The 275,837-nt window shown below is 39.0% G+C and overlaps 6 protein-coding genes and 1 long non-coding RNA gene across 14 annotated transcripts; 4 read left to right on the forward strand and 3 right to left on the reverse strand.

Annotated features, from left to right (window-relative positions):
• Positions 1-30,616: 30,616 nt before the first annotated feature.
• SOX12 (SRY-box transcription factor 12) lies at positions 30,617-33,906 on the forward strand. The gene has a single exon (XM_031954143.1). It carries the CDS (start codon positions 32,101-32,103, stop codon positions 33,148-33,150), a length of 1,050 nt encoding a protein of 349 aa, XP_031810003.1. The 5' UTR covers positions 30,617-32,100; the 3' UTR covers positions 33,151-33,906.
• An 8,062-nt stretch (positions 33,907-41,968) lies between these two features.
• NRSN2 (neurensin 2) lies at positions 41,969-48,966 on the forward strand. 2 transcript variants are annotated; one of them, XM_023507356.2, is made up of 5 exons: positions 41,969-42,305; positions 45,645-45,844; positions 47,165-47,490; positions 47,885-47,940; positions 48,484-48,966. In XM_023507356.2, exons 2-5 carry the CDS (start codon positions 45,653-45,655, stop codon positions 48,789-48,791), a joined length of 882 nt encoding a protein of 293 aa, XP_023363124.1. In that variant the 5' UTR covers positions 41,969-42,305; positions 45,645-45,652; the 3' UTR covers positions 48,792-48,966. The 2 variants fall into 2 exon arrangements, with proteins under 2 accessions (XP_023363124.1, XP_031810005.1); XM_031954145.1 differs by lacking the exon at positions 41,969-42,305 and adding an exon at positions 44,149-45,005.
• Positions 48,967-55,876: 6,910 nt separating this feature from the next.
• On the reverse strand, positions 55,877-70,546 carry LOC116421721. Its single transcript, XR_004232215.1, has 2 exons — positions 70,347-70,546; positions 55,877-56,381 (listed from the first exon to the last, which is right to left on the reverse strand). It is a non-coding gene; the product is annotated as an uncharacterized LOC116421721 (long non-coding RNA).
• TRIB3 (tribbles pseudokinase 3) lies at positions 66,403-79,131 on the forward strand. 2 transcript variants are annotated; one of them, XM_012553644.3, is made up of 4 exons: positions 66,403-66,516; positions 74,271-74,570; positions 76,570-76,862; positions 77,767-79,131. In XM_012553644.3, exons 2-4 carry the CDS (start codon positions 74,271-74,273, stop codon positions 78,248-78,250), a joined length of 1,077 nt encoding a protein of 358 aa, XP_012409098.1. In that variant the 5' UTR covers positions 66,403-66,516; the 3' UTR covers positions 78,251-79,131. The 2 variants fall into 2 exon arrangements, with proteins under 2 accessions (XP_012409098.1, XP_003757096.1); XM_003757048.3 differs by lacking the exon at positions 66,403-66,516 and adding an exon at positions 70,626-70,842.
• A 5,741-nt stretch (positions 79,132-84,872) lies between these two features.
• Positions 84,873-110,407, forward strand: RBCK1 (RANBP2-type and C3HC4-type zinc finger containing 1). Of its 3 annotated transcripts, none has more exons than XM_031954146.1 (13): positions 84,873-85,021; positions 91,343-91,412; positions 92,352-92,496; positions 94,116-94,209; positions 94,903-95,101; positions 95,450-95,589; positions 100,760-100,933; positions 103,288-103,448; positions 104,922-105,033; positions 106,330-106,509; positions 107,439-107,537; positions 109,598-109,741; positions 110,105-110,407. In XM_031954146.1, the coding sequence occupies exons 2-13, from the start codon at positions 91,391-91,393 to the stop codon at positions 110,183-110,185; spliced, it is 1,551 nt and encodes a 516-aa protein (XP_031810006.1). In that variant the 5' UTR covers positions 84,873-85,021; positions 91,343-91,390; the 3' UTR covers positions 110,186-110,407. The 3 variants fall into 3 exon arrangements, with proteins under 3 accessions (XP_031810006.1, XP_031810007.1, XP_003757097.1); XM_031954147.1 differs by having other exon boundaries at positions 84,873-84,984; positions 91,321-91,412; XM_003757049.4 differs by having other exon boundaries at positions 84,873-84,984.
• Positions 110,408-124,200: 13,793 nt separating this feature from the next.
• On the reverse strand, positions 124,201-172,230 carry TBC1D20 (TBC1 domain family member 20). Its single transcript, XM_003757050.4, has 8 exons — positions 171,996-172,230; positions 160,243-160,428; positions 153,931-154,011; positions 143,412-143,598; positions 143,132-143,233; positions 132,143-132,284; positions 127,009-127,193; positions 124,201-126,802 (listed from the first exon to the last, which is right to left on the reverse strand). Exons 1-8 carry the CDS (start codon positions 172,063-172,065, stop codon positions 126,547-126,549), a joined length of 1,209 nt encoding a protein of 402 aa, XP_003757098.1. The 5' UTR covers positions 172,066-172,230; the 3' UTR covers positions 124,201-126,546.
• A 6,333-nt stretch (positions 172,231-178,563) lies between these two features.
• On the reverse strand, positions 178,564-232,127 carry CSNK2A1 (casein kinase 2 alpha 1). 4 transcript variants are annotated; one of them, XM_031954149.1, is made up of 15 exons: positions 231,410-232,127; positions 215,902-216,045; positions 203,890-204,095; positions 202,157-202,268; positions 199,869-199,970; positions 199,312-199,362; positions 197,893-197,952; positions 194,548-194,631; positions 193,004-193,114; positions 189,640-189,741; positions 188,018-188,118; positions 186,931-187,079; positions 183,883-183,969; positions 183,269-183,311; positions 178,564-182,524 (listed from the first exon to the last, which is right to left on the reverse strand). In XM_031954149.1, the coding sequence occupies exons 3-14, from the start codon at positions 203,988-203,990 to the stop codon at positions 183,301-183,303; spliced, it is 1,071 nt and encodes a 356-aa protein (XP_031810009.1). In that variant the 5' UTR covers positions 203,991-204,095; positions 215,902-216,045; positions 231,410-232,127; the 3' UTR covers positions 178,564-182,524; positions 183,269-183,300. The 4 variants fall into 4 exon arrangements, with proteins under 4 accessions (XP_031810009.1, XP_012409095.1, XP_012409096.1 ...); XM_031954150.1 differs by having other exon boundaries at positions 182,438-182,524; positions 183,275-183,311; XM_012553641.3 differs by lacking the exon at positions 183,269-183,311.
• Positions 232,128-275,837: the final 43,710 nt, after the last annotated feature.

Genomic DNA, 275,837 nt, shown 5'->3' on the forward strand with positions numbered 1-275,837 from the left:
ACATGTATAAAAATAAAGCAGCTTTTTCTTGTGGTGGAAAGGAAAGAGAAATTGGGGAGAGGGAGAATAGCTGGACAAATTATGGTTTATGAATGTAATAGGATACTATTGTGTTGTATGGCATGCTACAGAATGAAGTGAGCATAACCAGAAGAACAATTTATACTCTAACATTAACATGGTAAAAATGAACAGTTTCGAAAGACTTGAGAACTGATCAACACAATCATGAATCATAAAACCAGAGGACCAATGATGAAAAATGCTACCTACTTCCCAAATGAAAGATGATGAACTAAAATGCTGAATGAGTCACACACTTTTGGATATGGATAATGTGGGAATTTCTTTAGTTGGCTATGATTATTTGTTACAAAAGTTTTCTTTTTCTTTTTTCCAGTGGGAAGGAGAAAAATTACTTAATGCTAGAATTTAACTAAAAGAACTCATAAAATATTTTGAAATAAAAAAAAAACAGATTTAATGCCCTCAAAAGATCTCATTTTGTTTTTGATAGAGCTACCAGATGTTGTAGATAAAGAAAATGGTGTAAATTTTAGCACAGTATTTGACAAAGCCTCTTATACTATTCTCATGAACAAGCTAGAGAAACATAGTCTACATGATAGTATAATTGTGTATATTTAAAGTATATTTAAATGGCCAGACCCAAAGAGTAATAATTGGTGTGATGACTACTTAAAAGGGGGTTTTCTATTAGAGCACTCCAGAGATCTATCGTCGGCTCCAAGCTTTCCTATTATGAGTTTTTATCAAATGTGGAGTTAATCCTGTGTTCTTGAAGGCTATGCCAGTGAGTATGCCAGACATTTGCTAGTTGTGTGGGCCTGAGCAAGTCACTTAACCACAATTGCACTTTTTTTAAAGTATGATTTAATGAAAAGCTCTCTGAGATCCTTTCCAATTCTGAAAATCTGAGATTCTATGACTCCAGTTTAAAAAGCTTGGGAACTATTCAGTAACCCTTTGTGACTATGGGGATAACAGTTTTCTAAATCTCAGCTTCTTTCTTTGTAAAAATAGGGGGACTGTACTGTGGTAAATTAGACTAGGTGATCTCAAAGGTCTTCTAAATCTTACCATCTTATGACCTCACAAATCTGAGCTGAAAAAGCAACAAAAATGAAAGGGTCCAGTCCCATCCCTCTGACCCAGGCTGACTTTCATTTCCCAGCTTCCTGCCTCACATGAAAAACAAGGTGGTTTTTTCACATTTATATATAAATATAAATGTGAATTCCAGGCTTTCCTTTTCTCTCCATCAAGTAAACACCTATCTTTTCCTATCTGTGCATTGGGTACATTCAACTTGATTTCCTCCTAGCAATGCCAAGGTAAAAATTAATTAGCACCTGGGCCTCATATTATGATTTCTGCCAGTCGGAGTAGTTTAGTATCTAGATCAAACTCAAAAGTGGAGGGCAGAGTCCGTGAGAGGAGGCTTCTGGAACCAAATCGATGCTTACGCACTCCCCATTGTGCACCTATTCGGGAAAACTCCCTCCCCAGTCGCCTGCAGCGTACTGAGCTCAGAAGAGGGCCATATTCACGCCTCTGGTTAGCAACCAGGCTAATGCCCGGCTCCAGGCCGCTCGTTGTACCCAGCCCTGCCCTGCCCCTTGCCACGCCCACGCCTCCTATTCAGCTCAGCTGTGCAAGAGCCAAAGAGGGATGCCTGCTCCTGCTCCCGTTTCTGAGTGTGTGGGGTTTACGGGGCGATTCCCGGGGAAAATCTTGTGCCTCGGGCAGAAGGAAGGCAAGGATTTCCGGTTCGGAAACGACCCTGCCCGATCCGTGTTGCAAAACTCTTATAGAGAACCGGCCTTGAGAACCTTTCAACAATGGCAAAGAGGGCGCTACGTGGTGGTTACATCACCTCCCAGCATCTCCTGCCGCCAGCCCTTAGAGCTTTGCTCATCTGCTCATTAATTCCGGCCACGGAACTGGGGAGTCACAGGCCTTAGAGCTGCACGCTACCTTCGAGATCTTCCAGCCAAATCCTCTCCTTTTGCATATGATGAATAAGCGGAAGCCCAGACTGAGCGGGGGACTAACTACGGATGGCGTATGATCATAACAATTCTACATTAAAACCAGATACTAGTTCGGATTCTCCTTCAGTTAAATCAAATGGTGCTCGATTTGTTTCTGCTAGTGTAGAGATATATCATATTATAGCTAGAGGTCATGTTGTAATGATAAGTCAGAAGTTTTCTTGGGTGACTGATATTGTTTTTAATGTGAAGGATCCGTTGATTAATATAATAGATAGGAGAATAATAGCCAGGGAGACTTCATACGAGATAGTCTGTGCTACTGCTCGTAATGCTCCAATTAAGGCATATTTTGAGTTGGAAGCTCATCCTGACCATAGGATAGAATAGACTGATAGGCCTGATAGAGAGAGGATAAAAATAAGTCCTAGATTTAGGTCTAGTAGGGTGTTAGGTATGGGTAATGGAGTTCAGATTGTTAAAGCGATGGAGAGGGCTAGGATGGGGGCGATAATAAATATTGAGGTAGATGAGGTTAGTGGGTGGAGTGGTTCTTTAGTAAATAGTTTTACTGCATCTGCGAATGGTTGAAAGAGGCCATAAGGTCCTACGATGTTAGGGCCTTTTCGGAATTGTATATAACCTAGTACTTTTCGTTCAATAAGTGTGAGGAAAGCGACTGCTAGAAGAATTGGGATAATATAAAGTAGAAGGTTGATTGTAAACATCTATTAAGAAGAGGGTTTGAACCTCTGGGAGTAAAGGCTTAAGCTTTATGCAATTACCGGCTCTGCCATCATTCCCTCCGACTCATACAAGTCTATTGAAGAATAAACTGATCCCCAGAAAGAAGAAAGGCTCGTGTATGTGTGACTATAAGCACTTTTCTCACCCTCATTGGAGGGTTCCAATCTCAGATCTCCTTTATTGTCCTCGAGGTGGTTCTTCGTGCCTATCTTCCCAAATATAAAATGAGGACGGGATAGTTTAGCTAATCTTCAAAGCTCCTTTCAATAGCAACATGGAAAGAACTGGACATATGGAATCGGTAGACTATTTTGACTTTGAAAAAAAAAAACACTCACTTTCCCCTTTCTCTAGGACAGGGCCTCAACCCATTTTTGTGTCTCTTTGGCAATCTGATAATACCAATGAATCCTTTCTCACAAAAAGGCAGTTTTAAAATCATAATTGAATAAAATGCTAAATTCCAGTTCGAGGTCCTTAAAAAACAAAGATGTAATTTTTCTCCCTCATTCACAGAACCCCTTATTCACCTCATTCTCCAGGTTAAGAAACCCACTCTTCTAGGGCAGATACAGAGAGATATATATGCCTGTTTTAAAGACAAAGTCAGAACTTTTTTTTTTACTTGTAAAATGAAGGGATTGGAATAAGATCTATATTTAGAATTGGACAGGATCTTGGAGATCATTTAATCTGACAGTTCTTGGTTAGTCAATAAACATTTATTAAGTACCTATTATACACAGACAGTGAGCTAAACTCTGGACCTTCCCACCCCTTCCTTCTTGCCTTTTCAAATATGGGCAACTCCTTTTTAATGTCCATATTTGTACATCTATTATGCTGAGTCATGGTGCAAATTTTGTTGAAGCTAAATGAAAATAAAAATGACAGTGTCTGGTATGTGTTTGGATTGTTAGACTTTTGCAGTAAATGCGTGATCCTCCAAAAGTCTTCTGCTAGGGATTGGGAACCACAGATAAAGTCCAAGGATCTCATTTTACAGGTGAGGAAACTGAGGCCTTGATAGGGACAGACATTTGCCCAAAGTCATATGGTTACTAAGTAGCAGGACCCGATTTGAACCCAGGTCTTCTGCCTCCAAAGTGAGTGCTTTTTCTTTTACTAACAGATTTTGGAAAGAATTTAGCCTATAATTACATAAGGACAGTTTCCAAGGTCTTAAATGCCACTCAGAAGAGGAAAAGGTCATAGTATTTCTAGCTCACTCTAATATTAGTGCTTTATAATATACAATAAAAATAATGTTTGCATTTAATACTGAAATTCTTCATGGAATTATAGGATTTGAGAGTTGGAAGAGACTATCTGGTAAAACCCACATACAAAAGGAATCCCTACCTTAACAAATCCAAGATCTTTTTGCAGTCCTTCAAGGAAAAGGAACCAACCATCTCTTTTTACCCAGTTTTTGTTTTCTTTCTTTGTTTTTAATTCAATTAACATTATATTTTTCCAATTTCACATAAAGATAGCTTTCAACATTCATTTTTGCTTGATTTTGAATCCTAAATTTTCTTTTCTCCCTCCCTAATCTCCCCCTTCGCCAAGACAACAAGCAATCTGATATGTTACATATGTACAATCATTTTAATCAAATTTTCCCATCAGTCATGTTGTCAAAGAAAAATCAGAACAAAAGAAAAAAACACAAGAAAAAAGCAAACAAAGGAGGGGGAAGGTGAAAACAGTATCCTTCCATCTGCACTCAGTCTCTGCCATGCTCTCTTTGGATGAAGATGCTTATCCCAAGTCTATTAGAATTGTTTTGGATCAAGGTATTGCTGAGAAGAGCTAAATCTATCATAGTTGATCATCACGTAATCTGAGTCCACTACTTCTTTTTCCAGGGCATTTTACTTGTAGATTGCTTTAATTGACAGAAAGGCTTTCCTAATCTCAAGACTAAATTTTCCTCTTTTGGACTTCTACCCATCATTCTTGGTTCTACCTGTTGGGCTAAATCAGAACAAATCTAATCCCTGTACCACATGAAAACAGCTATCTTATCTTCCTTCAAGCTAAATGTTTTCCTCTCCTTCAACAGATCCTCATGGACTTAACACCTCCCATTATCCTGATTGTGGTTCCTTGGACACTCACCAATTTCTCAATGTCTTTAAATTGTGGTGTCCTAAACAGAACACAAAACTCCAGATAAAGTATGATGAGGGCAGGATAGGACTATCACCTCCCTACTCCTGAAAACTCTGCTCTTTTTAAACCTAAGTCCAAATTTAATTAATTTTTAATCATATTCCATTACTGATTCATTATATTGAAACAGTGGCCCACTAATACATCCAGACAATTTTTTCAGGACAACTGCAATGTCTTCTATGCTTCCTTCATTTTAAATTTAATTTTTTTTACCCAATTGCAAGACTTTATATTAATTCCTTTTGAATTTCATCTTATTAGATTCAGCCCAATGCTCCATTTGTTAAGATCCTTTTGAATTCCTTCACTGTCTTACCTATGCTTTTCATCTGCAAATGTGGCAACCATACCTCTATGCTTCATCCAAGTTATTGATTAAAATGTTAAACAGCACAGGACCAAGTGCAGATCACTGGAACACTCCACTGGAAACTTTCTGCCATTGAACTATTATCATTCTTCCACTGAATCAGAATCTTTCTTCTCTGAATCTGTATTATCATCCAATCCATATCTCCTCCATGTGAATAATATGAGATACTTTGCCAGAAACTTTCCCTAAATCTAGGTGATCTATACACAGTTTCCCCTTAATCTACTAGTTAAACCTGGCATGACTTTTTTTGGGGAAGCCATTCCTGCTCTTTGGAATCACCATTTCCCTTTGTAGATGTTTGACAATTATCTCTTTAAGGATCTGCTGTAAAATTTTCCCAGATAGCTAAGCCAACTTCACTGGTCTACAATTCAAAGACTGTTTTATTCTCTTTTCTTGAAATTCAGAACATTTACCCTTTTCTAATTTCATGGCAGTTCTCCTATTTTTTATAATCCTTCAGACAGTCTCAGCCATCCGAACTGCCAGTTCTTTCAGGACCTAAGGATCTGAGCCAAGTGATTTGAATTTCCCAATGGCAGATATGTATCCTCATATTATCTCCTACTCTCTGTTAGTCAATGCTGTTTGGTCATATCCAGTATAAAGATTATCCTACCTTCAGAAAAACAGAACCAAAATAAGTACTAAGCATCTCTGCTTTCTCTCAAGTGTCAGTTGTCAATATGCCCTTTACTTCAAACCAAGGTCCTATCCTTTCTTTGATTCTCATTTTTCTGTCAATATAGGTTTAAAAAAAAAAAAAAAAACTTTGTTTTCCTTAGTTTCTCTCAGTAACCTCAATTCATTCAGAGATCCAATGGACATGACACTGTTTTTATAGGATGTATGCCATACTCTAGTGTTCATTTTGTTATCTGACCTTGCTTCTACCTTCTGTACATTTCTTTTGAAAATCAAAATTGGTAGAGAAGTTCCCAGAGTCTCTGAACCCATTATCAATGAACTTGCAGTCTCCTCATTATAAGTACTCCTTCTATAAGTACAGAGCAAAAACCTCTATTCTTTCTTTCCTGATCTATGCAATACTGATCTACCTCCTTCCATAGTTCCTCCAAAGATCCGCTGATCATATGAGATGCCTTCCTCTACAAGCAGCTAGGTGGCATAGTGGCATAGTGGATAGAATGCTGGGCCTGGGGTCAAGAAGACTTGAGTTCAAATGTGACCTCAAACTCTAATGAGCTATGTGATCTTGGACAAGATATTTGAGCTCTGCCTCAGTTTCTTCAATTATAAAATGGGGAAAACAATACCTACCTCACAAGACTTTGGGGAGGATCAAATAAGATAACATTCATAAAAGTTCTTAGCATAGTGCCTGGCACATACATAAATGCTTATTTCCTTCTTCTCTAGGTCTTTTTATGTTTTGAAGATACCAGAAGAGCACTCAACCTTGTTCATCTATTATCTCTCATTTGTGTCTCATCTCATGGAAATAAATGATATCCTGAAGCTTATCTGTGTCTGTTACTTCATCTCTTCATTGCAATTTAAATAATCAGCAGTTTTGATTTCTCCTTTGTTGTGATGTTTCCAAGATTTTTAGCCATAGAAAACTCTCATCACCAGGAGAACATTTGGGCTGAGAAAGATGAGTTTTGCACCAGGGAATATATTGAGATCAATAGATAACATTATACATTTTCCTAGGCATTCACTTCCTCCAATCAATTCTTTGCCAGTTTCATTGTTTATCTTCAGGAAATGTCCAAAATAGTTTTACTAGTTGCTAACTCAATGAATTGATCATCCATTTATGTGTCATAATATGGTAACAGGACTGTTTTATCCATTTAGTTTTTCTTGTATGGATTGTTAGCCTGATGTCTTGTGAATACTCTTTTGAATAATCATCAAGGAGATCCCTGTTACATTATGATGGATGATACAGTCAGCATAATGTCTTCTGAAAACAAGAGTACTTTAAATAAAAACATTTTTTTTACTTTTTTTTTTTTTTTTACAAAATGGCTATTATAACATTATTTAGCATATCTTCACATGTTTTATAAGCATCATGTTGCTTGCCTTCATGAAAGGGGCTTCAAAGAGAGTAAGATTTCAGAATACAATTTATTTTCTGAGGCAGTGGGGGTTAAGTGATTTGCCCAGGGTCACACAGCTAGGAAGTGTTAAGTGTTTGAGGCCAGCTTTAAATTCAGGTCCTCCTGATATGAGAGCTGGTACTCTATCCACTATACCAACTAGCTGCCCAATATGATTTTTTTAAACAGTAAGTCTAAAATCCTGTAAAAACAAAACAAAAACTAGTAAATGTCTGAAGTTAGTTTTGAGTTCAGGAAGGTGAGTCTTTCTGATTCCAAACCTGACACTATCCACTTGTATACCTCATTTCTCTACAAAGGTCAACTCACTCAGAATCCTGTGTTCTTTACATTGCACCATGCCTCTGCTTTTTCACCAACCTTGTAATGTAGATAGAAAAAATATCTTTATCTTCATTTTACTGAGGAAGAAACTGAGCTTCAGAAAGACTGAATATATTTTGTCCATTAATGTCAAATCTAACACTCACACCCAAGACTCAACTTCTCAGAACCATGGACAGAGCCTTGCATTTACTAGATACCAACTGATATTTGTTATATTGAATTGGACAGTTCTGGTGCCTAAATATAGTACTTAAGAATTGTAAGGATCTTAGAAATTTTATGCTTAGAGAAATGAATTGACCTGGTTAAGATTAAACAAGAAATAAGTAGCAAAGCTGGCTTTTGAATCCATTTGCTCCAATTCTAAATCTACTGCTTTTCTCATAAAATTACATGTTGCTCAATCTCTTGATGTTTTCTTTTCCTTCATTTCTCTAAATGTTTTTCTTCTTACTCGTTAACTCTTCATGGGATCCTCAGACAAGTTGGTTTCTTCCGAGACAGACCTACCTTTTCTCTTTTTTTTTTTTTTTTTTTTTTTTGAGCAAGAGCTATCTTCTCCCTGCATATCCCTTATTTTTTTCTGCCTCAATCTGTGTTCCTTACCATTTCTTCTTCATTTTGCCTGAAATCTATCTTCATTTTCATTTCCTCCAGGAGGTTTCTCTTGATGTGTTCTTATTGTTTTGCTGTGAGAATCCTTTCCAGCCACCTGGATCTAACTTAAGGAACTGAGGGTACTTTCTAAAGGAGCAGAACTACCCACTTTCCAGCCAATAGAGTCCCTCAGAGAATGGAAGCTAAATCTTGATCCAGGATCTTTGACATATGGATGCTAAAGGCTATTGTAAATTCAAGGAAGAAAGGGATGAACTTTGTCTCTCCTTCACCATCTAGCTCAGTGCTCTGTATACGATAGGTATTTTTAAGCCAAAATCTTTCAGAGATAATTTATTAATATACTAGCATTTCTTTTTTTCCATTTTAGTTTTTTTTATTATTTTCTTTTTCTGGTTATACATGCACATTATTTTTTGTATTTTTTATTATAGCTTTTTATTTTCAAAACATATGCATGGATAATTTTTCAACACTGACCCTTGCAAAGCCTTGTGTTCCAAATTTCTTCCCCCTTTCTCCTTCCCCTCTCCCCTAGATGGCAAGTAATCCAATATAAGTTAAACATGTTAAATATATATGTTAAGTCCAATATATGTATACATATTTATACAATTTTCTTGCTACACAGGAAATATTAGAAGGAAAAAAATGAGGGGAAAAAACAAAATGCAAGCAAACAACAACAAAAAGAGTGAAAATGCTATGTTGTAATCCACATTTAGTTCCCACAGGCCTCTCTTTGTTTGTAAATAGCTCTATTGCTCACAAGATCATTGGAACTGGACTCAGTTATCTCATTGTTGAAAAGAGCCACATCCATCAGAATTGATCCTTGTATAATCATTTCATTGTACATTAATTTTTTGATATATATTTCTTTATGAGTCATGTTGGGAAAGAAAAATCAGAATAAAAAGGAAAAAGCACAAGAGAAAACAATAGATATTTTTAAAATATTAGCCAAACTAATGAAGAAAGCTTTTCACTAAAGAGACCTACACTAACTCTAATTAATAAGAATAATACACACACACACACACACACACACACACACACATACACATATCTTGATTTAAGGTATGATCTTCTCTAGAACCTTGTGAAATAAGCACTACTATATTAAAGATGAGAAAACAGATTTTAAATGACTTACATAAGGTCAATCAATTGGTGGTTATTAGAAGCAGGGTTTGAACCCCAGATCTTTCTTTCCTGACTCACTCACAGTCTAGCCAAGAATTGTACCCAGAATGGCTTTACTACCCCCTTACATCAAACCTTTGAAATCCTTCCCTTCCATTTAGTTCAGTTTCTTTTTCTTCCATGTAACCTTCCCTGATCCTCCCTGTTCCACCCATCCATGTTAGAAATAAGAAATATGCTTAAATCTCTTAGACTATTAAGCATAATGTGGTTTGTATCACAACTAATTGTATATGACTTATCTATTTATATTATCAGGCTCAGTGAGACAAGAGAAAGTATCTTTCCATTATACCACCATATTGCCTCTCAGAGGATGGTTAGCTATTCTTGAAGGCCTACAGGGTCTCATCCTGGGCCAGTGCCAATTAGCTAACCCATAAATGCCTGAAGATTGATTCTTCAGAAAACAATGGAAATATGTTAAGAATAAGCTGTTTATATATCTCTTTATAAGGTGGCACCTTCTCCCTTCTTTCACTGAGGCTACTGAGGTAATGGAAATGGAACAGATAAGACTTACACAATAAATTGTGATACAAACTACATTATGCTAAATGCAAATAAGGGTTCCTTGTATAGCTCTGTGAAAGATTTGAGGAAGGAGAAAGCATTTCCAACATGGAAGGGTGGGGCAGGGATAGTCAGGAAAGCTTTGAAGGATAAAGAAGGGAAAGTTTTAAAGGTTTTAATGCTTGGGGGTTGGATTTAAGGGGAGGGTAAGACATGTTGGGCACAAGGAAAGGCAGAAAGATAGAAAAGGGCAGGGCAAAGATGAGGGTTGTGGTGAGTGATCCTTTCTTTTTTTAATTGAATATACAATGCATGAGATAAGGCTAGAAAGAGAAACTAGAACAGATGATGAAAGACTTCAAATGCCAGGTTAAGACATTCTCATTTTACTTGCATTTATTAGTAGGATCCCAAAAATCCACAAGGAGGATAAAATAAAGAGAGGGTGTCATAGAGCCTGAGGTGAGTGGATGGTGCAGAAAGACAGGAGACATAAAGGAAAGGAAAAATGAAAAACCAAAGACACTGAAATTCACAGCAATATGGGTGAGGTCCAGATTCTGAAAGTAGCAAGATGTCGTGGGAATAGCAGAAGAGAGATGACATGCTAGAGATGCAGCCCACTGCGGGGGGAGGAGGGGCATATGGGAAGAAGACCTGGAAAAACAGGAGAAAGGAAATGAATGAAAATAAGCCTCCCTTATATTAATCTGAAACTGAAATGTATTTATAAAGGTTTCCTGAATGAGGGTGTATCTGGTAGTAGACTGGAAAGAAATGTCCATTCAGAGCATTCCCAAAATGTTTTTTTTTTTTTTTCTGCTATAAAGCCAGTAATGCTAAAATGAAATCTCTCCTTTCCTCTTGGTAATCAGTAGTGTATGCTGGGAAAGAGGTAACATGGCCACTGCTGATGGGGAGGAGGAGAAGGAGGAGGAGGAGGAGGAGGAGGAGGAGGAGGAGGAGGAAAGGAAGAGGAGGAGGGGGAGCGGGGGACTGCAGCAGTTGCCGCAGCAACCCAGGCAGGCAGCCAAGGAAGTAGGGGAGGCAGAGGAGAAGAGCATGGTGTGAGCTCAAGTCACCCAGAGCTGACAGAGAAGGACTAAGAACCACTGAAAGCCCAACAGGAGAAGGAGCAGACCTGTGGGAGTTCAGAGATGCCCAGCCCAGAACTGTATTCCCCTGGTTTTGGCCAGGGGCATGGTGAGTGTCAGCCGCCCGCTCCAAGCGAGAGTGTGGAAGGAGAGGGCCGGCAGGGAGACGCTGAAGAGTTAGGGAAGGCTGGTGGCAGGGAGGTGAGAAAGAAGAAGAGGGAGGAGGAAGGGGGGAGAAGGAAGAAAGCAGATGCTGCTGGTTTTTCTGTTTTGTCTTCCGTAAGGGCTACAGGAGGAGAGGAGGAGAAAAAGAAGAGAGAAGAAAAGAGGATTGGAGCAGCCTCTGTTCGGGGAAGAGGACAGCTGGAGGATGCCTTCAATGGAAGATTCATTCTGAGGCTCCGATTCCAAGGGGAGGACAACAATTGCCCAACGAGAGACTATGTAGTGGGGACCCTGATCATCAAGTCAATTGGGATGAATCCAAGAGACATATACGCAGTCATTCAAATTCCAGGCAGTAAGGAGTTTGATGTGAGCTTCAGATCAGCAGAGAAATTTGACTTGTTTTTGAGAAAATATCAGGAGAAAAAGGGCCAGGATTGCTGGGAGAACTTTGTGCTGATTCAGCTGACAAAACCAAGGCTAAAAACCCTGTTCATCCTTTTTAGGAATGAAACGGTGGATACAGGAGACATTGTGACTTGGTTAAAGAGACATTGTGATGTGTTAACCACTCCAGTCAAGGTGGCTGATCGGTTTGGGGTCTGGACTGGGGAATATAAGTGTGAAATCGAACTGTGGCAAGGGGAAGAGGGGATTAGCCACCTGCCAGGGGCCTTTTATTTAGGTGCCGAGAAGGGCTATAGCTGGTATAAGGGACAGCCAAAGACGTGCTATAGATGTGGCTCCAAAAATCATATGAGTTTAACGTGTAGCCAGGAAAGGTGTTTCAGGTGTGGAGAGCAAGGACATAGCACCAGCTTCTGCAAAAAGGGAATTGTGTGTAACCTCTGTGGGCAGAAAGGACATATCTATGCAAACTGCCCCAGAGCAGGCCATTCTTCTGGAATCACTGGGGAATGAGGTGGTTTGGATAACTGAATGTTCCAAACTACGGAATCTAATCCCTTCCCCCTTAAGTGCCAGACTTTTGTGTTCATTTTAGTGGAAGTGTTTCTAAAATATGTTACACGTGTGTCTCTGCCTCCTTAAACAGAATATATTGAAGATAATTTAACCTTTTTTTGATGACTGAAGGTCATCGTTGTGACAATTAGTAATTATCCTGTGCTATAATAGAGTAATTTCTTCTGTCTTCTTCACTGTGGTCATGCTGTCAGCTATTACTTCGATTGTGGTGTACCTACCTTTTTACCTTTTCCCTCTTCTAATTTGCTGTTTCTGATCTGTTGTGGTCTGAAAAAATAAATGTAGACAATGTTGTTAGAATTATATGTAAATTAGGAATAAATAAGCTCTGAATGGTGGCCTGAGAGCCCCTCCTACTAAAGAAAGTGCATGGGCTTTGTGACAGCTATTTCAATGGCCCAAGAGAATTTATATATCAATATATAGAACTAGAGATCTTTCCTTACAGAATCGTGAAATATCAGAGCTTAAAAAGATGTCATGGATTATTTAGTCAATATCCCCTCATTTTTTAGATGGATAAATTGAGGCCTAGAAAGAGGAAATGACTAAAGTCACACAATGAATTAGATAAATTAGTAAGAAAGCCTGGAGTAAAACCTAGGTTTCCTGACTCCAGGTCCAAAACTCTTTCTATTAGACATATTTGCCTCATGAGGGGTTTTTTTTGGTTTGTTTTCCTGTTTTAATCTTGGTTTTTTTTAGCTAGTTCTTCATTATACTCTGATGACTGAGGTCACTAAAAGTTGGCTCTCCAGTATCCAGAAAAGTGGGGTGTTATAGAAGGGAGGAAGGGAGACTTAGCCAGACAGTATCAAGGATCCTGAGCAAAAACATCCAGCCAAGCTGGTCTAATAAACATAAGTGGACAATGTTCTAAAAACCCACTTGGGAACTTTAAGATAATTGAAATTGTATAAGCATAAGCTTCAGGAAGTAGAAGAGAAGGGAGGAAAGAAAGGAGAAGATGGATTTCAGGTGAAAGGCAGGGAAGAAAAGCATAAGGAAACCAATGATGTTATGAGGGATAGGTGAACCCTCCTATCACTTTCTGTAAGTTGGAGTATGTGCCAAAGAGATTGGTAGGTTCAGTCTAGACCAAACCTTTACTTGTTTATATCACCATCAATGATGAATTGATGCTGGTCAGCATAGTAGTATAAATAGGAGCTTTAAGTTTAGGGCTTAAGAAACACCCCAAAGGAAGACTAAGGACATTGCTAGCCTTGTGGTTCTCTAACTGATGAGTAGAAAAGCATGGCTAATAATCATAACAATAACCATCCACATATGTATATAGTGCTTTAATGATAGCAAAGTACTTTGAACACATTATTTCATTGAAACCTCACAACAGCTCATGAGATGGGTATGTGAGATTTAGAACTGAAAGGAATTTTTCATCTAATCCTCTCATTTTACAGAGAGAGAAACAGATCTAGAGAAATGAAATGACAGCTTTAGCACTGGAAGTATAAGCAAATTTTGTCTTAAAGAAAAAAGTTTAATTGTGAATAGGCAGAGAGGAAGAGAGAGAGGGAGAGAAAGAAATAGGGAAAAAGAGGAGAGGAAGAGAGAGAGGGGAGAGAGAGAGAGAGAGAGAGAGAGAGAGAGAGAGAGAGAGAGAGAACGAGAAGAGACAGACACAGAAAGAGAGAGAGAGACAAAGAGAATTTCACCTTGTTAGAAAGTTGTCCCAAAAGATGATAAGCTGCTTGTGTATAAGTTTTGTTCGCCTTTGCTTTGTTCTATATTTGACTTTATTTTGTTGTGGCTTCCAAAGTGAACTAATGGCTTGGTTTTGTTATTGTGAATAAATATTTATCTTTTATACAAATGACTTCAGAGCAATATTTTTCTGTCATTTCAAAACACTCTATGCTTCACTCTGTGAAGATTTAGTTAGACACAATCAAGGGGAACACTATTACCCCTATGCTCAGTCACACGCTTTATCTTTACATACACATTTATGTTTATCATAGAATTTACAGAAGGAAGGAGCCCTATCATTCATCTAGTCCATGGCCCTCTGAGACCCATAGAAAGGAAAGTTGTACAGACAGCAATTAGCAAAACTAGGATTCAAACTCACTTCTACTGACTGTATAGCTAGTGTTCGTCCCAATATGCCACAGTTATCACTCTCCAAAACTTAAACACATCAATGATGAGTTCACCAGGGTGGGTGTTTTCCATGACAAGACAGAGGGAAACTATTAGGTGTCTTCTCATCCTGTGTGATGGATATCTTGTCCGTGTCTTTGCCTAAATCTACTCAAAAGATTTGGTCAAAGGTTTGGAGTTTCTTCTAGAATTCTTTCTGGTGGTCTTCTTCCAGTTCTTTAGCTATTTCATAGATACTATTGAGACACTTGTGCTCTTTTTTTGCCACTCACTTTTTTATGACCATCCAGTTTCCCTTCCAATTACATTTATCCTTGCATGCCTTTTATCCCATGTCTGGCATTCAATTTACTACTGGTAATAAACCCACAATCCACTTAGACCTACTATGTGCCTTTCTGCTGCTCATTGGGTAACCAGTTTTTTTCATTAATTGTTCTGAGACTACAATGTATCATGATTTAAACATATTAATACCAGTGAAAAAGATTCTTCCCATATTCTTCAAGGAAATGTCCCTATGAAATATCTCAGTTGTTTGGGGAAAGGTTATATAATTTTAAATTCAGAACTGAAAAAATGCCCCCCCCCCCGATGTCATCTAGTACAACTTCATTTTATTGATGAGGAAATTGGGACTCAGAAAAATTAGATGAGCTGCCCAAAATTACATAAGTTGAAGTTTCAATCCAAATTCTTCCTCCAAATCCAGAACACTTTCCCTGGACCAACTCCCATTACTGTTAGGATTCTTTATCATAAACCCATGTTTAGAGTTGGTTAAGAAAGAAAGCAATGAAATGGTTACTGCTATTACTTGGGTGTGTGTAGGTGGTGCTAAAGAAAGACTACTTTACTGATTGGCTCAGGAATGGTGCTGTTTGTATCTCTGCCAATGAGCTAAACCCAGAGAGTCAGGAGCTGAGGAAAGCACAGGCTTCAGGAGCATCTTGAGAAAGATGGCTGCTGTTCCATCTCTGAAGAAGATTGGCTAGAAGCAGCCGGAAAATTGCAGGCGTAATAACAGCTTACGTCTATAAAATTTTGAAGGCTTCTGAGCCACTTTTCTTGATACAATGCTGTGAGGTAGTAATATTTGAGAAGTCACTAGTCCAAGGTTACAAAATTAAGTGTCCAAATCAGGATTCAAGCCTAAGCCCTCTAGTTTAAAACTCCATATTTTTCTATTATATCACCAAGGAAATTAAAATCAGGTTGGAGTAGATCTGAGAATTGTGAGAGCTGCCCAGCTATACACTGAAGAGACAATTTTAATATTCTGTTTATCTTAGCCTCCCTACATAATTAGTAAAAATTAGTGCTCCTCCACCCCACTTCACAAATCCCCATATACAGTGGTGATGAAATCACAGAATGGTTTGGTTTGGTAAAGGGAAAGGAAGGAAGATCCTTGAAGCTAGATATAGCCATGTAACAGCATCCGATGTTTTTCATTTGTAAAAAGGGGTTAATAATACTCATACTATCCCCTCAGAGCATCACTCCAAAGGAAATAGTTTATAAGAAAGCAGAGATTAGTCCCATTTCAGGAGCCATCTTGCTGAATTAGTACCTAAGCAAGAATCTCTTCTACCAGATTCCCAAGTGATCATCTTTCTTTCACTTGAAGATTACAACATGGGCAACCACTATCTTCCCAGGGAACCTATTTTGCTTTCAGATTGCTCAAATCGTGAGGAAGCTTTTCCTTTCAGTGATCTACAACCTATTGCTCTGAAATTTCCACCCATGGTAAAAGTTCTGCTGTCTGGATCAAGACAATTAAGTTTATTCCTTCTTTCTCACAGTGTTCTTCTAATCCCCTACCTGTGTTCCTTTTAAAAATAGTCCTGCAATGACTGAACTTATGAAAAAAAAAATCAACAGGGGTCACATACAATGAACTGTCACAGAGGATTTGTGATATGAATAGTTGAATTTCATCTTGGTAGCCGGGGTCAGTCATGTCTGATTCTTGGTAACCTGTTTTAGGTTTTTTGGCAAAGATACTTGAGTGATTTGCCATTTTTTTCTCTGGCTCATTTTATACATATGAAAACTGGGTTAAATGCAAACAGGTTTAAATTAATTGCTTAGGATCACACAACAAGTAAGTATCTGAGATTAGATCTGAATTCATGAAGAAGTCTTCCACTGTGCATCTAGCTGCTCATTTCATCAAGAATGAAAATATAGATCCTTCTGATAACTAGGCTCTCATGACTTGAGAGATCTATTTCTTTAAAGGGGTTAATACAAGGTACTAAGGTTTTGAGTTTCTTTTTTTTTTTAAGTGACTTCAGGGCTGGTGTCATTTGCTTTTTTGTCCATCTTTTACCATTTTGACCTAGTCTATTTTTTAAGGTGTTACTTTCTTCAGTATTTTTTTCTTTCTTGCCAAGTGTTAACTTATTTTTCATGATTTTCTTTGTTAAGGTATGGTTCTGCTTTTAAGGTGGAGGATACACTGTCTCAAGCTTCAGGAGTTTTGTGTAGCTGTTTTCAGAGATACTTCAATCACTAATAGAATTTAATAAGAAGCAAGGTAAGATACTAGGCCAGGATCTGATGAAATCTTTTAAATTTTATTAAGTATTTTTTTCTTCAGTTCCATGTGAAAACAATTTTAAACATTCATTTTTAAAACTTTGAGTTCCAAATCTCTTCCTTTCTCCCTCCTGACCCTCTCTCATTGAGAAGGCAAGCAATTAGATATAGGTTATGCACATAGAGCCATGCAAAACATTTCCATAATAGTCTTGTTGTGAAAGAAAACAGACCAAAAAAAGCTCTTCACGAAAAGTCAAAAAAGGTTATGCTCTAATCTATATTCATGCACTCTTCTCTGAGGACGGACAGCATTTTTCTTCACAAGTCCTTCAGAGTTGTCTTGGGTCATTGTATTGCTGAGAATAGCTAAGTAATTCATAGCTAATCATCTTATATTATTGCTACTTCTTTGTATGTAGTACATATCACTTTTCCTCTGCTCATATAAGTCTTTCCAGATTTTTCTGAGAATATCCTGCTCATCATTTCTTACAGCACAATAATAATGTTCCATCATAATCACATATCACAGTTTGTTCAGTCATTCCCTAATTGATGGGCATCTCCTCTGTTTCCAACTCTCTGACCTTAGGAAAAAGCTGTCATCAATATTTTTGTACATATAGGGTATGTACATGCATGTTTTATGTATGCATGGTTTTATAGCCCTTTGGACATAGTTTCAAATTGCTCTACAGAATGGTTGAATCAGTTGACAACTCCACTAATAATGCATTAATGTCTCATTTTTCCCATATCCCCTTCATCATTTGTTATTTTCCTCTTCTGTTCTATTAGCCAATCTAGCAGATGAAGTAGTACCTTAGTATTCTTTAATTTGCTTTTCACCAATAAATAGTGAGTTAGAGCATTTTTTAAATATGACTATAGATAGCTTTGATTACTTCATCTGAAAACTGTTCTTATCTTTTGATCATTTATCAATTGAAGAATGGTTCTTATTTTTATAAATTTGACTCAGTTCTCTATATGCTTGAAAAATGAGACTTTTCTAAGAGAAACTTGCTTCAAAATTTTTTCACAGTTATTGCTAGCTGTGTTTCTTTTCATGTTATTCCCTAGCCTCATTTGTACTATTCTTTCTTTCCTTTCAACCTACCCTTCCTCAAAAATTGTTTCACTTCTGACTACCACTTATCCAATCTGCCCTTCCTTCTATCACCATACTCCCTTCTCTTATCCTCTTCCCCTCCCAATTTCCTGCAAAGTAAGATATATTTCTATATCTAATTGAGTGTGTATGTTATTCCCTCTTTGAGCTAATTTTGATGATAGTAAGGTTCACTCACTTGCCTTTAGCTCTTTCATCTTCCCCTCTTTAAAAAAAAAAAAAAAAGCTTTTTATTCCATTTTACTTCTCTCTTTCCCTTTCTCTCAGTACATTCCTCTGTCATTCCTTAATTTTATGATTTTAGATATCATTACTTTATATTCAACTCATACCTGGGTCCTCTGTCTATATATAATCCTTCTAAATGCCCTAATAATGCGAAAGTTCTGAGTTATAAGTATCATCTTTCCATGTAGAAATGTAAAAAGTTTAACCTGAAGTCCCTTATGAATTCCCTTTTGTATTTACCTTTTCATGCTTCTCTTGAGTCTTGTATCTCAAAATCAAATTTTGTATTCAGATCCAGTCTATTCATCAAGAATTCTTAAACGTCCTCTATTTCAGTGAATGTCCATTTTCCCCCGATGGACTATACTCATTTTTGGCTGGGTGGATTATTCTTTCCTAGCTAGGAAGTTTTAAATGTCTGAGGTCATATTTGAACTCTGGTCCTCTTGACTTCAGGGCTGGTGTCATTTGCTTTTTTGTCCATCTTTTACTATTTTGACTAGTCTGTTTTTTAAGGTGTTACTTTCTTCAGTATTTTTTTCTTTCTTGCCAAGTGTTAACTTATTTTTCATGATTTTCTTTGTTAAGGTATGGTTCTGCTTTGAAGGTGGAGGATGCACTGTCCCAAGCTTCAGGAGTTTTGTGTAGCTGTTTTCAGAGATACTTCAATGGGCCTGCATGTTTTCAGTTCTTTCAAGGTGGGATGATCTAAAGAAAGATATTTACAACTCTTCTAGCCCGTGCTCTGGTCTGTGAATGACCATAAGGATTCTTTTCTGCCCTAGAACTATGAGGAGGGTCTCTGTTCCACTGTGGCCACAAGCTCTGGTGTTCCTTTCAACCTGGGACTGCCACCCAACCATGGTCAAAGCTGCAGAGTCTTGCCTTGGTGCTAGCAAAAAGACCTCTGTAATCTCTTCTGGCCAGTCGTTCAACCCTCTTATCCTCTGTGGACTGAGAACTCTGGAAGCAGCCACAGTGACTCCCAAAGTCTGCTCCTAGTTTGCTGGGGTTGTGCTGGACTGTGCTTCATTCTCACCCAGATGCAACATCCCTTTCCTGCCGACCTTCTAAGTTGTCTTTGGTGTCTCTGGGCTGAGAAGTCTGGAAACCATCAGTGCTGCCACTGATTCAGTCTTCCTAAGGCCTGCTCCAGTTTGCTTGGGCATGATCACCTGTGCTAGACTGGCCTCCATTCTCACCCTGATGCAACAGATCTTTCCTGCCAACTTTCTAAATTGTCTTGAACTGAAAAGTTATTTTATTCCATCCTTTTGTGGATCCTAATGCTCTAGAATTTATAAACAAAAAGAGTCATTATTTAAAGGTGTTTAAAAGAGTTTGAGGGAGAGCTCAAGCAAATCCTTGCCTTTACTTTGCCATTTTAGTTCTGCCTCCCCTATTCCAGTTCTCATGAAATCTTTTTAACTAGTGATGATGAGCCCAGTACATAAAATCAAAAATCGGGATGTCTTAGATCTGAAAAAAACACATCCAAGAACTTTGGCCTTATAATATATGGTACACAGAACCATGCCCAATATAAAGGACTTAAAAACTTCATTGGCCATTACTGCTTCCTCTGTTATATAGAGGCAATTGGAATCCTAGATTTCCAAAATTGATCATACCATTGTCATCATGAGATCTCAAATTACTTCACTACTTTAGAGTCACAGAGTGATTTGCATCATCATATTTTATTCTTAAATTAAGGTAGGTAGGGAGAGGATTATTTTTATCCCTAATTCACTTATATATTAGGAATCCAAGGCTCAGAAACAAGTAATAATGTGTACCAAGGTCACCCAGCAAGCAGGAGGCAGACCTGGGACTCTCCTCCCTGAATTTCTGACTTTAAACCCAGTGAACTTTTCCCTATGCTAGACTACTTGTCAGCACTAAGAATATTTCAGTGTCTCTAGGGGCTCTGTATCCTCTCTGTTTCTGTCTCTCTCTGTCTCTCTGTCCCTCTCTGACTGTCTCTCTCTCTCTCTCTCTGTCTCCCCTTCCTACAACATGGCAATTTAGAATAGTAAATCCCCATTCTACCCTACCCTCCAAACATTGCCCTTCACACTCTTAATGAGCAAGAGCAAGAAAATCCCTTTTCTATTCTAGACTTCTTAAAGAAAAAAGAGCCCTCCCAGCTTCCTAGCAGATGGATCAGAGATTGTCAGAGCTGGAAAGGACCTTAGAATATAGAACCAAAAATGTTAGGACTGGGGAGGACTTTAGAACAAAAGATATCAAAACTAGAAGGGACCCTAGAAAGTTGAACATAAAATGCCAAAACTGGACAAGCTGTTAGAGATTATCTAATACAAACCCTGCAATTTTACAAATGAAGAAATTGAGACCCCAGAGATCAAAAGTGACTGATGCAAGTTCACAATGCAAGTCAATAATAGAGTCAGAACAATCCTAGGTCTCTAGACTCATTAATCAGCATTCCTTCCATTACACAAAATTGTCTTTTTCAAAAAGTCTATCCTGATTAAATATTCTTATCTCCATCCAGTCCTATAAAACATATGCACACTAGACCCTAAGACCTATTTGATAGTGCCTATTTCTTAAATAGTCCTTTCTCACTGCCTCTCTTTCCTGGGCTTCATGTCTCACTGTACCATAGAATGTAAACTCAATCAAGTCAAGGAGTTATTCTGTATTCCATCTTCTTCCCATCCAAGCCCAGTATAAAGAAGTACTTAATATCTAGGGTCTTGAAGCTAAAGCTTCCATTGTTCTAAAATTATGTCTCAATTCCTCAGAAAACTCTCTAAATTCTAATTTGCAGAACTCAATCTGCTTAGGTGGAGGGAGTTTTCCTTCCTCAAGAGCTTTCTTCTACACCCTTGAAATCACCAGTCCTATCCAGGTTATTGGTGCTTTTAATTCTAAGTTTCTATGGTTCTATACATTACCAGTCATAATTACCAGCCATAATAACAGGCTCCTTTAAGAATGTGCCACCATGAGACACTGATTTCTTGGGCCAACCCTGACTTACCCTTTCTCCCCCTTCCCTTGCTCAGCCTCCTCCCCCTTCTTTTATTCTCCAGCTAAAATGTTTTCTTTTCTATGTAATGCTAAAGCCAACTTCAAGGAAAAAGCCTTTATCTAGATCCTATTCCCTCCCCCAGTCCCCATCACTTCTCTTTTCTAGGCAGGACACACAATTAATTTCCAGCCAAGTGGCTCCCTCTTGGAATAAATAAATATTCCCTCCCCCCAGGCCAGCTCCCCAGTGGGATAAAGGGGAAGAAACTGGCAGTGAGCCCAGCTACTGATGTAAACTGCTGCCAAGGCTTCTGGCCAGACTCCTCAGGGATTGAATGACCAGACTCTGGGGTAAGCAACAATCCCCCTTTTCCATTCTTCCCCCAGAAGAATCAACCCAACATGCTCATATCTTAGTCACTTAATGTAGATTTATAGGGATGAGAATAACAAGATTAACAAAGAAAAATAGGTCAAGAAGACTGGAAGTGGGAGAAACGCAGAAAGAGGGAAGGGTGAGGAAATAATAGAGAAGGGCTGGAGAAAGATTTCCATCAACATTTTTTTTAGATAGTATCCCTTTATAGTCAACTCACATCTGTGCTTTCTAGCCATAATAATGAGAAAGTTCTAATAAGTTACAAGTATGAGAAAAATTTTCCATCAAAATCATCCCCATTTTGTCTTCCTGCACTTGCTTTGGGATCTCTAAGGTGGCAAAGTAGAAATTGTCCAGGCTTAGAAGTCAGGATGTCTGGGTTCTGGTGCTGTACCTACTACTGGCTTGCTGTGCAATTCAGAGCAGGTCACTTTCCCTCTTGGACTCAGTTTTTTCTTCTGTAAAATGATGATTAGATTAGACAATTTCTGAAATGTTTTCCAATTGAGACATCTTATGAATCTATGAACTGGGACTTACCCTCTTTCACAAAATAAGTTATTAGTCCAGTCCAGTGATTTTTCACTGCAACATTTTTTGAATACTTCCTCCATGAAACCTAATCCTTTCCCCTATCTTTCCTTGAATTCTCAAAGCACCTATACCAATCTTACTAATTGGACACTGAGAATATATAGCTTACCCATGTCTCCATGCAGAGTCAATCCCCCCATGCCTGGAATTCACTTCTTTTTCATTCCAACCTCTTAAAATCTGTAACTTCCTCCAAAGCTCCATTTCCATGTCACTTCCTCTAGTAAACTTAGTTATGATCTCCCTTATTGTTGGCATTTTCTCTAGCTTAGCTTACCTCTGCTTTCTTATCTCTCAGCAGAAAAATATGACCTCAGTATCAATGAAAGATCCGAAGCTAAATAGAGTTCAGCTGATGGATATTTCAAGATGTTAGTTATTTTCTCATTCATCTTATCTTCTCCATCTGCATGGGAAAACTCCTTGAAGGGAGTGGCTCCCATTTCCATCTTACTATTAGATTTACAGAATACTTCTCTCATGATACCTCATAGGTAACTAGTCTTGATATTCTTATTCCTATTTTAGAGGTGAGAAAATTAAGGTTTAGAGAGGATATTTCTTGGTATTTTCTAGGGGGTCTAGACTATATCCTACACAAGGTGATTATGGAGAAAATAATTGTATAGGAAATATTGTATAGGAAATGGTTAAGTGATTAACCAAGTATCTAAATAAAAAGATCAACTACAAGTATTTATTAAGTGCTTACTATGTGTCAAGCATTGTGCTAAGTGCTAAGAATATAAAGACATATAGTCCCTGCCTTCAGAAGTTTACATTCTGACAAGGAGACAACTTGTACAAACATGAGAATATACAAAATATGTAAAAATTTAATACAAGGTAGCTTTAGGACAGAGTGCAGCAGCAGCTTGGCTGAGTTGGTATTGGCAGTATATCAAGAAAGGATTCATGTGACCAGGAGATCATTATATACTTCAACAACAATACTATATGATGATCAATTCTGATGGAGGTGGCCCTCTTCAACAATGAGATGAACCAAATCAGTTCCAATAGACCAGCAATGAATTGAACCAGCTACACCCAGAGAAAGAACTCTAGGGAGATGACTATGAACCACTACATAGAATTCCCAATCCCTTTAATCTTTGTCCGCCTGCATTTTTTATTTTCTTCACAGATTAATTGTACACTATTTCAAAGTCTGATTCTTTTTGTACAACAAAATAACTGTATGGACATGTATACATATATTGTATTTAATTTAAACTTTAACATATTTAACATGTATTGGCCATCTGGGGGAGGGAGTGGAGGGAAGGAGGGGAAAAGTTGGAACAAAAGGTTTTGCAATTGTCAGTGCTGAAAAATTACCCATGCATATAACTTGTAAATAAAAAACTATAATAAAAAAAAAGAAAGGATTCATGTAAGCAGCTTTATGAGTTAATTTTTGGGAAAAAAATAGAAATTCTGAGATATAGCCCTGGTGGGTACAGAATGTGACTTCTCATCCATCGCCATGCCATTTTTTCTCTTAGAACCCAACCTAATACAACCCTAACAGGGTTATTGTGAGAAACAAATGAAAGATTATTTGTGAAGCACAAGACACTTAGTACAGCACCTGGCACATAGATGTTTAATAAATGTTTATTTCCCTTCTTCCTTCCTGGCCCTGGTTCACATCTTTATAACACCAGCTCTCCTAACAACAAATCTGAGGTACAATTATAATATCCACATATTGCAGAAGAGAAAGCTGAAGCTGAAAAAAAATATGAATTATATATTTCTGGTTCCACGGTCAATCAATGGCAGATTTTGAAATCCAACCTATGACTTCTAGTCCTAAATTTGGACACTTTCCTTTAAGCCATACAAGTCCACAGACCCCTGAATAAGAGGTTAGACAACTGACTAGAAAAAGGATGGTGCCATTGAGAGATCAGAAAATCAAGTGGAATGGGTTTCTAAAAGAAACCAATAATTTCAGGCTTGGAGCAGGAGTTCAGGTTGTAGAGGGACATGCTCTAAGAAATGTAAATGAGAGTCTGAAGCTCAAGAAAGAGATCAGGGTTGAAAATATAGTCATCTGCACAAAGGTTGAATTTAGGGATTGTCAAGGAAGAGAATAATAAGAGCTCACATTTATGTAACTTTAACATTTGCAAAGTATTTACTTTTATATTTAATCAAATCTGATATTTTAAGGTATAATAAATGCTTTCTGGGCCAACTAGGTGGTTCAGTGGATGAAGCACTGGTCCTGAAGTCAAGAGGGCCTAGTTCAAATCTAGTCTCAGACATTTACGAGCTCTGTGACCCTGAGCAAGTCACTTAATCCCTATTGCCTCAAAAAAATTCCTTCTATCAATGCAAATTTGACACCTGCACTGAAATTTATCATCAGAGAGTTTAAGTGACTTAATGAGGACCACACCAGCAATACATATTGGAGGCAGAACTTAAACTCTTGAGGATCCCTATCTCAGAAACTGGTTCTCTATCCACTCACTGTATTAACTCATGTGATCCTCACAACAATACTATGATGTAGATGCTATTATAATCCCCAGTTTACAGATGAGAACTTGCCAGAGATCATACCCCAAGTAAGTAACAGAGATAGCTTGGTGCAGGGGACAGAGTATTGGAGTTAGAGGTCCTTAATTAGAATTCTGGTTCTGACTTAATAGTAGAGAAATGACACCTTCTTGGAGGTTTTCAAGCAAAGATTAAGTACCCAATTGTCCGGAGTGTTATAGGGGATATTCATTTCATGTATGGAAGGGACTAGATAGGTAAGGGATAGGATATGTGGTAAATTGACCAACTCTCAAATTCTGAGATGTTGTCCTTTAACCTCTCTGCTCCTAATATCATCTCTAAAAGAAGGAGATTGCAAAGGACCCTTTGCTGTTTTCTTGCAAAAGACACTGATCCAGCTGTGTCTCTACTGTGACTGTATCCCAAAGAAATCATAACAAAGAGAAAAGAACCCACATGTGCAAAAATGTTTGTAGCAGCCCCTTTTTGTAGTGGAAAGAAACTGGAAACTGCGTAGATGCCCATCAGTTGGAGAATGACTGAATAAACTGTGGTATATGAATGTTATGGAATATTATTTTTCTATAAGAAATGATCAGCAGGATGATTTCAAAAAGGCCTGAAGAGATTTACATGAACTGATGCTAAGTGAAGTGAGGTAGAACTAAGAGAATGTTGTACAATAGCAACAGCAAAATTATACAATTATCAATTCTGAGGGGCATGGCTTTTTTCAACAGCAAGGCAATTCAGGCCATATCCAATGGTCTGGTGATAGAGAGAGCCATCTGCACCCAGAGAAAGGACCGTGAGGATTGAGTGTGGATCACAACACAATATTTTCACCATTTTTGTTGTTTGCTTGGCATTGTTTCCTTTTTTTTTTCCTTTTTGATCTGATTTTTCTTTTGCAGAATGATAATTGTTGAAATATGTATAGAAGAATTACACGTTTAACATACATTGGAGTACTTACTGTTTAGGGAAGGGTATGGGGGAAGGAAGGGAGAAAAAAAACTGCAACACAAGGTTTTGTAAGAGTGAATGTTGAAAACTATCTATGCACATGTTTTGAAAATAAAAATCTTTATGCCAAAAAAATTCAATATGGCCCCTTAACAAATAAAATAAGGGGCTTGGACTAGATGATTTCTGTTGTCCCTTCCAATTCTATATTTATGATCTTATTCTATGTGAATAAAGTAGGATGTAAACCCTAGTCTTCTAAGCTCTAGCCACTATATCCCACTAGCTTTCAAAAGGGAAGAGGAGCAGAAATGGGGAGAGAGAATAGGGAGATGAAGATCAAGGACGGAGGTCCTTGCTTTAAAGGGAGGAGAAGATGTGCCTGCCAACGAGACAAGGAGTGGCTAGAGCCATTGCAAAATTTGAGAGGTGTGATGTCTGGGAAAACAGCAGTGGGGAGAGAGTATCCAGAAGGGACTTCAGGAGAACTGAATGTCAGGGTGGTTCTGACCCTTGTGGATTGAGTGGATGCAAATACCTTTATCTCTTTTCTGGGAAGACCTCACAACTGATGGAGTCTGCCCCAGGGTCTAGGGAAAGGAGGAGGGAGATGTCTATCACCCAGCCTCTGTGGTTTTCCTTTCTAGACACTGTTGCTAAGGAAACTGGCTCCCAGGGCTGAGACTGTCCACTAAGCCAGCTGTCCTCAAAGCAACCAATGGAAAAGGAGAGCCAATGGGAAGCTAGATTCCACCCAGTTTGGGAGGGGGAGGTGTATGGTGAGAGAATGCAGAAAAGGGGGGAAGGGATTCATCCCATCTATGGGGCAGTCTCCCTTTGCCTAGATCTCCACCCTGGACCCGGGGATGAGCCAATGAGCAATGGCCCTGCTTTCTCTCCTGTTTCACTGTTTGCAACACGACTTGGTTAAAAAAAGAATTCTCTAAGTTATTAGTGATGAGCAGTAACACATCTGTCTGTTGCTACCCACATTGTCTGTCTCTCCCCATAATCTCCTGCTGATACCTCACTTAGAGCAAAAGCTAATATGACACTGAAGTCATTTGGTTAAAAATGTATCCATGTTTGTCTCCTCCTTGTTTTATGGGACAATAGTTGATACAGAGAATTCATGCTCTGAGAGAGACTGACGATAATGTATTCTGGAGGCAGATTAAGAGGGCTAACCAGGGAGTCTGTTGTGCCAAGGCAGAGCCAGGTTGCTATGTTGTAATTGAAGAACTGAGCAGGGTGCTCCACCCCAAATGATCCACCTTTCTGCTTGTCATTCCACCACTGTAGGAAGTTGAAAGCGTTTCCATTTTCTAAGCTGTTTCTAATATTGGTATGTATGTTTTTAGGAGAATTATTTTCTCTCTCTGGACCTCAGAATCCTTCCTTTGTAAAATTAAATGCTGGATTAATGGCTCCCTAATGACCCTGGGGCAGTTTCAGTTAAAAAAAAAAACCGGTGGACAAGGAGTCAGAATATTCTTTAGACCTAGTTTTACCACTGATAGATCCCTTCTCCCTGATCCTCAGATTCCATATTAGATATTTTAGATGGATTAAGTTCATTCTTCAAATATTAATTACATATCTAAAACTGGCTGGTGATTTCGAAGGTGTCTTCTGGTTTTAACATGTGGTGATTTTGTAATTCTACAAACTGACATCCTGACAATCTCACATCCTGGGTCTGAAAAAGCAAATACCCCTGGGAGTGAGTCATAGTTTTAGTGGCTATCAGCTTACTCATCAGCAGGGATGCACTGATATCACAGCAGACCAGAAATGGGAATATGCCCTGGAGAATAGAGGATGGGGATGATAGAAGAAAAATGAAGGCTGGGAGAAAGAATAGGCCTCTTAATAGGGGGAGTGGGAACTGACAAATTTTACCTACTTCGTAGTTTTGATCAGGCAGTGCTCAAGATCTGGTGGGTCAAATTTTTATTCTTTGGGGGATATTAAGAAGAAGCGGTCTGAGACACTAGATACTCATTGTCCCATAAATTGGCTCATTTGAAAGTCACCTCATTTTGTGTACCCTCCTCATTTGCCATTTTTAATCCAATTTAGCTTTCTGAGTTCTGAGTCTGGTCTAAAATGTATTTAAGATCTAAGACCTTGAGAAGTCAGAGACCTATTGCTGATGTTTTGTGTGTCACAATCAATAAGAATAATAATGTGAGAATAATAACAAAAACTTACATTTAATTCATGCCTTAAAGTTCGAAAAGCAATTGTCCCACAGCAATCCTGGGATGTATATGTAGTATAAATGGATAAATAGATAGATTTTTAACAGATGAGACTAAGTCACTGGATATGAAGTCCAACACTATTTCCAAAATGCAACACTGCTTCTCAGTCAGTGAGACTACCTTCACCTTACAGAGAAGTGTTTTCTCTTGAACTTAAAGAGATAAAGGAAGCACATCTATTGTATTTGATATACCATTTCCAGAGCTGTTTCTTTTGTCTTGGAGAAGCCTTCTGGTCTTCCCGGGCTTCAGACTAAGACCTTAAGATTCAATTCCATTGAACATAAGCATTCATTGAGTAAATATTCTAGGCACTGGGTTAGGCTTTGGAGATACAAAAAACAGAGACTAAAAGAGACACAAAAGCAGATAGAGAGAGGGAGAGAAAAAGACTAGGAAGAGGGAGAAGGAAAAGAGAAGGAGGAAAGGACATTAAGGGAGAGGAAGAAGAGGAGGGAGAGGAAAAGGAGGGAAAGGAGAAGAGGGAGAGAAAGAATGAGAGAAAAGAGAAAGTGGAGAGAGAGAAAGAGAGACAGAGATAGAGAGAGAAGAGAGACAGACACACATGCACATAAAGACAGAGACAAAGAGACGCAGACAGAGAGACAGTGACAGAGGGAGAGACAGAGACCCAGCCCAGAAAGGCACAAAGTCCCCAAGCTGAAGGAGATTCCATTATACTGGTTAGTTGGGAGGAGAAATACAACATGTTCAGAAATAAATGAGATGGATGAAAAACAAATCTAAAGTATACAATCTGAGTGGGAGTAGTGCCCTAACTACTAGGGCAATTTGGAAAGATCTTTTAAAAATGAGATGAATAAATTTAGCCTTTAAAGGAACCGGGGCTTCAAATGCTAGAAAGCAGCAAGCACTAATGCTTTAGATGAAGTACAATGTATAGATAAGGAACAGTCTAGAGGGTAGTTAAGTTGGATCATACAGTTCATGAAGGGAAATCTTGTGATTAGTCTAGAACGAGCCCTTGCTCTTCCACCAATTTATTATGTGACCCTTCCAAATCTGTAACCCAGCTGGACTTGAAGAGATGTCAAATGGAGCATGTAACTAACATATTAGTAATGGGATGGGGGTAGAGGTGGGAGGCTAGTAGTGAATAGTGTGTGTTTTTAGCTATGGCAAACTTGCTCTCAATGGCATATTTCTAACCTGATTATCCTGCAGTTTAGCAGCAAAAGCACTGTAGTTTCTCTATATTGGAACGACAATCATAGTATCATAGATTTAGGACTAGAAAGTCCCCCAGGAAACATCTAGTCCAATTCCTCTCCAACACCCATTTTAGAGATAAGGAAACAGAAGCCCAAACAGGTGAAGATCCAAGGTTACACAGATAATGAGCAGAATTTAAATCCAGATTTTTTTTTTACTTCAGAACTGCTACTTTCCTAGGCAATGAGGGAAGGGAATTTATAAGTCCATAACTTTTAGAGTTGGAAGGGACCCCAAAGACCATTTAGTTCAACTTCTTCATTTTAAAGAGGAAGAAAACGAATCCCAGCGAAGGAAAGTGATTTATCCAAGTGACTTATCTGGGACTAAATAGAATCCAGCCCAGAAGTCTGTGAGTTCAGGATCAAAATGTAAATTAAAATTTAAACTACAGAATTGGTGCCAGAAGGGTGATCTTTCCCAAAGGAAATAATAGAATCTAATTGGATTTAGAGCTGAAAAGAACCTTAAAGATCTCTCCCGGGCCAGTGAACCTAGCACTTCATCCTTTTTCTTCTTAAAGGATGGTAACCTCCTAAGATACAAATAAAGGAATAATTTTCCTTCCAATGGACCTAGTTCTAATGATGTCTCATTCCCTTTATCTCTAAGAGCCAGTGTCTTCCCCCGTGCCTATACCCCCTTTCTCCTTGTGTTCACTGAAATGGCCCACCAGTCCCAGCCCAGCTCTAAAGCGCGCTAATTAGGATCTCTAGCTGAATCTGAAGCAAAACCCGAGGCTTCTGCTTTTCTCCTCCTCCAAGCCTCCTTTCAGCCCTTCCCCCATCTCACCCTCTCCCCACTCCCCTCCTTAGCATTCGGCTCACATCCCTTTCCTCCCACCCCACCGGGAGGCTGGGCGGCCAGAATTGCACCTCCCCTTGGCCTTTCTTCTTCCACCCAGACACCCCGCAGGTTCAGATCGAGTTCTCCTCAGCCTTGTTCTACTCTTTCCTTCCTTCCCCCACCCCACTGCGCATCTCTTCCTTAGAAGCTGCCCCTCCCGCCCCATGAGGCACGGCCTCTACCACATTCACACACACACACACACACACACACTCATTCGCCCTCCCTCTTCTCCCCCCTCCCCCCTCAGTCTCTCTCTCTCTCTCTCTCTCTCTCTCTCTCTCTCTCTCTCTCTCTCCTTCGCCTACAGCCAATGGAGGGTCTACTGAAGGTGACCCACTCCCTAGGGCCCGCCCCGCAATGTCCTCACTGGATGGCATTAGGGGAGGCGCAGGGCACGTGGGCCAGGACCCCCTTCCAGGCCCCCCAGACAGGCACCACCTACCCGTGCGCCTACCATACCTGATCCCCACTTCTCTTCCAGTCTCCTCTCCCCATACTGCCCCTGGCTCCCCGCTACTGACCCAGAGATGGAGCCAGACATGCCCACTGAAGGGGTCAGGTTCCAGTGACTTGCTCCCAAGTTCGCCAATCACCTGGAGTTGTGAAAGAAGGGGCATTGTGGACTTCTTCGACCCTAAAAAAAAGCTCCAAAACCTTAAGGAGACGAAATGATCGCGGAAGCATTATGGGAGAGGTCCAAAATGGGTGAGAAGTGATCGAGTACCGTGGGGCGGGAACTGACTAACCTAGAGTCTCCGCAACCACTTCCACTAAGAGCATGAAGAGCCTAGTGAGAGGGGCCTCCCTAGAGACCCAGAGACACCATCTCTATCTACTACCAGATACTCAACAATTTCCCTGGGAGTAAGGGGCCTGAAACTAGTTCCCTCCTCACCCTACTTCGTCCCCAGGGCTAGGTTTAGAAATGCATGAAACCTTTGGGGTAATCGTTCGACCTGCCAGCAGGAGAGAGTAGACTACGGGAAAAGCTCCCGAACTGATTTTCGCCAGAGTATCAAAAGAATACCAGTTCATCCCCTCTCTTCACATCTCGCACTTTGAGATCTGGACTGGAGATGGTCAAAAGATCCATCCCCCTTCACTCCACCTAGTCCTAGTACCTCGAGGTGTGGGTTAGGGGAAAAGGAAACTGACTCCGACTCTTGCCACCTTCCACAACAAGAGCCTGGGTAGGGGGACAACCCGGAACCCCGCCCTCCCAACAGAAGCCCTAGCTCCTAGGGCAGCGATTGGGGGATGCAGATATTCCCTCCCCTGCCTGGCAACCTTAGTCTCAGCTATCCCCTGAGGTGGGCGGGGCTAGGCAGCTGACAGAAGCTGCACCTTAGCTGGGGCTGACCCGGGGCGGTCCAGCGTACAGGACTGTGCCCGGGGCTCGGGTGCGCGTGAGAGGAGACCGGGCGCGCGCGAGCGGGGGCGCGCGGGGAGAAAGACACTGGGAGGCGGCGGCCGAGGGGCGGGGAAGTGCCGAACGGCCCCGCGCCTGGCTGGGATGCGTGCAGGCGGCAGCCGCGTCGGCTTAGGAGTCCCGCTGACTGGGGAACCGAACAGCGTGGACTGGGAGAAGACGGCAGACACCAGCAAGAAGCAGCAAATTTTTTCCATTGAAAAACCTCTGTAATGGATTTGAAATAAACTTGAGGAGGGGTTGTGGACGCGCCAAGCCCGTATGGAGCCCCGGAGCTGACCACACGCGCCAGCCCGTCGGGGGCCCACGCGCAGCCCGCCAAAGCCCATCTCCTCTACCAGGTAGCCCAGCTAGCTTTCCTGCCCTAGAGGATCAGACCGAGCCGAACCAGGTGGCTGGCCGCGCATCCCTTCTTCCCTGCCCCGGCCGGGTCTGGAGAATGCCTGGGGCCCCTGCAGCCGTCTAAGTAACCGAGGAGTGAAGGAGGGCAAAGTCCCGAGCGGGATGGTGCAACAGAAGAGAGGTCGCGTTGGCGAAGCCAAGCGGGAAGGCTGCCAGCCGCCGGCTGCGGGCGAGAGGGCGCGGCTCCGCCGGGAGACCCCTGGTGAGCCGGGCTGGTGCAAGACCCCCAGCGGCCACATCAAGCGGCCCATGAACGCTTTCATGGTATGGTCGCAACACGAGAGACGGAAGATCATGGACCAGTGGCCCGATATGCACAACGCCGAGATCTCCAAGAGACTGGGCCGCCGCTGGCAGCTGCTGCAGGACTCCGAGAAGATCCCGTTCGTCCGCGAGGCTGAGCGGCTGCGTCTCAAGCACATGGCTGACTACCCGGACTACAAGTACCGGCCCCGTAAGAAGGGCAAGGGGGCGCCCAGTAAGGCGCGGCCCCGCCTCCCCAGCAAGACTAAGCCGGCGCTGTTGGGCCGCGGGGGTGGGGGGCGCAGGAAGACAGCCGGGGAGTCTGGGGAGCAGCGCGGGGGAGGCCCCACTCTGGGGGAGGAGGTGGAAGCCGAGGACGAAGAGGAGGAGGAGGAGGAGGAACTATTGGAAGTGCGGCTGGTGGAGACTCCTGGGCGCGAGCTGTGGCGGATGGTCCCTGCGGGGCGGGCTGGGGGGAGACCAGGGGAGCGGGCAGGGGGGCCGCGCCCGGAGCCGCAATCGGAAGAAGCTGGGGGTACCCCCGAGACTTCGAGATCCTCGCAGCGCGGAGTGACCGCCACCTCGCCGCTTGGCTCCCCGGCGCCCTCCTCCCTGGTTCCTTCAGACGAAGAGCGCGAGGAAGAAGAAGAGGGGAGAGAGGAGGAAGAGGAGGAGGAGGAAGAGGAGGAAGAGCCGGAGAAGGAACCTCTTGGGTTCCTGCCCCGGCAACTCCCAGGTACCATAGGCCCTGGCCTAGACTGCACCGCCCTCGACAGGGACCCGGACCAGTTCCCTCCTGCAGGGACCTCGCACTTCGAGTTCCCGGACTACTGCACCCCCGAGGTGACCGAGATGATCGCTGGAGACTGGCTCATGTCCAGCATCGCGGACTTGGTCTTCACCTACTGAGCCAGGCACTCACTAGGTGACTCGGACTCCACAAATCAGGTCGCACTCAAAAACCAGCTGTTTACATACAGGAATCAGGTATTTTTGGCCTTCAGCCCCATCAAAGGCAAAGGCTTCCGCTGTCACCCCATCCCCGAATCAAACGCCCTCAGCCATGCCTCCACACTCAGCCTACCCTACAACCCATCCCCTATGGACACACCCCACTTTCCATGACTTGCACCCAGACACGCCCCTCTCTCCATCTTTCTAGACACACCCCTCTCTCCATACTCCTAGACACACCCCTCTCTCCATCCCTTAAACACAGAAACACATGGGTCTTTGCTCCTTCAATCCCCTACATACTGGCATGCTCCTTTCTCCATCCCATATACACACCCCTTTCTTTGTGGTGGAAGCATGGGGTAGTGGAGCTGGAAGAATCCTCTTCGAGTTCCAGCTCTGACCCTAACCAGCTGTGTGACCTTGGGCAGGTGATTTGACTTCTCTCTGCCTAAATTTCCTTATCTGTAAAATGAAGTGGTTGGAATAGATGACCCCTAAGATCCCTTCCAGCTCTAGAAATCTATGAAACTTCCCCTTATATGGACGCAGACACAACCCTCTCTCCATTCCTTATAGAGACACTTTTCTCTCCATCCCTTAGGGAGGCAGCTCATTACTGCCCTGGATTAGGAATCAGAGGATCTGTGTTCAAATTCCAGATTAAAATAACTACCTGTGTGACTTTGGGCAAATCCCTTCACCTTTTGGGGCCTCAGTTTCCTCATCTGTAAAATGAGGGGGTTGGACTACATGGCCTTTTAAGGTCTCTTCCAGCTCTATATCTATGATCTTATGAATCTCTCTCCATCTCTTCCACAAACAAATCTCTCTTTCCACCCCTTATACACATATCCTATTTTCCCCATTCTTTCCCTATATGCCCTACATCCCATTCCTTGGGCAGAACCCCCTTTCTCTATGTCCTACATACGCAGGCACACACATCTCATCTACTCCTCCCTCTTCTCCAAAGGGGAGGTCTCACCAGAGTACACAAGCCCACCTCCCTCAAAATTTCCCTGGCTGGGATGTGTTCCACTCATCACCCCATCCTGGCTCAGGGTTGTGAGAGAGACTGCTCTAATGATTCTCTCTGAAGCCTAGCTCTTCCTTACCCAGATCCATGACCCCTATTCCTGTGTTCGGTTACTCCATAGTTCCCCCCTCCCCTCTTCCCTTTTACTCCCTTCTGCCCTCCCACCTGCAAGTCTCCCTCCAGACCTCCCTCTCTCAGTGAAGAGCTGAAGTTGTGACCTTGCTTCCTCCTTCATGTCCTGGACTACCTTTGAGGAAAACCTGGGGTGCTTGTCCAGTTACCAACCCCACCAGGGCAATCCACTCTGGACAAAGATAGAGGCAGAGGACATTCTATTTTAGCCTGCAACCACCTTATCAACTCTAGGTGACCTCAAAGCTCTGCCTTTTAAGAGAAACATTGATGGAATGGTGAATTCCCTGGTTCTAAAGAGGATTATTTAATTCTTTTGTTGTCTGAGGATACCCTACTAGACACCCCTGAGAAATGATAACCCCTTTCCCTTCCTCCCTTTCATTTGCCCTGTTGACTGCCCTTTTCCAGGTGCACCTGGCCCCAGTTCTCATCTGTAAAATGATAGGGTGGGATTAGGTGACCTTGAAAAGCCCTAGCTCCTCATCTCTTAGCAGGGTAAGTCCTGCCCAGAGCTCCATCTGTGGGCTTCACCTAAAGATGACTTGGTTCATCAAGTTCCCCAAAATAACCCAAGCCAGGCTGAGACCTCTTGACCTCAGCAAATATCCTAACCCCACTTAGAGTGACCAGGTCTTCTTTACTAGTGGGACTGGTAGCACCATCAAAATCTATTCCAAGATACAAGATATAAGCCCCTTGAGGGGAATCATATATAGAGCTGCTGGATGGGGGCAGGGGGACAGAGGACAGCAGACCTTCCCCCCCTTTAAAAGCCTACTCTGAGAGACATCTGAAAGCGAAAAGATCAGAGAGCAGGAGAGGCTGTTTAAAGCACTCAACAATATATATCCTTTCTACACAGCCTGCTGGGGCCCCTGGGAAAGACCCCCAGTAAAGTGAATACTTCCTGAATACTCACATCTCCTCAAGAGGGGAGACAGCAAATGTCCAGATGGGGAACCTCTGAAGAGTAAGCCATGCAGATTCTCCCTGGGCTTGGCCATGGAGTTTGGGGCCCTGCCAGTTTCTCCCTGCTCAGGATTGGATCCCATGGTCAGGCCCTATTACTCTTGACTATCTTTCAACCCTCTTTCAACCTCTCCCCTTTGACCCTCACCCAGTTCTCAGTGCCAAATGCTTTGATCAGTGTTATCATTCATCTGGGGAAAGAAAGGTGGAGAGAGCTGGGAGTCAGTGATCAAGTCAGCAGTCATTCAGCAAGCTCCCTGAGGCATGCTCAGCCTCCCCAGTGGTTCCCAGGACTAAGAGGGGTCATCTGTAGGCCAGTGTTTAAGCTTTCACTTGAAGGGTCCAGAGGGATGTGACAGGAATGGTCAGAGCATTAATTCAGAGTGAGTAACCTAGTACAAGAAGCCCTAGTTTTTGTCTTATACTGACCCTCTGTGCCTCAGTTTGCCCATTTTTGAAATGGGGACAGGTGCCTTTTCCCATGCATTTGGATTATCTGGGTTATGAAATGCAGGGTCTGAGGGCTATTCCTAGCTTATGGCTTCCGTGGGCTAAAAAGAAATGCTGGCCAGGTCCTTCAAGGCCTGGATGACAACCGTGTTTCTTCCTGTCAGAGGGTGTCTGTCCTCTATTGGACAGCCTCCCCCAACCTATGCTGTGCTCCCTTCCTTCCCCTTTCCTCTGGCCTCCTGCTGTTTGCCTCCCTCAGCTACCTGGCATTTCACAGCCTCACCTGTCCCCCTCGACCTCTGCCCTTCCTCATCCCCAACTTGCCCATCTCCCCTCCCTACCCAGATTCTGCTGACATGGTATGCCCCACTCTGTCATAGGTTCAAATACCCACATACACAGATCTCTCAGGAACAAATGGGGACCCCGGTCCCTCCACACCTCCTTCTGTGCCGTTCCCCACACAGGCCAGCATCTCTACAGGGATATCCTATCCCAACCCACCTACCAGCTACCCCTGTATGTGGTGCTCCAATTCCAGGCCTCCTTTCTATCGCTTTCTTTTGCATTTCCTTTCTTTTTTTTCTTTAAAATGTTGTATGAGTGAAGAGGTATCACTGTGTGTTGTCTTGGAGAACTAGTCTCATAGCCGAGAGGAGGAGGGGGACAGCCCCCTCTCTGTGTGGAAGGGGCTGGAAGCCCTGGACTCCAGTATTGCTGCCCAATACCAGGACTGAATAAAGTATATGTGCCCAGAACCTGTCTATCTCTATGTGTCTATTTCTCTTTTTCTCCTTTCTCCTACTTCTTCCATCAAGACTTCATTGAGCTTCAATTCTGTCTAGGATAGGTATGAAAGATTACATATGTCTTCTTATCCTTGAAAATCTAGAGACAGATTGGAGAGACAAAAACAGATCTCAACAGTACACAATTGCCTCTAGTCTCTTGTTCCCCAAATTCCTTCCCATCGTAATATATTAAATTATGAAGAGATAAAACCTTTCATTTCATTAGCTTCTAGATTTGGATGGGACCTCATAGATGATCTGGTCTAATTCCCAACTAAAGCAGGAGCCCTGTCTGCATGAATTTTAACAACCAATTATTCTACCTATTTTAACACAGAACAGCCTTATAAAAAGGCTCACTTTCCACCAAAGTTTACTATTCCATTACAGAAATGCTCTATTCAACTGAAATCTGCTTCCCTTCATTTTTTTAGCCTTTGCCCATTGTTCTGTCCTCTGGGATCAAGTAGTAGGGGATTCATGTTAAAAATTCTACATAATACTTGAAAATGGTTAAGTTGTACCCCAAAAAAAACCTATTTTACATCCCTAGCCCCTTCAGCCAATTAAATAACATAGCTACCAGCTTCTCCCATAACATGCTCACCTCTTCTAGACACATCCCAACACTTCAATGTGTCTCCTAAAGGAGAACTCCCAGACCTGAAAAGGTCTGAAAATGCAGGTTCCCCATTAAATGGGAATGTAGGAATTAAGAAGAGAAGGAGAAAATAAAGTTTAATGGAAAGAGAATTGGATGTGGAGTCAGAAGACCTGGACTTGAATCCCATCTCTGCTGTTTTCTTCTTGTATGACTTAGGACAAATGTCTTTCCCACTTCATATCTCAATATGCCCTGTAAAGGAAAGATGCTGGACTACATTGTCTTCAAGATCCCTTACAACTCTTAAGTTGTTTTAATTCTGTGACTCTGACACAGAACCAGAGGGAGGATGTACCGTTCAGCTCTGACAATCTATGTTCCAAGGCCCATTTAGGCTTAAGTATCCTCAGATTCTCCCTGCATCTGGGATGAGATAAGACTTGAGAAGAGGGGAGGGAGGGAGGGAGAAGGGAAAGATGGGAGGAGAGAGGGGAAGAAACACTGTCTAGGATCATGGTGACACCTGCTGGCTAAATTGTGGTAGTATCCCGACTTTTGTTCAATTCTGGAAGGAGGTGGGTGTGAAAATAGCTATTCTACCTTCAGGAAGAGAACTCCGGTAATCAATGAATAAAACACATAATCATATAACATAGAATGTCATAGCTAGGAGAAACCTCAGAACATAAAATATCAAGGCTAGGACGGGCCTTGGAACAGAGAATGTCATAGCTAGGAGAAACCTTAGAACATAAAATATCAGGTCTGGGAAGGGCCTTGGAACAGAGAATGTCATAACTGAGGGGAAACTTAGAACATAGTCTGTCAAGAGCTGGAAGGGACCTTGGACTATAGAATGTCAAAGCTGGAAAGAACCTTTAAATGTAGGCTATTGAAGGAGCCATAGGATGTCTTCATAGTAAGAAACTTAAGAGATCATTTAGTCCTGCCTTTTGATCTTTTCCAATAAAAGGAATGAATTCCAGATGTATGAACTGTTTTTGAGTTCCTGCTGTGTAACAAGCTCAGTGGATGGAATACAAAGAAATGTAAGACAGGATCAATAAGACAGATTCTTGTCCTTCCAAAGTTCAGGAGTCCATTAGGAAATATGAAGCTCTAGGTCTCTTATAAAAACTAAAGGGAAATAACACCTAGAAAACCCTGCATAATCAAATGCTACCAGATGTCATATAACCACTAAGATATTCATAGTGGGGAATCATTGTGGTCTGGAAGAGTCCAAGAAAGCTTCCTGGAAGAGAAGGGTTTCAAAGTAGGAGGTTTTAAAAGCATAATTTGACGACTTAGGCACAAACAGCTCCAAAAATACAAAAATTGACAGAGGAGAGAAGAACAGTATAGTGGAAAGGGCAAGCACCAAATTTGGGCTCAGAGGCCCTGGGTTTGCTTCCTGGCTCTCTTTGCTAAATAAATTGGGAAAAGTCACTCTGTCTGGATTAGCATCTGTGATTTCTTTTTCCAGATAAGGTTTGGACTAGCTGGCCACTAACCCTGAAATCCTGTGGTCTGTAAAACAGGAGAAATGACAATTCTTTTATGACTTAACAGCCTTATTGTGGAGTAAAGTCCTATTTTTAAAAAGTAGCTTACTTACATAGTTTGTTAAGGCTTCCAAAATACTCTCCCATAGCAACCCCAAGAAGTTCAATCCTGTTCTAGTTTGAATGTCTAGATAACACAAATTTACATGGTATTTTCCTCAACATCATTGTAGGAAGAAAGGCTCTGTGCCCTCCTTTTAGGAAGTTTGTAGTACGGAGCCAAGAGGTTGGTGGACCAAGAACTGTTGTGGGCTGGGAAGATCAGAGTCATAGGATTTTGAGCTGGAGGAAACCAGAGTGATTATCTAGTCTAATCCCCTCATTTTACAGATTAAGAAACTAAATCCTAGAGGGGGGAAGAAGCTTCTTGTCTGAGGTCCCACAAGCAGAAGGTAACAAAGTGGGTACTCAAACCCAGGTCTTCTGACTAAATCGTGAGTACTCTGACACAGATCCAGGCCCTAATGATGGATAGGTACCAGAACCAAACATGTTGTTCCTGAGACCCAAAGACAAATTTTTTTTGGGGGGTAGAAGGGCTGAGGGTCATCATGGGCCTAGAAATACCAAGATTATATGCTCCACACTTTTATAGAGATAATGGAGTGTGCAACAGTCCCTGGTGGGCTTTTCAAAACATCTCTCAAGGTGCAGAGCCTGGAAGCAGCATCACATTCTATTCTTAGGCTATTCGTATAATCATAAACTCCCAGAGCCAGAAAAAAATCAAACCAACCTCGGAAATCATTGGGTACAACTCTTTTTTTTTTTTTTTTTTAATAAAGAATGAAACTGAGGCCCAGAGAAATTGAATGACAAATCAGAAGCCACATAGCTGTCAGAATTGGTATTTAAATTTAGGTCATCTGACTCTGAAATACACACTACACACATACTCCTTAATCACCTGTTTCCTCAACCCAGGTCCCAGGTGCTTCAACCACAAGAAGTCTGCTGAATATTTGAGGTTGGTTGAGGCTGGAAAGAAATTACAGATGGAAATGGAATAATAGAGTGAAGAACGGAGAGGGATCACACACACACACACACACACACACACACACACACACACACACCCCTTCAAGGTGCTTGCCTTGAGTGTACTGGAAAGGATCAGTCCAAATCTTCAGATGTAGTGGATAGAAGGCTGGGGAACATATATAATCTAATTCAAATTGCTTACTATCTTAGGAAGAAGGGAAAGGAGGAAGGAATGAAAGAAGAAAAATTTGGAACCTCAAAGTCTTGTAAAAATAAATACTAAAAATTATCTTTACGTATAACTAGGGGGATAAAATACTATTAAAGAAAGAAGGCTGGGGGACAGGACATTTCTGGGTGGGGTACCCCTTCTCAGAAGAAATCAGTCTCCTTATCTTGATACTTTCTTGGGAAAGAGGTAGAGAAAGGAAGGGAGAAGAGATGGCGGTAGAGATAAAGGAGAAGAAAAGTTTAGAGAAAAGGAAACAGGAAAAGCAAGAGGGAACCAAAGAGGAAGAGGAAATGGAGAGACCAAAAAACCTAGCATATCAAAGCTAAAAGGTCCCTGAGAACAGAGATCTTTAGAGATAGCAAGGAGAGAGCTTTAAAGACTCCTTAGCCCGACTCTCATTCTGGCGATGAGAAAATAGGTTAAAAGAGAGAAGTGACTTGTTTAAGATTACCATCACTGTTAAGGAAAGGGAGAAAGAGAAAAGAAGAGGGAGGGGGGGGAAGAGGACTGAGGGAAGTGGCTACTTCTAAACTGGACATCTGCCTGAATTTCCCCAGTTTCATTGAGCTCCCTAGCAACCAATGGCCACCCCACCCCCATCTCTGGTGTTTCCTAGCAACCAATGCCTCAGCTCAGCTTTTCTTGGGTTTCCTAGCAACAGAAGGTCAGGCCATCTTCCCAACAGGTGGGGGCTGTAAGACCCTCCTTTCAAAGATCAGTTCTTACTCTGGATTAATATTAGGGTGGATCATGTCAGTGGTGAGGACCCTGTACCTGGAGCCAGGACAAATCTTACCTAGGGAGAGGTTCCTTAAAGTCCCTGACACTCTGCTTTTTTCCCCCCTATTATGGTGGCTTCCTAGCCTGTTTGTTGTTGTTGGGTTTTTTGTTTTGTTTTGTTGTTTTTTTGCACCTGGGGGAGGACTGTCTCGGGATGCTGCTAGGAAATGGCCCAGGTGCACCCGCACAGAGCCCTCCTGCTCACATGGGCTGGTAGAGGATTTTTCCTGAAGATTGAAGTCTGTGGAAGCCCTTGCTGGCCCTGCCTGAAAGGAAGATTCCTGGTATTCAGAGGTGTAAGGAAGGTGTGTAACAGCGAAAACTATACAACAAATCTCAGAGGGACCCAAATCAAGGCAGAAAGGGAGTGAGAAGATTGATTGGGATGGAGCCCCAGCAGGCACTACCCAGAGAGGAAAATATCCCTAACTTTCACAGAAAAATCCAGATGTTGATTAGAAGGCCCCAGGGGGTTCAGACTTCCTTGCCCCAGTCTGTCAGGACCCAGGTCCCAAAGGGACTGTGGGGAATATTGCCTGGAGCATGAGAATGAGGCCTGGCTAAAATCTTCACAATCCACTATTGCAGCGCCTCTAGAGAACTGATTGACCATCTGGATTCTCACTGGCCAAAACCCAGGGACTTTATCCTATCTCGGGGCGAACGGAAGGAAAAAAGGGAGAGGCAAACCAAATAACAACAGGAGATTAAGTAAGGGGCCGGTAGAGAGAACAGCTCCCTCAGACCAAACACTTGGGGAAAGCGGCAGCTTTGGGGAAAACGTAGATAGAAAAGAGGCTTAAAATGTGGAGGGGGATTTGTCCAGAGCTCCCCAAAGCTCCATTGGAGTTAGTTATGTTGACCTTAAATGTGTGGATGGAGTCTTATTGACAGAATGGGGTATCTGTGAGAGGGGAGGTGACTCAGTGAAGAGGCTCGATTCTCTTTTAAGGAATGAGGCTCGGTGGGTGAGCTGGGGGGGAGGTTAGTTGATGTGGGTTCATTGAGAAATGAGGACTCAGCGAAGGATGACGCGAGCTTAACGAGGGGATGGGGGAGAACGCATCGTGGAAGACAGGGGCTCGGTATGGAGGGGAGCTTCCCGAATTCATGAAGGGGGTGTTTAGCGGGCGGATGGGGGTTAAATTCCCTAGGAAAACCAAATACCACTCAGCTTTGTGCAGCCCGTGGCAGCCCGAGAGAGTAGCGGGAGATGCCACTTCTAGAAGCTACCTGGGGTTGATGAAGCAGTGCCATGGACTCCAGCACCGTCACCCCCACCCTCCTCCCCACCTCCCACCCTCCCTCCGCAGAGTGGTTCTTGCGCAAGCGCCAGCTCAACCCAGCACAGGGGAGGCTGCGGGCTTCGAGGTGAGCGCAGCCCGCCGCGCTCCGACACCCCCTCAGCCCCAGTCTCAGTCTTCTCTCCCAGGCTAGCCCCAGAGCCAGCTCTTTTGGCTCGGGGGCTGCCTTTCCTCTCCTGTCAGGCCGAGCCAGGCAGTCGGGGGACCCCAGGGAGGCAGACGGTGCTCTGAGGTCGAGTATGGCAGTACCCCTGGCCTAGGTAAGCAGTACGGGGGTCCAGGGCGCCTCATCAAGGCACGGAGGTGCCCAGGTCCTAGCCCTGGGACCAATAAGGGGAGGAGGGGACCGGTCTAACCCGACTGATTCTGCCCTGGGAAAAAACGAGATGCTAGACTGGGATTCCTTATATCCCTGTGGGATGCCTCAGATCCGGGCTATGCACCACTTCTGTGCCTCAGTTTCCCCGTTAGAGGAAAGGGTCGGGTAGTCTGATGGGCAGCTGGAATATGCTATAGAAATATAAATACACTTTCCTCTAAAGGGAGAGGGTGGGAAGCCCGGAAGAGATACTCCTTGGAGCTCTTTGTAGAGGGGTGGGTAGGGGGAGGGGGAGCAGAAACCCCAACCGGGACAGGATCTCTATCTCCAGGAGGACTTCACCTTGGAGAGAGGCCTGAGCAAGAGCTGGAGGGAAGAGTGGAGAACCAAAACATGAAGAGAGACCACATTTCTATTTCTATCCATCCTCTACTCCCTTTACTGCCCCCTCCCCTTGTCCCTTCTCTCCCTCTCCCATTCTAGGAGCTGACTCACAGGTTGTCTGCTGTAGTCAACATCCTTGTGTCTCTCCTCCTCCTAATCCTCCACTCCCCCCCTCCATCAGTAGCTGACTCAACCTGTAGCCATCTTACTAAACCCCCTCTTCCTTTCTCTTATCCCCATCTTAGATTGCTGATTCACCTGTAGCCAACAGCCCTTCCCCCTCAAACATTCCCCCCTTTCTCTTTCTCCCTCCTTACCCCACCCCCATCCCACTGCAGCCAGCTTTCCCTCCCTCCTCCATCTCTGGCCAGTCTTGAGACTGTTTCCATGGCAACTCTCACCCTAAGCTTTCCACTGGCTGGTCCTTCCCCTCCCCCAGTCCAGCAGCAGAGACCCAGAATAGGGGGAGGAGGTGGGGCCACAGAGACTGGAGAGGAGGCTCCAAGGTCACCTTCCTCCTCCTCTTCCTAAGGAGAGTGGCATTTAGAGGGAAAAGGTATAGAGCTAACATGGGAAAGCAGTAAGGCCCAACCATATCTCCATTCCCAGCTTTTAGTTCCCTGTTTCTGCAACAGGCCCCTCATCCCCTTATCCCCCTTCCCCATGTTAATAAATGAAGACTTGGAATAAAGCCCTGTTCCCAAGCTGGGAATCCTGCCGTCCTCCCCAACTCTTAACTTAAAGCCCTCTTCACACCTTACCCGTAGCCCCTTTGTTCCATTCAGAAGGGCACTTTCTCCCCCTTAGATCCCTATCTTCATCCTTCCTAAACCTGCACTGTCACCGAAAGTCTGAAAGTGAGGCCCATCTCTCTACCCATAAAACAACCCCCTAAGTAGCTAGCTCTTCCCTGAAAATTTGAAATTGTATTGAGGAGATTTGGATTCTTATTCTAGTTTAACCATTCCAAGCAGCATGACCTTAGGAAAGGTTTCAAGTAGATAAAGGCTGTCCTAAAGCTGAAAAATCTGGCTTTATTCTTCCTGACCTGGGAAGACAGATCAGGAAAAATGGGGAGAATAAGCTGAAGGCAGATTGCACTTCTCAGAGTAAGAACTTCCTAACCTTCACAACTGTCCAACAACAAAACAATAGCTCATATTGATGTGTATGTATATATATATATATATATATATATATATATATAATGTGTGTATACACACACACATATAATATACATATGTATTATGTATGTAACTTTAGAAATAATGAGGACTTGAGAGATAGTGACTTCCCCATCACTGGAGGTATTCCAGCAAGAGCTGGATGATCCACTTATTAGGAATGTTGTAGAGAGTAATATAGATTTAGAACTAGAAGAGATTTCAGAGGTTCTAGTCTAACCCTTTCTCTTCATTTTAGAAATGAAAAAATTGGCACCCAAAGGAGTTAAATCACTTACCCAAGTTCATATGCATTATGTAGATTTTAACTGAGGCTCTCTGACTCCAAGCCCCAAATCTGGAATGCTGCCTTTTTGAAGAGAAGATTGTTAAGCAATCCTTGATTGAACTAGATGACTTCTGAGAATCTCTCTCCAGTTTGGGGATGCTTTCATTCCAAGTCACCAAATCTCTCTGAGCCTCAGTTTCCTTCTCTTTAAAATGAAGCTATTGAATTAAATAGACAATTTCTAGATGGACAATCAACGGGTTAATTCAAACACTCTCATTCTAAAGTCTTCTCTGAATCTCATCCAGGAATACCTTTGGTTCCAGAAGGCTTTAGTATCCAAATGCAAATAATTATGGGAAAAGGAAGGGTAGAGAGATGGGAGTCTTACCTTAAACTATTCTTAGGCAAAACCTCGAAGGGGGAGAGTATGAAGTTGATTTATCCACTCAATAAATCTAATCCAATAAACATTTGTTAAGCAGCTATTATATTCTGAGACTGGGATAGAGACCAGACCTATGATTTTATTGGTTGAGGGAACTCACTGGGAAGATGTCTCCCTCCACCAAACCAGACCTACACCAAAGTCATTTAAAGTCTTAGTGAGTTGCCTAGAGCATTGAGAGATTAAATGATTTAGCAGTTGTCCCACAATACCAGTTATGTGGGGGAGTCTTCCTGTCTCCAGTGTTGGTTCTGTATGCATTCTGTCTCGAAGCCTCTTCTAGAGATAAAAAAAAAAAATGAAAAACAATATGAACAAGACCCTCAAGAGGCTTACAATCTGCTAGGGGAGATATAAGTAAGTATAACTAAACAGAATATGATGGGGGGAGGAAAGAGACCCAGAGAAAGTGTTATTAGATCTCCTCCTAGCCAGTAGACTACTCAATGGGCCTTTAGGATCTATGGACCCAGATTATTGTGAGGAGAAATTCTAAAGAATCTTGTTTGAACTGTGTGGGAGGAAAAGAGGGGTGAAAGCTAAAATGACTAGAGGCCAGAAAGGGCCCTCTGCGGTAAATAAAAAAGAGAAAAAGTCCTTTCCCTTTTAAGATGTGTTGGCCATCTATTATAAACTGATCTCCTCCAATAAGTGTTGAAATACTGGAGTATCACAGAATTTAAAGCAAGAAAACATTTTTTAAACATAGACTATAGAATGTGAGGGCTGGAAGATTCCTTTCTTATAGATTTCCTGGTTTTACAGAGACCAAACTGAGGTCCACAGATCGTGAAAAGATTTTCCCAAGTTCAAATAGTTTATGAGAAACAGGTGGAATTCATACTCAAGCCTTCCAACAGGCTCTACTACATACACCAGAGCAAAATGTAGACAGAATAGTTAGAAAAAGGCTGTGACATGGCCTAGAGAATTGATTGGGTGCGAAGGGCTGTGAGGAGCTTTGATATTAAACCCTGATGTTCCTCCCACCCTCAGACAGAAACATGATGCCTGCTCGAGAAAGGCCGTGCGCCTGCGGCCATGGTCCCCATGAGGACCAGGGCAAGTGGAATGGGGTCCGTTCCTATCTGCACCTCTTCTATGAGGACTGTGGAGGAGCAGCCCACCCTGAGGAGGTCGAGGACCCCACTCCAAATAACCAGGATACCTGTGATTGGTCGTCCTCCTTCTGGAAGGTAAGCCTTCTCCACCCCACTCTCCAAACTGCTGACCTTTCTGCCTTAGCCCAGAGTTTCAATAGTCCAAATTTTAGGAATTTAAAGAATGGAGAGGTCACTGTGGACTGGGATGATCGAGAAAAAAATTTAAAATAAAGTAATATTCAAAGCAGACCTTGAGAGACAGATGGGACACAAAGTGGGGTTTTCAGGATCAGCCTAGGCTCCTGGATAAGAAAGAATGTTGGGAGGGAGAACTACAGGCTGAAATAGAGCTTAGCTCTGATTCCATATCTCTATATATTATGCCAGGCTGCCTCTCCCTCTGCCACCTCAAACTCACAAAATTGGCAAAATTGATGCAATTAAATGCTATGGGCAAACAGGTATGCTATTACATTGTTGGTGGAGCTGTGAATTAGTGACTCTTTGGAAATCAAACTGGTAACATATTCATAAGAGAAATAAGACCCAATCATACTCTGACTCAGAAGTTCTACTACCCCTATCAATGTGGGAACTCTATCCACTCATGCAGATTGCAGCTTTTATCCTATACAAAACATTCATTCAGTATTTTCAGGTTTTCTATATGTATCCCTCAGTGTTGGTACATGAACTATTCATCTCCTTTTCCAATGATTCATGTCCTTAATGATAACTACTACGTCATCATGCAATGGATTCATAGTTGGTAAAATGCTACAGTCTAATCACACTCGCCATGGACCTTGCCATTGTCTTTGAGTCAGCCCTTTGCAGCTGTGAATTTTCTCAACTTGTGTTCTATAATTCACCTGGCCAAGATATATATAGCACATGATTATTTCTGCAGTCTGCCCATCAAATAGAATATCATAATCTGAGTGATATTCATTTTTCATCCACTTGGTTTTTCCTGTATGACTGCATAATTGATATAGGTACTATTAAAAGACCAATTTATACCAAATTCATGGTATTTGCAATTTTATTTGCAATAGCCCATCTTATACACTCCCAAAGCTGAAACAAAATAGTAAGGTATAAAGGAATTTCATACTATTGGATCTGATTGATTGAAGAGAGAGGAGCTGGGTTCAAATCCCAGTTCAAGTCTACTACTTACATAATTCTGAGAAATCACTTTTCCTCACTGGGGTTCAGTTGTTTTCATCTGCAAAATGGTGGGGAGGTAAGAGCATAGTTGGACTACCTGATGTCTAAAGTTTTTTTTTTTTTTTTCTGAATCTTATAAAAACCTCTTACACAATCAAAACAACCCATTTTGGCTGACTGCCCTACATAGATGTATGTTGGACAGTTGCCCATGCCCACCACTTGTCTTCCTCTTCCTAGGGAGTCGTATCTTTATCCCTCCTCTTGCTGCTTCTGGGAGCTGCTGCCCTGACCACGGGCTATGCTGTACCACCTAAGTTGGAGGGCATTGGAGCAGGAGAGTTTCTGGTTCTGGACCAGCGAGCAGCTCAGTACAACAAGGCTCTAGGCACTTGCCGCCTAGCTGGTAGTGCTCTCTGTGCTGTTGCCGCGATCCTGCTGAGTACTTGCATGCTCTTGGTCTTGTTGACCCGACTCAAGCCAGAACCAAAGGCAGAGCCTGTGGACAGGGAGGATGAAGAAGCACAGCAGCGGGCACCCATCTTATGTCAGAGGCCCCAGAACTGGTGGGGACCTGAGCTTTTCTTCCACTGCTATAAGTATCCCCTAAAGGGGGGGATTCCCTTGTAGGTTCCCATTATCCAGCTCAAGTGAAAATCCTAAATCTAGCTCATGAGGAGCCCAAATGGTGGGAGGGGGCACCGCTGATTCAGAACCTGTGGGTCTTTTTGGCCCATCTTCTTCTCTATATCCCCTTTTCCCTAACTGTTTCTTTTTCCTTCTGGATCTCAGTGAAACATTTGATCCAAGACTACTTACCCAGGACCAGTTCAAAGAAGCTAGACCAATGGGTGGAATATCCAGGGTCAGGGGCCCCTGCTGTTCCTTCCCCCACCTCCATTGTGAAGTGGCCAACGGGACAGAGTTCCCCAAAAGAATAACTTAACTCTCTTTTTCTAGCTTGGAATCTGGATCTCATGAACTCACTCTGCCACTGAAGAACTGTGTGATCTTAGGTAAGTCATCTCTCTCTGGCATTGTTTTCCATTTAAGAAGTTAAACACTTGCTAAGGTTCTTCTAGGTCTGAATGCCTATGTTTTGTATTCTAACATTATATATACCTTTCAGCTCTAAAGTTTGTTGTTTCATATTCTAATATTTTTCTATTTTAAAATTCCTTCTACTCCAGCATTTTATGGTCTTGTTTTAAAGTTCTATATTCTAAGAGTATTTCTAGCTCCAACATTATATGCTCTGAAGTGCCTTCCTACTCTGCCATTTTGTGACTCTGACGCTCAGAATCTTTGTTTCTTCACAGAAAGAAACATCTGGGTGGGCAGAGTGATTTGGGAGGGGATTATATGGGGTCCTTGTGGATGTATCCCTTCCCAAAACTGCTGAACTTCCCTCCTTCCCTTACCCCCCCAAAAGATGCTGCCTGTTTCCCATAATAGGTTATCGTGTAATAAGAATCCCTTATACTTGCATTCTTCTTTAAAGCACTTATATTTATTGTAAGTCCTTGGGCAAAACTAGTATAATCATCTCCATTTTACAGAGGAGGAACCTGAAGATCAGGCTGAGGAAGAGACTTTCCTATCTCAAAGAGAGTCGGTGGCAGAAGTGGAAAACAGACCCAGATCACCCGATTCCCACTCCAGTGCTATTTCCAACGAACTAGCTCCGAGGGGTGGGGAACTGGGCTTTCTGGATGGAGACATGAGTGTATCCCTGGAAGAAATTGATGTCTCCATGCTCTGTCCGCCCAAGCCAACTTCTCACGTATCCCCATCCTGGGTCCAACAGCAAGAGGTATCCTTTCTCCCATCACCACCAGGGGGCAACCTGTGCCCAGGACTGGCATAGGGAGGGAGTTGGAGTTCATCCTGCTTATCTGAAAAGCTACCTGGCAACCAAGGTCTCAGCTCCACTGGTGTATGGGGTCACTAGCCTAACCCTGCTTTTGCCTGACCCCCCCAGCCCTCTCTGTTCCCTTCTTCCCCTGTTTTCTCCCTAAATAAAAAGCCAGGATGGATCTTAAGAACTTCTTCTCTCCTACCCAGATACTAATGGCATGAAGGGCAGGCAGAGGTGGAGATACCATGTAGGGGAGACACCAGAGAGGGTGGTCACCTCAGGCTGGATGATGGGTACCTTGAGGGAACACCTGGATGGAGTGGTCCCTTTCGATGGAGAAAACCTAGGGGTGTAGGTACTTTGAAAAATAGTCCTTTATAGGGAGGATGAAAGGAGAGAGACCTTAAGAAGTGACTCGGGGGGATGGACACTATGGAAAACAGACACCTTAAAGAATGGGCATCATAAAAGTAGATACCTTGGGATGTGTAGTTATCTTAAAATATGGGCATAACTTTGAGATGCTGCCCCAATGAAGATGGGTACTGTGGATGATAGGCACATTGGTGTGCATCTACTATGAAAGGTGGGTATCTTAGGGTATGAAAGGCAAACACTTGGGTATATGGTCCCATAGAGATTATACTTTGGGTATGGTCATAGGGAGGACAAGCATATCCTAGAAGCCCTGGCTGGCAAGTGAGTGGCAGGTGGACCTGGATACGTCAGGGCACCATTGTTGTTAATTAAGGAATCTGGAGAAACTTGTTATTTCTCTCCTCCCTCTCCATCCAAGAAAACTTACTTCCCCATCTCCCCCAGTGAGATCCTAAGGCAGAGAGAGATTACCAGAAAGACAAGAGAGACAATATGGCCTCTGAGTTTTAAAAGTGCCCCAACCTTGTTTTGCATCATAAATTTTGCATTGTAGTCAGTATAATCTACAAGCATTTCTTAGGAACCTACTATGTGAAAAGCACTTCTAAGACCTAGAGCTACAAAAACTAAAAAGAACTTACATACTATGGCTTTGTGTAAAGAGTGACTCTAATTTGGGGTGGCTGGAGGAGTCCTAGTCCTAGGTAACTCACCTGTTCTAAATTCTCTTTGACCAGATCCCCAGGAACAGATCCCCAACAATTCAGATACTGTCAGTTAACTGTGTAGAAGGATAGAGGACAGCTGACTCCACAGGAGAGCCTCCCCCCACCAAGAATGAGTTAGGGGTAGCCTGGCCGGTAAATCCTGAGGAAGGCTGCAGGGATGCCCCAGCCCTCATATTGCTTAGAAATAGTCAAGACTCACCTTTCTCTCAACTGCCAGGCAGGGGTTGTGGTAGGGAAGGACAGGAAGTGAATATAGTTTTCTTAGATCCTTTTTGACCAGTTCAGTCCTTTTTCTTGGTGTAAAGACTCCTCTAGGAGGGTCAAGGCTATCTGCTTTACACCAGGGAATAGCATTTCCTTTTCTTAACCCTACCCACCTCCAACCTGTGTCCTCCCACTTCCTAGCAGTGCCTCTACCCCCAATCTGGAGCCAATCTAATTAGGCCTTCCTCCCCTGATACCCAGGCCACTGTCCCCTCTTTTTCCCCAGTCTCCTAACCCCCACTTCTGTGCAGTGAGTCAAAAGTTCCTCTTCAAAGACCCTGAGACAGACTGTTCTCAAGATTGAGTAGGACAATAGGCACAGATCAAAAACTCACGCATCCCCTCCAGAAGAGGAAAGGATAGCTCCAGGGCCTTGAATGCCATGATCAGCCCTGGCTCAGCATCCCCACTGGGTTGTCATCTAGGCCTAAGCTCCTTATATAATCAAGAGGATCACCCTGAAGGGATACAAAGAGACATGGAGAGGGAGGGACAATAGAGTGACAGATATAAGTGAAATCCAGAGGAAAAAAGAAAAACAAAAAACCTTCATGATAAATCTTGGCTGTTCCTGCAGGTTCAGGAGGAATACCCCTCCTGAACCTCCATCATTTATCCAAATAAGATAGAGATCTTTCCTGGAGTTGAGAGTGGGCAGTGAAGAACAAAAGTGGCCCTACGCTTGCCCTGTCTGTCCTTACTCCAACAAGCTCTGGGAGAGATATCTCCCATATGGTTCTCCTTCGGGCATTGTTTATCTCAAAGAGGCGTATGTTACTATAAAATGACTGTGTCTGGAATTCCAAGATCCAAGATTCCAAGTGTCTCTAACCTGCTTTGCTAAACCCAACTCAAAAGTCAATCTGAGGAAAGTGACTGCAGGTTCCCAGAGAAGCTTTGCATTTCCATACTCTGACCATCTCCTGGGCTAAAGAGGGAATCCATAGATCACCTGGCCCCTTCCCAGCCCAGGCTCTGGGCTACTAATGGAATCAGCACATCTAATCTAATGGCAAGAACTCTGAATATATCAAACTTGGGCTTGAGTCCCTAACACGGTGTGACTTCCTAGATCAGGTCTATCCCTTCCCTTTTTTAAAAGCCTCCCAATTTCCTCATGATTCTGCTAGTTGTCCATCTACCCACAGCACAGAAGTGACCACAAATTCTCAAAGTTCTTAGCAACTTAGGGAGTCTCCAAAGATGGACCTGCTTGGTCCTCTGAGGAAAAGTCCAACTAAGAATAGGAGGGTTCCCCATCCGAGGCCTGTTGCCAGAAAGCAAATTTGCTCATGTCCTTGGGAACTGTCTCCTAAGGAGGAGAGGGGCCACCACTGCAATGATAGTTCCCAGAGCAATGAGTTCACTGATCTTCTGAAGGTGATACAGATCATTCTGGACATTCTGAAACAACAGGCCCTGAGAAGAATGCTCTTCATTATGCCCTCAAAACCCAGGAAAAGCCATCCATCCATGCAAGACTACGGATAGACTGGCACGGCCTTAAAGGGCCAGTCTCAAAGTCAGAAAGATCTGAATTCAAGTTCTTGTTTTGACAACATTCTGTAACAAGTGACTTTGGAGAACTCATTTAACTTCTCATTGTACCAGGAAACTCAGAAAAGTTGCTGTTTTGCATTGGTGGAAGGCATTTCCATATTGGGGATACCATTTGCCAATGAAATCATAGATCTAGACAATGTCTCTTCCCCTCCAAATGAAAAGGCAGTACCAGGTATTTGGGTTACATGTTACATATGGATTACATGTGTCCAGACACAGAGGCAGGCACACTACACAGAGTTTTGTTTCAATTCAACAGACACTTATTAAGCACCTACGAGTTTCAGCTAGAAGGCAGCTAGGTGACTAAATAAAGTTCTAGGCCCTGAGTAAGGAAGATCTGAATTCAAATCTAGCCTTAGACACTTATAGGTTATGTGTCCCTGGACAAGTGATTTAACTTTATTTGCTTCAGTTTTTCATCATAAAATGAGCTGAAGAAGGAAATAACAAACCATTCCAGTATCTCTGCCCCCCCCAAAAAAAAAAACCCACCTTGGGCAAATATTGGCCTGTTATGGTTCATGAGGTCATGAAGAATTAGACTAAACAACAGGTAGTTCGGTGGATAGATTGCTAGATCTAGAATTTGGAAGAACTAAAGTTAAAATCCAGACTCAGACACTAGCTATGTGATTATGGGTAGGTCACTTAACTTCTGCATGCCTACTTTAGTTTCCCCGTCTACAAAATGGGGAATATAATAGCACCTAATTCTCAGATCACATGAAATATATATAAAGGGCTTAGCACAATGCCAAACATATAGTAGGAGCTATGTAAATGATTACACCCTGTGCTGGTAGCTATGGACATGAAGTTTGGAAAACAAGCAAACTGCATTATCCTATCTTTCAAGGAGATTACATTCAACTTAAGGATGGGAACAGGTTTATATACAAACAAACTCAATTTTTCTTCTATAAAATGAGCTGGAGAAGGCTATAGAAAAGAACTTTAGTATCTTAACCAAGAAAACCCCAAGTGGGGTCAAAACTCAGGATGATAAGGGCAAAGGATCAATCTAGACAAAATGCTCTAGGGAAAATTGATAGGGGCAAGACTAGTTTTAGTTGGGTATATCAAAGAAGGCTTCATGGGGAGGCATCAGCAGAATGGAAGAGATGATACTTTAGGACAAAGATCACAGCAAGCAGAAATGAAGAAGTTCTGAATCATAGTTTTCTCTGGCAAAGATGAAGGCCTCTGTGTGCAACAGTAAGCCAGAAATCCTTGGATAGTCACAAGTATGTCACCATCAACTTCACGCCTGCCTTGTAAGCATCATCCAAGAGGGTTTGCCCAGATAATTACCTTCAATTGAATTGTTTAAAAAGGAAAATTAAAGTGATTTTAGCAACCCCCTTCCCTTCTCTATGCCTCAGTTGCCTCCCTTGGAAAATGGTGGTGATATTTCCTGTTCTGTCTAAAGTCTAAGAACTAGACTAAATGATCTGAGGTTCTTTCTAATTTTAGCATCCAGATCTCTGTGAAAATTAATTTGTATTTTGAGAATTTCATGGAGGATCATTGAAACAACTGAGGAAAATCCCAGAAATCAAGGTAGATGGTTGATTGATTGATAGATTAATTGGCAAGGACCTCACTATTTCCAATTTCCAGTAGCAGAGATAAGCTGCCCTGAAACTATGGCAGCTGCCTTCAACTATCCTTACTCTTTCCATTTCTACACTGCTTTCTCTATCTTTGTTTTTGTCTCTATCTCTGTCTCTGTCTTAGTCTCCGTCTCTCTGACTGTTGGAATAAACTGTAGGACACCTCAATAAAAAGAGATGCATAATCTGTAATAATGAGATGGCATTCTTTGAAAGAGGCTGACAAGTCCAGAGATGCTTATTTATACATATACATATATCTATCTATCTATATGATATTTATATAGATACATATACATATGGATACATAGATGGATACATCTATACATATACATATACATATCTATATGGATAGGTACCCATAGACAAAGGTCGATAAGATAAGATACATAAGCATACAGTCAAGCATGAATTCATACAAGTAAACAAACACAAACTGACATATACATGAATATATATTCAGACATAAACATGCTTGTTGATACACATACATAGTAGCAAACAATAGCATCCATACTGTATCAATGTGTGCCCAAGTTTCTCTTTGGAATGTCTATTCTGTGGTCAACAAACTCAGATTTATCCAGTCTCCCATTTGTCACAATTACTTACCTTTCAGTACATAGGAAAAGCTGAGTCTTCCTGGAAAACAGAGAATGCCTGATCAGCCTCTCCAGCTAAGGATGTTCCTTCACTCACATCCCTCAGCACTCCAACTAAGAAGAGAAATTAGCATATTCCTTTCTCCCCACTCCCACTTATACACTCTCCCTCTGTTGTCATCCCTTTTAGCATTAGCATTTGCTAATTTAAGGTTATTCTATCCATCCATGTCACTCTATGCTCACATAGACTTGTGTTGCTTTTCTTAAGCCTCCAGCATGGGAGATTATTACCTAATTATTCAGCAAGCAGTGTAATACTTGTTTTATTCACCAGGTAGTGCTCAACTCAAGCCACCCACCAGCCAAGTTATTTTGTCAGCTCTTCTCTCCTTTACCATCTCCAGCCTCCTAGCAAACCAAGTAACTCAAAAGGCTGAGGAGTTAAAATTTATGTTGACAGGATGCTGATCTTTATATATACTAGGAGATGTTATAATATGATTCAGAATTTTTTTAATATTAGGAAAAAATCTATAACCTACCACACTTATGGAATTTCTCAATAAACCATCCCCACAAAATCTTATATACTTTACTTAATTCCATGGTACATTGTGACATTATGAAAAATCCCTGGTCCCAAATACCACTTTGATGCTACCTGTATAATCTTCTACAAGTCTTTTCACCTCTCTGGACCTCAGTTTCCTTATCTGTAAAATGAAGAGGTTGAACTAGTTATCCTCTAAGTTCTTCCAGTTTTAGATTCTGTGATCTTATAGTCAAGCACCATTGATACAACCACAAGGCTTATTGGACATAACAAAAATTCTCCCCACTATTCCGTGGGTCTGGAACACTAGAAGAACAATTAGAAAACACTTAGCCCTGCTACAATTCACATAAAATTAAAGGAAAGGGATTGCATGAAAACAGAGAAGAGTTGCTGAAACTCTCTCTCTCTCTCTCTCTCTCTCTCTCTCTCTCTCTCTCACACACACACACACACACACACACACACACACACACATTGAAAATGAAGGGAGAGCTAAACAAGGAAGTGACCTCTCTATCCCAGGCTGACTAATAAGCATCTTTCTTCAAAAGTTGATCCTGCAAGTCTGGAATGAAATTCCCCTCTGTTATACAGCAACAACATAGTCCTCAACTGGCCCTGTCCAAATGACTCCCAGGAAATCATCAGCCTCCAGGGAAAAGGGCAAGAGGGCAAAAGGCAGACCTCTGTAATCATGAACAGAATCTCACCAAGTCCTTTTGTCCTATCTTCAGACCTTCTTGTGCTCCAGAGGGAGCAAACACAATCCCTGCCTGACACCCTGGGAGGAGAAAACTGACTTCTTGAGAAACTGGACTGTTAGTAAAAAGAAGGAAAGGCAATTTTAAATAACATAGTAGCACTTTATAAGTATTTCATTTTTGTCCTAATTACAACCGTGAGATATAGGTGCTATTGTTTCCTTCATTTTACAGATGAAGAAACTGAGACAAGTTATATGACTTGCTCAAGATCACCCAACTAGGGACTATCTGAGATTGGTTTTGCACTCAGGTCTTAACTTCCAGCCCAGTGTATCTACCATACCACCTAGCTATACATAAGTAGCTAATAAGTGTTTGTGGAACTGAAACAAAACTGTGTGTGTGTGTGTATGTGTACACACACATGCAAGCCTACCACTATGTCTGGACAAGTCTTCCTGTCTCTACGCTCAGTGCCTCTATTCAGATATCACTTAACTTGCTATCTTCAAGACATTATCATCCTCTTCTTCCTCAAGGTCCATTGTAAATAATAATAATATAGTTATCCCTTCCACATCATGGGGTTTAGGGATGTGGCACTATTTTGATTTGAATTTTTTTGTGTGTGCCCCTTCCTTCCAGAAAAGAAATTTGAATTTTATTTTTCTTTTATGGGATGTTTGCAGTACATTATTGTAAAAATTGGGTTGATCTACCATTTTGCATTTAGAGCTCAAAAACTTTAGAGACCACCAAGTCTTTTATTTATTAAACCCTCTCATTTAACAAATAAGGAAACTGAGGCCCAGAGGGGTTGAGAGAGTTGCCCAGAGTTACACAGTTAGTGAATATCTGAGGGAGAAGTTGAAGTCAGGTCTTTCTGACTCCAAGTCTAGTTCCCCATTGTGCTATGCAACTTATCATTCTTTTCCTCTCAATTTCAATCTTTCCCAATCTAGTGCCTCTTTCCCTGGGCACTAAGGAAAGAGTTTTTTCCCTACAAACATGCTCTGGTCTCTGCCATCTTAAAAAAGAAATCTTGGATCCTCTATTTCTCTTGTCTTTTACGTTTTGTTCTCAGATTCTCTCCTTCTTCTCCAAAAGAGGAGCCAAAGTGTTCTGTTGCTCAGCTGGTCTCATATGGCCCATCCCGGCTCCAGTTTTTTTCTTGCAGATCTTGTTCTGAAATGGAATAATGATTTCATTAGGATGGAGGAAGTCCCAGGTGCAGGAAAACCCCTCTATTGAGGCAGGTAGGTACTTTTTCTGAAATTCATAGTTTAGAAAGTGAGAAGTTGCAACTCGCTTAGAATATTGGGAGGTTAAATGATGTGGTTATGTCACATAGCCAGTTACATTCCAGAGGTAGGATTGAAATTCAGATCTTCCAGGTTCAAGATCAACTTTCTATATACACTTATTCACTGCACCTCAATCATATTTTATCGAATAAGTTAGTGGAACTTTCAGGCTCTCCAATCCCCAATGATTGTCTTCCCCTTCCCTCCTTTTTTAGGCATCTCAGATAAAGCTCTTCAATCCCTCCCCCATTTTAGGCAGTTTCCAGTCCCATAATCCCCGTGACATCTAGGTTTCAAAGGCTGTAGGGGTTCAATTGCTTGTGAGCAAGAAATAGATCTGATAATCTTTTATCTGAATTTCTTCTCTTCCCCTGTCTCACTTGATCTGATGTTATATTTATTTATAAACATGGGAAAGTCTTGTGGCTTCTCCTGAGTCTCAGTTTCTGCATCTAGCAAATAGGGTGATAATATTTATCATGCGTCTCTCATAGGGTAGTTGTGAGAAAAGTGCTTTATAATCCCTACAGAGCTTCATGAGTGGAAATGGGGGAAAAAAAGAGAGGGAGAGAAGAAGAAAACCTCTTGTCATAAACATAAATAATTCAACAAAATAAATCCCCATATCATCTGTGACCTATTATATGTATGTATACAGATTAATATATATTTTGTTATTATATAATGTATTTAATTATATCACAATGATATGTCCATATATCACATATAAATACACACACACGCACATAAATTTTTAAGTTTTTGTCACCTCTTTGGCAGAACATGAATGTTATGTTTTCACTTCAGATATGGACCTAAAATCGGCCCAGTAATTTTCCTAAGGTACTCAATAGACTTTTAAGGTTCAGTTCAGGGGCTACCTTGTCCATAAAACCTCCCTAGATCCAGTGGATCGGATCTTGGTCTTCTCTCCCTCCTCAAGTTATCTTGAATTTATTTCCTTTGAACATTTTATAATCCCTGGTAATGGGAATCTCCTTCAAGGAAGAAACTATATCATTTTGGTCTTGATCTCCAGGGCTTAGCATAGTGCCTGGCCCACATAGTCACACTAACATCCATATACATTTGCCAGCATTCTGCCACTGACATTAAAGGGTATGGGATAAGTCAAGTTTAAGCATTTGAGGGCACATCTGACCTTATGTGAACAGGGATGGATGGATGATAGGCTGCAAGACTCCTGGAGTTTTGTAAGCATCCTAGCCCAGGAATGTCCCTCTGAGCATACGGGTATATAACTGGGACTGAGGCAGGGTCAATTAGCCTAGGAGTGTAATAGAGTCTGATGCCTTAACACAGAGCCTTGAGCATGAAACCAAGGACTAATTGATATATAGGAATGCACACTAGGGCAAGAAAAATTTATGTGGATACAATCAGCTAGTCCAAAACACAAATGTGCAAGTATATAGTACGTGTACACATTGAACCCATGCACACATATAGAATCCATTTCTAAGGAAGGTGGTACAGTGGACTTAAAATCCCAAGTCTTGGGCTCAGGTTCTGCCACTTAATAATCTTGTAAGATCATGTTTTCTGAAACTTCACTTTCTCATCTGTAAAATGGACTGATAATCCTTGCATGCCCTCCCACATGGAGTTGTTTTGGGATAAACCATTTGTTGTTATTCTTGTAACATTATACGAATACCAGAATATCACAGTCAGAAAATCATTATCTCTTCATCTTATAGAGGAGAAAACTGAGGTTCAAAGAAATTAATAGAGGGGCATGTTAAAGCCAATTCTCACTTGGAGAACCGATTACTAAACTTTTAGTGTGACCATTTATATATAGGAAATAAGCAAACATTGAAAGTCGAGGTTTGATTTATGGTTTTTTTGATTGTCTAGACTCAAGGAAAGAATGGAGAAAATGTTAATAAAGCAGATTAAATTTTAAAGTGTATCATATGGTCTTTCATTTATTTATTTATTTTGGAGAGCTGGCTGTTAAACATTTACAAACACAACACTGTCTGTATGATCTAGCAAACCCTACCTGTCTCAGGATAGTCACCTTCAAGTAGAATCTGGCACCTTCATCATTTTGAAGATTTGGACACACAATCATAACAGTGCCCTTGACCTACATGTGAGAGATGATGAAAGGCTGGAGAAACAATAGTGAACTGAGATTCAAGAGTTGGATTTGAGAGCCCTCTGTGACCTTGAAAAATCTGGACCTCACTCTGGACCTCAGTTTCCTCCTCTGTAAATAGGAAGCTTGAAGAAGGCGATCTCTGAACCCTTTCAACTCTTACATTCTGTGCTGTGATCATACTGTGATCTTTCCTGCTGCTTATTTGGAGGAGGGGAATCATGAAGTCTGAGCCTTTCTACTTCCTCCTTTCCCCTGAAGTTTCAGGGCCAAAGAAAGGTTAACAGTCAGAAAAAGGGAAAAGACTTCCGGGGAAGGGGGTGCTATTGAGATGGAGAAGGGAGAGAGTTCTAACAGGGGCAGCCTCCGGCTAATGGGGGCGTGGGAACAACCCCAGGGAGGGGAGGCCAAGGAATTGCATAAGAGCAGCGGATGTTTGAGGAAGCAGAGCCAGAAATGGAAAATTAAACTCCCGTTGCTCCCTCGGGTCTTCTACTTGGTCTCCATCAAGGAAGGGCCAGAAACACTCCTGAGAAAAGAGGATATTCTGTGTCTTTCCCACCTGCACCCCCTCCCATGCCCTCTGTCCACTCACAGCTTCCTGTATGAGGCTGGTCTCCCTAAACCCGCTCAGAACCCCCAGGCTTCCTTTTTAGCTGGGCCTACCCTGGCCTCCCTAAGCACAGGACTGAGCACAGAGGGATGAACCTGGAAAGGAGATGTTGGATGAAGTGAGGAGACCTGAGCTTCCCTTTGAAGGGTGGGAGCATGGAAAGAACCTTAAAGATTATTTCATCAGCCCCTTCTTCCTCCTCATTTTACAGAAGAAGAAACTGAGTCCTGAAGAGCTTAAATGACTTGCTCACAGGTACTAAATAGTATCCCTGGGCTTCAAATCCACTTTTTTAATGCAACATTTATTCTGTTATTCTCCTTTGATGATGACTCACAGGATTTGAGGTCTAAAAGCTAAAGGGACCTAAGTACCTAGAACACATTATGTCATAACTAAAGTGAACCTTATGACATAGAAGGCTTCAGCAAGAATAGCTGACCTTAATTGCTTGCTTTCTCAGTGAGGTAGAGAGAAGAGAGAATTCGGAACTCAAAATTTGGGGAAAATATTATTTTTACATGTAATTAGAGAGAAATATTAATTTTTAAAAATAAAAATGTGGAGAGAAAAAAAACAAAAAAGACTAGCTGACATCTTAAAGGCTTGTAAAGGGCTTTATATATACTTTCTCCTTTAATATTTAGAAATAATTCAGTGTGGTAGATGGTAATGTTATACCCATTTTAAGAGAAGGAAACTTGGGAGGTAGACGATAATATTACACCCATTTTACAGAGAAGGAAAATTGGGTTGGGATAGGGAATGCATAGGGTCATACAGCTACAAATATCAAAAGGCAGAATTCAAATCCAGGACTTTTTGAGACTCCAAATCGAAAGAGCTCTATCTTCCTTTTTTTTTTTAACGGCCTTTAAAATGTAAAATGTTAAGAGCTAGGAAAGTTAGAATACTGAGTTCTAGGGCTGGAAAGAACCTTAGAAATTCATCTAGACCACCAAAAGCCAGGGTAGGCATTTGGTCTGGGGACAAGGAAAGAGACGGGCTCTCCCAGCTTGACCTTGACCTTAGCCACACCTGTTAAAATCTACAGCTGAGAAGACTACAAAGACCCCCTAAGGAGATGGGTGGGGCCGTGCCTCCAGGAACTTCCTCCGATTACCGGAGGTTGCCAAGGCAATGCAGTCCCTGAGGATATGGGGGAAGGGAGGTCCACGTGACGGGAGGTGGGCTGGGTGCTGGAGAGGGGGGCTACCCTTGGGAACAAAAGTCGGGCTGTGAAGCCAAGAGGCTAACTCCTTGCGTAAGCCCTTCTGATGCAACCAGCAGGCAGACAATTCCTTTGGCCGGGCTGGAGCTTTTCTGAGAAAGGAAAACCAGGGAGTGGGATCCACCCCCTTCCCTCCGCCCAACCTTCTGAGTCTTGCCAGGTATTGGGGAGGGGGAAGGGGAGAGGAAGGAAACTGAGAGGAGAGGATCATGGGAAATGGGCTTGAGAGCAGAAGGTATTACCTGCTTTTCCCGGGACTCTCCTCCTAGAGGCAGTAGGAACTTTGCCCTCTGAGTGTCCTCTGAAAAGAATTCCCTTCTTTTTTCTTTTTATCATTCACCTTTTAGTTTTTCAATTAACAAGATATACTCCTATCTTCCATGAATTGAAAAGGAAAAAGAAAATATTTGTAACAAATATGTAGCAATTATAAAAAATAAATTCCCCCGCAAGCTGTATCAAAAAATATGTCTCATGAGACCTCTCTGGTGGATAAGTCTCTTCCTGATTTAGCATGTTGCTGTTGTTTAGTCACATCCAATTCTTAGTGACCCCATTTGAGGTTTTCTTGGCAGGGAATGGTTGGCTATTTTCTTTCTAGTTCATTTTACAGATAAAGAAATTGAGGCAAACATAGTTAAGAGACTTGCCTGGGTTCTAAAGCTAGTAAGTGACTGAAGCCACATTTGAACTCAGGAAGATGTCTTCCTGATTCCAGGCCCGGGGTTCTATACACCTAGCTGCCCCACTCCTGAGGACTGATGCAGAAAACACCTTTGTTCCTCATAGCTCTTTGGATATTTAGAGGGGTTTAGATCAGATCATTTAAATGTCCCTTTTAGCCCTTGGATTTTCAATTCTATAGGACAAGCTCATCTGTCTGGTCTAGATTAAACACAAATTCTTTAAAGAGAAACAAGGATGGGATTAATATTTTCCATTGGTTCAGCAGGTCCTATATTTGCTAAAACTGTAATATAAAATAATATTGTATGAATCCTTTCCAATTTGGGAGATAAATACTAATATCTTTCTCCATTCCCACCTGCTGACATTCTGTGAATCTTTTAAGGTTCATCATAAAGACTGTCTTGTTCATGATACTCTTTTTGGCCAGCTATGAATTTCACATTCATTCATCTCCACCAATCTATTTTTTCTGACTTATCGTGCATTTTTCTCTTTTATGTACTCTAGGGTCCAACCAACTTGGGCTTTTTGCTGTTTTTCATGCATGACAAGGGATCTCCTACCTATCTTCCAAGTTTGGAATGCAATCCCTCTTAATTCACACATTTTAGAATCCTTGGTTTTCTTCAAAACTCAACTCCAGCAACACCTTCTACATTAAGGCTTTCAATGGATCCTAGATGTGGATTTGCATCCTACCTCTATCCTCAAGGAACTTTCAATTTATTGGAGAGAAGAAAAGCAAACAAATATATTCAAAGTGAGCTATATACAGAATAAATAGAAAATAATCAACAGAGGGAACACTCTAGAATTAAAAGGAATTGGGGACACCTTCCAATAGAAAGTTGGATTTTGGTTGAGACTTAAAGGAAGCCGAGAGGCCAGTAGTTGGAGCAAAGGAAGGAGAGTCTTCCAGGCATGAAGAACAGAAAGAATGCTTGGAACTGAGAGAATTCCATGAACAGCCAGACTTCTGTCACTGGGTGGAAGAGTAAAGGTGTGAGAAGATTGGAAAGACAGGAGGTGTGTAGGTTATGAAGGACTTTGAATGCTAAACAGAATATTTTGTATTTGTTCTTGGAGGCAAAGAGGAGCCAGTGGAGTTTATTGAGTATGGAGGTGACATGATAGGATCTGCATTTTAGGAACATCACTTTAATGCTGAATGGAGGATGGTTTGGAAGTAGGAAGAGACTTGAGGCAGAAGGATCCCCTAGCAGGCTATTATAATGATCCAGACATGAGGTGATGAAGTCTGTAGTCTTTCATCTCAACTGTTGGGAGCCTCTAGCCCTCCCCTCTCTCCTCCCTTTCCTTCCCTTTCTTCCTCCCTCTTCCTTCCTTCCTTCTCACCTTCCTTTTTTCCATTCTTCTTTTCATCCTGACTTTCTTCTTTTTTTCCTTCCTTCCTTCCCCCTTCCTCCTTCTCTTCTTTTCTCCCTTCTTCCCTCCTTTCCTTCCTTTCTTCTTTCCTCCTTACTACTTTCCTCCCTCTTTCCCTCTGTTCCTCTCTCTCTGCCTCTCCCTCCCTCTCTCCTTTTCTTCCTTCCTTCCAGTCTTCATTTTTTCTTTCCTTCCTTTTCTTCCTTCTTTTCCCTCTTTCCCTCCCTCCCTCCTTTCCTTCCTTTCTTCCTTCCTTCCTCTCCTCATGGTTCAGACTATGAAGAGGGTAAAGGGCCCCAAGCTCAACTCTGTTCTTCTCTTTGCAGTGACCTCAGTGTTTTCCAGAGTCCTCTCTGATGTAGTTTTTGGAGAGAAGGAGAGATTGGTCAGTGGAAAGAGTGCTGGTTCTGGAATCAGAGGACCGGTGGAATCGGGAGATCTGAGTTTGAATCTTATTTTAGATTCTGTGTGACTTTGGGCTTTGGTTTCTCATTTATAAAATGAATGGGTTGGATTAAATGACCCCTAAGTAAGTCTATGATCTCAGGATATAAAAGTTGCCCATGTGATAATTCTCATTTTTTTCTAGTGATTTAAGATTTACAAAGTGCTTTCCTCATAAAGTAAGGAAAGATAGAGCAGCTAGGTGGTGTGGTGGATATAGCACTGGCCCAGGAGTCAGGAGGAGCTGAGTTCAAATCCAGCTTCAGGACTTAACACTTATTAGCTGTGTGATCCTAGTTGCCACATACATATGTAAAAAAATTTGAAAAATAAAGATGTACAAGATTCCTTACTAGATGTACAAGACAGTAGAGCCATAGGGCACTTAGGTGCTGCTGTGGCTTGTTCTGGGCAACTTCATCTTCCTGAGTTCAGATGCAGCCTCAGACATTAGTACTTGTCTATGTGACCCTGAACAAGTCACTTAACCCTGTTTGCCTCATTTTCCTCATCTGTAAAATGAGTTAGAGAAGCAAACAGCAAACCCCTCTAGTATCTTTCAAGAAAACTCCAAATAGGGTCATGCAGAGTCAGACATGACTGAAAAATGACTGGATGTCATCCTCCTCCTCCCCCTGCAGTGCACCATTCACAACTTGACAGCATAGTTCAGTTAAGAGATAGCCTGCCTATACTGAAAAGCCGTGGTGTTAAATTCTAGCTCAGATAATTTGCTACCTCATGTCCTGCTCCAGATGTCCTGGGTTTCCTCTCTGAAACCTTCCAGAGAAGTCTTCTGAGCCCAATAATCCTATCCCTTACTAAGGGAAGAAGATGTGGGGTCTTGGACAGAGATGAATTTGGAGTAAAAAGAACTGAATCTTGGTTCTGCTACTCCACAGTGTCCCCTTGGTTGAGTCACGTCTCCTAAGTTAGATGGACTGGATGATCAGGTCCTTCTGGCTCTGATGTTCTGTGATTCTGTTGCTCTCACTCATACTGAAGTGGGGACCAGGGTTCTACATCACAGGCTGCCTTTTACTTGCTTCCCCTTTTAGAAAGCTGAAAAATGTGGACAGTTCTAAAATTTGGCATTTGGCTCTTAACTCTAAACAAATTTGTTGAGTTCTCACTTCAAATCTCTGAGTCTCAATTTTCTCATCTATAAAATGATGGGAATATCCTCTGGTCCAATGAGGTCACAGTGGGAGAGAGAGTTCTGTAAAGTGTGCCTCATAACTCCAGTGGGCTCCTGACTACTTCCAGTCATCACTTTCCTTTTCTCCCACACAATTCCTCCAGAAGTCTAGGCATGGAGAATGAGGTCTGCTCTGCAAATATTAATTGAAGTGAATTGAATAATAAATCACAATCCCAGTAGAATGTAAGCTTTTTGAAGGCAGGGCACTGACAGTTTAATTTTGATCTTTGCAGCTCTAGAGCCTGACAGGCCTCTGACCAAAATAGAAACTCCTTAATATGAATTTATTGCAATTAAATTAAAATTCTATGTGAGCCTTAATGATGAAATAAACTGTTCAAGGAGACAGAAGACCTGGGTTCTAGACTGAAACATAGGACTCGATGTGAGAACTTGAGCAAATACCTTCTCTTTTTTAAACCTTAGTTTTTTTCAGAGGGGTTCTCTATTAAAATGAGTGGATTAGTCTTTATGATCTCTAAGGTCCAGATGCATGATTTTATTCCACGTTCATCCTATGACTTGGTGCTAGAAAATAATTATAAGCTGACAGCTGTAAAGTGAAAAAGAGATTGGGCCCCTCTCCTTTGTAGAAATGGGGGGGCTAAGGGTGTGGAATTCTGAATCTAGTATTAGATAGGACCAATGCATTGGTTAGTTATTGAACTCCTTTTCTTTTATTCTTTGTTTCACAGGATGGATTCCAAGGGCAAGGAAGGGAGGAGAGGTACATTTGGAAATAAAGCTGTTGTAAGAAATAAATACACTAATAAATTTTTTTAATGACACTATATTTTGAGAAACTTTTTAGCCCTGCCCCAAGCCTGACCATCATATTAGTAATATTATTACTATGGTTATTATAAATTTATTAATATACAATAATATCTAAATTTATTAATAAAGAAATATGTGTATCTTACATTTAAAAGAAAAAGAAAGAAAAAACGAGGAGGCAAAAGGAGGATTGAGCTCGGAGTCCAGAGGAACATGGCTTGGAAGTTCAACTTTTAACACCAGTTTTGTGATCTGGGATCATCAAACTTGAGGTTACAAACCTCAGGAGGTTGATGAAAAGAAGGAAAGTGTTTTGTAAATATTAAAGCCCTAGAGAAAAGTGAGTTAGAAGGATTAGATTTAGCCTCAGGACATTTTTAGTGGAACCAGTTTCTCTCCTACCTAAACTCAACCTCTTCCAGTCACTCTCAACAACCAGAAGGGCAGACTAGGGCCTTCATCTCACCTCACTGTCTCTTTCAAAGCTGAGCTTGGCACTAGATACCAGGGACAAGCTGGAAAAGTCAAAAGGAATTCTTTAGGGAAAGATTGTATGGCCATGAGATAAATGGGTTCCAGGAGCCTGGAAGTAGCCCAAGCTCCCAGACTAGAATTCAGGCTCTGCTTAGATGATGCTGTATGTATTATCTTGGACAAATCTTGGGTACTAAATTATCACTAAGGTCCTTTCTAGCTCCTGCCCTCTATAAGACACAGCTTTTGGCCTCTAGGATAATAAAAATTAGAACTGACCAAAGAGTTCATCTCAGACCCCCCTAGGAGAAAAGTGGCTTGCTGAAGGTCACACAGCTAAGTGGCAAAGTTGCTTTGTTTCTGTTTTCTCTTCTGAAAAATAGGGGGTGAGGGGCAGCTAGAAGGTACAGTGGGTAGAGAACCAGTCTTGGATCAGGAGGACCTGAGGTCAAATCTGGCCTTAGACACTTAACACTTCTTAGCTGTGTGACTTTGGGCAAGTCACTTAACCCCAGTTGCCTCAGCAAGAAAAAGAAAAATAGGGGCTGAGGGATACATAGGACTGGTCTGAATGACCTCCAAAATTCCTTTTGCTATGATGTCCTCTGAGACTATAATTTTTTCTTAGATAGAGAAGTTATTAGATGAGGTGATCTGCAAGAGAAGGAAACGGCTTAGTGACTGGAAGTGTCCTGGAGGAGCAAAGCAAGCTTGTGGGAATTGGAGGTAACAAGGAGAGAGCAAAGGTCATGAGTTTTCTGACACTTTGCCCCGAGGCCTGGCGTTCTGGGCCCTGGCCCAGCTCTAACCTTGTTTGCTGGGGAAGCACTTTCTCTGGTTACAGGGATGTTGCATCAGGATGGCTACTCACTGCTCTGTCATCTTTGCCTGCCCTGCTTCTGGGTGGGGTCCAGGCTTGGCTTTCCTCCCCTTTAAGCCTCTGAACAGCTCAGCTTGTGGTTGACTCTTGGACTACTCTGCTTGGCTCCAAGCCTGACTGGTCATCTGAGTTTCCTAAACCTTCTCATAGAATCCCCAAAATCCAGAGTGTTAGAACTGGAAGAAAACGTAGGTAAGTACTGCACACACCTTACCCTGATGGAGTTTGAAGTCTAGAAGTTCAGACATATAATTTTAAGAATCAGAAGACTCAGGTTTGTGTCCTCAGCCTGATATTTACTTACCGATCATGTAAATAAATGCTTTCGCTGAAAATTAGATAGTCCAATCTAGGGATATCCCAAATATGAATTCTATCATAACCTTGCCAAATGGTCATGTACTCTCTGTGTGAAGACCTGATGGGGAGTCCACACTCTATTAAAGCACCCCCAACCCACATTTGAATAGCTCTGATTGATCTAAAGTTTTGGTTTTTTTTTTTTGTTTTTTGTTTTTGTTTTTTTTTTAAATAGCCTTTTATTTACAGGATATATACATGGGTAACTTTACAGCATTAACAATTGCCAAACCTCTTGTTCCAATTTTTCACCTCTTACCCCCACCCCTCCCTAGATGGCAGGATGACCAGTAGATGTTAAATATATTAAAATATAAATTAGATACTTTTGTTTTGTTTTTAATGTTAAGCTTAAATCAACCTTTCTGCAGCATCTGCTCTTCTCTTTTAGTTCTTCCTTTTGGGTGTAAGAAGAATAAATATAATACCACTTCTCATAGGATTGTACGATTTAGCTTGGAAGAGATTTTAAAATCATCTAGTTCAACATCTTCATTTTACAGAAGAAGAAACTGAGGTCAGAAAGGCTTGATCACTTACATAAGGTCACACAGGCAGGAAATAGGAGAGTCAGGCTTTTTGAAAAACCAGATCCTATCATTCCTAATCCAGTGTCCCTAATGTTAGGCTAGTTCTTTTGTTTCTGCTCAATTCTTTCTTCCCCATGCTAACCAGACTATCTCCCCAGTTGCTCCTTCAATGGAGCTTCTCATAGCCTGGTTTCCAGTCTTCTCCCCTTTCAGATAGGCATCTTCTGTGTATATTGTGCTCTTCAAATCTTGGCTAATATTTCTTCACCTCTCCTTTCTGCCTTTCCAAACATTTTCCATTCTTTAACATCTCTTTCTAGTTCCAGTTTCATTTTATCAGGAACTCATGTTCCATATCTGGAACAGATATCTGGTCTGTTTCCCTACATGGGTCTTTCCTCAATTTAACAAATATTAAGAGCCTGTTCCATGTTAAACACATAAAAAATATTTTCCCTGCCATCAAGGAGCTAACATTCTGCTTCTCAATTAGATTGTGAAATACTTGGGGGTAGAACTATACAGTATTTTTTTTTCCCTATATCTTCCTGAGCCAGAAGGACAGGGCTAGGCACACAAGTGAGCTCAGAAAACGCAAACTAGTTATCAGAGGACCCAGAGTATAGGAGTCTTGACCAGGTTGAGAGTCACCCCCATTTTTTTTCCTTTCAGAGAGTTTTCCAATCAGGTGAAAAACTTTGAGGTGCTGGGATGCTGTTAATTGAGCAGTACCTTCAAAAACAACAGTATCTATCTAATTAAACATTAGAAGGTTCAGTTAATCCCAAAGACAAGGACTCTTTGCAGAGAATACAACTTACTATAAAAGTGCACTTGTGTCCCCATACATTTCACCCCTCCAGTAGAGTAAGTTCCTGAAATCAGGAGGAACTGGAGCACTTTAACAAATCTCAATGCCATCTGTACACAATAGGCACACGATAAGTGTTTGTTGACTTGTCCGTTAAGCCATTGAAATTGCTTAATCTTAAATACTCTCATTTTTCTAGCTTGGCAAGGTTTATTCATAACAAACCTGGAAAGTAGGTGGTACAAAGATATTTCTTGCTATTTTATGGATGAGGGAATGTGGTTCTATACAGGCAATAAATATCCGAGTCAGGATTTGAGACCACATTTCCTACTGCCAAGCCACATTATTTCTCTATGGGATTCTCACGAACTTCTGCTTTTCCAGGAGGAGGTTCCCTTAGCTAGCTGGGAAGCTGATCTTTGTTTGGATTGAGATGGGGTTAAATGTGAGCAGTATATGAAATCCTAATTTCAATCCCCCCCCCCCCAATCCCTGCTGAACTCAAACTTCTGATGCTTCTCTGCCCCCATCTTCCCATGATCCAGTGCTTCTTCTGGAGCAATGGTTTCAAGGCCTCACCTGGTGAAGGATGTCTGCTAAGCACAGGGGACCAAAGTGACTGACAAGACCTGACTCTCAGGAGACAGAAAACACGGCAAGAATGAGTGGCCTCCAACTGGAATCCTAACATGTCAGAACGTGAAAAAACAAGAAATCATCTAATTCAATCTTTTCCTTTTACAGGAGTCAACTGGGGGGTAAGGGGTAGGGAAGATGGCAAGAAGAGGAAGGGGTCTTTCCCAAGAGTATTTAGTGACAGATAACTGCATTTCAATATAATTCCTTTGTAATCCTATATATTTTATTTTATGCACTTAAAAACATTCCTCCACAGGCTTTAACAGATTGCCAAAGGAATTCCTGACCTTAAAATGGTTAAGAATCTCTGGCAGAACAAAAATCTTGTGATTCTTAGCTCATGTTACTATGGACTGTGAGTGGGGTTGCCACAAGGTTCTTCAAAGCAGCTTGAAACAATGATAAGGACACTAGTAAGGACACTAGTTTTGAATTCAAATTCCACTTCTAACTCGTGAAATGAACCTGGGGAAACTGCTCTTTCTTTCTGAATCACAGTTTCCTCATTTGTAAAATAAGAGAGTTGTACTCCATGATCTCAAAAGTCCTTCATAGCTCTAAAGATCTATGAGCAAAATGGAAAAAAAAAAAAAAAGCCTTTGTCAAAAGGCAAAGGAATGAAGAAGGACATGGCTCCTCTGTGCCTATTATGAAGCAGCTAGATGGCTTAGCATAGAGCCCTGGAACTAGAGTTTAGAAAAATCTGAGTTCATATATGGCTGTAGATGGGCAAGTCGCAACTTCAGTTTGCCTTAATCCACTGGAAAAGAACATGGCAAACCATTTCAATATCATCCTTTCCGATAACCCCTCATTTCCCCAGCCATTATTGACTTGTTATGGTCAGACATGACAGAACAACAGTAACCCACATTGCCATCTGGCTAGGTAGCACCAGGAAGGAGTATTTTGATCTCTTCTGGAGCCACATTTGAGGGAAGACATTCATTAACTGCAGGGCATTCAAGGAAGGACTCTAAGGTGACCTCAAGATATGCTTTTTAGGAGACTGGTTTGAGAGTATTAGAAATGATTGGAGGACGTCAAGTATTTGAAAGGCCATTGCTGTGGAAGAGAGATTCAATTTGTATATTTGACCACCGAGGGTAGAAGAAAGTGAAATTGATGAAAAATTTGGAGACTGTAGGTTTAATTGGGAAAAAAAGCTTCTTAAAAGTTAGATTTATTCAAAAGTAGAATGGATTGTTTATAGAAGCAGTGAGTTCTCTCCTCATTGTAGTCTTCAAGCAGAAGCCACATGACCTCTTATCTTGTTTGATATGGAGGAAATTTTCACCCATGAAGGCTTAGATAGAGTGGATGAGTTTTGAGGTTTTGGATACTGCTGTGACAAAGTTCAAGAGAAAACATTTGAAGAAAGGTTTACTGACGAGATGCTATCCTTTCTTTCCTTGAACGCTGCTCAAAATAGTAGTCCTCCCTACCCCAAATTTCTCTCCTTCCAGTGTTTGATCAGAGTAACTGGCTCTTGTTAATCGGATTCTGAGCTATGGGACTCATGACAAGATAGAACTTAAGAGGGCCTTAGAACGTTGAATGTTTCAGCTGAAGAAAGGGACGTTAGTCAAATCCCTACAAGAAACAAGCAGAAACTGAGGCTCTGAAAAGGGAAGCGATTTTTGCCAAGGTTTTAGAGCAGGGCGGGGATCACCTCCTACCTTATAGTACACCTGCTGCCTCATAACTGTAATCTTAATGGGGGTTTCTCTTTCTGGCCCCAGGTAGGCTCAGGGTTTCGGTAAGGCTGGGCTCTCCAAGACAATAAGTCTTAGGTGCCGACCGGCGCTGCAGTGGTACGTGTGGGTCCGAGGGGTCGGGAGGTTGCCCTCCCCACGGCGGATGTGAGCCCTGGGCCCGGCGGGCGGGGCGAGGGAGATGTTGCAATCGGGAGGCGGAGCGGGACGCGTCCGGCGCCGCAGGGGGCGGGAGGTGGGGAAAGCCGAGGCCCGAGATTAGCTCAGCTTTACATCACCCCAGGCCGGCGGCTTGGTCGGGCATCTGGCGAGGCTGCCGAGACACTTGTAGAGCCAGCAGCGGAGGCTTCGCACTGACGGGAAGCAGCGCAAACATGCCGGGGATTCTCTGAGCCCCTCCCCGGCCCCAGCCCAAGCCAGCCGTGCCCAAGCAAATGAATCCCCTGACTCTGAGAACAAGGTAGACCTTCAGGGTTGGGCACACGGGCGCGGAGACAGAGGGATGCCCGGAGAGTTCCGGCGTCGCTCCTGGGTCCGTCAGGCTGCTGGGAAAGAACGGCTCGGACTGCGTGTTCTCATGGGGCAGGGGCCGAGGAGTTGTGGGTCTTGCTTGTGTGTTGTGTACGTGCTAGGGAAGCGGCCGCAGGAAGGTGTGCAGGGGACAGAGGCCGGGAGTTGTGGTCTGAAACGGGAGCGGCGCGGAGGACCAGCGCCGAAGTTCTTTGTTTACGTTTTGTTGGGGTTGCGAGGATTGGCCAGGTAGCAGCGGAGAGGAGGTTGTGTGTGAGTTTCTTGTGCAGGTTTGTAGGGAGGACAGGCAAGGAAGCGGTGAGGGGTTGTATGGGGACCGGGATGAGAAGGTAACTGAAGAGGAGTGTGTGTGTGTGTGTGAGCGTTTGGATTACTGTATCAGGAGCCGTGTCGAAGTTGTGTCAGTGGGGGATGAAGCCTGGGTGGGCGCCTGCCCCGATGCCCCAAGGCTCAGGCGCCCGAAGTGTGTCATCATCCCTGTGACGTGTGTCAGCAGCAGGGTGGTGAGGCTATATGTTTCCTGTGTAGGCTGAGGATGAGGGCCGATTTGCTTCTTAACAACCAAGCTAATCATAGACTTAGAATTACAAAGGGCCCCAGAGGTCACTTAATCCAATCATCTCGATTTAGAGAGATGAAGTGACATTCATTACAAGTAATGACAGAATGGGTATTTGAACCCAGGTCAGTATCCAGCTTCCATCCCACCAGCCTCTAGTGATCGCTCTGCCCTGTGCCTTAAAAGAGGTACAATAACAGCATACACTTCTGAGTGTTCTTTGGTGTAAAAAGCCTTTTCCTTGATGAAACCCGGACAAGTAGCTAGCTACTGTGAGGATTTTGTCTCCATTATAATACAGATGGGGAAACTGAAGCCCCAACTGGGAAAGTGAGTTATCTAATTTAAATTAGTAAATTAAGAACCCATATCCTTTGAATTCAAATTAGTGTTTGTTTTGTTTTTCCAACACAACAATCTACTCCTCTGCTGAGGGGGGGGCAGGTTTATTATGTCCTACACTAATAGCTTTCCTCAGGGGTATGAGAAACTGAGCACAGCCCCCTAGGGGATGCCAGATCGGGCCTTCTGAAGCAGATCCAACCCAGTGATGCCCACTGCCCTCACAGTTTCCAAGCTATAGGTGGCCCCTCCCACCCTTGGCACATGCCCCAAGGGCACATAGCTTCCGGTCTCACCGGAGTACTGGCTGTTGTCAGGGAAATATCTGCCCCTCCTCCAAACCAAGGGAGGTTTCTGGGTATGTCTACTTGAAGTTTGCATGTCTTGGGAATTGAATTTGTCTGTCCTAGCTTCTTATCTTTGTATTCGGTGTGGTGTGTGTGTGTGTGTGTGTGTGTGTGTGTGTGTGTGTTTTGTCTTTCACATCCATGTATATTAAATCTTGGGGGAGGAGGTATATTCAGGATATCATAATTATCAGGTCTTGAACTACTTGAAGATCATTTAATTCCATCTCCTTATTTTGCAGATGAAGAAACTGAGACCCCCAGAGTTTGTGACTTACCAAAGATCACTTAGGTGTTTTGGGGAGATACATGTATATCTTGAAAGTTTTCCATAAAAGGAATAGGCATAAGCATTTATTAATTGCTCATTATGCGCCAGGCATTGTGTTAAGCACTTTGCAAATAACTATCTCATTTGATCCTCTTAACAACTCTGGGAGGTTGGTGCTGTTCTTATCCCTATTTTACAGTTGAGAAAACTGAGGCAGACAGCAATTAAATAACTTGCACAAGGTCACACAGCTAGGGAGAAAGTGTCTGGAGCTAGATATGAACTCAACTAGATCTACTGCATCGCTGAGAGGAAAGAGCCATTTGGGTGTGTTCTTTTGCCAGGATGAAGAGGGAAGAGGAAGGATGACCTCATGTGATGGATCATGATATATAAGTTTTGTTGTATTTTTGTTGATCCCTGGGGTTCTAAAAATGAGTACCTGACATTGACTTATAGCAGGAAAGGGAAAGGCTGGCTAAGAGAATAGGAGAGGATGTCAGGAAAAATAGGATGGCTTCCTGGTAGCCATCTTGGACCAGAGAAAGAATAGGGCCCTCCCCCAGGGAGTCACCTACCATTGATTTCTGTCCAGACTACGAGCACCACCTCTACCTTGAGCCCCTGGGAAGAACACAAAGGGAAGGGCTCGGGGTTCAGACCCCTGAGTTTCAAGCCAGGCTTTCCCACTGACTTGCTACGTGACCTTTTCTGGGTTTCACTATCTCCATTTGTCAAATGAAGAGTGATTTGTGTCTCATCCACCTCAGAGAGCTGAGGATCCTGTGAGGCTGGGAAGGTCACATTTAGAGAACAAACCTTATCTGTGAAGTGTACCTGCAAAAGATTTGGTGGAAAGGGCATTGGATTTAGAGTCAAGGGGGACCTTTATTTGCATCCCACCTCTGCCACTCACTCTCTATGTAATTTTGAACAAGTGACTTCCATTTCCTGGCCTCAGTGCCCTCTGGAAAATGAGAGGGCTGGGCTCAGTGAAGCCCCCTGGGTCTTTACCCAGAGAGGTTTAAATTCAAGACTCCAGACCATGGACCCTTATTCAACCAGGCCCCTGAAAATGCTGGGTTCTCATGGCTCTGCCTTGGTTTACTTAGTTCCTGATAGAATCACAATATGGATATCACTTTGGCTGAAAAGAGTCCACTAACAAAAGTCAGCAAATCCCCTCTCAGAGAAAATGGCTGGGGCACTTACTTCTCCATGCTCATATAGTCATTATGTATTAGGCCCAGGACATGAAGCTAGCTAGATCTTTCTGACTGCAGGACTAGCCCATTCATTCTAACTTGCGGTTTTTTCAGTACTGTCCTATTCTTCTTGACTCAGTGGACCATAGTACGCCAATACTTACTGTTCCTGGAGTCTCGATTTTGCCAATTTGCTGTGCACTCTTGATATCATCACTTACTGAACCTCAGTTTTCTCCTCTGTAAAATGGTCCTTTCCAGCTTTAGCATCCTGTTTTCAGCTCCATTCTACTTCTGACATTCCATCATCTATGTCCTATGATCTCTTCCAACATTAATAATTTTCTATTCCATTCCAAAACATCACATGATGTTTTTTACCGTTCACTCCTGACCTACACAATAGGTTCTGCTTATGGGTATATTCTAGGATTGAAAACTGGAAGTTACTGTGCAGATGAGATAATTGAGGCTAAGAGTTTTTAACTGATTTACAGAGGTAGTAAGTAGGAAAGCCTATTTAAAACTCTAAATCCAGGGACTTCCTAGGGGATAGCATGAGATGCCCTAAGGTTCCCTAGGAACCTTTATTTCCTGTGCACTTTTTAAACCTTTTCACCTTCTGGCCTCTAGATGAACCTCACTCCGATGACACTCTCTATGGATTCTCTCCGGAGGAAAAAGCAGCTGGAATGTGATGAAGATGATAATGACGACTCAGTTCCAGAGCAGCCCCCCCTGAAGCGAGCCCATCCAGACCCTCAGCTTTGCCTGGCCCCTTGCCAGGAGCCCCTCATCAAGCCCCCAGAGCCCACCTCTAATGCCCCTGCTGCCTTTTCCAGACTGGGGCCCTACCTACTCCTAGAGGCCCAGGAAGGTGGCAAGGCCTACCGGGCAGTGCACTGCCCCACAAACACCGAGTATGTGTGTAAGGTATGAGCCACCTTCCCCAGCCCCTCTACTTGTCTTGTCACTTCTTCCATAACCTCCGAGGATGGGGGCAGAGAATGTCCTGGTGGGAGGGGGTGCAGTGGATGCAGGAGGGGCAAGCTGCACAAAAACAAAGGGTGTGGGGTCAACTTCTAGCCTGTTGCCTGCTGGCTCTTAGGTTGTCCTTAAGTTATGATGTGGAAGCTGGAGGGACCCAGAGGATTTCAGGAACAGCAGGAAGCAGGGTTCATTTCAGATGTTCCCATCTTCAGATGCTAGAATTTGGCTCATCAGAATATAGAACAGGCAATGTTACTGGGCATAGTTTTAGAACATACCCTTAGAGGCATAATGGTTGGCACTGGGCCTAGAGTCAGGGAGTCCTAAATATAGATCTAACCTTAGACTCTTCCTGTCTGACCTTAGGCAGATCATTAAACTGTTGTCTGCCTCAATTGTAAGATGGGGATAATAATAGCATCTACTTCACAGAGTTATTGAGGAAAAAATGAAATTGTTGTAAAAGCAGTCAGGGCCTGGAGTCAAAATGACCTGAGTTCAACCTTTGTTACTTGCCAGCAGTGTGAACCTGGACAAGTTATTTGTCCCCTTTGCCTCAGTTTCCTCATTTGTAAAGTGAACTGCAAAAGGACATAGCAAACTACTCCAGTATTTTTGTCATGAAAATTTCAAATTAGGTCATACCTGAAATGACTGAATAATGATACAGTGCCTGAAAGCTAGTAAGCCCAATATAAATGCTCATTCTCTTCCCTTCTAGTTGGGACACAAAATGTCAGAACTCTAAAGAGCATTACATGAATCATAGATTCTCTGTGTTGAGAAGGAGCTCTGAAATCCTCTAGTCCAACATGTACCTTCCTGGTATTCCTCTCCACAGCATCCTCAATAAGGCATCGTCCAATTTCCACTTTGAACACTTTAGACTGAAGTATATCAGAGCCTCGGTGGTCTTTAGAACAGAGAATATTAAAGTTTCCATATCCAGAGCTGAAGGGCCACTAAAGTTTGGAAAATTAGTGCTAAAAAGTATCTCAAAAATTATCTGGCCCAGGGATTCTTAATTGGGGGTTCACAAACTTTAAAAAAAATTTTTTAAATAATGGTAGTTCAGTATAATTGATATAAATTGTTTCCTTTGTAATCTTAGATGTTTTTCTTTTATGGATTTAAAATATTCTTCTGAGATGGGATTCTTTAGCTTCACCAGACTGTTAAAGGGGTTCATGACACAAAATAGGTTAAGAATTCTCACTCTGGTCCAGTCTGCTCCTTTTACAAAGAAGAAAAGAGGTCCAGGGGTCCTGACTAATATCTGCCCTTAGAGTTGCCAGCTTGTGCCTATTGGGAGGCTCTCCCACTCTAGCTAATGACTTGTCCAGGATCGTACAGCCCAGTCTTTGCTTGGAAGATGGCATTCCATTATGTGTTGTCTTTTTTTAGATCGGGGTTCTTGGCCTACGATCAGATAGATTTTAGGGGGTTCATAAACTTGGATGGGAAAATGCATTATATATGTGTGTGTGTGTGTGTGTGTGTACATAGATGATGTAGATATAAATATATGGATATAGATATGTTATACACTACTCTCTCACGGGAGTTTAGCCTTAGTGATGAAAAAACTCCACCATTATTTTGAGTAAGTGTTCCCCAGACGGCTAAAAGGGTCCATGACACAAAGATACCTGTTTTAAAATATTATCTCCTCTTTAGGTTCATTTTTGCCCCTGCTCATTGACATATTGATGTGGTTCTGCTGCTGATTGCTAGTGTGACCTGGCTCAAGTCAGTTCCTTCTGGATAACAGTCTCCCCAACAGAAAAGGGTGTGGGATAGGTGACTTTCAATTAACAGTCTGGGATTCTTTATTTCCCTAGTTAATGTCGAATGTAGTTAGTACCTGCTGGGTTGTGCTGGTGGGTGCTGTCCCCTGGTGGACATCACTAGAATTGCAGCTCACCTAACCTTCCCTTTTCAGGTGTATCTCGCGGGCTCCTACCCAGAGCTGCTGTCTCCCTATGCGCACCTCCCCCGCCACCCTCACGTCGCTCCCGTGGCCGAGGCGGTCCTGGGCAAGCACCATGTCTATGTGTTCTTCCCGCGGGCCCACGGCGACATGCACAGCTACGTGAGGGAGCGGAGAAGGGTCCCCGAGCGGGAGGCAGCCGCCCTCTTCCTGCAGATGGCCCAGGCCGTGGCCCACTGCCACCAGCACAACCTGGTCCTGCGCGACCTCAAGCTGAGGAAGTTCGTCTTTGTCAACCCGGAGAGGTGAGCCGGGAACGCGGACACCCCCACCTCCCTTCCGTAAGCATCTCATTCCTCCCTGCCCGGCTAACATCTGCCGGTCCCTCAGCGGACAGCTGCTCACAAAAGGCCTGCGATGCGCTAGGCTCCGGGAACACAAGCTCCGCTCCCGAGTTAGAGGGAGAGCCGCGGGAGCTCCCCGCCCTCCTGCCCCTGCAGCTCCCTGCCCCTGCAGCTCCCTGCCCCATGCCCCTGCAGCCAGCAAGTATAGAACACAAGACGTCAGCTCGCAATAAGCGTGTGATAATGATGAGGCACCATAGAACTTGGACTGTCAGGCTGAAGGGAAAGCTCCCACTTTGTGTCAGGGACTGTGCCAAATCCTGGAGGTTTAATAAAAAGCAAAAGCAGGGTTCCTGCCCTCCAGGAGCTTACAGTCTAACGGGGAGGCCACATGAGAATCATTTTGTATATTTAAAATACATATGGAATAGATAATAATTAATGATAATGATTTAAAAAACTAACATTTATTTGGCACTTACCATGGGTTAGGCATTGTGCTAAGTGCTTTACAATTATTATCTCATTTGATCTTCATAACAACACTGGAAGGTATGTTCTACTATTACCCCCATTTTACAGATGAAGAAACTGAGGGAAATAGAGGTTAAATGATGTGGCCAAGGTCACACAGCTAGGGGCTTGTCTGAGTCCAGATTTAAATTCAGGTTTTCCTGACTCCAGGCCTAGTGCTTTATCTGCTGTAAGAAAAGGAAAATGTTCTGTCCCCCCCAAAATATGGAAAAATATGGAAAATGGAAAGAAAGAAGGTAATTTTAGAGGGGAAGCAACCTTCTTGTTAGGATAGGGGAGCGAGACCCGGAAGGAAGAGAATAACTCTTCTTTTCCCTCTCCCCTGACGTAGGACGAAGCTGGCGCTGGAGAATCTAGAGGACTCGTGTCTGCTGACGGGGCCGGATGACTCCCTGTGGGACAAGCATGGCTGTCCAGCTTATGTGGGGCCTGAGATCCTCACTTCCCGGGACTCCTATTCGGGCAAGGCGGCCGATGTGTGGAGCCTAGGTGTGGCCCTGTATACCATGTTGGCCGGCCGCTACCCGTTCCAGGACACAGCCCCTGCCCTGCTCTTTGGCAAGATCCGCAGGGGCGCCTTCGCCCTCCCTGAGGGCCTCTCGGCACAGGCCCGCTGCCTTGTCCGCTGCCTGCTCAGGCGGGAACCCAGTGAGAGGCTCACCGCCCAGGGCATTTTGCTGCATCCCTGGTTACAGGGAGGGGGGAGCCCCTCTGAGGAACCTGGGGCACGGATGGCAGAGCAGGTAGTGCCAGACAGCCAAGACCCCCGGGAGGAGGAGGCCGGGCAGGAGACTGAGGAGGAGCTGTACACTTAGGCCAGGAGGGCACTTCCTGCTCTGTTCTAACCCTGACTGGCCTCACTGGCCAAGGCTCCAGCTTTATAGAAACTCTTTCCTCTATGAATCAAGCCAAACTTCACTCAAGTGCCTTAATAGTAGACAAGAAGGGAGGCGCGTGGGTGCACTGATTATTACCTGCTGTGTACATGTGGTGAACTCAAACTGAACACACCCAGGCCCACGTGCATGGGGTCCCTCAGACATAGGCAGTGGTGTACAAGTGCCTAACATCATGCCATTGCCTCAGTTTCCAGAATTGAGGCCCCAGAAGGCCCTCTCAGGGTCCTTCCTCTGGACACTTAGAGTGCTCAAGAAGGATGCCGCCAGCTAGCCAATGATAAAACAACAGCAGAGGCCTAACTTGGGGTGGGAAGACTGGGAAGAAGGTATTCTCCTGGGCAGACTAGAAGGTCAATGTCATTGGGATAACTGTTTTATTGGGTGTGCTGTTGCCCTCCGGGGTAAGAGGGCAGTCATTTCAAAGCCTGCAGTAGTTGGTTCCAGAGTTCCAGGACATATGAGCAATCACAGGCTCAGGCAGCTAAGGGTAGACTGGGGAAGGGTAGGAGGAAGAACTTCTTCTCAGGCTCCAAGAGAGACCCTGAGCTTACTTACTCTGGGAACTGTGTCTTCCCTTCTCTGTCCCCAAACACCAATTCAACATTCTTTCAGGCTGTACGATTTCAGAGCCAGAGTGTTCAGTCTGAGAACCAGGCCCTCTCCCCAGGGGTCTGCTCCTATGCCTGGACACCTGCTTCCTCAGTTCCCCTGGGAACTCCAATTGACTCTATGGGGCAAGGACATGATATGCAGCATCTATTTTTGTCTTTGAACTAATAAAGGACATTTTTAAAATACTTCCATTTTCCCATGTGGTTTCCTTGGCCCACCTCATCCCATCCCCTTTTTCTCTGACTTGAAACAAGCTCCTTAGAGAAATGCTGGATTTCCTAAATCCTGGGATAGAGGGGAGTGAAGGAGTAAGGGGTAGGGAGAAGGGAAGGGAGATAAGGAGGCTACTGTGCAGTGGAACTGCCTCTAGATGGGGAAGGCCTAGCAGAAGCTTCATGAATAATCATGACAGCTTCTACTGATCTCATCCTTAAATTAGGTTTTAACAATTTCTCCATGAGGTAATAAGCTGTTTACAGATTAGTAGAAGAGCCAAGTACACTTTTTTTTTTTGAAGGAACGTAGGAACTTTCTGAAAGGATATTTTCTCTGCTATTATAGACTAGACCTTCCGTACAGCTTATGGTCTAGGGGAATTTTCTGGGGGCACCGGGAGATGGTAACTTGCTCAGCCATACAGCCAGCCTGGCAGGAGCCTGAGACCCCGTCTTTCATAACTGCATCTTCCTAATTTCTGAATAAATCCCTTCCTGGATTGTCTTAAGGATAATTTTTTTCTTCAGAAACTGAAGGAAGTCACAAAGGGAGAGGACTTGATTCCAATTCTTGATTACCTCATGGAGTGGTTGGTAAACCTAAAGTAGAAATGATGATAACCCTATAGGGAAGTGGCTCCTCTCCATCTCAAAATTCCTAAAGATAAGAGGAAAGCTGGGAACAGACTAACTTGAAGATTCAGTTTTTAATTTTTAATTTTAATTTTCAGTTCCAAATTCCCTTACTCCATCACTTCCCCCACTCATTGAGAAGGCTAGAAATAGAATTACCCATCATACATGATGTCATGCAAAACATTTCCACATTAGGCATAACATGAAGATTTCAAGAGATTCAAAAAGGCTGTGTGATAATCCATAAAATAAAAGCCTTTAGGTGAAGTCAGTGTAGCAGGTATGTCAAAATCTCAGGAATGGAATTCCAAAGACAAAGAGAAGATTTGGATGAGTTTAAAAAATGGGAGTTGTTTAGGGAGATCAATGTCATTTGCAGAGAGAACACTCATGACTGACTTTTTCATCCAATTTCATTTTTTAAATGTTTGATGCAATTTTCTTTTTTAAGTCATTTCCTATTGACTTCCTTAACAGAGCCCTTCCTTATAAACAAATAATAAGTAGCTCTCATTTTTATATGGATTTAAAGTTTATAGAGCACTTTATACAAATTCTTTTGAGCCACACAAGAACATTAAGATAGGAGCCTTTATCTCCATTTTACAGATGAGAAAATGGAGACTCAGAGATTAGAATTGTGCACAGTCATATGTTTAGCAAGTTCCTAAATACAAGTTTCAAGTCTAGATCTTCCTGACTCTAAGTTCAGCTCTCTGTCACTCTAAATTAGTGTATTCAAATAAAACAAAACATTTTGTCCCGTTAATCTGTAACCATTTCTCGTCACTGCTATATATCATCTTTCTAAATTCTTTGAGTGTTGTTTTCCTTTATGCTGTTGTGGCTGTGGAATGTGTTCTGGTTCTGCTTATTTTGTTCTTCCTTTCTTAAGATCAGTCTTCCCAGCTTTCTCTGAATCTTTTGTTTTAATCATTTCTCATGATCCAGTGGCATAGCTTTATGTGCATGTACCACAATTTGTTCAGCCACTCTCCAATTGACAAGCACTCACTGTTCTAGTTCCAGTTTCTAGTTCTTTGCTACTTAAAAAAGGGCATACTATAAGTATTTTTCTATATATATGACCATTTTCTCTGTTTTCCTCCTTGGTATATATGCCTCTAACTTGGAGTTTAAGAAGACAGGTAGAGGAGAAACTGTCTCACCACCTATAAGGGATAGGAGGTGACAAGATAGCATAGTGGAAAGAGCAATGGTCTAGAATCAAGGGACCTGGTACTTCCTACCTATTCAATTTGGGGCAAATCATAATCCCTACAACAGATGCTGTCTGAGATTCCCTTGTAGTAGGAGACCCAGAATATCTTCTATTTGGATACTACATTGCATAGCATTTGTGACTCCCCAAAAATATTTATTCTCTCATTTAATGTCTGAAACTACCACCTGCTCAGTATCAACTGCCTCTGAGGACTTTCTCTCCTTCTGACTGGCGTGGATAAAGGATAAACAAGATTCCTTGAAGGATGTCATAACAGATCTAATTTTATTCAGTCACTGAATCAATAGACCTTTATTAAGCACCCACTATGTTCCAGTTGTTGTCTTTTTGTGTGTGTGTTTGTGTTTGTTTTCTTTTTGCTTGTGTCTCACTCTCTGTGACCCCATTTAGGATTTTCTTGGTAAACATATATGGCCATTTCCTTATGCAGTAATTTTATATACAAGAAATTGAAGTAAAAAGGGTTGAAGGATTTGCCCAGGATCACACTGCTGATATGTGTCTGAGGCTAGATTTGAATTCAAGGAGATGAGTGTATTTGACTCAAGACTTGATACTCTATCCAGTGTATCACCTTGCTACCTCATATCTATGTGCTAGGCACAGTACTTACCTCATATGTATGTGCTAGGCACAATACTTAAGTATCAAATACCCAAAGAAAGGTAAAAAACAGTTACTAGAAAATTCCTACAGGTCCTCTATTTAAGAAGGGATACAGTATAGTTAACTCATCATTTCCCACTTGTCTGTATCCCTCTAACTTCATTAACACTCTAAACTGGATTATTCTCCTCTCCCTTTTCAATTTCTTTTGCTTTTTTTTTCTTTATTTTTGATTATCTAATTTGTTTTGTAATCCCAGATACACATACATACTACCCACCCACACATAACAGGCAGTTCAATTTTATTTAACATAAACTGTCTCTTAAAATGATTTTTCCTTTTTTTCCTTAATTTTTATTTTCAAGTGCAAATAATTTCCTTTTACCCCTTCCCCCACCCTTTGAGAAGGCATGAAATCTGATACCCATTATACATATGAAGTCATGTGGTAGGGAACAGGAAACAAGAAGAATAAAGTTAAAGAAAATATGCTTCAATTTGCATTCAGAGTTCATCAGTTCTCTTTCTCGGGAGATAGACCTTTTCATCATGAGTTTTTTGGAATTGTTTTGGATTATTGTTTTGATTGAGTAGCTAAGTCTTTCACATTGATTACTGTTATAATAGTATTATTACAGTGTTTAATATTTTCCTGCTTCTGTTCACTTCATTCTGTTCACTTCATAAGTCTCTCATTTCAACCTCCCCCAAAACTTACGTAATACAATATTACTAAAGTGAAATTATGATTTCAGATTTCTCTGACTTCACACACAGCATTCCATCCACTGGCTCACTTAACTTCCTATAAAATATGATGAACCTGATAAATAATACAAAGAAATATGGAACGACTAGGGGCAGCCAGGTGACACAATGAATAGCTAGCCTTGGAGATGGGAAGACTCATCTTTCTGAGTTCAAATGTGACTTCATACACTTACTAGCTGTGGGAACCTGGGCAAGGCATTTAAGCCTACTTGACTCAATGGCACATCACTTCAGTATCCTTGCCAAGAAAACCCCACACATGGGGTCATGGAAAAGTAGATACATGACTGAAAAACAACTGAACAGCAAACAAATGGATGATGAAATATGACTGTGCTAAAAGAAATGATGAACTGGGACTTGAACAAAATAATGAAGTGTAAAATGAGTAGAATATTGTGGACAGTAACAGCAATATTGTTTTAAAAACTAAGCCATTCTGCATCCAGAGAGAGGACTATGGAGGATTGAATGTGGAGCACAACATAGTATTTTCACTTTTCTTGTTGTTCTTGTTTGATTGCCTGTTTTTTTTTTCTTTCTCATTTTTCCCCTTTTTGATCTGATTTTTATTGTGCAGCATAACAAACATGGAAATATATTTAGAAGAACTGCACATGTTTAACTTATATTGTATTGCTTGCTCTCTAGGGGAGGGAGTAGGGGGAAAGGAGGGAGAAAAATTTGGAATACAAGGTTTTGCAAGGGTGAATGTTGAAAACTATCTTTGTATGTATTTTGAAAAATAAAAAATATTGTAAAAAAAAAAAAAGTCATTTTGAGTATTACAAATACTCAAATCAGCAACAAATGACCTAAGTTATCCACCTGCAGAAAAAGAATGGATAAATAGATGTCTATATAGTATGGTTTTATAAATAGATGCATATTTGTGTTTAAAGGTGGCCTTCTCAAGGGCAGGGCAGTAAGGGGAGGAGGAAAAAACTAAAAAGTACATAGCAGAGAACAAAAGAAAATTTAGGAGAAAGCACAGAAAAACAGAGTAGCCTTGAAAATTATGTGTAATCTTACTTATTGGAATCTTTATTATTTTAAAAAATACTAAATGGTATGAAATGGAAATTCATGGTTTTATATTTAATCCCCTTTTTATGCCATGCTATGTACATGAAAATGTTCTTTTTTTGGTATCTTTTGTATTTAAATTCAAAATGAATTTTAAAAAATTTCAGTCAACAAATGGAAAGACTGATGAAGAATTAAGCAGAGCAAGGAAAACAATACATCCAACAATTGCAAAAATGTAAATGGGAAAAACAATCACCAGAAAATAACTGAAACTGTATCTCGTAAAAGTATACACAGTATAAAGAATTAGTTTTGTCCCAGAAGAAAGATATGAGAAGACATCTCTTCTTGCTTCTTAGCAAGGGGAAAGGGGAATGCAGCATGTAAAATATTGCATGTGCCGATTTTTTGAAGTTTTGCTGAATTTAAATTTTTTTTCTTAAAGAAAATTCTTTGTAAATAAGGAATGGCTCTCTGAGAGGGAAGGGTTACAAGGGAAAATCTAGGTGACAACATAAAGACAAGATGTCAACACAAATCTATTATGACAAAATAAAAATAAATTTAAAGAGAAGAAAAATATTTAGTTTCTTAATAGTTTAGTGACAAATGCTAAGAAAAGAGACAAGAAAAACGGTCTGTTACATTGGAAAAAGAAAAGGAAGAAAACGTGCCGCCTTGAGTTCTTGGGACAATGACAACAAACAATTTAGAGAAGCAGCTCTTGTGCTGCTGCTGTTTTTCTGCTAAGGAGAATGGTTTTTGGTTTGGAGAAGGTGATACCGAAGTTGTGAATAAAATGTTGATTCTCAAGATCCTAAAAAAGAAAATTCAAAACCTTCTATATTTGTAAGTCGATTATTCTTCCTCAAGGTCATATCACTCTACCAGGCCTAGTTTTCTGCCTACCTACGTGCCCTTGGAGAGGTAATTTTCTCTGTTGGGACCTATTTTCTCATCTGTAAAATTGGACCGGATTAAACGGGCTGTAAGGCTATATATCATGGGTTTCGGCAGCTAAGTAGCCCAGGGCCTGGAATCAGGAAAACCTGCGTTCCAATTTGGCTTCAGATGCTTTTTAGCTGTGTGCCTGGCCAAGTCATTTAACCCTGTTTGCCTCAGTTTCCTCATCTGTAAAATGAGCTGGAAATGGCAAATCACTCCAAGAACCCCCCCCCAAAAAAAATAATAATAATGGGGTAAGAGTCGGACACAACTGAAAAAAGACTGAGCAACAACTAAATGATAATTGTAAAGCATTAGAGCTTTAGCACGATATTATTATTATTATTATTATTATTCTCTACATCCACGGGTCTCCATCCTCCACTATTTTTCCCACGTCAATTCCTCGGATGCTTCTCCCATCCAATAAGGCTTCTCCGATTCGTGGCTCCGCCTCCAAGGCCCCGCCCCCGCCGTGGCCGGGCCCCGCCCCCCGCCTCGGCCGCTTCTCGGGGCGGGAGTTTCTTACTCCTTTTTCCTTCCGCCTCCATCCTCGGGCCGCAGCCCCGCCGAGGCCGGATCGGGCGGTGAGTGGGGCCTGCGAGGGCCGGGGAGGGAGCCCAGGTAACAGCCGCTGCAGGGGGCCGGAAGGAAGCGGCCCCGGAGCCCCGCGATCCTCGCCAGGGACAGCCTCCCGACCGGCCCCCCAGTCCGCGCCTCCCCCGCCCAGCTCTCCTTAGGGGGTGGGAAAACTTTCCCGCGGCGCCCCTCCCCCCGCCGGAAGTTCCCACTTCCTCTTCCTGGCCCTTCTCCCCGTTTCCTGGCCCCGGCCACTCTCGGGTTTCTGTTCTCAGATTCCTGCCCTTACGGAACCTAGCCGGCCGCCCGGTGATAGGCCCCTGCGTCCGTGACATAAAGGCCCTGAGCTCCGGGCTCCCGAGGCTCGTCCTCGCGTTCTTGTCCTGGCTCCCTTCCGGTTCCGAGGGTTCTGAGCTTGCGCTCCAAGGTCTCCTCCAACCCTGGGCTGTGCCACTGCACACACGCCGCCGACATTCTGCCTTCCTTTCAGCTGACAGTCTGCGTTCTGAGGTTCCCTTCCGCCCGGACGCTCTTGCAGGGGCCCTCACACTACGCCCGCGGCCAGTGCGGCAGCTGGGGACGATTACCCCCGCACCCGGGCCTTGAAGTTCCTTTGTTTAAAGGCCCACAAAACAAAGTGTTTGTTTTTACCTTAGTCCGGCCCTCCAACGGTCTGAGGGGCAGTGAACTGGCCCCCTGTTTAAGAAGTTCGAGGACCCCCGGTTCCTCCAGCTCTTATTGTATCTGTTAAGGTTCTTTTAAACTTTGACATTCTGTGTTCCAAGGTCTCTATTAATCCTGACACGTATTTAGTCTAAAGACTCCTTCCAATTCTTAGTGTTCTGTTGTTGTTGTTGTTGTTGTTTTTGGCTTTGACATTTTGTGCTCCAAGATTGCTTCTAGCCCTGACGTGTTTTTTTTTTTTTTTTATGGGATGCAAGCAAGCATTTCTTTCTTTTCTTTTTTTTTTTTTTTTTAATTTAATAGCCTTTTTATTTACAGGATATATACATGGGTAACTTTACAGCATTAACAATTGCCAAACCTCTTGTTCCAATTTTTCACCTCTTACTTCCCCACTCTCCCTAAATGGCAGGATGACCAGTAGATGTTAAGTACATTAAACTATAAATTAGATACACAATAAGTATACATGACCAAAACATTATTTTGCTGTACAGAAAGAATCAGACTCTGAAATATTGTACAATTAGCCTGTGTAGGAAATCCAAAATGCAGGTGTGCATAAATATAGGGATTGGGAGTTCAATGTAATGGTTTTTAGTCATCTCCCAGAGTTCTTTTTCTGGGCATAGCTGGTTCAGTTCATTACTGCTCCATTAGAAATGATTTGGTTGATCTGTGCTATGAGGATGGCCAGGTCCATCAGAACTGGTCATCATCTAGTATTGTTGTTGAAGTATATAATGATCTCCTGGTCCTGCTCATTTCACTCAGCATCAGTTCGTGTAAGTCTCTCCAGGCCTTTCTGAAATCATCCTGTTGGTCATTTCTTACAGAACAGTAATATTCTATAATATTCATATACCACAATTTATTCAGCCATTCTCCAACTGATGGACATCCATTCATTTTCCAGTTTCTAGCCACTACAAAAAGGGCTGCCACAAACATTCGTGCACATACAGGTCCCTTTCCCTTCTTTATGATCTCTTTGGGATATAAGCCCAGTAGAAACACTGCTGGGTCAAAGGGTATGCACAGTTTGATAACTTTTTGAGCATAGATCCAAACTACTCTCCAGAATGGTTGGATTCGTTCACAACTCCACCAACAATGTATTAATCTGACATTGTGTTTTAAGTTTTCTAGTTCTTAATAGTCTATGTTCTAAATTTCCTCACATTTTATAGTCTAAAGTTTTCTCCAGCTCTTAAGATTCTTTTCAGTTCTGACATTCTATGTTCCAAGATCTCTTAACAATTTTAACATTATGTGTTTATTCTAAGTAACTTAATATTGTGGGTTTTTTTTTTTTTTTTTTTTTTTTAGCTTTGACACTCTATGTTCTAAGGTTCCTTTCAGCCCTGACATTGTACATTCTACGTTTTCCTCCAGCTCTTAACATAGAGCTTTTTAGCTCTGACATTCTGTATTCTAAAGGTCCTTCCAGATCTGACATTGTGCGTTCTGCACTCCTTTCTAACCCTAAATCTGACGTTCTGTGATAGGCTTGGGCTCTCTATGTCTCTCTTAGCCAGCCTACCCCCATCCCTTTTCAGATTTGCTGGTGTTATTGTCACCACCAACAATTAATTCTCTTATTCAGGATCTGCTTTGTAACTGCCTGTTGTTAGCTTTCCTCTTTTCACTAGTGGCGTGACGGTAGCATAGAGGAAATAAATTCATTTTAATACCAGCCATAGAACAGGAGAATTAAAAGGATGATTGCAACTAAAAAACCTAAAACCCTCAGAATTCATCATCCAGATGAAAACTGCAGAGTTAAACACTGTTAAAGTGGGGCAGAATTGTTTTGCCAGAGATTTGGGGGACATACTCTTCCAGGGGCATCACATGATAACTCCTAAGCTGAGATAGAAAGGAAAGAATTGACAAATGGTGATTCTTCCAAACAGAGGTGTAAATGTCAACGCTGGGAGTCCAGAGAAGGCTGGATGACCACGGGTTGGGAAGGATACCAGTTTGGAGGAAGATAGTGAGGTAGAGTTTATGAGGGTAATTAGTAGGATTTAAGATTGGATTTTGCACATAATAGGGAACTTAATAACTGATGAACTGAAAAAGTGAGACAAGGTTATAAATGGCCCTGGGTAATTATATCCATATTTGGACCATATTTCATTTTTATACACCACATTTTAGTAGGGATATAGACATAAAGATATAGATACCTAGGATATAGAACTAAGTTTTTCTCAGGTGAGGAAACCATGAAAGCTTTCAGCTGGGAGGGAATGTAGTAGGAGCTGTGTATTAGAAAGGTAATTCTTGGCAGAGTATATTGACTAGAATATCCATTTAGAAATTAAGAAAAAAATGTCCAATGCAGCTTGATAGGACTTGGCTAGAGCTGGTACAGAAGAAAGGGGGAGGATGTCTGAGAAAGACATTGAGGACATAAAATTGAAACTACCTAGCTAGGGTGATTATCAAGACAATCTGGTATTGACTAAGAAATAGAGCGGTGGATCTGTGGAATAGATTAATAAATAATAAATAAACCCAAAGATCCAAGCTTTTGGGACAAGAACTCAATATTTGACAAAAACTGCTGAGAAAACTGGAAAGCAGTTTGGCAGAAAGTAGATATAGACAGACATTCACACCATATATCAAGATAAGGTCAAAATAAGTAAATGATTTAGACATAAAAGGTAATATCTTAAGCAAATTAGGAGAGCATGGAATAGTTTACCTGTCAAATCTGTGAAAAAGGAAAGAATTTATGATCAAACAAGAGATAGCATTATTAGATGTAAAATGAATATTTTTGATTACATTAAATTAAAAATGATTTGCAAAAACAAAACCAATGCTGCAAAGATTAGAAGAAAAGCAAAAAACTGGGGGAAATTTTTTCCCAAGCTTTCTCTGACAAAGTTCTCATTTCTCAAATACATAGAGAACAGAGTCAAATTTATAAGAATACAAATCATTCCATAATTGATAAATGGTGAAAGAATATAGATGAACAGTTTTTAGATGAAGAAATCAAAATTATTTTAGTTATATGAAAAAAAGTTCTAAATTATTATTGATTAAAGAAATGCAAATTAAAACAATCTGAGGTATCTCCTCACACTTATCACATTAACTAATAAAACAAAAGGAAAATGACAAATATAGGAGGGAGCCTGGGAAAAATTAGGACACTAATGCATTGTTGGGAGAGTTGTGAACTGATTCAGCCATTCTGTAGAACAATTTGGAACTATACCCAAAAAGCTATGTAAAACTGCATATTCTGATTTAGCAATGTCACTACTGGGTTTATATCCCAAAGACATTTTTTAAAAAAGGAAAAAGACCTATATATACAAGAACATTTATAGCAGCTCTTTTTGTGGTTAGCAAAGAATTAGAAATTGAGGAGATACCAATCATTTGGGTAATGGCTGAACAAGTTATATATAATTGTGATGGAATACTATTTTATTGTAAGAAATGACCATCAGGATGCTTTCAAAAAAATCTGGAAAGACTTATACAAATTGATGTAAATGAAGTGAGTAGAAACAGAAAAATAGTATATGCAGTAACAGCAATATTGTACAATGACTTAGCTATTCTCAACAATACAATGATCCAAAACAATTTCAAAAGACTTAGAATGGAAAATGGTATCCACCTCCCTGAGAAAAAACTGATAGAATCTAAATGTATGTCAAAGCATACTTTTAAAAACAACTTTCTTTTTCTTTAGCAATGTGGCTGAGATGGAAATACCTTTTACAAAACTTCCCTTATATAATATGTGTCAAATTACTTGCCTTCTCAAAGAGTGTGGCAGGAAGGGAGGGGAGGGAGGAAGAGAATTTGGAACTCAGAATTTTTTTTTTATTAAAGCTTTTTATTTTCAAAACATATGATGGATAATTTTCAATATTTATCCTTGCAAAACCTTGTATTCTGACTTTTTTCCTTCCTTTCCCCCACTCCCTCCCCTAGATGGCAAGTAATTCAATGTGTTAAACATATGCAATTCTTCTATTTTTCTACAATTATCATGATACACAAGAAATATTCAGATCAAAAAGGGAAAAAAGGAGAAAAAAATGCAAGCAAACAACAACAAAAAAGTGAAAATACTGTGCCCACAATCCTCTCTTTGAGTGCAAATGTCTCTCTTCATCATACGATCACTGGAACTGGCCTGAATTATCTCATTGTTGGCAAGAGCCACATCCATCAGAATTGAACATTGTATAATCTTGTTGTTGCCATGTATAGTGATCTTCTGGTTCTGCTCACTTCACTTATCATCAGTTCATGTAAGTCTCTCCAGACATCTGAAATCATCCTGCTGATCTTTTCTTGTAGAACAATAATATTCCATAACGTTTATATACCATAACTTACTCAGCCATTCTCCAACTGATGGGCATCCACTCAGTTTCCAGTTTCTTGTTACTACAAAAAGGGCTGCCACAAACATTTCTGCACATGAGGGTCCCTTTCCCTTCTTCCCTTCTTTAATCCCTCTCTTTGGAAGGAAATCAAAAATCTCTTTGGGATACAAACCTAATAGAAACACTGCTGGATCAAAGGGTATGCGCAGTTTGATAGCCCTTTGAGCATAGTTCCAAATTGTTCTCCAGAATGGAAACTCAAAATTTCATTTATTTATTTATTTGTTTGCCTTTGTTTTTTCTGTCCACAGTTTCTTTTTTTTTAAATTACATTTTAAAAATTATTATTATGACTTTTTATTTACAAAACATATACATGGGTAATTTTTCAGCACTGATCCTTGCAAAACTTTTTGTTCCCACTTTTCCCCTCTTTCCCCTCACCCCTTCCCTACGTGGCAGGTAGACCATTACATGTTAAATATATTAAATTATATATTAGACACAATATATGTATACATATCCATATAGTTATTTTGCTGCACAAGAAAAATAGGACTTAGAAATAAGATAAAAATAACCTGAGAAGGAAATAAAAAATGCAAATAGACAAGACAGAAGGAGTGAAAATGCTATATTGTGGTCCATACTCATTTCCCATAGTTCTTTTGCTGGGTGTAGCTGGTTCTCTTCATATTGAACAACTGGAACTGATTTGGGAACTCAAAATTAAAAAAAAAAAAAAAAACAAATGTTAAAAATTGTTTTAGCATGTAATTGGTAAAAAAAAAAAAAAAAAAAAATTACTTAAAACCAAACAAAAAAAGAAAATATTTGCCTATGAGATGTGGGAAGAGAGGGAAAAGAAAAAAGTGACTGGAACATTTCAAAGCAAAAATTGTAGAACTTTTTTTTTTTTTTTTTTGGCTTCTTGATCCAGTTTTTCTTGTGCAGCAAGATAACTATAAATATGTAGACATATATTGGATTTAACATATATTTTAACATATTTAACATGTATTGAATTACTTGCCGTCTAAGGGAGAAGGTGGGGGGAAGGAGGGGAAAATTTGGAACATAAGATTTTGCAAGGATCAGTGTTGAAAAATTACCCATGTATATGTTTTGTAAATGAAAAACTTTAATAAAAATAAATAAAATAAAATTAGCTAGAAAAGGAAAAAAATTGTAGAACTTCATTCTAAGACCTAAGAAAAATAACTTTGGAATTTTACTCTGGGCATTATCCCTTTTCTCCTTGTTTGCCACTTGGTTTGGGTCCTCCCATAGCTTCTGGATCATCTCTCCACAGACTGACCCTGCTAATTGCATCTGAGTGGGATGGGCACAGTCCAGCCTGATGGAAGAGAAGACCAAGAAAGGTAAGACATTGGGTTCAGAGTTGGTCAAGATCTAGCTTTGACATTACCTAGATGTATGTTGGTTTTGTTGAGCCATTTTAATCCTGTCAAGACACTTTATAACTCCATTTGGGGTTTTCTTGGCAAAGATACCAGAGTGCTTTGCCATTTCCTTCCCCAGCACTTTTTACAGATGAAGAACTGTGGGAAACAGGGTTAAGTGGTTTGCCCAAGGTCACACAACTAGTAAGCGTCTGAGGTGGGATTTGAACACAGGTCCTCTTGACTCCAGGACTCTATCCACTATGTCAGCTAGCTGCCCCATCCTATATGTATGACTTTGGGCAAATGACTTTCATTCTCTGATTTTCATTTTCTTCTATAAAATGAGAGTACTAATATCAGCCTTTCCTATGTTATAAGGTTGTTGAAAGGGAAATCCTGTTTATATGTAAAAGTAAAATAGAATTAGGAACTATTATTGTTGTTGTTGGTTTTGTAAATAATTATCTAGGAGGTAGGGGATAGGTGGGAGAGTTTAATGCCTAGAAAGATTGGGAAGGACTTTGGATGGGTAACCTGGGCACCTCTTTTGGCTTAAGTCTTAATTTCTATTTCCTTGTAATAAGTGGGAGTTGATGAGATAAGGATTAACCTTTAGTTCTCCCTAGGACATAGTTCACTTTTGTCCCTTTGGAAATGCCAATCTATGGCCTTGACCAAACTTTAGACTTCCTGTTTTGTAAATAAAAAGCTTTAATAAAAATAAATGAAATAAAATAAAATAAAATGAGCTAGGAAAGGGGGAAATTGTAGAACTTATTCTGAGACCTAAGAAAAATAATTTTGGATCTCTGGAGATCCATTCCTGTCCCAAATAAAAAACAGAAGCTCCTTTCCCCCTACCTTCCTGCTCCAGATGAATGCTTTGTCTTACAGTCTTTTTTACATCCTTTGCAGTGGAGGAAATGGCCCTGAAACTGGCTCGGGCTGTGGCTGGTGGGGATGAGAAGATGGCAGTGAGCTGTGCCACCTGGCTGGCGAAGCAGCGGGCTCTATTGACGCTGCAACTTAAATCAGAGGTCTATCCCAAACAGGAGATCAAGTGAGTGCTGGGCAACAGACTGGGCAGAAGGGAGATCTTGGGAGATGGTCTTGGAGAGTGCCTTGATCTCTGAGAGAATTCTAATGACTGTCTTGGTGATATTTCTTAGGGTTTCCTCTAAGTAGGATATGGGCTTTGGTGTGAGATGATTAGAAGTAGCTGATAGATGGTGCAGTGATTAGAGGATGAATCTGGAAGTGGTTAGTATATGGATCAGGAAGGCCTAAGTTCAAAGTCTGACCTTTGTTACTAGCCTTCCTAGTTGTATGACCCTGGGCAAATCTGTTTGTCTCAATTTTCTCATTGTGAAATAAAGATAATCATAGCACCAAGGATTGTTGTAAAGATAAGATGAGATATTTATAAAGAAATTTGGAAACCTTAGAGAGCAATATAAAAGCACTAGCTATTATTATTATCATTGCCTTTAAGGTCCCTTCTTCAGATGGGATAGAAGGCAGGCAAGTGTTAGAATAGGTTAAACAGATTTTTAAAATGTAGGAAAGCTTTGGATTTTATTGTTCTAAAGGGAAGGACCAATGTGAAACAAAATTTTAAGGAGAGTTTATTCCAGAAAGATGCCAAAAAGTAGGTTTGATTTTAGCTCAGGAGACCGGGAGAACTTCATAATCCAAGCCTATAGTGTTATTCAGCCAGGGATGCCTGTGTTCACTTTCTTAATAGTGAGTTCCCAAAAGGCAGAGACTTAGCTCTAGCAAAGACACCAAGAACACAGGCAGCCTAACTTAGCAGATGACTTCTTTCCTCAATTGGGCTGTGTCATGAATAGACTTGGACATATATTTTAGTAAGAATATTGAAGCAATATGGTGTAGTTGATGTAAAGTCCCTTTTGAAGTTACTAAGAGCTGGGTACAAGTCTCTCTTTTGCTATTTGCTGGCTCTGTGACACTCATAAAGTAGTTTAATCTCCTAATGTCCAGGCAACTCGAATGAAGACTATAACTTGTACAACAGGAGGTGATTCTGCATTGGTAGAGAAAGTTTCCTTATTGAGGAATATCTTATACCAATAAAACCAGAATTCTAAATCTTTTCCCTCCTCTCCCCAAAAAGGACACAATGTCTAAAACAAGATTATGGGGATAAGAAGGAACTGAAGATCAAGCCCTTAGAGGGGAGAGTGATAGAGACACAGAGAATAAAGAATGAGAGACACAAAGAGAATGGAAGACAGGATACTATATGCTGTTTTTGGAGACTGAGTACTCTTGCTGGGATAAGGCCCAGGATGAGCCAGGAGAGAACCTGTGACTTTTAACGGTGACCCCTTTCTGCAATACTTTATTTTTGTACACCCCTTAGGTAAAGAGTCTTATTCAGCCTTCCCAGGAGCCCCATAAGAGAGGCAGCCTTTAGAGAGGTGAGAGAAGTTGCCCAAGATCATACAGCCAAAATGGGGCAGAACCAAGAGTCAATCAGAGGACTCTCCCCTGGCAGTCAGCCGCTTGTCCTGTGGGATCAGTGTCCCCCGGGGGCCAAGGACAGGTCTATTTACTCCACGAAAGGCGTGTGTGTGATAGGCTTGCAAGGGAGAGGAGAGGATGTATTCTGTCCTTGTGTGTGGTCCAGCTTCTCTTCCCCTTGTTTTCCTACAGGCTGTGGGTGGGTGTAGAGGATGCCCAGATGCATACTCTTCACATCTGGCTGATGGTGCGGCCCACGATGACAGTGGCTTCTCTGAAAGACATGGTATGGAGAGCTGGGACTGTCCAGGACTGGGGTTGGTAGAGTTGGATTTCAGGGAACAAGAATGGCTTGGTCACTGAAGCCAGACTGGATCACTCCCTCAGCCTTAGGCTGGACCCAGTCAGACCCACTCCTTAAGGGTACTCTAAGGTTGGGGATTAAGGGAAAACTGAAGAGGAGCAAGGGGCTCTTCCTCTGGGACTGTTTGACCTCAGAGAGAATATGACTTTTCCCCCCCATCTCCAGACCTCATCCTCCTTATTCTTAACATGCAACTCCTCATTAACCAATTCTCCCCCTTCCCATCTTTTTCCTTCCTCTCCTCCCATCCCACTTTCCTTTTCTTTTCTCTATTTCCTTCTTATCTTTTTTTTTTCTTTCACTGAGGCAATTGGAATTAAGTGACTTCCCCAGGGTCACACAGCTAGGAAGTGTTAAGTGTCTGAGGCCAGATTTGAACTCAGTTCCTCCTGACTTCAGGGATAATGCTGTATCCACTGAGCCACCTAGCTGCCCCCTTCTTATCTTTTCTATCTTATTTTCTCCTCTGTCTCCCTTTCCATCCTTCCCACTTTTCCCTACTTCTTTTTTCTCCCAATTTATCTCTTCCATTACCCTTTTTCCTTTTCTCTCCCTCCTCCTCTTCTCCTTTCTTACTTTCCTTCTCTTCTTGTTTTTTCCCTTTCCACTGGCCAGGTCTTTTTGGACTATGGCTTTCATCCAAGCCTACAAAGGTGGGTAATTGGCCAGCGGCTGCCCCGTGACCAGGACACACTGCATTCCTATGGAGTGAGGCAAGATGGTGACAAGGCTTACCTCTACCTCTTGTCTGCCCACCACACGCAGCTTAGCCAGCAGGAGCTACAGCGGCAGCGGCAGCTACGGGTCCTAGAAGGTAACAGTTCTGAGGGCCAGTCCTGGACTCTGAGGCAAAGTCTAGTAGTAGCTAGGAGAGTACACAAGGATACCTTCTGTTCTGTCCGCATAATACATAACTAGAATACGTAGTTTGGGACCCAGAAAATTCAGGTTTGCATTCTTTCTTTCATCATATGACCATGAGTAGGTAAATTCCATTCTCTGATCCTGTTTCCGTATTTATAAAATGGAAGTAGTAATATTCAGGCCTTTTTCAGACAGAGGGCAGGGGAATTGTAAGGCTCATACGAACAACTAGATGGATGGCCATCGTGGGCATGGGGGTACAGTTGGGGGTGCCTCTGATACCTCATCTTCTTTGCAGACTTGGGCTTCAGAGACCTTGCTCTGCAGTCTCGGGGTCCACAAGAACCCCGAGGCACGGAATCTCAAGAAAAAGTGCCATCTGAGGATGCTGGAACTACTGTTCCCTCTACTGTGGAAGCAGCCCCTGATCCCTGCGTGGTAAGGGATTAACTCTGCTCATGCCTGTCCTCTGGCCCTCACCACTGAAACCCTTTCACCAAGCCAACTCTCTTCCTGCGTCTTTGAGCCCCGTTCATAGTGTCAGTCAAGCATCATTGTTACGTGCCTGCTACATGTCAGGTGCTCTTCTAGGTGATGAAGACAAAAATGCAAAGATTGAAACAATATCTACTTTTAGGGAATTTAATACAGGGGAGACGATGAGAAAGGGTATGTGTATAATGTTTTATGTACATACAGATTCAATATAAAGAGAATAAATACACAAGCAGTTAAATACAAGATACAGTGGTTAGGGGGAATCAGTAAAGGCTTCATGTAGAAGATGAGAAGACGGTACCTGAGCAGTGTCTTGAAAGAAGAATTCTGTGGAACAGGGAAGTTTTTCTGGGGGCAAGAGTGGACTAGGAATTCAGTTTTAGACAGGATGATTTGAGATATTTCTAAGATAACCAATTTGAAATGTTCGGTAGATAATGGGTGATTTGGGACTGAAGTTCAGAGACTGAGGCTAGATACATAGATCTGGGAGTCATCTGTGTAGTGGTGATAATTAAGCACCACTGGATATGTGTGACCAATCAGAAAAGGAGAAGAAGTCAAAAGATAGAAAGAAATAGGTAGAAAACAGAACTAGAAGATCGTAGTGTCATGAAACTCCAGAGGATTTTCCTCTGCAAAAGGCAGAGATAGTTTTTTTTTTTGTTTGTTTTTGTTTTGTTTTTTTAAGGAATTTGGCTGAGAAAGGGAGGAAAACTATAGAACAATATTTGAGTGATTAGTGGAGCCTAAAGGAGTTGAGCATGTTTGAAAGTTGAGAGATTCATGAAAAGGGGAGATGATTGTGTATATGGTATACTGGAGAAAATGAGAAAGATGCATGTAAGGGTGGCTGTAGAAGGATTATTTTGGCAAGGAGAAAAGCCACATCTTTATAAGAAAATGAAGGACAGAATGAGAGTCAGGGATGATATCAAGGGATTTTGAAATGAGAAAGAGAGAAGATAGAGCTCACATTAAGTGGCCTCAGTTTTCTCAGGAAAGTAGGTAAGTAGACTGTTGGCCAAAACTTAGCTGCCTGAACAGAGTGGCACACTGCCAAGCACCCCCAAATCCACTCCAGCAAAACCCAGAAATTCATACCCGACTGAATCAAGAAATTCAATGAAAAATTATATTAAGTGACCTCTTTCATCCTAGAACTGTACAGAAGGTCAGGGAATATCTAGAAAGTTGTAAAGGGGGCTGCTAGGCATTAGTAACTCAGCCCAAGAAGCCAGTGGAGGAAGTAACTGGTAGAGCTTGCAAGGTTTTGTGTCTAGAGACAACAACCATCAGAGTAGTTGTAAATTCACAGAGTCCTTAAAACCCTAGGGAACAGCAGCCCCCGAGTGGTCCCTAGTACATGGGTCTGAGTTGCCATAAAAGGCCCTGAAGACCCAGCATTCTAAACCTTACCAATCCCGGGCTGAGGATAGGGAGTGGATGCTTAATACTGGGAAGATGAAATCAGCCCAGGAACTCAGAATCAGAGAGAGAGAGCAAACAGGAGTGATTACCCCACTCAAAAATACAGCAAGAGATGAAGACTGGCCCAAAGCTCTGAACAGGAACAAAAGGTGGAACAAGTGAATATATCAAAGAAGACACAAATCTGAATGAAAAATGATTGTGACTTTAGAGATCCTAAAAGAAGGAGCAAGTAGATCTATTACAACTTCAGGCAGTCACAAGTTTAAAAAAAGCGGAGTGGGGGAAGATTTTCCATAAGGACTATGTGAATAGTTAGAAGAAATGAAGTAAGACATTAAAAGAAAAATGGAATAAAAACCCTAGAGAAAAGAATTGAATGGAGAATAAGTAGTTTAGAAGAGAAAATGATCAACTTTACCCAAACAGCAGATTCTTTGTAAACTGGAATATACCAAACATAGATCATTGACTCAAGATAGCAAGAAATATTAGAATAAAATCAAGTTTGTTTGTTTGTTTTTTTTAATAGAAGAAAGGATATGATATCTGATAGAAAAGAACAGCTGGACTTGGAAAGGAAATCAAGGAGAGATAATTTAAGAACTATTGGGCTCCCTAAAAACCATGTTTTGACAGAGGGAAAAAGCCTGGACATGTGAAGACTTCCCAGATCTATTAGAATTAGAGGGCAAAGTATAGGAATCCACTGGTCACCTCCTGAAAGGAACCCTAAAAGTCCTGGTAATGAATGCCATAGCCAACATCCAGGACACCCCCACACACACATCAAAGGAAAAAATATTGCAAGTGTCCAGAAAGAACTTAGATACTAAGGAACCACAGTTAGAATCACACAAAACGGGGAACATTTTATGAAAGATTAAAATCTTGGTTTGTAACATTATATAAGGCAAAAAATATAAATTTACAGCTCAAAGTATCATTACTATGAGGGGGAAGTAGACATTTGATGAAAGAGAAGACTTTTAAGCATTTCTGATGAAAAGATCAGCACTGAGTAGGAACTTTTAATTGCAAACACAAGAATCAAGAGAAAACCTAGGAAAAGTTCTTTTGAGGATTTGGAAGGGACTGTATATGATGTGGTACTGCTAATATTCCAAAGGAGGAAAAGAAACAAGTGTCTTTTCAGAACCTTAAAGAATATGGAGAGAATTAAATGAAAAAATAGAGGACTCCTAAGGATGGATTAGTTTTGATTTGAAGATTTAAAGGGGAGGGGGAAATAAGAAGGGAGAATAAAAGAAATAGACTCATATAAAAGAAAAGGATAGAACATACTCTCTCTCATCTAAATTTGTGAGAAGCACATTCAAACATGGGGAAAGGGATCAAGATAAACTAAATTTTATCTGAAATAAACCCACAAATAATTTGGTATAGAAATACCTTAAACTTAATAGGGAAACAAATAAAGAGGGGAGGTACTAAGAGAAGCATAATTGATGGAGGGGGTGTATGTGTGGATAAGGTGGACAGAAACAAGCTGACCCTGAAGGGGGAATTAAAAGTAAAAGGACTAAGGGGTGCCCTTCAATTTGAGATTCTGGATAATTGTGGTATATGCATGTAAATAATATGCATGTAAATAATAATATTGCTCTGTAAGAAATGACAAGAGGATCATAAGGAATGCTGACTAGTATGACCTGCTGTACAATCAAGTGAGCAGAATCAAGAGAACAATTTTTATAAGAACAACATCATCATAAAGAAAAACAACTTTGAAAAACTTAAGAACTCTGATCCTATCTCCAAAGGACCTATGATGACGTATATAACTTACCTCCATAAGAAAAGTGATGGACTCAAGATACAAAGACGTTTTTGGTCATAGTATCTGTGTATTTATTTTGCTTGCCAATACTCATTTATTACAAGGATTTTTTTTCCTATCAGTTTTTAAATTGGGGGTGGAAAGATAGAAAATGGTTAGCAATACTGTCCCCCCAGATGAGGATCATCAAAACCTTTTTTTAAATGAATAGAAGACGTCAAAATGAAGTTCAGAAAGAAACCTAGACAAGGAGAGTTTTGAAAGTAATATGTGGAATTTATTATTTTCTTTAAAAAATACTTTGAATAGAGGTTTGTGGTTTCATGAACAGTCTTTGTGATCCACCATGTATGTGAAAATGCTTTTTTTTTTCAGTGTCTAAGTTCCAAATAAAAGAAAATTTAAAATCAAGCAAGACCCTCCAAGTAGAAAACTATCCTATAGGTGGAATAAGAATTCCTGGCAGAATTATGCACCTGATCTAATTATAGCATCCAAATGTTTAGCACAAAGGGAAGTGAAAAAGAAATAGGAAAATGAGAGGTTGAAAAAAGAGTAAGCTCTTTTGAATGGGAAAATACATATTTGAACAAAAATTTTGAATTCATTTTAAACAATAAAAGATAATTTCTCTTAAATTGTTGTTCATATCTCAAGAGTTAAAAGGAAGAAATCCAGATTTGCAGTTAAAAGTTAACAGTTAACCCTTTATATGTAGTTTGAGGATTCTTGTAATTTGTCTAATAATACAACCAGAATCTTATACTCTCTGATACAAAGTGTGTATAGTAGTTTTGCATATTCTTGTGTTGCACATGGGCTGGGGTTTTAGAATTTTCTTTTTAAGAATGAAATAGAACATTGTAATTTGTGTAGAGTGTAATATCTACAGGAAACACTAAAAACATGGATTGTTTTGAATAAAACAAGAAATGCAGCCAAAAAAAAGAAGCAAGACTGTCAGTTGACGGGGAGAGGGATGAGGGAGGTGTGGATCTTGATGAGAGAAGATTTGAAATAGCTTCTTTGGGGTATGAGGCAGGGAATCAATTAGGGAAGAATTAAAGAATCACATTTCCTTGAGACAGTGAGGTTTGTAACATCAATTTATAATGTGTTCAATCACCAGCCCATGGACTTCTGGATCTCTATTCAGGAAGGGAAGAAACTAGCATTTACTAAGACTTAGCATGTGTCAGGCACTGAGTGGGGGAGGTGGGACAGAATAGGAATAATCTAGGGCTGAGGTTTGACAAGAGATGCACAGATTCGAAGAATTAGAGAATGGAGCACAACATGGGGTGACTTGATTGGGGCAGTACCTGGAAAGGGAGGGATGAGAGTTCTGAGCAGAAGTGACCATGTCCTGAGTAAGCCCTAAGGGGGTGGAGGAAGTGGCAGTCTGGATGAGGGGTGAAGAATTGATTGAGGCCTAAAGAGAGAAGGAATGTTAGAAAGCTATGGGCAGATTTAGGGAGGGGTGGGGGGTAAGAGGTGAAAATTGGAACAAGAGGTTTGGCAATCGTTAATGCTGTAAAGTTACCCATGTATATAGCCTGTAAATAAAAGGCTATTAAAAAAAAAAAAAAAGAAAGCTATGGGCAGATGGGTAATAGTGAGCCCACTGTATGCCTATCCCTATTTATAACTGAAGTGGAATAGAGGTAGGTCACAGGAATTGAGAGGTTAAGAAATGTGGATGTTGAAATCCCCTAGTATAAGGGAGGGAATTAGAGAGAAGGAGACAACGGAGACCTGGTGTTCAACTCCTTGAGTTCAGAGGAAGAGTGATGTGGGGGCTGGTACCCAGCAGTAGCCACCAAGATCTGCACTGGGTAGAAATATTTTATCATACCCTCCTTCCCTCTTCCTGCCCAGGCTGGCTGGGAATGTCCAGGGTGCACTTTTGTCAACAAGCCCACCAGGCCAGGCTGTGAGATGTGCTGTGAGGCTAGACCTGAAGGTTACCAGGTGCCCAGCTCCTACCAGCCAGATGAAGAGGAGCAGGCGCGCCTACAGAATGAGGAAGATAGCCTGCGCCAGTACCACCTGGTAGGTCAGGAGGACCCCAGCATCCTTTGGGAATGTCCAGGCTGGGGTCCCTCCCTCTGTTGCCCTTTCTGAGCCCCTCGGAAGGAGATCTGCCCCACATTAAAGGGATTTCTTCAGGCCTTTCTTGCTGTGACCATAACACAAAGCACTCTGTGTAAGAGAAATCAGGGTAGATAGAGAAAACATTGGGTCCTAAGTCTGCCTGATCTTAGAATGAAACTTGTGGATTTGTTTTGCTCATTGTTCACAGCAACGGCTGATTTCTTAGCCTGACCCTCAAAAAAGTGCCTTAGGAATGGGCACCAGAAGACTTGAGTTCAAGTATAGACCATGCCCTAAAATGTAGCAACATAGCACATTCTCTTTGTATACTATGCTTCTCTTAACACAGCCTGACAGTGTTTTCAGGCTTTTTAAGCTGGTACATCATTCTACTGACTCATTTTTGGAACTTGTGATCAACCCAAACCCTCAAGTCTTTTTTTCACATAAATTTTTGTGTGACCAGATCTTTTCCATCCTGGGCAAGTACAGTTGGATTTTTTGTACTTAAAAACTAAGTGTAGGACTTGGGTTGGGGGGAAATGGATAGGGCAAGGGTCCTCAGCAGCTACAATCTGAGAGCCAAATCTGACTTAACAGATTTTGTACCACTTGGGGTTTTTTTTCCAATAAAGTTTTATTGTACTTAAAAATATAGAAACCAACTAAAAAGCAAGAACGTGTACAAAAATAGGCAAATAGCTTGATTTGGTGTATGGGCCATAGTTTGTAGGCCTTCTGCACTAGCATTTGAGTCCTTGGAAGTCCAAGGCTCATCATGTGACTAGGCAACTTTCTCTTTCTCAGCCCCTTCTTCCTCCTGTAAGAAGAAAGGATTTGATTAAAACATCTCTAAGATCCCATTAAGCACCAGTACGTTCTTTATATTTTTATTTTTTTAATAAACATCACTGTTTCTTCTCAATATCCCTCACCCTAAGAGAATCTTCCCTTATATTAAGTAAAACAAACTGGCACACGATGGCCTTGTCTCATTATGTACCCATAGCCCTACAGTCTCCAAGAAGAAGAAACAGGTGCGTGCTTTCCCAACAATTCTTTGGGATTAAGAATTAAGATCTGGAATTTCTCAGAATTCTATTTCTTTAATTTTTTTGGTTATTGTTTTTTATTTTATTTTAATCACCAAAGAATGAACGTTTCAGTATACAAAGAACAACAAAAAGAACTCTCTCTCTCTCTCTCTCTCTCTATATATATATATATATATATATATATATGACAACTTTTACATAGTTGTGGCAGTTGATTTTTTTAAAATCAACTTTTATTGATATGTTGTTTTTATATCACCAGTAATTTAATTTCTTTTCCATGGTGTTTTTCACTGTTATTCTGATCATTGAGTAGATTGTTGTTGTTTTTTTAAGAAGTGCACTGATACTCTTGTTTTTATGTTGCCTACATTTATTTCCCATAACTTCCCTATCTTACCCCCTTTCCAGAGAGTCATCTCTTAAAATAAAAAATAAAAAGAGGGGAGAAATGTCATCAAAATTAGGAACCCAAGGGCAGCTAATTGGCACAGTAGATAGAGCACCAATCCTGAAATCAGGAGGACCTCAGTTCAAATCTGGCCTGAGACACTTAACACTTCCTGGCTGTGACTCTGAGCAAGTCACTTAACCCCAATTGCCTCAAAAAAAAAAAAAAAAAAAAAAAAAAGAACCTATAGAAAATGTCTGATAGTATATGGAATATTCCATACCTATAGTGCCCGACCTCTACAAACAAGATGGGCAAGGTGCGATGGCCAGGGGCCAGACTTGGTTATCAAAATTGTTTCATGGCATTTAATTTTGATTATTTCAATTCTGTTTGCATTTTTGTAGTCATGATAGCATCTTTCATATCCATCACTTCACATGGGGCAATAATATTCTATCGCATCCACATATCAGGATTTGTTCAGCCATTGTCCATTCTGTGGGCAGCCACTGTCCTTCCAGCTCTTTGCTGTCACAAAAAGTGTTGCTATAAATCTTCCCAAAACTCTCTCTTTGATCTCCTGGTCTGATGTTCTCTATTGCTAAGTTGTCTTTGTCTAGCAACCTTATAACTGCTAAAAGATAGGAGTCTGGGAAGGAGGAAGGAGAGGAATATTAAGAGAAAATGTAGGCTACATAAGAACAAAAGATATCAATAAAAAACTTAGGTGAATGACAATGAAATGAGATTATTCTGATCTGACAGATGCTCAATGAATCCATGCTGACTCCCAGGTGATCCTGCTTCTTCACAGGAACCTTAGTGTTCTTTCTCGCTATGACTCCTTTCTCTTATTTGCTCAGCGGAAGCAGAAGCAGCAGGAGGGGAACTACCTTCAGCTCCTGCAGCTGGACCAGCGGAACCTAGTGCCGAGCACCGAGGTGGTAGAATGCCCCATCTGCTACTTGTCCCTGGGTCCTGGAGAGGGAGTTGTTCTGCGAGAGTGCCTGCACTGCTTCTGCAAGTACGGCCTGGCTCCCTCACCTCTGCCCTGCACCAGCCTGGCCTGGGCTACTCCCTTCTTGTGGTCAAGCCCGGGCCTGGGCCTGGAAGGGAGGGGGTTGTCCCTTATGGAGTCCAGGAGCCTGAGGGGTTGAGCAGAGAGAGGGGCTGGAGGGTGGGGTGGGACGATACTACTTTACCTTGGCTCCCAGAACCAAAGGAAAAAGGTTACCTAGAGCCATTGGGTCATGAACAGTAATTCCCTCCTGCTACATCCCTTACAAGTGATCATGTAGGCTACCCTCCTATACCTCTACTGACAGGGAGCTCACTACTTATAGATGCCAAATACACTCTTATACCTCTAGTGAACGGCAATTCACTATAAAGGCTGTATTCTTATACATTTAGTGACTGTGAGCTCACAGCTTACAGAAGCTACATTCTTACACCTCTGTGATGGGGAGCTCACTACTTATAGAGGCTGTGTTCTTGTACATTTAGTGGCTGTGAGCTCACAGCTTTTAGAGGATACATACACTCTTATGCCTCTAGTGAAAGAGAATTCACTGTTTATAAAGGCTATTCTCTTACACCTTTAGGGAATGCAAATTCCCTACTTATAAAGGCTACATTCTTACACCTCTGTGATGGGGAGCTCACTGCTTATAGAGGCTATCTATACTACTTTGGAGCAGTTCTAATTTATAGGAAGATAGAAAGTTTTTACTTACACCCCACACTTCTTTCCTGTAACTTTTCCTCCCATCCTCCCTGGTTCTTTGTTCTGAGTTGAAGTTTTTAGAACAGTGATAACCCTTTTAAATTTTCTCTTCTACAGGTTAAACATCCTTAGTGCCTTAAAATAAAAATAATAACAATTCACATTGCTATAGAATCCTGAGTTTACAAAATGCTTTCTGCATAGTCATGTGAGGATTTGTTTAACCATTCTCAATTCCATGGTCACCCCCTTTCCTTCCAGTTCTTTGTTGTTACAAAAAGTGCTGCTGTAAATATTTGCACAGGTGGGGAATCTTCCCAAAGCTCAAGTATTTCAAGTATTATCCCCAATTTTACTGCTGCAAGTACTGAGGCTTAGTAATACCTTGCAGTGACAAGGATATTGGCCTTGGAGTCAAGAGGTGTTGCCATTTAACCTCTCCAGGTCTCAGCTTTCTCATCTGTGAATTGGGGATAATAATAATACCTCCCTTCCTGAGTGATCAAAGAGATATTTCTAAAGTACTTTACTATCCTAAAAGCACTGTATGTTTAGCTGTTATTATCATTATTGGTCTTGCCCAGGTGAGTGCTAATTAATTGTCTTGTCTTGACTCACTGTCAGATCAAGGGTTTGCACCAGGTATCCTGATTCTAACTATAGGCTTTTTACTAGGCTACACTATCTTTCTTTAGACTTCCAGGACCAACTTTGACCAAAGGCCCTCCCCTCCTTATCTCTTTTTCTCCTCTTCCCCCACTCCTTTGCCAGGGACTGCCTTCGGGGCACAATCTTGAACAGCCAGGAAGCTGAGGTATCCTGCCCCTACATTGATGACACTTACTCCTGCCCAGGGAAGCTGCAGGAGCGAGAGATCCGAGCGGTAAGGTCTAGGGTGGGGGGCTGCTGTGGGACTGATGATAAGGGAGGAATCAGGAACTTTGGAGGAACTCACCATCTCAGTCTGTGGCAGCCGGGGGTGCCACAGACAGAGTGCTGGGCCTGGAGTCTGGAAGGCTTGAGTTCAATGTGACCTCAGACATTAAATGTGTGACTTTAGGTATGGCACTTAGTCACTGTGCTTCAGTCTCCATACCTGTAAAATGGGGATAATAATAGCACCTGCCTATTAAGGTTGTAAGGATCAAGTGAAATAATGTTTGTTATGCACTTAGCACAATGCCTGACATGTAGTTGGTCTTAAAGAAATGCATCATTTTTTTTTTATTTTAAAAGTATTTTCTTTTTCCAAATACATGCAAAGATAGTTTTCAACATTGCAAAACTTTGTGTTCCAAATTTTTCTCTTCTCCTCTTCTCTCCCCAAGACAGCAAACAGTCCTAATCTTTAGTATTATTATTGTTATTACCTCTAGTAATACTGTCTGCTCACAACTAGTGATCAGAGCTCTGAATAGAGGGAGAGCAAATACCCACATCTGTCCCTTGCCCTCACTGTATTGTCAGGGAGACCACACACACACACACACACACACACACACACGGCATAGGCACACAATCCATTTGAGGCCTAAAGGTGTGCAATTCACAGTCAGGGCTGTGGGAGCTCAGGGGAAAGAAAGGTGAATAGAAACTGAGGGGGTCAGGGAAGACTCCCTGGAGGAGGGGTATCCCAAGCTGGGCCATGAATGAATAATATTCAGAGAAGAGAAGAAAGGTGTCTCAGGCTAGTAATTCAACAGAGTATCAAGAATTCTAGAATCTCAGAACCCGAAGGGAACATGAGAGGCCATCTAATCAAAAGATAGTGGGGTTTGGTAAAAGGAGTTGTGGATTTGCAATAGGTTTAAGACCTAGGCTCACTTAAATACTGGCTCTGATGCCTGCTATTTCAATTCTCTGAGCCTCAGTTTTGTCATTGGTAAAATGGGAATAGAAGATTGGGCTAAGTGGCCTTTTAAGGTTCCTTCCAGCCTTAAATCCGTGTTCCTGTGATTTTTACAATATTCCTGACAAGTGGCTATTTAGCCTTCTCTGGATAGAAAGGCTCTACCTCTAGGGAAGTCTTGGGATGGCACTGAAATGTTGTGTTACAGAAGAATGGAGACCTCAGAGGTGGGTGGAGTTCATTGGGGAGGGCTTTGTGTTGAGAGGATGCTTGGAGAGGCAGGTGTCTGGTGCAAGTGGCCCCCCCAGTGAAGGTAAGTTGTCATGGCAGCTCCTGAGTCCCGAGGACTATCAGCGTTTCCTGGACCTGGGCATCTCCATCGCTGAGAATAGAAGTGCCTTCAGCTATCACTGCAAGACCAACGACTGCCGAGGCTGGTGCTTCTTTGAGGATGATGTCAACGAGTTCATTTGTCCCGTGTGCGGACACATTAACTGTCTGCTCTGCAAGGTCAGGATCCCTTCCCCATCCCCACATCCCTCCTTCAGCTCCAACATCCCCAGACCCATCCTGCCTAACACCTGCCAGCCACCTCACCTGCCCTTGCCCATTCAGGAGCCTATTAAAGGGAGGCTAGATTGCTCAGTTCATCATTTCTGTGTTTTGGGAGTGGGGAAGGAAAAAAAAAACTAAACCCATTTCCTATTCAGGATAGATCAGAAGCATCACCTTCATGTAGACAGAATCCATTTCTGAAGCCCAGAATTAAGGGAAGGCGGGCAGAGGGACAAAATGAAGGGAGGCCCAGGGCCACAGCCCACAAGAAGCACAGACCCCATATTTTTACCCTCACAAATACACATGACTATGACAAATACAATTACTGGTACCAAAGCAAAGCAACGCCATTGCCACTATCACCAGCCATAGGAAACTACTGAATCCCACTGTAGGACATTAGGGTCTTATGACTCTAGGTCAGGGGTCCTTAACTCGGGGCTCTGTGACCTTTTAAAAATATTTTGGCAACTATTTCAAAATAATTTGTTTCCTTGTATCCTATCTTATTTTTAATGCATTTAACATTGTCCTTCTGAGGAGGACTTCACTAGACTGCCCAGTGGGGTCTGTGGTGCACAAAAAGTTTCTAGAAGCTGCATATCTAGGGATGACCGAGGCCCTTGAGGAATGGACTCTCTGCCCTGAGGAAGTCAGGTTGGAAGAGAGCTGAAGAAAAGGGAAGATGGTGGGAGCTGGGCCCCTGGTGCTGTCCTGTTGGCCACTGCATGGAGGTTTCAGCTGGGGGAGCACCTTACCCCGGGGCTTTCCCTGCTGGGCATAGTGTCCTGCTGAGGCCTGAGAATGAGGATCTCAACCTGGAGGGAGGAGCAGGCCAGCTTCCAGGAGACAGACTGATCGCTGCTTGCCTCCACTCACAGGCCATTCACGAGAACATGAACTGCAAGGAGTACCAGGACGACCTCGCCCTGAGGGCGCAGAACGACGTAGCTGCCCGGCAGACCACAGAGATGCTCAAGGTGAGGGCAGGAGCAGGCACTGCTTGGTTATCTCTTAAGCCTCTCCCAGCTCCGACGTGCTGTGAGTCAGCCTGTCCCAGCCCCTTCCCTCGCCAGGCCTTTTTTCTGTCTGTAACAGGAGAGGGTCTGGACTTAAACGTCTCAAAGGCCTTCCTGGTTCTAAAATGCAGTGTTTCTAAAATTCAGGGAAGAAATGGAATTTCCACTTGGCTTTGGAGAATATGTAGGCTCTGGCTAATAATAATAATGACTCATTTCTGAAAGTGCTTTTAAGATTTATAAAGCATTATCCTCACAGCTGCCTTGGGGGTAGGTGGTGCAAAGATCCCCATTTTATAGATACGGAAAGTAAGGTTCAGAGAAATTAAGTGATTCAAACAACGTTCATTGAGCTGGCGTCATAGCCAGGACTTGAACTCTGGTGTTCAGTATGTGAAAAACTAGGGAGCCAAGGCCTGTAAAACTGGTAAGAGGAACAGCATGAGCAAAGGAGGGGAGGTAGGAATTCAAATTGCTTCAATAAAAAACTAGGTGATACAGAGAGCACTGCATTTAGAGTCAAAAAATTTGCATTTTAATGGTAACTGTTAGCATGTGGAGTCATACAAAATCTGTCTGAAGCAATTGAGCAATTTGCTTTTCTTTTCTGAGCCTCATTTTTCCCCATCTCCAAAACAAGATGGTTGGACTAGATAACAATAGGTAACATTTAACAGCACTTTGTTTACTAAGCACTTTACAAATATTATATCATTCAATCTTCACAACAATCCTGGGAGGTAGGTGCTGTTATTTCCCATTCTACAGATGGGGAAACTGAGGCAGATAGCTGTTAAGTGACTTGCCTATAGCCACACAGCTAGTAAATTTCCAAAACTGGATTTGAACTCAGGACCTCTTGACTCCTGACCTAAGATCTCTTCTAGTTTTAAATCCTATAATCTTTTGAAGCTTTATCCTTTGCTTAGAGCTAAAAGAAATAGAGTTGTAATCCTTATTCTCCATTAGTACAAAATCAAATAGAGGTCAGTGAACTGTACACAGAAAATGAGGATCCCTGCTAGGCTTTGTGATCCAAGCCTGAGGAATTTAAGGAAGAAGGGATCCCTTACAGCTGAGAGGAATCAGGAAAGCTTCATAGAGGAAGTGGTATATGAAGGAGCCAAAAGGGTAGACAAGAGCTTGGTAATGAAAGAAACAAGGGGAAGACCAGGCCAGCAAGGGGAGAAGCGCCAGAAATGTATGCTGCCCTCACTTTCTAGATGAGGAGCTGAGGTGGGACTGGTTGGTAAAAAGATGGATGCGAGGAGAAGGGCTGGGGGCTTACTGCAGGCGGAGTTCCCTGGGACTGGAAATCAGGAGCGTGATTGGCTTCCAGTCTCAGTCACTAACTCTCAAGGTGACACGGGCTAGGTCGCTTTCCTCATCCAGGCCTCATCTGGGCAGATGGAGAACAATCATCAGATTCACAACTAGGGCAGTGTGATCAGGGCTTTGTCCTAGGGCAGTGTGATCAGGGCTTTGTCCTAGGGCATTAAAATTTTGTGGGCATTGACAACACTTGTATCCCTTCCATAGGTAGAAACAACTGAGCTTAGCTCCTAGTTTAGCAAAAATGGTTAAGATGGAAAGATGCCAGGTGGAGCACTTCCTTCTCCTTCTCCCTCAGCCCAAAGAAATCTCCTCCTGCCTTGGTCCTGCCCATTCCCTGTCACGTTGGCAGCCTCCCTACTTCTAGCATCGTGGTGGTGGGATCTGAGGCTCACTGGGGGCAGTTGTTCTGGACCGGAAGTCTGTCCATTGTCTTCCTTTTATATTCCCCTGCCCCATTCCCTCACTTGAGTTTGCCAGGGCCACATTTTGTGCTGTCTTCCCCAGGGGAAGTAGCATTTTGGTTCTGCCTCTGGGAGTCCTTGTATAACCTCCTCTCCTGGGGCTTTGTGAGAGAATCACTTTGTGTGTCACACCATAGAAGAAGGAGCCATTGTTTTTGGCCAGCTGACTCTGGGCGGATGACCCTGACAACCAACCGGACTCTCTGTCACTCTGATTGTCTGTAGCTGATGCTGCAACAGGGCGAGGCCATGCACTGCCCTCAGTGCCAGATTGTGGTGCAGAAGAAGGACGGCTGTGATTGGATCCGCTGCACCGTCTGCCACACTGAGATCTGCTGGGTTACCAAGGGGCCGCGCTGGGGCCCTGGGGTGAGTCCTGGGCCCTGGGGGGAGAAAACCGGCTGGGCAGAGTCCTGGGGAGGCCAGTGTCCTCCTGTGGCCCTTGCAGAAGTCCTGGGTCTGGTTCATCTTTACAGTGGGTCTGCCCTCGTGTTTCTAAAACTGAGGGGCCCTTGGAAGTGGGTGGGTCTTGAGGAGGGGTCTGTGCTCTGTACATTTGGCTTTTAGCAAGTGCTCTGTTGTACAGAGTCCCCAGCCTCTCAGGGGCATCGCTAGATGGGACCTTGAGAAAGGCAGAGAGGAAGACACCCTATCATGGTCCTGCTTTATTCCTCTCTTTCCTTTCTATCTTGGTCATCTCCCCTAAAGTTCTTTCCTTCCTCTGCTAATCAGGGCGTTGGGGATACCAGTGGGGGCTGCCGTTGCCGACTGAATGGAATTCCCTGCCACCCCAGCTGTCAGAACTGCCACTGAGGAGCCCTTGAGGAGGCACAGAACAGATCCTGACCATAACAGGACACCAGGGCAAAGCCAACCCTCAGGGAACCGATCGTCCCAGCAGACACCCCCTCTCTAACTCCCACATCCCTTCCTGTCCCAGAACCAGGGCCCCTAACAGGGCTGCCTGTCCCGGGGGATGAGGAATGACTTAGATGTAGATTCCTGGGGCAACCTGGGATGGGAAACTGTTGCCTTCCTGTTCTGCCAAAAGGCCATCACTGGGGAGGAGCCAGAAGGTCCTCAGTGACTCTTCAGGGTGTGAGTTCATTCCAGTGCCTTCGTTTCTTTGGCAACTTTTGGCCAGGCTTCAGCAGAACAGACCTCCAGCCCCCTTCTCTGCTGCTGTTGCTACCACTGCCTGGCTTTTGGCTTTAATCACGCTCTGGCTAGTGGACAACATTGAGCCTTAATCACCTACAGACTTTCCAGCCTAGACAGCCACTCATATTCTGGCCATCGACCACCTACATGCCTATAGCTCACAGGGCATCGTTACCTTGTAAAAGAGATGGGTGTTTCCTTTATCCCTGCTTCTGGGGTTTGCAGACCAACCCCCAGCATAGTTGAGTGGGAGGCTTCTGACTTTTACTGGGCCCTCGGATTACTGAGGGAAGAGGGGTGTCCTCTGCCTGGGGTAAAGCATCATGGACCTTTTCTATCCTGTGTGTTCACATTAAAAGTTTTCTTTGGGGAAAAGGAAGCTTAAGAGTGTGTATATGTTAGCTCATCTGAGGCAATCCTTGGGGGTACCTCTAATGGTTAGGAAGATTTGGGTTATTTTAAGACTTTAATATACCTCAATGCAACTTCTTCCATCCCATTCCTAGGCCTGGACTTTGAGACCATGTAGAACAAAGGGAGTACTTTGCTCGTGTTCCCAGAACAAGTTAACAGATGCCTGATCTAGGCGCTTGCCTTTCCTACAGTACACTTTCTCCTCATCCCAGGGGTCTGACTGAATTACCAAATGGGGCATATTTTTCTCTCTCCATCCACTGATCATTGCTTGTCACTTATAAAAGCTAATTTTAACATAATACAATGGTTTATTCTAAGAAATATGAATCTTCTCTGACCAGAATATTTCTGACAAGTGGTCCTTCATACTGTACTTAAAGGTTAACAGATAACTCACTATCTCTTGAGGTAGTCCACAGCACTTTTCGATTGGTCTAAAGTTGGTTTTTTTTTTTTCAGATGAAGTTGGTGAAATTTGCCTTCTACTCATTGCTTCTCATTCTGCCCTCTTCCACAAGTTGTTTGTTGTTGGTCAGTTGTTTTCAGTCATGTCTAACTGCAAAGATACTGCAGTGGTTTGCCATTTCTTTCTTCAAGTGAAAAAACCTGGGCAAACAGAATTAAATGACTAGTTCAGGGCCTGCAAGTTTCTGAGACTGGATTTGAACTCTTGAAGCTCAGTGCTCTATCCACTACAACATCTAGCTTGCCCTCTTTCTACAAAACAGCATTTCAAAATACTTACAGATAGATGTGAGCACTTTCCGCCTCCTGCTCCCAGTCCAATCTCTCCATTAGGCTAAAAGTAGTTTCTTCAACTAGGCCTTGCTATATGACATGATTTCTAGTAGAGGGAGAGAGTGAATACCTACATGTAATGGTGGGTAGAATATACCCTTCACATAGAGTAGGGAGGAAGGGGAGGCTGCTGCTTCTCATTGTTTTAACTTCTCTACCCACTTGTGTGTGACCCTTAAGGAGAAAACATTCCCACTCTAGTTTCAAATACCTTTGATATGAGAAATATCCGAGCAGTAAAGCTCCACGAAAGGCATCATGTCTAATAATGGATAGAGGAATCAGGTTGAATTGGGTTCAGGACCTACCTCTGACACATGACTTAGTAACTCTGGACAAGTTCATTTATTTTCACCTGTCAATTGCAGAATGGATGCCTTGCACATTGATAGAGGGAGTTACCTATACCCTGGGAAAAAAACTATTCTGATCTTCCAAAAATGTAAAAAATCAAACAGCCAGCGCTGCTGAGTTCATCCATCTCCGTGCATGGGGGGTTGAGCGAGGGTCTGCACCTCCATTGTGAGGGCCCCTCATCCACCTTTGCTGTCCCACAGCTTGCCCTATGGCTCCAAGAAGCTGTGAGCATGAGCAAAGCCATACCCCATCTTAGCAGACAGGCCAGACCAGGCAGAGGGTAACTGTGGCTTCTGGCCTGTTGTGAGGCAGGGGGCATCTCCCCCAGGCACCCCAAGATTTCCTCTGGTGGAATGGGCAAATGTGAACAGTTTGTTTCAACAGTCAGGAAGGCGGCTGAAGCAAGTGCTGTGAGCTCATCTAGCTCGGCCGGACATCGAAGACACCAAGGTCATTCCCTGCATCCCCAGCTGTCACTGGTCATCCTGACTTGATTTTGTCACTGGGTTTTGCTGACGTGGGAAAGTGAGTCTGATGCAACTCTGTGCAACTCTGCCTCGCTTAAATCCAGTTCCCTGGCAAGGCAAGACATCACCCCCTGATGTCACTGGTTCTCTTTGAAAACAAAGAAATAACACAATCATCTCTGCCTAATAGCAACAGCTCCATCAGGCTAAATTCGAAACTTTACTTTCACTAAAGGAATAAAAGTGTCAGTTGAGTTGAACATAATTTCCATCAAAGGTCCATATCAGTTATAGAATGATGGGATATACTGTGTCACAGCACCCCAGCTGGTATTTTAAAATGGGTCACCAAATGTTAAAGACAGAAAGACGCAAATACACCCCAGAATTCATAGTAGCATTTGTGTGTGTGTGTGACTGTAAAGATCTAGAAGCAAGGTAAATGCTCATCAATTAGGAGAGGAGTAAATAAGTTATGGTACATTTATGTAACAAAATCATCTTGCACTGTAAGAAATTATGACTATGAAGAATTCAGAGAAGCATAGTAAAATTCATCTGAATTGTTGTAGAGTGATGCAGACTGAACCAGGAAAATCATATGAACAATGACAACATAACCTGGAAACAGCTGCATGCTGTTGGTTATAATGGCCTATAATGCCTAGTTGCACCCCAGAAAAATGGGGAAAAATCCTTCCCTTTTTGGCACAAATCGGGGAATATCACATATACTTGTGTGAGCTTCTCTATTCTTCCCTTTTAGTTTCCTACCCACTCCCACAAATTGCAAAAAAGAAAAAACTCGCCTATGTGTAGGCGAGGAAAACAAGTCCTCACATTAACTCCAAAAATATTGGTCTCAGTGTCCATCTTGAATCCATCATCTGTCAGGAAGTGGGTGGTAAACTTACTTCAATATCCACTGGTCATTGCATTAATCACCATTCTTCCAGCTTTCAAACATATTGGTCTTTACAATGTTATTACATAAATTGTTTTTCAGATTCTGCTCCTTTTGTTCTACATCAGTTCTTCCAAGTCTTCCCAGGTTTCTTTTCAACCACTTCTTTTGTCATTTTTTTAAAAAAGGCACATGATATTGATATGATTTGTTCAGTCATTCCCAAATTGATGGACACTCCCCTAGTTTCTAGGACTGTATCACTTTCCCTCTTCTTTTTTTAATACATATCTCTATTAAGCAAAAGTTGGCTTTGATGAAAAAACAAAATGAAGCCTTTTTTCCTTTTAAATTGGACCTGTGATTTCCTGTGTTAGGTGCTCCTAAGACTATTTATCCTTTAACCATTATCTCCTTTCACCTCTCAGAGACAAAATATATGTGAAGTAAAATTATGATTTTAAAAAATAATGCAATTATTGTCTGGGAATAGAAGAAGGAAAACTGATGATATAAAAATACTTCCATAGGAGTTCCATAGAAACATTTTTTCAAGGAATGCAGTGAAACCATAAAATAATTATACTAAAACTACTAAGACATATTTTGATGCATGAATACAATTTTTTAAAAAATAAAGTGGTTCATAAGCCCATTCAGGATCTGGCATATTCTCCTCCAAGGTCTCTTTCCATTTTTTCCTAGATAGAATAGGAGAAAGAGGAGGGAAGACTATGAAAGAAGGGAAAGAAAAAGGAGGAGTGCGACTGGGGAAGAAACTGGGGAGGGGCAAGAGGGGGAAAAGAAGGAAGAAAATGGAAGAGAGAAAATGGGAAGAGAGGAAATCAAAAAGAGAGATGGGGAAAGGGAGAGAGAAAGGAGAAAGAGACAGCCATAAACACAGTCCATCGACAGCCAAGATAAGGCTTGCCCAGCAGGCTGCAAGCCCACGGTTCCTCAGCCTGGGCCCCAGAGCAGGGTACACACGTTTTAAAAACCGTCTCTTAGAATGACGACTAAAGACCTACCAGGTCCCAGGCAATTCAACTTCCAACTTTTAGCTTTTCTGGTCCCCAGCTGGCATTGATAATGGGAGAAATCCAGAGAAAGAAAAGGAAAGCTCCAAGTTTTTCCCCTGACCACTTTCCTCTGGGTGCATTCTTACTGATAAGGGGAACTAGGAAACCCCCATCCCTTCTGGATTTTCACATTCTGCCACTGGAAACAACAGCAAGGTCAATCCCAGGGCAAGCTGGAGAACTAAAAAGATGTCCTACCTATTTTCTACACTGCTTCACTTCACCCCTACCCTTTGTGCCCAGCCCTTTCCTCTCAGGAAAAGCTCTGAAATCTATCACTTGTATTTCATGAAGAATCCATCACCCTTCCTTCTCTCTGATTGCTCATTCATTCATTCAACTAACCAATCTACACTTAGAAAGGCAGCAGGAAATGGTGGGATGGCAAAAGTCAATCATCTTTTGAACTCCGGCAAAGTTGTTTGCACCGAGACAAGCATTTGCTCTCTAAACCTCAGCTTTCTCTTCTGGAAATGGGGATAATAAGCACTGATAAGCTTTGCTTTTGTGCTTGTGAATTAAAATACTGTCTAAATGCACAAATACTTAAAATTTGGAAACTATTCACCAGCTCAGAACACATCCTAGCCAAAATTTAGTAGATGACTCAGACAGGAGGCTTTCTGATTCCACACTCATAATTATCCACTCTCACTGTACATACAGATGAGTGATTCTACATTGGCAGTGAGGGAACTGTGGAATGAAAGGCTTGTTACAAGATTCTGGGCTTTAGGGAGCAGGTAAGGGTGATTTCCCAGGGCCTGAAATCATATTGCCTTCAGCTTTGGACTTGGGAACTTAGGGAAAAGATGATATAAAAGAGCAGGAGGGCTCTTTTCTGGATTTCAACAGCTCTGCCACAATATATCACACGGGAATTTCCAAACCAGATCATGGCCGGAGAAGTGGTAATTACAAGTTCAGAGCAGCAGCAGAAAACTATCACCTTTTATGAAAAAGGAAGGGGATGTGGCTGAACCACAAGAGCTGGGGAAAAAATAGAAGAAACAAAACCAGAGAATGAAAGCAGTCCTTCCTAGTTGAGATCAGAGTGCATTCCTATGCCAGCTGTTCCTATCTTTCATACTCCAGACTCACTGTACGAGGCCCAGCTTTAGGTCTGTCCTGCCTTTATTTATTTTTTAAAGAACTTAGACACTAGGGGAAAAAGTAACACTAATTCCTTTTCTGACTGTGTTTATCTAACAACTACTTATCGAGATTGATTTTGCAAATAGCCTTGTTGTCATTTCACAGAGAAAGAAACTGACCTAGAGAAGGGAAATCATTTGCTCATAGTCATCGGGCTGGTTTATGGAAGAATTGACGATGGAACCCAGGCTGCCAAACCCAGGCTTTTCAAACTGCACTATAAGCTGTCCTCAATGTGACATATAAGAGGCACAGGAAGAATTGAGGCCACGAAACTAGAGCAGTACTTTTCGGCTTTCTCCCATTTTATAGCCCATTTATCGATGTTCTAGTTCTAATTCTAAGGCAGGACATTTCAAGGAAAACAGCCAACTCTTTTAGAAAAAAAGAACAAGTTTTTATTGATTCTTTTTCTTAAAACATCATTATAAATTTTCCCACTATTCCTTTCCCAACCCCCACCAAAGCCATCCCATTGTTACAAATTACTTTTGAAAGACAAATTAAGAGAAATTGGCATAACTGATCAAAACATGAAAAGTCTCAAAATACGTACAATGTTCAACACTTGTGGTCTTCCCACCTCTGCAAAGGGATGAGAGATTCATATTTCTTCTTTCAAATCATATGTGTTCTTTGTAAATTTTTTAATATTCACTGTTTTTTTCATTTTTTGATGTGATTGTTCTATCCATTCACATTTTTTTTTGTCATTAGGAATATCGTTTTCTCTGCTAATTTCATTCTGCATTAGTTTATACAGATCCCTCCATTTTGTTTTCTCTTCATCACACAGTAATATTCCATTATACTCATGTACCACAACTTGGTTAGCCATTTTCCATTTGACGAGCACTCACTTTCTTCCCAATTCTTTGCTATCACAAAAAGCTTAGGAATATTTTGGTAGGTGAGGGAACTTTTTTCTTATTAATGGCTTCCTTGAGGTTTAAGCCTAGTGACAGAATTCCTGGGTCAAAGAGTATAAACATTTTAGTTACTTTATTTGCACAACCCAAATGGCTTGTATTAATTCACAGCTTTACCAACAATGAGATCTCTTAAGGCTCATTTCTAAATTTAGATGATATGGTTCATCTGGAAATAGAAATTCAAGTCCCAGTTATGGCACAACTGGCTAGGTGCTATTGGGCAAGTTGCTTTGTGCCTCAGTTTACTATCTGCAAAATGGAGATAAATAACATGTTACCTACTTCATAGAGTTTTGAGGAAAGTGTTTTGAAACCGTACGACTATATATATGAGTAATGATTCTTACTAGTAAAGCTGTTTGGACAGATTCCAAAGCAGTACTTTTGATATTATTCCATTCTCTTCCCACTTTAGGACTAATATGGAGCTCCTTGAGTCTACATTATAGGTTCAGAATCAATTTGGCCATTGTTTCCCCCTCTGTAGATGATATTTAATGATCATTATCCTGTAATTTCGGAGGGAGGTTGTTTCACTGAGTAAGACTTACAGCATATATTTCCTCAGATAATAATAAAATAAGAAAGCATAAAAATGCAGATCAGGTGCTTGAAAGATATGATAATATAGAAAATGAAAGCTCAGACTGAAATTCATTAACACAAAAAATCAAGTTATGAGAAATCTTAGGCAATTTTCCAAGATTTTATCATAATAAAACCCAGCCTTCTCTAACTATTCATAACTTTAATACATTTTATTACTCTCTGGTATTAAAAAGAACATAAAAAGTCTTTTGAGTATCATTTTGCTGTTCACATCAGTAAGGATTTCTGATAATTTTTACGTTGAATGACAGAAAACTGTCTCTGCTTTCTTTACAACTTCTTAAAAGTTCAATGAGATGCATCATGGACCTCAATGAGATTCACCAATGGCAATAAATTATTTGAATCTAGAAATTGGAATTTTGTGATAATAGAAATTGTTAATGTCAGTAATCATAATGACAATTATGAGATAAATTTACTTTTTGGTTTATTTACTGAGTTTACTGAGTTAGGGAATAGTATGAGGACTATCTATTTGGGTTATATATGTTGATATCATTTGAAAGTAAAGAAAATTTAATTTGATGTCATGCCCTACCACTTCTGATCAGGAAATAAAACTATGATTAATCATACAACTTTATCATTTTAAATGATTAAAATGATCTAACGGTATATACTTTCATTTTTAAGCTTAAAAGATCTTGGTAAAAGAAAGGTATTGTTCAATACAATTTACATTCTACCCAAAAATCATAGTCTAGGAGACACCCAAAAAACCCCTGGAATTCTAATACTTATAGTGACATATGGCAGCTATTATTTTATCACTTTTTAAAAGCATATGGTGAGTAGCCAAGGGAAACTTACAAGAACTTTTGTATAAGATGTTAGTTTTAAGTAGAGATCAGAAATCTTACTAAAGAAAGTGAATCAAGATTTAGAAAAGTAACTTGAATCAATGATGCTGTGAAGATACATTGTTACTCTGTGGAGTTTTTACTCAATAATATTACACTAGTGATGTCCAAGTGAAATAATATGGTTCTCTTAACACACACACTTAAGATCTTTTGGGGAGAGTGGGCTTAAAACTTAAAATATGAAAGTAGTCACGATATTTGTAGAGAACATGAGAATAAAAAAGAAACTGTAAACTCTTAGTCAAGGGTGTACTTTCTTTTTTTTTTTTAATAGCCTTTTATTTACAGGATATATACATGGGTAACTTTACAGCATTAACAATTGCCAAACCTCTTGTTCCAATTTTTCACCTCTTACCCCCACCCTCCCTAGATGGCAGGATGACATAGATGTTAATATATTAAAATATAAATTAGATACACAATAAGTATACATGACAAAATTATTTTGCTGTACAAAAGAATCAGACTTGAATTATTGTACAATTACTTGTGAAGGAAATCAAAAATGCAGTGTGCATAAATAGGGATTGGGAATTTAATGTAATGGTTTTTTAGTCATCTCCCAGAGTTATTTTTCTGGCATAGCTAGTTCAGTTCATTACTGCTCCATTAGAAATGATTTGGTTGATTCGTTGCTGAGGGATGGCCTGATCCATCAGAACTGGTCATCATCTAGTATTGTTGTTAAGTATATAATGATCTCCTGTCCCTCATTTTCCTCAACATCAGTTCGTAAGTCTCCAGGCCTTTCTGAAATCATCCTGTTGGTCATTTCTTCAGAACAGTATATTCCATAATTTTCATATAACAATTTATTCAGCATTCTCCAACTGATGGACATCCATTCAGTTTCCAGTTTCTAGCCACTACAAAAGGGCTGCCACAAACATTCGTGTACATACAGGTCCTTCCTTCTTTATAATCTTTTGGGATATAATCCAGTAGTAACACTGCTGGATTCAAGGGTATGCACAGTTTGATAACTTTTGAGTATAGTTCAAATCTACTCTCCAAAATGGCTGGATTCGTTCAAACTCCACCAACAATGCATCAATGTCCCAGTTTTTCCCGCATCCCCCAACAATCATATTATTTTTTCCTTCATCTTAGCAATCTGAAGGTGTGTATAATTCTTAGGTTGTCTTAATTTGCATTTCTCGATTAATAATGACTTGGAGCATCTTTTCTATGACTAGAAATAGTTTCAATTTCTTCATCGAGTGTCTGTTCATATCCTTTGACCATTTTCAATTGGAGAATGGCTTGATTTTTTATAAATTAGTTAATTCTCTATATATTTTGGAAATGAGGCCTTTATCAGAACCTTTGACTGTAAAATATTTTCCCAGTTTATTGCTTCCTTCTAATCTTGTCTGCATTAGTTTTGTTTGTACAAAAACTTTTCAGTTTGTATAATGAAATTTTCTATTTGTGATCAGTAATGATCTCTAGTTCTGCTTTGGTCATAAAGACCTTCCCCTTCCACAGGTCTGAGAGGTAAACTATCCTATGTTCCTCTAATTTATTAATAATTTCATTCTTTATGCCTAGGTCATGAAAAGGGTGTACTTTCTTTTCTTTATTTCTTTTTTGGTGATATCTTCCTAAAATGACCCTTAGGGGTTTTTGGTTGGGTTGCAAAGATTGATACCTTTACAGATTTTATTGTTTGCACTTTTTCCCATTATATTTCTCTACATTTTACCATCCTTGGTTGACTATCAACTACCATCTGCAAGTGCTTTTTCTGTTTTGATGGCTTAAGTGGATTTGGCTGTAGCCTCTGGTCCTGGCTGTGAAGTGGGATGGAGAGAATTGACACCTCTTCTGCCCTTTGGAAAATCACAAGATTAGAGCAGCCAGATGGTGCAGTGGATAGAGCACCAGCCCTGAAATCAAGAGGACCTGAGTTCAAATATGCCCTCAGACACTTAACACTCCCTAACCATGTGACCTGGGCAAGTCACCTAACCCCAATTGCCTCAGCAAAAAAAAATTATAGCATGGAAATTCACAAGATCATAATCTTTCAATTCTATCTCTGAATATTTTTTCACCTAAAATTCTACAAGATAAATTCAATCCACTTTGCTATTTAATGTTCTTTCTTTCAGTAATAAAAGTAAAAATGAAACATTGGATCAAAATAGCATTTTCTTCAGATTAAAACAAATAAACAAATAAAACCTAGTGTTGCAATCTATAACTACTCCACGTGCCCCTTAGAAGTTCTTTAGACTTGAGACAAATATATGAGTTCTCCACATGATATTGGTTGGGCAGATCTGATACTCTGTAGGACTTCTAGAAATCTCCCAGTGATGTCACTATTTTTTCTCTAGTTGGGTATCTAGTCTTTGCTGGATGTCTAACTGGGTCCTTCTTCACAGAATGAAAAGGGAAGGAGGCAAAACTAGAAAATAGTTTACATATATAAAAAAAAGAATTGGGAATTCCAAAATCAATGGACATCAGTGGTCAAAAAAAATTGATACGCTCTTAAGCTTCATTAATAGAAGAATGTCCAGAGCAAGGGAAGTATTAAGTCTTATTGTACTCTGGCCTGTTTGAACCCATATGAATTCAAAATCAGTTCTGGATGGCTCATTTTAGAGAGGTAATTTACAATCCAGTATGTTCAGAAGAAAAGTGGTATGATGAGGTAGCTAGAGACTATGTTACATGGGCACTGGGTGAAGAAACTTGAGATCTTTAAAATGTGAAGTTCTTGGGAATGGAGAAAAGGGCAAGGAAGGAATGGGAGGAGTGGGGTGATGGAAAATGTTATCCTTAAGTATTTAAAAAGCTGTAATGAAGAATCAGACTCATTCTTCTAGGCCCCAGAGTAGAAGTTCCAAAGGCAGATTTTGATTCAACATAAGGAAAAAGATTTCAAATATTAGTTTAATGAGCTGCCTTATAAAATAATGGGTTTTTCCCCTCAGTGGACCCCATGTGGGATTGTGAAACACAGCTAAAGAAGCTTTGAGCTAGCGTATGATGCAACTTTTGTTATAGATATCCTAGAAAATTCTGGAGCTACATCTGAGTTGCTTTGATCCAGCTATACTGGTGTAGTGATCAGTCTTCTAGTTACTTTACTGTGGGAAGCAACACAGTAGTAAACCTGCCTGGAATGTGGGAAACTTCCCGTGCAATCTGACTTCCGATCTTATCTTTCCACCAAAACCACTAAAATGATCTCTTACTCGCCTCGCATCTCTTGCTGTGCCTGAACTTTGAAGGTGGGAGTATTGCCCTCCATTCAATAATGAACATTATCACCTCTCATTATACCCTTCAAATCCCAGTGGCTCAGAACTCCTACAGATCATCATGTAAACCCCAGTCTACACACCTTGCCACCTGATACATACAACTCATGGCCATGCCCCTCAATTCTCCCACCCAAAAATTCATTCTAACTTCACCCAGCTCTTCCCTCGTGTCCTCTGGAATGCCTGTGGACTAGGCAACACATTTCTTTTTAATCTTGTCTTTTCTTCTCCCACATCCTCCGTCTAATAGTTCTTTTTGGAAACCTGGCTTCCTGCTGATGACACAATCTCCCTGGCTACCCTTTTTAGTACTACCTTCATTGTCTTCAGCTCACTGTCTATGCAAGGGAGTTGGAATACTCCTTCCTCCCCATTGTTCCTTCCAGGTTTTTCTGCTTCCTCCATCTCTTCTTTGAGGTTCAAGCTATTCATATCTGCCACCCAATCAAAATCCCAGGAGCTATTGTGTCCACCCAGTCATTCCCTTTCCTTTTCAATAAATTTGATACTTGGCTTACAAATTTGCTCTCCTTAACTCTTGACCTCATACCAGATTTCAACATATGGATTGGTTCTCTTTCAAATATTCTAGGCCTTAAGTTCCCCAACCTGTTCATTTCCCATTACCATCTCCTCCACCCCACCTCAGCTATGCACAAAAAATATTCATGCTCTTGCTGACACCCACAAATGTATTGCCCTCTGCTCTTTAACTTTTAGTCTGCACTGTGACCAATCCCCTGATCCCTCAACTTTCTCCCAGATCATCTCCCCTGCACTTTTATCTCCCATCTTGATTCTTTGATGAATCATTCAACTCTACACTATCCTCCTTTCTTGAAACCCTAACCCCCCTTATCATATTGTTGATTACACCCAGCCAAGCCTGTCTTGGATCATTCCTACCATTTGTCACCCTTGCACCAACACACATGCTGCTGAAAAAAGCTGGAGAAAATCAGGTAACTGCTGCCTGGATCCATTGCAATGTTACATAACCTCAACTGGATCCTGTTGCTGTTAGGAAACCCTATTATATCTTCCTTATTAACTCACTCCTCAAATCTTCTATGGTCCTATTCTTTTGGCTGAGAACTTTGCTTCATATTTAACAGAAAAAAATTAAGGCCATTTGCCATGAAGTTCTTTTTCTCCCCTCTACCTCCTCTCCTATCACTCAAGTGTCTTCTGTCACTCTTTTCTCTTCATCCCTGTCCCATAAGTTGAAATGGTCTTGTTCCTTACCAGGGCAAACCCCTCTGCTAGTTCAAGTGATCCCATTCCAAGATATTGGAATTGATCTCCTCCATCACAATGTCCCATCTGTTATTTCCATTCTTTCACTGATTTCCAATTTCTTCTCCTTACTGGTTCATTCTTTACAGCCTACAGACATGCCCCCTATCTCTTTTATCCTGAAAATAGTCCCACCTAACCCTTATATCCTCACTTTCATCCTACTTTTCTGCCCTTTATAGCTAAACTCCTGCAAAAGGCCATCTGAAACCGGGGCATCCATCTGTTTCGATCTGGCATCTGACCTCATTCCACTAAAACTGCTTTCTCCAAAGTTACTTAGGATCTCTTAGTTGCCAAATCAATGGCCTTTTTTTCTCAGTCCTCCTTCCTGAACTTTTGACACTGTGGAGGACCCTTTCCCCCTGGGTTTTCAGAACACCACTCTCCCCAGGTTTTCATTCCTTCTGTTTCTTCTTCCAGATGAGGCCTTCTAAGCCTTAAGTGTCCCTCAAAGTTCTGTCCTGGGCCCTCTTCTTCTGTACTATGCCTCTCAGTGATCTTATCAGCTCCCATGAATTTAATTACCATCTCTCTGCTGATGATTCTCAAATCTACTTATCCTGCCCCAATCTCTCTGCTGATCTCTAATCTCAGATTTCCAACTGCTTTTCAGACAATTCAAACTTGATCTCCAATAGACAGCTTAAACTCAGTATGTGCAAAACAAAACTCATCTTTTCTCCTAAAGCCTATGCCCCATTTCTTTCTCTATTACTGTAGGGGGCAAAATCACCTTTCAGTTCCTCAGGCTCACAAGCTAGGAGTCATCCTGAATTCCTGACTATTTGTATCTATCAAGGCCTGTCATTTTCACTTTTGCAACATCTCTCCACTGACACTGTCACTACTCTGATATGGGCCCTCATCATTTCAAACTGGATTTTCGCAATAGCCTTGTGGTGGGTCTGCCTGCCTCATGCCTTTTTCCACTCTAACCCATCCTCCATTCAGCTCCTAAAGTGATTTTCCTAAATTTAGTTCCCACTATTTAAATGCTGGGAGCTCTTTATCAGTTCCAGGAGTAAATACAAAATGCTGTTTGGCATTCAAGACCCTTCATAACTTAACCTCCTCCTCCTTTCTAGTCTTCTAACATCTTACTCTCCAACAGGTACTCTTAAGTGACACTGGTCTCTTGGCCATTTCACAAATAAAACAAACACTCCATCTCTTGGCTGTCCTGCATGCTTGGAATATTTCTCCTGTTTCCTTTAAGAACCAAATAAAATCCCATTTCCTACAGGAAGCCTTCCCCAACTCTTCTTAATTTTCATTAATTATTTCTAATTCGTTGCTTTGTTTACACATTGCTTCCTCATTAGACTAGAAAGCTTCTTGAGGGCAGGGGCTCTTTTGCCTCTTTTTGTATTCCCAGTGATTAACATAGGGCTTGGCATGTAGCAGGCCCTTAATAAATGTTTAGTGATTGATAGAAGTAACTTGAATTGCTGATCTGGTCCATCTAGAAAGGAAGAAATGAGTTGACAGAAGAGGCTGAGACTGTTTAGTAACCACACATGGCTGTTTTATTTCATACAGGGATGTGTACAAATTGTATTTACACATATATATTCTTTACAGAATAAGTAAATCACCTGAAGATAGGAGAGTATGCTTTTTTTTCCCTCATTGGCAAAAGGACATCCTCAGCCTCAGCAAAGGAGCAAGGCAAGTGAATTTTCCTTCCTTTTTTTCCCATCAGGGCAAAAGAGAAGCTAGTTTATTTTGCTTTTAGGAAGGCTTTGGGTTGGGTGGAGGGACTGACACAATTTTAGGATTCTGACTACACCTGTTCTCTAATAAAGAACACTTTCAGCATATTGGGAGAGATTGGTCTCCCAAAAGCAAAAGGTTAATTTGCTGTCCATCCTCCTTGAAGTGGATATAATAGGCTGGCGGGGTTCCACTCCCTTCACTTGGGAAGGAGAGTTTCCTTTGTCATCAAAACCATAAGAATGACCCCATAGAATGCAATTACATAAAGCCAGACTGCCCTAAAACCCTGGGGATGATTGATATTCTCATCACCTGGTTTGGCCATTATTCTCAAACCTTAAGAAGGATTTCACAGGATCCTCCCTTCATCCTGCTTCAGTTTCTTTTAGTTTTAAAGTGCTAAGTGAAAATTCGATGTTTCACATCCTGCCTACCCTTTGGGAAGGCTTCTGCCAAAAACAAAAACAAAAACAAACAAAAAAAACCCCACCCATTTCATGCCCACCATGTAGTCAAACTAGGCAAAGGTTTTTGGGTGAGAAAGGAGTGAAAGCAGGATTTACTAGGGGGAGTGTATCTGACACCTTTACTTGTAACAAAATACCTGTTAAAGAGAGCTGTGCAGAAGAAAGGAGAAAAATTTAAAGGAAGACGGCTGAGTGGCTGTTTAACATTTGACACCCCAGTTTCTCTGAAGAAGCAGAAAAGGCACTTTTTTTTCTAGCCAAAGTCAGGTTTAAAATAAATCTGACTCTGGATATTGGAAAAGCCACTTTCTAAAGGGATTAATGGATTTAAATCTGCTTCCCCCACATCTAGAGCCACAAGTATGGGAGCTTGAGTTTGATTCCTTCAGGATCTTGCTCCATAGACTGCAATTTGCCCCTCCTGAAGGAATGGCCAATTTCTAGCAATATTCCCTATAAAATAAGAAAATGCCCAGGGGAAAGACAGAACTGAACCCATGAAGCAATAAAGAGGTAGTGAGTGGGTATTTCTTTTGGGGATGAAGGACGGACCAAGAGAAAAGCCCAAGATGTGACAGGCTGAAGAAATTGGGTTCATGGGAGTTTGGGCTGTTTACAAATATTAATTTGGAATGACATACAAAAATACTTTATGGCAAGTAGTTTTCAGGGCCTCACATTCACCCTCATAAGTAGTAGTTCTTTTTCCATTTTTCCATGGATGAAGAACATTTATAAAGCAAGTTTGTATGTATACTCCAAAAATAGTAATAATGATGGCTTTTATATGCCATCTATTTGCTCAGGGACTGTTGAGGGAACTGGAGAACAGGGAGAAGAGAAGAGAAGATCAACTTAGAACTGTATCCAAATAATCATTATCCATTTATGCTTGATAGAATGTGCCCAAGGGATCCCTGGGCTTGGGAATAGGTAGAATTTGCCCAGTGACCTATTTCATATCTGTCCCTTTATTTCTCAACTAATTGCACTGGGAAGATGAAAAGAATTAACACTGAATCCTTGGTAACTGGGTCTTGTCAAAACTTCACTGAAACCTTAGAAAGTGAATATGGAAATTAGTATGATAGCCAATGGAGTATCAGGACTTGATGAACAGTTCTATTTAAGAACTTTCTCTGTTCTCTAATTGAAGACCTGCAGACTCTCCCTGGCTTTTGCTCATCCTTCTTCCAACCATTCAACAACTGTGATGGTTCCTTCCTCCCTTGTATAAAAAGGAAAAGAGGCAAGAGAAGCCTCTATAGTAAGGACAGTAGGCTTACAGTGGCTCAGGTTACTACTAGCCTCCTATAATTCAGTTGAGCCCAGTCCACATGAGCTTCAAAGACAAAAGGGAGTTAAAGTAACTCAATTCCCTTCACAGGGGAAGATGGCAGATGTCTGCCCAATAAGAAACCCACTGCTTAATGACCAAAGAGATAAATAGGTTTAATACCATGGTCCTAAATGGTCCTTGGTATTGGATAGACCCTTCCATAAGCCCCTGAAACAAAGGCAAATCATGGACAGGGTAGGTTGGGTGGTGGGAATAGAAAACCCTTGACATGAACCCTTTTAATAAAGGAATGCTGACTTCCTCTCAATCTTCCCATGGAAGGGTGAGAAGCTTAATTTAAAATAATAGAAGCCTCCTCCCCAGTTGTCAGGGAAATAGCTGTAGTTGAAACTTAGGGGCCCACTCAAGGGCACTCTTTACCACTGCTAAAGCAGCTGCTCCCAGAGCCACTGTTAGCCCCATCACTGCCAACTTCACAAAGCGATTGGTCCTTGGTTTGGTCAGAATATTTTTTGTCCGATCTTCGGGCTGCAAGAACCCTCGGAAACGTTGCCGTAATACCATGTCTGGCCTTTGTTGGGCAGATGCCAACTCAAAGTCTTTAAAGGTAGAGGCTGCTGTTCTGTAAAGGAAAGTGGACAGAGATGAGAATTTGTGTAAGGGACAAATGAAAAGATAGCTTTTGTACGAGAATCTGTGAGATCTAAAATGGAAATTCAGCTACTCATGTCTAAATCTCTGTAATCAAAATTTCCACAAACATCCTTTTTTAGTACTATTCTGTTAAGGAAATATTTCCAGATCATCCGGTGCCATAGACTTACTCACCTCTCGGCTTGCTGCTGAGCTACCTCTCTGGCAAGCTCAGATGGAGGAAACTGAACAAAGAGATCTCCTGCTCTACTGATCAGGGTTTCATAAGGCAAATCCTGAGGGATCTGGGACAAGAGGTGGTGAACAGAGGCCATGTCACACTCACAATCAAGGACTTCTTGCTCTCGATACAATACAATCTACAGAGATAAAGTCAAGAGAGCCTGCAATGAAAACCTGAGAAAAGATGATAATGGCCTGTCCACAAACAAAGCATTCCCTTTGAAGATAGATTTATATTAGTCATGGAAAAGACTTCCAAAATTTCAAGGCAAATCCCATTTTGGATGTAATAGTAATATAAAGGTGGAATACTAGACTGGAATCAAAAAGACCTAAGTTCAAAACTAGCCTCAGACAATTCCTAACTGTGTGACCCTGGGCAAGTCGCTTAATATCTGTGTACCTCAGTTTCTTTATCTGTAAAATGAAGATAATAATAGCACCTATTCCTAGGGTGGTTATGAGGATCAAATGAGAGCAACATAGTAAGCACTACATGAATGTTAGCTATTATATAAAGTGGGCTTAAGAGATGAGGAGACTAGAAATGTTACTATCTTGATGAGAAAGTTTGACACAATGGATAGGGTGATGGACCTCTTGTTGGGAAGACCTGAGTTCAATGTAGACTCAGTCACTTACTAGCTGGGCAGATAAATAACCCAATCAAGTCTGCCTCAAAGTCTCTGTGTGTAAAATGGAGATAATAACAACACCTACCTCTCAGGCTTCTTGTAGGGATCAAATAAGATAATAGATATAAAGTGCTCTACAACCTTAAAGCACAATATAAATGTTAACTCATTATTATTATTGCTAGATAAGGAAAAAGCCTTCTTGTTGGAGACTTGGGCTGAATGAATACCTAAATGAGTCCTTTTTGAGGAAAGAGGCTCAAGTGCCTATTCAAATTCTTATTTAGACATCAAAAGTAATCCTCTTAAAAGAAACAGAAGAGAAGAGGAGATTCAATTGAAGTACTGAATTCACCCACAGCAGAAATGACTTCTACTGAATGCTACCTACCTCCTGTCTGGGCTGATGTGGATAGATGTGTCCTTTTCTTTTCACTTTTCAAACTCAATTCTTTTTCTTTTTAATATCATTTTTCTTCCCAAGTACACGCAAAGGCAATTTTTATCACTCAGTTTTTAAAAATTTTGAGTTCCAATTTTTTTTCCTCTTTCCCTCACCAACTCTCTCTCCTAAGACAGTTAGCAATTTCATGTAATATATATATATATGTGTGTGTGTGTGATGATATAAAACATAGTCCCATATTAGGTTGTGAAAAAAACTAATTACCCCCACCAAAAAAAAGAAAGAAAAAAGAAAAATAGTATGATAAGATCTGCACCAGTTTTTTTTTTTTTTTTTCTAGAGGTGATTACTAGTTTTCATCATGAGTCTTTTGGGATTGTATGGCTGAGAACAGCTAAGTTATTCAGTTGATCATCATACAGTATTGCTGTTACATTATTGTTGTACTCCTGGTCCTACTCACTTCACTTTGCATCAGTTCATGTAAGAATTTTCATGTTTTTCTAAAATAATCCTGCTTATAAACTGGGAAAACATTTTTACATTCAAAGATTCTGATAAAAGCCTCATTTCTAAAACATACAGAGAACTGACTCAAATTTATAAGAATTCAAGCCATTCTCCAATTGATAAATGGTCAAAGGATATGAACAGATAATTTTCAGGTGAAGAAATTGAAATAGTTTCATATTGTCATATGAAAATATGCTCCAAATCACTATTGATCAGAGAAATGCAAATTAAGACAACTCTGAGATACCTCTACACACCTGTCAGATTGGCTAAGATGACAGGAAAAGATAATGAATGTTGGAGAGAATGTGGGAAAACTGGGACACTAATACATTTTGATAGAACTGTGAATGAATACAATCATTGTGGAGAGCAATTTGGAACTATGCTCAAAAAGTTATCAAACTGTGTATACCCTTTGATTCAGCAGTGTTTCTACTGCTTATTATAAGTATTATATCCCAAAGAGATCTTAAAGAAGGGAAAGGGACCCACATGTGCAGAAATGTTTGTGGCATCCCTTTTTGTAGTGGCAAGAAACTGGAAACTGAAATGGATGCCATAAATTGGAGAATGGCTGAATAAATTATGATATATGAATGTTATGGAATATTACTGTTCTGTAAGAAACGATCAGCAGGATGATTTCAGAGAGACCTGGAGAGACTAACATGAACTGATGCTGAGTGAAATGAATTAGGACCAGGAGATCATTGTACATGGCAACAAGAAGACTATATGATGATCAATTCTGATGAATGTGGCTCTCTTCAACAATGAGGATCCAAATCAGTTCCACTTGTTCAGTGATGAAGAGAGCTATCTACACCCAGAGCGAGAATCATGGGAGCTGAGTGTGGAACACAACATAGCATTCTCACTCTATTGTTATTTGCTTGCATTTTGTTTTCTTTCTCAGTTTTTTTCTTCTTAATTCAATTTTTCTTGTGCAGCAAGATAACTTTATAAATATGTATACATATGTTGGATTTCACATATATTTTAACATATTTAACATGTACTGGACTACCTGCCATCTGGGAGGGGGGGGGGGAAAGAGGGGAAAATGTGCAACAGAAGTTATGCAAGGGTCAATGTTGAAAAATTACCCATGCGTATGTTTTGTAAATAAAAACTTTAATTTAAAAAAAAAATCATCCTCCTTGCCATTTTTTATAGCACAATAGTTTTGCATTACACTCACATAGCACATTTCAGCCATTCCATGAATGATGGGCATCCCCTCAATTTCCAATTCTTTGCCATAATAAAAAGAGCTGCTATAAATATTTTTGTATAAATAGGTCCTTTCTCTCTCTCTCTCTCTCTCTCTCTCTCTGATACAGATCTAATAATGGTAGTACTGGGTTCAAGGGTACACAGAATTTTATAGCCCTTTGAGCACAGTTCCAAATTGCTCTGCAACATTTGGATCAGTTCACAAACTCCCCTAACAGTGCATTAGTTTTCCCACCTTCCTTCCAACATTTTATTGTTTTCTTTTTCTGTCAATATTAGCCAATCTAATAGGCATAAAGTGATATCTCAGAATTGTTACAATTTGCATTTCTCTAATCAACAGATAGCTTTGATTTCTTCACTGGAAAACTGCTTGTTCCTATCCTTTGGCCATTTATCTATTGGTGAATGACTTGTGTTCTTAGAAATTTAGCTCAGTTCTCTAAATAGTTGAGAAATGAGGCCTTTGTCAGAGATACTTGCTATAAAAATTGTTTCCCAACTTTTTGCTTTCTTTCTAATTTTTGTGCAAAACCAGTTTAATAGAATCAAAATTATCCATTTTATAAACTAGTAATGTTCTCTATCTCATTTGGTCATAAACAAACTCATTTCTTCAGAAGGGAACAAGGACTGGGTCAATTCACAATACCTAGAAGCAAGTACTTAAGAATCTCTTTCACACTCTCCTACAGCTTATTTCACCATCAAGCCCAAATTGTGTCCACTTTCTATTCTAAAGAAGTAGCAGAGAGTAGTTGCAAGACCACTGGATCTGAACTCAGAAGATCTAGGTTCAATGCCACCATTTATCAACTGCACTACCATGGGCAAGTCACTTCAATTCTCTGAGCCTTGATTTCCTCTATTAAAAAAAAAGAAAAAGAAAAAAAAAGACAACAGTACCTATGTTTCCCACTTGACAATACTCTTGTGAGAAAAAATAATTTGTAAACTATCAAGTGATAAAAGAACATGTGACATATTATGCTCCTAAGACCCATTGTGGGTATTCCTTCTGATAGATTATAATACCTTCTTGCCTTAATCAGATTATTTCATGAATTGCTGTGGTGAAAACAATTCGGCCCCTGGTGGCCAACGTTCTGATGATCAGCGATGAATTTGGCAACATTGTGCAGACAAGTTTTCTGCTAGGTTGTGCTCAAAACCTCTTCAGCTTGGTAAGGACTGCACAAGCTTTGGCACTGCTGAATGATATGGCCTTTGAGAGCCCAGGATCAGTTAAGAAAGCCTTGGGAGTCACAGTAGGGCTTTTTTATAAACCAATAATAATAATTACTATCATCAATATTAGCACCTATTTTTTTTCTTTTCCTTAAGCTTTTGGTTTTTATTTATATTCCAACACACTATTCTTTTCTCCTTTGACAAGAGCGGAACCTCAAAATTAGGGTTCAAACCAAGACATGTAAAAGCACTGAGAGCAAATTCAGTCATTCTGGAAAGTGATTTGGAACTATGTGTCCAAAGTTATTATATTGAACACCATACTCTTTGACCTAAATAAACCATTAATAGTCCTCTACCCCAAAGAGATCAAAGAAAGAGAAAAAAGACCCACATGTACAAAAATATTTATATTAACTCTTTTCATAGTAGCCCCCAACCTGAAAGTAAAGGTTATCTATTTCTTGGGGAATGGCTAAACAAACTGTGGTCTATGAGTGTAATGGAATACTACTATGCTATATAAAAATGATGAAATGGACAGTTTCAGAGGAAATGCTGCAGATCAAAGTGAGCAGAATTAGGAGACAAATGACACAATGACATTATATAGAAAAACAACTTTGAAAGCTTTTAAAACTTTCAGAGATTAAGGCAATGATGAATCATGACTGACAATCATATCACCTGTCTTCTGCCAGAGAGAAGATGGATATAAAAATTAGGATAAAACATGCATTTTTGAACATGGTCAATGAAAATTTGCTTTTCAGTTTACCCCCTGACCCAATTGAATATTGGGGAGGCAATGGAAGGGATAAAAATTGGTTCTAAAAAATAAAAATAAAAAAAAAAAAAAACTTTAAAAAGGAGGAGGAGGAGAATGTCCTAGATCAAGGAGCTGCTTTTCTTTTTCTCCCAATTTAGGTGGAAAGAAACATGAAAAAAGAGAAACCCCTTACTTGGGACTTGGATGGACATGTCTAACTCCACTCCCAGGCATTTTTGGCTCCTGGAAGTGGAACAAAAGATCCTTCTTAAATGACCCTTTCCAAAGGAAGTCAATGGACTGCTATGTCACAGACTTTTGACTAATACTTACCACAGCAGCAAAGTAAATGGGCATCAGTGGGTGGCAGGCCAGAAAGAAGTCATACAACCGTACCACATGCCTGAAGTCGGACAGGACATGGCCAAACCAGGTGATCAACCAGCTGAGTGCAAAAATGGTCCCCACCTCAGCACTAAGAGCCAAAGGAAATCCAGTTGTTAGATTCTGCTGCAGCTGCTTCCACATCTTCCCTCCCTTTCTGGTTTCCCCAGCCTCAGATTTGGTGAGACAATGTTTTTGGCAATATTTTCCATTAAGGAATAAGCTTTATTCCTTATGACTTCAGTATTCAAGGCTATATACAGTAATGTTAGTGGCAGCTTGATGATGCAATGAGCTCTGGGCTTACAGTCAGGAAGACTTGAATTTAAATCCAGGTGCAGATACTTCCTAGTTGCGTGAGCTTGATAATTCCCTTAACAAACTCTTTGTATGCTTCAGTTTCCTCAACTATAAATTGCAGATAATAATTGCACTTACTTCCTATGATGGTTGTGAGGATCAAATGAGATATTCATAGTGTTTAGCAGAGTGCCTTAGTAGGAGCTTAATAAATTCTTGTACTCTTCACTTCCTTAATTTCTCCAACACAATCCCATAATGCTCTCCCTTTACAGAATGGGTCCAAGTCACTCTGCTTCAAAAAAGTATTATGGTATTGTGGAATGAGAATTATACTAAAAGCCAAAGAAACCAAGTCCCAATTTCACCAGTTATGTGATATTGATAAATTATTTCTCATCTCTGAGTCATAATTTTTTAATACAGGCAACTAGGTGCATAATGAGGCAGCTGGGTAATAAAGTGGATAGAGCTCTGGGCCTAGGAGTCAGGAGGAACTGAAATCAAATCCAGCCTCAGACACTCCCTACCTGTGTGACCCTGGATTTATCACTTAAACTCTTCATGCCTCATTTTCTTGATTTGTAAAACGGGATAATAGAACCTACCTCCTGAGGTTGTTGTGAGGACCAAATCAGATAATAACTGCAAAGGATTCCATACTATACCTTGATCATAGTAGACACTAGATAAATGTTAGCAACATTGATGCAAAGTGAAACATACTGTGTTCAAAGTAACAGCAATACTATAGGATGATCAGCAGTAAATGCCTTTGCTGTTCTCAGCAGTATAATGATCCAAGACTACTCTGAAGGACTTAAGATGAAAAATGATATCCACATCCAGACAAAGAAATGACAGTGTCTGAATACAGAATGAAATATACTTCTAAAACCCTTTTCTTTTTAGGGTTTTTTTGGTCTGTTTTCTTTCACAACATGATTAATATGGAAATATGTTTTGCAAGACTACACATGTATAATCTAAATTGAATTGCCTGTCTGCTCATCAAGAGGAGTAGCTAGGGAGGGAGGGAATCTGGAACTCTTAAGTTTTAAAAACAAATGTTAAAAAAAAAACAAACAAAAAAAACTATTCTTACATGTTGACTGGAGAAAAAATAAAACATTAAATAAATTTTTAAAAATGTAATTAGGAAATATTCAATAAAATAAAATTTAAAAGTAAATCTTAACTATTATTGTTAAAATGAGAATAATAATTGTTGTGTGGTTCTCATAAGGACAGCAAAATACCATATAAAGGGGAAGTGGTTTTTTTTTTTTCCCTTGGTAAGATTAAGGGAGGAAATAGTTGAAGAATAGTAGAAAGAATACTGGGCTCAGAGTCCAAAAACCTGGATTCAAGGCCTACTTATAACCAGAGGCTCAGTTTCCTCATAATACTACATGAATGAATACCTTAGAAAATTGTTTCAGACTTCCGGCCAAGATGGTGGAGAGGACACACGCATCTATCTAGGCTCCTTCTTGCCCTCAGAATACTTGTTTTCATGATACGGCCTTGGAATTTATGCTTGACTGAAAAATCCCACAAGTACATTACCAAGATATACTTGAAATTCACCAGAAAAGGTCTGTTTTTGCTTGCAGGCAGGATGATTAGACCAAACGCAGACTGCAGGCAGGCAGCAAGAGCACAGAAGGCTCACACTGAGCAGACTGGAAGGGGCAAGGTATAGTCACAGCCCTCAGAAAACTTGCAGGGAGAACTTTATCCAGTGTGAGCTTCTTTGCCCTGGCAGCAAGCCAGTAGATCAGCAGAAAAGCTATAAACACAGGGGGGTAAAGAACGCAATCCCAAAACACTGGGGTCTCTCAGGACCTGACCACACCGAGATCCAACACCCAGAGTGACACAGCACGTTCTCAGAGTCTCAGAGAGTGGCCACTAAGCAGGCAGCACAGCCGTTGCTGTTCCACTGCTGCTTCACTGTTACGTCCTGTAGTCTGTGCATTTACTTTTTTATTTGTTTGTTTTCTCTGATTCTTTTTTGTCAAAATGAGCAAAAATTTACAGCAAACTCTAACTATAGATAGCTTCTATATGGATAGAGATCAGACTTCAAACCCTGAGGAGACTAAAAACAGACTATTTCCAGATGAATCCTCAAAGGAGGACATGATCTGGTCCTCAACACAAAAGGCTCTCATAGAGGAAATTAAAAGGCTCTTTCAAGAGAGCTAGAAGAAAAATGGGGAAAGAAAAGGGAAGATTGGCAAGAGGGTCTGGATAAGTCATCCCACTCATTTAAAGATAGAGTGGATAAAGAAATCAAATCCCTGAAAAACAGAATTAGTGAATTGGGAAAAGAAAATAGCTCTCTAAAAATAAAATTGGCAAAATGGAAAAAAATTTCATAGAACAAAACAACTCACTTAAAACTCAACTGGACAATTACAAAAGAAATAAAAAAAAGTAAGTGAAGAAAATAAATCATTGAAAATCAGAATTGAACAAATGGAAATGAATGATGCAGGGAGACACCAAGAATCAGTCAAGCAAAACCAAAAAAATGAAACAATGGAGAAAAATGTTAAATACCTACTTGGGATAACAACAGACCTGGAAAATAGATCTAGGAGAGATAATCTAAGAATTATTGGACTCCCTGAAAAATATGATGAAAAAAAGAGCCTGGACACTTTTCCAGGAAATCATCAAAGAGAACTGCACAGATGTAATAGAAACAGAGGGTAAAATAGACATTGAAAGAATCTCCAGACCCACGAAAGAGATCCCAAAATCAAAAACTCTAAGAAATATTGTGGCTAAATTCGAACCTTCAGACCAGGAAAAAAAAATAAAAGCAGCTAAAAAACAATTCAAATAAGAGGAGCCACAAAAAGATTACTCAGGAACTAGGCGCCACAAAAGGAAAATGTGAATCTATATTCAAAAGGCTAAGGAACTTAGTATGCATCCCAAAATAATTGAGATGCATTGGTATGAGCCCAAAATGAGCATTGTTTTCCAGGGAAGAAGATAGACGTTCAATGAAAGAGGTGAATTTCATCTATTTCAGATGAAAAAACCAGAACTAAACAAAAAGTTTGATCTCCAACTATAGGCGTCAAGAGAAACATAAAAAGGTAAAAAGAAATCTTGGGAACTGTATCTCTGTTATGAATATACATAAAGAACATGTGTATAATCTAGTTTTACAGTTATAATATAAAAAAAGAAACTAGAGGTGGAAAGTAAATTGTACCAGAAAAAGGGTAAACGGGGGGGATACTAAATCTCACAAAGAGGCAAAGGAAATATATTATATCTGAGGGAAAGAAGGGAGGAGGATGAACACAGTGTGTATCTGACTCGCATCAGAATTGGCTTAAAGAGAAAAATATTAGACAGGTTTGATTTATACAGAAACTTCTCCCAACTCATTAAAAAGTGGGAGGGGAAAAGTGGAAAAGGGAAGGAGTAAGCTAAGCAAAAGGGAATACAGAAATTGTGAGGAAAAGGGGTAAGAAAGAGGGAGGAACTCTAAGGTGGGGGGAGGGATGCTAAAAAGGGAAGGCTGCTTGAGGCAAGTAAAGCTCACAAGTTTAATACTGGGAAAGGGGGTAAGGAGGAAGGAAAGGAGAAAAGTATAAGCAGGAGCTAACAAGATGGCAAGTAATACAGAATTAGTAATTTTAACCATAAATGTGAATGGGGTAAACTCCCCCATAAAGAGGAAGCGGATAGCAGACTGGATTAAAAGCCAGAATCCTACAATATGTTGTTTACAGCAAACACACTTGAAGCAGGGTGATACATACAGAGTAAAGGTAAAAGGTTGGAGCAAAATCTACTATGCTTCAGGTGAAGTCAAAAAAGCAGGGATAGCCATCCTGATCTCAGATCAAGCAAAAGCAAAAATTGATCTAATTAAAAGAGATAAGGACAGACACTATATCTTGCTAAAGGGTAGCATAGATAATGAAGCAATATCAATATTAAACATATAAACACCAAGTGATGTAGCATCTAAATTCTTAAAACAGAAATTTAAGAGAGCTGCAAGAAGAAATAGGCAGCAAAACTGTAATAGTGGGAGATCTCAACCTTGCACTCTCAAAACTAGATAAATCAAACCACAAAATAAATAAGAAAGAAGTCAAAGAGGTAAATAGTACACTAGAAAAGTTAGGTATGATAGATCTTTGGAGAAAACTAAATGGAAACAGAAAGGAGTACACTTTATTCTCAGCAGTTCATGGAACCTTTACAAAAATTGACCATATATTAGGACATAAAAATCTCAAATTCAATGCAGAAAGGCAGAAATAGTAAATGCATCCTTTTCAGAGCACAATGCAATGAAAATTACATTCAATAAAAAGCCAGGGGAAAATAGACCAAAAAATAATTGGAAACTATGTAATCTCATCCTAAAGAATGATTGGGTAAAACAGCAAATCATAAACATAATTAATAATTTCACCCAAGAAAATGATAATAATGAGATGTCATACCAAAATGTGGGGGATGCAGCCAAAGCAGTAATAAGGGGAAGTTTTATATCTCTAGAGGCCTACTTGCATAAAATAGAGAAAGAGAAGGTCAATGAATTGAGCTTGCAACTAAAAAAGCTAGAAAAGGAACAAATTAAAAAACCCCAGTCAAACACTAAACTTGAAATACTAAAAATAAAAGGAAATTAATAAAATTGAAAGTAAAACAAAACTATTGAATTAATTAATAAAACTAAGAGTTGGTTCTATGAAAAAACCAATAAAATAGATAAACCCTTAGTAAATTTGGTTAAAAAAAGGAAAGAGGAAAATCAAAATGTTAAGTCTTAAAAGTGAAAAAGAAGAACTTTCCACTAATTAAAGAGGAAATTAGAGCAATAATTAGGAGTTACTTTGCCTAACTTGATGCCAATAAATTCGATAACTTAAATGAAATGCAAGAATACCTTCAATAATATAGCCTGCCCAGATTAACAGAGGAAGAAGCAAATTGATTAAACAGTCCCATTTTAGAAAAAGAAATAGAACAATCTATTAACCAACTCTCTAAGAAAAAATCCCCAGAACCAGATGGATTTACATGTGAATTCTACCAAACATTTAAAGAACAATTAACTCCAATGCTATATAAACTATTTGAAAAAATAGGGATTGAAGGAGTCCTACAAAATTCCTTTTATGACACAGACATGGTACTGATACCTAAATCAGGTAGGTTGAAAACAGAGAAAGAAAATTATAGACCAATCTCTCTAATGAATATTGATGCAAAAATCTTAAATAAAATATTAGCAAAAAGACTACAGAAAATCATCCCCAATATAATACACCATGATTTATACCAGGAATGCAGGGCTGGTTCAATATTAAGAAACTATTAGCATAAGTGACTGTATCAATAACCAAACTAACAAAAACCATATGATCATCTCAACAGATGCAGGAAAAGCATTTGATAAAATCCAACATTCATTCCTAATAAAACACCTGAAAGTATAGGAATAAATGGACTTTTCCTTAAAATAGTCAGGGGCATTTATTTAAAACCATCAGTAAGCATCATATGCAATGGGGAAAAACTGGAACCTTTCCTAATAAGATCAGGAGTGAAACAAGGCTGCCCACTATCACCATTACTATTCAATATTATATTAGAAATGCTAGCTTCGGCAATAAGAGTTGAGAAAGAGATTAAAGGAATAAGAGTAGGTAATGAGGAAACCAAATTATCACTCTTTGCAGATGATATGATGGTATACTTAGAGAATCCCAGAGATTCTACTAAAAAGAATCAACTTTAGCAAAGTTGCAGGACACAAAATAAATCCACATAAATCCTTAGCATTTTTATACATCACCAACAAAATCCAATAGCAAGATACAAAGAGAAATTCCATTCAAAATAACTGTCAATAACATAAAATATTTGGGAATCTATCTGCCAAAGGAAAGCCAGGAATTATATGAGCAAAACTACAAAACACTTTCCATACAAATAAAGTCAGATTTAAACAAATGGAAAAATATTAAGTGCTCTTGGATAGGAGTGAATATAATAAAGATGATAATACTACCTAAACTAATCTATTTATTTAGTGCTGTATCAATCAGATTCCCAAGAAACTATTTTAATGACCTAGAAAAAATAACAACAAAATTCATATGGAAGAACAAAAGGTCAAGAATTTCAAAGGAACTAATAGAAAAAAAAATCAAATGAAAGCAGCCTAGCTGTACTTAATCTAAAACCATATTATAAAGTAGCAGTCACCAAAACCATTTTGTATTGACTAAGAAATAGACTAGTTGATCAGTGGAATAGGTTAGGTTCACAGGACAAAATAGTAACTATAGCAATCTAGCGTTTGACAAACCCAAAGATCCCAACTTTTGGGACAAGAATTCATGATTTGACAAAAACTGCTGGGAAAACTGGAAATTAATATGGCAGAAACTAGGCATAGTCCCACATTTAACGTTGTACACCAAGATAAGATCAAAAGGGGTTCATGATTTAGGCATAAAGAACGAGATTATAAGTAAATTAGAGGAACATACGATAGTTTACCTCTCAGACTTGTGGAGGAGGAAGGAATTTGTGACCAAAGAAGAACTGGAGATCATTATTGATCCCAAAATAGAAAATTTTCATTATATCAAATTAAAAAGCTTTTGTACAAGCAAAACTAATGCAAACAAAATTAGAAAGGAAGCAATAAAATGGGAAAACATTTTTACATTAAAAGGTTCTAATAAAAGCCTCATTTCCAAAATATATAATTGACTCTATAAGAAATCAAGCCATTCTCCAATTGATAAATGATCAAAGGATATGAACAGACAATTTTCAGATGATGAAATTGAAACTATTTCTACTCATATGAAAGAGTTTTCCAAATTACTACTGATCAGAGAAATGCAAATTAAGACAATTCTGAGATACCACTACACACCTGTCAGATTGGCTAAGATGACAGGAAAAGATAGTGACGAATGTTGGATGCGGGAAAACTGGGACACTGATACATTGTTGGTGGAGTTGTGAACAGATCCATCCATTCTGGAGAACAATTTGGAAGTATACTCAAAAAGTTATTAAACTGTGCATACTCTTTGATCCAACAGTGTTTCTACTGGGCTTATATCCCAAAGAGATATTAAAGAAGGGAAAGGGATCCACATGTGCCAAAATGTTTGTGGCAGCCATTTTTGTAGTGTACAGAAACTGGAAATTGAATGGATGCCCATCAATTGGAGAATAGTTAGTTAGGGTATATGAATGTTATGGAATATTATTGCTCTGTAAGAAATGACCACCAGGATGAATAAGAGAGGCCTGGAGAGACTTACATGAACTAATGCTGAGTGAAATGAGCAGAACAAGGAGATCATTATACACTTCAACAACAATACTGTATGAGGATGTATTCTGATGGAAGTGGATATCTTTGACAAAGAGAGGATCCAATTCAGTGCCAAATGATCAGTGATGGACAGAATCAGCTACACCAAGAGAAGGAACACTGGGAAATGAATGTGGCCTACTTGCCTTTTTGTTTTTCTTCCCAGGTTATTTTTACCTTCTGAATCCAATTTTTCTTGTGCAACAAGAGAACTGTATGGATCTGCACATATATATTGTATCTAAGATATACTTTAACATGTTTAACATGTATGAGACTACCTGCCATCTAATGGAGGGTGTGGAGGAAGGGAAGGGAAAAGTTGGAACGGAAGGGAAAAGTTGGAACAGAAGTGAGTGCAAGGGACAATGTTGTAAAAGTTACCCATGCATATGTTCTGTCAATAAAAAGTTATAATAAAAAAAAGAAAGAAAAAAAATTGTTTCAAGGAAAGAGTTTTATAAACTATTTAAAAAGCACATAAATATTAGCTGTTGTCATTATGTTTCACTTTAAAGCAAGCAATTGGTGGCATTATGTCTCTAACTGGAAGACAAATCTAAAAAACATGACAAGAATTAAAGTCAAGTGTTATTCTATTCCCACCATTTTTTAGAGACAGCATCTTCAGTTACTTTCTGGCAGTAGTTAGATCTGTTATTCTGAGGCTTAGGCAACATATTCTCTTAAGCTAGGAAATAGATACTTTCAAAGATCTGAAGACTTAATATAACTAAAATTCTAAAGAAAAAAATTCTGAAGAGATGAAATCATCTTTTCAGAAATGACACTCAACTCAATATATCCAGCTTTAATCTCACTTCCAATCTCCCACTGCCCTCTCTATCTGGGATTTCCCAGGGGCCTCTTAAATTCACTATCTAAAGCAAACTCATATCTGTTACCCCCAAGGACTTCCCTCTACAACATTTCCCTTATTTCTCTAAAGGATACTTCACTAGTCACTCAGATCACAGCCTTGGATCCATCTTTGCCTTTTCCCTCTCTCTTCTCATCTCTATTCAGTACCTAAGAGGTGTTGACAGCTCAACCTCTGTTACTTCTCTAGAATGTCCCTTTCTCTCCCCTTGCATTATGTCAGCAGTTCTAGCCTAATCACCTCTTGCTTGTACTATTTTAACTGACTTTGCAATTTCAGTCTCCTTTCTCTCTAATCTATAATCCATACAGGCACAAAAATAATATTCTAAAGCATTAATCTCTATTCAAAAATCTTCAGTGGCACTTTAATGCCTTTCAGATAAAATATAAGCTCATTCCTCTATGAATTGGCTAAAACCAATGTTTCCAATTTCATCTTCCAATATTTCTGGTTCTCTAAGTTATAGACTAGCTGTTTCCTGAACTCAGTGCTGCTTCCCCTGCTTTCATGGATTTGTACAAGGATGTGGATGTCCACATCCACAATGAATTGCCTTTTTATCTCTACTCCTCAGAGAGAGGTCTTATCTTCCCCTTAAGTGATCAGCTCAGGAGTTACCTCCTCCACAAATTAAAATCTTCTCTGATCTCCTTCACTGCTACTTGCCCAAGTAATTAATGCTCTCTCTTCTTCAATTTACCCTTTATTTATTGGTTTGTCTGTATACCTATTATATCTCCTCTCCATTAGAAAACATGCTGCTGCTGCTTCTTTTTTTTTAAATAATAGCTTTTTATTTTCAAAATACATCCAAAGATAGTTTTCAACATTCACCCTTGCAAAACCTTGTGTTCCAAATTTTTCTCCCTTTCTTCCTCCCACCCTTCTCCTAGACAATAAGTAATGCAATATATGTTAAACATGTACAGTTCTTCCATATATATATATATATATATATATCCATATTTACCATGCTGCAGAAGAAAAATCAGACCAAAAAGGGGGGAAAAATAAGGAAAAAAAAAAAGCAAACAGCAGCAAAAAAAGGTGAAAATACTACGTTGTGATCTATATTCAGTCTCCATAGTTCTCTCTCTGGGTGTAGATGGCTCTCTCCATCACAAGTCTATTGAAATTGGTCTGAATCACCTCAGTGCTGAAAAGAGTCACGTCCATCAGAGTTAATCATCACATAATCTTGCTGTTGTCATGTACAATGTTCTATTGGTTCTACTCACTGATGCTAAGTGAAGTGAGTAGAACCAACAGAACATTGTACATGACAACAGCAAGATTATCTTCACTTAGCATCAGTTCATGTAAGTCTCTCCAGGTCTTTCTGAAATCATCCTGCTGATCATTTCTTCATATACCATAACTTATTCAGCCATTCTCCAACGGACTAGCATCTACTCAGTTTCCAGTTCCTTGCCACGACAAAAGGGATGCTACAAATATTTTTGCACATGTGGATCCTTTTCCCTCCTTTAAGATCTCTTTGGGATATTGGCCCAGTAGAAACATTGATGGATCAAAGGGTATGCACAGTTTAATAACCCCTTGGACATAGTTCCAAATTGCTCTCCAGCACGTTTGGATCAATTTACAACTTCACCAATAATGTATTTAGTGTCCCAGTTTTCCCACTTACCCTCTAACATTTATCATTATCTTTTCCTGTCATCTTAGCCAATCTGAGAAGTATGTAATAGTACTTCAGAGTTGTCTTAATTTGCATTTCTCCAATCAATAATGATTTTGAGCATTTTTTCATATGACTAGAAACGGTTTTAAGTTCTTTTTTTGAAAATTGTTCATATCCTTTGACCCTTTATCAATTGGAGAATGGCTTATATTATTATAAAATTGAGTCAATTCTCTATATACTTTAGAAATGAGGTCTTTATGAGAACCTTTGGATGTAAAAATTTCTTCCCAGGGAAAATAAGCTTCTTGAGGGTAGGGACTGTCACTTTTTTTTTTTTTGCTTTGTGTTACCACCGTGTCTAACACCCTACTTTGAGCAGAGGAGATGCTTAACAAATATACTAAATTTAATTGAATTAACTCTCCTGTAGATAGTACTCATGATCAACAGTGGTTTTTCAGGAAATATAAACAAGTGGGGAAATAAATCAATACTTAATTTGTAAATGCAATTTCTATTACTGGGACTGAGAATTATCTAGGGAAAAAACTTATGCTTGAGAGATTTTATGAAATTCAGGGGTTTAATAAATTTATTCATCTTTTAGCATGAGACAAAGTAGGACCCATCCAAGCATATTAATTAATAGTTTAAGATGATAATGAAATAGATTTGGATTCCCTAAAGGGGAAAAGTTGGGGAGACCATGTTATATACCTCTGCATGAAGTCATGAAGCTCTGGATTCACCTGATCTATGATGGGCATCAGGTAGTTTAATATATGCTTGGTATTGTCCATTGTTGGGTCCATGAAATCCCTAGGGTAAGACAAGAAAAAGAGTTTGATCAGGCCAAAACTAGATTAAGTCCTGCTAAAGGTTAACCTATTTAACAAATGGACCAGAAATAAGCCCAGGGAGAAATCACAATTTTTTAATCAACCAAAACAGGGAAAAAATGTAACTCTCATTTTCTTACAGCTCCCTGGCAAAATACCTGAGATGGTGTGTAGAGAGCTTCTCCACTAGTGATGTTGCCAGCCTCTCACCCATAACGAGTAGAAATGTGACCACAATGTCATGGTAGCCTTGGTAGTAGTGTAGCTGGGGATTGCGTTCCAAAACATACAAAATGATGTCGATCAGTTCCTCTTGGAGCCCTTCTCTTTGTTCACTAGGCATGTCTGGAGATGGAGAGAGAGAAGCACATGGGTATGGCAGATAGCCAAAGAGCAAGAAAAGGAAGAAGGACCAGAGCTGGATTATGCTAAGTACAAAATGGTGGCTTTCAGAGGAAGTGTAAAATCAAGAAATGAATCCCATTGCCAACATCCTACAAGGGTCCTTATGACTAACTCCTAGATCACTGTACAAGCCACCCAGCCTAATCCCTACACCAATAGCTTCAATCAAGTCCAGACAAAGTAGTCAAATTAGTTTTCTTTATGAGAAAATATGATTATGACCTTTTGCTCCAAAGTACTGAATGGGTTACTGCTTATTGCATAAAATTCAATTTCCTTAGTTTGGGAGTCAATGCTCTCCATAGCTCAACACAACCTCACAATTCCATCTTTATTTCAGCCTCTTCCACATAATTCTACTCTATGCTCCATCCAGCTAAAGTGGACTGCTCACTTTCTTCTGTATGAAGCTCCCATGGTTTTCTGCTTCTGCACATCTTTTTTCTATATTTCTTATGCCTGCTTTGTCCTACTTCATCTTTGCCTACTGAAATATTACCCATTCTTTATCTCAGCTCAAAAGCCAAAGCCTCCAAGAAACCTTCTCTGCTTCTTTTCTTAAGATCTCACAGAATACTCTGCACTTCTATTCTATTTTATGTTATCATTATTTACATATATAGGTAGCTAGGTGATCAAGTAAAATCAGGAAGACCTGAGTTGAAATGCAGCTTCAGATACTTAACAGCTATGTGATTCTTGGCAAATCATTTAACTTCTACCTGTCCCAGCTTCCTCAGTTATAAAATGAGGATAATAAGAGCACCTATCTCTCAGGGCTATTGTAAGGATCAAATGGGATATTATAAAACACTTTGAAAAACTTCCAACTGATATGTAAATACTATTATAATAATTGTTAATCCTATCACCCTACTAAAATGTAAACTCCATAAGGATGGGTCCGCAAAAAATTAAAAAATATTCCCCCCATTTTCTAGTAGCATGTTTTGCATATAATATGTACTTAATGTTAAATTTACTATGAAGCTTTTGCATTTAATATCCAAGTCTCCTATTGTACACCCCTGCATACACCATGAGGCATCTATACCATGGCCCTGGGCAAGTCACTTAACCCCAATTACCTCAGCCAAAGGAAAATAAAAAGATGATAGGAAAAGATAATGATAAATGTGGGAGAGGATGTGGGAAAACTGGGATTCTAATGAATTATTGGTAGAGTTGTGAACTGATGGAGCCCTTCTAGAGAGCAATTTGGAATTATATCCAAAGGATTATAATACTGTGCACTACTGAATACAATGGAATATTATTATAATATAAAAAATGATGAGCAGGATGATTTCAGAAAAGCCTGGAAAGTACATGATCTGATGCTGAGCAAAGTGAGCAGAAGCAGATCACAGTACAAAGTAACAGTAAGACTGTGTGGTGATAAACTATGATACTTAGCTCTTCTCAGAAATACAGGTCCAAGACTCTTCCAACTGAGTTGGGATAAAAAATGCCATCTGCGTCCAGAGAATTATAAAGATGAACATGGATGGAAGCATATATTTTCACCTTTTTTTTTGTTTCCTTTTTTTTCATGGTTTTTCCCTTTTGTTCTTATTTTTCTTTCATAACATGACTAACATGTTAGGAGACAGATTTAAAATGACTGTATAGGTATAACCTACATCAGATCACTTGCTCTTTTGGGAAGAGAGGGAGAAAAAATAATGGAACTCAAAATCTTACAAAAATGAATGCTGAAGACTATCTTTACATGTAATTGGAAAAATAAAGTACTATTAAGTTTAAAAAAAAAAAAAAAAAAAAGCAAACACTTAGCACAGTGCCTGGTATTTAGTAGGCACTTAAATGCATACTTCCTTCTTTCCTCCTTCCTAAACTCCACAGGAATGTTTTTGGTGGCACCCTTTTCTTCAACCTTCTGGGCAAGACCTTCTTTTGCACCATATTATAATGGTGTTCCACTATATTTAAACACAAGAACTTTGTATATAAGATTTCCTCCTACCTTTTTCCAATGCCCTTTTTTCCTTGTTCATAAAACTTTTCAATATTATTCCTATCACAAAGGATAATGGTTCATTTATAGATGGTAAATAGATAAGTCTTTGGAATATTAATTCAACTCTTACTCCTTCTTATCTTTTGATTTTTTTTAATATTTCTAGCCCCTTGGGTTCTTTTTCTTCCCAGAGTGTCCCTCTTGGGTTTATCTTTCAGTTCAATTTATTTTAAAAGTTTTTTCCACTGTTTAGATATTTGCAAGCCAAATATTCTGTCTCAAATGCCTCTCTTTAAAGTATAAAATTTATCTTTTTTCTAATTATAATAAGGTTTCATTCTATAGACAGCTTATTTTGGGTTGTAGATTGAACTCCTTTATTTTTTAGAATCTAGTATTTCATTAACTTCTCCAGGGTCTCATAATGAGGAATCCTGGGTTATTTGAACATGTCCCTTGACATCTAAAGATCTTTCTCTGAAAGCCTTCCACTATGCGAAATTTATTATTATTGAAATTTAAATTTACTAGCCTTGAAGTCTCAAGTGGGAGGTTTTTCTTCTAGTAGCAATCTCTGGATTTGTTAATTCAGTGCTTTGTTGTCTTTTATTTAAAGCATTTATTCTAGCAGTTTAAAAAAATTTTTTGTAGCATGGTATTATGGTTTTTTGATTTGTCATATTTGTCTGAGAGTCTAATGATTCTTCAATTATATCTCTGCATCCTGTCTTCAAGGTTAAATTCTTTGGCTTGTAAAGAATTCATTGGGGCTTCTAGGTGGTATAGTGGATAGAGTACCATACCTGAAGTCAGGAGGACCTGAGTTCAAATCTAGTCTCAGACACTTAATACTTCTTAGCTGTCTGACCTTAGGCAAGTGCCTTAACAAAAAAAAAAAAAAAAAAAAAAATTCATGCATTTTATTCCTGTTACCTTTTGTATCTTTTCTGCCAAATTTTCTTTTACTTCCTTACTTTTTTTGTTTTACATCTGTCATTTTTTCGTTTAAACTTTTAGCTCTTTGGAGAGAATAATCTTCATCATGTCTTTTAAATTCTGTACTCTGCTATTTTTTCCTCCAAATTTTGCAATGAGAGCTTTGATTTGTAATCCAATTTAATTCCTTAATTCTTCATACTTTCTTCTAACAATCTTAGTTATCCTTTTAACAATTTTGGAGTTTACTATAGTTTCATGATCTCTATGGAGTACACAAAATTTTCTTTTTGATCATGGAATTCTGGTCTATTATCCTTTATGAAATAATAATTGTTCATGATATACTGGCTTCAGTTTTTTACACACTTCCTTCTATTATTATAAGACTACTAGTTTATAGTATGGCAGAAACTAGGCATTGACCCACACTTAACACCGTACACCAAGATAAGGTCAAAATGGGCTCATGACCTAGACATAAAGAATGAGATTATAAATAAATTAGAGGAAAACAGGATAGTTTACATCTCAGACCTGTGGAAGAGGAAGGAATTTATGACCAAAAAAGAACTAGAGATCATTACTGATCACAAAGTAGAAAATTTTGATTATATCAAATTGAAAAGTTTTTGTACAAACAAAACTAATGCAGACAAAATTAGAAGGGAAGCAATAAACTGGGAAAACATTTTTGCGGTCACAGGTTCTGATAAAAGCCTCATATCCAAAATATATAGAGAATTGACTCTAATTTATAAAAAATCAAGCCATTCTCCAATTGATAAATGGTCAAAGGATATGAACAGACAATTCTCAGAGGAAGAAATTGAAACTATGTCTAGCCATATGAAAAGATGCTCCAAGTCATTATTAATCAGAGAAATGCAAATTAAGGCAACTCTGAGATACCACTACACACCTGTCAGATTGGCTAGAATGACAGGGAAAAATAATGAGGAATGTTGGAGGGGATGTGGGAAAACAGGGACGCTAATACGTTGTTGGTGGAATTATGAATACATCCAGCCATTCTGGAGAGCAATTTGGAACTATGCTCAAAATGTTATCAAACTGTGCATACCCTTTGACCCAGCAGTGTTACTATTGGGCTTATATCCCAAAGAGATCTTAAAGAAGGGAAAGGGACCTATATGTGCAAGGATGTTTGAGGCAACCCTGTTTGTACTGACCAGAAACTGGAAACTGAGTGGATGCCCATCAATTGGAGAATGGCTAAATAAATTATGGTATATGAATATTATGGAATATTATTGTACTGTAAGAAATGACCAACAGGATGATTTCAGAAAGGCCTGGAGAGACTTACATGAACTGATGCTGAGTGAAACGAGCAAGACCAGGAGATCATTATATACTTTAACAACAATACTATATGATGATCAATTCTGATGGACTTGGCCATCTTCAGCAATAAGATGAACCAAATCAGTTCTAATGGAGCAGTAATGAATTGAACCAGCTACACCCAGCGAAAGAACTCTGGGAGATGACTATGAACCACTACATCGAATTTCCATTCTCTCTATTTTTGCCTGCCTGCATTTTTGATTTCCTCACAGGCTAACTGTACAATATTTCGGAGTCCGATTCTTTTTCTACAGCAAAATAATGCTTTGGACATGTATACTTATTTTGTATTTAATTTATACTCTAATATATTAAACATGTATTGGTCATCCTGCCATCTAGAGGAGGGGGTGAGGGGAAGGAGGGGAAAAATTGGAACAAAAGGTTTGGCAATTGTCAATGCTGTAAAATTACCCATACATATAACTTGTAAATAAAAAGCTATTAAAAATAAAGACTACTAGTTTATCTGCTTCAAAGTTAGGTTTTTACAAATTTCTCTGTCTCTCCTCCTCTTCTCTGCAGTTTCCCAAAGCTGAATTATCAGTCTCTGAGTTGGAAGTATAGGAAACCCCAACATCAGGAAAAACTCCAAAGAAAAAAGATTTTGTCTCTGCTAACCTGTAGCTCTATATTGCCCAAGTTTTTCATCTACCCTTACCTAACTGCTTCAGTTGGAGATCATGATAAATCATTGACATGTGAGCTTGGGCAGAATTTTCTCCACAACCAGACCCTAAAGCTTATGCCTGCAAAACTATCTGAATTGTTTGCACCCATAGGGTGGATGGATTGGAGGGATGCTGCACCCTATGACTTTATTTTCTCTTATGTTGATTATCTTTGTACAACATTTGTCTTACCTTATGGTTTAAAGTACATACTCAATATCTAGCACATAAATTTTTTTTGGAGGCTTCAGCTTTGGAGTTAACAGAAAAGAAATATTACAATTTACTGCCAGTAATATTCCAAAGTGCTTCTGGAGTTCCGAATCCTCTCTATTGTACAGCACAATTTTCAAATGATAATCTGTAATGGGCTGAGGCTTGAGTTGATGCACTGAGGTCCCAAGCATGTGAGGCTAAATAGTAATTGGACTATACTCTATTAATATACATGCTTGGATAAAGAATGGCCCCTGCCCACTCTATGTGCAAGTCCTGATGTGTTGTATAGGAAATGACGATTTTGGTGGGTGGAGGCAGAGAGACAGGAAGAGAGGCTGGGAGAGATTGCGCCTGGGTTCTATGCTAGTAGCTGCTGGTCCTGTGGCTTCTGGTCTAGCTAGCTTCTTGACTCAGTTGCACACATTGCTATTGCCCATTCTCTTCCACCTCCAATCTTTCTTCACTGAGAATAAAGATTGACGATTTCCCCCTAACCTGAATTCCTGACTCTGGCTGATCTTAAAATACGCAGTCATCACAGTTGGCACCCAACATGGGGCACAAACCCATGACCCTGAGATTAAGAGTCTCATGCATGTCACTCTCATAGTGAACTTCCAGGTCCCATTTTTGATGGCAATTTAAAGGCAGATAGCCTTCTAACTATGTTGGTCAATACTCCTTTATTCCAAGAAGCCCAGGCATCTCATTCAAAATATCATCAGGCTGTTTAGCTTTATTTTACAAATTTGAATAATAAGAGAGGAAGTAGGACATAGTAAAAGCCGTAAGGCTTGCCTTCCTTTTCCATGCTCCTACACTGCCTCCAGGGAAGAACCCTAGTGGTTTAAGACCCAATGAAATCTGGCAAATGGATGTGACCCATTATAAATCTTTGGTCATCTGTCTTTTATCCACATTGTTAGAACCTTTTGGGATTACTTTTCAATCCAGCAGCAAAAGAAACAGCCCAGTGGTCCAATTCCTCAAACTTTGCCATTATGGTGTGCCACAAGCAATTAAAACAGACAATGGTCCTGCTTATACTTCAAAACTTTTGCACACTTTTTGTGCCGTATAAATTTACACCCACTGGATACCTTTTAATCCTCAAGGACAGGAATAGTGGAAGGAGAAACAAAGATATTAAGACGTTTCCTCCAAAAACAAAAGAAAGGGGAGCCACAGGTAACCCTAGAGAACTTTAAATCTAACCCTTTATCTATTAATCTTTGATTTTTTGACAAAGTACTGGCTCTGCAGACAGATTTTTATAATCCACCGGAAGGCGGTCCAGTGCAAGCAGTTCCACTATCTTTAGATAACCCGGTGATGGGGAGACCCAGAAAGGGAATGGAAAGGACTGGGAAGGCTAACTGCTTGGGGAAGGTTTTGCTTGTTTCTACAGGGGAGAAGGAATCAGATGGGTAAGAGCTGTATTCCCTTTGTCCACGGGAAAACAGACCGAAAAGGACCACCCCAAAATATTGGGTGGTTCTGTTGTGATTGTGCTCACCATTGAAAGAGCATAGATGGCATTTGACCATGGACATCAAAGATTGTTGTAGGACGAAACCCTTAGGAATCATTGGATTCTCTGAGACGATAAGATTGTTGTGGACTTGAAAACCCTCAGGTCATTGGATTCTCTGAGAATAGGACTTGAAAACCCCCCAGGAATCATTGGATTTCTGAGACATATGACTTGAAAACCTTCAGGAATCATTGGATTCTGGACATAGGACTTGAAAACTCTCAGGAATCATTGGATTCCCTAACACATAAAAAGACTTTTGCAGGACTTCAAAAACTCAGGAGGATCATTGATTCCCTGACATGTGAAGCAATGGACAATAGATTGGTTTTAGACTATCTCTTGGCTGCTGAAGAAGGTGTATGTGTGACTGTTGTTTACATACCCTCCTTCTAGGACTTCTGCATGATCTTTTACAACATCATGTTGATTTATATTGTTTGCTATTCCGCTACTTGCATGTACAATTCATGTTTGTTACACCACATTGAGCCTGCACTGACTTGAGGGGAGGGTCATCCCTAATAGCCTCTGCGTTATTGCTATGTGCTTGTGTAATACCTCCCATGCTGATGGGTTTGTGCATAATAAGACCCTTTAGCCCAGAAACCCGCTAGCAACCCCCACTTCCCTTTGGTGCTTTTCATCTCCCTTCCTGAGATGTCAGGGAGGGCGTGATCATTTCCTTTTTAGTGCTTTCACCTTCCTTCCTGAGAAGTCAGGGGGGTCGTGATCACCTTCTTTTCGGTGCTTTCACCACCTTTCCTGAGAAGTCAGGGAGGCTGTAATCACCTCCCCTTGGGGGCTCTGACCTCCCTGAGGAGTCAGGGATGGCATGACCACCTGTGTTCTAAAACAAAAGAAAGCGGGAGATGTAATGGGCTGAGGCTTGAGTTGATGCACTGAGGTCCCAAGCATGTGAGGCTAAATAGTAATTGGACTATACTCTATTAATATACAGGCTTGGATAAAGAAAGGCCCCTACCCACTCTCTGTGCAAGTCCTGATGTGTTGTATAGGAAATGACGATTTTGGTGGGTGGAGGCAGAGAGACAGGAAGAGAGGTTGGGAGAGATTGCGCCTGGGTTCTATGCTAGTAGCTACTGGTCCTGTGGCTTCTGGTCTAGCTAGCTTCTTGACTCAGCTGCACACATTGCTATTACCCATTCTCTTCCACCTCCCATCTTTCTTCACTGAGAATAAAGACTGACGATTTTCCCCTAACCTGAATTCCTGACTCCGGCTGATCTTAAAATATGCGGTCATCACAATAATCCACTGTTGGAAGAGACATTATGGTGGGGGATGGATCAGCCACTTATGTCATTCCTTCAGCAGTCAGCTCTGTCACTGGACTGGTTTGGTTTCATGCTCCCTTCTTCTCCCTGTTCCTTTTAATTCAGGAAGCATGAATTACATGAATCTCAAACTGTAATGCCTTAAATACCTGTACTACTTTACTGCCAGACAAAGAATATAGTTTTAGTGAATAAGAAAGCAAGTGCTACTGAGGCCTGAATACAACAGGCAAAAAATTTAGACCAGAAATCTCATCTCTCTCTACCCCAACAAAGAATGGTGTATGCTTGAGAATACATCAGAATCCTAGGTTATTTCTACCTTCTGGATCCAATTCTCCCTGTGGAACAAGAGAAGTGTTCGGTTCTGCACACATATATTATATCTAAGATATAAGTGACATATTTAACATGTATAGGACTGCTTGCCATCTGTGTGTGTGTGGGGGGGTAGGGTGTGGAGGGAGAAAGGGGAAAAATCAGAACAGAAATGAGTGCAAGGAATAATGTTGTAAAAAATTACCCTGGCATGGGTTCTGTCAATAAAAAGTTATTATTTAAAAAAAAAAAAGAGAGAGAGAGAGAATACATCAGAAGACATGTACAAAATGCAAATAAACATACTTACTAAAATAACATTATTGACTAAATAAATTATTAATAGTTGAAATAATAAATGTTACCAATCGTCATAAATTAATGAATGAGACACAGAACTGGGAAAGAATAGTCTACAGCATTTATATTATAGACTAATGATGTGTTTAAATCAATGTTTCTTAACCTTTTCTGGTCATGGACCTCTCTGGTAGAATCTTTTCTCAAAATAATGCATACATAAAATGCATAAAATAAAAGGTATAATTATAAGATTACAAAGGAAATTAATCATATTAAAATATAGTTATTAAGATACTTAATCCCTCCCCCCCAAAACAAAACAAAACAAAACAACAAGTTCATGGACTCTTGGTTAAGAACCCTTGGCTTAAATGAAAGAAGAATAATGAAATAAATAGATTTTGTGATCAGAAACCCCTCTAAAATCTTACTATGACACATATCATAATGATTTTGATTTCTCAAAGATTATGACAAAATTGTGGCAAACCTTACCAGGCTAAAACAATTTCAAGCATAGTATCAATGACAGATTATTTTCTGAAGACTAATTTAACTAAGTTAGAAGAGGATTCTTTACCAACTTGCCAAAAATGATTGATTTTTTTTTTTCATTATGATAACTCTTTAAGACTGAGTTAAAGAGGGATTGAGATCTGTGTTGGTAGAGGAAATATTCACTACTACTGAATTTACAAACCTCTTGTTTAAAAAAAAAAAAAGATTTTAAGGAAAATTGTACTTTTATGTTCTATACCAGGTAACTAGGATGGGAAAGGAAAGAGAACTAGGGTATATGTATGTATCTGTGTGTACACACATACACTCTCACCCACAGAGACACATATTTTATAGATTTATTCTGTGTACATAAGAAAAAAAATGCAGTCACGAAGAAACCCTTTCAAAAGATAATGACAGAAGATAAAAACAGAATTCTGGCTTGGGTTTTTCTTTCATAAAAGTATTTCTTACTCCTCCAAGAATATAAAGATGACTATAAACTCTAAACAGGACTACATATAAAGGTGAAGTTTTACTGAAATATTCAGCTAGATAGGATAAGTGGCTTCTTAAAGTACCTGCATATTCAAGAGTCACAATTTAGACACTAGATAATATGATCTAAATTTAATCAACTTAAGGCATTAACAGGACTTATTAGTGTTCAAAATCCAAACCAATTTAGTCCTTTAAAGCACACTGACTGTGACTTTGATCCCTATTAAACCCCCACTCATGGCTTTGGGAAGAAAAAAAAAATACTCTTTATTATTTCACTATCCATATGTCAGACAGAATTATTTTTAGCTTGGATCTTTCTATCATAAGTCAGAAAGTCAATAATTCAAAAGATTTGAATTCAAAGGATTCAACAGATCTGATAATGGATTCCCAGGAAGGAGGGTGAAAGGTATACAAAGCACTTTTGCCTTCCAGTTACCTGCCTTGTCAGTGTTCTTGCTGCTGACACTAATAGCCTGAGATTCCTAAATGAATGTAGAAGGAGGAGAAAAAGAAAATTAGGAAATACATGGGCAAATGCAGATGATTCTGACATAGGAAGTCACAATAATGTATAAAGAAAATGAAGACACAGAGAATCAAACAGGTAGCAAGCCAGAAGAACCATCACCTTACCAGGTGGGAACCGCCGTAAAGACCGCCTCACATCTAGAAGTACTTGCTGGAAGTCTTTGCTATCTTCCCGTAAAGACTTCTCTGAGAAAAAAAAAAAAGAACAAAAGTATTTCATAACATTATTTTGTCCCTTTCTTGTTTTTTAAAGTCCAACCCAAATTCTATTCCATTCTATGAAGTCTTCCCTGAAATCCAAGAATCGATAAGCTTTCCCCTCACATTTCAAAGAACACTTTGTTGCAAACTTCTATAATATACTTACCATGTAATACTTGTTTAGCAAAACTATTTGTTCTTGGCATAATATCTCCTCAGAATATAAATTCTTTATGGATAGAATTATATCCTATCTAACTTATGTACAGGCAAGTCTAGGCAAGATGCTCTGCACATGCTCTGCTTGTTATAATTGTACTGCACACTCCTAAGTCTTCTAGTCTAACCCATATTTGAGGGATCATTCTGCACTAGCACAACCCTGACAAGGGGTCATTTAGCTTGTCTGAATTGTTGTAATGACATTACTATCTCATGAGGCAGATGATTCTGACTGTGAACATTTCTTCAACAATGAAAAAATTTCTTCCAAAACCAAATATAATCAGATGTAAAACAATCTAGAATAGAACAACGACTTATCTGTAGGGACAGAAATATAATGACTTACTTCTTGAAATAGGACATAACCCAGGTTATGTCTTTGGCAGAACTCCTGATTTGTATAGCCCAATACATTTCTGCTATCCACAACCAAATCATTTCCAATGGAGCAGTAATGAACTGAACCAGCTACGCCCAGCGAAAGAACTCTGGGAGATGACTAAAAACCATTACATTGAATTCCCAATCCCTATATTTTTGCCCACCTGCATTTTTGATTTCCTTCACAAGCCAATTGTACAATATTTCAGAGTCTGATTCTATTTGTACAGCAAAATAACGGTTTGGTCATGAGTACTTATTGTGTATCTAATTTATATTTTAATATATTTAACATCTACTGGTCATCCTGCCATCTCGGGGAGAGGGTGGGGGGTAAGAGGTGAAAAATTGGAACAAGAGGTTTGGCAATTGTCAATGCTGTAAAGTTGCCCATACATATAACCTGTAAATAAAAGGCTATTAAATTAAAAAACAAACAAACAAAAAGAAAAAAAAAATTTCTAGTCCTACTCATTTCCATCAAATCAAGTTATCAGTAAAGGGAGAGAGTACACAGGGTTAATTTCATTTGTCCACTACTCCTTGGGTTTTAAAGGGTATCATCATCTCTTCCCAAAAGGTTTAAAAAACATTTTGAATATCACAGAAATAGATATCATATAATTTTTTTTAAAAAGGTCTCCCCCCCCCCATCTTATTATTGATTAGACAATCAAGGCATTACAAAATGAAGGAGATCCATGTAACTTGCCTATAAACTTGGAGTAATACAAAAATAGCCAGTCCTCTGACCAGCTACAATAAGTGTAAATTTCCAAACAAAACCTAAATCAAGAACTTTCTGAAGACCTCAGGAAGAAAATCCCTTATTTCACTTGCAAGTAGTTCTTATATGCATATACACAAACTAATCTTACAATTTATATAACATGGAAATTCTGCACCTGACTGGTTACGAAATATTACCACTACAAAAACTCAAGAGTTCAGGGGAGGAGATTCCAAGGCTTACATAAAATAAAGAAGCTAAGGTCCCTGCCTAGAAAAGTACACTGCCCTGAATCTGTCCTTCCCACTATGTTATATGAGTCAATCAATTTTCTGAAAGTGTGAAGCAGCAGAAGAGAAGATAATGAATTTAAAGTCAGTGGAATTGGGTTGAATTTTGATTCTAATTAGTACCTCTGTGATCTTAGGTAAATTGCTCAGCTTTTCTAGGTCTTCATTTCTAAAAGACAGAAGTTGGGATAAGATGATTTCTAAAGCATCCCTCTACCTCTAAATCCTATTATGCTATAGTAATGGGGTAAGACATATATAGTTTTCTTCCATACTTTGTCACCTGTTTCTGTATTAGGCATGTGTCCTAAAGTAAGTGGCACACAATAGTTTATGAGATCTATTTATAGCAGTTTAGCTGGAAGAAAATTAGAATTATTGGAACTACCTAGGGTAAAAAAAAAATTACTTTGCATACATATGGGTGCTTTTTAAATGAACTGTTGTTCAACTGAAGAGAGTAATGAAGGAGAGAAGAAAAAGGAGACATTATCTATAGGAGATTCATACTTAAAAATAGGAGTTGGACTAGATAACCTATCAACTTCCTTCTAATGTAATTTTTTACATTTTCTACCAATTAGCAAAGTCAATCAACAAGAATTTGTTATGTACCTTTTAAGTGCTAAGCCCTATGAATAAAAAGACAAAGATGAGGCAGTTCCTTTCCCACTATAGAACATATATTCTATTAAGGTATATACAACCTTGTAATGATCTCTAATTCTTCATGTCTTTAAACTTTTCTCCTTCTTGGATGAAGTTAGTCCTTAGAGGAATGGCTGGGTAGGAAAGAAGGGATTTTGCCATCAGGCTGTTCTCAATCAAAAAGGCCAAATTGTAGAAATGATGATTGGGAAGTCAGGATAAGACCTAGATGGAAACCTAATCCAGGTCAGGCTAAGAAGAAAACTGGAAAGTAAAACATATGACTACAAGGAAACTGCAATAAAGTAGTCCAAAACAGGCAAGCCAAGACTTGGCCTTACTTACCCTAAGGAGCCATTTAGAATTTTTAAATGTATATGAGGGAAATGGTCAGGTCTATATTTCAGAAATATTTATTTGGTGATGGTATAGTAAACAAATTAGAGGCAGAGGAGAAACCATAAACAGATTAAATTAGAAAGCTGTTGCAAAAGTCCAAATGAGAAGTGAGAGGTGAAGCCTGATCAATACCTGGAAGCTAGATGGTGGAAGTGGATAGAGCCCTGGATCTGCATTCAGGAATATCTGAATTAAATTCTAGATTCAAACACTTATTAGCAGTGTGATCCTAGGACAATCAATCAATAAACAATTATTAAACACCTACTAAGTGCCAGGCACAGTGATAAGTGCTGGAGATACAAAAAGAGGGAAAACACAGTCCTTGCCCTGGAGGAGCTCACAATTTACTGGGAAAGACAATGGCAAACAAATATAGACAAACAAGCTAATAAACAGAGGGAAAGTAATAGAATTAAGAGGAATTAGAAAAGACTTCCTACCGAATACTGGATTTTAGTTGAAAATTTAAGGAAGCCAGAGAAATCAGCAGGTGGAGTTGAGAAGTGAGAGCATCCCAGTGATATGCACAGCAAGAGAAAAATTGTCCAGTGCTGAAAGATGTAGTGTCTTGTTTCTACAACAGCCAGGAGGCCAGGATCACTGAAGTGAAGAGTATGTAACAGTGTGAGATTGAAAAGGTAGGAGGGGCTACCTAATAAAGGGTTTTGAATGCCAAACACAAGATTTTTGCATTTGATCCTAGACGTGATAGGGAATCACTGGAGTTTATTCAGTAAGAAGGTGACATGATCAGATCTGTGCTTTAGAAAAAATCACCGAGGCTGAATGGAGGATGGATTAAAGTAGGGTAATACTTGAAGCAGTCAGACCCATCCATCAGAAGATTAATGCAATACCTCAAGCATGAGATAACGATGGCTTACACCAGAGTGATGGCAATGTCAAAGGAGAAAGAAGAGAATATTCAAGAAATATTGCAAAGGTGAAATAAACAGGTCTTAGCAACAGATCAGAAATGGGTGGGAGAAGAAAAGTAAAAAGGATGAGTCTTGAGTTTCAAGGGACTGGGAGATGGTATTGCCTTCTAGCGGGAAGGGTGGGAGGGTTCAAGGGGAAAGATAAGAGTTCTGATATGGGTATGCTTGGTAACTGGATGTCTACTAGAAATCCAATTTGAGATTTCTGAAAAGTAACTGGATGTGCAAGACTGGAGATGAATAGAAAGATTGGAGCAGGATAAGATTTGAGAATCATCAATCTGGAGACCCTAATTAAATCCATGGATGCTGATGAGATCACCAAGTGAGACAGTATAGAGGGAAAAGAGAAGGGAGTCTAGGAAAGAAGTTTAAAGGACATCTGCAGTTTAGAGTATAATTTGAAAGAGAATCTAGCAAAAGAGACAGAATAGGAAAAGTTGGATAGGTAGGAAGAGAACTAGGAGAAACTGAAAACCTATGACATCATTTCTAAAGGAAGAAAGGTAATACTCAACAATGTCAAAGGCTGCAGAGAGGTCAAGGAGAATAAGGATTGAGAAAAGGCCACTGAATGTGGCAATTAAAAGAGCATCAGTAACTTTGAAGAGAGAAATTTTGATGGAATATTGAAGTTGAAAGCTGAATTTTAAGGACTTAGGCGAGTAAAAGGAAAGTAGAGGTACCTATTGTACACAGGTTTCTTGAGTTTAGCTACAAAGAGCAGAAGAGGTAGAGGATGAAAGAGAGGATGGAAGGATCAAGTAGGGTTATTTTCAGGACAAGTCACTTTATCTCTACTTCAGTTGCCTCAACTATAAAAGGGGGAAAGGCATAATAAGCATTTATATAGTGCCTACTATGTGCCAAGCAATGTGTTAAGCACTTTACAAAAATTATCTTATTTGATAGCACCTACTTTCCTGGGCAATTATGAGGAGAGAAAGTGATAATATTTGCAAAGTGTTCTAAAAACCTTAAAATGCAATATAAGTGCTAGTTATTATTATTATTTAAGACAATATAATATTAAGCTACATTTTAAAAAGTAGTGCTCGAAATGAGTAAGGCAAGAGTCTTGCTGTCCTTTATGAAATCACTTTTAGAGTTCAATGCTTAGTTCTGAGACTTAAATATTTAAGAATGTTATTGACAAGACAGTATGGAAACCAAATTTTACTCTCAAGAATTGTGGAGGGAAGAGAGGGCCCTATAATATTATCTTCAAATAACTTAGGAAAGGGAATAGAATGGTCCTGTTTGGATCCAGATACCATAGCTAGGCAAGAAGTTATAAGGAGGTAAGTTTTTTTTTTTTTTTTTATCATATTACTTTTTGAATCATGTTGGGGAAAAAAAATCAAAGCAAAAGAAAAATACTATGGGAGAGAAAAAAACAAACAGAAAAAAGAAGTGAACATAGTATGTTTGGATTTACATTCAAGCTCCATAGTTCTTTTTCTGGATGCAGATGGCATTTTCTGTCCTAAGTCGATTGGAATTGTTTTAGATCACTGAACCACTGAGAAGAGCCAAGTCTTTCATAGTTCATCATTGCACATTCTTGCTATTATTGTATACAATGTATTCTTAGTTTTGCTTGTTTCACTGAACCTTCAGTTCCTAAATCTTTCCAGGCCTTTCTAAAATCAGCTTATTCATCATTTTTTAAAATAGAACAATAATATTCCATTATTTGCATATACCACAACTTGTTCAGCCATTCCCCAACTGATGGGTATCTACTCATTTTCCAATTCTTTGCTACCACAAAAAGAGATGCAACAAACATTTTTGCACATGTGGATCCATTCCCCTTCATTATGATTTCCTTAGGATACAGACCCAATAGCGGTACTGCCAGGTCAAAGAGTATGTACAGTTTGATAGCCCTTTGGGCATAATTCCAGATTCCTCTCCAGAATGGTTGGATCATTTCACAACTCCACCAACAATGCATCAGTGTCCCAATTTTCTCACATTCCCTCTAATATTTATCATTATCTTTTTCTTGTCATCCTAGCCAATCTGAGAGGTGTGAGGTGATACCTAAAAAATGTTTTAATTTTAATTTCTTTATTCAATAGTGATTTAGAGCATTTTTTCATATTACAATAGATGGCTTTAATTACATCATCTGAAAATTGTCTGTTCATAAGGGAGGTAAATTTTTACAAAATACAAAGAAATATTTTCCTAATAAATATGTCCAAAAATAGAATATGCTGCCCAGGAGGTAATGGTATTAATAATGACTGTCATCATGACAATACTGAACTCCTTATCACTGGTAATATTCAGAAGTCAGATGACCACTTGTCCAGAATGCTAAAGAAAGAATTCCTAGTATTGGGAGAGATTGGATTAGATGCCTTCTAAAGTCCCTTATAACTGTGAGATTCAATGAAGGTGAAATAGAGATATTTGTGAAGTAACTCTGATAGTAGTAGCAATTATATTAGTACTTTAACAGTTCTTTCCACAGACACCACCAAACAAATCATCCTAAGACAATCATATTTACTTCTAGACATCAGCAACAGAGAAAAAAACCCTCTGAAATTATCCTTCCTTTGCCATAACAAATTTGTTTTCCTTATACCTGGTGGAGGAGGAAGGTCATTTATGTTGACGTTGAGAAGTTTTGGCCACACTTCACGGCGGATATCATCTGTCAGGAGCCCACCTTCACTAATTGCCATGCGTCGAAGTGCAGCCACATCGGTAGGGTCACTGTTCAGGGCTTGGTGAATCTCTGCAGCTTTCCTTTTCTTCTTGGCATTATAGTCTACAGAAGGAAAAAAAAAAAAAAGATGTTATCTCTGAACTGAACCAGGCAAAGCTAAGACAGGAGTAGTAAAAATAGGTAACTATCTAATGTACAGCATAGAGGGGAGGGGTGTGTGTATGTGTGTAATGAAGAACTTAATATTATTTTTTATAAATGTCTGTTTCTAAGATAAGAAAATTTCATTCTCCATTGTATGTGCGTGCATGCACACAATAAACAGGTATGTGTACATAGGTATTTGTACATATGCATCCATATACATACATACTTTTTTTCCCCGATAAGTGATTTTATGATTTATAGTAAGCCTTTAAAGCCTTTTTTTTTGGACAGAACATACAAAGGGCTTAAACTTTCAGAAAAGATATATACATAATTTTCAAACCCCTACAAGGATATCCAAAAGTTATGACAAAATCTGACACAGGTTCTATTATTTTAAAATCTGGTTTAGCTTTTACTTGGTTTGAAATTTACATTGGTGTAGGACTCACTGTGCAGAAAATCTACTGATCCACTAAATTGGCAACTAACTTCCCTTTTATTTATTATCTTAGAGCAGGGTCCTCAAACTTTTTAAATAGGGGGCCAGTTCACTGCCCCTCAGACTGTTGGAGGACCGGACTATAGTAAAAACAAAAACTTTGTTTTGTGGGCCTTTAAATAAAGAAACTTCATAGCCCTGGGTGAGGGGGATAATCGTCCTCAGCTGCCGCATCTGGCCCACGGGCTATAGTTTGAGGACCCCTGTCTTAGAGTGTTTTGGGCACTGAGAGGTTAGATAATTTGCCTATAATTACAAAGTCATTATATGTCAAAAGAGACATAAAAATTGCACAATAAAAACCAACAAAACAAGAGATGTCACAAAGCAGTACAATGAATCTGAATGGAACTTCAGATCATCTAGTAAAATTTCCTCATTTTATATTTACATTTATAATGTACATTCTACAACCTAGACAAGGGATTTCTTCTACATAGAAGGAATGAATTGATAAATAAAGTGTAGACATAATAACTTCTGTATATTTAAAGAAGGGAAACATTACTATGGACTAGATTTATCTGAGAAGACTCCATAGTAGATGTGGGATTTGAGGAATAAGGAAAATACATAAAAGTACATAAGACAAAGGAAGATTTTTAGAGGGAGGAAGAACATGAACAAAAGTAGCATGGCAAAATGTAAAGAATGCTGACTCCAAAGTCAGAGGACCTGGATTTAAATTCTGTTTCAGATTCTCACTACCCATGTGACGATGAGGAAGTCATTAACCCTTCCTGAGTCTCTTTTTCCTCATGTGTAAAATAAGGGGTATTGGAGTAGATAGCCACTAATGTTATTTCTAGCTCTAGATCCATAATCCTATTCAAATAACCAAAAAAAAAAAAAAAAAAAAATGAGCAGTCTGGTTCGACTATACAGTGTTTAATTCAATTCAACAAATATTTAGAGAACCTACTATGACAGGTTAGGAGATAAAGCTCTGAATTTGTAACTAGAGAATATTTTTATGCTATATTACTTCTACTCTGTACTTACACAATAGTTGAGTGTTCATGAAATAAAGCTGCTATATTATGAATGTGAATAAAAACACAAGTGTTGCATACTTATTATGTGCCAAAGTTTTGGCAAATGACAAACTAAGGCAACACACTGGTCTGACATTAGGTTATGGTGTCAAAAGTAGAGGCAAAATGATGACCTAGACAGATGACTTCGTTCTCCACCTTGTCCTACTTTTCATGATAACTTAATAGCCTTGAAAATAGTGCCCTACTTCCCTCTGTCAGCACAGCACCTGACTTAGTCAGGTGTTTGATTAAGAAGTTATTTGTCTTCTAAGTACAGATGTCTATTAGGTTTTTTCCCAAGTTGGCTTACTTGTGTGTGTGTGTATACACACACATACACACACACATATTTATATATATATATATATATACTAAAGAGGTTTAAATCAAAGAGTAAGTTCTACATTTTAATAAAGCCTTGGAATAACAGCTGACCACTTATATGGCACTTTACAAACTATTTTATTTGATATGATACAACAGTAAGGTTGAAATTAACTTCATTAACACACTCTATAACATTCTATTTACTCGAAGAATTTAATTGTATTCTTTATTTTCCATGAATCAGACAAGGTACCAACACTGATTATAATAATAACAACTGGTCATACTAAATACTGTTTGAGAAACATTTTTTAAACTTTTTCTAAAAGCAGGAAAGGAAATTTGTCCTCAATTAATTCCAACATATTCCCTCCAGCTTATTAGTGTGATATAGCAGCACTGTATTAGATGGGAGAAGAGGTGGAAACAGCTGTTGCTACATATCTGGGGGGAAAAAATCACTGCTTGTAATCATGTAAATTTCCACAAATCTGGGCAACTATTTTGGCAAGATATTATCCATTTTGAACCACTCTATAGTTCTAAGAAAAAAAAAAAGCTCCCAAATGGATTTTTTCCAGATTTAGTTTTGTCCCATCTTCTTAAAATGCTGCTATTCAACTTAACATTTATCAAGCACCTATTATGTGCCTCATCATGTCATGGAGGTGATAATGGGTTCTCAAAAGTCAAAACAGTGTTGCACAAATTATACCAGACTGAAAAAAACTTCCAATGTAGAGTTGTGCCAGACTCTAATGGTCGTTCATTGAGAATACTAATATAAAGAATGAAATAATCTGTATTTTCAAGTATTTTACATTCTATCAAGGGAGAGAAATGTATGAATGTAGGAATCAGGTCAGAAAAAGCTTTTCAAAGGAGAGATACTTGTGATTAATACTTATAGCAAGAGCAGCAGTATCTGATTCTGAGGTGAGAAGGAAAAAATGTGCCTAGGCATAAATGATGGCCAGAGCACGGGCCCAAAGGTGAGCGATGCAGCAATGTATGCAGAAGCCAGAGAAAAAAGCCAGCTGGTCTGGATCTTTAAGTGCTGACAAGGAATAATGTCAGATTAAGAAATTAGGCTGGGGTCAGGCTGTGAAGGACTTTAAAAACTTATGGCAAATGTATATTTTATCCTAGAGGAAACAATGCCACTGGAGTTTATTGAATAGGAAAGCAAAGTGGTCAGATTTGTGCTTAAGAGAAAGTACTGGCAACTGTAAGTAAAGGAATCTACTCTAAAGGTGAGGGGGACAGCAAGCACAAAAGAAGAAAGGGCAGAAAACAATAATAGCTAGTAAGTATATAATACTTTAAGATTTGTAAAGTATTTTATACATGTTGCCATGTTTGATACTTATACAACCCTATAAGGTAGGGAGCTACTATTATTCTCAATTTACAGAAGAGGAAACAGAAGTGACTTTTCCAGGCTCATATAGATAATAAAAGCCTAAGGCTGAATTCATATTCAGGTCTTTTTGAATCCTTAGCATTCTACAGACTGAACTTCTAAGAAAGCAATGAGTAGTGGAGCATGACAGGAGATGGAGGGCAGTGTTGTGAAACAAGCCAGGAAAAGAAAGTTGAAGTCAGGCTGTCAAGGCTTAAAATGCTAGATTACTATTTTACTCAGTAGTAACAGGGAGCCATAAAAGGTTGTATAGGAGAATGACAGGATTAGATTGTTATTTTGCCTTTCCTTTTTGGGTGGGGATGGATGAAGGTAAGAGACATTTTCTCATTCAGTTAAAATGGAAATCTTAATTTAGATGGATTTTTCCCTTTCCTGGGAAGAAACCTGGTCTAGCAAAGAAGTACAAATGATTAATGAGGAGGTTATCTTCTCTTCCTCCCTGCTGATAATATGCAAACTCAACCTAAAGTAAATGTTCTATCATCTTCTAATTTACAAATTTCAAATTACTAGGTACTCTCCAGAGAGAAGTTAAACAGCTTATGTTGTCTGTAGCTTCCAGCTCTGGTCCCAGTACTATCTCCCTTAAAAGATGACTGAATGTTTGGCAGAATTCATTGTGCCAAAGAAGTAAACATTATAGGGTGTATGGGGAAGACTTCATTTTGTGGGACCACTTCTCCTTTCCCTTACAAATATCTTACTGCTCATGACACACGCATATTATGATCTTGCCTTAAAAAGAAAGGGAAACAAAACACTTTCAGGAATATAAGTGTCCAAAAGTATTCTTTTGAGAAAATATAAAAATGGCAAATGATTACAATAGGTACAAATAACAATGTTAAAATTATTAATTCAAAATGGAAATGAGAAGATGGATATTCTTTAGATGCATAGAAAAAAATAAAATTCATTAGCTTCCAACAATTTAATATTAAAATAAGTTCTACAGGTAGACTTTATTGTGTATTCAATTGAATACACAATTTTGAACTTCAAAATTTTATAAAAATTTGGGTTTAGGATAAAAGTCTACAATTCACCTGGAGATAGTAAACATTAATTTCAAGTTTTCCAGCTGATTTTTTTTTGGTCCCCAAGATTAGAGAAAAGTGTAAACAAAAATCACTACTACAGTTTACCTATGGTGTGGTGGTCATTAACATAAAAAATAATGAATTAGTAGAGTGACTAAATTAATTAAAGATACCACAACAAAATATAAAGCTTCCTCTGGTAATGGACAAATCTGATAATTCCCAGGAAATGGGAATTCTTCACATATTATGCTTACTAATTCTCTATTAAAATGATTCTTCATAGTGGGCCAATATAATAATGGTTCTAAATATTCCTGGGAAGAGGGCACAGTACTGAGCCATCTCAACTTTGAATAAAAAAACAACCTAGAGTTCTACCTCCACAAAACAACAGGTGTTTCTAAAATCACCTGGGTGAATCAACAGCATAACATCTATATGGGAATATATAGGGAAAGAAAACAATGATTAACAATGTTCACATAGTTACTGTTCTAGATATTTAAATGTCTTAAGATTACTAAATGGGTCCTTTTAAAGGGCACAGAATTCCATTGTGATTTATGGAATAATGCCTACATTACACCTTATCAAAAAATCTGATACTTTTTACTTAGAAATTAAACTCAAGACACTATAGCCAACATTGCTCCTAATCAAAACAACGAAGTGAGGAAGAGCCAGAAAAAAATCCTCCTCTTCAAGTAAGACTCATTTTGTAAACAAGTTTCAGAGAGATTAAATAACAGGCCATCAGATTTATGATAGAACCCCATTTCTCTATAAGACGGTAGGAGAAGAAAAGAGGATTTTTAGATATTCTAAGTTGGGCTCTAATTTAACAAAACAAACATACCACTACCACTTCCCCCAAAATATAATGTAGCCCTTTTGGGGATACATAAATAGGCTCTCATTAAAACTACCTGAGGAAAAAATAAAAAGGAAGAAATTTGAGGTTCTTTTTATCAATGAAGTATATTATTTTCAATGCTTTTTTTAAAAAATTACTTTTTTTCATTTGGTTGCTAGAACAGTCTGTTTGTGTCATGCACAGATCTGGTCGTGTCACTCCTTTGTCCAAAGTGCCTTCCTATTGCTCACCACGTAAAGTTCACCTTCCTTTGCCTGACATTCAAAGCCTTCCATAACCTGGCACCAGCCTGTCCTTTATTTTATATATATTCCACACACTAGTCCAAATAGTCTTTTCCTTATCCCAGAAACGATCCTGTTTGCTTCCCCTCTCATTTGTTTGGCTCTTGTCAGTCCCTATGTCTGGAATGCTATCTCTCCTCTTCTATGCTTATTGAATTTCTACTTGCTTCTGAAAGCCCAATTCAAACACCATAAACTCTCCACTTCTGGGAAGGTCTTTATGACCAAAGCAGAACTAGAGATCATTACTGATCACAAAATAGAAAATTTCGATTATACCAAACTCAAAAGTTTTTGTACAAACAAAACTAATGCAGACAAGATTAGAAGGGAAGCAATAAACTGGGAAAATATTTTTACAGTCAAAGGTTCTGATAAAGGCCTCATTTCCAAAATATATAGAGAATTAACTCTAATTTATAAAAAATCAAGCCATTCTCCAATTGAAAAATGGTCAAAGGATATGAACAGACAATTCTCAGATGAAGAAATTGAAACTATTTCTAGTCATATGAAAAGATGCTCCAAGTCATTATTAATCAGAGAAATGCAAATTAAGACAACTCTAAGATACCACTACACACCTGTCAGATTGGCTAAGATGACAGGAAAAATAATGATGATTGTTGGAGGGATGTGGGAAAACTGGGACATTGATGCATTGTTGGTGGAGTTGTGAACGAATCCAGCCATTTTGGAGAGTAGTTTGGAACTATGCTCAAAAGTTATCAAACTGTGCATACCCTTTGATCCAGCAGTGTTACTACTGGGATTATATCCCAAAGAGATTATAAAGAAGGAAAGGGACCTGTATGTGCACGAATGTTTGTGGCAGCCCTTTTGTAGTGGCTAGAAACTGGAAACTGAATGGATGTCCATCAGTTGGAGAATGGCTGAATAAATTGTGGTATATGAAAATTATGGAATATTACTGTTCTGTAAGAAATGACCAACAGGATGATTTCAGAAAGGCCTGGAGGACTTACGAACTGATGCTGAGTGAAATGAGCAGGACCAGATCATTATATACTTCAACAACAATACTAGATGATGACCAGTTCTGATGGATCAGGCCATCCTCAGCAACGAGATCAACCAAATCATTTCTAATGGAGCAGTAATGAACTGAACTAGCTATACCCAGAAAAATAACTCTGGGAGATGACTAAAAGCCATTACATTAAATTCCCAATCCCTATATTTTTGCCCACCTGCATTTTTGATTTCCTTCACAAGCTAATTGTACAATAATTCAGAGTCTGATTCTTTTTGTACAGCAAAATAATGTTTTGAGTCATGTATACTTATTATGTATCTAAGTTATATTTTAATATATTTAACATCTACTGGTCATCCTGCCATTTAGGGAGGGGTGGGGGGTAAGAGGTGAAAAATTGGAACAAGAGGTTTGGCAATTGTTAATGCTGTAAAGTTACCCATGTATATATCCTGTAAATAAAAGGCTATTAAATAAAAAAAAAAAAAAAAAAAACTCTCCACTTCCATGTTCATGAACTGACATTCTCTTATGTTCTCAAAATCTGTTGTAATTCACTGCTCCTATACCCTGGTCACCATGATTTCCAATCCTTCCATCTTTAGTTCTTTCCCAGGTCATCACACTGCAGTGGTAACATTCTCCTCCCTTCCCTATCATGACTCCTCCTCCCCCAACGAACCAGTTCAAATCTACAATGATATCTTCTTCAGAGTACCTTTCCCTCTTACTGTATCACTCATCTTGCCTTTCCTCCATCCTCAAAAAAAAAAATCTCCTTTAATTCATCCTTCTTCATCTAGCTATTGTCCCACCCACAGCTTTCTTCCCTTTTGTGGCTAACCCTCTTAAGAAGGCTATCTGCAATTGAAGCCTCCACTCCTTTTCCTTTCGCTCTCTTCTTAATTCTCTACAATCTGGCTTCTGACCTCATCATTCAGCTTTTTCCAAAATTACCAACCGCTCTTTCCAGTTACCAAAACTTCTTCAACCTGACAAATCTAAAGATTCTTTTTCTGATGAACTCATCCTCAATCACCCTTTTCTTCATACTTCTGTCTAGATTTCTGTGACAATATTGTGGTTCTCCTCCTATTTGTTTGTCTCTTCTTCAGTCTCCTTTGCTGGAGACTTTATTCAGGTTACACCTGCTAAAAGTGGATCTCCTCTTTAGCTCTAACCTCTTCTTTCTTCTCTTTTTTCTCTATACTGTTTCATTTGGTAAACTCACCAGCTCCTTTAGATTCAATTATGAACATTATTTAGACAATTGTACTTATCCAGCTCTAATTTCTTTCCTAACCTCCAGACTACCAGTTCCAAATGCTTACCGGATATCTCAAATTGAATGTCTTTAAGATCTCTTCAATTTAACAGGTTCACAACTTACTAATTATCTTTGCCTCCCAAATCCTCTTCTCTTCCTAACTTCCTTATTAATGTCAAAATCACCATTATCCTTCTAGTCATCCTCTGACTCTTCACTCTTTTAGCACTACTCCCCATATCCAACATATAGCTAAGTCCTATTGATTTTACATTTGTAGTATCTCTTGAATATTCCCCCTTTCTGTCCTCTAATTCTGCCACAATTCCTGTACAGGCCCTCACTAACTCATGATTAGACTACCACAAAAGTCTGCTGGCCGATCTCCCCATCTAAAAATTCTCTCCCTGCTGTGGCTATTCGGCTGTGAAATTGATCTTCCTAAATTCCTAAAGGGCAGGTTTGCCACCCCCTCTTCCTCCACCATTATTGCCAATACCACTGCTTAATAAATTCCTATCCCTCCACAATCAAATATAAAATGCTTTGTTTCGCATTCAAAATCCTTTATAACTCTCCAGTTTCCTTACACACCTTACTTACCACCCCTCACTCCTCCTCAAGTGCTCTCTGATTCAGTGACATGGGCCTCTTTACTGATTCTAGAAAAAACTCTTATTTGAGGATTTTTTTTCCTTTCTTTGAGAAGCACTGGGATTAAGTGACTTGCCCAGAGTTACACAGCTAATAGTGTTAGTGTCTGAGACCAGATTTGAACTCGTCTTCCTGACTCCAGAGCTATTTACTGCACCAGCTTGCTGCTTCTCTGACTGAGCATTTTCAATGATTGGCCCTCATGTTTGGAATTTTCTCCCTCCTCTCTGTTTCCTTGATTCCCTCAAAAACCAACTAAAATCCCAAATTTTACAGAAAACCTTTCCCCAAACTCCTTGATGCTAGTGTCTGTTATTTGTTGATAATCTCCAATTTTTCTTTTATATATCTTGTTTGCATGTAGTTTTCATATTGTCTTTCCCATTAGGCTGTGAGCTCCTTGAGAGCAGGGGCTGTTTTTTGCCTTTCTCTGGATTCTCACTGCCTAGCACTGGCATACAATAAGCATATTTTTACTAAAGAGTTGACTTGAATTCATCTAATATCCCCTCCCCATCTGGATTTCTTAAAGGTATTATGTTTTGCATCTCTTTAATGTTGTTATAAAAAAATGTGTATTAGTTACCTAGGTTTGGGACTTATTCCCCTTTTGGACAGTAGACTCCATTTGAAGGCAGAGGCTAAATCTCATCTCAACTTTCTATTCCCCTACCACTTTCCTACTCCAGTATTCACAGCATTTCCCTTACCTCTCAGAACTGAGCCCACCCTTGACAAAAACTTTTCATCCCTAAATTCTTCTCATTTATTCAAAAATCATAAGAAAAAAAGAGGCATAAAAAAGAGGCATGTGTACAGAGCTTATATCTGGCATCTCTGAGTGCAAGATTGCAAAAAAAAAGGGGGGGGGGCACAAGGAATGATACAATTTGGGAAGGAGCCAACTATATCACAAGAATGGATGTCATAAGACAAAGCAAAAAGTTATGATGCTAAAGGGCATAGAGAGTCAGTACATATTGTAAGAATTACTTCTGAACTATCATACTGTGGGGAAAATAAAAGAGAGAAAGAGAACAGATGATTCCAGGGCAATAAGGTACAGTTATTATGGAGGGAACATAGCAACACACAGATAAGTTAATTATCTTGTCTATCCTGGACAAAAAAATAAAACAAAACATCACTATTGGGGACCCAAGAATAATGTATCTTGAGGGTCCTGAAAAGTGGATAAACTAAATTACTATTAATTCCTCATTGAATTATGCAGTAGTTAAAATAAAGAGTAATTTGTGGGTTGGATTAGTAGTCTTGTCTGGAGAAAGGAAGAGGTTGTTAACTTTAGATAATGGACTAAACACTTGAAAGTTTAGGAACTAATCCTATACCTTTCACATTATCATTCTCAATTTAATGGTACCCAGGCTCCAGTTGCTCTTCTGAATGACTGCTCTAAACTCATTCTTCAGAACTTTATTACTCCAGCAAAATGCTTCTGGCTTACTGGTTATTCCTCAAAACACAGTATTCCATCTCCCAATCTTGAAAATTAGTACTGTCTGTCTCCCATACCTAGAATTTGTTTCCCCTGTCCCCATCTGTCTGTCTCTCCTCATTTCTATCAATTAGTTTTCTTGGCTTTTAATTCTGCTCAAATCCCATCTTCTGAAGGAAACCTTTTATAATTCTTTCTAGTTGTTGGCATCTTCTGCTCAGGACTGCCTTCCATCAAACTTAGCTCTTAAAGTTGAGCTTTATCTACCATTCTCCTCTTACCAGGATAGAAACTTAAATGCTCGACCCTCAGGGTCATCTTCAAGTCCAAGCAAGTGCCAATTCCTCTATCTTCTGGTTATATGCATTTTTTGCTGGCTGTACCCCAGGCGTAAGATGCTCTCCTTTTTCATCTCCATTTCCTAACTTTCCTGAAGTCTCAGTTCCAAAACCACCTCTTCTTCAAGAATTATTTCCAGGGGGACAGTTAGGTGGTAGAGCAAACACTGGCCTTGGATTCAGGAGGACCTGAGTTCAAATCCAACCTCAGACATTTAACACTTCCTAGCTACCCAATTGCCTCAAAAAAAAAAAAAAAAAAGTGAAAAAGAAAGAATTTCCAGGCACCCCTCCTATTTATCCTTCATATTATTTATTAAATAGTTATTTGTGTGTTATCGCCTCTGTTAGAATATGAGCTCCTTGTTTGGGGACTAGAGGCTATGATCTCCTCATAGCTTAGCCTAAATGCTTACTGATTGACTGAAAGACTTCTTTTCCAAGGAACTCAAGCTCTTTTTTTAACCAATACAGCGAAAAGAGCCCAGGATACTGTGTACGTGGAGACTTAATTTGTAGAGTCAACACTCTAAGACCCTGGGCAAGTAATTCAGTCTATTTTCTGACATGTAAAATGAGACTTGTGAGGAAAACAATATGGGAAGCTGAAAGCTCTACTGACTATATAAGCAAATCTACTCCTTTCATTCTCCAACATCTTTTCAATTCACTTAAATGCTTGCCTTTCTAGACCATCATAATCCCCATCCCCACCACATCTCAAAGCAAACCCTGTACCCAAATGGATACTTTTCTGCTGACATCGGAACTACCAACCTCGCCCTCAGACCCCCTTGTCTCCCGTCATCAGCAGCACCAGGACCACCAAGACCCCTCCCCAGAGCCTCAGCCAGCAGCAGCAGCACTCTCCTTGCCTTTCCCCGGGACCGCTCCGCACCGAAACGCCTCGGGCTTTCTGCCCTTAGACCCCCCTAGCACCAGACACCCTCCGTAGCGGCACCACTGTCCCGAGCAGCAGCAGCAGCAGCAGCAGCAGCAGCAGCAGCGCCGCTGTCCCCTCCCCAGGAACGCCCCCCGCCTTTCCGTCCTGAGGTCCCCCTAATAGTAACGCCGGGAGCGGGAGCAGCAGCCCTTCGTCCCCGACTCCAGCGTCGTGAGCCCTTGCAGCCTTAGCTGAGCAGCGTTCTCGGGAGCAGCATCCCTACTCCCCCGAGATCGCTTTCTCCCTCGTCCCTCCCTCTCCCCAGGCTTCTCTCGGCCTCCTCCTCTGCCTTCCCAGGCCACGGCCGCAGCAGGAGCTGCCCGGTCCCTTCCGTCCCGCCCCCCTCAGGCCTCAGTTCCGGCCCCCGGTACCTGCTTTCTCGTCCCCGCTGCGAGACGACCAGGCCGAAAGCCCATCGCCCCCTGCCTTCGGGAGAGCCATGCCCCGGGGCCCCGGCTCCTCCCCGCGCCCGTGGTGGTGCCAGGGCCGGGGGAATGGTAGCGGCGGCGGCGGCGGAGGAGGCGGCTACAGGGGAGCCTCTGCCGCTCGCCTCGGCCTGTCGGCTCCTCGGCCAGCGCCGCCCCTGTACGTCACCGCGACCTCGCGCCGCCTGTACGTGGCCGCCCCGCCCCCACCACGTGACGCGCCGACCACTAAACAAAAAATATTGAACGAGGTTGGATAAGTTAATGAATTAGGGACTACACGCCCCCGGGGTGTCGCCTTGACAACCCCACGGGTTCTCGGGGTTTCAGAGAAGGGCTAAAGTTGTCCCAGGGTGCACCAGGCGGAAGCCGGCCCTAGCCTGTCCTGCCAGTGCTATCCGAAAGGGCAGAGGTTGTATTAGACAGCCCACGGATGGTGGAAACTGAGGCCCGGAGAAGCAGAGGGACATGGATAAGTCGCAGGACCCCAGAGCCCTTGTCTCCTGCCCCCTACCTTTGGGGCACAGGCTGAATTCTCAGAGCGGGTGACTTGGAAGAAGGAGGTGACGTGGTACACTGAAGCCCTCAGATGACTTTGTACGAACTCCTTCCTCCTCCCTTTACGGGGAAAAAGGGGGGGCGAGAAAGGAGGGAAACTTAACTCCGGTAACCTTAGGGTAACTGACAGAGCGCGGACCAGAATCCAGGTCTCCTCGGTCATACCTAAAGTCCTTCCCTCTGGAAGCTCCTCTTTTGGAAACCGAGCCGGAACCTCAAAGCTGGGAGAGACTTTAAGAGATAGAGGATCTGCCACTCGCGTTAACTTTGGGAAAGGGATTTTTCTCTCTGGAGGAACTTCTGGGGAACTCTCCCAGTTTTAAAGCTATCGCGACCATGTGATGTAACTCAGTCACTGACTTGTTCGGGATCCTACAGCGCGTTCCACTCCCCCCCCCCATTTCTGAGCCTAGCAATGAACTAAGCATGCTCAGGACTACTATCAGCGGCACAGGCAACCAGGGGAACTTCATCCAGGAATTTCCTACTCCTGCACAGACAGACTCCTTCTGTGGTCCAATAGAAATCTGCCCATGCCGAAAGAGACACTTTACTAGAGATTCTCTCCATCCCCAGCCTTGCAAGTGCACATAGCCCGGGCAGCTAGGTTGTTGGTAAGCTCTGCCCAGCTATTACTAACCCTAACCAGGTCATTTAAGAATGAACCAAGGGTTGGAGCTGAAGAGGGGACAGTAGGCTTCGGATGATTCTCAACACTGCAATCTTTCATGATATGCCTCCTCCTAAGTAATTTCTTAGTTAAATATTCCCATTTCTTCTTTTTACAAAATATTTTATTTCCTCCAAGTACATGTAAAAAGAATTTTCTACATTAGTTTTAAAATTTTGAATTCAAAGTTCTCTCAGTCCTCTGTTCCCCTTTCTAAGATGGCAAGCTATTTGAAGTAGGTTATACATGTGCAATAATGCAAAATAAAACATTCCCATTTCTGGTAACCCATCCTTATATGGCATTGCCCTCTCGTCAACCAAATTCACTGCTATTCTCTGTACCTTAGAGAAATCAATACATCATAAAATGTGACTCCCAGAGCTGGACATATTGGACATCAGATTAGTTTTGTTCAGGGCTGCATTTCTAGAAAGAGTTGATAGTACCAATCTTTTCTTGAGGAGACATAACATAATCTAGTGGGAAAATACTAGGATTGGAGTCCAAAAACATATAATTCTATGTTCTAATATTCTGTTTCTAATTTCTCTTTCAATGCTAACATTCTGTTATAGCTCTCATAGTCTGTGTTCCAAGACTCTTTCAACTCTAATGTTCTTGATCTAGATCTTATTTTCATGTTTTTTAATGCTAGGATTCAAGTGCTTTAGTGTAAACAAGATTGTCCTGATTTTAAAAGTCTATTAATGTGAATAGGAAACCTCCTTTGGACCCTCTGGACCTTCCTTTGAAGCTACAGTTTCTATTATAGTCAGCAGCTTACTATACCTAGTATCAGTAAGTCCTTTAAAAGCATGCTATAAATCTGCCAGGTGGGGGTACTGTATGAAAAGATACAAAGACCTCAATTAAAAAGGCTGAATAGTCCAAACTGAAACATCAAAATATATTTTAAAAACCCTGTGGGCCCTTTTGCAATATATTTAGAGTAAGATTAGGAACTGCTGTAGGAGGAGTCTCGGATTAGGAACTAGATTTCAAATTGTAGTCCCTGCTCTACCACTGATTCTTTATATGACTAGCCTACCATGAGTCAGTGTCAATGTCAGAACTTGAACCTTAGTATCTGGATTTCTAATAATGTAACTCTTAAAGTGCTTACATAAATAGCTAGTTATAAAGGAAAAGTCTCATTCCACTACTGTTTTATAAGAGCTTGATTTACCCCACTGAATTTGGTCATGACACCCCTATGAGATAGTGAGTGAAGGTACCTCCATTTTATAAATGGAGAAATTGAGGATCAGGGTTGTAATTTAACCAAGTCACAAAGCTATGAAGATGTGGAGCAGAGACTATTAGAACACATATCCTGTTTATCATCAATGTTCTTTCCCTTTTGCCCCAATTCTAAGAATTGTTTTAATATACCCAAGTTTGGTCCTCTTTTGCCCCCATTATTCATGACAGTTTGCGTTATTTATACAAACCACCATGATTTGCAAAACTAGAACAGAAAACAGCACACCAAGTCTCTCTTTTTTTTTTTTTTAAGAGAAGCCACAAAAACTGTGTCAGAGGAAGGTGATGCAACAGTGGAACAATTTCAGAAATACCAAATCCCTTTAGGAAAAGACTCCACGAAATCAGTTTACCTCTCTCTAATTCTCTGGGGAAGATGTCTTGTGTAGTACAATTGGAAAGAACAGTGAATTTCAAGTCTCAGGTTCAGCTCTACTAATTATCAGCTGTGGGATCCTGGCCCTTTGACTAGCTTCAATGTCCTCTTCTGTTAATAATAATAAAGACCCACAATACAAATCTGGGTGATTATTTTCCAGCTTTAAAATCTCAAGACTCCAACAAGACTTCTGTTTATCTGCCTGTCTCTTCAAATATGCAATCTCTTACAAAGAGATAATGTGTAAGGTCCCTTCCAGGCCTCCCTCTAATCCCAATTCTGCCACTTACTAAGTGCTTAGCTTCCTTCCCCTCTCTGGGGAACCTGTCCAAAAGATGACATAGCAACACTTGCACCGCTGTCTGACTTCTCACAATTTTTGAGAACATGAGGTGATTCACAAATTGTAAAACCCTATACAAGTAATGTTGATATAACTCTGGAGCCAGGAGACCTAGCTGTGAATTCTGGCTCTGATACTTTAAAAAGTTGGGTAATCCTGGACAAATCATTTTAATCTCTCAACCTTAGCTTTCTCATCTGAAAAACGGGGATGATAATGCTTATACTACTTATTCAGAGGGTTTTTGTCAGGAAAGAACTTTTTTGCAAACTTGAAAGCACTATGCAAATTTGAATTATGATGCAAGTGTTTTATAAGCCTTAAGGAACAAGTTGAATTGTCAGTAGTATTTCCTACTAATAGGAAATAACTCCCAGTGGTTTGATCCACTAGTGATCAGACAAATCTAGAAAGAATTGAATATAGTTGGGCAAATGTTTTAAATAACTGAATTGAAGTTAAAAGGGTGCTAAGTTGGTAGGCAGGAAATCCAGAACTCACAGCACATTTGTTCTGTCATTTAACTGAGTCCAATAATCTCTTGTAGGGTTTTGTTGGCAAAGGTTATTGATAGGGTTTGTCATTTCCTTCTCTAGTGGATTAAGGTGGAAGAATGGGCTACACAGTATCCAATTTTTTTTTTTTTTTAAACAATTTTAGAACTCTGCTTGAACTGCAGAGCTCTAGCCACCGAGTCCCTGAGCTGCTTCATGGGACACTTTTGTCTTTTAGTTGTTTTTCTCAGTTGTGTCTAATTCTACATGTCTCATCAGGATTTTCTTCTCAAAGATACTGGAGTGGTTCATTATCTTCTCCAGCTCATTTTACAGATGAGGAAACTGAGGCAAACAGGGTGAAGTGCCTTGCTTGAGATCTATAGGGCTAGATCTAGAATCTAAGACTGTCTTGCAACATCCATGACATTTTTTCAACTTGGAAAGTAGCCTTAGCTCCTCAAATTATGGTAAGCAGTGTTTGGGATTCTTTCAAGTTTGAATAGAACAGAAATACTGTGATTTACAAGTAGATTGGGCAAATAAATTGTTAGATGAATTCCTGCTTAGACTTTGCTTTTAAAGGCAACCCATTAGAATCACCGAATAAAAAAGAACAGTTTTATATAAGGTTGGGGGAAATATAGCTAGAATCATACTATAGAATGTCATAACTGGAATATTATGATAGATAACATAAAACAGAACTGAAAGGGAATGTATAACATTTTAACTTGAGAGGTCAACCTTATAGAACACCAATCTGACCCCTCATGGAAAAATTACATCAAAGAGGAGAGCTTAAAGTTTAGAGAAAACTGATGGCAGAAATAGGTCTAAAATGACCCATGTCTCCAGATGTCATAACTATTTGTAGCAGTGACTAAATTTTTCAAGAAATGCTCAAGAGAATCTAATATAATTTTAGCCATGATTTAAAACAAAGAAGCCGACATGACTGATTTTAATTGAATTTAACAAGCATTTATTAAGTGCTTATTATCAATGCAAAGTTTTATGTTAGGTATTGATTGAGAGCAAGATTGAAAAACAAATGTCCAAACCAAATCAAACAAATCATGGCATTTATACCATTTTAGAATAATCATAATAAGACTATTCTGACATATTTGGATTTCTATATTTATTCTGTTAATCTTTCCAGATCCAACCATAATAATCTACCTTCTTAGGCTCCAGTTTTCTTCATCTGTAAGATGGGGATAAATATTAGATGCCTAATAAGTGTGTTAGAATGTGATACTTCATGTACAAAGTTTTAGAAAACTTCCTAGAACTATACACGTGTAAAATATTTATTCTTTTAACATTAGATCTGCATTTAAAACACAATTTTTAATGTAAAAAATGAAAAAAATCTTTAAAAGTTTTAACTTTATGGGATTCTGCATAACAAACTTCAGAAAAGTACATTTGATAAGCATTTATTCAAAGGGAAGGATATCAGAAAATATGGGGTAGATCATGGTTGATACACAGGCAACGCTACAGGCTGGGGACTGGGAGGAGGGGGGAAGGAAGACGTAGCCAGCCAAAACTGGAACTAGGAGCGCCAGGCTTCTTTAACATAGGAATAATAATTGTAACCTATCATGACTCTAATGTGTTTGATCCTTATCACAACCTCCTTAGGGACTTCATTAGGAAACAGGTTTAGAAAAGTTCTTACCAAAATCTACAATATTTCCTACCATCTATCCTCTATCCAAGCTGCTAAAATAATCTTCCTAAAACAGTTGTGACCATATCATGCCCCTGCTTTTAACATATAACATAACCCTTTCCCACTCCCTCCAACTTAACAATCTGGATCCCTCCACCTTTCAGTCTCCCAAATGGATTACTAACTCTTTAAATTTGATACTTCACCACTCCAGCCTAGGCCATACACAGGTTCACCTCCCTTTCTCATTTCTAGTCTTTTCCAGATTCCCTTTGTTAATCCTTTTCCCTTAGTTTTCCATATATTGTTATTTGTGTACTTGTTTCTTTCCCAGGTAAAGTGTAATCTTAACAGCAGAGACTATTGTGCTCTTTATAGTCCTAGAGTAGCTAGGGCTTTTATAGCTACTCTATAGCTTTTGGTGCTTTTATAGTCCTAGAGTAGCAATGTCCTGTACATAGCAATCGCCTCATGTTTAGTTCTCTGTTAATACTAGATCTGGAAAGGCATTAAGAAAGGGTCACTGCTCTTAAAAGAGCTCATAAAGACTTTTGAAGAAATTTAAGAGTATAGGTATAATTTTTGAATTTAGATATGATTAAGAATCTAAAGATCTCACACTACTCTCTTCTGAAAATTTTTCCTACTTCCCCTCAATGACCTTTACATTCCAGCCATATTGCCTCACCTCACAATTCCTCATACCTATTTAAGTCTTCTTCACCTGCTGAATTCCTATTCTTTAGGTTTGCACTCTTCACTGTTTAAAAAAAAAATTCTTCCCTTCAGGCTTTGCTTTGAATTGTTACACTCTAATGATTTTGAAATACAGATCTGTGGATTCCATAAAGGCAGGGATGGTTACTTCCTTCCAAAGCTTGGCAATATTTGGCACACAATTGATGCTTAAGAAATGCTTAATTTGAATTAATGACCATGATCAAATAAATGTACAGATAAGTACCTGGAAAAAAAATTAAAATTCAAATAATTAAGTTTCTGCAAGTGGTTTTACAAGTACTGACTACTTTTCCTCTACTCGTCAGTTAACATGAATTAAAATGCATTTAACTAAAAGTGGGTTTCTACCAATAATACCAACCACATCCCAATAGTTATGACTTCCAGCAAAGATCCAGTTTTATTAATAGTATTCAAAAAGATTGGAGGTGGAGAACTCCCTTCATATCTAGTCCACTTCGCATTTTTATAGACGCTAATAATCCAAAGGCAAAGTAACTTTGTCCATGTCACACAGTAAGAAACAGTCAAGGCTTGAGTCATCTAATACTTTTATCCAAAACCTCTGGTACCAGATTAATTCTTAATTTTTTTTTTGAGTGCCTGTTATGAACATAACTTAAAATCAAGTTTCTAATGGAGTCATTCACAATCAGCAAGAACCATAATATTGTTAGGACTAATAAGTATACAACCCTTGAATGCTTAATTTAAATAGAGCTGGGAATCTAGATTACTGTTATATCCTGAAGTTTTTTTTTTGAGGCTAACAAGCTCTCTAAACATTTCCCATTTAAGCACTGACCCAATAGCATGGTAAAATTCCAGGTAAGAGTTTAAACACAAGGTAATGTGAATATAGAACAAATAGTCCTAAGCCTCACCTCTCCCATCACCAGGTTCCATCAATAGTAACTTTTTATTTTTCTTTATCACCAGACAAAACTTATTTAAAATCTTAGCCATAAAATGTCAGTTGAAAAGGAGCCTTAAAGAATCTCTTGTTCCATGGTTGTACATGAAGCCTGGAAGAGAAAAGTGATGTTAGCCCAAGGTTTCAGTAGCAGAGCTGGGCCTAGAACTCAAGTTCTCTGCATTGTCTAATAAAGTTACTCAAAACGCTACAATTCCAATCCAGTGCACTTTCTCTGCATGCGAAGTCGGATAGAGAAAAGTGTATTTACTCAGGCTCTGGGGACATTTCATTTGTTTAAATGTTTTTATTAAAAAAAAAAAAAAAAAAAAAAAATTAAAGACCTCCATGGCACAACTTCCCAGCACAGTTAGGTTTTTAGTTAGATCAATTACAATACAATTACAACCAAGAAAATTTTTTTCTGACTTAACTAAAAAAGGGGGTGAGGGGGCGCACTTCAAACAAGGTTAAAAAAATATGCTTTTAAAAAACCTTTTAAGTAATTGCCAACAGAACGTTCACATATTGGCATCAATTTCCTGCTATCAAATGCAATGCAGAGACGCAGGGAGTGCTGAGAAATGTGCTCCAAAACAAGGTGTACAGATGAGGTAATTTACAACACAGAAGTTGTTACTCTGCAAACCCTTGCCCACCTGCCCACCCACCCACCCAGCCTCTTGTGTTAAACTCTCTTTCCTCTTTCCAGATTCATGCATGTGCAGTGGCTCTAAAGTAGCATTTTTTTTTTTTTGCTTAATTATTTTTTGTTTTAAAAAAAAAAAAAAGCCCATGGGTGGCATTCTTTCCAGGCTTGTTTCAATTCCTTGTAAGGCCGATGGGTGTTAGAACCTCCAGCTGTTTGTAGCTGCTCTCATCAACCTCAGCTACAACTACATATTCTGAATTAGGAGGAAATGAATATTGACAACTCTCCCTCCTCTTTTAAAAAAAGAGGAGGATTCCTTAGAAAGAGTCCTGTTTAAAATCACAATTCAGTGCAAAACCTAATCACAAGTTGCATCCCTGGCACAATGGTTGGTGCCATCTATTCCTGCACAAAGTCAACATGGTAGTTTTCACATCATTTTAGGGCCTAAATAAAGTATAATAAATATTTACTCCAAGTGGTCATGGGGAATAAAAGTACACTAATGTGCACTAAGAAATTTCTCCCCTTCAGCTCTCCCTTAGCTTCATATAGTGAGGTAAAAAGGAGGCCACGATTTTCTCCTTTAAACCCTATTGCTCCTCCACGCCAGTACTCACTACTTACTACCACTACTATACCTCAGTACATTCACTGAGGCAAAAATGGGTTATAAAGTTAGATAAGTTTATTAAATAGAACAACCTAAGCAACTGCTCACACACAACACTCAGTGAGAGGCTTGTGGAACCAGTGAAGGTCAGGGAAAATAGACTTTAGGACTTGAGGAGGGATTGGCAAAGAATTCCTGACCCTGAAAAAAAAAAGCAGCTACTGCAATGGGATAAGGGGAGAAAATCCAGAGCTGATGCTTTGTCATTGTGCTTAAAAAACTAGGCTTCTCCAATGGTGCACCCAATAAAGCTCAGTGGCTAAGTTACAGTGGAGAGTACACATGTATACATGTACACACATGCACGCGCAGCGCGCGCACACACACACACACACACACCCTTTTCCCATCCTAAATCCTGACATGGCTGAGACACAAAAGGAGTTTTATGGCAAAGGATCCTTATTCCTCAACATTTTGGCTTGATATTTCTAGAAGGCTTCTCTGCACTGCCCAGTATGACAAATCATTCAAAGTGGGTGAGAAAATGGAAGAGGTTGTCTTCCCCAATCCATACAGGGCTGGCTGCAGACCCTTTCAGTGTAAAGTGACACACCCATCCAGCAAGACCTTTACACAGGGACTTAAATCTAACCTTGATAAATAAAACCAAACGTTTATTTACACCAAAGAATTCCAACACTGGATCTTTCACATAGGAAGGACAAAGTAGTATATATATATACACACAGCAAGGAATGTGGAGCAGGGCTGAAACAAGGGTGCTTTGTCGTTGTCAATGGTTAATATTGTTCCACAACTACAGATCTACTGCTTCACTTTCATTTAGAGAGACTTTGCTTTGCTCCTGCCCCTCAGTGTACATTTATGAGACTGAGGTCACAGGTGTTCTCACTGGATGGCACGTGAGGGAAAGAGGCAAATGGGGGAAAAGAAGCCTCAAAATGTTACTTGGTGTGGTCTGATGTCCTATCAGCTCTAGTTTTTTAATAGCCACTAGCATGAAATTGGTATAAATAACGTTTTGGGTTTGTCTTTTTATTTTTATTTTTTTTTTTTAAAAAGGCAAGAGGTTATACCCAGTAACAAATTTAATGCAAAATTGCAAGTAAAAAAATCTGGGAAAGTTTCTCCTTGTCTCCCCCACCCTCATCTGCTAGGTGAAAAAAGATCTTACCTATAGTACAGTCAACTCTACTAGGGAACCTTGACTGGAAGGGGAATAAAGGAAGAAGACTGGAGATTTAGGAAGAAGGGAGAGCAAGTGTTTAATTTTCAAACTAAACTTTCAAACTAAAATTACATGCAAGTGAGCTGGATTTAGGGTTAGGTCAATAAGACATGATTCATATTGAATGGAAGTTTTTAGGACCTGTGTGCACTTTGGGTAAACTTTCAACATCTATGTGACTATATATTCCACTGGTTGGGCCAGTGTACCCTACTGGATTCCAGCTCCTCTGGTGTTGAGTGTTAAGTGAACAGTACGTTACTGTGAAGAATTGGGCCCTCTTCCTCCTTCCCCTTCCTGCTTCCCTGGAAAAGCTGTATTTTGGTAATCTCTGGAGAAGAGCACAAAGACAACAGACCTCCCAAGGTGTGGGCTGGTGGAAGAATAATGGTGGGAACTGGAAGAGAGTTCCAGCTAAATGCAACAGCCAGGAAAAGGGTAGGTTCATCATTGTTCTTGAGATGAAGAGTTGGGATCGGGGTTGGGTTGGGGGGGAAAGGGGGAATCGTCCGTGAAATATTCCATCTGCAGGTAATTTGTCAGGGAATCCCCTGAGTTACGAAAAGTTCGAGTAAAAAAAAAAAAAAAAGAAAAAAAGAAAAAAAATCAGCCTATAATAATTTTTTTATAATGACTGAACTACTATAAATCCACAAGCAACTGTTCAGACACGGCGCCTCCGAAGTGTTCCATACCCTCCCCTGCCAGGCACAACTGCATCAAGGGGAGAGATGAAGAGTGGAACCCCCTCCCCCGCCCGGCTCTGCTCAGGCATCAGGAGACAGAGGCTGTCATTACTGCTGAGCGCCTGCGGTAGCTGGAACTGGCATCCCCAAGGGGTTGGCGGCAGCAATCACTGGTGAGCCTGCTAGAGGTCCAAGTGGTGAAGGGGTTGGCACTGAAGTAATCCCTAAAATCAAATAACAGAAAATAAGTTAGGATTCTGACCAGATAGAAGCTTCTGTCAGTAAGTGGTCATGGAATCTTTCTTTCAAAGCTTGAGATTTCATTAAGATTGGGCTCATACTACTAAATATCAATGAAAAGTTTCAAATGACTATGTTTTGGAACCTCTAAATAAGTGGAATTTGGTAGTTTGAATTCTGTGTAATGTCCCCTTATGTCTAATCAGTATATCTGAAATTATCAAACTCTCTCAATGAATAATCTCTAAATTTGGGCTTTATAGAGTTCTCTTTCTTTTTGGTGTTTAACCATATAGTCTTTTTGAATAAACAAGGTTATTACAAGATACCAGGTTCAAATATAATTTGGAGTCTGACTTTAATTCTGCTAGGAGAGGTATGTATTTCCTCTATTCTATCTAACCTAGTCTAAACATTATTTTTACTTCTATTATTCCCCCCAATCCCACTAGAACACAACCTCTATATTTTTTTGGGGGGGGAGTGGGGTGGGGGGTTTGGGGGGGGTCATGAAACTACACCATGCATTGCTTGGAACCATCCCTCTAATTTCTCTTAATGTGATACAAAGCAATAAATGTGTTCTCAAAGGCTTTTTACAAGTACTTAAGAGAAAGTGAATACAATTAATAAAACCTTATGAAGAATCAAGATAGATAGTACACATCTCTCATCCTAATGACCTGTATGAACAAGACAAACTAAGATAATTTCTATTCCTAATTTACTAGTACTTGGCCTTGGCTCGAAGCAAGTCTTGCTACTTTGCCCCTGCAATAGAAAGAGAAGAAAGACCATCCATCAGAGTAAATAAGATGGATGATAAATTCTAGGTGAAATAAGACTGGGTGGTCATCCATCCCCAACCCCAAACATATGTATAATAAACAGTAACACTCCTAAGCTATGGCTTCTTTGAATAATCTTGTCCTACCTTTTATAAAGGTTCTTCCACTCACTTAGCTAAGAAACTGATAATATCAAGCAATGAAGTCCCTGTTTAATAGCATGGCTCATTCTCTGCTTCCTTCTAGGAATCAGGAAGCTTAAAGAGGAAAACGGTGTCCAGTAGAATAAAAATATCATCATGCCTCTTCCCCTTTCCTGGCTAAATTCTTTCTTTATTAAAAATTTTATTTATTTATTAAATTTATTATTTGTTCCTTTAAAGTCATAATTTTCTCTACCTTTTATTAGTGAACTGAAGCCTTTGATAATTACTCCTTTCTAAAGATGATTTTCAGGAATCATTTGTTGATGCTACTAATGACAGTATCCAGAAGGGATGGGTAAGAAAAATTCACAATTCTCTTCCCTAAGACAAAATACCAAAAAAACTGACCTGACATCATGTTGGCGGTGCTGACAGGAGTGCTGCCACTTGGCATGTTGGATGTGCCCATCCGAGCCTGGTCCTTCACAATTGGGTCTGTGAAGAAGACAATGTGTGTGTTTGAATTGTTTTGTTTGAATATAGTCCAGGGATTTTATGTTTGAAGTAGTAAACTGGTTCTTCCATTTCTTCCTGAAATGAAAGAACTATCTCTTGCTGCTGAAAACTGTAAGAAGATTAATTCTGGCTCAACAAGTTTAAGACTCAAAGCTATCTCAAAATAGATACATATTCCCCACTGTTAGAAGTTTTCAAATACAGACTGATCACTTAACAGGTATGTTCTAATTTGTACTATGACATCTGAGATCTTCATTCTTTAGATTTTATGACTTTTAAGTGACTAATTCCTCAAAAATTCTTGATACATTTTGTTTTTATATAATTGTCATTTCTAAATATATTTCTCCTTTTACCTCTCCTATTTAGCATGTCTCTCTCTTTTTTTTTTAAACAAAGATTTTAAAAAGAAAAAAGTAGTTCAGTCAACCAAAGAAACCAGTTGTGGCTGAGTTTATACAATATTCCACCCACATTCCAAGCTTTGTAAAAAAGAAAAGAAAGACATTTTCCAAATTCTTCTCGGGATCCAAGTTCAATCAAGGCATAGTATTTATATTCAGGGTGTTGACAGTATTGTTCTGTTTACATGGAGCATGCATTGCACAAGGGATTCACGAAGATTCACATCTCAATCCTGCCTCAGACATCTGGGCAAGCCATTTAACTGTTATCTGACTCAATGGGGATAATAATAGCACCTGTTTTACAAGATCAAATGAGAAAATAAAATTCTGATGTGTGTAAAACACAATGCAAACCTTAAAGAGCTATGAAGATTTTGAGTATTCCTTTAACTATTATTATTACATTCTCATGATCATTTTACATATATGAATGTTTATATATGACAGTTGTGTGGCACAGTGGATAGAACTTAAAGACTTGGAGTTAAGGACTAAATTTGAATTCTCCTTCAGGAACTTAATAACTTTATGACCCTAGACAAATCATTTAAATTCTCTATATAAATTCCCTATATCTCAAGTTTCTTTACGTGAAAAATGGGGATAATAATAGTAGCAGACTCACAGGGTTATTGTGAGGACTGAATGAGATAACATATAAACCTCAAGATAATATATATAAATACTAGTTATTGTTTTTCAGGTTCTGTTTTTCAAGTAATTTACTTGAACGATAAAATTCGGAGGCGCCTCCTGAATCAGATACACTTAAAAGGAAAAAGTCTTGCTTAATGGAGAGATATGGTTAGCTTTACAATAATCTAAGGATTCAAATGTCTAGAACATGATGCAATTAAGGCCAAGATTACAAATCTGATGCCTGTTTAAGACCAGTTATTTTTGCAAGATGAGATAACTTTAAAAAAGAATTTGAAATTGGAATGTGCATATAGTTCAGCAGGGACATCACTATACTTCCTCCTTCTCCTGCCCTTTTTAAAGGCTATATATATACACTCACATTAAACATATTTCTACATTAACCATGTTGTGAAAGAATAATCAGAAGAAAATGGGAAAAGCTATGAAAAAGAAAAGAAAAAACAAAGAAGTGAAAAAGAATATGCTTCGATTTGCATTCAGACTTTATAATTTTTTCTCTTGATGTAGATAGCATTTTCTGTCATGAGCTTTTTGGAATTATTGTAGATTATTATTGCCGAGAAGAGCAAAATCTATCAAAGTTTATAATTGCACAATGTTGCTGTTACCATGTACAATGTTCCCTTGAACAATATTTTCATAGAAGCTGTAACTTGTAGAACCTAAGAAGTTAACTGGATGTTATAGAATATTAAGAGCTGCTAAATTAACTCTTGGGAATAGTCACAACTAGAAGAGACATTAGAAATCTTCTGATATAACCCCTTTATTTTAGAGGGAAAAACTGAGATTCAGAGAAAAGCACTTTTAGAAACCTTAAAATTGATACATAACACAGGAACAACAAAATCATATGACGATCAATTCTGATAGACATGGCTCTTTTCAACTGTGAGCTGATTTAGGTCAGTTCCAATGAGCTTGTGATAAAGAAAAACATTTGCATCCAGAAAAAGGACTGTGAGGACTGAATGTGAATCACAACATAGTATTTTCACCTTTTTTATTATTTGATCACTTTTTTGGGGGGTTTCTTTCTCATTCCTCCCCCTTTAATCTGATTTTTATTGTGCAGCATGATAATTATGGAAATATGTATAGAAGAATTTCACATGTTTAACTTACATTGGAGATTACCTGCTGTCTAGGGAAGGAGGAGGTGGGGGAAGGGAGGGAAAAATTTGAAACACAAGTTTTTGCAAGGGGAATGTTGAAAACTATCTTTACATATATTTTGAAAATAAAAAACAATTATTTATTTAAAAAAGATAAAATTGTTTCCCAAAAAAAAAAAAAAAAAAAAAAAAAATGACATGAGCTACTAGTATTCATGTTGCCAAGACCACAAGATAAGGTGATGGCAGAGCCAAGTCTTTTAATTTCCACTCCATGGTTTGTTTCACTCAAACATTGTAGGTTTATCATCCTCTTCAAATTTAAATTATGGTACATATAAAAAAACACAATTGTAATTTTACATTTTTGATACATCTTATTTCTCATAGATTCATAGCAATTTAGAGTTAGAAATCGAATCCTTATTTATCATCTAGTTCTTCTCATCTAACAGTGATCCTAGAGAGGAAAATGGACTTCAGGAGAACACAAGTGACTTGCAAAAGGCCACAAAGCTCAAGAGTAAAAGAGCCTGTACAAAAGAAAGCTTAGTGAACCTGATTCCTGGTTCAGTGATATTTATTTACACTGTACCAACCCACCTTTATCATTATTGTTCTCATGAAAGGAACAATAAATGTAATGTTACTGATTTGTTCTGAACTCTTCTAATCAGTGCTCAAACTGTCAAATGAAAAGTTCTACTCATAAGAACTTTGTTAGGGTGGGAGGAGTCAAAGGATTTACTCACAGAAATAAGGGTGTTCCATAGCCTCTCTTGCAGTGAGTCTTGATTGATGATCATATCGAAGCAGTTTGTCCAAGAAATCAAGAGCTTCTGGACTGACCAGGTGCTGGTTTTCACTGTGAACAAAACGCTCCCATCGCTTACGGGAGTGTCTACAGAGCAAGAAAGGAAGACAACAATTAGACAAGTACAACTGTTGGTGAGAGGTTGCACTTCTCCTTAGAGAGCAGGGAACTAACTGTGGCAAACAAAGCAATCAGAATCAGCAACAGCTGCTATTAGACTCCAAGGATAGTTTTACTCCATTCACAGTACTTGGTAGCATCAAAATAAACTGAATATATGAAGTACATGCTTTTGCTGGGGATGGAGGGGAGAGAGAAAAAAAAAATCATGTGTACATATCTGGAATCAATAATCCAGTTACTTCAGGGTGTCAATATACTAAATATCTGCAATAGCCTTATTTTTTGTCCAATGAAAGCCTACCTCCAAAAGAATCTACCTTTCATTTTAGTAAGATTATAAGATACTCTGTTGTAATTCAAAGCAGATTTAATTTCTTTTCCTTCTTCTTGGACAGTTGTTTATTTTGAAGAAGCAGATTATGTGACAATGAGAATATGACAATTTATTGAGCTTTGTTTTTGGTTTTATTTTTTTGCTGGGGCAATTGGGGTTAAGTGACTTGCCCAGGGTCACACAGCTGGGAGGTGTTAAATGAATGAAATCAAATTTGAACTCAGGTCCTCCTGATTTCAGGGCTGGTGCTCTATCCACTGTGCCATCTAGTTGCCCCTTATTTCATTCACTGAATATGAAACCTAACAGGGGACATCAGAATTAAAATGGGCTTTAAGCATCATCTGGTCTAATCCATTTATTTTAGAGAAGAACCTAGAACTTAATAGAAGTGATTTGCTCAAGGTCAAAAAGAGAGGAAATGGTTGTGCCATGCCTACATGCCTTTTCCCAAGTCTAGTGCTCTTTCCACTCCATGCTGTTCCCTTTCCAAACATAATACTTGTTACTTGAAGTTTGGACAATGCTATTCAGCCCAAACCACACATCTTTTCCTTTGCTGACTTACCTGCCCAGGATATCATTGAAACGTGGATCTAGTTCAATGTTGTACTTGTCAATATAGTCATATAAGTCTTCTGTCCCCAGCACCTTTGCTATCCTTACCAACTAAGTTAAATATCAAAAAACAAAACACAACAAAACACAACATAAGTATATGCAGAAAGACTAATCAACTGAAAAATCAACAATTAAATATGTTTTCTAAAACCTATTGGAACTACCCACATTTCTAAGGGAGGTGATGGTAGGAAAAGCCAGATTTTCATGTCCTGTAAAATAATTAGCCATGGTATTTTGCTAGGCAAATTAAACATGGTACCAATCCCTTTTTCTTTCTTTTTTTAAAATATATGCTTTTAGGAATAATACCTGAAAAATAGCTGTTATGGTCAAAAGAGAAAGGAAAAATTCTGGGATCAGTAATTGATCCTTTCATGAGTTTTTCCATAAAACAATTTTGATCAAGTAAGAATATTAGCATTCAAAAGACTGAACTATTCTTGACATCTGTGGATGTATTCTATCAGTACACATCTTTTTATGGTTCCAGATTTTAATCACTGATAATGGCTTTCAGTTTTTATTCCAATGAACTCATGAATAAGATTGCACTTTTATAGATTCAGGAGGTCCCAAACATTCTCACAAGGTGGTTAGGCTTTACAGACATATTTCTTCATATCTGCTAGCCAACTGTTTAAAAGATATTTTAAAGTGAATCATATCCTAGAGTCAGATAAGCTATATTTATGATGCTTAAGATGTAAGATGCACACATTTATTTCATAGGTAAGAAAGTGATTAAGTGATAAGTTATTCAAGATTACACAGCCAGTCAATGACAAAACCAGAATTAAAACCCAAGTTTCCTAATTTTCAATCCAGTACTAATTTTTCACTACACATATCACTTATATTAGCTGTGAGAATGAGCAAATCTATCTGTAAAATGGGGATTGTAAGAATACTAATTTTGAAGTGAGTAGTTACATTCAAATCCTTGTTCTACTACTCAATTCTTATGCTTCCTTGGCTATAAAATGGAGAGACTGGAGTAGATGATCTTCTAAATTGTCTACTTACAGCCTAAATTTCTATGATTTCTGTACTTTGAGCTGTACATAATTAGACAAGCATGATTATCAAATGAAGTGAATTATATTAAATGAAGACAGGCATATCTGTCGTAAGAGCAATTAACTGGTCAATAAGAGTGAGTTAGAGCTGAACAAGTTCAGTGGCATTAACTTTCCCCTTTCCCCTAAGAAGGTAAGTCTATTGTCTCACTGCTTACTTCATGGGCTTAGACATGTTTCTTGTCCAACTGTATTTTTACAGGAACATTACATTAAATGAGATACATTAGTGGAGGTAGAACAAAAGAGAAGTTTCCTCTCCCTAGTTCTATTAAAGCAGCCACCTCACGTATATATATATATATATATATATATATATATGAAGAGACAGAACAAGGCTCATAAAAAATTTCTCTTAGTAATTAACCCTTTAATATTCCACATAAAATATGTTAAAATATTTGGGAGATATTCCTAACTGTAATGCTTACAAATTTCAGATCAGGAAATGTTGTTTTCCTGATGGAAAATATATAGCATAGCATATCACCTGATCATAATTGTCGTGTCCATGGAAAAACGGCTCCTTCCGAAAGATCATGCTTGCCAACATACAACCCAAGCTCCACATATCCAAACTGTAATCGTACATCTGCACAAAAGAGCAGAAACACAGAAATTCTTTGGCATTGATCATGATTAAGCTAGTCCAATCTTCAACAAGGCTCCTAGATTTGTGCATTAAATTTCATTTACAATTTAAAAAGCATTTGGTAAATTTAAAATGTTAGTTGGCCATAATTTAGTATGGAGGAGGGGTACTGAGCTTAATAGAATAGAGTTAAGAAAACAACAGAATGTTGTGTATATAGCCTAACTAAAGATTCACATTTCTAACTTACATTTGGTGGTTACTATTGATTTAGTTACAATATCTTATTTATCTCCATAAATTTAAGATCAAATACAAACTCATCCTTTCCATCAGGTTCTTCATGTGGTATTCTGTCCAATGAAGTTAGTGGAATTTCATATGTGGAATGGGTCAAAGTAGGGATATATAGATCAAAGAAAATATGAAGTATGGAAAGAATATTGGCCTGGGAATGAGGAGACCTGAATTTTAGTTCCAGCCTGACTGTAGTAAGATGTATAATCTAGGAAAAATTACTTTGAATCTCAGTATCCACATGCACAGAAGGAAGTATTTGGCCAATTCTAAAATTTTATTATCCTAAGAGTTATTGGGAAATGAAAACTATATTTAAGTACATGAAGAACTGTCAAGTACTTAAAACTCATTCCTCTTGGCTCCAAAGATAAGAAGTAGAACCAAAGAGAAGAAGCAACAAGTAGGCAGATTACATCACAATTATAATGAAGAACATTTTAGCTGCTTGACATTGACAGTCTTATAAGGGAATGCATCTTCAATTGTTAGATCAAAATATCCAGACCCAAAAGGGCCCTTAAAGAGCTTCTAGTCAGTTTTTTTTTTTTAAGTGCCTACTATGTGTCAGGTACTATGCTAAGTGATGGGGATATAAAGAAAGGGAAAACCCCTTTCTTTCAAGAAGCTCACAACCTAATGGGGGAAACTATGTAAACTGGAAATAAACCACAAAAAGAAGGCACTATAGTATTAAGGGACACAGGGAAAGACTTCTCGCAGAATTGGGATTTTAGGTGGGACTTGAAGCAAGTCAAAAGAGGAGTTATAAGTGAGGAGGGAGAGCTTTCTAGGCAAGGAGGACTGTGAGTGGAAATTCAGAGTCAGGAGTTGGAATATCTTGTTCCAGACCCAGTGAGGCAAATTATTACTTGACCAAAGAATAAGATGTAAGAAAACCAAAAAGATGAGGTGGAAGAGGGGAGATCAGGTTATAAAGAGTTCTACACATCAAATATAGAATTTTATATTTGATGCTGAAAATAATAAGGAGTCACTAAAGTTTACTTGGGATTGGAGATGTGTTGTATAATGATCAGATCTCTGGATAAGGAAAATTGCTGTGACAGCTAAGTGGAGGATGGACTGGAACTGGAATGGGCAAGGAGACCAACCAGCAAACTACCAAAATAATTTAGGCATGAAGTGTAATAAAAGTCTTCATCAAGGTAGTAGCAGTGTCAGAGAAGAAAAAAAGAGTACAAAATATGTTAAACAAAGTAAACTAATTAGTCTTAGCAACAGCTTGGATATGGAGAGAATGAGGTGATGATGACAGGTAGGCTGGCAAGCCTGAGTGAGAATGGTGATGTCTTTGAAATTGTTATAGAATTAAAGAAGGGAGGATTTGGGTAGAAAACCTAGTTGACTTTTAGACACATAGAGTAGAAGGTGTCTACTGAACATCCGGTTCTAGACAGCCCAGAGGTATTTAGGGAGGAGAGATGTGAGACTAAAGGTCAACAGATGAGTAAATTTGATAACTAAATCCCTGGGAACTAATGAGATCATCAACTGAAACAGCATAGAGGAAGAAAAGTAGAAGGCCCAGAAAAGAGCCCTGGAGGACAGTCAGGTTCACAGATATGACCTGAACAAAGATATCCTGAGGAGGAACAGTCAGACAGGTAATTTGAGAACTAAGAGAGTAGTGTCAAGATTGACAATATCAAGGTAAAGATGGTGATGAACATGTCAAAGGTTATATACAGAGTAAAAGAGGACTGGGGAAAAGTTACCATCTTTGGTAATTAAGATACTATTATTACCTTTGGAAAAGAGCAGTTTCAGTAAAATGATGAGATTGAAAACTAGACTATAAAGAGCTAAGTGAAAGAAAAAAACAGGAGAGGCTCTTTTCAAGGAGTTCAGCCCCAGGAAGGAGAGATATGGGATGATAATTAGAAGGGATGGATGGAATCAAGGACTGAAGTGAGTGGACAAGTTTGTGGGAATTATGGAAACAACTAATAGGGAGAGAATGAGGATAAGAGAGAGTGGAGATGAGAGGGAATCTGCAGGAAGAGACATTAGTCTTAGCAAAAAGGGCTATTCTTCATGTGAGATGGGATGAAGTAGACGTGGCTAAAGCCATCTGGATGATTGTCAGTTGGGAAAGGGAGGAACTCTTAATGAATATTTTCATTTTTTTCTATAAAATATGAGAGAAGGTTCTTGGTTGAGAGAATGGGAAGATGGGGAACCATGGGAGATTTATAAAGGTTTAGAAGGACTGTAGGGCTAAATAAAATAAAGGAAGTGTAAAAGATTTGTCTTATAGCCTAAAGAAACAGTGAAGTTGTATAACATAAATCTGCAGTGGAACTAGTCAGTATGATTTTGTGATTTTCTTGTTTCATTCAGCAGCACAAATGTAGGAATGAAAGAATGAAGTATAATTCATAGGTTTGGCATGGCAAGACATAAAGACTCAAGAAAAGTATAGTGAGGGACTGAACTGGTTCGCCAAGGGATCAAGAGGGGGAAAGGAAGAGATTATAGTTAGTGCAGGATTACATTAAGAAAAAAAAATTTAAAGGCTGAAGGATTGGAGTTCTTGATGTAAGTGAACACTACAAAGACTGCAAGGTTGAGAAAACAATGCACTTGTTTAAAGATAAGGAAACTAAAGCACAATGGGGTTTTTCTTAGTTCTCAAAAGTAAGCAGGTGGCAGAGATAAGACTCCAAGTTCCGTCCCCTGACTCTGACTCTAAAAATGTTCTTTCCATATCACTAAGTATTTTACTTGGTAGAATTTATGGGTTCATCAGTTTAAACAAAGTGAGTATACAACTCTAACATTCTATGCATCTATGACCACAAGGTCGAATTATGGTGTTAAATTTGTGGGTAATCAGGTTTAGTTTTGAAGCATGTAGAAACAGCAAGGCATGATTATGAAGAACAAATTAAGAGCCATGTATGTTGGCATACTAATCTGAGTCTCATTTATTATTTCTCACCTGATAGTCTACAAGAAGCTCGGGGCCTTTAAAATATCGTGAAGCCACTCGGACATTATATTCTTGGCCGGGATGATAGAACTCAGCTAAGCCCCAGTCTATTAGTCGCAGCTAGGAAAAAATGAAGGGAGAAATAACTTTTAAATTTGGATCTTTGAAAAAGTAAAGCTCTGAACAAAATGTCCCCCCCTCCAAGACAAAATAATCAGTGGAGGCAATATAATCAACTGACAAAACCTCCACCACCATTACAGTCCCAATGCACATGAGAACTGTGCTTGTGTAGAATCAGTGCCTGAATGACAGGAAGTTAGATTGTTCCTTTTCACCTCTGTATGACTCTTTCCCTTCAGAATTACATTCTAGCCACACTGAATAATCTTCCGTTTCTGATGCCTTTCTTGTACCCCTTTGTCTTTACTGTCCTCCAAATCAGGAAGTCTTACAGCACCATTTGTTGAAACACTTCACTAGCTTCAAGGCCCAGATCAGTTGCCACTTTTTCCACAAGCAGTCTTGTTCTTTCATTTGGATAGTAACCTCTTCTTTCTCAAATGTGAGTCCCAAAGTACTTTATGTGAATCTTTCATTTCTACCTGTCACTTTCATTTGTATTATAATTCTGTGTGTCTTTATCTTCTTAATATTATTACAGAAAGGATAAAATCTTACCAAAATTGCCTGTAGTGCCCAGCACAGTGTTCTGAACACTGTAAGCATTTTTAAGGCTCTTTCTGTTCAATAGCATTAGATATTAATTCATTATACTAGCTGCCTATCTTTCATAAGCATACAACAGATAGGAATTATCACTTGTCTCCAAAAATAACTGATTTGCTCATCAAGAAACTTATTATACAACTTTTGGCCAAAAGTTCCCCAGAGACATGTTTTAATAGTCACTAGTTTACTTATTTATATTTCTTTAGTAAAAAGTCTTATGCAAAAATTCCAAAGATCTTTATTTTTTTCTCTCTTAAAAAACAGAACATGATTCTAACAATAATAAAACTAGGAATCAAAAGTTTTAGGATTTAGCTCTACCTCTGTATTAGGCTCTTGGAAAGCCACAACTTTTCTATGCCTCAATTGCCTCATCCTTAAAAGAATGGCAATACTATCTACCCTGTCAGCTTTGTAAGATACTGTGAGGATCAAATGACATAGTCAATATGAGAATTCTTTCTAAAATAAAGACCTAAGAGTAATATGAGATTTAACAATTTTGCAAAACATTTTCACATACTCTTGTGAATTGTGTAAATTAGGCAGATTAGATATTATTAAATGTACTATACATATGAGGAAATTGAGGCACCAAAAAAATAAAGTGGATTGACTTGATCTCATAGATTGTTACTGACAAGATTGGGGATAAGAACCCAGGTCTTCTGATTTCTAGCTCAAAACTCTTTCCTGTTCATCTCACTGACTGTCTTCTTGGGTTTTATCTCCAGCAATGATGGCTTCAATATGTTGCTGTAGAAAATGGATGTTGGAGATGATCATGAAGACAAGTGAAACTTTAGTTTGCTGCTTTATACCTTTCTGTGTTCGTGATCGATCATGACATTATGAGGTTTAACATCTCTATGCATAATCCCCATGCTATGACAATAATCCAGGGCCTGCAGAAAGATTTTGTAAAAGAAGAAAAAAAGCATCAATCTATGAAAGTACATTACAAACTTGTCTCAATTCAGTATGAGAAACCTAAATCCACTATGGGATTCCTTTTAATTTTCGTATCAAACAATCACCTTAAGTAAAAATTTTAGTCAAATGTAAACAACTACTCCTTTGTAAGTGCTAACTCTTCAATAGTTTTGACTTGGACTGCTTGAATGGTTTATCTTTGTAGGGGTCATCAAAATCATAGAATGTTAGAAATGAAAGGGAACACTGAATCTCGGAATTGGATGGGACCTGAGAATACTGAAAACATCAAAGCTGGAAGTAGCTCTAGAACAAAGGGTCAGAGGAGAGCTTAGAGAATATGTAGTCCAATTTCCCCTCATGATACAAAAGAAAAAAACTAAATCTTCAGAAAACTGAAGCCTGGGATAGGGATAAAGAGGAGACACATTAATCCTCTGGTTCCTATAGGTCTAGTCCTCTTTCAACCATATGACATTTATAGCCTCAATTCTTTAGTTTATTCAAGGATAGCATTGCAATTTTGATACACCAGTTTCGTTCATTTGGTAGCACTGTGACTGACAGATACCCATGCTACCAAAAAAAGTTTCTATTTAATGAAATGATTCATATTTTCATAGTATTTCAAGATTTATAATGGACTTTTCCTCTTTTCTAGTCTAGTGAGATAAACAGTGCAAATATAACTTACATTTTTAAAGATAAAAAAAATTGTAATTGAGAGGTAAAGGGACTTTTACAATACTTTTACAAATATCAAAGTGAATTATTGGCACAGTCAGGATGAGAACGTAGGCCTTTTAACCCCAAGATCAGAGACTTCACACTATCTTCTTATTAAGTAAAAGAAATATTCTGGGATTTGCCACATCATAATGTAGCAGGTCCAATTTCTAAGGTGTAGAGGGTGGTATAACCTTTGGAACTTGTCAACACAGCTAAGTCAGCTGACAAGGGTTGCTTAAATTATTGCCCTTTCTGAAGGGCAAATTGGGCTTATACTCCTCTCCAAGGGATGAGCCCAATATATAGCATATTCGGCCTACAATTTTTGCCTTTCTTTGTATCCACAAAGTTTATTATAATAGTGCCTGACACAAAGATGCTTAATGAATGCTTGCTTCTTGACATGATCTGACATTAGAATGAGAGGACTCTTGCCTTAAAAAAGATATGGTAATATCCCTTTCCCCTTTTAAAAATTGAGGGACTATGGATGTGCAATAGTATACATTTTTTCCTTTTGAAAATATTTGTTAAAAGAAAAAAACAAACAAAAAAAGAAATGCTATGATAATTAAGGGGAAAAGAGATGAATATATCTGTAAACAAATGTGGAACAAAATAACAAAAAATGTCAATAACATTTTAAAGCTAGTGAAAATAATTTTTTTAAGCTAGTGAAAGATAGTGTGCAGAATCACTGGTTGAGCTGGAAGGGCCATTAGAAATGACTTAGTTTTTTCCCCTTCCTTTTTATAGATAAAGAAACTGAAGTTGACTTGGGGGAAGAGGATTTCAAAGTCCTTGTCCATGGTTATACAGATAGCAACAGCATCTCCATCTGGACGCTGGCTGGTCGTCCGATTCTAAAGCTAGTATTCTGTCTATTATAATGATCTCCCTTAATATCACACTTGTTATATTCTGTTTATTATAGTTGGCAGATCAGTCTTCATTGATTCATTCAAGTCACATCTTCTGAACTATTAAGAGTTTTAATATCTAGTGGGCCTAACTTGGGACAAAGTACTTTGGTAACAATTTTAAGAACCATAGTCCAGTCTTAATCAGCACTCTCCAAGAATAGATTTAAATAAAACATAGGATAGGATAATGATCTCTTAGGAACTGGACAGTAGGCAATTTGTTCTTGATTTGCCTGATGAGATCCTCTGAATAGGGGAGAGGAGAGATGTTTATCAGATAAAATTATAGAAGAGCCTGCAAGATGTTCTAATTTAGCTATAAAACTAGTTTTCCTAATCTTGAAAATAAGCTTTTCAAAGGATGAATAAAATGTAATGGAAATCATCAATACTTATCACCCAGATCCCTAACTGCCTTGTTTTACCCCAAACCATACTGTTCATTGAGTTAAACTTCCTAAAGCCTACCACAACCTATGTTGTTAATGATATAGTCATTTGAATGATAATCTACTGAAAAACCTACTAAGGAAAATAAAGTTATTAAAAAAAAAGACAATTAAAGATAAGGTAATAAGAACTGTATCTTATCCATCAGTTTCCAATGACACTCAGCACAGTGTTTTACATATAGCATAGGAATGTTTGCTTCAATTTGCAATCAAATTCTTTTTAGTCATTTACAAAAACTAGTTACTATTTCTGTAGCCTGATTTAAAAAAACAAAAACAACCCTGTAACAAAGGCTAATTACTTAGGTGCTGTTATGGTTTAAAAATGATCCTGAGGCCCACAAAGCTATGCCAGTTAAGCACCAGGTTTGTTAGGGTCCTACACTAAAATGGGAAGGCTTGAAGAATGGGCTAAGCAATAATAAACTGTGCATCTATCATCTAAAAACCAATCTAGGTTAGTAAGGATAAGTTTATCATTAAAAAATTGGCTACCAAATGATGAGTTTTTTGGCCAGAGCAACTAATTAAATACTAAGTCTACCAAAGGCCAAGAGAGGACTGGGAACTGTGCCTCACCCACCCCAATGAAATCAATTATAATTAATGCACTGTTTTATAAAGTTCCCACAGTATACTTGGTACCACAGAAGAGATTCCTAGGCCAAATTTCTTGCTGACTTTATATCTTATAGTAAATTCATTAGCTTCAACAAGAGTAATCCATTACATGGAATCACAGAATCTCAGAAAGGACCTCAGAGGCCTTTTAACTCAATTCTTATAACAATCCCAAAATAAATAAGTCACCAAGTCTTTTCTTGAAGACCTCTAGTGAGCCGATGATTTTAGAAGCAACTCTAATTGTTATAAATTTTTTCCTAAAAATAAGCTAAAATCTGCCTCTTAGCAACTTCCATGAGCAGTGAAAAGAGGAAGAGAGAGAATACAAGTTTGAGAGAATTGGCTTTTTAAAAACTTATGTTTTTTCTTGCAGCTTCTTGCTTTGTGTACAATAGTTGGGCAATTAAGAATTTTAGGACCATTTTCAAAATGACCCTGCTTTCAACAATAGAAATCATCTGAGTATAATAAAGCTGATCCCCCAAATCACCATCAAAAGTCTTACCTTCAAAATCTCATACATATAAAATCGAATATCATAGTCTGTTAACGTCTGGTACAATTGCTGTTGAAGACAAATACAATAACTCAGGATGAAGTAATGCCAATAGGAAGGTAATTTCCTCATTCTTCTTTCTAGTAATTCAAATTTGAGTCCTACTTTGAGAACTTTCCAAAGCACCATTATTCCAGCCTGACTGACTTACTGGTCTTGCTTCCCCTTATCTCAAGTTTACATTTAAGGACATTTGAGATTCTTAACCCAGTATGTAAAGTATAGAACTATTTAAGATCATTATGTGGGGTAAAATACAGACTAAAGAACTACTAAAAGTTGGATGCAACTTTGGAAGTGATAGCCCAATTCATTCCCTTCACTGCACAAGGGAAACTAAAGCCGTGGGAAATGAACTGCCTAAAAATCAAAATTGAGATTTAAATAAATTTAGCATTTCTAACTCTCAGTTCAATGCTCTACCTACTATGCCACACTGATCCCCTTTTTATATCTATGACATATACTAGTAAAAAGCTATTGAGTACATACAGAATCAATCACCTCAATAGAGAATATACACTTAGATTGGGGTTATGTACCCAGATTATCACCCAACATGTAGGATTAAAATGGTGCCTAACAAGCAGAGCCAATTCAACAGTGCTTTTGTTTTAGTATCAATCCAAAAGCAAATACAGCATAATCTGATAATCTCTTCCCTAAATTTCAAAAGAATGGCAGACATTTTTTGGTCGTTTAATAAATATATGATGATGTGATTTTCAAGATTATTATTAATTTGATTCTAAATGTTTCTTTCCTTTTTTAATACCAAAGGAAATTTTTGATATTCAACATTCCTGTTACAGAAATGATGTGAATTTTGAAATGCATGTCAAATTTCTTTGGTCATGAAAGAATTTTGTTAAACTAAAAAACTTTTAGAATAAATGTCACTGGGAACAGTTACTGGGAGGCTGGGAAATAAATCCTTTTGTGTAAAAGTACTGTATTCTAACATGATTTGATCTCTGGCACATCAAGCATTAAAGGTTATTTTAAAAGTTGAGAGCTTCATAATTATCTGCAGTAAAGAAGGTCCTTGCTTGCTTTTAGACACAATAATATGTTCTTAGAAACCACACCTCAGAATAGATTCTAACTTAAGTATGCAATATTACTTTTTTCTGTTCAGACATCAGGGGAAATCTTTCAGCAAGTGGGTCAGGGTGGTAAGAAGTTCAGAACAGGTTTTTGTTAGGTACCATCAAATGAATGGCAAAATACAAAGACTGTTGAGTTTTTATGTCTTAAAATATTCTATGTATCAGCAACTTAGATGCAGGCCCTTCTGATGGCATCATTTCTACTGAAAAGTCATGTAAAAGAATGAAAATCAACAAATGACAAGGTCACATATTATACCTTGAAGTCTGTGTTGTTTACGTGTTCAAAAACCAAGGCAGGTGTTCGTGACTAGGGAGAAAAAGAAAACAAAAATTAGCAACAACACTGAAATATTTGACTGGCATACTGTTTTGCAGGCTCTTTGTGGTGAGTTTGGCAGTCTCGACCTCAGCCTCAGTAGTAGAAAACCCTCTAGTGCTAACATCCCTCCCCCCTCAGATAATCACCACACTTAGATAATTTCTGGGATGGATTCAGACAGAAGACATGGAGCTGAAGTCTCACCAGGCTCTAGGCAGCCCAAAATGCGTGCCCATCTGCATCGGACCTGAGTTTGCAAAATGGATTAACACATTTCAGTTTCCAGTGCTATCAGTCTCTTATCCTAGAAGAATAAGAAATAGTCTGTGGGTGGAGGTCTCTTTGAAAGAAAGAAGCTAATCTGATTAAATGGTTGATCTGATTAAGCATTTCAAAAGCAGGACTTAAGGGCAGAGGGAAAAACAGAAAGAGGCCAGTTTTATTCCAAGTCAAACCCAACCTCAGTGGGCCTTGCTAACTTCTACCATACTCACCACAGGGTCTTTTACTATATCTGCCAGCGTGATTATATTGGGACCACCTCGCAAATTCTCCAAAATCTTTATTTCACGCTTGATTTTCTTCTTTTTTACAGGCTAAAAAATGAAGAAAGACATGTTAGTAAAACACAATATTCAAGAGTATTTCAGTATGTTAAAAATATGCACAGATACAACTACCATGGTTCTATTCAGAACGCACAGAATGCATGCCACTAGCATAGCTCATTTGGAAACAACTATGATATGTAAAGCACTAGCATGAAAATCCATCATAACTATTCTTTCTAAAGGTTTTAAAAGTAAAATTTTAAATTAATAGCTGAGAAATTAAATGCTCTGTATACTTATTGTGTATCTAATTTGTATTTTAATATATTTAACATCTACTGGTTATCCTGCCATCTAGGGGAGGGGTGGGGGGTAAAAGGGAAAAATTGGAACAAGAGGTTTGGCAATTGTTAATGCTGTAAAGTTACCCATGCATATATCTTGTAAATAAAAGGCTATTAAATTAAAAAAAAAAAAAAAAAGAGAGAAATTAAATGCTCTCTTTCTCTCCAAGTTATTCTCTAAGTTCCTCACAATTCAAACTCAATGGTCTTAAATTCAAAGCCAACCTACCCATCTTAATAAGAACCACTAATTAAACACAAAGGAACCTTCTACCAGATAACTATATTCTGGGGGACAGTGAACAAACTATTCATATTCCTATCTAACCACCTTCCCAATTCTTTTTCCTTTACCTGAACCCTATCCATTAAGGCTCTGGTCTAGATTCAACTGCTTTCTTTCATGAATCTTTTCCTGATTATAATGTTAAAGTCATATAATCACGTAAATTTTTAAATGGAAGGGGCCACAATAGCCACCTATTCTAACTCAAAACTGAATACCTTTTTTTTTTCCTTCTTAACTTCTACAGCTTTGGTCTATGTAACCATTTACCATATATATCATATACTGCTTTCAACAAACACATTTATTAAGCACCTACTATGTGCTAGGCACTCTCAAAAATAAGATGAGAGTCTTTGCCTTCAAGTAACTTATTTTATTATGAGTAGCATTTTTAATGATTTTTTTTTTTTTTTTTTTGCTTTAACAAGTCTGGCTGCTCTAATACAATATTAAATTTTTCTTTTTGGGGGTGCTTAGATGTTTTGTTTTTACTTCTTTACAAGGTTGTGGCCTATGCATACTGGGTATTCAATAAATAAATGTTGACCAGTTTTTAATCAACTGAATCAGAAGTTCAGTGCTGTGTGTGTGTGTGTGTGTGTCTCACACATACACCAGAAAAAGAAGGAAGAGAGAGGAAGGGACAGGGATAGGGGAAGGGAGGGAGGAGAGGAGGAAGAAAAGTAAAGCAAAAGAAAGAAAAGGGTGCCAAAAATTCTTAACTAAACATTATCAGCATTCATTTCCCAGGGTTAAGAATTCTAAGTGAAGAGATGCTGGCTAATTGTACCTAGAACTCTGGAAAGTGATTAGAAACTTTCTACTTTGAGATTTGTAGGATTTTGACATCTTACTTACTTGGATTACTAAAGGAGCCTTTAATCTGTCTCTCTGTTTCTGATCTTAACCATTCAAATCCACCTCACAGATTGGAGTTAAAATACTATTTTCCTTTTATTTACAGGAGAAATGTTGGTTTATTGACAGCTAGAAATTTTTGGTTGCCAAAAATGATTAATATAAAAAAAAAAAACTGAATTTTAAAAGCTGAAAAGAAATTTGGAAGTAATTTAGTTCTTCCATATTACCTCTCTCCATCTATTTGAGTATTACCAGTTTTTTAAGGCCCAGTTCAAGACAGCCTCCTCTTGTGAAGTATTTCTTGCTTGCTGCAGCTAGAAATGATGTATCTTCTCTAAACTTACAATAACTTTTTATTTCTCTCATTCTAATAGATTTACTTAAAATTTATCAGTTAAGTCACCCCAAAATAAGAAATGTATTTAAAACATTTTTGCTGTCCTCTATTTTTCAACAGAAGTCTGAATATCTAGATTCAAGTCCTGGTTCTGCTACTAACTAGAGTTAGTTATGTCTCAGACAAGTCACTTACATTCACTATACTTCAAACAATAAAACCCATTTTACCTACTTCACATACAATTAGAAAATAAGAAAGGCATAAAAATCATTGAAAAGTCACAAGTGATATATAAATTCAAGATATTATATGTCTATTACTTTCCTACTATTAAAATAGCAACAGAAGATTCCATTTCAAATTATCTCTGAACAGTAAAAGTTCTCTCTTCACTTACCTTGAGAATTTTAACAACTACTTTTTCATTATTTGTGATGTTGATGGCTTCAAATACTTCACTGTATTTACCCCGGCCTAACTTTCGAACTAGTTGATAGTCGTCTTGGTTTCTGCAAACAAAGAACACTATTAGTCTCAAAAGACTTCATATTTGTTTACTTCCAAGAAACAATGTTTCTTATGAAAGCCTCTCTCTTCTAACCAAGGCAGTAAAAGGTTTTAAAAAATGACTATACCTATATTTGCATTTGTAAAAACCTGGTAAATAGTGAAATATAAAAAGCTCCATTTAAGGCCTAGAAAGGAAAGAAATTTTTGGTAGGCTATTATGTAGTTTATGAACCAGAAACATAGGTCTTTTCCTTTATTTTTCCCACTAGAGATTAAGGAAACGTTATTTCTACTGCTTCTTACTTTGGATTATTTTGCTTCACAAAAGTATCAAACAGACCTCTTTTGAACTCTAAAGTTTGACTCTAAAAGCCAACTATTTGACTTTTTGGCCAGCTATTTTACTCAAACAATTAAAAGGGATCCAGATATACAGAAAGGATTTGAATTACTATGAATGTATATAAATGTGAAAATGATAAAAGATATGGAATAAATGCTTTACAATTTGGACAAGTTAAACTTAGTAGTTCCATTTCTACTCTTCCAATAACATGAAAATGAAGAAATTCATGGAAACTAAATGGCAGTATGCCAAAAATTGGAAAGATATGTTTAGAGTCATTTAAATAGGACTAAATACAAAGCATTCTTTTACAGATAGTGCTCCAAGCTGCTGTAGTAGAAATACAAGCATTATCTACAGGCATTATCTAAATAGCTCAGAGCCTGAAAGACGGGAGTGGAAATGGTAGATTATCATCCAACATTTACTAACTAGTATTGGTTTTGAATCCTTACCATCTGAAGAGACTTACTGCCTTCTTGTACAGTTGCAATAAACGCTTAAAAATACCCTAACTACTTGCAACCTACAGCCAGAGTCAAAGTGTCCTTTTACACTTGAAAAAGATATGGAAATCATATAGGAATCGATTCATTTGCCAAGAAAATACAATAGAAAGGAAAAGGCAGTCCTCATATATATATTTTTTATTTTGTGCTTACCCTCAGAATATGAATCTGATAAATATGGACCACTTTGGGGAGGGAGGGAGCAATTGGATATTACCAATTAAACAAACTGCACGGAATGACACTGTAACATTTGAGCCAAATTCTAAGGACACATACTAACAAGCCCTTAGGGATTTTATTTTGTATTTTATAAACAAGGGAACAATATTCAGGGGATATACCTGTTCCCTAATCCTAAAAGTACCTTGAATAGGATTTAGAGGTTTCCTTAATGTATTCTAAGTACCCAATGTATATCTAAATATACTATCCTCAGAACTCATTAGGTTAGTGAAGTTTTTCCATAGAAGTAAAATTTGCTTCATATCTGAGTTATATTTAAGATAAATGCTTAGGATTAGGGTTACAGGAAACAAAAGACTAGGATTCACTGATTTTTAAACAGTGAGTCAATGAAACAAAATTATTTCTTCATAACAACAGAATAAATTGAAGAGATATCACAAGCTGTTACACTGGCCTTGACCTTGGTGTAGTACAGCTGCAGAAATAAATAGCTTTATAGACTTATAGAGAGAAATCCAACAAGAGTTAGGGCCTTTGGGACCCAAGAATTAAAATGAGGCAAGAAGAGAAAATTACCCCCATTCCACCACATGTGATTCGTAGTCCCAGTACTCTCGGGGTCTGTGTGTGTTAACATCAGTGTAAACTCTGGCCCTGCTTGGCACGGGTCCCGACATGTCAGACAGGTTGGCGGGCAAAGCTGGACTTGATGTTAAAGTTATGGTAGTCAATTCAGAGCCAATTAGGGGTAAGGCCTTGTTTAGACCCCTTGTTTTCTCCAACTGCAGAAACAAAATTAAACAAAGGGTTACTTTAAAAAAAAAAAAAAAAAAAAAAAGGAGAAAAGGGATGGTTCACACATACTACTCTTCCCAAGAATACCTTTGGCTCTATGATTTAGAGACAAATTTCTCTTACATGTATCAACCAAAGGACTTATTGTTATATGAAAATTCAAACAATCCTTAAAATGAAACAATTTTCCCCATATTATTAATTTTGCAAAGAAATCTTGGATGTCTTATATTTCCAGAAAAAAAAAGATTTGGGATCCAATCCCTCAATATTTAAACATAACCATTATGATTTATTAGCACACATAACGCAATGATAAAATACTCAAGTAGTTTATAATTTAATTGAGGAAAAGTTATGTAGTTCAATAAACACAACAGAAATTTGTTTAAGTGTCTTAAGAAAAGGAGAAAGTACAGTGAGAACAGATGAGGGGAAAATAATATGGTGATGGATAAAGAATCAATGAGTAATCCTTGGCTATTAACAAAAAGGGAGAATAGTGGAAAATAAGGTTGAATAGGTAGGTGGGAGACATCACTTTCAAAACCACACTAAATAACTTCTGTATACTAACAATGAAAACAATTTAAGTTTGAGTCCAGTGGAGATCTGAACAGTAGGAAGACCAAAATGGAAGGATCAGAAGAAGCACCTAGTAGTAGTAAAGACCTAAAATCATACACAACTTATTTGTTAGATCTGGAATTTTTTATACCAAGTAGATGCCTTTTCAGAAGGGACACTCAAAGCTCAAATTACTACGAAAATACCAAAGGATAGATATATTAAATAAAGGTACATTGAAGTACTTTCTAAATATTTGTCAAAAATTAAGCTAAAGCATTTCCTTTAGCTGGAACAAAAAATTCTGTCCCTAGACAGATATTAGTTTATATTCTTGTTTTGGGAACCTCAAAGTAATTGGCAACATTAAAAATCACTAATGCCACTTCTGTAATCTAAAAATGACTCATTCCTTTGTCAACTAGCATTTAAATAGAATTTCAAAATTTACACTAAAATTTTGTTTTGTTTCAGTGTGTGAACTCAAACACTTAAGTAATATTATCTATACAACTACTCAATGTTTACTATAAACTACTGTTGCTTTTCCTTATTAACATTTTTTTTTTTTTTGGATCTAGAATTTTTTTCTTTTTTTTTTATTATAATAACTTTTTATTGACAGTAACATCTATATATTATATTTTATCTCCCTAACTAGATAATTAACTCTCAAAGGGAAAAGAAATCAATTTTAGACATACTGATATATTTCAAAGAAATAATACAATGTTATATACACAGTAGGTTCTCAATAACTCTTTTAAATGAATAATATTGCCTAAGAGAAATAGTTCTGCAATCTACTTCTCATAGAATCATAGGTCCAGAACTGGACAGAAACTTGTAAGGCACTTCATTCAAATACCTTCTTTTAAAGATGAAGAAACTGAGGTCCCAAAAGGCAAGTGATCGGCCTAGATAGTAAATGAAGAAACCAGGATTTGGACCCAAGTTCAATGAAATTATAAATTGATAAGTGCATTCATCCTAAGTTGTAACCATAAATTGATAAATGTAATTGTGACCAGGCAGATTAAAAATCAATTCTACAAAAGCTAAATTGGGCTGTCAGATATACTTCAGCCATTTCCTGAAACTTCTTTCCTTTAAAAAACTATTTAGTTTCATATACAAAGTTTCTCTTTTTTGTATATAGAATTGTTATAGTCATAATAAAATAAAAATATATTAAATCACTTATTTGATCAAAGGTGAGATCATAGATATAAGGATAATAGAATGTTTAAATGACGTGCCCAAGATCACAAGCTATTAAGCAGCTGAACTCAGACTAGAAGAACAAAACATCCCTGTGGTCTTAAGTACTTTCCTTCCAAAGGAGCCTCTATCTTTACAATAAACCAACTACAAAATAATCTAACGAACCAACAAGATAAACCAGTGACTGGCTTTTTGTATTGGCTAAGTGGAACAAATACAAACTATCCAATTTATACTGCAGACCCTGAAGATACTGCTTACATTATACATTATTACCATTCCAAATGACAGAATACTCTTTAACAAACCCTTTAGGGATTCACTCTCTCATTCCCCACAACATGAATCCCAAAAGACTCAAAGCCCTGCACATTCACTTATAAACTCACTCATTGGAAGGCATCCCATCTTCCTCTGGGAACCTTTTTTTCCCAGGTTCCCACCTGCCACTTATGACATTGACTTCTCGATCAGCTATTGACAAAAAAGGTTTTTTGTTTTTTTTTAAAAACTTCAAAACGAGGAAAAACAAACAAACCCAACTGTCACACTATTTTCTAACTGAGAAACTTACAGAATACATAGAAATGTACAGGACACAAAACAAAAATGAACATCTATTCCCAGAAACCTTGGCTACCTAATGTACAGTGGAGCTTGACCTAGATCAAAGTTAGCAATATTGCAAGTATTAACAATACATGTGTATAGCGTTTCCACATCACTAGTTCATTTGATTAGCATAATAATCTTGTGAAGTCCTAAAGACAGGATATTATAATTTCTTTTATAGAGAGGAAGAAATAGAAGGAAGGGGATAGGGAAAGAGGCTGGTAAAACAGAAGTAGAATCAAGATCTCCTGCCTATTTAGGACATTGTCCACTTTTTTCTTTTCTCAAGAAAATGATGAACTCGGGTACATATGAACTTCTGTCAGTTTTTTTTAAAAGTAAATAGATTTTAGCCATATGAAAAGATGCTCCAAGTCATTATTAATCAGAGAAATGGAAATAAGACAACTCTTAGATACCACTATACACCTGTCAGATTGGCTAGAATGACAGGGAAAGATAATGTGCAATGTTGGAGGGGATGTGGGAAGACAGGAACCTGTATGTGCAAGAATGTTTGTGGCAGCCCTCTTTGTAGTGGCCAGAAACTGGAAACTGAGTGGCTGCCCATCAATTGGAGAATGGCTGAATAAGTTATGGCATATAAATATTATGGAATATTATTGTACTGTAAGAAATGACCAACAGGATGGTTTAAGAAAGGCCTGGAGAGACTTACATGAACTGATGCCGAGTGAAATGAGCAGGACCAGGAGATCATTTTATATACTTCAACAACAATACTATATGATGATCAATTCTGATGGACATGGCCATCTCCAGTAATGAATTGAACCAGCTACACCCAGCAAAAGAACTCTGGGAGATGACTATGAATCAATACATAGAATTCCCAAACCCTCTATTTTTGTCCATCTGCATTTTTGATTTCCTTTACCAGCTAACACTATTTCAAAGTCCGATTCTTTTTGTATAACAAAATAACTGTTTGGACATGTATACTTATTTTGTATTTAATTTATACTTTAACATATTTAACATGTATTGGTCAACCTGCCATCTGCGGGAGGTGATGGGGGGAAGGAGGGGAAAAATTGGAACAAAAGGTTTTGGCAATTGTCAATGCTGTAAAATTACCCATGCATATAACTTGTAAATAAAAAGCTATAATAATAATAATAATAAAGTTCTGTTTATATTCTTTTTCATCCAGCCTCTTCTAGCACTAAACAGTCAATAAATGCAAGAGCAATGAGTTAATGGTTTTCAGGGATGAAAATTATGAGGGATCTTTTTTTGGACAGAAGTACAGTGGAATTATAGGTGAGGTTTTTGACATAGTCAAGAATGTATCTGAATTCTAAAGAAGTTTTTATACAGAAAGACAAGTTGTTAATATGTGCTGTCATTGTAAAAAGTATTTATAAAACTTTAAAAACTATGCACTAAAAAGAACATTGCAATATACATAGAATAGAAAGGATTATATATGAACTTGTGTGTCATTTTCATAATTGCTTAAAAAAATAGATATAATTTATTCTACAAATTACTTTTTGAAGTTTATTTTGCTTTTCACTATTACTTTCCTGTTATTATCCTCCTACTTTAAATCCTGCTCATTCCATCAATGTAACTGTATACATGTTCTTTGTTTCAGGTAGAAATAAGGATCCTCTGATCCTTCTTTCTGGATAAATACATTACTTCTGATGTGGCAAGCTCTAGATTTTATTTACAATATTCCTGGGATATTTCCTTCTGGAATTTCTTTTAGGAGGCAATTGGTGGATTCTTCCTAACTTTATTTTGTCCTCTCTGTGTGAGATCCTAGCTGTTTTAATTTATGATTTTGTTTGGTCCCAGGATTTTTTTTTTAAATCATATTTTTTAGGGAGTCCAATGACTTAAATTATGTCTCCTTGACCTGCATTCCAGGTTTTCTAAGTCAGTTTTAATACCAGACCTTTTATTTCTTCTATATTTCAATTTTTTAAATTTCTCATATTTCTTGTTGCTCCATAGAATTCCTCATATCAGTTTGATCTATTCTAGTTCCCAGGAAGCTTGTTAATTCATGAGATTTACTAAGTTCTCTCCTAGGTTATTTATTCTCCTTCCAATTTTCCTCCAGAGCTTTCATTTCCTTGAAACTACACAAAAAATTCTACCTCTTGTTTGATTTTTTCCCCCCCTAGGTATTACTAGAACTTGTGGAAAATCCATTTTTTCCCTTTGAGTTTACTCTTAGTTAAGAGTTATTTTCTCCTTTGATGAGGGAGTCTTTTTTATTTGTAATCATTTTTTATATAGGTTGGAGTCTTAGTTAACTCATCTCATTACCTTTAGAAATTTAGCTTTGTGCTAGGGCCAGGTGATTTAAGAAATATAATGTAATATATAGTCCAAGTGACAAGTGATGCGAATTTCAGTTAGGATGATGGTTATGTGAGCAAAAAAAAAAGGGGGCTGGATTTGAGACATGAAGTAGAAATGGCGAAATCTTCTGATTGGATCTGATTGGATGTGGAGAGTGAGGAGTTTTAAGATGACACCATGTTTCAAACCTAGGAGATTAGAAGGATGGATATATCCTAGAGAGTCAAAAAATTTTTACTAGAGTTCAGAGTGAAAAATAATGTAACTCCATCCAGGTTTGCTTACTTTGTTCAACTTGCTATCCCAACTGTAAATGAAAAGTGGGGAATAAGGACTCTCACCTGATCATTACTCCTGATCTCAAGAGGTGAACTTGGGGGAGAGGGGGTATAACAGGAGACATGGGTGAATAATTAGTATTATGCATGTAAAGGTACAGAATGGTGTTTTCCTACTGCATAGCAGCAGGTCCTTCCCTCAGGTAGTGGTTGGGTTAAAACTGCCTATAGGAGTCATTTTTTCTTTTCACATTCCCCAAGAAGAAAGGTTGGGAATTTGCATAGCAGAGGAACAGAATGCAGTGAGAAATGTTGGGTGGTGAACATATAAACTGAGAGAAGTTCAACAATTGCTATCCAAAGCAGGATAGTACGTGACCCATCTAGTTAATGATACATCCCTTGGGGTTTGGTCACAGTCTCTCAGTTGGCCTATTCTTATTTTGAAGCCATTGGCACAGATGATTATCATATACTTTTTATTTTAAAGTGATAAGACAATTATTTGTAAGTGATTTAGAAATATTCACACTATAATGCTAACATAATAGAAAGCAATACAACTGGAGTCAGAAGATCTCAATTTGGCTCTCCTGAATGTCACTCTTAATAGCAGTAATTTCATTTCTAGAAATTTATAAAAGCTAAGGAAAAATATCTGAAATAGAATTGCTGTGTGGATCAGAGGGTACAGTTAAAATACTTTGTATTTTTGAATACAGGGGCCCTAATCTATTCAAATCATATTTTGGAAACTCATCACATATACTTTAGCCAATGAGTACTGTGAAAGTAAGTATTTTGTAATAGTTAAATAGTAGCTTATTATTTTCCAAGTAGTTAGTATCTAAGAGGTAAAATGATAGTTTGGAATAATTCCCACTACTTCTGCCTTATCCAGTGATAAGTTGGCAGGACACTATAACTAATTTCTATGCCTAAAAAGATCAGTATCTTGAGATGCAAAAACAGTAGGTCTAATTTCCTGTTTCTGTCCCAGTAAGTAATTAGGTAGCAATTAGATAAACTAAGTATAAAAAAAAAATCAGCTACTTTGTTAGTTACATTATACACTTCTAAATTAGTGTTAAGACTGTGACCTGAGAGGAACCTCAAAAATAATCTAATCCAATTGCCACATTCTACATAGTGAAGAAATACACTCAGAGAAGTAATCAATCAACAAGTATGCATATTAAGTGTCTAGTGCCTGCCCGGCATCATTTAAAGTATTAAAAAATTCTTTTCTCACAAGAAACTTAAGAGAGAGACAGAACAAATATCATCCTGGAAATGGAGCCTTTGAAATTAAGTTATCTGCTCATGATCACCCAGGTTGTGTTTGGGATGGGAGCTAAATCATGGTTTTCAGATTCCAAATTCAGCATACCAGGTTGCTTCTTTGGTTGTATTTCACTTAATGTCACATAGCTAACAAATGGGAGACCTGGAACCTGAAATCATATTTTCCAAAATTTAGTGTTCTTTCATGCTGTCACAAGTCAGAAAATCCTAATTCCCGATTCTGCCATTTATTATCTGTGACCCTTGAAACATCTCTTCATTTCTCTGGTTCCTTCATCTGCAAAATAGATAATACAACTTCTTCCAAGGGTTACTATAGGAAAGGTGAATAATGTCATTGCGTTGGGTGTTTCTTCTTTCCACAGAGAAAAACTGCTTCATGATCCAAAGACATCTTCCTGCTTTTTATTAGTATCTAGTTAGATGAACATAGATAGGTAAAGAAGTGACTCACCTATGTTTCCATTTTCTTCATTTATAAAACAGGCATAATTACAACTTGTATCATCTACTTCACATTCTATTTCTCTAATATATATATATGTTTCCCCTAAACCACAATCTTTAGGTGCTACAGTTGACCCAATTCTGCTAAGACAATATATTGTAATGGGAAAAGCATTGGACGTTATTTCAGTAGGTCTAGAAATCCTTAGCACTACGATTGGACAAGGCCACTCAACCTCTCAAAGCCTCATCTGCAAAACAAAAATATAATCTACCTCACTGTAATAAAAGCGTTCTATAAATCTTAAAGTGCTTTAGAATTAGTTGGTATTAGTAATTCTGACATCCACGGAGGACATAATATCACAAAGCAGGACCTCAGCAAGAGAGACCCATGACAACCATTTAGTTAAGCTACCAAACTAAGAAAAAACTCCAAAACTCAACTTTAGACTGTTTAACTGTTCATTGTCTCATAGACAAAAGTACATTTCTGGCCAGACAATAGTTAACACAATAGTGATAAATTCTGGGATCATTCTTGTTTTTTCCCCATCTTGTTAAAGAGTGATTTGCTCCTTAGCCAAGAGCAGAACCAAAGTTAATTACTATGAAACTCTCCAGATTCTCAAGTGTTTGTCTAAAATGACTTCTACTGCTTCTGCCTCCATCAAATGGGATTAAATTATGAACTAGTGGATTTAATTCTGTATTGGAAAAAAGGCCACCTAGTTAACTACTTAATCAACCATATTTGCACACTGTCAAATATACATCACCATTCAGACCAATTCCAAATAATTCCCCTTCATTAGGCAGTGAGAATTATACCAGGGATTCCAGCACTACAATGCTTAGCATCTTTAGAAGAATCTATGGGAAATAAAATGATGTCCAGGAGAACTAAACACAAGAAAACTAGGAAACAAAGTGGATGGGGTAGAAAGAATCATAGAGGAGCACAGAAATTAAGGAAAACTAAGATCATAGACTTAGAACTCCAAAGTTCTCTGATCCTATGTAAACTTACACTTTGATTTTACATACAAGAAAACTAAATTTAATATCCTCCAACTCCTCCTCTCCCTACCATTCTAATCTCTTGTAAGATCATACTAATCATCGGCATGAACTCTGATCCAGTTGACACTAGCCTTCTTGTTGATCCACTAACAAGACAATTTCTATCTTGGTCTCAGATATTTTCTCTGGCTGTTCCCCATGCCTGGAATAATCTCTCTCTTCATCTCAGCCTACTAGTTGCTCTGCTATCTTTCAAGGACCAGTTAAATTCCGATCTTCTATAGTAAGCTTTTCCCAATTCCTCTTAATTCTCATACCTTACCACTTTTAATTATTTCCTATTTTTCCTTTGTATATAGCTTATCCTGTACATATGTGTTTACTTATTTACCCCATTAGATGGAGTTTCTTAAAGTCAGAGGTTGTATTTTGCCTCTTTCTATATATCCCTCTTCCATCTTAACACAGTATCTAATACATAGCAGGTGTTTAATAAATGTTTACTGACTTGAGCTTGTGCCTCTATACTATCTCACTGGAAAATCTTATTAATTTCCCTGGATTTAATAATTTTCAGATCTACTTACTCGGCCCTAACCCCCAATCTCATATGGCCAGTTTACTGGACATCTGGTAGATATTTCAACAGTCAAAGTAGAACGGTTGTCCCCGTCCCCATCCCTATACCCCCAACCCCTGCCAAATCCTTCTGCCTTCCCAATTTCATTATTATTGTCCTGGCTAGCACCACTCTCTCAGTAGCCCAGGCTTACAATCTTATTCATTCGTGATCCTGTATGGTACTAATCCCACATATCCATTCTGTTGCCAAGTCTGCCTTCACAATATCGTTCTTCGAAATCTCCTTTCCACCCCCCCACAGAGCCACCACACTGATGTGGTTCTGATTACCTCATGCCTGGAACACTACAATCACCTTCTGGTATCTTCCTGCAATAAGTCCATCCTCATTCCAGTTCATTCTCCAATTAGCTGTCAGTGATCTTCCTAAAGCACAGGTTCTAACCATGTTTATAATTTTGTCAACTGTAAAATTATGTTAACAATAGTACCTACTTCCCAGGGGTGTTATTAGGATCAAGTGAGATTTCCATAAAAACCACTTTGGAGAGTGTGTGGTTGTTCAGGATCAAATACAAAATTTGCATTTTAAAAACCTGTCACACTGGAACCCCTTTCTGGTGTACCCTGCCTGTCTTCTTACTCTATTCCTCAACACTTATGATGGAGACACTGGCTTTTCTGCTACTTCTCTCACATGACACTTTATCTTTTGACTCCACAAAATCACAAAGTCTAAAAATTCTTATTTCACAATAGAGAATGAGCATGAAGAGATTCTAGAGGAACATAATGAGGCTACCCTTCAAATCACCTAATGCAAATGATTTTTTTAAAAAAATTATTTCCCAATTATAGGGATAGGAATTATACTTGTAATTTCACTGATGTAGAGAACTTTCATATGAGAAAATCACATATGCGAGGTCAGCACTACTGTGTGTTGTGAACCTAATCTATTCCACTGATTGACTACTCTATTTGACCCAATCATTCTGGAGAGCAATTTGGAACTATGCCCAAAGGGCTACAAAACTGCATACCCTTTGATCCAGAAGTGTCATTACTGGGTTTGTATACCAAAAAGATAATAAAAGAGGGGAACGAACCCCACATGTGCAAAAATGTTTGTAGCAACTCTTTTTGTAGTGGCAAGGAATTAAAAATTGAGTAGAAGCCCATCAGTTGGGGAATGGCTGAATAAGTTATGACATAAGTATTATATGGCATACCACATAATATATGGTATCTGTAATAGAATATTATTGTTCTATAAAAAATGATAAACAGGCTATTCCAGAAAAGCCTACAAAGACTTACATAAACTTACAAGAGGGAAGTGACAGAACTAGAAAAATATTGTACACAGTAACAGCAAGAAGATTATGTATGATGATCAATTATGATAGACTTTGCTCTTTTCAGCAATGCAATGATCCAGAATGATTCTAATAGACTTTGGATAGAAAATGTTATCTGTATCCAGAAAGAGAATTATAGAGACTGAATGTGGATTGAAGCATAGTATTTTTCCCTTTTTGTCTGTTTGCTTTTTTTTTTTTTTTTTTCTTCTCTTGTATTCTTCTCTTGTACCTTTTCCCCTTTTGGTCTTGTTTTTCTTATATAACATGATAAATATGGATTTTTTTGTTAATATAAATCATCTGCCTAGAATTTTAAAATTCTTCACAAACCCTTTTCCTATCTACATTTCTGATCTTAAAGTTATCCCCTTTCTATTCCAATTAAACTGATTTACTAGTTGTTTCCCATGGAATCTATCTTCTGCTTAATGCTCATCTTCATAGATAAGGGGAATTTATCACTAGGAGTTTCCTATACCAATAAAATCAGATCTTGCATATTTGTAGGGAATCCCTAGTGAATACCTTTTCCCATGTAGTTCAGCAACTGCTCTGCTTCTCCTTCTAATATATGTGTGTGTATTTTAACAAATATATATATATATATTCACATTTATGTAACACTTCATAGTTTTTACAAGGTGTTTTCATCTTAACCTTGTGAGATAACAAATATCACCATTAATACAATGGATTAGGAAGTTGGATTCTGTCCTAAATCAATCGCTTCATTTTATAGGAAAAAATTAAGGTTCGGAAAGAGGAAGTAATTTACTGAAAACCACCCTGGGGTTCAAAACCAGGGCTTCTGATTCTAAGTTCAGTTCTTCCAAGTCTTTTATTTTTAGTAACTAGAGATCAAGTTGTTTGACACAGAAAAAGCAATTATAGCAATGTTTTAGCTGGTTAGTTTTCTACTGATGTAAATTTGAGTTCTATCAGTGAATTATATAAGTTCCTTCCAGCTTTCCCCCTGAAGTTGGTACAATCAGTTATTCTAAAGCTAGTTTGCAGTAGAATTCTAAATAAATTAGTCAAAACAATTTACAAATTGTAACCTTAATATTTATAAATCAAATTCTAGGTAGAAAGCAAGATTTAAAAAAAAAAAACCCATATACAATAAATCAACTGTTCATAAGGAAGGCAGAGTTCCATAGTAAAAATATCCTGAGAAAAATATAGTTTCTATAGGCAAACAATGCTGAAAATCGTTAAAATCAATGTTGTTAAGAACTCTTTGTTATAACCAAACTATACATTTATATGACAAACAAGGTAAGAAATATAACGTATGGTAGCACAGGATTAATCTTAAAACCTAGATTAGGGAATTGAATTTGGTACTATATTTTCTTGGCAATGTAATATGCCCAGGACAATGGATTTAAGAGTTGGGCTCTTCTGTCTCAGCCATAAAAAAAACCCACTTATTGTCTAGGCCTCAATTTTCCAAGCTATAAAATTAAAGAATCGAGCTGCATTTTTTAAAAAAAGTCCTGTCTAACTTCAAATTCTATGATCTTTAGTTATTTTACTCTGAATCTCAGTTTCTTCATCTATAAAATGAGGACAATGCTCACATGGGATCTGGTGATAAAAGGGCTCTGTAAATTGTGAAATGCTTTTAAAATGTGCAAGTCTATGTTTTTCTAACATGTTCACCTAAAAGAAGTTTCAAAGAAAAAAATTTCAGATTTAAATGTGATGTCACTAATAAAAGTCTCCATATACATCAACATTTTGTTATCATAACAGCATTTTTTGGGGTAGTAAAGAACTGACAACAATGTAGATAGCCTTCAATTAGGGAACTATCACACAAATTATGGTATTATGTTCTATAAAACAATAAATATTATAATAAATACAGAGAAGTACAGAAAGACTTGCATGGCAGAGTAATGTAAGCAGAATCAGCAAAATATACAAAATGATTACAATATAATGGAAAGAACCACAAAAATCAAATAAATGTTGAAAAATTACAAAGAAGCATCTCCCCCCGCCCCCCAAGAGATATATGAGAAGACAGTCTCTCCAACTCCTACCCCAGTCCTCTGCAGAGGTGGGAGGTCCACAGGTACAAGGCATATATTTTTCTAACTTTTTCAATGAACTGGTTGGTTTTGCTGATTTTTTTCCTCGATTTTTTTCCCCTTTAAAAAGCATTCTTTGTCATATAGGATGGCTCACTGGAAGGGAAAGGGGGAAGGATAATGAGAGAAAGTCTAGTGATAGTAAGAAGAAAAAAAACACCCCCACCAATAATAATTTTTAAAAATTATAAGAGATCAGGGACACAGAAACCAATGGTTTTATGTCTCTGAAACAATGCAAGTTTGACTTCTTTTTAACATTACTCTGTTTCTGTATTTAAAGAAAACCTTATTAATTCAATTAATTCTAATTCTTAGTTTGGAGCATTACCTCTCCTGTATGAAAAAAAATAGTGGCTAAACAAATCAAGTTTATAAACAGAGTAAATGGGATATTTAAAATATATATATATACATATCAAATACTTAAGAAGCTAGGATATACAAACAAATGCTATGTTAATTGCCTAGCATTTTTATTAAAAAAAAAAAAAAAAAACAAACAGAACTCAGTCTGGTTTAAAATTACTAAAAATGCTTTTAAAAAATTAAACTAGTATTTCAATAGGGCTAGTCATAAAAGCAAAGAGTATACAGCTAAATTAAATGTTGTAGAGGTAACACAAAATATTGAGAATGAAAGCATTACAAAGATAACACCATGGGGATTTTATTTATCACAAGCAAGATCTGTATAGATGAAGCTTTACACTAGTTGTAATTTGTAGCATAGGGAGCACCTACAGTGAGATCATAGACCCATTGAAGCCAAACCAACCAAAATACACCCAGTTATTTCAAATTAGTTCTTAGAACACTTATGGATGGTTTAAAGGGACCCAAAGTAGAGGGGGAAAAAAGACAATTATAGAGAATGTTGTTTAGTCATTTTAGTGCTGCCTCTGTGAGCTCATTTGAAGTTTTTTTTTGTTGTTGTTGTTGTTTTGGACAAAGATACTGGAGTGTTTTGCTATTTCCTTCTCCAGATCATTTGATAGAGAAAGAAACAGGGTTAAATGACTTGCCCTGAGAGTCACATTGCTAGCAAGGTCAGATATGAACCCAGCAAGAGGAATCTTCCTGATTGTAGGACTAGTGCTCTATTCTCAATGCCATCTAATTGACCTAGAAAGAGAATACCTGAGTCCAACTCCTTCCTAACTGGAGTTAGGAAGAATTGCTGTGTTCCTATTACACACATGATAACTAAAAACTATGTGATCAAAATCAAATTTGCAGATGTAGTTTCTCCATTTGTTAAATTAATCAAGTATCTGTATCACTTCGCTTACTATACTGCTATGGAGCTCAAGGAGAATAACATATATAAAGTTCTCACCAAACTCTAAAAAATTGTCTACGCTTTCTTCCTAATTTTAAATACTTCATTTTCCTCTTCAATTAAAGACAATTTTTAACATTTTAACATTCACAAAAAAATTTTTTTTGTATTTCAAATTTTCTTTCTTCTCCACAATGAGACAGTCAACAATCTGATAAGTTAAACTTTCAATCATGCAAAATATATTACCCTATTAAGTCATGTTTTGAAAGAAACACAGAGGCTCAAAGGGAGTAAAAAGTCATGGGGGGAAAATACAAAAAAAATTTTGATGTGCATTTAGAATCCATCAGTTGTCCCTCTCAAGGCAGACAGCATTTTTCATCATGAGTCCTTTAGGATTGTTTTGGATTATTGTATTGCCAAGAATAGCTAAGTCTATCAACCTATGGTATTATTACTGTCTACAATGTTTCCTGGTTCTGTTGAGTTCACTTTGCATCAGTTCATAAGTCTTTCCAGATTTTTTTCTGAAATCAGTCTGCTCATTATTCTGTACAGTAATATTTCATTACAATCATATGCCATAATTTGTTCAGCCATTCTCCAATTAATGGGCATCCCTTCAAATTCCAATTCGTGGCCACTTTACAAAAAGCTACTATTTTTTATAGAAGTAGATCCTTTCTCTTTAAAAAAAACAAAACAAAAAAAAAAAAACTTTTATGCTGGATCAAAGGGTATACAAAGTTTTATAACCCTTTGAGGACACAAACTACTCATTTTAAGCTTCTTTTATCATTCCCTATGTTAAATAAATTTCAAACAATATCCTTCATATTCATTTACTATTTTAAGTATCTGCTATATTCAAGGCCCTTGAAATAGGCAAGGAAGTCAATATTAAGTCTTGCTAAAAATTCTGCCTAAAAGGATTATACAATTTCTGAGCTTAAGTTTTTACTCCCCATTTCCTAATTCTAAAAAGGATAAATTCTTTCCTAATTCTTCTGTACATAAATGGCCTCCCATTCCTTAGAAGTTACATAGCACTTTGTATTTTTCTTTAATAAGTGACATTTATATTGTCTCTTAAGGTTTACAATATGTTTTATCTATATTATTATTTTAGAGAATTTCTGGAAGGAATCCTAGAGATCTAGTTCAATCCTCTTCATTATATTGAGGAACCTGAACTCTCTGGAGTAACACATCCAAGGTCATACAGGTAAAGCAACAAAAAGCAGGGAATTCAAACAGGTTTTCTGACTCCAAATTCATGCGCTTTCTACAATAACACATTGTCTATATATAACCCTTTAAAACAAGACAATGCAAAAATATTATTCTTTCTACTTTTTTGTTTGTTTTGCTGAGGCACTTGGGCAAGTGACTTGCCCAGGGTCACACAGCTAGGAAGTGTTAAGTGTCTGAGGCTATATTGAACTTGGGTCCTCCTGACTTCAGGGCTGGTCAACAACTAGCTGCCCTATTATTTCTATTTTACAGATGAAACTGAGATCCAAAAGAAGTTTAGGTGACTTAGTTTAAGGTTAAACAACTAGACAATCATGAACTTGGGACTCGAGACCAAGTTTTGCACTACACTACGATGTCTCATATGATCTCCTTTATAATCACCATTATAGTTATAACTATATAAATCATTTCAGTCATGTCTTAAAAGAATCAGAACCCCATCCAGGGTTTTCTTGGCAAAGATAAGAGTGATTTGTTATTTACTTCTCTGGCTCATTTTACAGAAGACAAACTGAGGCAAATAGGGCTCAGAGACTTGCTTAGGATCACAAAACTAGTAAGTATCTGAGGCCAGATCAGAAAGATATATCTTCCTGACTTCAGGCCCATTTTTCTATTCACTGTGCCACCTAATCTGCCCCTGAATACTCTTTAAGTAATAGCACGAATGCCATGATTAAAAGCTTACTCTTAGCCCTGCCCAAACACAGAGCCCTGTATATACCAATCATTTAAAAATGACAAACTATGAAACGATATGACTGACGGCAGCTTTGAGATGCTATTTGTTTGCATGTTGTCTTCCCCATTAGAGGCGAACTCTTTGAAAAAAAATATCTTTTGCCTTTTTTGGGGGGACGGGGATAACTATCATTTAGCACTGTGCTTGGCACATAAAAGGTTCTTAATAAATGTTTATTGACTATTCTTAAAGGCTTTTTACTATTCAAAGGGACTTGAAGTTAGATGCTTTCCCTGTGAGGTTTAGACCAAAAAATGGTTGAGAGGGGGAGGGTTAAGGTTAGGGGAGGGAGAGGGGGAGAGAAGGAGGAGAAGAGGGGAGGAAACATGGGGAAAAACAAATTTTAGAAAATAAATTTTGCTGAACCAAAACATAACTGTGCTTCTTTTGCACAAGCAAGCAACAGAAACTGCAAACCTGAGAATTGTAAAACTACTCCAATCCAAGCAATGGAAATATAATGATCACCAGCTGATTTAAAGGAAAATTATAATCTAAAGTATTTTTAAATAAATAAAAATTACCTTTGAATCTCAGTTTAACAAGGTGGAAACAGAGTTAATTCAATAAAAAAAAATGAAATTTTAGAATTCTCAAGCTTAACTAAGATTTATTTTTTAATGATAGAAAATTTTTCTATCAACTTCTAGAAATCATGGTCTGTTATTTCATTTATGAGAATGCCTAGCACACTGAAAAGTAGTAGTCAGGTTTGTTGAATAGGAATGTAATCAAACAGTAGAAAAGTCATTTGGTAGAAGGGCTGTGGAAAGGAGGTATCATGAATGCAGTGTTGGTGGAGCCATGAATTGGTACAACTAATTAATTGTTTAATAACCAACTTGAAATTATGAGAAAAGATGTCCCTATCATTTGACCTAGAGCTTCTACATATCTAACTCAGGGAGGTCAATGAAAAAAGAGAAAGGGCTGCAAAGAGATAAAAATGTTTATAGCAGCAATTCTGTGATAGGAAGGAACTGGAAGATTAAGATGCTCACTCATTGGGGAATAATTAAACGATGGGGCATAAATCTAAATATTACTGTGTGGCAGGAAATGAATATTGAGAAGTCAAAAAACTGATGTAAAATGAAGGAGATTTGGCAAAGTAACAATCTTTAAGTACAACACTGTAAATGGAAAAAGATTGAAAGTGAATGCTTTGACACATATACAGTTATTGCTTTGAATTTATAACAACCAAAGAAATTATGAGATAGTATCTATTTCTTTGCAGAGATGGGGCCTCATGAGTAAGAAGCTAATACCAGTCTTTTTCCAATATAGATCAATTTCAAAGAACTTTAAAAAAATTATTATAAGGGATGACTTTTTTGTTTCTTGAAGGGAAATGAGAGAAAAACAGGATATTTATGTGACATGCAAGTGATTATTTTGGTATTATTAAATTTGCCTTTAAAAAGGAAGAGGAATGAACTCAACAAAAAAAAAAAGTCTGTCAAAAATGGGGGATTTTTTTAAATTTTAGGGGTGGGGTGCTATTTCATTACTTCTATAATTTTTGAATTGTTGGTACCTATTCATGAGCTATCTAGAATAATTTCTTAAGCTTTTATTAAATATCAAATGTATGTAGAACATTGTCCTTATTACTAAAAAGACAAAGACTAGGCACTTTTATGGAGTTTTAGTGGATAACCACAGATAAAACTAGTACACAGATTTATATGTTAAATTCCAACAGTTGCAAAATAAAATTTTGTGAAGGGTCCGAGTGAGATTTGATCAAAGGGAGTTTCATGGAGGAGGAGACAACTAAATAGAGCTTTAGGGGAGAGATAGAAATTAGCAGGTGAAGAAAAAGAGAGGAGAGCATTTCAGGAATAGATAACAGTCGAACAAAAGCAGTGGTGGGAGAGCCCACAGGATGCTTGGAAACTAAGCATTAAAATAGACAAGTTTAAGCAATATGAAATAGGGTTGGAAAAGGAAGGCGATTCTAGATTGTCGAAAGCATTAAACATTGTGTAAAAGAGTAGGAACTTTCATCAGAAGGCAATAGATAAATATTTTAGCCATGGCAAAAAGATATTCTCATCTTAAATGATTATTTGTTTACTAGTTAACATTGGAAGATATGTGTGAAGCAACAAAAATCTGCCACAGGCCACATTTGAGGTTTGATGATTGGTTAAGAGGGAAACTGAGAATGTAATTCAAATAAAGGAACTGTGCCTTGAATATGCCTAGCTATCCTAATTCCAAATGGAGGAGATAGAAATTGGGAGATCTGGGGAAAAGGCCACCTCAGCTGATTTGGAATGGGCTATTTTTAAGATTGTGTGTGAGGTGGTGATGCAAATCATGATTGAATGGAATCATGGAAATGTCAGGATTGTTTAGAAACCTAGCCAACAACACCTACTGTGATTGAATAGGTCTTTCATATGCTATTCTAATTACCAGAAATTTCAATAGCTACTCTGTCAAATCCAATGTCCCAGAAGGAAAACAAGCATACCTGAGATCTGGCATGTTTGGGAGGAGGAAAAGAGAGTTCAGGAACAAGAACTAATGATAACTAATGTACCCAGATAAAAGAATAATTATCATCATTTAGGGATTCATGGCTATAATAAAACTAAGGCAAGACACTGAAAATTTCTCAACCAAGCTAGAAATAGCGATTTTCAAAAAGAGCACACAAAAAGAAATACTAAGTCAAGAAAAAAGTTCCCCAAAGTTCATTCAACATTGCCAAGGTTCAAGGGCCAATAGCCTTGGATGGCAATCCTCACTACTAATACTTACTGCAGGAGCTTTGAAGATTCACCGTAATCAAGATTCAATCCCTTTTTACAGTTCAACCACTTCTGTACCAACTATCTCCTCTAATATTAGTGGATCTCTGAATTATGGATCTAAAGGGTGATTTTGGTGTCATTACAACTGTTTTAACATGTTTTCTCCCTAAGCTTCTCTTAAGACTGATGGTCCTTTAAGGAATTTTACAATGTTTCTAACACTGGCCAATCTTAGTTATCTAAAAAAGCATAACTTGTAGGGCCTAACAGCACCACATAGTGAAAATCCTTGTAATTTGTTGAAGGAATTATTTCACGCCTGCTCTTTTTCAGGTATGTGATCATTACACATCATTACATTAACTTTTAAGCTTAGCCTAGACAAATCACTACTAAGTTATAGTTTCTTCTGCGGGGCATCAATTTGTAGGCAACAGTTACAAAAAAATTAATATGGAAGGATAACTTGGTCAAAATGAAAATGTATTAAGGGCCTACAAGTCTTTTAGTTGAAACATCTCTTCAATTTCAAATGCTTGTTCCTTATTTCAGCAAATTTACTATAGGGATCTTGATCCATAATATTTTGACCTCCTAATTTAATACAGTAACACCTGCAAAAGGGGTAGCCTGTGATATATCAGAAAATACATTATTACATAGTCAGACCTGAGTTCTTGTCAGAGCTCTAGCTTTGAGACCATGGATAAATGCTTTTATTAGGAATTAGTACATTCTCTTCCAACTTTAAAAGTTTTATGTTTAAGACTAAAGGAAAAGTCAGGAAGAGTGAAGAACAAACAAGCCTAAATTGTTACTAACTCCTATTTGTCAACTACTGAATGTTTATTTAATATTCTACCCTCAAATCTAATTATTTTGGGTTACTTTATGAATGACTAGGTAAAAAAAAAAGAAAAAAATTAAAAAGTCAATTAGATAAAAACCAATAATTCTGCCCATTCTCTCCATTATTTGACACAGTTTTGGAAATGCTAGCAATAAAAATGTAAGCGAGAAATTAAAAACATAAAATAGGAAAAGAGGAGATAAAACTTTGTAAAGATATGATGGTTTGCTTGGAATAAAATTCTAAGAAATCAGCAAAGATACTACTTGAGACAACAGCTTCACCAAAGTTGAAAATGACAAAATCCTCAAAAATCAAGATCATTTCTATATAACAAAACACAAAAAGCAATAATACAAAGAGAAATCCCATTCCAAGTAATTATAAAAAGCAAAAAGTATCTGGGAATCAAACTACAAAAGCACACAGAACATATCAATCCAATTACAAAGTGTTCCTTAAAAAAATAAAGAACAATTTTTAAACAATTGGAAGAATATTCAATGCTCATGGCTAGACAGTGCCAACGTAATAAAAGTGACAATACTATCCAAACTGATATAAAATTTTAATTTATGCCAATCAAATTATGAAGGGAATGTTTAATAGAACTTAATAACAATAACAAAATTTAATTGGTAAAACAAAAGATCTAGAATATAAAGGGAAATGATGAAAGACAGAACAAAAGGGCAACAGAAGATCCAAATCTCAAACTATACAAATACAGCATAAGTCTTCAAAACCATCTGGTATTGCTTAAAAAAACAAACAATATTTAGCAGTATTTTTTATGACAGTAAAGAATTAGAAACAAAGTTAACGCTCATCAATTGGGAAATAGGTAAACAAACTGGTATATGAATGGAATATTACAGGACTGTAAGAAATGATGTGTGATGAAAACTGAGAACTATGGAAAGATTAATTAAAGATATTAATCAAAGCAGGGTGAAGTAATCAGAGCCAAGAAAACAATATAAACAGAACTGTAGGCCAAAAAAACAAACAAAAAACAAAACAAAACAAAAAAAAAAACAACCCCCCCAAACCAAAAATTAATGCAAAAAAAAAAAAAAAATTTTTTTTTAAAACAAAAATCAAGTAAGACTCAAACGAAGAAATGAGACAACTCAACCTCTCCCCACCTCCAATGGAGGTAGAAGTCCACAGGTAAATGTACTGTGCTGTGCTGATTTTTTTTTCCCCCTCTCTAAATCTATTTTTCTCTCTATTTATAATTATATGGGATGGCTTTCTGGGAGGGGAAGAGGGAGATATGGTTTATGATCAAAGAAATAAAATAGATCAATAAAAAAACAACAACAACAAAAAAAAGCCAACAGTTCAATTTGTCTTATAAGGGCATAAAAATAATTGCCACAATTCCATTTAACTACTTGGAAACTTCTGCCTGTACAGATTTGCTATATTTACATTTAGAAATTATAATTCTTAGATTTATAGCATTAGAGTTTGAAAAAAATCTTTAAAAACCATTTAGCCCAATCACCTCATTTTGTAAGTCAGGTAACAAGACCCAGAGAAGGGATGTGACTTACTTAAGCAAAACCTCAGAAAGTAGAACAGACATTTTGAAGCCTTGCTTCTTAATTTCAATCACATAAAGTACTCTCTATAAACCTTTGATTCTTCACTTCCAGTACAGAAAATTAATAAAGTATTTCTATGACCTGGCACAATACACCTTTCTTAACCTGTTTCTCCACCTGTATAACAAGAGAATTGACCAGATAATCTCTTGCAACTCTAAATTCTACGACCACAAAAATTTTGTTTAAGATAATTGATATAGTAAAAGCTGAATGCTTTTCAAAAAAAGACTTTTTTTTTAAAGAAAATTAAAGAATTGGGAGCATACACTAAGAGGAGTGTCCTGCTTCAGATTTTTAGAAAATTAGATAGTATAATAGATAAGACTGCAAGGCCTGTAGTCAGGAAAACCTGAGTTCAATATGGCCTCAAACTTACTAGCTGTGACCTTGGCAAAGTCACTTAACCTCTGTCGCCTCAGTTTCCAATTGTAAAATAGGGATAAGCATCTAACTTCAACTTCACAGTTTCTTTCCTATCCTCCGATGCTTAACAAATGTAATTTGAAGATTGAATTTGCAAATTACTTTCGATTTATAGACTTCAAACAATTTTTTAACTATCATCTGCAAACTTACCTCCCAGTAAATTTATTAAATTATAATGACCATATAGAATTTTACTTTCATAATGAACTCTTAATTTTGGAAGCATGAGAACTCATATTTGGAAACCAAGAGTAATCCAAGTTTAACTTAATATAACTAAATATATAAGAGTATATTTCAACCCCACCCCTTCACACTGCTAAACAAATATAATCATTTTAGTGTACTAGTATTATTACACCATTCCTTGTTCGTTCACACACACCCCTTTAGAAACTCTCCACTACCTATTAAAATACAAACTTCTCTTCCTCAATTTCTGGCCCTTCATTCTATCACTTGTCTTCTCACCTTTATTTTATCTTATTACATTCTATACTAAGTAAACTACCCCTTTCAACTTTCACCTTAGCCATGTTCTTGCCCTTCTATTTCAAATACACAACTCTACCCTCTCCCACCCTCAATTATATCTGCTGAAATTTTTCTCTTTAAGACCCAGTTCAGATGTCACTTTTCTAGCTTAATATGATCTTGCTCTCCTGGAATCGTAAGTCTAACATCACTATTTGAAACTCTCCCTTGCAATGACAGTTGAAAATTTAAATATGTTTCTTTCTTTCTTATTTTATTTTATTTTTTTGCTGAGGCAATTGGGGTTAAGTGACTTGCCCAGGGTTGCACAGCTAGGAAGTGTTAAGGGTCTGAGACCGGATTTGAACTCGGTTCCTCCTGACTTCAGGGTTGGTGTTCTATTCACTGGAATTGCTGCCTCCCCTCCCCCATTATATTTCTTAAAAGTAGGGGCTGTACTTTTTAAAATGAACCTATTCCAGCAATAAGTTTCAGGACTTTCACAAACTAAATTGCTTCATGTCTGTTGTCTTGAACTAAAACCCAACTGTAAATCTTAATATTCAATGTTCAGCACAAAATTTTCCAGATAGTCTTCCCAAAACTGTCTTTAAATGGGGTGAAGGGTTGGAAGAGAGGGAAAAGAGAAACAAGGAAAAATAAAGATGTCTAATAGACAAGGCTTCCTGGTTTATTTATCTGAATGGGATTAGTTGGGTAGGTACAGTGTTATAAAAATCAGCTTAAAAAGAAAAAAGAAGCAGATGCTATTTCTATTTATTACATACAGAGTTATAAAAACAGAGAGCAAGTAATGATAAGACAGGTCCCAGCCCTGGGGAATTTATGGCCAAGAACACTGACAAAGTACAGTAAACAAGAAAGCAGATTGGATCCTCTCAGAGGATACAGTAGGGAGAAGAGACAAACATTAATGCAGAAATATATCTCAAGAGACTAACGCATCTAACTAGCCATACAATATACCAGGAACCTCCCAAGTTTTATTCCTTGAGATCCTACAATATAAGACAATTCTGAACCCGGTACAAGGATCTCCCAGGAACATGAAGGAAGTGTGTGTATGTGTGTTAAACCATGTCAGAGATTAAGTATTCTAGCCATTTTAAGAGATAAATAGTTCTTTAAGCAGTCTAAAGTGTACTTCCCTAAAAGAACTGTATATCAAGAAATTTCAATTAAATGGAAATGCTAAGTTTGAAGATCTATCTTAGTACTGAATTACATCCTCTGTAACTGTCATTACTCATAATGACCTCAATTAAATCAATTAATAAAGGTCATGGAACTTCTAAAATTTAAATTACAAATACCTTTCAGAAATTATATCCACATGTACACAAAGCTGCTGAAACACTTCAGAAAGTTTCTGTATTCTAGAAAACCTTAAACAGTCAAGTCTCCAATGCTGGGTTCAGTCCTACTCACTTGAGTAAAAAACCTTATCCAAGTCATTTCCCCTTTCTAGTAGATCTGTAAAAGTAAAGGATTTGACTATGTTTGCTATGGTCACTTCCAATCCTGATGCTCCATGGGGTAAGAAAGATTATCTAAACCTTGCCTGCCATGATTTCTCTCACATTAAAAACTGGGAGGGACCTAGGATCTCCTAATCCAACCCTCTCCTCTTTTTAGAGATGAAGAAACTGAAGATTTCCAAAGTAAAATAACTCATTTTTTGAGCCTGTGCCATTTGGGATATATAACAATTGCTAAAAGTACAATGTCCAAAAGACATTCATGGCAAATCCTTGTACACTCTGACTTACTGGAAAAATTCATAGAATATTTACATAACTGAAAATTTTTCTGTAATTTCCCCTTTATTTGAATAATAAGATTCATACTTTAAGACTCAATTTCTCAATGTTTGAAGACACATAGTAAGTATTAAAGATTCACTTCTGGGGAGCTATTTTAGCAACTAGAAAATACTGCTACAAAAAATTCTGAATCGCCCATCAGTGCACACAATTATAATTTCAGAGCATTCATAATATTCACTTTTCTTAACAAACTAAAATTTATCTAAGAAAATCCATCAGGAAATCACCAAACCAGAAAAGTTGTAAAAACAGATGTATCTCCAAAAAAGATTGGTTTTAAGAACCGAGAATTATAAGACTGTGTAACAAACATCCTTAAACTAGAAGATTAACCTTTACTTTAGAAAAGGCATAAATATTTCTGTTCACAAGAGATAGAATATTAACACAGTTTAAAAAAAAAAAAAGGTTGCCCACCATAGCAACAGTTACTAGGTAAGTACCTTATGTGTAGGATTCAAGAAAAAGCAGCAAAATGCCACTCCTAAGAGCATCTATTGACACTGTGAATCTTTCACTCTCAAACTTTTCTTTTTTAAAGGCCTAACAATCTTTGACATCTAGAACATAAATGACTACTCAACAGAGAAATCTGCTAGAATCTACCCTAAGGATTAAATATAGGGAGAGAAAACAACCTACATCCATAACCCAAGTCAAAATCTTTCTTTAATGGGGATTTTGTTATTTGCAACTGTGGTTGGCCCCCATTTTCCACTATTAGCAAACACAGCCAAGTGATAAAATACTTTATACTTTGCTAGCTTCATCTATCATTAGCACTCAAAAGCACTATTAATTCATTCTAACTACTCCTGTAAGACAAAGATGATAAACAACATACTCAAGGTCACCCAGGAAATTGGTGATAGGCTAAGAACAAAAATCCCAGGACTTCTCATTTGAAACTCACTTGTCAAAAGAAGGCTTATCTAATACTGGGTAAAGTTACACCAGTTAATCTGCAAACCTGTGTGCTCATACACATATAGCCTTGGGACCATAGTGCAAGTATAATGAACAATATGTTGGCCCAGCTAGATGTTGCAGTGGATAGAGCACTGGCCTGAGGAGTAAGGAGGACCCGAGTTTAAATCCAGCCAAAGACACTTACCATTTACTAGCTGTGTCACTCTAGCTAAGTCACTTAACCCAAATTGCCTCACCAAAAGAAAAAGAAACAGGGGGTTCTGGTCCCTGATTTACCAGTAATTAACTATGGGACCTCCGGCAAGTGTCTCATTCATTTTCTTAAATTTACATTGCTTCTATGAGATTGTAAACAAAGATTGCATTACCTTCCTCTTTAATTAACTATGTAACATAGAAATTCACATAGAAAGAACTCTTAAAGATTACCTAGTGGCAGGAGTTCTTAACCTGTATTGAGCTACATTTTAAAAACATTCTGATAACTTTATTTCAATGTGTTTCCTTTGTAATTCTACATTCTTTTTATGCATATTATTCTGAGTAGTCCACTAGAGGTTGCACTTTGTCACCCTTGTCTCTTTAGCTCTCGTTCCTTCCCCTCCTCCCCCACACACCACCTGATCTAGTAAGATGAGAAAACTGGGCCCTTAAGTAAAGTGACTTGCTGAAGGTCATAGTGACTTCCCATTACAAGTATTCTTTCAGCTAGTTACTTCCTCTCCTACAATCCATTTTACTCAGGTCTAATCTTCATTTCAGAACCTCCTACCTTAAAAATGTCATTACTTGTTTTCACTTTTATACAAGTTGGTTAAACTAAGACTAAAAGGCATTTCTTTAAACACTAAATACAACATTTTGCATAATTCAGCAGGTTTCAGACCTGACTCCTAAACCTGGAATTGAAGGTGACAAAAGAAATCCATAGGCCTTTAAAGAGATCATAGTCTTGGGATGTCAATACAAAAAACATGGGTAAAAAAATAGTAGGACCCTTCCCATAATCTCTAAAGTTTACCAAGTGGAAAAATACTACCATTGTACAGTTTTTATTTCTAAAAAGCTGACACTGAATTATAATCTTGATCGTGCTGATAACATTTCTATTGGGGAATATAAAGTAATTGGGACAAAGTGACATCTCTTTTAAGTTTCACATTAAACATAATTTTTTTTTTCCCCCAGCAAGTCTACTATGGTAGACTACTCTTATGGAATAAGAAAAAACTACCATTTATTAAAGTTCCATCAAAACAGAACTAAACTTTTATTTTGCCATGTGTTGAAGGTTATTTTTTCCACCTTTGAACTGTGATACAAACCATTAAAAAGCAAAGACAGTGTCATGTTGGCAGAATATTTTAAGTGTCAAGATGCTACCCAAGCATCAGTCAGCCAGGCACCTCAAAAGTTATTCTTTGTTGTCTTTGTTCTTTAAAAAGTTATTCCCAACAATTTTTTTTTCAGCTCTTATCTACTAAAGACTTGGAAGATGAGTTCTCAAAGGAATTCATTCTTTAATTAAAAGGAATATAAAAGGAAAAGGCAGGATATTAAGTTAAATCTTCAAACATGAAGGCAAAAGTGAAAACAAGGATATTCTGGAAGGTAGTGGGTAGCAAACAGGAGAACTAAAAATATCCTTGTGGAGAGTAATTAATTACCAGCTGTTATTAGCCCTTAAAAAGGAAGAGAATTGCCCATAAATGAATCCCTTCCTCAACTTTGGACCTCTTTTCCTCTCTATCATCAGTCCTTTACTTAAAAAAAACCCCCGTAAGTAGGATTATTTGTGACCTTGGGTAAAATCAGCAGCTCTGAGTGTCAATTTCTTCATTTGTAAAAGGAAGAAACTGGACTAGATAACTTCCAACATTTTAAATTCTATTATTTTAAATTTGTTTTTAAGATAACTTGTTGCAGTGTAATTTGATTCTACTCAGTTGTTCGAACAGAAAACATAAGAGGCAATTGGTTTTCCAAGTCAATATTTTACTACCCATCCCTATCCCTCCCCCACAAAAGATTATGAAGCCAAATCATCAAAGTTGGAACAAGGCAAATCAATCCAGGTAAGCTGAAGGTGAAATTCTGGAATGGAGAAGATCAACAGCTACAAGTTCTTGGAGGTGTTTCCAAGGACACTGGAGTCCAGGCCAAATTTTAACATTCAGCTCCAGGTCAGACTTGCCTGTCAAGTCAACTGACTTAAGAACAAACAGGTCATACAGCAAGAAGAAAAAACATTTGGAAGTCTTGGTTCTTCTCAAGTTCTTGGTCTCCATTTTATCCAAGTGAGGGCTAAACCTATTAATAGCTATAAGTTCTATAAAATAAGGAAGCCAATTCCATTGAAAATATTTCCTTTGAGCCACCTGTTTCTTTCACTTTTTTCTTTTCTAAAACCCAAGAAGGCAACTTCACTTGACTGAACACTGTCCCTAACCACTTAAGAGTATATTCTACAGCAGCTCCTCCCTACTGTCTAAATCCCATCATTTTTCTAATCAAGAAATTGCTGATCTTGTTCCATCCCCTCCCCCTACACACTCCACAAAACCTTATCTTAACCCTAATTCTTTACATGTTCATCAGTAACCACCTTTACAACTCTAACCCTCGACATAGACAAGGGGCCACCAGACCTACTCTGAATAGATTCCTCTCCCTTATCTTTCCTGGCCTAAACCCAATCTCCAAACCATCTCTCAAACCACAACCCCACCCATCCTTCCTAGTCCCTCCACACCAGGGTCCCCCAGCCTCGACAGACCCCATTCTGGACTTCCCTCCAACCAACCTTCGAGTTGAACCAAGCCTTCGAGTAACCCCACCTCAAAGGTCTCCCTAGGATGCCCCCTCCCTCCTCCACCTCCTGCAACACCATTCCCCACCTCCCCCGTCAGCCGCCCCTCCCTCCCGCCCCACCCTTGTCTCCTCCCCTTTCCTTCCAGACTGTCTCCCCCTCCCAGCCTCTCCACATCGAGGGGCTCCCCAGCCCCCTCCCACCCCAGCCCTAACACTTCCAGATTTCCTTTTCCCTTTATGAAGGACTGCTCCTCGTTCCCCAAGATATCTTCGCCCGCCACCTCGGCTCCAAAGGGCCCCCCGAAAGGCGGCCCCGAAGGCTGCCGCCCGGGGTACAGAGTAAAGGCGGCAGGCCCTGTAGGAGCAATTCGGAGAAGTCAGCTGAGGAGCGGACTCCATTCCTCTAACCCGAACCCACACTCCCAACCCCCCCCGCTCGTCCGCTCCGCTTTACCTGTGGTGGTGGCGGCGGCGGCGGCGGCCGCTCTCCCCTCTCCTCACACAGACAATATGGCGGCGGCGGAGGAGGAGACACACGGCTGGGCCGCCAGCCGCAGGGACCAGAGCGAGGCTGCAGCCACCGCTGCCGGAAGCGGAACCCCGCCCCTTCCAAGCCGCCCGCCCTCCTGCAGAGAGGCGGGGAGGAGGGGTGGGACCGCTTCCGGCTCCGCCCCTAGTTGAGGCTAAGTGAACGCTGCCATATTGGGTCATACTATATATTGTTTCGGGGGGGGTGGGGTCCGTGCTCCCAGACGACATGGCGAAACAAGAGAAGTACTTGGGGCAAAGTATGAGAAGAAGGTATATGAAACGAATTTACATTGTTTTCTTTATAGCGTTCCTCGAATAGCGCATAATAAGGAAATCAAGTTAAGTTCCCTCTCCCTCGTCTTCGTCCTTGGTTCGGCCTAAACTAAGATGGATTGAGGTCACTACGGCTTCCTCCCATACTCAAATCAGCTGCGGAAACTCATCCAGGCTGCAACTCCGCCCCCTTAGGAAATAGCATCCCGACCGCCAGAGTTTGTGGCAAAGCATTCTGGGAAATGTAGTCTCCCTGCGCCGCTTCGTAAAGCGTTAGGGTTAGGTTTAAGGTTCATGTGTGTTCTCCGTTTCAAAACTCCCCACTCTCTGGGAGAGGATGCAAAACGTTGTGAGGATAAAGGTTAGGGTAAGTGACGTTGCTCTCCCTGTGCTGACGTCACGGATGGGGAGGGATGCAACGCATTCTCTCCTGACCCCTCCTGGGGTTGTCACCGTGGGCTGGGCAGGTGTGAAGGCAGGGCGGCGCTGTCTCCTAAGGGTTATTTAGGGATGTAAAAACTTCTCCTCGGAGACTCCAGGCTCCAGGCTGGGTCCGAGCTGTCAGGGGGGAGGATAAGGGAAAGGAGGATCTGATGTGGCCCTTTTCCTCTCGGCTTTACCAGTAATGAGATACACCTTGTCTTTTTCAATTCAGCACCCCTGAACACCTGGGGTCAGAGCCTGAGCCGGCTAGGGGAGGTGTGGCTGGGTACATGCCTACGCTCGCTGCCCCCGTGGCGCTGACCATCCAGTGCACGAGTAGTTCACACAGAAGGTCAAGAGATGTGAGACCAAGAAAAAGGGGATGGACACACAAGAGGCCCAGAGTATAATCCACTCACGTTGGTAGATGATCTCTATCGTTTCATGATTCCGCTCTTCCCTGGTTCTTCTTTGCTAGATCTTCCAAGTCATCCCCACTAACTGCGGGTATCTAATGGGATGCTCCATTGGCGTGTCAAACAAGAAACCTTATCTTTCTAGCTAAACCTTCTCGCCGATTTCCCTCTTTCTGTCCAAGGCACTACCACCCTTCCCTTCTGCTCCTGAATCTGTACTCATCCCATTACGCAATCTGTTGTCCAGTCTTGCCATTTCTATCTTCACAGCGTCCCCTTCTATCCACTCCCATAGCTGCTAATATACTAAATGCTCTCAATCAACCCCCCCTGAGATTGTCTTGGCAAAGGCATTGGAGTCATCTGCCATTTCCTTTTTCAGCTTCTTTTACAGATGAGGAACAGACTTGCACAGGACCACATAGCGAGGCAGTATCTGAGGCCAGATTTAAAGTCAGCTTTTCCTAAGTTCAGATCTCATGCTCTATTCACTGAATCACTTCGCTGTCCTAGTTGCTTATCATGTCATCGTTGGACAAATGAATCAACCTTCTGGTTGATTTTCTTGCTTCTTATCTCTCCTCAAGGCCATCTATTTTCTACTCAAATTCCAAAGAAGTCTTCCTTTGCTGTAGGTTTAGTCATGTTACACAAACTCTTGCCCTCTCCACTCAATAAATTCCATTGTTTCCTATTATCTCCAGGATCAAATATAAAGTCTTGTTTGATCTTTAAAACTCTTCCCAACCTGGCACCTTCCTACCTTACTTTGCCAGTCTTACATTGAATTCCCCTCACTTACATAATAAATTCAATAACACTGATCTTATTTTTGTTTTATCTGTCTTCCTTTTTCACTGGCTGCTGGTTAGCTATACCCCTCTTCCTCAAAGGAAATGCAGTCTCTTCATATCCAACTCCTTGTTTCTCTGATTTCCTTCCAAAGTCAGCTCAAATCCCATCTTCTATAAGAGACCTTTCTTAGTCCCTCTCACTGCTAGGACCTTTCCTCTAAGATTGCCTTCTATATATATTCTATATCTCTTATATGTACATAGTTGTTTGTATGTTTTCTCCAGTTGTTTGTATGTTTTCTCCAGTTGTTTGTATGTTTCTCTATTCTCCATAGAATAAGTTCCCTAAGGAAAGAGATACTTTTTTTCCTTTCCTTGTATCTCTATTACATAGCAGAATGCCTGGTGTATGTTAAACTCTTACTAAATACTTGTGACTGACAGCCTCCTAACCTACATTGTGGTTTCAGCCAATCTGTTCAATATTATCTTACTCTATTCCTTTCTCTTTGTGTTCCAGTGATGGTATCACAGGCTTAAAGCTACTTAGGACCTCAGAAATCATCTTAATCTAACTACCTGATTTTACAGATAAGGAAACTAAAGCCACACAAGGTCACAAGTGCCAGAACCAGAATTTGAATCATGGTTCCCTGACCTCAAATTTTTGCTTTTCCCAGTATAGTTCTGCCTTCTAAACAGGGAAGATTACAAGAAGGCTTCATAAAAGAAATAGTACTTGCTTTTACTTACTGTGGCCATAGTGGATAGAATTTTCCTTCCATACCTAGTTCCATCTCTTCCATCTCTAGTACCATCTGTTTTAGGAAGCCTCCTTAACCCTCTTCCTCCTGGCAAATGATGTTTATCTTCCCCAATTGTGATACTTGGACATCTCAATTCTTGTCATCTGAATGCTTGGGCTTCTCCCCTTAACTCCAACTCCTCCCTTCACCTCATTAGTTTGTAGTTTTTTGAGACCCAAGTGCCAAGACCTAGCTATATTTGCATTTTATTTTTTAAAGTGGGAGATGGAAGGGGAGGAAGAAGCAATGGATTGTAGGTTGCTTTTGGAGTCAGGAAGACTTAAGTTCCAGTTATGACTCTGAAACAGGTTAGCTAAGACCAAATAGTCTCTTTGTGTGTGCCTGAGGCAACTCTCACGGGGTCCTCAAACTATGGCCCACAGGCCAGATGCTGCCCCCTGAGGACATTTATCCCCCTCACCCAGGGCTATGAAGTTTCTTTATTTAAAGGCCCACAAAACAAAGTTTTTGTTTTTACTATAGTCCAGCTGTCCAACAGTCTGAGGGACAGTGAACTGGCTCCCTCTTTTAAAAGTTTGAGGACCCCTGCAAGGTAAAAGGAGTTTCACAACCAGGCTTACCTAATATCCATGTTATTACAGATCAAGCACTTCACCTGCTGTCAAAAATAAAAAATAACAAACAAACAAAACCCACTTCTACTGAGCTGACTTTAGTATGTAGCAGTGGAGGACACTGAATTGATATTTGTTGAATTATGTGCAAAGCACAGTGCTAGGAATAGGAGGTCAATCAAATCAAATAAATATTTGCAAATAAATGAATGGATGAATTTTTTTTGAACAAGAACTGATGATTTCATTGATATAGGGAACTCCTAATGAGGAAATTCTCTACCATGACAAATCAGTATCTAGTCTGCAATTTATAGTTAAAGGCACTGAGAAATTACATTACTTGTCAGTACATATCCAAAGTAGGGCTTGAATCCAGGTCTATCTAATTCTGAAACTATTGCTCTATCATATATAGGGTGTGTGTGTGTGTGTGTGTGTGTGTGTGTGTGTTTAAGTAATATTGGGAGAGCGATTCAGTATATGTGAAAAATTCGCAAGACAGACATTTACCACAGTCACAAAAGGATTTCATGTATTACATGAAACAGGTCATGGGCGAAATCAAATATAACAATAATATATGATTAAGCAACATGTTCTGAGTGATGTGAATTTTTAAAATGGTAGGGAAGAGGGGGAGGGAAGTAAAGGCAGGGTCTAAGGAATTAAGAAGTTAGGGAGGAGCTAGGAAACAGCCAGGAAGGGGCCTAGTCTAGCACTTCTAACTGACTAGGAATACCATGAGAGAGGAAGAAGTAGTATATGCTTTTTAGATATGCAAACAAGACAACAGAAATAGCATCAATGGATTAAAGTTCTTGTTCTACATCATATGCACATGTATATATATTTATATTTGTTATATGCATAATATATATTATTATACATATAAGTACATTATGTATATATTAAAAACTAGTAGCTGGGATTGTCAGGAAAGGTCTCCCAGAATGGCTCTTGATCTGATTTTTGAAGGACTCTTGGGATTCTGAAAGTCTGAGGTTAGGAGAGCATGTCTTCTAGGTAAATGAGATAGTGTATACAAAGGCTTGGGAGATGAAGCATCCAATATGAAATAGCTGTTAAGCTGATAGTAGAGTTCATCAAAAAGAATAATATGCAATAAGGCCGGGAAAGTCAACTGATACTTATATGGTTATGAAGGATTTTCAATTCCAAATACAGTATTTGAGAAAGGTACAACATTGAAAAAACTGTTTCTATCTATCGGAAACTAAAGCGTGGGGAGAAGGAGGTAGGGGGAGTAGGCATGTAGTAGATGAGTATTATGTAGATTATAAAATTCAGCTCAACAAACATTTTTAGTATGGTGAAATTTAGGCAAGGAAGGATCCCTGTTTTCTGGAGTTTAACTTTTACTAAAGGAATTTTTTTAAAAAATAAAACTCTTAATTTTATCTGAATTTCTCACAGCTTCTATTGTGGAAACTCTTGATAATTTTTAATCTCTCTTCTCCCCCATCCACAATGTCCACTAATGCAAACTAGCAGCTCTAGTTTTAGCTGTTTGGAAACGATAAGAGATTAAGTAACTTATGAAGTCAGTAGTAATTAAATTAGAAAAAGGTCCAGTACTCAGTTATGCCTAGTAGAAGGCCTTCCCTCTATCTTCTTGCTCTCAAAGTTCTCCAGTGGAGGAAATAGCCATAATACAATGTATGTATTAGCATACATTGCAAATGATGCTAATAAGTAATTAAGATATCTACATCTTTTGGTACTCAGAAATCCTAGAAGTTTTGCTGTTTACTTCTCCAGTTCCTTTTACAGATGAGGAAACTAAGGTAAACAACGTTAAATGGCTCAGAATCACACAATTAATAAATGTCTGAAGCTAGATTTAAACTCATGGCAATGAGTTTTCCTGGTTCTTCTCAGCTCTATGCATTATGGTGCCACCTAACTGCCCCTCACAGATCCCACTACTTGAGATATACCAGAAGGAAGCAGAAAACAGGGAGAGGGGGAAGGTTTGGTATGTACAAGAACATGCATAATAGCACTTTTTGTGGTAGCAAAGAATTGGAAATATAGTGATTATATATTGATTGGGAAACTACTAATTAGGTTATGCAAACATAATGAAATATGATTTTGCCTTAAAGGATAATTAGGAAGAATTTAAAGAAGCATGAGAAGAGTTATGTGAACTGATGTAAAACAAGCAGAACCAGGAAAATAATGATTAAATGGAAATGAAAAGAACATGATATTGAAACAAAATGCTGTGGAATTATAATGACCAATTTTGTCCCTGGAGGAGAATTGGAGAAGTGACCCTCCCTTCATAATTGATTTTCAGGAGGCTATGATTATGGAATATTGTATATACTATCAGATCAGTTAGTTTTGCTGAATTATGTTTGCCCCCTTCTAACTCTGTTACTAGAGATTGCTAAATAAGTATGTGAATGTGAGAGGAATGGAAATATTTGGAAATGAATGTGATATTAAAAAGCATCAACAAAAAGGGGGAAGGGGGAAATTATTCACTTGGATGTGCACTTTATAATTTACAATTAGTTTATCTCATAGCAGCTTTGTGGAGTAAAAAGGGTATTTTCCCCAATCTTCCTACAGGTGGGATAAAGAAGTTTAGCTTCTGAGACAAATGATTTGCCCTAGGGTATAATTCTACTCTGTAGAAAAGTCAATACTCTACTTCCTATATACTTTCCTTTACAAGTAAAGAATCTTATCAATTTCTCCCCAAAGCTGAATAAAAGTGTCCTTATTGCTCTCTGCTTTGGGTTTCCATTCATTTAGTCTTGTAGGAGCTGGCCAAGTTACTGTACTCCTCCAAGATCTAGGTAAGCATCACCTTTTACGACCTTTCTCCCTTGCTATTGTGTCTCCCTCTTCAAAGTTACAGCCCATCTTCCTTTGATTTTTTTTTTTAAATTATTTATTTATTTTTGCTGAGGCAATTGGGGTTAAGTGACTTGCCCAGGGTCACACAGCCAGGAAGGGCTGTGTCTGAGACCAGATTTGAACTTAGGTCCTCCTGATTCAGGGCTGGTGTTCTATCCACTGTGCCACCTAACTGCCCCTGCCCATCTTATTTTGTATGAATTTTGTATGCACCCATTTATCTACGTTTTGTTTCCCCCTCTGGAATGGAAAGACAGAGACTGTTTTTTGTTTGTTTTTGTTTTTGTCTCCCTAGTGCCTCTTGATCTTTAAATTGCTACATTTACTTTTGATTTTTTTGACATTTAATTCTTTCTATTAATATGTCTCTGTTTACTTCACTCTGCATCAGTTCATAGATCTGTTCTTGCTTTTCTTTGTCACATACCATTTCTTACAGTATAATAGCATTACATTACATTACAATTGATGATGGATACTTTGTTTCTATTTCTTAGCTATCGCCAAATAAAAGCTGCTACACATATTTTGGAGTATATGGGAAGTTTCTTTTTCTCTTATTTCTTTTTCTTTTTTAATCAATAGCTTCCTTGGGATATAAACCCTTTAATAATGGAGTCGCTAGTTTAAAGAATATGGCTATTTTAGGCACTTTATTTCCATAATTCTAAATTGCTTTCCTAAATGGTTGTACCATTTCATAGCTCCACCCGGAATATATTAGTGTGCCTCTTTATCCACAAGCCCTCCAATATTGACTGTTCTCATATGTTGTTATTATTGCCAATTTTCAGGGTAGGACATAAAACTTAAGGATTCTTTTGATTTGTATTTCTCTTATTAGTGATTTAGAGCATTTTTTCATCTGTTGCTGATAGCTAGGCTGTACCAGCATAATAAAAATTACAATACTTCCAAACAATTTATATTTTCAATGCTATACAAAGGAGATACTTTTTAGAACGTGATAAAATAATAATAAAATTCATTTGGACAAAGATCTAGAATATCAAGGGAAATGATGAAAAGGAGGGTTGAAAGATGAATAACATGTGCGGACCTCAAATCATATTATAAAGTAGTAGTCATCAAAGCCATCTGGTATTTATCATTCTTCATCAATTTAGACAAATCTCTTCATGCTTTGTATTCATCACATACATTATTTCTTATAGGACAGTAATATTCCATTACATGCCTGTACCACAATTTGTTTAGTCATTCCCCGATCAATTCTCATCTGTTTTGTATAGCTTTTAAATATTTATAATTATTGGGGGTCAAGATATTTTCATGGATAAATTTTTCTTGGCTGGGATTTTTTCCCTCTTTCTCTGCACAATCCTGCCATCACTAGGTACCAGGTAAAATTAGGAAGTAAGGATATTTCTTGCTTAAACTATTTAACATAAAAACCAGCTTCCTATGTCAGCATCATGTCCAGAGGCATTTAGAAAGAGAATATGGTGAAGAAGAGTGATTTTTCAATGCGTGGGGGTTTGGGAAGGAGAGCCTTAATTTTTGGATCTGATTGGGAACTTTCTCCTCTACTCCTGTTAACCAGAGGGAGCTTTTGTCTATATTGCTGGACTGGAGCCTGATAGTGGTGAGACCAGTTCCTCTTTTTCCTATAAGATTTTGAAAGTAGAGCTCTAAAGAATGCTTTCAGGGCATGCCTGGGAAATACCACCAGCTTTAGAACAGTAGGTGGAAGGGCTGAAATTTCAGGCTTCTCTAGGAAGGAACATTGCTTGCTACTTGGGAATTTTAGAGTCAACATAATTTGTTTTTCACGGTCAAAAAGAAAGTATAATAATGTCTATATTGTAAATTTTGCCCAAATTAGACTTCTGATTTACTTTGTTACTTCCAAATATGCTTTAGTAAAATATATTTTTATTTGCATGAGTGATCCTTTCTGATCACGGGAAGTTTTGAAAGGGATTGGAATCATAGAGGCTGAATCCTGAGAGGTTTTGGGATATTATCAGTCTTTATAGTTCTAGTTAGAAATTTGGTCTGAAGTGCTAAAAGTATGGGAGCTGAGAGATCTAGGCAGGTTCTGTCTACTCACACGAAAAAGAATTTTAAAGGTATAGAAGCAGGGTCCTGCTCTTACAATGCAAGGATTCAAAAGAGTAACTTAGAGCTTGGAGCTCCATCTGGTGGTTTAACAAGATATAGCACACTAAATATCCCCTTTCCCCTCAAATCTTAAACCCAACTATAAAGCAAATATTCACTCTGCATTCCTAGCTTTCTAAGAGCATTCAAAAAACCATCAAAGTTTTAAACTGTCTCCCTTTGAAAACCTGGATTGAAGGTGGTGGACCTACACATCACATAATCTCAGGTCAAGAACCCATATTTTCCTCAGGGTATCTGTCTTCTTTTTTACATTTTGCCTTAAGTGGTTTATTCTCTCCTAGTTCCTTACTTCCTCTGCAAACTCCCTCTGGTTGGAACTGGATAATTTAGACTCCATTGCCTGGGATTGTGAAACTTGGGTCTTAGTACAGCTTCCTAGAGAAGAAACCATCATTAACTTTCTGTCATTTCACCTCTTTGGGGGAAAAATGTGGCAAAAGGACCACTGCCTTCTTCAAGCATAATATCTAATAGCAAGAAAGAATCTTAGAACATAGAATATAGAATGTCATAGTTGAAATGGATCTGAAATCACAGAATGCTGAAATGGAGGGGAACTTGGAAGATAAAATGTTAGTACTGCAAAGGATCATTGGATCCTATGTCATTGGACATAGAATGTCAGATTTGGAAATGATATAGAATATGATCATACATTTTACAGAGAAGGAAACTAAGGTTCTAGAGAGGGAAAGTGAGTTGATGCAGAGCCAGAACTTGAACTTACAATTACAAATTCCCAAGTCAGAGATCTTTTTCCTTTGTATGCTGTCTCCCCAGTGTACACTTATATAGCTGACTACAAGGCATCGAAGGACCAGCTACATTGGATGGCCCCAAAGTCTTAGTTTTGGTTATAATAGCTTATAGCTATTATATCTTATATCATAGCTTATATTATTATATCACATTTCTAATATGGGTATGTATTATAGCTTATAGCTATTATAGTTATTATAATTTAAAGCTTGTATATTATTATACTATAACAGTTATTATAGCTATAAACTATAATTGCCATTACAATTTGAGGTTGCACTAAGACACCCTATATAGGTGGTTGAGGTCTATGACAGATCCTCCAGGTTTTTAGACCCTAGTTATGAATATAAGAGAGGAAGAAGAGGGAAAAGGAGAGGGAAGAAGAGGAAGAAGAGAAAGAAGGTGAGGAGGGGAAGGAAGAGGAAGAGGTTTCCCCAACTTGCCATTGCCCATTAAAAAGAGGAAGGCTAGGGGCAGCTAGCTGACAAAGTAGTAGATAAAGGCTTTGGAGTTTTTGGAGTATTTGGAGATATTTTGGAGTATTTGGAGATAAAGGAGGACCTGAATTCAAATGTGATCTCAAATACTTGATATATACTAAGTTATGTGACCCCAGGGAAGTCACTTAATCCCAATTGCCACATACACACAGAGAAAGGAAGGAAGGATAGGAGAAAGAAAGAATGAATGAATGAATGAAAAAAAGAAAGAGAAAGAAAAGAAGGAAGGAAGAAAAAAAAGCAGAAGAACACTGGAAACATTTTGGTGCCAGTGGCAGACACATTTGGACTCTTTCTTTATTAACTGAGGCTGTCATGTATGTGTCTGGGGGAAGTGACCTGAGTAGTCTTGTCATAGATGCAATAAACCAGTGATGTCAAACTCAACTAGAAACAGAGGTCACATTCATTGCATGCTTCAATGGGGTCTGTGAGCCAGGTGTTTGACATCTCTGTAGTAGGTCTTTGTTAGTAGACAAGGATGCCCCATTCCTTGGTAGACTAGTCCCATCCTTCCCTCTACAAACATATAGCTAGAATCATCAAATTATAAAATACTGATGCTGACAGGGTGAGTTATTACTTGAGACACAGAATATTAGAATTAGAAGAGGCTGTGGAATGTAGATGATTAAAGATGAGAGCTGCAGAAAGTCAAGACATTTGATCATGGTTGCTGACTCTGTTACTTCTTGGGATAGTCACTTAGATTGACTGTCTAAATTCTAAGCTTTTCCCTCTACAATTTGTTATCTGATTGACCTTGGGCAAATACTTGAACTTCCTTGTGCAAGGGTGTACTACTAAAATGTTTAACAACAGCCTCTGTGGGAAAAAAAATTCTCAGGACACACTTTTAAATTTAATTTGCATTATTAACATTTTCTCATCCCTTTTAAATAATCAAAGCTAATTTGTTCTTCAGTTATTTCAGTTGTGTCCAATTCTTTGTAATCCCATTTGGGGTTTTCTTGGCAAGGAAACTAGAATGGTTTGCTATTTCCTTCTTCAGTTCATTTTTCAGATGAAAAAACTGAGACTAATAAAGTTGTGATTTTCTCAGTCATACACCTAAGTAAATGTCTGAGGTTGAATTTAAACTCAGGTCTTTCTGACTTCAGGCCCAGAACTCTGTCCACTGTGCCAACTAACTGCTCCTCAACAAAATTAAATGCAGCCTTATTTTTGCCAATTTCCAAAGTGTACATGTTCACACTGAAAAATCTAATAGTCGCTTTTGAGATCCTCTGTCTCTGGGAATCAGCTTCTTTATCTTTAAAAGGAGAGGGTTGGACTAAATATCTCTAGGGTCCCCTCATGAACAGTATGATTTCTAGGATCCTGTAATCTGATACTACCATGTTTAAAGTTTATCCTTTAAAAAATACAGTTTCCCATTAGTGTCACCAGATGGCGAATTGAGGCTATATTTCAATCTCAGGCTAGAATTTAGGATATGAAATTTAAGATATGAAGTAGACAGGGGCAGAAGAGAACTTTTCAGGTGTCTAGATTTGGGAAGGTGGTGGAAGTTACACTACAGGCTCCCCTCTTTTTGGACTGATGGTTACAATTGATTCTTTTTTGGCTATGAGCACCCTGGAAGCTTAACTAGTTTTATAAGGATAAGGAAAATTGGAATCCATGAAGGAGCAAAATCCCACAGTAGGGAATGAATGTCTCAAGCATCAACAGATAGGAAATCAGCATCCTTTGCTGATGTAAATGGATGCTAAATGTAAATGGAACGTAGGGAAACACTTTGCTTGTCTGGACTGGATCTTTTTGGTCTCCTCTATTCCTCCTCACTATAAATGAACTGTACCAGAAAAGAGGAGTCTCTGAGATTTATTCTCCTCCCCCTTCATCCTAACTATGCAGAGTAAAGCCAGAAACAAATTTTAATCAGACAGACTCTGTACCGCTTTATACACGAAACCTTTTCTGATTCCTGTAATTCTAGTGCCCTCCCTCCCAAAATTAGCTTGTATTTAATGAGTTTTCATATATTTGCTTTATATTTATTCACATGTAATTATATATGTACATAGACACATGTACATACATTGGTATACCCTCTAGAATATAAACTCTTTGAGAATAAGGACTATTTCTCCAGTACTTCGCAGTGTCTGGTACATGTTGTTGGTGCTTAATATATGCTTGTTAGTTCATTGAATCACCTTTATAGACTTCTTTTTAACCTAAGCTAGATACTAACTCAGTTGGACCAGTGAAATTCAATGATGTTTTTCTCCACTGTGTTACATAGTAGAAAGAACTATAGTTTTTGATTTAGAAGATCTGATTTTGAGTCTAACCTCTGCACCTTAATCAAGAAATCATCAAACTTTCATTAATAATTATTTAATTTACATAATTAATTAAATTAATAATTAATTAATGCTTGTTAATTAGGACAACAAATATTTATTAATATGCCAAGTCCTGAGTATTCAGAGACAAAAGTGAAATAGTACCCACCTTCACGGAAATTACATTCTATCATGGGAAATAATGTTTAAATATATGGTTATATTCAAAATAGGTAAAAATTATTTTTGTCAGATGAGAGACTACCAGCTGTAGGGAGGGAGGAATAAGAAAAAGCTTCACATAAAATCTGTTCCTTGAGCTAAATCTTGAGTGAATTTTAAGAAATTCAGGTGATGAGGCAAAGCATTCTAGGTATGAGGGATAGCAAATGTAAATGGAGATGAAATATAAAGTGATATATTTGTGGAATTATTAAGACGAATTTGCTTTGACCAAAGATCATGGTCAATTGAATAAAATGGAATAAGGCAGGAAGGTTGGACTGGGTGACAACTTGTAAAGAATTTTAGATGCCAAACAAAAAAAAAGGTTATTAAATATTAGATATGATAGATAGATATGATATTAGAGCTAATATGGCCCTAGTGTTGTTTATCAGATAAGAGAGTGACGTGGTCAGAAATGCAAGTTAGAAAACTATCTTGGCATCTATGTGGAGGATAGATCAGAGTAGAGAGAAACTTGGGATGAGGAGATCACTTAGACGTTTGCAATAGTCCAGTCTAGAAGTGATGAATATCTTAACTAGGGAAATGGTGGTATAAATGGAAAGAAAGGAACAGATGTAAAAGTGTAAAGGAAGAAAATGCACAAGACAGCAACTGACTGGATATGTGGAGTGAGGGAGAGTGAAGAGTCAAAGGTGATTTTGTATTTTCAAACCCGAGTGACAGAAATAGAGAAGTTTGGAAGAGGAGTGGGCCTTGGAGTAAAGTCTGTACAGGCCACACTGAGTATGAAATACCTAGAAGATATCCATCTCAAAATGTTCAAAAGGCACTGAGACTTGGGATATGTCACATACTTTGTCTTTTGGCTTCCTCAAATAAATGATTTGAGTGAATTAACTTTCAAATTCCTTTGTAGCCCTGACATTTTCAAATAATACTTCTATTTATCATAGCATTTTCACACCTTACATTGACATTGCACTATAGGGTTGTCAGATAACCTGCCAGAGCATTATACAATTGTGATATATCATTATCTGCTCTCTATACACCAAAGCTTACGCTGGGTATATAACTCTCTTCCAGGAACTACACAGGTTATCTCCCTACTGTAATTGATGACATAATTTTTTACTTTGTGAATTTGGGGAAAAATACTTTCTGAGCCTCAGTTTTCTCATCTGTGACATGGGAATAACTTGTACTACCTTTTCCACTGTGAATTTTATGAGCAAAGTACTTCGCAAATCTTAAAAAGTACGATAAAAATAGTCATCAGTATTATTGTTCCCATTCAGGGTTTTGAGATCAGTTCAAAAAAATGACCTCCCTTTGGAATTTGTGAAATTGTGAGTTTTAGTGAGAAAAATTTGGGGGATCTCTAAGGTAGAAGGAACAAGTCTAAATGTGTTTATGTGGAAGGGGGGAGCAGAGTTCTGAAAGGCCTAAAGGAGAAGGAGTGGTGGCTTCTGGGAAGGGAGCCAGGAAGGTCTGGGGCAGGGGTAGGGAGGTAAGGGGGTGGGGAGTGGAGAAAAATGGGAGTGAGCTTTGGACAAGGCTGCTTTGCAGAGCAGGGAAGTGAAGAGATAACTGAGAAGGGTGGAGAGGCACACCAGGGGCAGCTGGAGGAGAAGATAAAGCCAGAAAGGGATGTTACCAGGGCCAAGAGAAGCCGTCCCTGGTTTGCCACGTGGGTGGAAAGGAAGAGATGAGGGGAGAAGGAAGAAGCAGCTGTTGGGGAAGTTAACAGAGCCAAAAACCCAAAAAGGGAGAGAGCTCCAGGTGGGCTTGGGTCCAGGTCAGGTGACACTATCTATTCCCTTGGGCACTAGCCCCAAATGTCTAACTTTCCCCCTATCCTGTCTTTACTTTGTCACTGCTTAAGAGAGGAGTATCCCTGGCCCAAGAAGAAGTGAAATGGATAAGGACTTTCATTAATTCCAAATGCCTTGTGAGAATTGTGATTAAAAAGATGAACATAATACAGATTATAGTCTAGTTTTAGTGGGAGGAATGGGGGAAGACAGATCATAAGATGAGATAAATACAAAGAAGAGGGTCAGGCACTGAAAAATTTGAGGAGGATGTTTCCTTTTACCTCAGGAGAAGGGTTTTATCAGGCCTTTGTGGAGTGGCACCTGAGTTAGACTTGAAAGAGTGAGAGGGACTTAAAAAAATTGGTGGTAGAGAAAATAAATGAAGAAAAGGAAGAGCAGAGGATAGGGTGGTCCAGTCATGACCAAAGGCAGAGAAAGGATAAAGAAGAATGAGAACTGGTATCAGATTGATCTGCCTTGCCTAGAACATAGAATACACAAAGCAGAGTAATATGAGATAAGGCTGAAACAGATTATAGAGAACTTTGAATGACTTTATCAGGACTATATACTTTGTTTTGTTAGCAAGGTGGATAAAACTTAGAGTGTAATATAAATTCAGATATCAATATTAATTATAATTATAATAAAGTAATAAAATGTCATTCATTGTGATGAATTATGTTATATTATTCGTAATTCTATTAATAGTAAGTGACATTTATGTAACACTTTAAGACTTGCAAAGTTCTTTCTTTACAACAATCTTGTGAGGTAGGTATTTAAAATATTGTTATTTCTGTTCTATAGACAAGGAATTAATTTCACAAAAGTTAGCAACCCTACCATCTTCGCAAGCTGTTCTATAAAATCTTCTTACTTCCATAGTCTAGTTCCTAGAAAAAATGTGTCTATGTTCCATCTTCCCCCCCTACTTCTTCTCTTATTCAGTTCCTTGAAATCTGTTCCCATCTTCATCATTCAACTGTAACTGCTCTCTCCAGAGTGACTTATGATTTTTTAATAGCCAAATCAATGGCCTTTTATCAGCCCTTTTTCTTGTCCTCTTTGCAGCATTTGGCCCTGTTCGATATTCTTTGCTTTGGTTTTTTGTGACACTATTTTCTCTTATTTCTATTTCTCTTTTTAGTTTCCTTTGCTAGATCATCATTTATATCAAGGTCCCTAATCGGTATACCTTAATCTGTTGTCCTGAGTCTGTCTATCTGTCTCCTCTTTCTCCCTCTTTTCTTCCCTCTCTAAATTTATCAGTTCTCTGCAGTTCAGTTACTACCTCTCTGCAGAGGACTTCCAACCTTCTGTATAACCAGTCCTCTCTCTTGAGCTTCAATAAAAATCACGAACTTCCTATTTTTCCAACTACAAGTCTTTATAGGTATCTCTAACTCAATACAGCTAGGTTTGTTTTTGGGCAAAAAAATCTCCAAATCTCCTGAAGTTGATGCAAACATTTAAATTCATACTATTTTAAATCATATTTATGCCAAATATGGTCATTAGTTCCAGTCAAATGAAAATACATTGCATGTTTTCAAATAAGGTAATCATCTCGGGAGGAATCTGTTATTCATGCTAGTGGTCATCTTTTCCTTAAGGTGATCCAGATTCAGAATCTCCCTATTTCTGTTGAGGATTCCATCTTCCATAACTCCCTTATAACTACCAGGCAGTTTCCAAGTCATGTTGATTTGCTATCCATAAGAGGGCCCACCTCCCATCCAGAGTCATCTCTGTGTCTAACCCTTATTTGACACTTGATCTCTATTGTTGTTTAAGCTTTTATCACCTCTAATTTGGAATATTGCAGTAGCCTCCTATTTTGACCTCTCTGCCTCAAACCACTTCCTTCTCCTATCTAATTTCCACACAATTGCCAGTGATATTCCAAAAACACTGCACAATCTGATTGGATCATTCCTCATCTCTAAATCTTTAGAGGCTTCTGATTATCAATAAGATCAAATTTTTGGAATTTAAATTCCTTCATAACATGACTCAAACCTGCCTTTCCAATCTTATCCTACAGTGTTTCCCTTTTAAAAATATATGTATATTTTTACAAGCATTTGTTATCTTTCCCTCCTATTGTCCTTTCCCCACCCCACCATTGAACAATAGAGGAGAGAAAAGAAAAGAAAAAGGATAATCATATCAAATATGCATAGAGTAAAGCAAATTCCCATTTTGAAGCTGTCTAGAAATTTACATCTTGTTCTATATTTTAAGTTAACTTTTAAGGCAGAAAGTCTGAAATATCTGACTCTTCTCTCCTTATCCTGCCTTCACTTTGACCCTTGCTTAAGGGAGGAGGATCCCTGGTCCCAAAGTTTTTCAACTTCAGTCCTCTGAATTTATAGTTCATCTTTCATCCATCACAGTTCTACAGTCTGATTTCAAAGTTGCTTTTCTCTATTATACTGTCTTATATGAATTGTTCTCCTAACTTTGTTTACTTCACTCTATTAGTTCATAGAGGATTTCCCATTTCTTCTGAAATTTGGGATATATTGAGTTAGAGATAACAGGGAGACTTTACAAATACTCTCTCATTTGATCCCTACAACAATCCCAGGAGATAGGTGTTATTATTATCCCCATTTTCCAATTGAGAAAACTGAGGCAGAGATGAAGTGACTTGCACCCAGCTACTAAGTGTCTGAAGTCAGATTTGAACTGGGGTCTTTCCAACCAGATGCCTACCAGTGGAAGAAGCTCAACAGGCAGTTTGAAATGTAGCTTGGAATAGAGATGAAAGTTTGGAAGACACCTACATAGCAATAGTATTTGAAGCCATGGGAGTGGTTTATTTTATTTTATTTTGGCAAAGCAATTGGGGTTAAGTGAACTGCCCAAGATCTCAAACAAGTAACAGTCAAGTGTCTGAAGCCATATTTAAACTCAGGTCCTATTAAGTCTGGGCTAGAGGACACAGCTCCACTGTGCCATTTAACTATGCCAAAACTGGTTGGGTTTTAAGAAAGAGAATTTAGGGAAAGAAGATAAAAATTAGCACTTGTGCTCAGTGATTTAGTGGGAGACTAGATAATCTCTAATCCCAAATCTCTGAAGTCTATTGGAATTCTAATCTATGATCCTGGTGATTCTTTGAGAGGGAAATCAGTGAATTAATGAAAGACAAAGCATTTATTCATTTAACTATTTATTTGGTATCCTCTGTGTTAAGTGCTAGGGATATGATAAATAAATCAACAGTACCTGCTCTCAAAGATTTTACTGTCTAATTGGGTGCAACCACACATATACTCATATTTTTCAAACTGGAATGGTCAGGGAAGGCTTTTTAAAGGGAGAATTTAAATTAGGCATTGAAGGATATGTATCGGCAAAAGGGAGGGAGCAAAAGAGCCTGTGCTCTCAAAATGATACATCTTTTCCTGTGGAGAAATCTCCTTAATGAATTTGAGCATGTGGGAAGAGATGAGAAATCAGGGATGGGTACAATCAGTCAGTGTCTCTACAAGTATTTAAGTTCTTTTTATGTGTCAAGCATTACTGTGACAGGGAATACTGGGGTTATAAAGATAAGAGCCCTGATTTCAAGGAGCTCATATATATTTTTTTTAATTTAATAACTTTTTATTGACAGAACCCATGCCAGGGTAATTTTTTACAACAGTATCCCTTGCACTCACTTCTGTTCCGATTTTTCCCCTCCCTTCCTCCACCCCCTCCCCCAGATGGCGAGCAGTCCTATACATGTTAAATAGGTTACAGTATATCCTAAATACAATATATGTGTGCAGAACCGAACAGTTCTCTTGTTGCACAGGGAGAATTGGATTCAGAAGGTAGAAATAACCCGGGAAGAAAAACAAAAATGCAAGCAGGTTACATTCATTTCCCAGTGTTCTTTCTTTGGGTGTAGATGCTTCTGTCCATCCTTGATCAATTGAAACTGAGTTAGATCTTCTCTTTGTCGAAGAAATCCACTTCCATCAGAATACATCCTCATACAGTATCGTTGTTGAAGTATATAATGATCTCGTGGTTCTGCTCATTTCACTTAACATCAGTTCATGTAAGTCTCACCAATCCTCTCTGTATTCATCCTGCTGGTCATTTCTTACAGAACAATAATATTCCATAACATTCATATACCACAATTTGCTTAACCATTCTCCAATTGATGGGCATCCATTCATTTTCCAGCTTCTAGCCACTACAAACAGGGCTTCCACAAACATTTTGGCACATACAGGAAGGAACTCATATTCTAATGAAGATACTACATGTAAGTTAATAGCTATGCATTTGATATATAAAGAGTAGGAAGGAAGGAAGCATTTACTAAAATCCTACTGTGTGCCCAGCAATATGCTAAGCTCTTACAAAAATTAATTTGAACCTCCCCAAAACCCTGAGAAGTGGGTACTATTATTATTCCAATTTTCCAGTTGAGAAAATTGAGGTAAGTAATGATTAAGTGACTAGTCTACAGTCTCACAGCAAGGGGGGGGGGGAATGTGAGATGAGATTTGAACCACTTTGTGGCCTCTGAGAATAGATAGAAGGTAACCTTAGAGAAGAAAGCTTTAATAGCTGGGAGTAAGGGAGGGGGAGGGAAATGGGACAAGTACCACTTATTAATCAGTCAATCAATTAAGTGTCTACTTATATGTTTGGCACTATGCTGGGAAGGAGCTGGGGATAAAAATTCAAAGAAGTAAATAATTCTTACTCTTTGGGTGATCTGTTGCTGACTCTCATGTTGAATGTTGCAAATTTCCTTAAACTCCTCATTTCTACTACCCAGAACTATGTGGAAGATCTTACTTCCCACAGCACAGATAAGAAGGAGACAGAAACAGCATGAATTCTCAACTATCATTGTCTTCATCTCAAAATGCTACTCCTCTTAATCCTGCTTCCAGCTCTAGCAGTCTATGTTGTTAAATGAAACTTGGTACCCAAAGGGGCAGAAATGGGAAGGCTAATCAGAATCTGGAAGGACTGAATATAATCTTTCAACAAAAGGACCAGGGTCTTTCAGTCCTATAGGGCATATGCAGGTGTCTTGCACCGCCTGAGAAAACCTCTTTGTTTCAGCTCATTGGGTGGAAGGAGGACTGCATTGTGGGGGAGTACAGGCTAATGACACTGGGCAAGAAGTGAGGGAAAGGGGGGGTGGTGGCTGGCCCTAGCCCCAGAGCTAAAAAAAGACCTTGGTGTTTTTTTGTGTTGGGTTTTTTTTTTTTCCTTTTCGAAAGACGAGAAAGCTCACGTCTCTCCGGGAGAGAGGAAGGGGAGTGGGGAGGGCAGGGCTGGACACTGGAGCAGCACGGCCCCAATTCCTGCCGGCCTGTTTTCCACTTGTCCAAAGGCCTCACCCAGAGAGCTCATCAGGGCCAGTGCAGCCTGAGCCTTCCCTGATTATTGGGGCTGGGCTGGGGTCAGCCCACTGTTGCTGCTGCTCCTGCTCCTCCTGCTCCTCCTCCTCCTCTTCCCTGACAGCCGGCTGCTCCCCAGCTCCACTTTCCTAGTATTGTGTGAGAGCCTGGGTCATCGAGGAAACCGGGCGGCCGCTGGGCTGCGGGGACGGCAGGCCCACCCCCTTCCCCCCATTGTCACACTCCTGGCTCTTGCCACACTCTCCCCGATCCTGCCACTAAAAATAGGCCTCCATGGAGAGTGGGTCCCCACCCCTGGGGTGGTCCCCAGGGCAACTGCAGATTAACAGGTTTAGACAGACAGCAGCAGACAAGGCCAAAGCACTGCCTGACCCCATTTAGAATCTAGCTACACTTGGCTTTTCTATTGGGTTGAATTTCTCCCCCCCCCCCCCCCCCCCATGTTACCATTCCTTTCCACCTGCTCAGAGGGTTCATTTAAGAAAGAAGTTAGAGGATAACAGTATAATGGGATTCTGAATCAGAGTAGACCTGGGTTTGGATTGGGGCTCAATACACAGGTATTATTACCTGTGTAATAAATCACTTTCCAAGTTGTTCTGGGCTTCCTGCGTGTATGGGGAGTAATTCTTAAAGGGAGAGCATTAGTCTCTCCAAACCATCATCTCCAACAGCCTCCCCAACACTGTTAATCTCTGGGAAAAATCCTGTGCTGATTTTCTTAGTTTGGTAAAGATTGAATCACTGTGGTAAGACTCTCAAAATTATTGTAGAGTCACTACTGAGAAAGAGGAAGGTGAAAGGGTGTGGAAAAAATCAATATGTCTGACCAAGGATACAATTTAGTGACAGAAAACCAAAGGAAAGAATTTTATTATTGGAACAAGAGGTTTGGCAATTGTTAATGCTGTAAAGTTACCCATGTATAAATCCTGTAAATAAAAGGCTATTAAATTAAAAAAAAAAAAAAAAAAAAAGAAAGAATTTTATTAGTGTCAGCAACCTTGGGATGGAAATTTTACTTGTTGTGGCCAGCCCTCATTCAACCAGGGGTATTTATTATAAACATCACTAGCATAGCATCACCAATATTTCCATCATAGAGCATCAGGGCTGAGTGTAAACTGAGAGGATATTTATTTAACCCATCCCTGAGCAGAAATTTTCTTGAAAGCACGAATGAATAAATGAATGAAAAATGATTTATTAAATGCTTTCTGTGTACAAAGCACTGGATCAAGGATTAAAATACAAACAGCAAATCAAAATAATCCCTGTTCTCAAGGAGTTCATATTTTAATAGGGGCCATAACCATATAATAGGCTTCAGTTGAAGAGCAGATGGAAAGGCCTCATTGTCTTTGGAGTACAGAGGTAAAGCATATAATAATCACCCTATGAATTCAGACTATTAGTTTTGGGAGGATTCTTAGAACATAAAATATTGGAATATCCATTCATAAATCTAGAGCTGAAGAAGATACTGGCAATTGATTAGTCCAATCACCTCATTTTATAGAGATGTCAAGTGACTTGCCTAGTGGTAAATGGTAAATTTACAGAAGTGGTAAATGGGATTTAGTGGGATTTAGATCCAGGTCCCATTAATTAAAAAATGAGTGCTCTTTCCTCTATCTCATGTGGAGGACATGTCTCCCTTTCTGCATCAATGCTGGAAGGGACCTTAAAATACACATTGTTAATGCTGAAAAGATCCTTAGAGGGACTATCTAGTCCAGAGCCTTCAATGTTATAAATGAGGCCTCATGTCATCTGGCTAATTAGCGGCAGAATTGAAACCTGAACTCAGATCTTGGCTCCCAGTCCAGGGCTTTTTTCCCACTCCTGCCTTATTCAGATTCCATTTGAAGAACTTCAGTGATGAAAAATTCACTATATGCTCCTAATTTATCCAATTTTACTATGAAATAGTTATTGTTGTTGTTTTTAAAGGTCTAAATCTGTGGGTTTATAGCTTCAGGGAACTCCATAATCCAGATCAGAAAATCTTTTTTTTTTAATTTATTTTTTATTTAAATTTCTTTTTTTTTTTATTATAACTTTTTGTTGACAGCACATATGCATGGGTAATTTTTTTACAGCATTATCCCTTGCACTCACTTCTGTTCAGATTTTTCCCTTCCCTCCCTCCACCCCCTCCCCTAGATGGCAAGCAGTCTTATACATGTTAAATATGTTACAGTATATCCTAAATACAATATATGTGTGCAGAACCGAACAGTTCTCTTGTTGTACAGGAAGAGTTGGATTCAGAAGGTAAAAATAACCTGGGAAGAAAAACAAAAATGCAAACAGTTTACACTCATTTCCCAGTGTTCCTTCTCTGGGTATAGCTGATTCTGTCCATCATTCAAATCAGAAAATCTTGGTAAATTAGTTATAGAGAGAGATTTACCTGGAGAACTCTGAGAAGTTTCATGATTTGTACCCCATTTTTACATCCAGTAACTGTCAAAGACAACACTTAAACCTGGATCATCCTCACTCCAAGATAGTCATCTAACTACAATATTCTGATTTTCATTCATTTTAGGGCATTGTCATTTTTAGTTATTGTTTTTCTTATGTATTGCCAAATTTACCTCTCTGACACTTTTCACCCATTGTTCCCAGTGTTGCCTTTTGGGACCAAGTGAAAACAATAACAGTATTGACATTTATGTGTGCCAAAAATTTCATGAGATGAATACTACAATTATTAGGGTTAGGGTTAGGGATAGAAGCTGTGGTTTTGCTTTGGGAGAGCAGTTTGGTTCAGAGTCAAAGTGAGAACACTCAAATAGGATCCTTTTTAAATCAGAGGTTTTATTTTGACAAAGCAGGCAGGCCAACATTAGGGTTAGGGTGAAGAAAACTTTTATATCAAAATTTTGTCTCTAAGCCACTTTAGGAATACTAAAAGAGCTTCTTTTTCAGACAGTGACCTAGCCACAGGATCTGTTAAAAATAGCAATTTAGTTGCCTGAGTTTAAGAAACAGTTTATAGGGCAAGTGTTTCTTCTGTGGGCCCATACTAATGTTCAACTTTGTTACCTGGGTTCAAGGAACAATTTACAAAGCAAGTGTTCCTTCTGTGGATACCGCATGTCTCTTGCAATTTCATTGGTAATAGAGACTTCCTAGAGAAATCTCCCTCAGCATTCCATTGATTTATAGTCTACAAAAGTTAGTTAGAGAAAAGATGTCAAACCCACAGTATGCAGCACTCCTGAGAATGTGGCCCAAACTAGATTAAAATATAATTGGGAAATATTTAACAAAATAAAATATAATAGAACATAATATTAATATGTAATTTTTCTAAGTCAATATGCAGCCTGTAAAGATCATTTTGTACTACATAGTGTCTCCAGGTCACATCTGAGTTTGACTCCTCTGGTCAGAATAAATCATTTGCCCAGGGTCACATAGACTTCCTAGTTTTTACTTCATTTCTTTATTCATTGTTTAAAGTTACCTCTACAGGTATTATTCTTATTTTATAGATGAGAAAACAAATTCAAGAGAAGTGACGTAATGTGCCATAGTCATCCTAAACATAAGTATTCCAGGTAGCAGTCAGGCAGGTGGGATATTTGCCTTGCCTTGCCTTCCTATTCCCAAGCTGACCTAGCTGTGGCTGAAATAATAGCCTATCATTATCTAAGGCTAGAGAATTTATAAAGTGCTTTACTAACTGTGGCCTTGTCAAGTAAGTGGCACAAATATTGGTTCTATAGATGAGGAAAGTAAGGCTTGGAGAGAAATCAAATGTCCCAAAGTCACAGTTCATAAGAAGCTGAGTTGAGGCTGAATCTAAACTGAGATGAATCTTCTGACTCTTAGGATGATGTCCCAAGTACATTCTTGACTGAGTTTTCCAGAATTGTTGGAGTCAAATGAAGTAAAGTGTAGTGAAAAATGCTCTGGACTCAGTCAGAAGTGTGTTCAAATTCCAGCTCTGACATTTACTGTGTTATTAAACAAGTCATTTCTATTTTTTCCCCAGCTGTTCCAGTTGTTTATTGACTATAAAACATTATTTGACTTGACATGCAAAAGCTAATTTAAAAACTGTCCAGCCAGTCTTTGAACTATCTATAGAATTTGTTTTTATTATAGCTTTTTTTTTATACAAAACATATATACATGTAATTTTTCAACATTGACCCTTGCAAAAACTTCTGTTTCTACTTTCCCCTTCCTTCCTTCCATCCCCTCCCCTAGATGGTAGGTAGTCCCATACATGTTAGATATGTTCAAGTATATTAAACAAGTCATTTCAAAAATATTATCCACCTCTAGAGAAAGAATTGATGGCATTTGAATACATACGGTAATTGCTTCTAGCCTAGCAAAAATTCTTTTTTTTTTTTTTTTTTTTAATTTAATAGCCTTTTATTTACAGGATATACATGGGTAACTTTACAGCATTAACAATTGCCAAACCTCTTGTTCCAATTTTTCACCTCTTACCCCCACCCTCCCTAAATGGCAGGATGACCAGTAGATGTTAAATATATTAAAATATAACTTAGATACACAATAAGTATACATGACCAAAACATTATTTTGCTGTATAAAAAGAATCAGACTCTGAATTATTGTACAATTAGCTTGTGAAGGAAATCAAAGATGCAGGTGTGCATAAATATAGGGATTCCTAGCAAAAATTCAAATGGGATTCAAATAGGATGACTTTACAGAATCCATCATTTGCACAAATTGGGAGTGAATCACTCCTTTGCAAAAACTAGAGCACCAGAAGACTGGAATCTCACAAAGCATTATTTCAAAAAGAATTTGGAGAATATTAATCTAACTCTTTTATTTTTCACATGAGGAAACTTAAGTTCAGAGAAGTGACTTGCCCAAGATCACACAGCTGCTATTATTATTATTTTCTATTCTTTGTTGCTCTTTCTTTTCCTTCTTATGTATTCAGAAATGCCCAGGCTGTCCCCAGAGTTTTCCTCCGGGGTATTACCCTAGGAAAAAAGCAGGCTGTATTTCCTGGAACCCATGAAGCTGGGGAGGAAACGAGGCAGCTGGTCAGAGATCCGCCCTTGCCCCCCCCACCAGCTCCCCTCACTCCCAGACCTAATCCCCCACCCGGCCCAGGGGAGCTCTCAGAATGCAGAGCCGGAACCCCCTGCTTGTCCCCTCCTGGGAGGCTTTCCAAAGACCGGAAAGAGGGGGGCAGGATAATGAGGGGGGAGGTAGTTTACTTCCAATTCCGACTGACCCCTGATTGGGGAGGGAAGGGGAGTGGGTCTAAGACTTAAAGACTGCCACACCCAAAAGATCCAGGGCACTAGAGATATGGTGGCATTGTGGGTTGGGCTAGGGATGAGAGTCCCTTTACCAAAGAAGGGGGACAGAGCCAGGAATGAACCGTGTAGAAAGTTGCAAAGTTGATCCTGTGTTGTTTCCTGGGCAAAGGACCAGATCTCAGTCCAGTTAACATATCCAGGCAGGCAGGAGCACCCCTTCCCACCCCAAGCAGAGTCCTAGTCTTAATCACTGAATGGGTGTAGCCTTAGCTTAAAAAGGCCAAGCTCTCCCATTTCATCCAGGGTCTTCTGATCTGTATCTGGCCATTGGATCCAGATGGCTCTGGGAAAGGAAAGTGAGGCAGGTGACCTTGCATAGTCCTCCCTCCCTTAAATCCAATTCATTTGCGTGTCATGGCATTTCCACCCGAAGTCATGGCCCTCTTTGAAAATGAAGGACAAACAACAACTGTAGAACCATAGGATACCTTTATGTTCTAAGGTCCCTTCCAGTTGGGACAGTTTTTTGTCTGTGACTCTATGATCCAAAAAGCAGGTAAATAAAAAGAATTTGATTTCGATATCCGAGTCTTGATCTAGCTGGACATTCAGTGAATGACAGAATTTCATAGGCTATTAGAGATCCAAGGGAAATTTGAGATCATAAGATGTAGGTCTTGGTATAGAAAGGAAGTGAGAGACCATCTAGCCCAATCACTTCATCTTAGAAATGGGAATACTGAACAAGCACCACAGAGGTTAAATGACTTGCTGAGGTCATAGCTGGGAAGTAGCAAGAATCAGGATTTGAACCTTGGTCTTCCTAGCTCTAACCCTAATGTTCTGTTCATACTTCATTCTATCTCAGGACATCCAGTCATCTTCCATTCACTCTCTGTTTTACTGAAAATGAAGATAAGCTCAGAGAGCATGGATCCAGAAGGGAGGTCAGCCCCCAGCTCCATTTCTTGTCTCAGTCCCTTTCATGTTCTCATCACTCCATTTTTATCTTCCTCTTCACTTCTCTGATACTTTCTTGACTTTTTTTTTTTCTCTTTGAGTCCCTACCTTTCCAATCTATATTTGCATTTTTCATTCGTCCCCAGTCTTGGGACCAATTTTTAGAAATAAAATTCATCCAATTAGCCTACATTTTACTAGGCTCTGTTCTTTCTTTCTTTCTTTCTTTCTTTCTTTCTTTCTTTCTTTCTTTCTTTCTTTCTTTCTTTCTTTCTTTCTTTCTTTCTTTCTTTCTTTCTTTCTTTTTAATATAATTTAAGAGAGACAAAACAAGGGTCCTCCAGTGGCTCACGTTCATTTAGTGAGACAAAGTGCACATTCATCAAAAGAAGGATCTGTACTTGTTACATGATGATGGGTATTGGGAAAGCCTTCCCGAAAGAGACGTGTAAGGCCCATGGGAGATGGTCTTTGAAGAATGGGTAGAATATTGGAGAGGCAGGAAAGAGAAACAATAATCTCCTTTGGATCGTAGAATATCAGAACGAGAAAGGAACTTAGAACCATAATATAGTTGGGAGAAACCGTAGGCAGGGATCAGCTAGTTCAACCTTGTCAAATTGCAGATGATGAAATTGGGATCCAGAGAGAGGAATTGACTTGTTCAGTCCCATGCCAGATTCATAGTCAGCCAGGACTGGAACCCAGGTTTCCTGACTGCTTGCCCAGAGCAGTTCCATTTACACTCACCGGGGCCTTCCCCACCTCCCACTCGCTAAGGGTTAGACATTCCTCAGGCCCTGGGGGAAGGTGAGAGAAGACCAGGGGAGGGAGGCAGGGGTGAGCCTGGAAAGGCCTGCCCATCTTTGTTTGCTTTTGCGAGACAGAAACAACATTGTTGCTGTTTTTAATAAGAGCAACTCAGGTGACCTTCAGGTTGAGATTTTGAAAGGTCCCAAGAGCTTGGCCTGGCGGGACTTGGGCCAGTAATGGCTGTAATTGACTTTGGGGCTCTCTTCCCTCCCATTTACTGCTGCTTAAATACTAATATTACAACTTCCCCTCCTTGGGGCTGGCTTACGCAGGCCGCCTCCGGCCGGCCATTGTCTTAGTGTTTTCCGAGGGAAGCTCCCAGAGGAAATTAACCTGCTGCTCACCCCAAGCAGTTGGTTTCACACCCTGTCACTGTGGGGGACTTGAGGAAGGGGGGGACAAGGGGTTCACGTGTTTCTAACAAGACCAGAGGGAGCATGAGAGAGGGGAAGAAATAAGGAAACGTGAGGGAAAGGAGGATAAAGAAGAAGGTAGCTTACAGGAAGTAGGGAAGGGTACGTATTTGCATGAGATGGAGTGGAATGGTAATTTTAAGGAAGCAGTGAGTTTTCTATCATTGAGAATATTTGAACAGAGTCTGGCTGACCACCTGTCAAGACTGAAGGGGTGAATCCAGATTGGGGTGAGAGGATGGACTGAACCTTTTCTATTATTTTAAGATTTCAAAGAAACAGGAAAACAATCTTCACCCCTTTATTTTCTGGAAACTGTATAACCCTAGAAAAGTTACTTTGAATGCAAGACCTGGAGTCAAAAATGCCTGAGTACAAATCATGTCTCAGACATTGGCTGTGTGTGTCTTCTTGGGCAAGATAGTTAACCTTTGCCTCAGTTTCCTCAATTGTAAAATGGGAATAATGATCATACCTACTCCCTAGAATTATTTTGAAGCTCAAATGAGATAACATTTATAAAATGTACTTTGCACAGTGCCTGGCATATAGTAGGCACTATATAAATGTGTATTCCCACCTCCATTATTATCTGAAGCTTTTTTTATGCCAACAAGGATAATTCCTTCTCTTTTTCAAATTGTTATTGAACTCTTATTTTCCAATGCATCCCCCCTGTAAAAGAACCAAAACCCCCCAAAAAGAGTTATATTCTTATAACAAAGAATAAAAAAGAAGGAACAAAGCTCAAAACTAGCACATCCAACAAGTCTGCCTTTACATGCTTTCTTCCACACCCATAGTTTCTTAGCTCAGCAGAGAATGGAGGAAAGTCCATTCCCTTATCTCTTAGTCAGGATTAAATTTGGTCATCATAATTACAGAGCAGTCAGTTTTTTATTTTTATTGCTATTCTTTCCATTTATATCATTATGATCATTGTGTATAGTTTTCCTGATTCAGCTTTATTGCACTTCGCACCAGATAAGCTCCTCTGTATTCTTCATATTTATCATTTCTTATAGAACAATAATGTTCTATTGTATTATGCTAGCCATTTTCTGATTGATGGGCTTCTATTTTGTTTACAATTCTTGGAAATCACAAGAATGCTATTATAAATTATTAATGTTTTGGTGTATTTGAAATGTTACTTTTTGTCTTTGACCTTTGGGGTATATACCTAGTGGGGAGAATCTCTAGAATAGGAAGGTATAAACATTACTATCCACATTAATTTTAAGAATGGTTGGACCAATTCACACTTTTACCAACAGAGTATTAGTGTACCTGTCTTTCCTTAACCTTTCCAATCTCGATTATTTTTATCTTTTGTCATCTTATTATTAGTGATTTGAAATAGTCTTTCAAATGGTTGTTGTTAATAATTTGCATTTCTTCTTTTTGAGAACTATTCACTTACATTGTTTCACAACTTATCTACTGGAAAATGGCTTTTGTTTGTATATATATTTTTATCTATTCTTTACATATCTTGGAAATCAGACCCATATCAGACTATTTGCTGCAAAGATTTTCCCCCCAGTCCACTGTTTCCCTTCTTATCCTAGTTGACTGATTTTATGGGATGATGTAAAAACTTCCCAGAGGAAGGATAATTCTGCTAGTCTTTTATTCATTCATTAAAGTAGGAGAGGGATGCCTTGGGGATCCAAGAAGTAGGCTTAGGTTGGGAGAAGAATTTGAAAAACAGATGAAAGGATAGAAAATGAAATAATAGGAAAGAATGAAGCTGAAAAGCAGGAATGTTTACAGTCCAGAAAAGAGGATGACTTGATCCAAAGAAGTAAGGAGGGAAAAACCACTAGGACAAAGTAGGCAACTCCCACACAGGATCAGTAGAATGTCAAGTGGAGAAACATTGGTTTGTGGGATTATAAGCTCCCTCTAGATCCTTACCTCTTATACTGCAGACTTCTTGAGAGCTGGGATGTTTTTTCTTTCTTTTTTTTTTTTAATTTCTTGTAGTGCCAAACAAAGAGTACTGCTGCACAAAGTAGACAATAAATGTTTATTGAATGAATGAATAATACTAGTGACTCTCTATGGGGAAGCATCTAGGAGGAAAGAATCCATAGACATTGCCTCCTTACAGTATTTTGCCCTTTCTCCCTGAGCTAGAAGCTTCCCTCCCAACCATCTAACTAATTTTGAATTCTACTCAACAAATCAGGGCTCTTTTGTTTTCTACCTGGCTGATTTTGGGCAAAAGTCACTTACCCTCTCTGTTCCTCACTTTCCTAATCTGTAAAACGAGGGGGTTGTACTGGATGACCTCTAAAATAATTTCCAGGTGAAAATCTGGAAAAAATAAAATCCAGGTGAAAATGATCCCACAATTAATTCTGTGCCCAGGACTATGCTCAGCTTTGCTAAGAAGGATCACATTTCTTTCTCTTAGTTGTTCACTATCTAAGGAACAAGATTTTCAGGCATGCTAAGTTAAATAATAACAATAACAACTCTTATTTTTTGTTATTTATTCACTTCAGCTGTGACCCCATTTGAAATTTTCTTGGCAAAGATATTAAACCAAAGAAATGGTTTGCCATTTCCTTCTCCAACTCATTTTACAGATGAAGAAACTAAGTCAAGCATCAGTAAGTGACTTACCCAACATCATATAGCTAATAAGTATCTGAAGCTAGATTTGAATTTAGGAAGATGAGTCTTTCTGACTCCAAGCCTGGTGCTATATCTCCTGAGTCATCTAACTGCCCCAACATATTTTATAGAAACATGTTATTACCAGAAGGGATCCTATTTTATAATTTAGATGGATGGAGAGGACAGGTATAAAAGTAACTACAATACAAAACAAATACAAATGCAATGCAAAACAAAATATGATAAAAGGCACAAAGCATTGTGGTGATTTGGAGGGAAAGTGAGACCACATACTGCTGGAAATGTCAGACAAAGCCACATGCAGAAGGAGGCATGGTTGAACAGTGTCAGAGATGCTAAGGAAAGAAAAGAAGTGGGGTTAAGGTCACATGGAAAGAAATCCTCTTTGGAGATATTATTGGACAACTAGCAAAATGTTCTTTTCTTTAAATTCTGGATCTGTAATTTCATCCTAATAGGGAATTTCCTTTAAGAAACTTCCTTTACTAATATAGATTTGGGGACTGAGCAGTTAAGTGACTTGTCCAGAATCTCAGTTAGTATTTGTTGAATTTGAATCTAGATTTTCCCATCTCTGAAGTTGGCTCTCTATAAAGGTGGCAGAGTGGCTTGGGGAAATAATAGAATATAAGATTACTTAGGGCAGAGAAGGCACCAGTGAGTCAACAACCAATTTATAATTAAAATAATTACAATCTATAGGCATTATAACTATAACCTATAATTATATAAATATATTATATATAGTATATAATATATAATTATAATCATCATCTGACAATAAAGTAAAATAATAATATAATCAACAATTTATCAATCATTTACTATGGGCCAAGTACTATGCTAAGTACAAAAGATACAAAAAGAATCAGAAGACAATTCCTGCCCTCAAGGAGCTTGTGTTCTAATGGGAGAGACAACATGCAAACAGATCTAAAAGAGCAGGTTCTATGCTGGGTAAATGGCAAAATTAACAGAGGGAAGGCCCAGGGATTAAGAAAAACTAGGAAAGGCTTCCTTTAAAAATAGGTTTTAGTTGGGACTTAAAAAATGCCAAGGAAGTTGGTAGATAGAGTTGAGGAGGAAGAGAACATTTATTAGCAAGTATTTATTAAGAGCCTACTATGTGCCAGGTACTGTTCTGGGGATTCAAAGAAAGGCAAAAACAGTCCTAACTCTCAAGAGAGCCAGGATCTAATGGGAGTGGGTGGGGCGTGGGAACCACATGAAAACAACTTCATACAAACAAGATATATACAGGATAAATTGGGAATAGTCCCAGAGGGATGCAGTTTAGGATTAAACCAATAGGCAAAATAGTATTGTTGATATGCGCTAGTCTAACAATGTGGGGTGGATAGTGGTATCATAGTATATGACATAGTTGGGATCCACCCTTATCCCAATTAATTACATAAAGCCTAGCTATCTCAACTGAATTGTTTCATAAAGACATATAATGCCATAAAGGACCTATCTAATGATTGGTTAAAGAAAATAAAGTTATGAATCTTAGGATATTATGTAAAAACAGCAAATTACTTCAGTCTAATAGGAGAAAACTCAAAAATCGGGGACTGAGAATTTTAGGCTCCTTTTAAGGAATTGATCTTGGAGGGAAGAGAGAATATCTCCTCCCTCTCTACTGATCATTGCTTCTGAAAGAGATTAAACTATTAGAAGATAGATAACTCATCTGGAAATAGGTAGAGGCATACAGAAAGCAAATGGATCTCCCTAAAAATTAGAGCACTGAGCACACAGTGACACAGAAACAAGATTGACCAAGTTATGACCTTGGGTGAACTCTGAAAGATGAGAAGACCTGGAGGTCCCATTGGCATGAGTAGCAGCTTCCACTAGAGCTTGGAGCAGCATCTCTGAATCTGCACTGGCAACCAAGAGACATGCCAAAGATAAATTAGAAACATTGAAGAAAGACAGCTTTAGGACTCAGCAAGGATACTAAGTCTCAGAGACCTGCAGGGAACTATACTTAAGAAGAACTGATGACTATTCAAAAGCAGAAAAGATTCTCTGTAACCTGGAACTATGAGTTACTCTTTTGGCATTCTCTACTCATGTGCTTCACTAACATTTTATTAGAAGTTTGAGTCTATTCTCTCTAGGGATTTTTTTTTTTTTTTTTTTTTTTGTGCAAGGAGAGAATTTAGGAGGATTGTTTCTGAAAAAAAAGTTCTTTACTGTGTCTGCTTAGTAAATACCCTTTCTAAAAGCTAATTAAGTTTGGCAGCTAATGGGAAGCATACTTTTGGGGCTCATGAGCAATGATACTAGAAACCCCTGACCCCTAGGTTTACCCCTATAATTTTGAGAGGATAAATAGACAATTGTGTCTCTGGGGATCTAATGTGTCAGTATATAGGAGTGAGGACAGAAAGGGAGCTACATTACTCATGCATCTTCCCTCTATTTTAGCATCTCATAAATCTAATCTATTCATTTTTCTCTCACCTGCCAAGTCTCCTTTTCAAATTTCTTCAGGAAAGGGAAGTCACTTGTCTAGGCTGTGTGCTTTACAGTGATGGATATCAAGTCTTAAGATAATTTCTCTTTAGAATTATATGTTGGGTTTAAATGTTTTGGTGAGATAAGATAGCTTAATCTGTTGTCATTATCACAACCTATAAACTAGATCCTCACTGAAATCTCTCAAAAAGAAAAAAAATGTTCTAGCTGCTGGATTTCTGTTGTAAAAACCAATTAACACTTCCTAGCTGTATGACCCTGGGCAAGGCACTTAACTCCAATTGCCTCAGCCAAAAAAACGAAACAAAACAAAACAATTAATATAGAACCCAGTATCATTTTTCTTTTAGACAATATTGATGATTCCTACAGTAATGGCCTTGTCCATTTTGATATAATAGACTTTATAACTTTTCCTTCTTTGCAGCATGGTCTGAAGCTAGTTGGTATATTATTTAAAGAAGTAAGGATACTAGAGGGAAAAAGTCCTTTCACTCCTGCTGTTTTATTTTTTTTTTCCCTAGAGTCCTTTCCAGGTCAAGCATTCTATGTTCTATGGCTCTACCATACCTTCATACATTCTATATCTTTACTCCCTTCTGCTGTCTTAACTATTAGACCAAATTGTCCACAGCCTCAACTTCCATTTCATCCATATCCTCCTCAACCTTTGCCATCGAGTTTTCATTCCTTCTACACTAATCATGTTCTCTTGATAATCTATCCTTATTGTGATTATGGTCAACAGCCTTATTTCTGCCCTAATCCCTCTCAGCTTCCCTAACAATACATGCTTTATGATTTCTTCTACTTTTCTGACCACTTTTAGCATATCTCTTTTGCTGACTCTTCATTCTCCTCTGCCCCTTAAATGTGGGTATTGCCCAGTATACTGTCCTAAATCCTTTTTTCCTTTTTTCTCCTATGCCATTTTGCTTACTGACCTCATCTACTCCCAATGCTTCAACCATCATCACTATATTTTCGAGCTTTCCTCAGAGATTTAATCCTACAATTCCCAACTATTAGGCATTGACATTTCACACCCAAATCTAAAAGTGAATTTACCTTCTTTTCCTCCAGACAGTCCCCTCCTCTAAACTGTTCCATTTTCACTAATAACGTTATCATTTTATCTACTTTCCTTTCTGTTCCTTTCTATCTTCATGTGTTTTAATCCTCCACCCTCCAAACCTAGAAGTCTTTCTTCTCTCCAATCTTCTCTCCCTTCACTTGATGTCCACCACAGAAGCTTTAATCTCTATGAAGTCTTTCAGGATTAGAGGGTGAGGGAGTTGGGATATGGAGTTTGATCTTTCTTCTGGAGATGCCAAGAGAAGGTGATCTTCATTATTTCTTTTTTCTTTTTAAGGCTTTACTAGTGTGTTTCATTTTTACATCCCTCAAGTCCCACCCACTTCTTGCTTTAAATCCACCTTGTGACAAAGGAAAACAAGTCAAACCAGAAACCTTGTCTGACAACGTAAATAATGTTTCATTGCAATAGCCCCTACTTTTTCTGGTGTGAAGGAAGAAGTTTGTTTTATTTTCTCTTCTCCAATATCTTCATTGGTCTTTTCCTAAATTTTTTTTGGCAACATTTTTTTTCTTTTTTACTTACACTGTTATAGTCATTGGGCACATTGTTTTCCTGGCTCTGCTCAAGACTTTCTGCATAAGTTCAAACAAATTTTCCCAAATTTCTCTAGATTCAGGTTTGTATTAATCTGATAGTTGTTAAATTGATTCAGCTTATGTCTGGCTCTTCGTGACGTTGTAGACATACTGTCCGTGGAGTTTTCTTTCTTTTTTTTAAAAATAGTATTTTATTTTTCCAAGTACATGAGAAGATAAATTTCAACATTCACCTTTGCAAAACTGTGTTATAAATTTTTCTCCCTCCTTCCTCTTCTTTCCTCTCCCCAAGATAGTAAGCAATTTCGGTATGGTTAAACATACGCACTGCACTTCTTCTAAACATATTTCCATATTCATCATGCTGAACAAGAAGAATAAGATCAAATAGGAAAAAACAAAAAAACAAAAGAAAGGGTGAAAAACAAAGAAACACAACAACAAAAAAGGTGAAGGTACTATGTTCCATCCAAATTCATAGTTCTCTCTCTGGATGTGGCTGGCATTTTTCATCCCAAATCTATTAGAATTGCCTTGAATCACTACATTGTTGAGAAGATCCAAGTCATGGAATTTTCTTGGCAAAGATAACTGGAGTGGTTTGTCATTTCTTTCTTCAGTGGATTTAAGGCAAGCAGGGTTAAGTGACTTGCCTTGGATCACAAAGCTAATTAAGCATTTGAGGGTAGATTTGAACTCAGATCTTCCTGATTTCAGGTCTGGTACTAAAGTACCACTGAGCCACCTAGCTGTCTTATTTTATTATTACAATACAATTGTGACATCACTGCACAATTACATTCTGTCATATTCACCTAATAGGTCTTTTAAAATTATTTTCCAGAGATGGACACCAACTTTGTTTCTGCTTCTTTTCTAATACAGAGTTGGGTTTTTTTTTTCTTCTTTGAAGTAGGTATGTGCCTAGTAGTGGCTTTCTCCTCATTTCTCAAGGTTCTTTGCTTGAATATCTCCTTTACATTTATCTCACTTTCCTTTGTATTATATGTGAGTGATTATCCAGACATATACATATATTCGTGTAGTTTTATCTTTCGACCTATTGAGTTGTTAGCATCTTGAAAAGGGGGGGTGGAGGAAGTCTGAATTTGTGACTATGTTGCCCAAGGTCATATTAGTAGAAATTTAACAATATTTGTTGAATTATTGATCAGTCTTAATTTTAATTTTCTATAATTTTTCCTAGAATGTTAAAATTATTCCCTGTTCTAAGATTCCCTTCCAGGTCTGACATTCTATGACTCTAAGATATAATCTCCAAGGGGTCCATGGATAGATTTCAGGAGACATGTGAGCTGGAAGGGAAAATAAAATGACATTTTTATTTCCATATAACTGGTTTCTTTTATAATCCCATGTATTTTATTTTAGGTATTTAAAAACATTATTGTGAGAAGGGGGCTATAGGGTTCACCAGACTGCCCAAGGGGTCTATAATACAATGGAGGTTTAAGAACTCCTGCTTAGAGTGATTCCAGAAGGAATCCAAAGAAGGAAAAACCTTCAGGGTGGATGTGGGGAGTGAGCTTTACCAAATGTGAAAGTGTTAATGCAATTTCTGAATGTGGCTTGACCCGGAGGGGAAAGAGAGAATGAGAGAGAAAGCAGGGCCCCTAGGATAGGGAGAAGAGAATAGAGGCAGAAAAGCAGAAACAAGAGAAATAGAAAGAAGTTTTTTTGAGAACTCTGGGCAGAAAGGAGAGGGAACTGAAACAGACAAAAGAACTGAATTGGCCAGGGGTGCAATAATAAGAAGGAAAAAGTGCCCTATGAAAAGAACAGAAACTCGTGGATATGGAAAATGGTCCCTGAGATAGAATCTAGTGAAAAAGATAATGAAATTAGAATCAGGAAGACCTGGGGTTGAATATGATTTTAACACTTTCTGGCTGGATAGTTGGGCAAATCATTTAACTACTTTGAGCCTTAGTTTCCCTACATCTAAATTAGGGATAATCATTCTTGAAGCACCTACCTCACAAGATTGTGGTAAGAATCAGCAGCAGCACTAAGACTTGTGCGATACCCAGATAAATGTCATTTATTATTAATATGTTATATCTCATTATTATATTGTATTATTGTGATTATTATGTCATACTACTCTTACATGTGACCTTACTCTTTATGCCTTTCTTTAAATGATTTATGAGAACCTCATCAGCGTATCTTGGAGCCAGAAAATAGAATCAGAGATCATGTAAGCCAACCTCTTAATTTTACAGAGAAAGAAACTGAGTCCAGAAGAGGTCAAATGACTTTTGTAAGGTCACATAGCTAGTAAGAGGAAGAGCTGGGATTTGAATTCAGGTTTTGAAGATTCAGAAATTCAGCATTCTTTCCACAGTACCCCACCAATATTGTAGTCTCATTTTATGAAGGCTGAAGGTTAGGGGAAGCTCAGTAAATCAGACAAGAGCAGAAACTTTCTAGAAGCCCCTCCCAGAAAAGAATCTTGGCAAAACCAGGGACTAGACACAGGGGTCCTGGCTCCTATCATCTCCCCTAAATTTGTAGCCTTCTAAAATAGCTGCTATCAGCCAAGAACCAATTTTGAAAACTACCCCTCGACCCACTGCCCTGGGAAGGACTCTCGTCTACTGGCCTTCTGGGACCATAGGAAGCTAGACTGCTTCCCGAAAGAAATTGGGTTAAAGGGCTCTAGGCAGATCAGACTAGAGAGGGCGGAGGGTCAGGCAAGAGGCTGGCACTGGAAGCTGGAACCTACAGAAAGCTGTCCTTCTGAAATCCTGATTAGATGCAGAGATTTTAAAAAGGGGCAAAAGGGGTAGGAAAGAGGGAGAAGTCTGGGGCCTGAAGGTTTCTTGGAATTCTCAGAAACCCAAGGGGGTCACCTGGAACATACTTACCTATGGATGCCTGAAAAATAAAGGACACAGGACATCAGGACTGAAAGAATTTCAGGGTCATAGTTTGGAGACAAATTGAATCATCCAGAAAATCTCTGACTTCTTAATCTTAACTCAGAACTCCTTAAACTTTTTCCATCCATGATCCCTTTTCATTCAAGAAATTTTTATATGACTCTGGGTATGTAAGTGTATAAAACAGATATACAAATTAAACATTTGCTGATAATAAATCATAATTTTGCAACCTCCACATTCAGTTACAATACCCCATTATGAATCCACCCCCCTTATTTTTATAGATGAGGTAGCTGAGGCCCAGAATAATTAAATGATTTGCCTAAGTCATGTAGGTAATCAGTGGTAAAGCCATGATTTGAACTCAGGCTATCTGACTCCTAAACCAGTACTTTTCCTACTATATCATTCTGCTTCCCTTTCTTATGTAATATCTCATCCAACTACCTCACTTGACAGAGGAAGAAACTGAGGTCTGGAGGAGGAGGGGACTTCATCAACTCACACAATAGAGTCAAGACTTTTTCATCTGACATCTATCTGCATTTTTTCCACTTCCCAAAATATATCATGTGATCCTTATTCTTTAGAGAAGATACAAAATTTCTGGGTGGATGTGTCATTCAAAAAGGAAAAATGTGAATGTAAATTGTCACAGACATTAAGCAAAATCAGTGATATAGACAATAAGCATTGTAGAAACTCAGAGGAAGGAGTGTTATTCTGACCTGAAGGGCTAGGGTATGTAGCATGGTTAAGATTCAGATTGGGGTCATATAGGAAAAAAGGGGAGTGGTCTGTGTTGAGAGAAACAGTATCACGGTGTTGTTGTTCAGTCACTTTTTAGTCTTGTTTGCATCTTTGTGATCTCATTTGACATTTTTTGCAAAGATACTGGAGTAGCTTGCCATTTTCTTCTCCAGTTCATTTTACAGGGGAGGAAACTGAGGCATACAGGTTGAATGACTTGTTCAAGATAACACAGCTAGTAAGTGTCTTTTGAACTCAGGTTTTCTTGAATCCAGGCTCAACCCTTTATCCACTGTACTACCTAGCTACAACAGCAGCATAACTGGGAAACCTGAAGTAGAGATCCAACTCTGCTACTTACAAGCATTAATTTCCTTGTCTTTAAAATGGACTCTTTCTTCCTCCTCCATATGGCTATGAAGATCAAATGAGATCATGGATATCTAATCATTTTGTAAAGTTCCATATAGCTATGAGGCCCAGATTGGTTAGATAAAGGAGAATAAGGTTGTGTACATTGTACACCTTAAAATACTATTCAAATGTGAGTTAATATTATTACTATGTATGGCCTTGAATTTGAGGCAATTGGTTTCTTTCTTCTTTTTTTTTTTTTATTAAAGCCTTTTATTTTCAAAACTTATGCACTGATAATTTTCAAGCAAATTCAATCAAAACCTTGTGTTCCAATTTTTTTTCCTTTCCTCCTCTAGATGGCAAGAAACCCAATATATGGATCCAATAAACATGTGCAGTTCTTCTATACATATTTCTACAATTATGCTGCACAAAAAAAAAAATCAGATCAAAAAGAAAAAAAATGAGAAAGAAAACAAAATGCAAGTAAGCAACAACAAGAAGAGTGATAATACTATGTTGTGATCCATACTCAGTTCTCACAGTCCTTTCTCTGGTTGCAGATGGCTCTCTTCACCCCAAGACCCTTAGAATTGGCCTGAATCATCTCATTTTAAAAAAGAGCCACATCTATCAGAATTAATCATCATATAATCTTGCTATTACTGTGTACAATGATCTCCTGGTTCTGTTCACTTTACTTAGCATCAGCTCATGTAGGTCTCTCTAGGCCTCTCTGAAATCATCCTGCTGATCAATTGATTTGTTATCATATTTCAACTCATTGTCTGAGTTGAATGATTCTATGCCCACCATGTCCCCAGATCAAAAATCTTAATGAATGTGTTTTGGGGATCTTGGAAATCAGACTAGGTCAGCAGTCTAGAAAGCAGACATCATGCTAACAATCACATTTGGTAATAGGAATCACTGAGGGCTGAGATAGAAAGAATCACTAGAAGGAAAAATTAGGTTTCCCTGACCCTGAAAAATCCAAACTTTGTCATTCTGCAACTGTTCTGGGAATTAATGCTCCTGTGGCCCTGAAGGGTGAGTCAGATCTTTTCAAGACTGCTCCTCCCTACGGGAAGCTGACTGCATTCTCATCTCTTCCGCCTTCCCACCTTCATGTCCATGGGGAATAATAGAGCATGGTGGGAAGATCATGGATATTATGTAACCTTAGATAAGTCAGTTTTCTTTGTGAACCATGGTTTCCTTCTCTGTAAAATGGGAAGAGTAAAAGCTTTACTGAAAAGCATGGCATAGTAGATAAAAAAAGTCTGTCTTGGAACCAATGCCATGTGATATAATAGCATAATCCTCAGGATTGGAGGAAAAGAACTAGGGTTTGAATCCAGCTCTGCTGGCTAACCTACCTGAGTCTAGCTACTTTATCTGTTAAATGAGGAGGTTGGACTTAGTGATCACTATAGTCACTTATAGCTCTGAATCTGTGAGCTTGTGACCAGGGTTCATGTATTTCACTTCGCATTGCCATGATCAACTTTCCAGCACTAAATTCTAGAGAAGGCAGGGAGAATAGGTCTTTGTTGCCAGGGAAATTATAGTCTTACTGGATAGATGATGTCATGCAAAATGAAAGAGGTGAATGTAAATTATTTTGTATGTTAACAGTCAAAATGAGTAGTACAGACTATACAGTGTATAGTGGCAGGGTCTCAAAGAAAGGAGAAGGTGGCAATTGCTAGAGAATATAGAATTTACACTTCCTAGGAAACTTCTGATCTCTACTCTCTCCCCAGGAATAGCTTATGAGCACATTGCTTGGGAAATGGACTGAACATCTTTTCAGAAAGATGTATGTCCTAGCTCACCATCTAAGCTACAGAGTTCCATTAGGCAGAAACCACATTTTTCCTTCCTTCCTTCCTTCCTTCCTTCCTTCCTTCCTTCCTTCCTTCCCTCCTTCTTCCCTTCCTTCTTCCTTCCTTCTTTCCTTCCTTCCTTCCTTCCTTCCTTCCTTCCTTCTTCCTTCCTTCCTTCCTTCCTTCTTCCTTCCTTCTTTCCTTCCTTCCTTCCTTTCTTCCTTCCTTCCTTCCTTCTTCTTCCTTCCTTCCTTCCTTCCTTCTCCTTCCTTTTCTTCCTTCCTTCCTTCCTTCCTTCCTTCCTTCCTTCCTTCCTTCCTTCCTTCCTTTCTTCCTTCCTTCCTTCCTTTCTTCCTTCCTTCCTTCCTTCCCTCTTTTCTCTCCCTCCTTCCCTCTTTTCTCTCTCTCTTTTTCATCCTTTCTTCCTCTTCTTCCTTTCTTTTCTTTTCCTTCCTTATTCTCTCTCTCTGTTTCCTCCCCACCCCCACCCCCTTTTTCCTTAGCTGCATTGGCCTCAGACAGACCATGAAAGAGATTCTGTATCCAAGGGAAGTTTCCTTACATTTAATGAAAACCTGGGTCTGATCTATACCTCTCATCTTTGACCTACCAGAAATGATTCAAAAATCAAATGAGATAATGAAAGGAACATTGTTATTTACTATCTAGTTGACACTAAGCAACTTCCTTTATCTCTCTGGGCCTCAAATGCATTATCTGAGAAATGGAAATGATGATATTTGTACTTCCATCTTCCACAACTGTAGTAGTGGATAAAATTCTTTTGTGAGGTTCTAGAAGAATGGCAGCTTCACACCTTGACCTCACTTTTATGAAGGATCATCTTCTATGAAGCTGAACAGCCCATCCTGAGCGTTGGGATGCACAGGGGCTCAGATCCTGGCTCACTGCCCTTTGCCATTCTAGGAAACTTCTCTCTGCCACAGGCCTCACTGCCATCCAGGAGGAGTTGGTTCCAATGAAAGATCATTTCCATAGGCTCTTGGGAAATGAGAAGTTTCCTTTTCCCTAACAATCTTAAGCTTACATGACCACTACTCTCAGCACTAAAAGTCTCATTTTATACTCTATATATAAAATCAGGGTTACGCCTCCAACCCTGCATTTGAAAGGCAAACTGGCCTAGGGGATGGACAGTGCCCTAGTACAACAGCTTAACATGGGGAAGGCAAGGACATTATTATCCTTTAGTTGATGTTAGACAATGGTGAAATATATATGTGCACCCAGAACATAAATTTTCCTTCCCAGATCCTCACTAGCAGCTATATGACTCAGTGTGATAGAATATCAATTCTGAACTCAGGAGGACTTGAATTCAAATCATGTGACCCTGGGAAAGTTACTTAATTCTGTTTGACTCAGCTTCTTCATCTGTAAAATGAGCTGGAGAAAGAAAATGGCAAACCACTCCAGAATCCTTGTGCAGAAAACCCCAAATGGGGGTCACAAAGATTTGGATTAATCAACTGAGCAATAAAACAAAAGACTCCCATTTCCTTGACATATCATGGTGAAATGAATAGACTACTTAAGTTTAGAGTCCTGCACTTGGGAGGCATAGGGATATAAATTCAAATCCAACTTCTTTGAGGTCTTGGACAGGTCACAACACCTATGGACCTCAGTTTTCTCATCTGTAAAATAAGAGGGTTGGACTAAATGACCTCTGAGTCCCTTCTCTAGAACTGACTATCAAAGGCAGAGGGTAGATTTTTGGATGGTGGATTTGCTACATCCTTCAAGCTATCTTGAGGGGTCTTTTTCATTTCCAGGAAGTTAAGAATTTTTGGTGATGTCATACAACAAAATAAGAATGCAACTCCACCCCCCCAGGGGCAAATTATGATTTATCCCCATCTCCCAGAGACATCTTCACTTATTAGTAGAGATGCCCTTGGGCCTTTTATATCTACTGATAGTCTCAGATCTCTTTTCACTTTTGAGAGAGGACTTATAAGCCTATTACTTGGAAAATGAATTGAATTTCTTTTCTGGAAGTATGTCCTATATCCCCAAGTAGTCTTCAAACTCCCATAGTGCAGTTTTCATTTCCCTGTTCATTTTGCCACACTGGTCTTAGAAAGGCCTACAACCTTAGAACATAGAATGTCAGAGCTGGAAATTGAACTTGGGGATATAGAATCACTGAACCTGATAAGGACTTTAAATGATAGGACATAGAAGGTCTGAACTGTTAGAAATCTTCAAGCAGAGTTGAAAGGGTCATAAGATATAAAACATAGAAAGTTAACTCTGGAAGGAAACTTAAGAGGCTTTCTTTTTAAAGGCTTATTAACCGATTTTGGGCAGGTTCCTGTGCCTGCCTGATGAAGCCTATGGACCCCTTCTCAAAATGCTGTTTTTATATTCATAAAATAAAGCATATGGGATCACAAAGGAAACCAATTATATTGAAAGAGTTATTAAAATATTAAAAAAATAAAGTTCACGGACGTCAGGTTGAGAACCCTTGATCTACTCCAAACTCCTTATTTATAGAGGAAGAAAGAGGATCAGAGAAATGCAATGACTTTTCCAAATTTATATATTGAATTACTTGGGTGATGAGGCTTGAAACTCACATCTTCTTACTCCCAGCCCTGGGATCTCTGCACCACACCCTGCTGCTTCTCATTTTTGGACTGAAATGAAACTTTCATTTTTACAAATAAAAAATTCTTCTTCAGATGCAGAGGAGGGCCTGGCTAACAAAACCAGGCCAGCAGGTTCCCAGCCCAGAATCCTGGAGAAGGACTAGTGCCAATTCCAAGATTGAAATGTTTGGGAAGGAAGTCAGGAAGACCAGGAGGAAAATGAGGAAAAAAACACCCCCAACCCAAATCCTACTATAAAAAGCACATTTTCAGACATCAGGCTAGAAAAAGGCTGTTTTTTTCCTTCTTAAAGAAAGAGAACACCCACCCCCCTCCTCTTCTTCCAGCACAAGCCTAGCACAGCTGTGGCCAGTCCAGTTCCCAGGTGATGTCAGACCTGGAGCAGGGCCAGCCCAGGCCCCGCAGAGACAGTCTTGGTGGGTTCAATGCTGAGTGTTTTTCCTTCCTGAGACTTGGGGACACCTTCCTGTCTCAGAGAAAGCAGCCCAGGGCTATGATGAGGGTGTCTGGGAGCTGAGTTGGGGGGAAAGAGAGGAGAGGAAGACCCCAGCCCCAGCTTAGACTGAGAAGGCTGAGGGAGAAGACAGTGGCTGAAAGTTTCAGAGAGCTGGGCAGGGGGAGGAGTAGGAGGGAGAAGGGCCCTAGCAGGGGCAGGAAAATCAGGGAAACAGAAAAGAGAGAGGGCAGTGGGACAGATACTTGAGGGCCACAATGAGGCTGTCTGAGAGTAGAGCTGAAGGGAAAGAGAGAAGTTTAGGAGGGTCAGACTTCAACAAGAAAAGGCACAAAAGCTAGGGAGAAAGGACTGTGAAATAGGCAGACAGCTAAGATTGAAAGTTGGACTGGAAGTGAGGAGAATGAAAAGGAGGTTCCATCTCAAGAAAGATTAGGAATACAGCAGAGAATGGACAGCAGGACAGACATTAAAGGCTATTTTGAGGGTGACTGAGAATAAAGTTGGGGTTGATAGAAAGAGAAGCAGGGAAAAGGGCCCCAGCCCAGGGAGGGAGACATATGAATATGGGAAGTTCCAAGCAGTGAAGGGAGGAGGGAAGACACAGCCAGACTGTCGGACAGCTGAGGTGGCTGTTGTGAGGCAGGAGATTACACACAGACCGGTTACCACTGTAAACACTGGGTTTCTCTTTAACCCTGGGGCTGCTGGGTGCCCTGTGGCTCTTGGGTCATTGGGAATCCCTTGGTGACCAGGAAAAGGCTGGCCAGCTGGGACTAAGGCTAGGGGTGGTGGTGATGGGAGGAGATATTCCCACGAAGTTCTGTGGCTGGTCAGCACTTTCCCACTTAACCCCGGGCAGCTGGGCTGCCCCCCCTTTCAGGGTCTAAATGAGCCCAGTCCAGCTGAGGACTCAATTCAAAACATTTACTGAGTTCCAACAGTGAACCAGTCACTCCACTCATAGCTATGTTTCTAAGTTATTTGTAATTCACTCTGTACCTATGGATAGGTCACTTTCCCATTGCTAAAATAGAGAGATAGGACTAAATAGTCACTGAAATCCCTTCTAGTCCTGTTATTCTATGTTTTAAGATCTCTTCCTACTGACATACTATATGCTAAGGTCCCAGCCAGTTCTAATGTGTATCCATATTCTAAGGTACCTTCTACCTCTATTTTTCTGCATTCTGGATTGGGAGTCAGGAGTCCTATCTCTTTAATTCACTGTGTTCTCCAGCAAATTCCTTCCCTTCTATGGGACTATTCCATTCTTTGAGGTGGGCTAATAATGGTCTCTAAGGTCTCTTCCAGTGGTGAAGTTCTCTGTGTGTCTGCATACGGATCGATCAGGATCTATACATGTTCATATGTCCATTTGTGTGGCTTTAAGTAAGGATTTGGCTATGCAGGTTGGAGAGGTCACTATGTATTCATAATACTTGGCAAAGATAAAATCTTCTGCCTTACAGAAAATGGGGGAAGGGAAGATTGAAATTAATGAAAATACTATAGGAGGAGAAGGATATCTCTCTAAATGATTTCATCTCAGGGACGGTGAATCAGGGTCATTAATAAGCTCCTGGAGATGAGAGATTAGATCTTATTTACTCCTCTTCCTTCCACCTTTGGACCAAACACATCAATAGAGCTGTGTTGAAGAAATAACACATTAAATTCACACGGGAAGAGATAGATGGCTATTCTCGATTCTCTGCTGCTTGGTTAACCCTATCTTCTTAGGATTTTGCAGTGGAAAGAGCCTTGGACTTGGGAATCAAAAGACATAAGCTTAAGATGGAAGATCTGATATGTTTACCTGTGTGACTTTGGGAAAGTCATTCCTTCTTTTAACTCTCAATTTCCCTAATTGC

The sequence above is a fragment of the Sarcophilus harrisii genome, chromosome 2, assembly GCF_902635505.1.
Source record: "Sarcophilus harrisii chromosome 2, mSarHar1.11, whole genome shotgun sequence".
NCBI classification, from domain to species: Eukaryota; Metazoa; Chordata; class Mammalia; order Dasyuromorphia; family Dasyuridae; genus Sarcophilus; species Sarcophilus harrisii.

Coding starts and splice junctions, on each gene's coding strand:
- SOX12 (XM_031954143.1), top strand. CDS start 32,101: ATGGTGCAACAGAAGAGAGGTCGCGTTGGCGAAGCCAAGCGGGAAGGC.
- NRSN2 (XM_023507356.2), top strand. CDS start 45,653: ATGATGCCTGCTCGAGAAAGGCCGTGCGCCTGCGGCCATGGTCCCCAT. Junction 45,845..47,164: donor GGTCGTCCTCCTTCTGGAAG/GTAAGCCTTCTC, acceptor TCCTCTTCCTAG/GGAGTCGTATCTTTATCCCT. Junction 47,491..47,884: donor TGTCAGAGGCCCCAGAACTG/GTGGGGACCTGA, acceptor CTCTTTTTCTAG/CTTGGAATCTGGATCTCATG.
- TRIB3 (XM_012553644.3), top strand. CDS start 74,271: ATGAACCTCACTCCGATGACACTCTCTATGGATTCTCTCCGGAGGAAA. Junction 74,571..76,569: donor ACACCGAGTATGTGTGTAAG/GTATGAGCCACC, acceptor TTCCCTTTTCAG/GTGTATCTCGCGGGCTCCTA. Junction 76,863..77,766: donor GTCTTTGTCAACCCGGAGAG/GTGAGCCGGGAA, acceptor CCCCTGACGTAG/GACGAAGCTGGCGCTGGAGA.
- RBCK1 (XM_031954146.1), top strand. CDS start 91,391: ATGGAAGAGAAGACCAAGAAAG. Junction 95,102..95,449: donor GCAGCTACGGGTCCTAGAAG/GTAACAGTTCTG, acceptor TCTTCTTTGCAG/ACTTGGGCTTCAGAGACCTT. Junction 100,934..103,287: donor GCCTGCGCCAGTACCACCTG/GTAGGTCAGGAG, acceptor TTATTTGCTCAG/CGGAAGCAGAAGCAGCAGGA.
- TBC1D20 (XM_003757050.4), bottom strand. CDS start 172,065: ATGGCTCTCCCGAAGGCAGGGGGCGATGGGCTTTCGGCCTGGTCGTCT. Junction 160,429..171,995: donor CAGCGGGGACGAGAAAGCAG/GTACCGGGGGCC, acceptor TTCCTTCTGTAG/ACTATAATGCCAAGAAGAAA. Junction 143,234..143,411: donor CTCTCTACACACCATCTCAG/GTATTTTGCCAG, acceptor GTCTTACCCTAG/GGATTTCATGGACCCAACAA.
- CSNK2A1 (XM_012553641.3), bottom strand. CDS start 203,990: ATGTCGGGACCCGTGCCAAGCAGGGCCAGAGTTTACACTGATGTTAAC. Junction 194,632..197,892: donor ATATGTATGAGATTTTGAAG/GTAAGACTTTTG, acceptor ATCTTTCTGCAG/GCCCTGGATTATTGTCATAG. Junction 182,525..183,882: donor CACCGCCAACATGATGTCAG/GTCAGTTTTTTT, acceptor ATTTGATTTTAG/GGATTACTTCAGTGCCAACC.